The 246,411-nt window shown below is 35.4% G+C and overlaps 2 protein-coding genes and 1 long non-coding RNA gene across 23 annotated transcripts; 1 reads left to right on the top strand and 2 right to left on the bottom strand.

Annotated features, from left to right (window-relative positions):
- Positions 1–5,732: 5,732 nt before the first annotated feature.
- On the bottom strand, positions 5,733–76,896 carry Kcnmb4 (potassium calcium-activated channel subfamily M regulatory beta subunit 4). 7 transcript variants are annotated; one of them, XR_015443462.1, is made up of 5 exons: positions 73,543–76,896; positions 42,996–43,191; positions 39,350–39,477; positions 37,571–37,807; positions 6,079–6,259 (listed from the first exon to the last, which is right to left on the bottom strand). XR_015443462.1 is itself a non-coding variant. In XM_087192420.1 (4 exons), the coding sequence occupies exons 1-4, from the start codon at positions 73,876–73,878 to the stop codon at positions 6,091–6,093; spliced, it is 753 nt and encodes a 250-aa protein (XP_087048546.1). In that variant the 5' UTR covers positions 73,879–73,935; the 3' UTR covers positions 5,733–6,090. The 7 variants fall into 7 exon arrangements, 3 of the variants coding, with proteins under 3 accessions (XP_087048546.1, XP_004845105.1, XP_087048547.1); XR_015443461.1 differs by having other exon boundaries at positions 42,996–43,115; positions 73,543–76,893; XR_002395056.2 differs by lacking the exon at positions 37,571–37,807 and having other exon boundaries at positions 5,733–6,259; positions 73,543–76,883.
- Positions 76,897–83,178: 6,282 nt separating this feature from the next.
- On the bottom strand, positions 83,179–179,222 carry Cnot2 (CCR4-NOT transcription complex subunit 2). Of its 9 annotated transcripts, none has more exons than XM_004845051.4 (17): positions 178,633–178,677; positions 149,637–149,779; positions 136,931–136,988; positions 126,827–126,949; positions 114,389–114,455; positions 104,080–104,227; positions 103,208–103,390; positions 100,810–100,889; positions 98,120–98,245; positions 96,132–96,256; positions 95,111–95,231; positions 94,866–95,022; positions 91,970–92,031; positions 91,831–91,880; positions 89,945–90,045; positions 87,826–87,970; positions 83,179–84,323 (listed from the first exon to the last, which is right to left on the bottom strand). In XM_004845051.4, exons 3-17 carry the CDS (start codon positions 136,949–136,951, stop codon positions 84,237–84,239), a joined length of 1,596 nt encoding a protein of 531 aa, XP_004845108.1. In that variant the 5' UTR covers positions 136,952–136,988; positions 149,637–149,779; positions 178,633–178,677; the 3' UTR covers positions 83,179–84,236. The 9 variants fall into 9 exon arrangements, with proteins under 9 accessions (XP_004845108.1, XP_087048540.1, XP_087048542.1 ...); XM_087192414.1 differs by lacking the exon at positions 136,931–136,988 and adding an exon at positions 177,848–178,075 and having other exon boundaries at positions 178,633–178,672; XM_087192416.1 differs by having other exon boundaries at positions 149,637–149,709; positions 178,633–178,672.
- Positions 178,635–225,622, top strand: LOC110349230 (uncharacterized). 7 transcript variants are annotated; one of them, XR_002395060.2, is made up of 4 exons: positions 178,635–178,805; positions 179,120–179,513; positions 204,965–205,241; positions 224,711–225,622. It is a non-coding gene; the product is annotated as an uncharacterized LOC110349230 (long non-coding RNA). The 7 variants fall into 7 exon arrangements; XR_015443463.1 differs by having other exon boundaries at positions 179,120–179,537; XR_015443465.1 differs by lacking the exon at positions 224,711–225,622 and adding an exon at positions 209,558–224,648 and having other exon boundaries at positions 179,120–179,537.
- The last annotated feature ends 20,789 nt before the right edge of the window (positions 225,623–246,411 follow it).

The following is a 246,411-nucleotide window of genomic DNA, read 5'->3' as shown; positions in this document are numbered from 1 at the left end:
ACCACTGGGCCCAACTTGGAAATTCTTACTGTTGTACTGTCATAAAAGAACACAGATTTTCTTACTGTTTTTCTCTTTCTTACTGAGTTTTAAGAAAATTCTTATTAATTCAATTTTAATCATAACATTAAATTGAGCTTATTTAAATACACATTAATCTTAGGAAAATGGAAAGAATAATCTAAATTTTAAGAAACAATCATTTTTTCTTCAGAATCTATTCTCTCCTCATATCCAACACAGTTTATGTCAATATGTATATTCCATCCAAAAAAGAGAAGGGTAGCAAGGAACTGCTCATAGTCCTCACTGTAATAACAGAACTTGTGCCTCAAGCTTTAGAAGACATGACTGCTCAGCAAGAAGCTAATTTCTTACCAAAGCATATATACATAATTGATGCATAGAACTTCTGCCTCATTTCCTAAAACTGTGCACGCTTGCCCTTACTCCTTCTCTTCTCACTTCTCCTAAACTGACCACTCCAAAGAGGACATACTAGGAAATAGCAGAAAAACAATGAGGAAGGACAGTCTATCCCTGAACAACTTCCTGGATTATTTCTGAATGGCTACATGAAATAAAATCAATCCTATGAACTACTGAATTTGGGAGTGTGCTACAGTGACTGCGCCTATATTCTTATAGGATTAAATTTGACACTAGAATGTGATGGATTAAATCTGCCCCTGCCCCAATTCATTGGTTGAAGAACTAATCTCCCATGAAACTGTATTTGGAGATAAGGCTTGCAAACAGCTACTTAATATTAAATGAGGTCAGCTGGGTGTGGTGGCACAGTCCTGTAATTCCAGCACCCTCTAAAAGCTGAGACAGGAAGATCACAAGTTCAAGCCCAGCCTAGGCAACCAACCCAGTGACTTACAAGAACCTGTCTTAAAATAAAAAATAAAAAAAGGGCTTGAGATGTAGCCCAGTGCAAAATCAGTTCCCATTACTGCAAAAAAAAGTTAAATGTGGTCATAAGGATGGGTCCCAAATCCCATAGGACTGATGTCCCTACAAGAGGAGAGATACGAGGAATGTGCTATATGAGAAAACCTTAAGAGAGGGCTCTCTGCAAGCCAAGGAGAAAAGTCCAGGAGAGATTCAAGCTGCTGGCATCTTGATCCTGGAATTCCAGTCTCCAGAACTGTGAAAAACAAATTTTTCTTACTTAGTACATCTAGTCTTTGGTATTTTATTATGTAGCTCTAGGTAACTAACATAGAGAAGTGGAAAAGTGCCCTCATAACTAAAAGTGAAAATATGTGGCTTTGGAATTATTGCCAAGCAGCAGACAGTGAGGAAACACATTGTGGGGTGGAAAACTAGAGACCTTTGTTATGTTTTAACAAACCACTAGGTTAAACTGTCACCAGCAATAGATTGGAAGGCAGACTAACTATGAGGAAAGAGGAATGATGGGAAAGAGTAGAACAATGATGTTGGTTGGCTGTTGTTTAGTAAGGTACTGTTCTAGACTATTTTGTGTTGCTATAAAAAAATACTCCAGGTTGGGTAACTTACAAAGAAGATTATTTAGCTCACCATTGGTTTAGCTCCAGAGCATGGCATTTGCATATTCTCAGCTCCACTGATGGTGTCACGGATGAAGTCATCACCATCGTAGGGGCACACATAAAAGTGATAATCAGCAAGTGCAGAATGTTTCAGGGAAGGTGCTAGGCTCCCTTACAACAATCTGTTCTTGTGGAATCCAGTCCAGTTCCAAGATCTGAATGAATCCCTTCTGAAGGCTGTGGCCCCATGACTTCACCTGTTAAAAGTTTCCACTCCCTCAACACTATTGCATTGAAAATCAAGCCTCCAGTATATGAATCTCAGTTGCACATATGATATCCAAACTATAAAGGCATATGGTAAATAGTTGAAGTGAGATTTTAAATCCAAATATTAAATTTAAAAAATGGCTTGCATGCAGCTAACACAGCTTTTTGCATAAGCTGTGCTTATGCCTTGAAGTTCATCTGCTTCTGTACTCCAAAGAGCTGGAGATGTGATTATTTTTTAGTCTTTTCTACAAGTCTCCATTACATACTACTAGCCAGACAAGGAATCAGTGCTGTAGAAGAGACTAGATGAAGGGTGTTGTATTCGCACTTAAACTCATTTTTCCAAAAGGCTTCAAGGTGGCTGTCATTAAATTGAGTTATAGATGTATAGGTAAATAGTGACTGCAGGCTCAAGAACTATAACCAGAATGGCTCTTTGGCTATAACTACTTTTGCATGAAATGACTGAAAGCAAATGGACCAAAGACCTACGATAGTGTTTTATTTGTTTGTTTGATTTGTTTTTATGGTACTTGTGATTGGACCCAGGGCCTTTACACTGAACTATATTCCCAGCCTCCCTCCCCTTTTACTCTTTGAGATGGGGGTCTTGCTTAATGCTAAGTTGCCCAGGATGGGCTTGAATTTGTGATCTTCCTTGCGCAGAGTGCTGAGATTACAAATGTGTGCCACACTGAGCTTCTTACTGTTTTTGATGGTATTGTAGTAGCCTTAAAATGCTAGATGATACTCACCACTCAAAATTCATGGTACAATATTATGAATTGAGTTCAGATGTTGAGACTGAAAATTTCACACACACACACACACACACACACACACGAGGCTATGAAAAGGTTATTATTCACATACTGAGACTTTCTAGGGAAACAGAACATGTTCCCAAGTGGGTCTAGAAATGGTAAAACTGGCTTGGAATTTATTCTTGGGTGAGAGGCTGAGGTGAAGGTTACTGTAAGAAGGCCAGGATTTGTGTGATTTGAACTTCTGAAGCCAAAGGAAGAGCCACCCAGGCTTTTATCAGCTTTGTCATCCAGCTGTGGAATGTAAGGGGAAAGGGGAATGGTGAAGTTTGAAAGTGGTCAGAAATCCATTAAAAATGGAGTTGAGTCTTCATGACAGTCAAGTGAACTTTAACCCTGGCCTATGAAAGTCTGTGTTTGCTTAATACTAAGACTTAAATTCCTAAGGCAATTTGGGGTTATGAATCTGCAGCAGCAGAAATGGTAAGAAAGGGGACTGGAAGCTGTAATACTTCTTAAAGTGGATGAGGAGGTTGATTAGCAAGAATTTCCTAGAGCTCAAACTAGGAGCCAGAGAGGACACTGGACAAGAGAATTATTCCCTGTCAGAGCAAGGGATCTTTGCCATGCCTGCTCAACAGATTTTCATCATGGCATGGGCCATTGATTACTGTCCACATTTCTTATCTTTTACTCCGATATTAATTTTCCCTCTTTTTTTCTTTCTCTGGGGAGTTTCAGTAGGACACATGTCTAGCTGGAGATAACAAGTGTCAGCTTTCCTTGAAACTAGATATAGCTCTGTAGTAAGTATTGATGAATGAACTGTGGATAGGAGTGATGGGCAAAAGTTCCTGGAAAGGAAATAGCTTGCTCTCAACTTTCTTTTCCAAGATGGAAGGCGGATGTCCTTTGAGACAGCAGTGACCCATGGAATGTACAAGTCCCTTGTTAATGCAGAAAACAAGGCAGACAAATGCTAGATCAATAACTTGTGAAACAGAGATGGCCAATCTATTCTTCACTTATCTACTATAGTCCTTTGGGCTAGCTGCGTGAGGAAGAAATAAACTTGTTTTACACAAGTCATCATATTTTGGGGTCCTATGTTATAGCAGCTCAAAAAGAAAATGAAAATATTAAGAAGTTTCTTTACCTTTTACAATCTTAAAATGTCCTCTCCTTGTTCTTTTAGGTTTTACCTTTAATGACAAGTGTGCCAGTCAATCTTAATTGTCAACTTCACTGGATGAGGAGACTCCTACAGAGGTTATTGGATCATGAGGGATTAATATACTGATGTTCATAGCCAAATATGCTTTTAGGAGCTGGGCCCAGATGGAGGCAGGTCACTGGAGCTTTGCCTTTTGATGGTAATATTTCTTGCTGGTTCTCTTCCCCTGGGCTCTGCTTCCTGGCTGCCATGAAATGAGTGGCTTTGCTCCCTCATTCCCTTCTGCCATGATGTTCCTGCCTTTCCACTGGTCTGTGGACTGAGCCCTCTGAAACTGTTAGCAAATTTAAACCTCTCATTTGTAATAGCAGCTATCAGGTATTTTGTCCCACCAATGGGAATGCTGAATAATAAACCTAGTATAAATAAGAAGCCTCAAATTTAACTGACTGTAAACAAGTCAGACCCTAAACCTAATTGTGACCTTATGCATTCAGTATGCTTTTCCTCTCTACCTACAGAATGCAGGTGTATATATTCTATGGGGTCAAAAGGAAGTATCTGGTTAATATAAATCATGAGTATCAAACTGACAAATGAAGACTCACACTGGTATATGTCAAAATTTTTTTCCAACACAGATATATGTCCATACACTACTAAGTTTGATCTACTCTCTGTAATTGATTAATCATACATAAATGGATAAAGATAGAATGGATAAAGTGACTTCATTTCCCACTATGTGATGCAAAGATGATGATTTCCTTTGATTCCCAGTTTCCTATTAGTCTATGCTTCAGAATAGTTTGCTGTGTTGCTAAGACAACAAGGATCCAGCAACAGAAAACTGGGATTGAAGTCAAGGTAGTTAGTAGTTAGCTGCCTCAAAGGATGTCACAAATAATGTATTCAAGGCCACTTTTCACAGGCCTGTAACAATTTAAAAAAAAGGTGATTAAAAAAAAAAGTGATTGTACTCATCCAACATTCTTCCACAGAGGACCAGGACATCCTTGATAACTTGAAAATACAGGTATGTACACTGAAAGTCAGAAAACAGTATTCCAATAATAGAGATGTTCTAAAGCCCTGGGGAAAAAAACTGAGAGGAACTTGTTCTTAAACTCTAGTTTGCCATTATTCTAATAGGAAAATATTTGTAGAAGATAAGAAAGAAAAAACATTATGTCAGTTGTTCCTCTACTAAAAATGTACATTTTGTCTAAACAAAGGCTTGATTCAAGGTGGTAAATAAATATGGTAGGTGTGATACTCTCTGAGACCTGCGACTGATATTCAGAATTTTAGTTTATGAATGGAAGCAAAGAAGAATGTACTCCTTAGTGCACTTTTGATCAAGACACAGAAATCTCAGCCACAGAAGTGGAACAGTGATGCATCTCCATGTTTCTCTGAACAGTTGCTGTAATCTTCCTATTGTAATACCCAAAACATCAAGGCAAGGGCAAAACAAAAAAAAAAAATGCTTCAACTAACTTTGAATTGTTCCCTGACCTAAAAGAAATGAGAAATGACAATAGCATTTAGCTATAAGCTGAAGAGTCTCCCTCACATAATGTATATTTTATTGCACCAAGATAAAAATCCAACAAAAATAACAAACAAATGAATAAAGGAGCCCTGTGCTCTCAGAGCTTGGAAGGCTTTCTTTAGAATCCTCATCTCTAAAGATGGAATCTGGTGAACAATAGTAATGAAGTAAAGTCAGAAGGTGGTTAATGTTTCCCCTACCCTTGAGGGAAAGAGAAAGGAGTGAGTGGAGACTGAGTTACCAATGCATAATTCCTTTGTTCAAGCAGGAGTCAAAAGATACTCTTTACTCATGGAAACTGAAGGTTATGCAGTAAGGTCAAGAGTTCTGCAGGAATTCTATTGTTAAGTATAAGTTAAATCCACTGAGTCAAATAAGAAATAGAAAATCTTTTTTTTAAAAAACCCTAGTGTTCTAAGCATAAAAAAGAAAATAGAAAAGAACACAGACCACTCTATTTTAATATTTTAAGTAGCATAAATCATAATGGTTTGTATACTACGCTATACAATAATATACTGTTACTTTCCAAAGAAAATCAACTTCTTATAGGGTTTTTTCAAACAGTTGCTCCATATAGCTAAGGGCTTGACCCTTAGCCATCACTATGACACATGGAATATAAGTGATGAAGTTCCAAGTCTTCCAATTGTGCCTGTTTCTGCTGCCACTGAGGGAGGAGCCTCTCGGAGAGCTGTCGTGCCCCTTCCATCTCCTGCACCAGGAAACGCGGGCTCTGCAGGTGCGCGTGTGCCTACATGGGCAGCTTCTGTGCTATGCTTCCCACAAGCCTGCTCCACTTTAAGAGAACTTGCGCTTCTTCATGGCCTCTGCCTTCACCGCCAGGCTCTTGGCACAGATGGTCAGGACCACAATGAGAACACCCACCACAAATGTCACCACGGGCCAGAGGAAGCAATGCAGGAGGACAATCTCATCATGTGTGCGGTGCAGGAGCACGTCATCTGGTCTGCAAGACAGTGGAGAATGAGAAAGAGTGGTCAACTGCCTTAGCATGGCATTGAAAATCCTTTGCAATCAGGAGCCAAGCTCTTGTTTCCCAGCCCAAAGGGAATAATCATCCTTGAAAATGAAGTCCTCATTCTGACTACAAATACTGTACTTTGTGATTCAAATCCATTTCAAAAATTATGGGCTCTTGAATCAAGTAATTGGTGCAAATTTGTACATCACCTATAATTTGCATATTGCAATGTGTCAAAAGTGCAGCAATCACTTGTGCTATTATGTTCCCCCATTTTGAGTTGTTTAATGTATTCAGTTTTCTCACTTATCCTGTAATATTCATTGATCAAGGGACTTGAATTACTCTAAAAATTATTGATGGATGGGCCTTCGCTAACAAACCTAAACTAGACTTCAGCACTTAGGTCAGACCCAGATAAACTTAATTCAGAAAAACATGTCAGTTAAAGCCACTGTTTGGATTAGTCAGAAAGACAGACAGTTTTGCTGTGTGAACTTCAGGTTTTTATTAAAAATGGACAATGGTTGAACTGAATGTATTTTTCTGTGCTCCTGAGTGTCAGGATTAGCCATCACTCTGAACCACTGACCACACCCCCAATTTTGTGGTACTGGGTACTGACTGAACCCAGGGCCTTGCACACAGTAGGCAAGCACTCTATCAATGATACCTATCCCCAACCTTGATCACTTTATCTTAATAAATCTTGAAATATCTTGGTAGCATATTTGTCTTATCAATGTGGGGCTGTTTTTCAAGTCTTGTACTGGTATCCTTGATAGGAAGTAAAAATGAGATATGCTCCTCAAGCCATAGTCTCTCATCTTTAGCACTAGAGGGATCCTGGGAATTGAGCTTTCATATAAAAGGTTTATATTTTACCAGATACTTCCATTTCATCTGCAGGAAGTTTTGTTCAGTTATATTAGAGTAGCTGTGCCTCCTCCAGAAAAAGAAGAAAATAGTGCAGAATAATTTGTCCAGTTGCCCTCAAGAACATCAAAGGCTTCAGAGTACAGGGACAGTGCATTTAACAGAGAAATGCATTGCTGAGGAGCACTCATTAGTCACAGCTCTCATAATTCAGAAGCTATTTTCTCAGAGGAATGAAAAAGGCCACTGGGTACTTCTTTTTTACCTGTAGTGAAGTTTTCATGTAGCATAACAGAAACAGTTATACAGACTGGTTTTGAAAATTTCTTATCCTTGCACTGTTTTTCTCTGTTGCATAATTTCAAATTTTGCACACAGAGTGAGATTTTAATGGCATTTTATTTCCCAATATTTCAGTTATAATTTATATTAAATGAGTGTCAAGTCATTGTAACAATTAAAGCTAATATTATCGCAGTTTGCAGAAATTACTCCAGTTACTGAATCCTATGGCAACATATTCTTCAAAGCTTGGGTTTATGTACACATATTAATGTGCATATCCTTTTCCCTACAAAGTCCAATAGGGCTGTGATTTTGCTATTTCCTGTTATTCTACACATACACGTGTCTTTAATTGCACTATGTGGTTGCCTTGATGTCTTGAATTGATTAAAAATGTTTACCTCTCATGGTCACTTTGACTTTGGGGAAGAGCCAGAAGTCAAATGGTGCCAAAGCAGGTGAATAAAGTGGTGGATGAGGACTCACCATAATGTTTTTATGAGCCTGCCTTTTCATTAGATTGCACTCAGCAGTAGAGTTCACTGTATTTTGATCATATCTCATAAAGACATGAAAGAGAACTTCCAAAACTACTTCAGAAAGTGGCATGAATAACAGAATGTGTTCAAAACAAGGGGGAGTAGCCTGAGGAGGGTTAGTGGCAATGTGTCTTTTACTATAACATATTTTTTTTTTGGTACAGGGGATCAAACTCGAGACCTTGTGCTTGCTGGGCAGGCAGTGGAACCACTGAGCTAAATTCCTGGCCCTATAACACATTTTTAAAAATTTCATTGACTATATTTTTTGATTACCTCTTTTAGTGATTGCTAAATAACTGCTTGCTACTGATGAGCCTGCCCCTTTTGCAGCCTTACTGTCCATACATACTGTAAAGACACAGTATGACTGGGATCTGAAAAGTAGAGGCCAAGGTTCAAAAACAAGCAGAGTACACACAGGACAGTCAGAAACACAATTTCAGCCTTTGAAATCCCCTTTCCCAGTACTGCCATGATTCTTTTCTCAGCTCCAAGTAACCACAGCTGTCAGCGATGACAGCTAAGTGTGCAAGGGTAAAAGCTGTCTTCTGATTATCTTCTTTCTGGGAAAGTCTCTTCTTTCCTCTAGAATCTACCAGTACAAAGATGAGCTCTAGATTCATCAAAAGGTTGTGAGGATGAGGAGGTGAGCAACAGAGTGAACGTACTTAAAACCACTTGCTATGGTTTGGACCTGAAATGTCCCCCAAAAGCTCATTTAGTGAAGGGAATGCAGCAATGTTCAGAGGCAGGGCCTTTGGGAGGTGACCAGATCACCAGGACTCTAACATCATCAATGGATTAACCCAGTGATGGACATAATTTAATGCAGTGCTGAAAAATGACAGAAATTAGGTGGGGCCTAACTGGAGGAAGTAGGGCATCACCGGTATCTCTTTGAAGGGTATGTTTTGTCCCAGGACACTTCCTCTGTTTCTCAGTCTCCCTCTCTTGGCTTCCTGGCAATGAGGAAGTGAGCAGCTTGGCTTCATACCACATGCACCCTGCTATAATGTTCTGCCTCATCACAAGTCCATGGCAGCAGGACACAAGGACCACAGACTGAAGTTTCTGAAACCATGAACCAAAACAAACCCTTTCTCATTTAAGTATGCTGCTCTCAAGTATTCTGTCATAGCAATGGAAATGTGACTAACACACCACTAAACTGTACTTTTTTTTTTTTTTTTTTGGTACTGGGGATCAAACTTGGGTCCTTGCACTTGCGCAGCAGGCAGCGAAACCACTGAGCTAAATCCCCGGCCCACTAAACTGTACTTTTAAATGGTTAAAGTGTCTAAAAGAAGAAAAAAGGGAGAGGAAAGAGTGGAGGACTTGGATTTTTAACACTATTTTAGTAAATATGCATGTAATTTCCATAAGTAATATGTTTTTTGCAGCTAATTTTTTTAGTAAAATGTTTCAATGTGGATCCTCTCTAGTATTCCTTCTCCAGTCATTACAACTGATGTTCAATCCTTTAACACAATATTATACAATTGAGCCAGAAAAATAACCCAGATGAGGGTCGTTGGAACCACTATACCTGTTTTTTCAAATAGTCTTTAGAACATGTATTGAAAACAAATGTGAGTAAAAAAAATGGGGGGAGGGTTATAACAACTGGAAAATGCTAGCCTGGGAAACTTATTTTGTTCAGGCATTTCTTGGAATTCTACCTCCCCTACAAACCTGGAGGCAATACTTTATTTCAAATGATAAAACAATACCATCCACTTTCAGTGAGCCATAATGAATTTGTAACTGCTTCAAAAGCCCTTTTTGAGGTAGAAATATTAAATATAAATATACACACATTTCTTTACAGATAATTCATGTCTATTTCCATTTCATGCAATGCTAAGATTCCCCCACAGTCTCCTTCAATAGGAAAAACTTATTCCTCTGAGTAACAGTGCTTAGGTTCATCACTTGGTTATATGATTTACTGAGATTCCTCTAAGTTGGTCTTTGTCCTAAATTTGGCTTATTGAAACTGGGATTGCAATGCCTTAGTTGGAGGCAGTCCCTTGCCTCAGTTTCCTCTAATTTTATCAGTCAAGCAGCTTTCAGATTGGCTAGCCAAAAAATTACTGTAAAAGAGTCTGGACTTCGAATTCAGTTGCAATAATTATACAGTAGGTACTGAAGAGAAACATTTAAAATATACATGCAAAAAAAAGATGATTATTTTATGCCTAAGGATTTTTAAAAAGTAAGCAAGAGGGTTCTTGTACAGCACACAGAAATTCTGGATGAGAGAGGTACAGATAATCCTAGGTGAGATCCTAGGTGAGAGAGGTACAGATACAAAAAAAGAGAAAGTGCTGTAAGTAACCACAGAAATTTCTAAAGGATTGGCACTTTCCCAACTTTCAAAGTATATTGTGACAGTTATAATAGTACTTTTCTAATTTGTTTTCTGAGTTTTACCCTTCATTTATTATATGTGTTAGCTACTTTCCTCTCATTGCTGAGACAAAATATCCAGCACCCAAAGTTAGAGGAGAAGGAGTTTATTTGGTTTATAGTTCATAGAAGTTTCAGTCCATAATCAGTTCGCTCCGAGGCTGGGATGGCAAACAAGCATCACAGAGGAGAAACGAGATGGTGCACACAAGGCAGCAAGGGTATCAGGAGAGGGTTACCAATGTCTTTCTGTCCCTTTTATCTTATTCGATACCAGGATTAGGGCAGTGCCAAACTAATCACTCATGTGTAGTGAGTGGTTCAGTAATCACACACCCTTAAGCCCAGCATCATGCTAGATTAAACTGTCTCTGAAAAAGACAGTCCCACCTCATCTGCTCGAGGCTTTGGGGGGACATCTAAACACAAACCATAACACTACTTTAGAATTCAAAGTTGAAGGATCCAGAAATCTGCATTAAAAAAACAAAACCCTCTGGGTGAATCTGTCTATAAAGAAGCATTGTCTAAAGTTGTAACAGTTTTTTAAAATGCAGTAAGAAATATGAAGATATTTAGCCAGGTATATCCCAAAGTGCCTAATTGACACTCATGTCCAGGTAATTTTCGTGATCTCCACATACTGTTATGACAAATTTATACTGTAGAAAGGAAATCTGGGGTAAGACAAAGGGCTGGGAGGGGAAAGACAGATACAAACTAAGGGATGAATATACAGATTATGTGCTAAACTGGTCCACAGAAGGCCCTCTGTTCTAGCTGGGAGAAAGATACTCCACTGGCTAGAAGTGGTGGTAGTCAAATGAGATAAAAAGACAAAGATTTGTTATATATCACCCAAAATATAGAAAATATACTTCCTTTGACTTTATCTCATCAAATGGGAGTCCTTCCATTCTGCAGTGTATGTTCTGTTGACTAATAGGGAGAGAAAATGGTGATCTTTCTCCTTCTTTAATAGGAGGGGAAATAACTTAAACTTGATCAATTTATATAAAACTTTGAACTGCATTATAATTTACTAGTATTGGGCCAGGGATTTAGCTCAGTGGTTGCGCCACCTGCTTCGCAAGCACAAGGATCTGAGTTTGATCCCTGGTACCAAAAAAACCCCCAAAAAACAATAATTTTACTAGTATTGGATGATGGAAACTATACCAAAACAAGAGACAAGATGACACAATTCAAAGTGCTTTCTCCATGAGATCCTAGAGAAAACAGAGACCTTTCTAGATTTGTTATCATAAGTACTTCCTGTTGCTCTCAGCAGATAATTTTTCTTTTCATGTAGTCAGCTAGAAAGTTAAGATTTGGCCTATCTCAACACAATGATACAACTTTCTTATGCCAACCACACTCCTATTGCCTTGCCTTTTTTTCTTACACATTTCTAATTTATCCTCTTAAATCCTCTTAATTCTTGTGTGTGTGTGTGTGTAAGAATATATGACAGGGACTGATGCTAAGCATGTGTTCTATCACTGAGCTGCATACCTACCTCCAATCCTCTCAATCTTTAGGAAACTCATTCAACCTTTCTTAAAATAGACACATACACACACACACATACACACACACACACACACAAGTATCAATTAAGTGCTTATATTTACATATCAGGTATATTATAAAGCATTGAAACTTTTTAGTTGTAAAGTTTTACTGATATTTCTATGAAAAATAAAGTACTACATCATTACAGGAATTTGCACATATGCATTTTGATAAAATCTTAAAAGTCTAAAAGTGCTTTATCATTACTTCAATCAAAATAATTCCAGGCATAACTTCATTCCCATACGCCAGGCCTCTGTCATAGTAGCAGAACCAAAAGATACCAAAAATGTGATCATTTCATTGTCCAGGCCTTTTGAATAGTGCTTTCTAGGCCTGCTTTAAATCTTAATTATTTATAACATGACCTATTTTCAAAAAAGAATCTGAAATAGATAACAAATATGTCAACACAATAAAATCCTTAGTCTGAGTGTAAAGAACAAGTGTGATGTAATTAGAATGGAGGAAAAAGTAAAAGCTCTAGGTTAAGAAAAGTTACTAAAGTCAGCCCAAATGAAATGTATCTCTGAGTCTCCCAAGCACCCAATGCGGGGGGGGGGGGGGGGGGACAACGAGTTACCCAACTGCCATTATTACAAGAAAAGGAAACAACAGTTTGTCAGAATAACCTTTTGGCTGTCACTAAGCTAGAAGAAAAATTCTGTGTGCTTTCACATAAAGTAATCTGTAAAACACATTTAAAAGGCCCTGAACAGCAGGTTTACAAAGCTGACTAACAATAAAATTATTGAGGAGCTTTTGTAATACTGATTTCAAGGCTTCAGATCTACTGCATCAGACAAAGATTTCAAAGAGCTTTCCAGGCAATGCTGACAGCTGCTCACACCTGGGAACAATTACTGATTTAACCAATGCTTTTAAACATCAAATATATCAGCCTAGTTTGTACACAGTTTAAGATTCCAACCACTGAGGAGCCTGGAGCGCAAGCACTCTGTGACCTTTGTCAGGTTATATTCCTGATATGGAGGGGACAAAATGAAATTTTATAATGAAAACCAAAAACTCTGACAAGTGTTCTTCCCCAGGTACCTTTATCTGCTTGGAGCTGGGTTTCAGACAGCCTCCGAAAGTTTTCCACATAAGTCTCAAATGTATAAACAAATATTTAAATGAAATGCCACTGGTTACTGTGTTACAGATTTTCAGGCAGAAATTATCAGTCATTGATATCTAACCTAGAAATTCTTGATGTGGTTATGTGTTAATCAGCTTCCCATCATTATAACAAAATGCCTGAGACAATTAACTTATAAAGAGAAAAGGCTTATTTTGGCTCACAATTTCAGGGGTTCAAGTCCCAGTTGGTTGGCCCCATTAATGTGGGCCTGTAGTGACACACTCCAGGAGTGTATGGCAGAATAAAGCTGCTCACCTCATCACCAGGAAGCAAAAGAGAGGGAAGAAAGACCCAGATCATACCATCCCCTTGAAGGGCATGCCTTCAATGACATAAAGACCTCCATTAAGCCCTATCTCTCAAAAACACCACTATCTCCCAGTAACCACACCCTGTGACATGAGTAACACAAAGGTCTTTGGGGACATTCAAGACCTAAACTATAGTAGGGTATTATTAAATGTTGTGGGTTTTAGCAAGACTACATACTATGGGCTTTTTAGAAGGAATTAAAACATACCCCGCAAAATACCTGATTTGATCTGCTGACTAATGGTTGTTAAAATATTTCAAAAGTTTATTTTATACTAAAACATGTTAAAGTGTTATAACTCAGTGATAGAGAATGTGCTTAGCATGCATGATGAGTTTGCTTCTTCAACACCAAAAAAAATTTAATTGTTTTGGCATAACTGAGTTGCCCTTGCTGAGAGTAAGTAGCTAAATGTGTAGTTGCTCTTGGAGGCAATCATAAGACTTTGCCAAGAGAAGAGACAAGTACACTTGCCTTCCTAAGTGATGATGGGAAAGCACTTGATCAGCTGATTAACAAGAGTGGGAATACAGGAACCAGAATGTAAAGATCCTTTGCAGTATTTCTTATGTTGAGTTGCTTTACTATCGGGACCTACTTTGGCCCCTGGAAGACATCTGAAATTCAGCATATGCTAAAAGAGGCCTTCTAAGAGTTTCCTTTATCTGAGCAACAACAGCAAATTCTGAGATGTGAGGCCACTATAAATTTCCTCTCTGGAGTAGTTTCATGGCCCCCAAGAAGAGAGGAAGACCAGCGATGCCTGCAAAGACAAACATTATGGTACATGCACCCTCCTAAAAATCGCTCCCACTGAAGCCTTTTCTTCCTCCTCCCTGGCCCCTACTAAGTTAAATATGTAACCTTTGAATCTATCACTTCTCTCTTGTTTTCTTTGAAGTTCCTGTGCACATAAAAATATAGTACTCAAAAACTGTATGCTTTTTCTCCTGTTAATTTATCTTTCATTAGTTTAATTCACAATCCTTAAGCACTAAACTTGCAAGAGTAGAGATCAAAGTTTTTTCCCTCCCCTATAGCATTATAAGTTCATTTTTGCTCATGTGGATCTGGTAATGATATTGTGTTAAAGCTTTTAAAAGCTTGGTAGGTGATTATATTAACTTCATGACCAGGAGCGGTGGCACATGCCTGTAATTCCAGCACTCTGGAGGCAGAGGCAGGAGGATCAACGCAAGTTTAAGGCCACCCTGGACTATGTAGTGAGTTCAAGGCTAGCCTGGACTACGTAGTGCGACCCTGTCTTGAAAAAACCAAAGCAAACCAAAACAACCAAAAAATGTGTTGCTCCACAGAAAGTTCCTATCTGTGAATTAAATGCTGATTATAGATCTATAAATGTTATTCACATCCTTGCTTTCTCCTTAACTGTCTTCTCCAAGCAGATTAAGTTACAATAGTAATGTGTCACTGTACATGAGTTGCTCCACAGAGTTATCTGCTCTTTGTCAAGGAATTTAAATCAATTCCAAACCTGCAGTACCTAGAGATAAAAAATTGCATTCAGGTCCTGGGTCACAAGGAAGACGCCGAATCACCACACTGCAGATAGGCAGGTCTGCCCACACCCTGCCGAGGTGCCCAGTGGCGCAGAACATGCGAATCAGGCTGCTGCAGACAGGCAGGTCTGTGCACGCCCTACTGAGGTCCTGAGTCACGCAGAAGACGCCAAATCAGCCCGCTGCAGACAGGCAGCCACCTGATTCCACATTACCAAGGCACAGAGGACACCAGAGCACCAGACCAAGGTACTGAGTCCCACTGTTCCCAGCCCAGAGGTAGGGGCTTCTGAGCCGTTGTCCCACTGCTCCTGGTCCAGAGGAAGGGGCTTCTCGGTCACCATCCCTCCCGTTGCTCCCAGCCCAGAGGAAAGGGCTTTTGGGCCACCTTCTGTCCCGCTGCTCCTGGCCCAGAGGAAGGGGCTTCTGAGCCACCATCCCACTGCTCCTGGTCCAGAGGAAGGGGTTTCGCGGCCAAAATCCCTCCGGCTGCTCCCAGCCCACCGGAAAGGGCTTTTGGGTCACTGTCCCTACCGCTGCTCCTGGCCCCTGTCCCACCTCACCCAGCTCAGAGGAGGTAATCCGTGCAGGCGCTAACAGCCCCCTGCCCCAGTCGAAATGAGAAAACAGGTAAATAAGTCTCAAAATCAGACTTCCAGATCACCTACAGCAACCCCAAAGGGAAATGAGATGGAACACTCTGATACTCAACCACCTGGACCCACTGAACTGGCAACAAAAGGGGATCTGGAAAAAATGAAATCAGAAATAATTTCTCAGATAACAGGAGAAATTGTGCCCCTAGTGCAAGACATGATTAATAAATCTAGAGAGGAGCTCAGGAACATGATGGAATCCCAACATAAGAAACAAATGGAATCCATAAAACAGATGCAAATAGATTTCCAGGACATGAAAAAATTCCATTGAAAGTCTACACAGCAGAAGGAGCCAATGTGAGGACAGAATTTCAGATATAGAAGATAAGACTGCAATTAGTGACCAGGAAAAGAAAAATTGCTTCAAAATTATAATGGAACATGAGAAATCAATCCAGCATCTGCTAGATGATGCAAAGAAGAATAACATAAGACTGATTGGGCTCAATGAAGAAACAGGAGAGAGTGGAGATGACATAAAAAAATCTCTTCACAGAAATAATGGCAGAAAACTTCCCAAGCAGGGGAAAAGAGCTTGACATACAGATAAGTGAGGCATATAAGACTCCAAATAGCCTGGATCAAAAAAAATCTACACATAGGCATATAATTGCTAAGATTCCAGAAACACAACAGCAGAACAAAGTTCTCCAAGCAGTCAGAGAAAAGAAACAAATCACATACAAAGGGAAGGCCATCAGAATCACAGCAGACTTCTCAACACAAACCATCAAAGCAAGAAGAGCTTGGAGTGACATATTCCAAGCCCTAAAAGAAAACAGCCTCCAACCCAGATTGATGTACCCTGCAAAACTATCTTTCAAAACTGATGGAAGAATGAGATACTTTCATGACAAAGAGCACCTTAGGAACTTTGTGAATACCAAACCAGCACTCCAAAGAATTTTACACAATATCCTAGGGACAGGCATTGAGGATCACAGCCCCAGGAAGCAAAGCAGAATGAACCCATCTGGCATGACAAGAAATTAAATGTAAAGGGGGAGAACCCAACAAAATGAAAAAGTCATGGCAATGACAAGTCAATATGTTTCAGTTATAACCATCAACGTTAATGGTCTCAATTCACCAATCAAAAGAAATGGCCTGGCAGAATGGGTCAAGAAGCAAAATCCAACAATATGCTGCATACAAGAAGCACATTTAATTCAAAAGGAAACTCATAGACTGAAAGTTAAAGGGTGGAAAACAATACTCCGTGCGATGGGAACCTGAAAAAAAGCAGGAGTAGCTATCCTCTTGGCAGATCAAGTAGATTTCAAGCCAACACTGATTAAGAGAGATGAAGAAGGACACTACATCCTTGTAAAGGGAAGAATCCAAGAGGAAGAGATGACAATCATAAATATCTATGCACCAAACACTAGTGCACCCAACTATATAAAACAAATACTAATGGACATGAAAAGCCATATATGCACTAATACAATTGTAGTGGGGGACCTCAACACCCCACTGTCACAAATAGATAGATCAGCTAGACTAAAAATAAGTAATGAAATACTAGAACTCAATCAAACTCTTGAACAAATGAACTTAACAGATGTTTACAGAGTCTTTCACCCCACAAAATCAGAATACACATTCTTCTCAGCTGCACATGGGTCATTCTCCAAAATAGACCACATACTCACACATAGAACATGTTTAAGTAAGTGCAAAGGAATTGAAGTTATCCCCTCTACATTATCAGACCATAGTGCAATGAAATTGGAGATCCATAGCAAAAGAAACTCAAAAAAATTCATAAACACATGGAAATTGAACAACACACTTCTGAATAACCAATGGGTCACAGGGGAAATTAAAGAAGAAATCAGACAGTTCCTTCAATTAAATGACAATGACAGTACAACATATCAGAATCTATGGGACACAATGAAAGCAGTCTTACGAGGGAAATTCATAGCAGTGAATATGCATATTAGGAAAACAGAATGAGCCCAATTAAACAACCTGATGCTGAACCTCAAGCTTCTAGAAAAAGAAGAGCAGGACAACCCCAAAGCTCATACAAGGGAGGAAATTATAAAGATCAGAGGAGAAATCAATGCAATGGAGACTAAGAGAACGATACAAAAAATCAATGAAGCCAAGAGTTGGTTCTTTGAAAGAATCAACAAAATTGATAAGCCTTTAGTCAACCTTGTCAGAAAAAGGAAAGAAAAGGCCCAAATCCATGCAATTAGGAATGAAAAGGGTGAAACTACAACAGACCCAGCAGAAATCCAGATGATCCTCAATACCTACTTCCAGAACCTATAAGCCAATAAGATGGACAACACAGAAGAAATGGACAGATTCCTAGATACATATGAATTACCAAAGTTGAATGAAGAAGACCTAAAAATTCTGAACAACCCAATATCAACCAATGAAATTGAAAATGTAATTAAAAACTTATCAACTAAGAAAAGCCCAGGCCCTGATGGCTTCACTGCTGAATTCTACAAGACATTTAGAGAGGAACTGCTGCCGCTACTGTTTAAACTCTTCAATGAAATTGAAAGGGAAGCAATACTCCCAAATTCATTCCTGAAAGCAAGCATCACCTTGATCCCCAAAGCAGAGAAAGACCCAACTGAAAAAGAGAACTATAGGCCAATCTCACTAATGAACATAGATGCAAAAATCCTTAATAAGATACTGGCAAACAGAATGCAGAAGATCATCAAGAAGATCATACACCCTGATCAAGTGCGATTCATCCCAGGGATGCAGGGATGGTTCAATATATGCAAATCAATCAATGTAATACACTATATCAATAGAGCCAAGGACAAAAACCATATGATTATCTCCATAGACGCAGAAAAAGCATTTGACAAAATCCAACATGCATTTATGATAAAAACCCTACAAAAAATTGGAATAGATGATCTCTACCTCAAACTGATAGAAGCCATCTATGAAAAACCAACAGCCAATATCATACTAAATGGTCAAAAACTGAAATCCTTCACACTAAAATCAGGAACAAGACAAGGATGTCCACTATCACCACTCTTGTTCAATATAGTTCTGGAAACATTAGCCACAGCAATTAGACAAGAGAAAAATAAAAGGAATGAAGATAGGAAATGAAGAAGTCAAATTGTCATTATTTGCAGATGACATGATACTCTATATAGAAGACCCCAAGAACTCCACCAAAAGTCTTCTAGACTTAATAACCAAATTCAGTCAAATAGCTGGTTACAAGGTCAACACACAAAAATCAATAGCTTTCCTCTACACCAATGACAGACTCACTGACAGAGAAATAGGGCAAATAATTCCTTTCACAATAGCATCCAAAAAACTGAAATACCTAGGAATCATCCTAATGAAAGAAATCAAAGACCTCTTCTCTGAAAACTATGGCACTCTGAAAAGAGAGACTGAAGATGATATCAGAAAATGGAGAGACATCCCCTGCTCCTGGGTAGGAAGGATTAATATAGTGAAAATGGCCATACTTCCAAAACTGCTATATAGATTTAATGCAATTCCAATTGAGATCCCAGCAGCATACTTCATAGACCTTGAGAAAACAATCCAAAAATTCATTTGGAACAAGTAGAGACCCAGAATAGCAAAAGCAATTCTACGTAACAGAGACATGGCAGGGGGTATCACAATCCGCAACCTGCAACTCTACTACAAAGCTACTGTGATAAAAACAGCATAGTACTGGCAAAGAAACAGGCTTGAGGACCAGTAGAACAGATTAGAAGATGCAGAAACAACGCCAGACACACTCAGCCATCTCATCTTCGACAAAGGAGCCAAACACCCTCAGTGGAGGAAAGATAGCCTCTTTAATAAATGGTGCTGGAAAAATTGGGCTTCAACTTGCCAAAGATTAAAAGTAGACCTGTATCTCTCACCATGCACTAAACTAAAATCAAAATGGATTAAAGATCTAAATATTAAAATAGAAACTCTGAACCAGTTGGAACACAGGTTAGGTAGAACCCTTGAAGACATCGGTGTAGGAAAAGATTTTATGAACAAAACCTCAGCTGCCCATAAACTAGCATAAACAATCAACAAGTGGGATCTCTTCTTATTAAAAGGCTTCTGCACAGCAAGAGAAACCACCAGCAATGTGAAGAGACAACCCACAATGTGGGAAAATATCTTCACCTGCTCTTCCTCAGACAAAGGTCTACTATCTCAAATCTATAAAGAACTTAAAAAGATCAGACCTCTCAAATTTAAAGACCCAATCCGAAAATGGGCATCTGAAATGAATAGACATTTCTCAGACAAAGAAGTAGAAATAGCAAATAAATACATGATAAAATGTTCAATATCACTGGTCATTTGAGAGATGCAAATGAAAACAATGCTGAGATTCCACTTCACTCCAGAAAGGATGGCTGCTATCATGAAATCAACCAATAACAAATGCTGGCAGGGCTGAGCGGAAAGAGGAACCCTGCTCCACTGCTGGTGGGAGTGTAGACTGGTGCAAGCACTGTGGAAATCAGTATGGAGATACCTGAAAGAACTAGGATTGGAATTCCCATTTGACCCCACTATTCCACTGCTGGGGATCTTCCCCTAAGAATTAAAAGAATCATACCACAGTGAGATATGTGCACCCATGTTCATAGCAGCACAGTTTGTAATAGGTAAAACTTAGAAACAGCCCAAATGCCCATCAACTGGAGACTGGATAAAGAAAATGTGGTTTTTTAATAAAATGGAGTACTACTCAGCCATAAAAAATGAGAAATTAGAGACATTTATAGCTAACTGAATGCACATTGAGGCGATACTCTTAAGTGAAATAAATAGGACACACATGTGTAAATACCGAATAGTTTCTCTGGTGTGAGAAACTGAAAGTGTAAATAAGGACTAAATGTATAATAGGTCATGTGAAATAGGAAGAAAAGGAGCAAAGGGGAAGGAAGTGGGAAGGCTAAGGGAAAGGATAGAAGGGAATGGGATTAATATGAGAAAATGGAAAAATAGGAACAAAATTTTTGTAAATAGGGAGGGCTGGAGGGGTTGAAGGGAGGGCTGGGCAAGGGTGAAAAACAAGAACCATGAGAGACTATGTAAAGGTGCAAATTTCCAATGATGAATGTCATTATATTGTATACCTAAAATGTACCAATTATTAGAATGAATAATCGATAATGTAAAATAGGAATAAAAGGTCCAAAGGGGTAGGGGTAGTGGGAGGCACAGGGGAAAGGAAAGAAGGGAAAGGAAAAATGATGAGAAATGGAAAAAATGGAAATAAAGTCTTTGTAAATAAGGAAGGGTGGAGGGCATGAAGGGAGGGCTAGGAATGGGGAAAAAATAAGAACTAAGATGCATCATGTAAAGGTACAATTCCCAATGAGAAATGTAATTGTGTTGTATACCTAACATGTACCAATAAAAGAATTTAATACAAAAAAAATTGCATTCAGTAAAAAAAAAAAAATTGCATTCAGTTTTGCAGGCTATGCAGCAAACTGGCAGGTTGCATTATTTTGGAGAAACAAAGAGTTGAATTAATTATAAGGAGAAAATATAGTTAGTTCCACTCTGATGGAGAAAGCTAAATAGTCTTGCAAGTTCAGGACAGGGTTGCAGAACATAAATTTAAGTTAGGCAAACCTGGGTTTGAATATGGGCTTTGTAACTTGTTAACTAAATGACTGTGAGAAAAATACTTAGTCTCTCCAAGCCTTAATTTTCCTATCTGTAAAATGGGGATAATACTATCTACCTTACTCCTGAAGAGTAAATGACATACTGCATGCGAAGTACTTAGCCCAGATGGGTTCCTAATCATTAGTACCCAATAAAGAATGATAATTATTATAAATCAAAAAATGATTTGAGCAGTATCTTGCCCAAATATCTCCTTCAACTAAACACTGTAAAGAGGCATTCACAGGAAATTTCTTTTGATCAAATGACAACATCTTTAATATAGATGTCTTCATTTCACCTCAGCTTCCTGTGTCTCTAACAGTCAGCATTTGAGTCCTGCATAGGCACGCTTAAAGGAAGCAGTTAATACACAAAATAGGTCTGACAAGGAAATAATTATTTTCAATTCAAATTATATGCATCTCAGGCAGAGATAAGCAAGAACAAATGTAAAAATTCAGTGACAGTACATGTTTGTTTAGAAATACAAAAGAAGTTACAACACTAAACTTACTCCCAAAACAAACCATCTGTCTATCTATTCATCCATCTATTTAGACATATTGGTCTCATTGGGGGTTGAACTGAAGGCCTTGCACATGCTAGCCAAGAGCTGTACCACTGAGTTATATCCCCAGCCCTTTTTACATTTTATTTTAAAACAGGTTCTTATTAAATTGCCCAGGGTAGCCTCAAGCTTGTGATCAACCTGCCTCAGCCTCCTGAGTAGCTTGGATTATAGGTGTGCCCCTGGCATGAACCATCACTGAACAGCATTAGATTATTATGGTAGTGATGCTTGGCAAACATTTCCCTATTGATTAAGGCTTAGGGGCACGCTTTAGTGGTAAAGCACTTTGCTATTGTGCAAAGCAAAGTAGCAAATAATCTCCAGCAAAGCAAATAATAACAACAACAACAACTAATAAGATACTACTGATTAAGATGACTGTCCCCCACAGATGCAGCCCCGACAAGTAATTGTGTCAACCAGGTCTTTGGAGAAAGTCCTCAGGAAAATATTGTAGCTCTATTCTCCCCAGAATAATACAACTATAAAAAAAAATTTATACATACTGTGTGGTACTTTTTTATGTATCTGTCTGTTGAACCTATCTGATTCTTTTATTTTATTTTACTTTTTTGGTACCTGGGATCGAACTTGGGACCTTGCACTTGCGAGGCAGGCGGCGGCACCACTGAGCTAAATCCCCAGCCCTCTGATTCTTAAAATCGTGAGATCAGAGATTTTTACTTAAGATGGCTTCTGAATTTTCAGGGGAAAAGGGGGTAGTTGTCAAGACTTGCAAATTAGAAAGATCATTAAGAATATCTGTCTTTTAAAAAAGGCAACTTAGTGAATTCATTTTATCCTAAGGTCAGTAGGGCATTAAAAGACTTTATAATTAGAAATCTTTCATTGTTCTTCCACTGAAAAACAATGGAAAGGGAAATTTTAAATTAGTTAGATATTCTCGAAGATTAGATCTAAGAAACTCATCAAACTTATGTGAAATCCTTTCCCTTTTCCACTGCGGTCTGGGAGCTGCTCAGGACGAGTGCCCTGTGTCCCTGATCTGTCAGGGAGAAGCCATGCTACACAGGAGGATGTGCAGTTCCCTGACTTCATCAGAGGTCATCCTTTTGGAAACTAGATCACTGCTTCCTTCCAGAAATTCTTGTGAGCTTTTCTTAAGAAGGGTATTCCTGTTTTTCAGGATAATTCCGTCTGTGGTTTCTCTGAGTTACCAAGTACATTATTTATTTTACAGAAGATTGTGACTGTTTTTTCTTTGCCAAAGTGTTTAAACTTCAGTTGAAACAGAGAAAAGAAGATATCTACATTCTTCTATTTGAGACAGATTATTCTTATAACAGTTCTTATGTATCCATTTTGCAGAAATCTGAAATTTTAAATCAGTGTGGGAAAGATGGATTTTTCAATACATTGTGTTTGGGTAATACTGGTCATCCAAAGAGGAAAAAAACCATTGACTTCCACCTTACTCTCCATCCTGCCTCATACACACAAATTCCAGATGGGTCAGAATTTTAACTGTATAATGACACAGGTACTCAGCTCACTGACTGGGACAAAACAGTAGAGCCCCTTATTTACTTTGTGAAGCCAAATACCCAAATGGAAAAGGAATTTCTTCTTACAGAAAAGACTGCACACTCCGGAAGGATCAATCACTGACCAAAGGCTATATGTTGCCTTGCTTTCTAAATGGTCAAAAAGAGCAAAGAGTCTCCTCTTTTAAATTGAATAAGATGATGTCGAAGGCCCAAAGGGAAGCATGTTCTAGGTCTATCCTAAACCATGATCTAAGAGCCCAGTAGTTGGGCTGAGGATTTAGCTCAGTGGTTCTAGCACCTGCCTCACAAGTGCAAGGTCCCAAGTTTGATCCCCGGTACAAAATAAAAAAAAAAAAGCCCAGTAGTTAAACCTGTTTGTTTCACGTGAAGGAAGTCAACAAATACACCAGCAGAGTGACAGCAGCACACGTAGAAAAAGATGCTTTTAAAAGATCACTTTAACAGCCACATTTTGTATCATTTCCCTAAGCTGAATCATGTTCTCAACCCTCGCTTTCGGCAGAGGACACGGAAAACGAGCAGGTGATATAATCACAGATCACACACTTGCAATGTGGGTGTGAGAAACCGTTTCCAGGGAGAGAATGACAAACATACTGATGTACCCAAAATATGCATATGAGCAGGGATTCCATTGGGTGCTTGGAAGGCTGGCAAGAACTTAAGAATTTTGGTTCTCAAGGAAATGAGGTTGGTAAGGAATCCCCTCAAATGTCACTGCATATTCTTACCATCTGAACAATGCTGGGCATATTGTATGCAGTTGAAGCACGGCATTTAAAAGGAGGTCAAGAAACATTTTCTTTGCCACAATTTTTGATACAAAATCAAGATGACAAAGGCTTCTTAAGTAAAACTGAAGGAGGGGGGGCAAGGCAAAGCAGGCTCTTGGCTCAAATGTCCCCACAAACACGATGGTGTCAGTGGGAATTCCCAACTCCAGGGAGCCTGGATTTTTTCCTGGGATTTCCATACCTAGGAGCATCAAGCTCAGAAAATGTTAGTGAAATAGGAACAGGCTTCAAGGAAGGGAGTAAAAAACCACATCCCACAATTTCATTTAAATAAATGGTGTGGGTGGGGGCAGGATTTTAGACTTCAAGGGGATTTCTTCAAATGCTACATACATTTATTTGAAATTGTAAATGCCAAAAAATGTATTTGCATAAGCAATCATGTATATTTACTACTTGTGTTTTTACAGATTGTGCCAACTATTTTCAGATAATTTCCAAGAGCAAGTGGTCATATATACTATTCTCTTTGTCATTTCCTCCTTGTTTGGTTAAAAAATATTTCTAGCTCAGTCAACTTCACTATTTGCATGCTAACTGTTCCTGTTCCTTCAACTCAGCCACCCTGATTGAGGCGTCTGACCCTCCTGAAGGAGCCTTTGGACGCTGCTTCTCTGATAAATGTCAATGTTCTACCCTAGCATGTGAGGAAAGGCTGCCAGCACCAGCTCAGTCAATACCAAAGGAGGTCAAGCAGGTGAGCACACACTTTTTTCTCCCCAAAACTCTGAAAAAGATCCTGTAACTTATTCCAAAGTAATTCATTCCATAATTTACTTTCAGTAAATCACCATAAATGTCTGATTAGGTTAAATCCAATTCATTGAAGAAAAAAATCAGTCAGTTGCCACAATTTCTTTTCTTTTATATATACCTCTTACATCAGTGTTATAGTATTATTTTGGCAGTCCTGAAGAGATGACCTGAAAAATGTATCCTGGGTGGGGGAAAAGTCATTTGAAAAAGTCAAATATGTTTTTATTATGAAAGCTCAAAGAAAAGGTTACTCCTTATTATAATACTGACATTCTAGAAGGTTTCCAATGGTTAAAAGCCTATTTCATTACAATGTATTGAGCACCAGTTACTTTTTAATTAAATAATTGCATGGTATGATATACTTTGCTACTGCATGTAGGAAGATAGAAACAGGCTAGTATTTCTATCAAGGCCAGCAATGAATCATTCATCCTAACCCCTAAATTATAAAGAGCACATGAATAATAGCTTTACATTCCCTTTTGTTGTAGTCTGTGAAGTAATTATATCTCTTAGTTAAAATGGTTTAAACAGATACTGAAATACTTCTGAATAGTAAAATTAGCTAAATTAATTTTGAAGCTCTTTTCCTTGTTTATGTTTGAAGAAAAAGAGTACTATAAAGAAATATGCATAACAATTAAAATTGTGCCTTACAGTTGAATAATAGTATTGTAAAGCTAGAGTAATTAAAATGATCCTAACATTCAAGAAAATAGGTGGAAATAACCATCAGATTGGTGGACTGAATGCTGTAGAGTTTGAAAAATCACTAAAAATGATAGGCAAGGGTATGCCTAGGGGAATTATTGCTTTCTTTTTTTCCCCATGAGTTCAGCATTAATATCCCAGACAGAGGCTACATACAGGATACTGCGGTGATAATGACAAGGAGTAAAGGTATACATATATGATCCAAGACAGACATACACAGGAAATAAACTTTCTTTGCTATAAGCTTCTGAGATTTTCAAGTTGTTACACAGCACATTTAGCCTAGGTAAGGGCTGAGGATGTTGGAATTTGACTATGTAACATCCATCATGGTTGAAACTAGTCCTCTCTTACTCTAAAGCACATAGTTTTCAGATGTATATGTGGGTATTTTAAAAGATTTTCTTGGTACTCCGTTCTCTTCCATTCAGCCCTTCAACATTTGCAGAACATCTAGGATACGGCAGGCTATCTCTCCCTACTCAGCAGTCAGCTGAGGGTAGGGACACTCTCTTCTCCAGTCTTTACTTCTACCACCCAGCATAACACTGCCACAGGCTCCAGATGTTCGGTGAATGCCTGTTGGTTGCTTAAGCTTCAAAAGCATTTCAAAATTCACTGGACATTGCACATTGCAGAGGTAATGAGGAGCAAGAGTACTTAAATTTGCCTGGTAAAATAAAAATAAAGTTATCTTGTGGGCGTATGTGAAAGAACAGGAGCCTAGAGCTTAGAGAACAAATAGACAAAGAATATATTGGCAAAAAACATGCACATACAAAGGCACCAAAGCTTTGGCCTGGGATATTATATTATTTTGCCACCATCACTTCTCAGCCTTTTGGCTAAGATCAAGTGTATTTTGCCACCAATGGTACACTTCAACATGGTCATAGTAGCAACCTCCTTGATTAGATTTAGTAGAGTTCCTTATGTTACGCTATTCCAATGCAGACTGGAATCCTTGCTGATGATCGCAGTATTGCAGCAAAGGTATTAAGAATATGATCTCTGACTGGATAAAGAAAATGTGGGGTTTTTAAAATAAAATGGAGTACTATTCAGCCATAAAAATGAGAAATTAGAGACATTTATAGTTAAATGGATGCACATTGAGGCAACACTGTTAAGTGAAATAAATAGGACACACATGTGTAAATACCAAATAGTTTCTCTAGTGTGAGAAACTGAAAGTATAAATAAGGTCTAAAAGGTATGATAGATAATGTGAAATAGGAAGAAAAGGGGCAAAGGGGAAGGGGAAGTGGGAGGGGAAGGAGAAAGGAAAGAAGAGAATGGAATGAATATGAGAAAATGAAAAAATGGAAATAAAATCTTTGTAAATAGGGAGGGATGGAGGGGTTGAAGGGAGGGCAGGGGGAGGGGTAAAAATAAGAACCAAGAGAGATTATGTAAAGGTGCAAATTTCCAGTGATGAATGTCATTCATTATATTGTATACCTAAAATGTACCAATAAAACTAATTAAAAAAAGAATATGATCTCTGGAAGCTGAATGAAGAGACTTGAAGTTGATCTCAAAGAAAAGTGCAAAATAATGAATTCTAGAAGTTGGGAAGTGGCGGGGCATGGAGGGAAGAAAACAGGCACCAAAAGACAGAGAAGAATAAATTGTAGTATTCTATAGCACAGTAGGATGGCTATATTTCACAACAAGCTATTACGTTTATATTTTATGAAGAATTTGAAGATAAGAAATTTGTCTTCAAAGTTTAGACAAAGAAAGGATAAATGTATAAGGTAAAAAAAGTACTAATTACCATAATTTGATCATTACACATTTTATACATGTATTGAATCACATACTCTTTATATATGTATAATTATTATGTGCCAACTAAGAAAAAAGAGGCTCGAATCTTGACTCCGTCACTTGCCAGCTATGTGATTTAGGCACACTCTTTAACCTCTCTTCAGTCCCTCCACATGTAACATGAGGATTATAATTAACCTCATCAGGCTGTTGTGCAGACTTTGTGAGTTAATATGTATAAAGCACTTAAATAGTGTTTGGCACAGAGGAGGTACAATGTACTATTGATGGCTATTATTGGATAGGAAGAAGGAAAGAGTCAGGTCTGTGTGTTCCAGTCTTTTTAGCATCTTTATCAATAACTTGGATAAGGGAATTAAAACCACTTTGACTTACCATTAAGATAGTATTAGGATAGAAGAAACAACCAATATGATGGGCACTGGAATCAATATCAAAGTAAACATGACAGACTGGGACAGTGAGTCAAAAGCAACAGTATGTATCTATATGGGGATAAATAGGAAAAGTCTTGTAAATAAATCCAGAATGCAAATCTTACAAGTATAGAAATAGGAGGAATTTGCTTTAACAGCAGCATTTGTAAAACAGATGTGGGGGTAGTAAGTTTAATTAATGATCAGCTCTGTATGAATTAACAGTGGGTTACAGCTGCCAAAAAAGCTAGTGCTGCGTCAGGCCTCACTGACTCAGTTTTAGTTTCTGGAGTGCACAGTGGTAGGAGAAATGTCTTGCCTTCCTTTGCATAGGCTAGCTCAGCACACAGGAAGAAGAACATCACAAACAATGACAATGCCTCTGTTTCCACAGTGCTGATGGGCTCCCCATAGTCTGGAGGTCTAGGACCAGTGTTCAGATCTTTGTTCTGCTCCACTTTGATCCATGAACTTAAAGCTGTGGTTGTCTCTGCTGTCAAACTCAAGACAATACAGTCTACCTTCACAATGAGACAGCAATAACCATACTTTTAAAAATTGTATATATATGTAAACATATGTATTATAAAACTTGCCAGTTTAAGTGCACAGTTTAGAGAAATTCATTATAGTTATGATGTTGTGCTACTGTCACTACTATTTCTAAATCTTTTTCTTTACATCGTACAGAAACTCTGCTACCACGGAGCAATGACTCCCCATTTACATCTTCCTCAGTCTCTCATGACTTCTAGCCTAGTTTCTGCCACTGTGATTTTGCTTGTTGTAGGTATTTCCCAAGATGAATTTCTTGACAACCAAAAATGGTTGAAAATGGATGAGCTTTTTCAGGAGGTGATGTCCACTGTCATCAGAGTTACTCAGGCAGAGTGAGAAACACTTTTCAAACAATGATGTGGTAGGGACTCATTCAGGGTTGGAGTAAATGACTGGAAAGGATCTCCAGATTTGAAAGTTTGTGAATCTGTGAACTCCACAGCACACTCCCAGTATCTCACAGGCTCTTTCTGGCCCCATTTTACCTAAGATGAAACTGAGGCAAGAGCTCTTCAGTAAGTAGCCCAAGGTCATTCAATGAGTCACGAACTGAGCTATGCATAGAACTGAAGTCTCCTGACGCGCAGCCCTGCCCTGCATTCCACCATCTGATGGTGCTGGACTCTGTGACCTACTTGTCCTACAGTACTTGTATTTTTCCTCCCAAATTCCCTCAGGGATTTGTTTGAAGAATCTGTAAAGTATCTTAAATGAAAAGAGATCTGATAACATCAAATTCTTAACTTTATTGCTATGATTATAAAAGCTGTTAGATGATAAATTTCCAAGCATAAAACCACTTTGATTAGCCATCAGAAATCAGTCCCTCAAATTCACATTTTAAGTAATGTGTGGTGTTTTGATGTCAGCCTGAAAAAGAGTGCTGGAATGAATTCCATATATATATATATATTCTACAGCATGCTAGAGAAGCCACAGCAACACTGCTCTTTAAAAAAAGTACAGATTTGGAGACCATACAGAGCCTTCAATTCTGATGTAATCTCTTAATATGGAACCAGACACAAATGTACATGGAAAAGACTGAATTTGGGTAAGATTCCAGATTCACTGTTTTGTTTTTTAAGACTCAGGATATGTCACTGAACTCAGTGTCTAAAGAAAAAGCCAGTATGTTCCTTTTAAAAATAACTATGGAACTAGTCTTTTCTCCAATGACAAATTAAGTAATATTTTTCAGGGTAAATAGAAAACAAAACTAAGTAAGTTTTTACCAAATATAAAATATAGTATTTCGTAATTCAGTTGAAGGTCAACAAAATTTCCCTAGACCGTTTATTCAGAATTCAGGTCCTATCTTTATATGTACATTATTTATTAGGATTTGAATCCTAAGAATCCTACAAGGAATGGTAAAGTTTTTTCTTTAATAATTTGTCCTATAAAGAACAACAACAACAAAATACCTTAGAAGCCAATGGTACAATTAGATTCAACATATATATACTTAAATGTACTTTTAGGGCTTCATCTGTTTTTAGAGCTAATCTGTTCTTAGAATGCTGTTATGGCTTAGATCTAAAATGTTCCCAAAGGCCTCGCCTGTTGGGAAGTTGACTGGATGATAGGGCATTATAGCTTACTTGCTGTTAGGTGGTGAGTCCTGGTTGGGGGTGGCTCACCAGGGGCATGCGCTGGAACGGGGTATTCTTGTCCCTGGCTCTTCCTTTCTGTCTCTGCTCATAGGATAAGCAGCTGCCCTCTGCCCAGGCCCTTCCATCATGCTCTTTCTGCCTTGGAGCCAGCTAACTATGGACTGAATCCTCTAAAAGATGTGAGTCAAAATAAACGCCTCCTTTAAGTTGTGGGTATTGGATATTTTGTTGCAGTGACTAATATAAATGCAAAGAAAATAAACTACATGGCAATAATAAGGTTCTGAGTTTGATTCCCAGTACCAGAAAAAAAAAGAAAATAAACTACAATTCACCACCATTTTCTACTATTTTGGTTATATATATGCACACATGCCTGTATCTAAGCATGTAAATGTTGTCTCACATGAGAAGAAATCCAGAGACAGGCAGGTGAGGGTAAGGGCAGCAACTCAAAGTGGGTGCCAGGAAGCTGACTCTCTCTAGTTTCTTACTAATTTGTGGGCATCTGTCCTTTTTATCACCTGAGTGTTGCATGATCGCTTTCGCACCCTGGATTGGGCCATATCTTTCCTTCCAGAACAGCAGTAGTGCAAGCAGGGGACGGCAGTGTAGGAAGTATTTTAGTTAGCTACTAATGAAGAAGGCAGCTAGCTAGGGAAAGGGTCTGAGATGGAGTTGGGTGATCAGCCATATCAATAAGAATGAAATACGAATACACAGTGACCTAAGACTTTGGACCAAGAATGAACCTTTGCAGGCAACATGGAATGCAGCCCCCTCCCTACTAAAGGGAGTTGGAACCATTCCCTTTATGGAGTTCCAGGAACTTAAAATGCAAAATAACCAGTTTTTTTTTTCCCTAAAATCTCAGTCTCCTTTAAACCCTATATGCTGAGTAACTGGGTTTGAGAGCCTAAGTTACAACTGGTCATTTTAAATTCACTGAGCCACCTGTGATAGGTGGCCACTAATCAACTGAGGATTTCCTGTCCTCCAATTATTCATTAAAAGTTCTGGACCAAGGGGCCATGTGGAAATTCCAGGAGCCTTTTTTGTTCTCCTTATTTTGAATAAAAACCCTCTTAACCTCCTCCTATTAGTTCTTGACTTCATTCTTTAACATTCTGAGACTATGAGCTTTGTTTGTACAGAATTAACTGTTTTCATAGTGCTTTTATCAGAAAGCAAAGGTCTTCCCTAAACCTGCCCCCTCCCACTGATGTCACACCTGATAGTTACCCAAGACAGAAAGCATCTACTTCCATTCTCTTCTTAACCCGAACCCCCATCATGCCCCATGTAGATCTCTAAATCTGTAGCTTCCACTTCTTTCAGGTGTTGCTTTCATTCCCTCCTGTTCTTCCTCCACTAATTCTGCCTTTGCTCAAATTCCATTCATCCCTTGTCTAAACTGGTACAATAATCTCCAAGTTGTTCCTCATTCCTCCAACTTTGGTTTATGTCCAGTCTACTCTCTATGTTGCCACCAGATTGGGTTTTTCTCCATTCCTCCCTCCCTCGCTCCTTCCCTCCCTCCCTTCCTTCCCATTTCCTTCCTTTTCTTTTTCAGTACTAGGTACTGAACCTAGGGCCTTACACATACTAAGCAAGCACTCTACTACTGAACAACATCCCCAGCTCTTTTTTAAAATTTTATTTTGAGACATAGTTTCAGTAAGTTGCTAGGGCTAGACTTGAACTTGTGATGCTTCTGCCTCAGCCTCTGGAGTTGATGGGATTACAGTATAGTCTCTATGCCCAGGTCCAGATTGGCGTTTCTAAAATATAAACAAGATTATCACTCCACTGCACACAGAACACAGTCTAAACCCCTTAGCACGGAACAAAGACCCAGTATTATCTCATTCAACCTCTTGAGCTTCACCACCATTTTTAGTTGAATCACATGAAACTCCTTACATTTTCTCCAGTTGCCCAAGATACTTCATATCTCAATAGTTAAGATGCTACTATTTCCCCTGAAATTTCTTTTCCTAGCATTATCAAGAAGATTCCTATACACACTCAAAATTCAACTCAAACATTTTTTCTTTCTCAATGCCTCATATCCACCCAAGTAGATTCAGGTACTATACATGTGGCTCACCTACATCTAACATTAAGGCACTTCTACCTATGTTCCAATACTTACATGTTTGTCTTCCATACTAGGCAGTGAACTCCTTGAGGAAAGGCAGTCTTATTATCACTGGCCAATTATGCCTGTATATAGCAGGTAAGTAATAAATGCTTATTGAATAAAAATGTAAAAATGACTGAAGTGATGGCATTTTTGTGGATGAATTCTAGGAACTAGAAAATAGTAACACTTTGAAAGAAAATTAATAATCTATTTTGTGGCAAGAAGATCATTGTACCTTCTCAAATGATAATGCTTGTCTCACAGAGAGAAGGTAAAAACATGTATCAATTTTCAAAATAACTGAAGTTTTGCTTTTTAAGTTGAATTGAAACAAAAAATATTAAAATATTATTGGCAAAAAATATTTCTAAAAATGCATTACGCATTTCCTTGCCTTTTAAGGAGAGTATGTTCAACCAAATTTAACCTTTTTTGATGACTTATTGTCATCATTATGAAATTCAATTACTGTTGAGGTAGGAGGACTGTCTGCTCTTGTATTAAATGGCTCCAGACTGTTAACCATTCAGTTCTTTACTAACTTTCACTCTCTTCCACCATTAGGATTTTATCTAGCATCTTAAGTTGTTGTAATCATACACCTTCAGAATTAGAGACCAAAAACCCATAGAATTTGAGAACTGAAAGAAGTCTTAGAGTTCATTTAATCTATCAGTTTACCAAATTTTACAAACAAGACAACTAAACCCTAAGAAAGTAAGCACTCCTTTTCTAATTGGTTGCTTTTAATTTTCTATTTAATGCCTTTCAAACTGTGTTGAGAAGAAAATTGTATTCAATTTAAGCTCAGGTCATTATATTCATGTTTCTTTAAAATGCTAAGGTAAGTTTATTTTAAAAATATATGCTAAGGGTAAACTTGATTTAGAAATATACATACTACAGGATAAAAACAGTTTGAATAAATTTAAAAATTAGGATATATCTGTTCAGTATCATAGGTACAATATATTTTTTACTGAAAGCATGTCTTTCTAGTTTCTTGGGTTTTCTATTGCTTTATTCATTAATAAAATCCTAATTATTTACTCATTCAACCCCTAAGCCTTCAATCAAAGAATAACCAGGCTATTCACTGATTAGTTATTTCTCAGTTATTAGAAATTTATAAGGCAAAGGGAGAAAAACATATACATTTACTATCTACTATTGTGCATGTATGATATTTACCAAAACAATACAAAAAACCCTTAAAAGATACTCAGTGTTACCCTCACTTTATAGGTGAGGAAATCCAAATAGAGAAGCTATGTGATTTACCCAAGTTGCATAATTAGGGAGGGGTAGAAGAGAAATGTAAGATGCCTGATGTCACAAGACTGCTACCCTTAAGGAATTCACAAGCTGTAAGAGGAGAAAAGTATATGCTCAACTAACTCTACAGCAGTGTGATAAAAAGCAACGATGGTAATGTGGGCATACAGAAGTAATTCAGTATACCTACAAAAGTGAGAGAATACAAAAAAATATTCGAGGTGAATTTTAATTGTAGTAATAAAAAAACATTAGCAAACATTTTAATAGCAGTCATTATGGGTTAGGTACAAGCCAACTCATTTATATCTTCACAATGTGAAGATATTTTTATTTCTCCCTTCTGCAAAAGGGAACTGAGGCACAGATATGTTGGCTGGTTCTAGTGTCCATTTCAGAACCACTGTGCTAGACTGATTTCTAAAAGTGAAAAAGGTGAAGGTGTCCCCAGGTGAGGGAAGAGGGACAAGAGCAAAAGCATCCAGGTGCATGGGAAACAGAATAACCTAGAGTAGTCAGAGCAGGCAGTGAAAAAATTAAACACTGAAATCACATCATGCTACCACCCCTCTACCTAAAACCCATCACTGGCTGCTCACTACATTCAAGAGAAATCTAAACCCTGCCTACTTCTCTTCCCAGTATCAATTCCCCATCCCTTCTCGTTCCCAGCTCTCCTGCCATGGTGGCCTTCTGGTTCCCAAAATTCACCAACTCTTTCTTGCCTCAGAACCTTTGTACACAGTGATGCTTTATTCTGGTATACATTTCCTCTCATTTTCTACCCTAGCTAACTCTTGAACACGTTAGGTCTTTGAATTTCCCCACCATATTGTACAGCTGTACCCTCAGGTCTTCCTTCGTGGCATTACCCTCCTTTGTGATTATATTAACCTTATCACTCCAGACTATGCTCCAGGAAGGGAGGGACCATGTCTGTTGTTTCGTTTGCTTGTTTCTTCTTCTTACTGCTTTGTTTTTGTTTTTTCATGACTGGCACATAACTCAATGGCAAAAGTTGAAGCCTAAATTGGAAAAGCCTGGTCTTTATCCTATGGACAATAAGAAGGCAAAACAAGTAAACAAGGATGATGAAAAAAATCAAATAGAGGTTTAAATAAAGTGAGACCAAACCTCATGTTTTATGGATGATGGGCAAGAGAAAGACCAAGGCTGTAAGACCAACTGAGGGTCATTTCAACAATCTAAAGGCCTGAGCTATATAGCAGTAGCACAGGAAGTGGCACAAGAGACCACACAGATAGTGTGGCCAGATTTGTTCATTTGATGAGAGAGTATGTGTGCTTGCATAAAAGTCAGCTTTGAGAGCTCTGTGAACTTTGTCTAGTCCGATTTATAAAACAAAGCATTAAAAAACAAACTTGTGGAGAAAAATACATGCTGTCCATAAGAGGAAATTTTCAAAAATAAAGACTGATCACTCCTCTTTCTTAGATCCAATGAAGAACATTAAGTGTTTTCCAGCAAAAATTTCCCCTCTTTAAGGGATAGTTAGTTAAGGTGCAGGTGAAAGGGAAGTATTTGAAAGGACTGATACTAACTGTACAGAGAAGCTTTCTGGAAATAGAAGGGGGATAGCAAACCATGCTTATTAACGGGTCAGAAGTTGGGTTTTGTTGAGAAAGGATAAGCCAGGGAAAGGCTAAGGGGGAAAAAAGGAGTGTAAGGGGATTTTATCTGCATAAGTAAGAATAAACAAGAAATCCACACATGGAAGGAGACTGTGAGCTCTGAGGCTGAGGGAGGCAAAGAACTGAAAAGTAATTAAGACAACCATGAATAGATGCAGCTCGTGGCATGAAGATGCCACAGATGACCACACAGGGCATGACCCAATGGCAGGCACGGCTACTGCGGCTGCACTGGCGACCATGGGCTCTGCTTCTGAGCACGGCTTGCCTCAATAAAGTTTAAACACTGCAAAACTAAAATTCCAATAATCTTCATCTTAAGATTTTTAAAATAACACCCTTTTCTTGAAAATGGAAACTTTTTGGTAGCTATTCTCCATGATTTCCTGCATTTGCGTGAAAGCTAAAGGTTACTTTAAATATAAAGTTCATTTGATCAAGAGCATCTGGAAGTCGATACAGTAAGTCTATTTCAATTTCATATTTAGCAGTAGTAAAAAGTGTACTAGAGTAGATGGCACCGGGGAGCTGCCATTTTTCACACCTCCTAACCGCATTCTTGTTTCCTCTCACATATGTCAAGATGACAGAGCCAAACTTGAAACTCCTGCTTCTCCAGAGTCACTTAAAAATCATGTCTCGAGCACTCCCAGGCTGTGACAGATCACCCCTAATTCTACCTATACCCCTACAGTTTGGGAGTGGGGCAGTGAAATGATGGCTAATGAATGTGCATTCCTTCTGATGAAACGAGGGGAGGCTTAAATTTACTGTACCAAAATGAATACAAGATATTATATATCCTGTAATTTACCCTATCACATCTATGTAACCCCCATAAAACCCTAAACAACAGGGCTCAGAGATCTTCTGGGTTGGTGGACACATCAAGATGCTTGGAGGAGGGTGCACTAGAGAGGATGCCTTGCCCAATGTGTGTCTTCTATCTGACTCTTCCTAAGTTTCATATTTTATAATTAGGCTAGCATAATAAGTCACGTGTCTCCTCAGTTCTGTGAGCCCCGCTAGCAAATTACTGAAGACAGGGAGGAGGACTGTGAAAACCCCCACCTCAGTGTAGGATGGCCAAAGTTCAGAAGCTTGGGGCCTGAGTCTGGTGTCTGGAGTGAGGACAGTCTTGTGGGATTGAGACCTTTAACTTATGGGTTCTGATGCAAACTCTGGATACACAGATACCATCTGGATAGACAGAACTGAATTGAATTGAATTGACTTGAACTGAACTGAATTGAAACCAGCTGGCATCCATAGTACATTGAAGACCTCTTGGGGTGGAAAACTCTGCTCATTTGGTGTCAGAAGTGTTGTGAGAATACAAAAAAAGAACTTTGCCTTCAGCACATAATATAGGTTTATCTCTTTTTAGACACTCCACACTAACCTAAGGAATAGCCTTTATTAATTGGATACTGAAGATATTTAGAATTCAAGCCCTCATGAGAGGCAACCTCCTATGGAGAGGCCCTCTTCACAAAGTCTGGTAGTAAAGGGGGGAATGAGAAGTTTATAAAGATGATCACCAGATGGTTAGAAGGCAGAGGGAGTGCCCTGTTTGCCTCCAACTGCAAGCTCAGGCTCACCCACATTTCTACTCAGAAACCAGTTCCTGATACAGGGCTGGAAGCTTCAGGAAACACCTGGTTCCACAGTGGGGGCTCAGTACCATGCTGCACTACCTCTTCCCTATCAGTGGGCTGCCACTTCACAGGAAAAACCTCCCTACTTCTTGGCCTTTTCATTTCATCCACCTCATTTTCTTCAAGTTGTGATCCATTTTTATCTTATTTACTATACACATTCAATTTTTCTTTCTTCTTGAGCAATTTTAGTCTATAGCAGTTTCATTTCTCTGTATCCATTCCTGTTCTCTTCTCAATTACCTCCTTCCAAACTTCTTTTCCAGTAATCGGCAAACTTTTATTTTATTTTGGCTTAGTTTCGCTTACTGTGGTGAGAACACTTTAAGATAAAGGTCATTTTTTCAGTGTGCAATACAATACTGTTTGACTATGGTGCAGTGCTGTACAGCAGATCTCTAGGACTTATTCACCTAACTTGATGGATTTCATGCCTATTGGTCAGTAATTCCCCATTTCCTTTTTTCCCCAGACACTATGACCCTACCACTTTTTCAGTCTATGAACTTGAATATTTCAAACACCTCAGAAAAGTGGAATCAGGCTGAATAGTATTCCACTGTATGTACGTACCATGTCTCCTCCTCCTCCTCCTCCTCCTTTCCTTCTCCTTCTTCTAAAATGGAGTCTCACTATGTTTGCCAGGCTGGTCTTGAACTCGTGGGCTCAAGTGATTCTCCTGCCTCAGCCTCCTGAGTATCTTGGGCTATGGGCAGACCAACACGCCCTTACTTTAATTAGCATAATATTTTCACAGTTTGTCCATGTTGTCACAATTGTAGAATTTCCTTCTTTTAAAAGCTGAATAGTATTTCATTGTGTGTACATACCATGTCTCCTCCTCCTCCTCTTCCTCCTCCTCTTTCTCCTCCTCTTTCTCCTTCTTCTAAAATGGAGTCTCGCTATGTTTACCAGGGTAGTCTTGAACTCCTGGGCTCAAATGATTCTCCTGTCTCAGCCTCCAGAGTATCTTGGGCTATAGGCAGATCAACATGCCCAGTGTATAGTATGTATTTTCTTTATCCATTCATTCATCCATGGACATTTAGCTTGTTTCCATAACTTGGCTGTGAATTGTGAATATCATGGAAATGAACATAGAAGTGATAATATCTCTCCAAGATTCTAATTTCAAGTATTAACCTTGAAATCCATATTAGAGGTGGGACTGCTGAATCATATAATAGCTCTTCCAATTTTCTGAGGAAACTCCATGCTGTTTTCCATATTGACCACACTACTCTGTACTCCCACAAAACAGTGTGCACAGGATCTAATTTCTCCACATCCTTTCCAACACTTGCTTTTGTTTTTGAGAATAGGCATCTTGACAGGTGTGCAGTGATATTAGCATTTCTCTGATGATTAGTGGTGCTGAGCAATGACTTAAACACCTGTCGGCCATTTCCCATTTTTAATAAGTTTGATAGTACATTTTTTTTACTATTCAGTTGCAGATGTTCCCTACATATTTTGGAGATTAACCCCTTATCAGACTGTGGTTAGCATATATTTTCTCCCATTCTGTACGTTACTTTTTCACTCTGTTTTTTGGTTTGATGCAGTTCACAGAAAACTTGACTGAATAATCTCACATGTGCTGATGCCCTCATATTTTTTACTCATTCTAATATAAAATTATTTTCACAATGATCACCATGGCCTGGTAACTGCCAAAAGTAATGATTTCTCAGCATCCTTCTTAATTACTTCCTTCTCCCTAAAACACTCTCCTTTCAAGACTCTATTTTGTATAGACTTCTGTGCCTCTCTGGCTTTACCTCCATCTCCTTCTGCCTACTTCAGTGTAATTCTGTCAACATTTCTCTTTTACTCTGTGTGCTCCCAGTATGCTTTCTTTCTTTTTGCTTCAACCACAGCTTGTGTGTCAGTGATTCCCAGATCTGTATAACACTGCTCCTGACCTCTTGCTTCTGAACTAAAAGTCTGTATTTCTAACTCTTTCAGTGTATCCTCTGGATATCTCATGAGCACACTCAGAGCTAGACTATCCTCTTCTCATATCCTGTTAAATTTGGCACCTTACCTTTTCACTGACATTGTCATTAAGTTCTGTTCATTCTAACTCAAAATGTCTTTTTGCCATAATAATGCTTGTTTGCTACTCCACCACCACTATTACTCATTTAGTCCCTCATTTGGGACCAGGAGGTGGTTAATACAAGATTTGGGAATCAGACCACATTGGAGTCCATTTTTTAAAAAATCTTAGCACCTGTGTTCATTGGACAAGTTATTTAACCTCTTAAGTCCCGAACTGTTGGCAAATCTCTCCACTGTTTAACTTACATGCACCAGCATCATTCTCAACGCACACTACTAGTATACACTGTTTCCACATACAGGCACTGCCATGTTCAGTGCATCTAGAGAGCAAGTCCTATGACCCAAGTTCTCTCTTTGGTTGTTCTCCAGAGTCTTTATATGTTGCCCATCCCACCGAGCAAGGACTTTTTCTACATGCCTGAAACAGCTGAAACTATCTTCAAGTTGTACCTTTTACCAAGTGAACACAAAATATGAATTGCCAGTGTAATAAACTTCACAGGATACAAATAGTATTAATATGCAAATAAATATTGACTTACCTTTGATATTGATTAAAATAGCAAGTAAATGGTTGGGAGCCAATCTCCTCTTTCCAGTACTGTTGCCAATTCATGACGCTTTCCAAGTTCTTCTGATTTTCTCTCTTACAGGGAGGGATATAGGAACACTAATAAAATAAAACACAGAAAGTAAACATTATTCTATGGAATACTGAAATATAGTCCTTTTTTCTCAAAAACCTTTGTTTGATCATAGAATACTGGTAAGGATTGACGGGAAAGTACAGATATAATGGGCAACCATTGCTCTGTTTAGAACTGAAGGATCATCTTGATAGCTATGAACATGCCAAAGGTGTCACCACTATGCACCCTGGTTTGCCCAAGGCTTCCCATCAGCTCCTGACCCAGTATTATGATTCTGAGACAGAAAAAAATGCTGAGGAGTTCTCTAGCCACCATGCTCATGGGGCAACCTGTCAAAAAACCATCTTAATGTGGCTGAATCAGCTTGGCTGTCTACGGGGACCCAGAGCCACCAACATCTTGCTTTTGGCCTTAGCAACTCAGCTCCTAGTCCATTTTTTAATAACATGATTACCATCTTGTTATCCACATAGTAAATCTAATTTAGAGCTAATTTTAAAATACAACCAAATTGAAATTACTAACCTATATTTCAAATTTCTAATTTGGCACAATGAAAAAAAAATCCAAAGATAAAAAATACTTTCAGTTATTAGGCTATATGGACATTTTATAAACAATGAGTTACAATCTAATCACAAATTAAAAGCATAGCATACTCTTCCTCTTTGGCAGGCAACAGTGGTATGCAAAATAATGTTGATTTTATCCCCAATTCCTATCTGTGGATCTTGATATTTTCCTCTTCTACTTTAAAAAAAATCAAGCACAAACCTTTGATCTGGATACTGCTCTTAACCACTGAAACTTAAGCTTTCTTTTCTTACATTTTCTTGGATGAGAGAATCTGAAATAAAAGTTTTCTCAGATATAATTGATGTATTTTGCTAACTGACGGTTTTGCCTCGCCATGCTGCTGACGAGGTAGTTCTCTTAAAGGGACTCAATTACGCTAAGCAATGTAGATTCAGCAACACTGGAAAACTGCTCTTAACTCCAGATGTTAAAATGAACCCTTACCATTCTAGCCATTTTCTCCAATTCAGTTTTTTATGATGATGAAGATGAGGTCAGCTTATATTTTTTGTTAACAAGATGCTGTATACCCTAACACTTAAGTGACTGAGCCTGTGTACTTCTTATAACAATCTTCTAATGATCTCCACTTTACAGATGAGGAAATTTAGATTAATGTTACCTCTACAAGTAAAATTAGATTCTGACGATTATCACACTCTATTCTCAAATGTTTTATCAAGATGTCTGATATCAAGGAGCAGGAAAAAAACCCTGAAGACATTAGCTTTATGCTATAATTTGCGCCACATTATTTTATTAAGGTGTATAATTCTGTAACACCTTCCTTTTATTTTCTGGTAAAATTTAAACTTTTTAGCATGATGTACACAGCTCTTTCTGATATAATCCCTGCAGGCCTTCATCCTCATGTAATTGTGGGAAACAGCCAAACAGAAGCACATGCTTCCCAAATCTGACCTGTGCTATCACATTTACTAATGGGGAACAGGATTTTTATCTGCTTTTAATGCTAGTTTTCCTTCTTTCAAGAGTCAGGTCTGCTATTACCTCTCATGGGGAACCTGCTCTTTCTTGTTCCATTATTACAGGTTTCTCCTTTGTGCTGCCATAGGAACTGTACTCCATGATATCACAGCCAGAATCACACAGCATTCACACACAGGTGTTTTATGTTATCCTCCCCAAGTTGAGAACAAGGACTGTTATATTTGCACAATGTTATATATTGTTTCAACAACTGAATCACTGAACACTTATCTTGTACACATATTGCTTCACTTCTATTAACTAACAGTAATGGAAAGCTAAAATTTATGTGAAATTAAGGATTCTGAGCTCCTCTTAAGCTGCAGGTGGACTCAGAAGCAAGGAAGAACATTAAATGGGGCTTCAGTCTGGATGTGTAAAGTGTCTAACTATCCTTACTGCTCTTTTCTGGATTTCACTTTTTCTAATCTGTAAAATCTCAAAATAATTTCTAGCTCTGCATTTCTATAATTGTGTTCCTAGTGGCATACCAAGAAAGAGTCCAGCAGGAGGCAGCGCTACAAACAGAGGTGCACAGTCTTCTTCCCAGAAGAGATCCTAACCACTGGGGAGATGGCTAAGAGAAGCCTAACCTACCATCCCAGCCAGCACAGAGGGTCACTGTGGTAAGTCCATCCTGGGGAGCTTTACTTTTCTTAGGAAAATGTTCATAAGAGGACGATGATTTTCCTATTGTTTATTTCCTACAAGTTGGGTATTTCCTTTCTATCATTTTCTTTCTGCACATACTCAATTAGTTTATAAGATGTGAGATGGTGCCAATTTATTGTGCTCTTTCTAGGAATGAGAAATTTCCACTTTGGGACTCAGAAGCTGTGGGGTGGACATCTAAAACCTCATCGGATCCCTTTTAGCAATGGGTATACTTGACAGAAGACACAGACTAAACATTTCAGGAAATAACAACCACCAAATGTAATCAAAGCATATTTAAGTTTTTTGCAGTTAACTTAGTTTGAATTCTTTACTCTTTGGGGAGAAATGAGTATAAAAGAAATATTTTTACCAAATGACAAATCTTATGATTAACCAGGAGAATCACACTAATGTGTTTCTCAAAAAGTAAGGCAGAAACGTTCATGAAGTATAAAATATTTTGTATTGTTTGTTAAGTTTTCACATAGAATGAAAGAAAAGTTTCTTGCCTTTAGGAAATAATGAGCTAGTGTGAATGAACTGTGAAAGCAAAGTATTTTTTTATATTGCAGAAGATAAACGAGATTAAAATTCCAATTATTTTATGGATTGCATTTTTCCCAAAGAGTATAGGTTAAATAATGAGCTCTAGCAACTTTGTACAGTTAACATAGTCTTGAAAGGAAAAAAGTTAAAAGCCTACATTTTATGTTCTTAAAAATTACTTTCTCAAATCCTTTTTTCCAGTTTTTTAGTTTTTTGAGACACGTTCTCTCTGTGTAGTCCAGGCTGGTCTTGACTGCTGGAACTAAGGCATGTGCCACCACACCCAGCCATTTTCTCAAATCTTGATTCTTGAGTTAATTTGTCTTTAAATTTTCTATGAAGCCTGTATCAGATCCTCCCTAGACCTTTCTCACTTACCATCAAGATTGTCAGAATTTAACAATACATTGGAAGTGAAAAATTTAAAGGATCATTCTAGAAAAAGAATTAGGAAATTCAGGCATACAAACTCCTTTTCTTTCTAGGTATTCAAGCCTGATGGTTTTCCTGGCTTTGTAAGAGGCTCACCATGAATATTTCTCCTTTAGAGGGCCAGAAATAATAATCTATATTGTGTCATTACCACATTATGACTAACATTTATTGTCTATATGTCAATCATCTCATCAATCCATGTAAGTATTATAATCACTCCCACTGTATAGATGAGGAAACAGTGGGACAGAGGGGTTTAAGAAACCTTCCTATGATCACAATGGCAAATGGGGAACTCAGACTGCAGAATGTTCTTAACACTGCTCCACAATACCTTCCACATTTCCACCTGCGGGGCTTCTCCATGTTCTGTCTTTGGAGCTCCCCGATTTGAGGCTAAGGAGGAGTCTTGGCCTTTGTAACCTTCCCTTGGAGAGCCAATGTAGTGGTTCCACTGGAATGGAATTGGTGTAATTAGGATGACTGATGAGCTGAAGCAGTCTGGTGCAGCCTTCTACATTCCTGTATGTCTTCAGAGAAATGAACTGTAAGTATTTATTTGTGCCTTCCCGTCTCAATTTGGCTTCAGGATTGATTTCTGGCACCATGGATGAAATTTCACTTAAGTGAATTTATGGACATAATGCCTTTGATCATAGAGGACAATAAGCATTTCCTTGGAGAAACCTCTTCATATAGTTCTGACCTATTTTGTTTTCCACTTGTAAAGGCAACATTGCCCCCACTCCTAATATCATCATCACCCAAATACCTTCACTAGAATCTGTGTTGTTTGCTTCCTGAACTTCTACGAGACAATTTTCTTTAAAAAGTTAAGAGAAAAAAAAAGCAAAAGATAAAACATATTTTTAATGTCTATCTCTTAAAAAAAGTTTTTTTTAACTTTTACATTCATGAACAAACTTGATGAAATTGAGTGAGCTATTCTGAGTATAAGAACAAAGGCTTCCAGTGAGCTTATTAAGAAAAGACTCTATCATCACTTGACATGAAATGTTTGATTATAATAATAATGTACTTATTATTACTTATTTTTTCATTACCTTATTTTAGGGTTTATCAAGACTTATAATAGTATTCTTTTCAGCCTACCAGAATAGATTTATATTTTAGTTGTTTTCTTGAGTAGATTCTTTGTCATGAATGTCTTGAGGGTTACATTTCAATCATGTGGGCAGAATAGGCAGAATTCACTCTCTTCTTTTACTGAGTCATTTAAAAAATACTGCATAGACATGTGGTCTATTTAAATATTATTTTGTGTTTTCTTATCTAAGAAATAGAAATGGAGAAATGTTTTTTCTCTAGTTTCAATCTTGACTTCATTGGTTCGGAAGGGTATTACTATTCAAAGACTTAATACTAGAATGGATTTTGCTGATTAAATGCTTTCCAAATAAGTTTGATTAGAAAATAAACTCAACACAATACTTATTAAAACATAGGTTAAGTTTATATTTTATATAATAGTTTCTTATTTTTGTAATCCTTTGAGAACTCTGTGTCAGCTGTGATTTGTAACTTAAATGATACTTTGATAACATTAATATATAATCAGAAAGCTCTGTAGAATAAAAAACATCACTGAGCCATTTATAAACACCACAATGTTTCAAATGCTGACACACACACACAGAGTCTTTATGAATGTATAGCTTAATTGAAGAAAGATACACAAAATTGTACTTCAGCTAAAAAATAAATTCTAGGGCAGGGGGCTCCAGAATATATATCCATATCTGAATGTTAAATGGAAATAATCTTATGCAACAATTTGAAGGTCAAGTAAGTGGCTTAGAAAAGCAAGGCTAGCTATGAACAGAAATTAAAATGAACTCTTAGGTGATAGGAGGCTGGGTAGAAATAAAATGGCTAATGTAATACACTGTTTATCAAAGTATGTTCCACAGAGACCTGTCAAAAATATCCACTCTCCTGGAATTCTGATTCATTAAGATGAGGATTCTGCATTTTAATAGTTATCCTTCTGCCTTGAAATGACAGGTTTTTAGATTTGATAATTTATGCAACAAATCATTTTTGATTGCTGAGTGGTAAGTAGAGAGTTATTACTCACTCACTCCTCCCTCCATGCCTCCCCAGGAGCATGTACTATAGTAATTGGACATATTCACAAAGTGCTTTGTGACTGCAAAAAGAAGGTGGGAATATGTTGGCCATGGGGGTGGGAGAGATGGCATCATAGAAATGACTTTTGGTTTGTCTTATTGAGGTTGAATAGGAATTTAATTGTGAGGGAACAGGTTAGGAAGGTGACATTCCAAGATGAAATGGAATGTGAAAAGACTGTGCATAGATATTCCAGAAAGACTGAGTCATCTAATATGCTTGAAGGAGAAGGGGCATGGGAGATGGTACTGGAAAATGCCCAAATGATCTGACCTATTACTCACCAAGGAACTACTTTATCTTTCCTTAAATGCTTCTGGGAAAAGTTGCTCATTCCCACCCAGAGAGTATTCCCACTTACCCACCAAGTATGTTGATACTACCACTGCTTTTTAAAAAATTCAATAATATTCATTTAACTTTTGGAGTCAAGCAGGCGTCTAAGGTTGGTGATATTATTAAAATTGAAAAAAGTTCAGAATATTCCACCTTCAAAAGAATATAGTTCATTTGGCTTTAGAGTTAGTAAGAAAATACAAATACACTGTCTTTGCCAAAAATACAGGCTGCATCTCAATAGAAGTAGTCAGACCAAAACAAGAAATTTTAATCTGGATGAAGTTCAACATTTATTATTTATAACAAGCATGACAGGGCATAGAAAAATTTGTCTGGTGGCTCATAATCACAATTTTAAGTCCCTGAGGGAATAATTAAGTGCTTAGCATGTGTGAGACCCTGCACTCAATCTCTAGTACCAAAATAAAATGAAAAATTCTCAAGAAGATGGACAATACTGTATGGCAATATAGAACACTGAAATGAAATGAAATTTCTTAAATTCTCAAACATATTCCTATTTGTTAATGGCATATATTATACTATGTACTATATATAAGGTACACAGATTCAACATAATATATATATATTCCATATATATAATATAATATATATGTATATATATTCCATGAAATATTACAACCATTATTTATGCACAAGGAACCTGACAAACCCTTTCCAATTGAGTTCTCTAGCCGAGGATTTAGCTGAGTGGTTCCACCGCCTGCCTGGCAAGTACAAGGACCTGAGTTCGATCTCCGTTAAAAAAAAAAACAAATTCTACCAATTGAGTTCTCTAGCACTGGGATGGATCAACAGCAGTGATGAAACTTGATACTCTTATTTGTAGCAGAACATTTTTTTCTAAAGATGGTTACACTAATATATATTCCATCTCACACACTCTTACCATGTGAGGTTGACCCTTGTCTATTGAGAGATGAAACATCTATCTTCTCTTTCCTAGAACACTAAGAGCCTGAAATTGCAGTGGAAATGGTGCAGTGTGAGTTCTAAGGCTAGAGAAGAAGAAATGATAAAGCATCTGTTGCATCTCTGTCTTCAGAACGGTTATCCTGGGCCGGGGATTTAGCTCAGTGGTTCCACCGCCTGCCTCACAAGCTAAGGACCTGAGTTCGATCCCAGGTACCAAAAGAAAAAAAAAAAAAGAGAGAGAATGCTTACCCTTTGAACACTATTCTTTGAGGAAGCCCAAAGTAGCCAGTGCACAAAAACTACATGGAGAAGTTTATATGGAAAGGAGTTGAAGTCCCCAGGTAACACCCAGTGTCAATGGCCTGACAGGTGAGTAAATGAGCCTTCCATACCATTCCAACTTCCAAGTGGAATTATGGACCAGAGATAAATTATCTTCCTCAGGTATTATGGACCAGAGATAAATTATCTTCTTGTGCTCTGCCTGAATTCCTGACATGCAAAATTTGTTTACATAATAAAAACAATTTGATCCACAGAGATCTTCAATAGCAGCTAATGGATTGTAAGAGCCCTAGGCCTAAAATTGATGGACAATTTTCTAAGTTTCTCTTTGATCTGCCTATCTGAAAAAAAAAAAGGTTGAGTTTTGGTGAAAGGAAGGGTTATGAGTCAAGGTGATATACTGCAGGGCTCCTCATCCCAGGCCTAAAGTTCCTTTAATGAAGGGCAGTTGACAATTTATCCTTGAGGACCCTATGATAGAACCAAGAGTGGGACCTAAAGAATCTCTTCTAACTTTTCCCAATGGAACATGCACACATTTATCATAGTAACTGTGCAGTAGGGATAGGGCAGACGTTTAGAGTATCTTTGGACACTGGCCCTGTGCTAAGGGAAATGGAATTTGAACCCAAGCTGGTGCCATGATAGGCCTACAGAGTTCATGAACTTGCCTATGGTTGTTCCTACAGATCTCAAAAGGATAAATGCTATACATAAATAGATGTATACAATAAATAGGCATGCCCAACAACTATCCTAACTGATCCTATAACTTTCTAACCTATGGAAAAACAATTATCATTGTGGGTGACTTTGAAAGTAACCACTCCTTCCCAAAATAAAATTTTAAAAAACCAAGAACTGAATAACAAATGTTAATGTGACTGTGATAAAAAGGAACCCTCCTACATTGCTGGTAGAAATGTAAACTGTGGGGCACTGGCCAGAGATATGTGTGAGATGGATATGCAGAGAGATAAAGGACCTTTGGAGTCACACCCCAGACTCCTAGGAATGCATGGTTAGGATCAAAGGGTAGCCTCCAAGATAACAGTCCAAGTAAAGATGGAAACATACAGCCTTAAGAATGTATGCTCTTGTCTTATACTCATCACATTCCAATTAATTATTTAGATTAGCTCTATGGTCAGTCATGTAGCAGACAACCCATCTTTTCCCTGTCCTTCCCCTGTCCTCTACATGAATTCCTGCACAGATGTCCTTCTTTTGTCCTTTATCCTTGTTTTCTGGTTCTATCAATAAAAAAATACTGAAGTTTCAGATCAGGGCTGTTTTGTCTTGAGATTCTCTCATGCTGAGAGGTCACTGGAAAAAGTAGTCCCTCTGGGCTCTCAGAGGTAAAACTGAACATGGACTCCAAGTAATCTCTCATCCTTTGTACCACCACAGTCAAGTAGAGTTACAGTAAACTAGTACAATCATTATGGAAATCAGTATGGAGATTTCTCAAAGAATTAAAATTAGAAATTCCATATGACCCACTAATTCCCTTTCTAGGTAACTTCCCAAAAAAGCTGAAGACATGATATTACACCAATACATGCATACCAATATTATAGAAGCACAATTCATTACAGTTAAATCCTGGAAGCAGCCTGTATACCCAACAACAGACAAATGGATAAAGAAAATGGTATCCATATAAAATGAAATACTACTCTGCTACAAAGGAGTGTGAATTTGAGACATTTGTAGGAAAATGAATGCACCTGAAAATATAATGTTGAGTGAAATAAATCAGATAAACAAGGTTAAATGGTACCTCACATTTGAGTAAGGCAAAGTACACATGAAAAGCAAAGTAAAGGATGGATAGAAATTTCTAGCTATACCAGTAGCTGACCACAGTTATGGATCATTAGGAAAAAACTATGATAGAATCTACAAGTACCAGCAGGTTATTTCACTATTTCAATTTCTAAGTGTGACTTTCTACCCAACCTGCCCTTCCATTCTAGTGTGCTCATGCTTAGAATATACATGCTCTTATTTCTTAAAAGTTTTGTTTCTTCTTGCCTAGAGGCTGCCATTCTCCAGTCATACAAATGGAACTAAGGACAAAAGTGATAGAATTCTTTTACCAGGATACACCAGATCGACCTTGTAAACAACTCATAACTGCTAAATTACTTCTATGATGGATTCTGAAGTTCCCTGGGACTTCTCCTTATCCTCCCTGTGAAAGGCTATTACTAGCTCTTCCTGGTGGAATCATCTGTTGGCTAGATTCATAATATTTCTGTTATACTTAACTGTCTTTCTGGCTTTGTCTCCTCCAGACTCAAAGCTATATGCCTACCCATGATGGAAACATGTGATGCCTATCGAGGACCTTTAGACAGACCTTCTGAAGGGTATCCCTGACTGCCAACCACAACTACAACCCCCTTCAGCCTGAAGTAGCTTGAGCAGTCATTACCCTCTGCCCCCTCACGGCAGTTTGGGATACTTCTTCAGAGGGGGGAATATTATAGATTGATGAGCAAGGTAGAAATATTATAGGCAGTAAGATAGGGCTAAGTCCTCGAGAAGGCCAGGACAAAGGTGAAACAAACCACAGCACCACATCAATTAGACTTCCTGGGTGTACGCACAGAGAGGGACAGACCAACCTAAGCCAAGGGGATTTGCTGGATGGTTATTGGGGGCTTTTGGTATTGTAGACAGCTAAGTTAGTTATAAATATTACAGCCCACTATACAGGGCTGGGCCTTCTGCACTGAGGACAATTGTGGCCCAAGGCACATTCACTTAAGGCCAGAATTGTAAAAAGAGAGAAACTACACACCCTTGTGCTTCCCCTGGGCATAAATAGCAGTGATTGATATTCTAAATAGGTATCAATCACCTGGGGGGGGGTCAAAGTCTTAACCCAGCCTCTCCAGGAAATAGCCCTGACCCAGACCCTTACTGAAAGTCCTTGTAGACTTGCAACTTGACTTGCTTCCCAATTTGACCACCATTACCTAAGTGACTATACTTGTAAACTTACTGGATGTTCATGGCTGTGGCTCAGGTTGTATCCACGTGGGTTTCACCCTATAAAACTTCTCTGTAAAGTGGGGACTTTGGCTACCCTCTCAGGACCCCTCCTGCCCCTCAGGATCTTTCCTATCAATAAATATCTTCCTTCACTTCCTGCTGTGTGAGCACAAGGACCCAAGTTGATCCCCAGTACTGTGGAACTGCATAACTCTGTAATCATAAAACTCCCCTAGCCCCAACTGTGATTGAATGTGAGTAAATAGATAAAGATGCTTGTTAGCTCTGGGACACTAGATAAGATCTGTATCAGCCATAAGGTCCCAAAGTAAATTACTCAACTCTTTGTTAGAAAACTGATGTTTATAGAACAATCTACAAACATCTGCTGACCATCAGTATGTGTCAGCTGACCACTAACCTTTGTTCCTCTTCTGTAAATTTCACCTGTTAACTTGCCCTGCAACCCCCTATAAAAGAGCCTCGGACTCTAGGCTAGTTGCCTCTCTAAGCTACTTTGCTTTGGGAGTGCCGTCTGGCCAGACTAAGGTCTGTTTTACTTTCCAATGTGTCCTGTGTGTTCCTTCCCGGGTGTTCTTTGCTGCAGTCAGCTCCTCGGAGCATTTGGTAAGGCCCTTGGTCTTACATTTTGGAGGCACCGCTGGGATCCCCAGGTGTGCTTCACTGCAGTCAGCTCCTCGGAGCGTTTGGTAAGGCCCTCGGTCTTACAGTACCAAAAAAAAAAAAGTCTTCCAACTTAAAAAAAAAAAAAAGGATGGATAGAAGGAAACAAAGGGATAGATCTTTTGCAAAAGGGAAAGGTTCCAAGAGACAGGGAAAGGGGAGGTGGGGGGAGGGGAAGGTGAAATAAGAAGAACTAAGATATGGCATGTAAAGGTACCAAATATATGTCATAAACATGAACCAAGGATAATGACAAGAATAAAAATGGGGAAAGGGGATTAGAGATGGAGAGAGGGAGGTAAGTGGGAAGAGGAAGAGAATTTTAAAAAGAAACAAGCTGTATTATGTTTAGTACCTACTCCCCAACATGAATGTAAACTTCATGTACTATAAATGTGTACAGTACTAATAAAATAAAAATTAAAATAAAATAAACCAATTATGTATTTCTAGGTCAATCACAGAGGTTACAGGAATGGGTATCCCTATGTCATTCCTATTAAATGTGCTTATTTGGCCTTGAAGGCACACAAATCTTGGAGAATAACTATTGTTTAATGAGACAATCTCTATTCGAGCAAATAAACTTACCTCTGATATTATTCTATGGCTACTGATCTGGAAAATACTATTTTTCTCTACTTTTGTGGCCTGAGAGCAATAAAGGCAGTTTGCTTTCACCTAGCAGACATGGTGAACTTTGCTTTTTTACCCAGGATTGGATCAATTTTCTTGTCATGCTCTAGTCTTACAGAGACCATCTCTCACAATCCCTCAGAACATACATTGTCTGTATTATGCTGATACGCTGATTGGGACTGGAAAACCAAGTGTCTTGGATTCCGTGGTAAAATGCAGAGGTACCAGAGGATTGAAATTTGGGCATCTGGCACTTCAGTGATGTTTCTGGGCATCTCCTAGCATAGAAGTATTTCTCCAAAATGAAAAAAGAATTACTGTATCATTCACTTCTTAAAACTACTAAAGAGGCATAATATTAGTGGACTTCTTTATATTTTAGAGGAAACATATCAACATTTGAGACTGCTCCTCTGACCCATTTACTGAGTAACCCATAATCCTGTTAACAACCAGAGCAGGAAAATCTGCTCCAGACAACAGAGTAGAAAGCAGTCTCAACACCCCTATGGCCTACTGCCTGCAGCAGTTTACAAGAGGTCTGCTGCAAATTAAGAGATATATGGAACCCCAGAAAGCCCTGATAATATAAAGCAAATACATGCTTCCTTTGGCAAATGATTATTCTTTTTCAGAAAGCACTGATTTGTTACTGGGTCCCCATAGGGTCTGAAAGCCTAAACACAGAACATCAAATTACCACGTTATTCATTGTATGCTGGGCTGATTTACTAAAACATAAAAGTTGGGATTTATAGGACTGAAGCAGGTCTTATAGGCAAATAAGTTTCACAGGCAAATGGTTCACACTCCCCAGCGTACTTTCCCTTTTTGTATAAGCAGCTTCCTCAACTTATCCTAATATGCAGTTTTTAATGGAGGTCCATTTTTCTACTACTGAGACATGTGTTCTCTCAGGAGTATTTTGCATGACCAAATTGATGGATGAAAAAATTTGAGCTCAGTGAACATAACTTTGAACAAAACATTTGGATTATTTCTGTAGAAAAGAATGACGTTGGAGGTATAGACCTAAACTGATTTATGAGTACTAGCTAACAAATAACAAATTGTGTTTTGATTAAACTGTTTAGTGTGCATTAAATCCTCAGAAATAGAATTCTGATCAACACATAAGATCTTTAAAGTTGTATTGTGCATGCATACTTTCTCAGGAAGTTACTTGAAGATACACTCCCAAAAAAGGGGGTGGGGAGGAACAAAGAAAGTAAAAGGCACAGGTCAAGGAAACAACACAGAAGAGATGCAGCAGACCTCTGGTACATCCAGTTCAAATTGGGCAGCAGGCTGAAAGGGTCCAGAGAGGATGTCTCAGGAAACTGAGAAAAATGTGGAAAGAAAGTTTGTGTATTGTAATCTTTGCCTATTATAATATGAAAAATAGTGTACAAAGGGAATTTACAGCTCTTTGAAAAAATAAGAGAAATGTACATAGGAAAGTAGGAGAGTTTTTTTTTTAAGGAATGATTGTTAGCTTGAGGAAAATAAGTCAAAGACATGAACAGTACTTTTACATTGTTAAAATAAGAACTCAATATTAACAGCAAAAAATTATGGCAGAATCATAATTAAAGAATAAAGAGAGAAAAAGTGGGATGGAATGTGATGGTGTAAGAATGCAAAATCCACCAGACATGGTGGCACACTCCTGTAATCCCATTACTCAGGAGGCTAAGGCAGGAAGATAACTGAGTTTGGAGGCCAGCCTGGACTATATAATGAGTTCAAGGTCATCCTGAACTGCACAGCAAGAACTTGTCTCAAAAAAAACCCCCCAAAAACCCCAACAAACAAACAAAAAAACCTTTATATTCTCTCACAGGCAGCCTCAACAGTATCTATAATGTAAATGTAAGGAAATTTAATGTGTGGAAACATGAAGAGAAATACTAGGGGAAAATAACTAAAATAGGCAAAAGCAGTTGTGTCTGGGGGAAGGGTGAGAAAGAGGTGTCCTGTGCTTGCTCCAAATAAAAGCACAGTACTATTTGATTTTTTAAAACTATTTTCATTACAACAACAGCAAATATTTATCAAAAGCTTACTATGTTTCAGGTACTGTTCTAGGTGCTTTCTACAGGTTAATCTTAACCCAAGAAGATGGGTATTATAATCCTCATATTACAGATGAGATAACTGAGTCACAGAGCAGTACAGTAACATCTGAAATCACACAGCTATTTTGATTATAAATTAATAAGAGAAAGCCCAATAGATGCACCACATAAAAAATGCAAGCAATAGAAAAGGTTACAAAAGAAGGTGTTCCCTTGTGGCTGATCCTCATCCCCAAACAGTTGAGTTTAGCAGTCACCTGTGGGTCTTCCCAACAGTTTTTATGTTGTATTTTTTTTCTTTTTTTGAGTACCTGAAATCGAACTCAGGAGCTTGTGCTTGCAAGACAAGGTGTGGAACCACTGAGCTAAATCCCCCGCCCCTTTATGCCGTATTTTAACAGGAAAGTGAGCACACTATTTGTGTCTTGCTCTTTGTTTTTTCACCTGTTAATAAACCTTGCTGATCTTGTATCTGTACCTAAGAGATCTATTTCATTAGTTTTTTTTTTTTGGTACCGGGGATCGAACTCGGGTCCTTGAGCTTGCACAGCAGGTGGCAAAACCATTGAGGTAAATCCCCGGCCCTATTTCATTAGTTTTTTGAATTCCACTGGATAGTTGTCCACAATTTATTAATTAGTCCTTTAATGAAAAATGTTAAATCTGCTTCCAATCTTTTGCAATTACAAACACAGGAGCAATAAACTTTCACAAGCATCTATGCACACATGTGTGAGAATAGGAAGAATAAGAGAATGGATGTGTTCAAAAATTCTAATTATGTGACCCAAAGACTATTTTTGCTGCCCTCCTACTGGTGGTTTACGAGAGCACCTTTCTCTATCTCCTTAAAACAATCAGTTACAATTAAACTTTCTAATAGTTGAACGTGGGGCTTCTACTTTTCATTTACACTTTTAAATCTGGGTTTCTTTTCTGTGAGCTGACCATCCATGATCTCTTCCATCTTGGGAATTTTCTCATTGATGTTTAAGGTCTACTACACAGCAGTAGTGGACACAGTCCTTGTCACAAAATGCCAATTTCTTCCCTTAATTTGTCTGTCTTGATAGGACATCTGGTATGTTTGCTGAATTTCCTAGATAATGATATGTAATTTTTATGAAATAAATATATGACAATTAGACCCACTTCAATGACAGACCCATTATCTATAGATGCATTGCAATCCCTAAAACAAGACCACCTCTATTGCATCACCCCAAACAAGGATGAGATGCATGGCTCTGGAAAAAAATTATATAAATAAGCAAAAATGAAACTAAAAACCTCTGATACTGAGTGAGTCAAGATAGAAGAAATAAACACAGGTAGAAAGGAGACAAGTAAAATCATAATTTTAAAAAATTGTATTTAAGAAAATCTGAAGCTTTAGGATACAAAAATTACTCAAGCCTTTTTTTTCTTCCTTCCAGGAAACTCACTCCAAACAAACAAACAAACACAAAAAGCCTCTTAAGGGTCTCAAAGACAAAATAAGTCCGCAAATTATCTCTGGGGCCAAGGTTTTTACCTGTAAATTGTTTTTACTTCTTTTAGGATGTTAATTAAACTCTCTTGAGAAAAACTATCTGATAATTTTTATCTATGTATATTATCACAAGTTTTTGTTCCAATAGAATCCTAAAGCTATAAGAAGAATTTGGAAGTTTTCCTTAATTTTGTATTGTATTAGTTACTTCTCTCTCATTGCTGAGACAAAATATGTGACACCCAAAGTTAAAGAGGGAGGAGGATTTATTTAGCTCACTTTGTACAGGTTTCAGTCCAGAGTTGACTGGCTCCAAGTAGGGTGGCAGAGGGGCAACAGTTCATAGTGGTGGAAGCAGCAAAAGCAACCAGGGACTTTAACAGCATCTTTCTGCCCCTTTTATCTTATTCAGACTACTTAGGATGGGTAGCACTCATGCCCTTAATCCTAGTGCTCTGGAGCCTAGCCCCACTATGAATCACTCACACACTCTAGATTCTGCCACCTCTAAAAAAGCATGAGGCTTTGGGGGAACATTTAAACACAACCCATAACATGTATTCTCCGGCAAAGTTTAAAGTAGAATTAAAGTTACTGTTTTCATAGTTAAATTCTGGAAAGATTTATAGTTATAGTTGATAACTCTATTTCCTTGATGATAAGCAGTTCATGTTTTAGAAAGCTCTATTAGATTGCTTTATTTTGGAAGTTTATACTATTCTGGAGAATCGCCATCTCATCCTATGGCTTCAAGTTTACTGGCATAAAATTGATTACTCATTTGAAATGAACTTTGACTGTATTTGTGGCTATTTCATGTCGTTACTGATTTTCTGTTTTTAAATAACCCTTCCTTGGTAACCTAACTTGCTGAAGATGTGAATTTGTCTTCTTCGAAACATTTTTTTTTTTTTTTTTTTTTGGTACCCGGGATCGCGCTCAGCTCCTTGCACCTGCGCAGGAGGCCACGAAACCACTGAGCTAAATCCCCGGCCCCTTCAAAACATTTTAATACCATAAACCTGTGCTGTTAATTTTACTGTCTAGCTGCTCTGCAAAATCAAACAAATGTTAGCTGAAACACACTGAAGGACAAGGTGTCTGACATTAACCAAAAGAAAATATTCAGTACATCACATGCACATGGGAAATAAAGCTGGATGAAAGGAAGCTCAAGAAATGGAAGAGGCAATGTTCCCTCACACCTAAGCAGTAAATGCACCTGCCACAGCTCTGTGGGCACCCTCCTAAAAAGGCACGAGAAAGGAAGCTTCCACCCAACAGGGGTTTGTTCACACTCACTGCATTCCCTGCACTCAGAATACTGCTTGCCACATGGCAGGTACTCAGCAAACATTTGTTGAATCAATGACTCTACAGATATTTTTGAGTACTGTTACCAGTAATGATTTGCACTGTAGATATTTTCCATCAGCGATAAAACTAAGGAATGGAGAAAGTCAGAATACTGACAGCCTAAAAAGTATGTTGTTGCCTCAATATTACCAATACAGTTTGTCACAAAATTGGTAAACTCTTTTCTCATCTGTGAAGTTCTCCCTGCTGGATACCTTGAAAACTACATTGCAAATACCAAGATAGATTCATTGCTTAGGCTGTGAAGAAAATGACTACCAAGATGTCAAGTGATTGACCTACAAGGACACACTTATTAAGAGACACCTGGATTCAGACACGCCAAGCATTATACCAGGCAGCTTCTCTGATGCCTGTATGTACCCAGCTCTGTCCTGGACTCTGGTAGTGAAATCTCAGATGGTCCTCAAAATGGGGACTGTGGAAAAGGAATTTCTGGTCCTCCTTTATTGTGATGGACTCAAAATAGGTGAAATGGGTAAGTACATGGACTAGGTGAGGTGGATATATATGTACAACACACTCAGTTTCTCTGAGCAGGTAGCCGTACCTGCAACATAACTGATCCTGTCACTTCTATTATTTCATCTTTTTCTGTGTGTTTCATGGAGCATTTATTGTAATGTTATTTCTTTTTGATGGCTTGGCTTTTATTTGCAGCACTGTAATGTACAACAGAACATAAAACTGCAGCACTGTGCTGTACAGTACAATCGGCCAAAATCACACTACTGTGCTGTAGCAGAAGCCACCGTAAGGCCGCACTGCCACTCCTGTTCCTGCGTGGTCAGTCCAAAGGCCCAGTGGCCGCCTCTGTCGTGGGTAGGTCCTTAAGGAATATCTGTATAGCAAGAGGTGTTTCAGGCAGAGTCTGGCTATGTAGCCCAAGCTGGCCTGGAACTCCTCCTCCTGGTGATCCTCCTGCCTCATCCTCCCAAGTGCTGCCCAGTTTGTACCCTTAATAAAGAAAGAAGGGGGATTTAGCTCAGTGGTTTTGCCGCCTGCTGCGCAAGCGCAAGGACCTGAGTTCGATCCCTGGTTCAAAAAAAAAAAAAAGAGCCCCTAAAACTAGTAAGAATAACAGATGTTGTAGTTGAAAAACAATTAAAACACATGAACAAGAAATTTGCAAAAGGTGAAATACAAATTGAAAATAGTGTGACATTCTCAATAGTACAAAGAAGTACAACTTAAAAGTGTGATAATTTTGCGTGTGAGAGGACTGGCCATATTTTTGGGTTTTGCTGTGCTCTTTAATATTAAACACCCCTCAGATTCTGTGACTGTTTGAAGAAACTGCTGCTGATGCACCCTGCCACCCTGGAGTGCAGGCTGTTGCAGCCTTTTCCAAAGGACGTTCTCATCTTGTCTTCAACTTTTTCATGTCTCCTTTGGGAGACTCAGAGAGAGATACACAACTCAGGTACCAGCTGAAGGGCATGGGGGCCATGCCTGTCATCCCAGCACTTACTGGAGGCTGAAGCAGGAGACTCACTGTGAGCTTGAGGCCAGCCCCAGCTACACAATAAAACACCATCTCAAAAAAAAGTCAGAGAGGAGGTGATGGTGGAGAGGATCTTGACCAGCCCCCTCCCTTGAGCACTGGTCCCTCACTGCTAAACATATCTTTAAAAGTCCCCAATCTTTTTTTGAAATTTGGGATCTTTTTTATTTTTATACACATGACAAGATTTTACACCAAGAATACTCAGTTAAATAGTACAAATTTACATTCATGAGGAATGTTAAAAAAAATTCAACTAAAAAATCCACTTCTTCCTGTCACCCACAATCCCAACATTTTACAGTGCAGAGGAGAAGGGGGTAGGGAGCACCCAAAACAAGAAAATTAAGCCATCTTTATTAAAGAAAATTTAGAAGGTGATCAAAAATAAAATTAGTGATGTGCTTTCACTTGGGCATTCATCTTTCTTGTATTTTTTTTCATATAAAATTTTTAAATTTACATGAACAAAGTCAAATGTCATATTCTCCTGCATTTTTCAATTGAAGGTATATCTCTATTGTAAGACCCAGGTGAGACTTAGCACAAGTAACGCCATCTTGTTACAGGCCCTCCATCTTGTCCCTATGGGTTTCGGGGTCACTAAAGGACACAGAGTTCCTGGAATGTACTTGTTTATCTGTTAAGACACCATGGAATGTATCATTGTTTCTGTGTAAAGAACATCCTGTAGATAAGTAAAGAACATCTGCAAACTCCCCTAACCATCCCCTAACCACAAAAATTCTGCTTCTGTAGTTCTGCTTGCTAAGCTCCCCTCAGTCCCTATAAAACCTTCCAACCCCCTGAGCTCAGGGCCTCTCTAAGCTTGTTTGCTTGGAGGGTGCCATCTGGCCAGACTAATAAAGGTCTGTTTTTTCCATCTCAATCTGTCCAGTGTGTTTCCTCCCAGGTGATCCTCACTTCAGTCAGCTCCTCAGAGCGTTTGGTAAGGCCCTCGGTCTTACACTATTATTTACACAGGAATAATGAATATTATAGCCAAAAAAGAATATGGTAAAACTAATGTAATTAATAGAAGTATTATATATAATAGAAGTTATTAAAAAAAAGAAAATTAGTAGTATGCATATACACATAAACTCAAACATATATATATTTTTTCAAACAGGGAATCATACAACTGCAGATAGCTAAGTTAGTTTGAAAATATTATAAGACAATTGGGCAAGGCTGGGCCCTTAACATAAAAAACAATTGAGGCACATCCACTGAAGGTTAACATTAAAAAGAGAGCACCTACTGCGCCTTCATACTTCCCCTAGGGATGAATAGCAGTGATTGACATTCTAAAATCGACATCAATCACCTTAACTGAGGACCACAACACACCTAGCTGGCCCATTCCTTCCAGGAACTCTGCTTCCCCATTTGATCTCCATTAAATCAATATTACCTGGGCTTCTATACTTGTAATCTTATTGGTTGATTATGGTTTTGTCCCACCTCATGTCTACCTTGTGATTTTCCATTGGATCTTATAGTTTTGTCCCACTTTGTACCCACCTCACCTCATGGCTTTGCCCCATAAAACACCTTTAAGAAATAGAGTGGGCAAGCAACTCACTTTTTGGTCCCCTGTCTCTCATTGATATTGTCAGGTAAAAGGGCTGAAAACCAAGACCAGACCAGGGCACAACAAGCCTTTATTAGGGGAATAGATCTGCCGTGCTGTCTCTGAACAAAGAGACAAAAGCAATATGGCTGGACAGGGAGAGTCTTTTATAGAGACTGGGGTGGGGTTTGTAGGGGCTGAGGCGGGGTTGAGTGAGGTAGTGACTAGGGAATGGAGGAGCCAGTGATGTCACTAGGTGGTAGGAGGTGAGCTAGTATTAGGTTACTCTCTAGGCGGGAACAGGGGCATGCTAGGAAGAAGGGTTTGTTCTTTGGTGGGAGCAACCATCTTGGCATGACGTCACACAGGGGAGGGGGCAAGGCACAATAGGAAGAGGGCAGCTACTATACATAATAGCTGCTGAGGTAGTGGGAGACCTATCAGATATAAGCTGTATTTCTCTTAATAGATTCTTCCTACTCTTAACCTCTGTTGTTCCTAGAATTCATTCTTCAATTTTAGAGAACATGAACTTGGTGTTTTGGATATCTAGCAGGTTGGGAGTTTCCCTTTTTGGATTATTTTGCTTATGTGGATTACTTGGTACCCTATATTAATACTGTTTTGTAATCTATTTTTTTGGTTAACAGCATAATGTAAACATCCTTTTATGACAAAATATACACTTCTTCAATACATTTAATCCATATTTTACCATATAAATGTGTTATCTAATACTAAATATACATTCATAGTAGACATGTTTTTATAATAGTATATTATTAGTTATCTAAGTTGTTTCAGATGTTTTACAAGTTTGTATGATACTACAAGTAATTTCTTCATAGCCCTATCTTTCAACAGCTTCATAATTTTTTCCCCTTATGGTGTATATCATCAGATGCAGTATGACTGGGTCATAGTGTATACTTTGTACACTGGTATGAAAAATGACCCCACTCAAATTCATGTCCACCTGGAACCTCAGAATATGATTTTATTTGAAAATAGGGTTTTTACAGATGCAATTAGTTGAACCCACAGTGGATTGAGAGGGGCTCTAAATCCAAAAACGTGTCTTCCTAAGAGTAAGAAGAGGAAGAAACAGAGAGAAGAGGACCATGTGAAGACAGGCAGAAACTGGACTGATACAGCTTCATGCCAACGAATGCCAATGACCATAGCTAGGAAGAAGCAGAGACTGTTTTTTAGTGGCTTCAGGGACACATGGACCTGGTGATACCTTGACTGTAGACTTTTGGCCTCTAGAACTATGAAAGAATAAATTTCTGTTGCTTTAAGACATGCAGTTTATAGTACTTTGTCATGGCAGCCTGAGGAAAGTAATCCATCGGCTTTTTTGGGACTTTGACATACATTTCCAATCACTTCCTGGTAATGAGCTACTACCAACAGAGCACATAACTTCTATGTCCTTATGTTTTTACCAATGTAATGTTAGCCAACTTGATGGGCAGGAAAGCTATCTCATTTTATTGGTTATTCGCCTTCCTCCTTCCTTCCCTCTTTCTTCTCTGTCACCCAAGGCTATACTTAGGCTAAACATACACTTTATTGCTGAGCTATACCCCTATGCCCTGATTAATAATTCTTCCTCCCTAGCTTTGAGTTTTATATGATAAATAAAATTGTATATATTTAAGATGTAAAACATGTTTTGATAAACATATACAGTGAAATAATTACCACAATCAAGCTAATTAACATACCCACCACTTCATATAGTTATGATTTGATTAAACCTTGTATATTATCCCCATATATCAGTGAGGTTACACATATTTTTCATGTGTCTGGCTACTTGTAATTCTTCACTGAATTGCTTTTGCATACTCTTGCCTCATCCTCTACTAGAAATGGTTTTTTATCGCTAAGAGCTCTTTAACTGTTGACTTTTGAGTCATTTCCCTACCAAAAATTTGTCATTTTTCTTTCAACTTTAAAAAGGCTAAGGGCCGGGGATTTAGCTCAGTGGTTCCGTGGCCTGCCTCACAAGTGCAAGGACCCAAGTTTGGGTCCTTGAGTTCAAGGACCCTGGTACCAAAAAAAAAAGGCTAAATTTTCCCTTATTATGGTATTAAATAAACTGGCATATTCTTTTTTTTGGTACTGGGGATCAAACTCGGGTCCTTGCGCTTGTGTAGCAGGCAGTGAAACTACTGAGCTAAATCCCCAGCCCTAACTGGCATATTCTTTTATGATTTCTGTCACTGGCATCATGTTTAAAAACCTTTGCCCACCCCCCTAAATTAGTTGAATATTTACTTATATTTTATTTATACTTTCATAATTTATTTTTGTACTTATAAATTTTTATCCCACTAAAACTGTAATTTTAATTAAATAAAATTTTACTTTGCTTTTCCAAATTTTTTTGAAAATTAATACTTTCCAAATTTTTTTTAGAAAATTCGTATTTAAAAATATCTTTTCAAAACAGCAGACCAGTCTTAACACACTTTACTGAATAAGACATCTCTTTACAAGTTATTTGAAATGCTAAAATCTGCACAGCAAATCTCTATTATTTTGGAGGTCTAACACCTTTGCTAAAATATAATGCACATAGCATTTAATTCACCCATTTAAAATGTTCAATTTAATGGCATTTAGTAGATTCATAGACATATTCAATCATCCCCACAATCAATTTTAGAAAATCTTCATCACACCAAAAGATATCCTGTACCCTTTAGATATTGTATTTAATTATCCTATGCCTTCCAGTTCTAAGCAACCATTAATCTACTTTCAGCCCCCTTAGATTTCCATTTTCTGGACATTTTAGATAAATAGAATCATGTAATATGTAGTCTTTTTTGTTTTCATCCTATTTTTGTTTTTGTTTGCATTCTTAGTATATTTTCAAGGTTCATTCATGTTGTAGCACATCATTCATTTTTACAGGTAATTTTCCATTGTATAGATATAGTACATTTTATTCACTCATTCATCAGCTAATGCATGTTTGGATTGCTACCTTGGTTTGGTTATTGTGAATTGTTCTTTCATGAAGAGTCACAAGTTTTTATGTGGACAAGTGTTTTCATTTCTCTTGGGTATACAACTAGGAATGGAGCTGCTGGGTCATGTTTTATTTTCAACTTTTTGAGAAATTGTCAAACTGCTTTCCAAAGTGGCTGTATCTTCATTCTTACCAGCATTGTACAAGGGTTCCAATTTAGCCACACTCCCAACAATACTTGTTCTTGTCTTCATTAAATAACCATTCCAATAAGTCTTAAGTGGTATCTCATTGTAGGTTAGATTTATACTTCCCTGATGACTAAGAATTTTGAACATATTTTCACATCCCTTTTGGCCATTTGTATACCTTAAGAAAAATATTAAAGCATACCCTTTGTCCATTTTTCAATTGGGCTATATGCCTTGTTCTTTTTGAGTTGTAAAAGTTATTTATATGTTTGGATACCAGAGCCTTACCAGATCTAAGATTTATAAATATTTTATTCTGTGGCTTTCTTTTTCACTCTCTTGATGGTATCTTTTGAAGCACAAATGATTTTAAGTGTACTTATGCCCAATTTATCTGTCTTTGGTTGTTTGTGCTTTAAGAAATTATGCTTAATCCAATGTCATTATTTATGCCTATGTTTTCTTCTAAGAGCTTTAAGTTTTAGCACTTACATTTAGGTCTATGATTAACTTTTGTATACAGTGTTGGATATCAATGGTTGGAGACTATTCTTTTCTTGCTGAATGATCTTGATGCTTTTGTCAGGAATGAATTGCCCATAGGTGTATGAATTTATTTCTAGACTCTCAATTCTACTCCATACATTGCTATGTCTGTCCTTATGCCAGACCCACAGTTTTCATTGCTGTAGCTTTGTCACAAGCGTTGAAATAAGGAAATGTGAGCCTTTTCATTATATTCTCTTTTGGCTTTTCTGGGTCTGTTGCATTTCCATGTGAATTTTAGGACCAGCTCATCAATTTATGCAGAAAAAAATCCAGCTGGATTTTTCCAGCTGAATCTATAAATCAATTTAAGGAATACTGTTATCTTACTAAAACAAAGATGTCTTTCCATTTAAGTCTTCTTTAGTTTCTTTCAATGATGTTTTGTAGTTTTCAAGGTATAAGTCTTATACTTTTATTAAATTTGTGAAATTTATTCTCAGGTATTTTATTATTTCGATACTATTGTAAATAAAAATGTGTTAATTTCACATTGGTCTGTTGCTATTGTATGAAAATATATTTTGTATACTGAGCTTATATTTTGCAAACTTGCTGAATTCATTTATTAGCTCTAATGACACCTCTTCCCCACTGGTGTCACCAATACAAAATTAGGAGATTTTTAAATAGAAACGGTTATTTCTTCTTTTCTAATCTGGTTGCCTAAGTGCTCTGGCTGTAACCTTCACTGCCTTGCTGAGCAGAGTTAGAATGAGTGGATATCTTTCTTTTTCCTGATCTGAGGGGAAAGGTTTCCAATGTCGCACCATTAAGCACATTAGCTGTCAATTTTGCACCAGTACTCTTTATCAAGTGGAGGAAGTCTTTTCTATTCCTTTTTGTAAAAAAAAAATCATAATTGTTATATTGTCAAATTTTTTTCTTCATACACTGAGCAATCATGTTTTACTGTCTTTATTCTACTAATACAGTATATTACATTCACTGATTTCAGCATGTTGAACTAATTTTGCACTCTTGTAATAAATCCCACTAGTTTATGATGTAGAATCACAAACTGCTTCAAAAAACTGAACAAGGAAACATTTCCCAACTCTATTACAATGATACCAAAATCAAATAAAAACATCACAAGAAATCTATATACTAATAATTCTTATGAATATGAATACAAAAAATCCTCAGCAAAATATTAGTAATTCAAACCCAGGAGCCTACAGAAAGGATTATATACCATGACCAAACTGAAGGAATGAGGAGTGATTGCTAATGTATATGGGATTTATTTGTGGTTGATGAAAATATTCTGGAATTAGTGGTGATAGTTAAAAAACTGTGAATTACTAAAACTGTATACATTAAAGGGACAAATATTATATTAGTTATATCTCAATTTCTTTTTTCTTTTTAAAAGTTAATTTCATTGGTACATTTTGGACATACATAATGATCACATTCATCATAGAGAATTTGTACCTGTATATATCTTCTCTTTTTCCCCATTCCCTTCCCTTCTCTCCAATCCTTCTTCCCCTTTCCATTTATAAAACTTTGTTCCTATTGTTTTCCTTCTATTCTATTTTTTATCCCTATTCTCTTCCTTTCTTCCCTGCTCCCCTCCCTTGTTCCCCTTCCAATTGAACATTTTCTTCCTACTTCCCAATATCTATCCTCCATTTTGGTCCTTATTTACCCTTTGGCTTTCTTATACAAGAAAAACAATGTGATATTTAAACACGTGTGTCTGATTTATTTCACTTAAAATTATGTTTTCAAGGTGCATCCATTTACCTAAAAGTCTTTCAAGTTTATCCTTCTTTATGATGGAGTAGAACTTCACTGTATACAAAAACCAAATTTTCTTTATCTGTTCATATGCTGATGAGCACATGGGCTTTTTCCAAGACTTAGCTACAAGAAATTGTGCAGCTATAAATATAGGTGTCCATATATCACTGTGGTATGATGCTTTTAACTCTTTCATGAAGAGACCTAGAAAGGGAATAGCTGAGTCAAATGACACCTCTAGTTTTAGTTTTTTAAGGAATCTCCATACTGATTTCCATAGTCGTTATACCAATTTACACTCCCACCAACAGTGGAGAAGGGTTCCTTTTTCCCTACAGCTTTGCCAGCATTTGTTATTGGTTGATTTCTTGATAATAACCTCCTCTATTGTATCTTTTCCCTCTTCCTACTACCTAGAAGGCAAACATAATACAAGACAGAAAAAACATGTTAAGGGCTAGTAGAGCAAAAAAGAGTGAGGACTCAGGTCTTTCATGACCTTCTGGATCACAGTCCCAAGCCAGTCGTGATGGTACATGCCTGTAATTCCAGCACTCGAGAAGCTGAGGCACAAAGATCACCAGGAGTTTGAACCCAGCAGGGGTTACATAGTTCAAGACAAGCCTGAACTACATAGTGAGACACTATCTCAAACAATCAAACAAAAAAGTATTAGAAGAAAACTATGGTACCATTGGTAGAAACAAAAAAACTCTGGAACAGAAACATATTTGGGGGGAATAAAGCTGAATTTTGTCACCATTTTTTTACCCTTAAAACAGAAAAAACAAAAGGAAATTAAAATAGAATTGAGAATTTAGGTCTTACTACATAGTATTATTATTTGGTTTTCATTTCTTTAGATAGATCTATTTGAAATGAAACTGTTCTGACAAAATTTACACATATGCTGGAGATGAAGCTCAGTGGCATCGGGCCTGCCTGGCAGATGCAAAGTTCTGAGTTCAGTTCCTGATACTGGAAAAAAATTTTTTCACATATATGTTCATTACAAAGAAAAAAATGGGGGCCGGGGATTTAGCTCAGTGGTTTCACTGCCTGCTGTGCAAGTGCAAGGACCCAAGTTCAATCCCCGGTACCAAAAAATAGAAAAAAATGGATTAAACTTCTGCTTTCTAGAATTGAGTTTTCTCCAATGAAATACAACATCAGTATATGCTGCTATAATTAGATGAGAACTAGGGATTGGATAAGATTTCAAACTTCAGTTAGTCTACTGAATCAATTAGATGAATGATATGGAAGGAGGAAGTTTTAGTTATTTCTTTTCATGTGGTTCAGCATACAAAGCACCATCTAACTGACCTAATCTACTAGATTCTGTTACTCAAGAAAGTAAATGTAAAGTGAATTTGTTTACTTTATTTACAAAAATAATTTAATAAACATAATGATTTGCAGTTATAATACTGGTTGTTTTGAAAGAATAAAGGAGGATATTTCTTCAATTCAAAAGTAAAAATTTTTACGCATTGATTTATGTGTCCTAGAGAATATCTAAGACAGCATGAGAAATGGTTAGAAACATATGCAATATTAAAAACCATTCACTCAGTATTTTACTGTGAGCAATTATGGTACAGTACAAAAATGTACTGTTGATTTAGGAACTCAAATGATTATGAAATTCTGTTGAAGACTGAAAGAAAATTTAAGCTCAGGGGAAATAAAACTTGACATTTTCATTCATAAATGAATGTCAAAAACATTTTATTATAAATAAACAAAACGTGCCAAGAACTTGTAAAAAGCTTTATAATTCTCAGGCAAGTTTGTGATAAAGTAAATGCATTTTTCTCACATTGCTGCTAGCATCTATTGTAACATCAAAAAACTTTTTGATTTTTAGTTTCTTATTAGTTTTTTGAAACATAATTTTTGGGGACCTTAAAAATATAAATGAGATCGATCTTCATACGTGACATCCACCAATGCAGATTAGGGTTAGATTATGAAAAGTAATCTCAAATATATAGATTCTAGCATCCTGCAGATTAGAATGTTTCTAAAGAGATATAATATAGCCAGGGATTTAGCTCAGTGGTTTTGCTGCTTGCTGCGCAAGCACAAGGACCCGAGTTCAATTCCTGGTATGAAAAAAAACCAAAAAACAGATATAATATAGATGGACAATTAATATATTCTGACCAAGTCTTTGAATTCCTAATCCTATCAGTCACATGTTCAAAAATCTATTTTGGCTTCTGAATTAGTTTTGCTGCTATAACTCAAATTTAGTGGCTTAAAACAAAACAAATTTAGTGACTTAAAACAAAACAAATTTATTATCACAATTCTGGAGGTCAGAAGTCCACAAAGGGTTTCAATGGGCTAAAACCAAGACTCCAACTGGGCCATATTCCTTTCTGGAGGCACAGGGGAGAATCCATTTTCTTGATTTGTCCTCATTTGGAAAAACAGATTACTTGCATTCCTTGGGGCATGTTCATCTTCATTATTCAAAGATACTAGCAATGGATAGTTGAGTCTTTCTCAAATTGCATTACTCTACTTCTTATCCTTCTGTCTTCTACATTGAAAGATTCTTGTGATTACACTGGGCTTTATATGCATAATTCAGGATAATCTCCTATTTTAACATCAACTGATTTGCAGCCTTAATTCCATCTGTAACCCTAATTCCCCCCTTGCTTTGTAACATAAAATATTCGTAAATTTTAAGGATTACAGTGTGCACATCTTTGAGAAAGGGTGCATTATTCTCCCTACCATAATTCCCCAATGTCCACCAAACCCATGCTGGCTGTGAAGAACCTCTGCGCTACTGGCATTCCTTTGCCCTGCACCTACAACCTTTCCCCCAAAACTTCCCCCTACAAGTCCTGTGTTGAGGGCCTGCCAGTATATTTGCTGATGTCCCAACATACCCCAAAGTCTGAACACTCAGAGCTTTGGTTCTGGCACTTATTTTACCTTGATATCCTTTCTCTTCCTCCCCCATCGCCCATCTCTTTCCTTACCACCAAGATGAAAAGTCTTCTTCTTAAAGATACCTGGCATGGGCTGGGGATTTAGCTCAGTGGTTCCACCACCTGCTTCGCAAGTGCAAGGATCCGAGTTCAACCCCCAGTATCAAAAAAAAAAAAAAAAAAAAAACCTGGCAAATGTCTGTTTTTCCATGAAGCTCTCCCTCTGAATGTTCATATTACATCACTGGTACCTCCCTATAGAACTTGGCATTTTTCTGTGTTTGATAGTTACCTATGTTCTTCGTCTCTGGAAGATAATTGTGAGGGTAGAGAATCATGGATTCATCCTTATTTGCATGTCTGATAGGCATATGTGGAACTTAGTCCTTGATTTTTCATCTACACTCTTCCAATCCTACATCTCTAGTTTTCCCCATCTGGTAAAAGACCCTATTTTTATCCAGCTGTGCTTGCTTTGGAGTCATCCTTGACTTCTCTTTCCCATATTTCCCATCAGTGAATAATTCCCATCAGTGAATTTTACCAAGCTACCTGCCTATCAGTGATCTAAGCCAACTCAACCTTCTGACTATTCTGCTGGACTCCCTGTTTCCATACTTGCCTCTGCACCTCACTCTGCACAAGTGAGGAGGTGAGCATGCACATATGGGCACATAGGCATACACATGTGTGCACACACACACATACACACACACACACACACACATACACACACACACACACTGTATTTTCAACTCAGCAGCCAGTGGACTCATTTAGTTTTTAAAGTCTAGATCTGATTAAATCTCAACCCTCTTCAATGTCAGGTGCTTACCATCATCACACTTAGAATAAAGTTTAAAGTCTTTAGGATCCTAACCTCATCTCCCACTCTTCTATTCCTTGCTCACTGTGGCCCAATCTCACAGTGGTTCTCACTGCTTCCCATTGAGACCTGTCACTCACTTGTCTCATGGCCTGTGGACTTAGTGTTTGCTCAGCCTGTGGAACCCTCCTTCTCCAGACAGCCATATGATTCACTACTTCATGCTCTTGTAGCCTCTACATATCCCTCACCTTCTCTGGGTCACTATGCAAATGTCACTGCATTAGGCCCATGTTCTCTGAGCATCCTTTCCAAAAGAGCATCCTTTGCTTCTCCTACCACTAACTCTACCCTCACCCTGCCTGAATTTTCTTTACCCATATATTATCACATGCCATTATATTATAAATTTATTTATTGTCTGTTATCCTCCATTAAAATGTAAGCTTTATAAGTAGAAGGTCTCTGTTTTGATGTCTTTTCTAGTCTCAGAACCAAGAAGCACACATAGCATACAGTATTTACTAAATTTTTGTCAATCACTATGGAAATAAGTAAAAATCACAATGAAAATCAGTAAATCTAAAAAATAGAAAATTCCATTTGACCCAGCTACATGTCTTCTTGGTATCTTCCAAAAAGAGTGAAAATCACCACGTTAAAGTGATACATGTATCCCCATGTTTATAGCAGCACAATTCATAACAGGTAAATTATGGAAGCAGCCTATATCTCCATCAGCTGATGAACAGATAAAGAAAATCTACACAATGGAGTACTACTTGGCCATAAAGAAATGATAAATTTGAGTCATTTGTAGGAAATGGATGGATCTTGAGACCATAATGCTAGTGAAATAAATCAAACTGAGAAGGTTAAATATTGCATGGTTTCTCTTATGAGAAACCCAATATATAAATAATTTAAAGAGCAAAATGAGAGATGGTAGGAAACAGGGAGGGAGACTTTGTGGACATGAGAAGGTAATCGGGGAAAAGAAGAGAGGAGTCCCTAGGGGAAAGAAGGGGGAGTAAAAATGACTGAGATGTCATACGTATATGTACCAATTCCTCAAGAACAATGTAATGCTGTATTACAAACATATACTCCTTAAAAAGAGCTGGGTAATAAAGAAAAAAAATATTTGTCAAATGAACAAACATGTCCTTCAGTTTCATGCTCAGTCCTTTTTTTTTCTTTTCCAGACAGGGTCTCCCTATATAGCCCAGGGTGGCCTCGATTGCAAGGCAATTCTCCTGCCTTAGCCTCAAGTGTTAGCATTACAGGCATGTGCCACCACTTAGTATTTTTGATCATCATAGATCCACAAAAAGTACTTGCTCAACTGAATCTTATATACATTTTCAAATACTATTTAATATAATCACTGAGGAAATACAAGGCAAGCCACTTCTTCATGGAGATATAACTACTGTATACAAGTTGTCACAACTTAGCCTTTTATCACATACTTCTGATATGATGTACTTTCCTGAACCACAAAATATTTTTAATTGAAAATATTATTTCAAAGAAGGAGCTCAGAAATTAACCCAGCAGGCCATGCTTTCTACACAATGTCTTGCGGTGGGGTGCATCACTGTAAGCCTGAAGAATACCAAGAACACCAAAAAGGTAACTATAAGTCACAATGTCTCAAAGTAAGGGACATCCAGCTGTAGAGAATGTGCTTAATACCTGAAGCCTTTTCCAGTTCTTCGTAAATTCTTCTCTTCAATGCATTTCTCTCACTTTTAGAATTCTGGCCTCTTAGAAATATCCTTATCCTTCATTTCTAGGTTTTTACTATCACAGGAAGAAAAAACCCTCAAATATTAAATATATAGTCTCGGGGCCGGGGATTTAGCTCAGTGGTTTCGATACCTGCTGCACAAGTGCAAGGACCCAAGTTCGATCCCCGGTACCAAAATAAAAAAAAAAACAAAAAAACAAATAAATATATAGTCTCTAATCATCTACTGTCTCTTGTCCCACATGCTAGAGAGTAGTTTTATAAATTCATTCTTGGGGGCTGGGTATTTAGATCAGTGACACCGTGCCTACCTCGCAAGTGCAAAGTCATGAGTTCGCTCCCCGGTACCCCCCAAAACAAAACAAAGCAGAACAAAAAAAAATTCATTCTTGTTCTATCTAATGTATATAAAGATGCAAAAGCAAATGTCTAGAATCGTATACCTTTTCATTTAAATTAACCAATGCTAAATAATCATTTCCATACTAATTTTAAATAATTCTCTTCCTTTAGAATTTCCTTCAAGTCTTTTTTTATATCCACCTCCTAAATTGAGTAGCATGAATAACTTTTAACCTGAAAACACAAATATTAATCACAGTTAATCCTTTTTGGTTCTAAGTTGATTTTTTTTTTGCACAGTAGATGAGGATATTTTCTAGATGGTGCTTTTCATCTCTTTCCTACATAGCAGAATCATCTGCAGAACTCTGAAAAACAAAAACCCACCAATACTCAAGGAGCTATCCAGGATCAAATCAAAATCTCTCTGAGGGTTGGACCCAAGCACAAGAATGTCTTTCTAAAGTTCCCAGGTAATTCCACTGTGCACCCATAGCTGTGAACCCAAGCTCTTAATACATGCAACTGTGAGTCACCGAGAGGCAGTATAATGAGGGAACAGTAGCTGAACCCCCAAAATTAAGATTCTGCTGTGGTTAATCCATACAGAAAATCATTTCCCTGTGGATAGTTAACTTGAATACTACATTATATGACTGGATATAGCTGCTGCTCCAGACAGTAAGGATTTGATGCAAAACATAAATAACCTGAATAGGACTTAAAGACATTTTAGGGGTTTTTTTGGTACCGGGGATCAAACTTGGGTCCTTGCGCTTCCAGGGCAGGTGCTAAATCCCTGGCCCTAAAGACATTTTAAAGAAATTAGCAAAGATCAGTATCTTCTTTAGTAGTCTACAGCTTAAGAAGGTATATATTTGTAATATTCTTTCCCTTGCCTACCTTTCACTGTAATTAATGCAGGAAGCTTAATGGAAAGAAAAACTGCTTGTTCTATTTTTTAAAGAAGTGAAAGCCTAAGTGGATTCTTACAGTGGTGGATCTAGAAAATGAAGGTGGATGGTGTTTAGAATACACACAAAAAAAGGAATTGGTAGGAAATTAGTCCTTCAACAAACAGATGAGTAAAATAAGGCAAAGAAAAGATCCAGATAGCCAAGATGTATTAGGGATGGATGATGGATACCATCTATTGCAAGGGCATTTTACAAACAATCTGCTTATGTACTTGACTTTGCCATAATATTTGGGTTGCACTAAACTTTTCCATCACTTATTGTTTACAGAAATTCTAAAATTGAGCATTAAATTGAACAAAAATAGAAAGGTGATGTTAAAGAACAAATTTATGTTCTATATATGCTACAACACATCATAAAGAGGATATTATGGATAAAGAGGCATCAGTTTGGCTGAGGAAATGCTCAAAATTGTTGGAAATAATATTTATCACTTTCTGTAATATAAATACACCACTTTTCAGTTCTGTCATTTTCTGAATACTTCACTTTATAAAATATGATTTTGTTCAGGTACTTCACACACACACAAAAAACTGTTGCTAACTGGCACTGGGGAAAAAAGCAGATTTGCAAATGAGTAAGAGAGCATCTTAGTATTATATAAAGCATTGTGATTGCTTCCAACTGATTTAAAAATCATTGTCTTAATAAGAATTCCAATTTACTATTTCTGCCAGATCCTGCAAAATTGCCTAGAAATTGTGAAGAAGTCTTCTTGTAGTAAATTCTAATTTGCCCATGTCATGATTAGATTTTAACTATTTACTAGTATATGTATATTTATTAGTGACTAAGCCACTATCTTAAAATAATTAGCGATGTTTCACCACCTGTAACAACTCCCAAGTGATGAACAAATATGATTTCTCAATCATTACACTTGGCACCTATATTATTATTATTATTATTTTTTGGTACCGGGGATCGAACTCAGGACCTTGCAGTTGTGAGGCAGGTTGTGAACCACTGAGCTAAATAAATCCCTGGCCCTGGTACTTGTATTATTGGTTTAATACTGAAAAAAAGTTTCTGTAATCCTGAGTTTCTTTTTAAATTCCTAAGCATCAAACAGATTAATTTATAACATTCGTCCTTGAGTCATTATCACTTCCAGAGGTTGAGTATCAAACTCTATATTCTATATTCTACTTAGTACCCTTGTATTATCTTCATATTGAAGGCAAATGCATATTCATTTATTAGCAGAAGGACTTTTCTAAGAAATCATAATTTTAAAAAAATTACTGTTATCTTCCCAAATTCAACAATTTACTATTTAGGAGACAAGATCGTGAGTTTTACTATAGATGGTAAGCTTGTATTAATTACTTTTAAAATACTTATTAAAAAATTGTTTAAGTGGTTCCGCCGCCTGCCTCCTCGCAAGCGCAAGGTCCCGAGTTCGATCCCCGGTACCAAAAAAAATTGTTTAGGTTAATATAAATGGTATCTTGTCACATTTAACAGAAAGTCTCCTTTTCTTTTGCACTAGTTTCCTGCTTGGTCTTCAAGCATGGCCCTCACAAAGAGAAAAAGTTTCAGCAACTTTTAAAAACAAACACATCTTCACTTTGACAATTAAGCAACAAGGATAGTAGAAGAGATGAAAGCAGCAAAGATAACCCTTCTTGCAGAAGCAGGTACATTACAACACTCAATTAGTTCAGACTGAGGACACTGCTTTTTATGTTTCTCCACTGGGAACAGTTTCCGGAGTCTCTCTCTGCTCTCCACCCCGTGAGTCTAAACCAGGTGTTTTTGTTTGGGGGTGGGGGTGGGGGGGTTGTGTGGTTTTTTTTCCTTGCGTATGACACTGAAAGAAGTCGTTAGGCAAGGACTATTTGGTATATTTCACTGGAGACTTTCTATTTTCAGTAAGTTTTAACTGTACTCCAGACCGCGGAGAGTGCCTAGACAATCTACTAGAATACCTCTAGTCACCCCCTCCCCAAGTGGGCCCCTGCAAAATTTCGAATTTGATGACAGGTTGGTTGTCGACTCTGCAAAACTCATCTTTAGACCCCAAGTTAATTAAAAACGCCTTTTGAGAGCTAAAAGGCAATGACACACACACTCTCTTGGAACTTCGGAAGAGCTGAGCGGCCCCCTGGGCGTCCCACTGGAGGTCCTTCCAGCTGACTGAAGGCCAAGTGAAGCTCAGACCCGACAGTCCCTGCGCGGAAGCAGAGGCATCCTCGCTGCCCTATAGCTTTAATCGAAGGAAAAGTTAACTTTCTCTGCTCCTTGCATTTCTCCAAATCCTGGACCTGAGTTGGGTCGGGCCTCAAAATCTGAGAGCAGACAAAATAGGTGGGTAGAGAGAGGGAGACTACAGGTATCACCAGTCGCAGGCACAACCCACCGAGGGCGGGGTGCGCGCTCCGACCCCACCCGCGGGGTCTAAACCCGGTGCTGACCCGGACCCCCGGAGCTCCTCGGGAGCGAAGCGTCCTTCACGCGAGGTCTTGGCGCCCGGGACGTCCTTACCTTGGGGTTGGTGAGGAGCTGGTGCTCGTCGCTGTGCAGCAGCGCCCTGGAGTTGGATTCCGAGTTGTTCACGTAGACCTGCACGCAGGGGTACTGAGAGGTGCCTCTGCAGTCGGCGCCACAGGTGAAGGTGCACTCGAACACCTCGGCGATCTGCTGCACCGACAGCACCGTGCAGTTGGCCGCCGTGGCTTGCAGATCCTGCAGGGCGGGACTGAGCCAGCAGAAGCCGAAGATGAAGAGCGACACGACGCCGGAGATGATGAGGAACAAGCCAAGCCGGATGCTCTTGTCCTCGGCTTCCGTGTACTCGTAAGCCACCCGGAGCTTCGCCATCGCCCCCCGCTCTCGGCGGCGGGCGCGCTTCTCCCGCCCCCTCCCGCCCCCTCCCGCCCCCGGCGCCGAGCCCGACAGCCCCGCGCGAGAGGAGCCGCCGCCGCCGCGCGACAGCAGGGGAGTGGGCGGCGAGGCGCCTTGCGCGAGAACAAAGGGGCTCAGGAGCCGCTCCCCCACGGCCCAGCAGCCGCCGGGGGCCGCCGGTCCAACCGCCGCTTTAGAGCCTCTGGCTCCCTCGGGCGCGGAGAGCGCGCCGACCGCCCCAGCCTCCAGCGCCCCCTGCCAGCCTCCGCCTCCGTGCGCTCCGCGCCTCCCCGACCCCGCCTCCCCTCGCCGGGTGTCTCCCGGTCGCCATCGCGAGCCAGCGCGTCTCGGCTGAGTTGCCTGGCACCGACCCCGAGGATGGCAGCGGCTGGGGTGGGGCCAAGCCGGGCTCCCCGGTGAGGGAGGTGGCTGCGCCCCGCCCCCGCCCCGCCCCGCCGGGGCGTCTCCAGACCTCGGGTTCCTCGCTGAACCCCCTGGCGGAGCCGACTGAGAACAGAGCTTTGTAGCGACGGAGTTTAGCGCTAAAGAAAGTTAAAAAAAACAAACGACGAGATGGGGTGAGGCTGTGGCGCGATTGTAGCGGCGGGAATCTTGAACTCCGAGCGAGAAGCGGTCAGCCAGCGAGGAGAGCGGGCGCGGCATGCGACGGGCGCCATCTAGAAGCGGGCGCAGGGTGGCTCCGGTGCGGCCCGGCCGGCCAGAGGGACAGGGGAGCCCGCGAGTGAAAGGCGAGAGCTGGGTGCGCCCCTCGGGTGCCCACGCCGCGGTCGGCTGTTCCTGCCCCGCGACCCGGCTCCGAGTGCTCAGGAGTGAGGTGAAACGGGCTGAGTCGGGCGCAGTTTGCCGTGGAGACTACACGCGAGGGGAAGATCCCCGCAACTAGAAACAAAGTCTTGCTGCCTGCGTCCTCGGTGAACCTTGGCGGCTGGCTTGACCTTAACTTGATTTGTCCCCAGTACTGGGGCTAGGTGGAGACAGAAGGAAAAAAGTGGAGGCTTGAAGCTTGGAAAGAGGAAAAGAGACACTACTTTCCCCGTCAAGACCATCACCTCTTGAGAATATACTCCTTTGTGTTGTTCTTTAGGAGTCTTGCCAACCCCTGCCCTGCCCGCCCTGCCCTGGGAGTTTTGTAGATGAGCTTTCCAGAAGCGCTGCGTTGGCTACAGTGGCAGACCCACTTTGGGAGAGGCACTGTTTCTAGCTAGAGCTGCGCTCTGGTCTAATTCTTGCTCCCTCCACCCCACCCTGCCCTTGGGTACCTGTCAGTCCCTTTTCCTGACCTTTTTTTCTTATTTGTTTTTGTAAGTTATGATTACCTTTTCCCAAACCACACTTCTATCATAAAACCAAGCTTGAGAAGTATTTTGAGCCACGTTTTGAAGAATAAAGTCATAACATGCATCTTTTTTCAAAATATACGTATCTCTTGGTTTGCAAGTCCCAAAAGAATAATTTCTTAATTAAACTGAACTATGTCCCTGATGAATATCAAACATAGAATCATGGAATTCTCTTTTCTGGACTTCAGATGTTACTTAACTGGTATTGAATACCTCTCTGCTGCAGCTTTGGTAAAATTATTTTGAGGTACAACATTCCTTTATGGGAAAGGTTAATAAATATTTCTAAGAAATGGACAAATCAAGATTAATTATGGAAAACAAAAAAGTGTTTTTCTGAATAAATTAAGATGCAGGGTTTGGAAAACTTCCAAATCAGGAAGGTACTATGTTAATACCTGTCAAGTTTGAGTCAGTTTCCTTTTTATTAAACTAAGATCACTAATCTTCACTTTGAATTTATTTTCCTCTTGAAGATTGTAGTGTTCTTTTTAAGAAGGCTAGCCTCAGCTAAGATTGGAGATAGTGAGGAGCAAGTAACAAACCTCAGTTATACTGGGGAATTGATCCTTGAGGCAGAATTAAGATTAATGTTCACAAGCATGGGGAGCTAAGAATAATTTAGTAAATGATTCATTTTCTTCAGTGATTCTAAAGCTCTTAAGTGTCCAGGCACCAAACCTCTCAAAACTGAAGATGTTCTTCAAACAACATCACAAACAATGTCAAATACACTATCAAAAAATTCTATCCATCTAAACTTAAGAGCTTTTAAATCTGTTTTTCTAGTTCTGCATTTAGTCACTTTTTCCTTACAGTTATCCTCAAAGAAGTTGAAAAGTTGAATGAATTGTTGCCATGCAGCCTTTTGTTAAACATTTTCCTCTATTTCGTATTTTAAAATTAGCTTGTCTTCTTTTATCTTTCTTATTTTACTTTTTTTTTTTTTCCTTGACATGGTCTCACTATGTAGTTCAGGCTGACCTCAAACTCACTATTATATGTACCCTAAACTGGCCTGGAACTCTCAGGAATCCTCCTGCCTCACCCTCTGGAATGCTGGGATTACAGGCATGCACCACCATGTGGGCTCTTTCTTACTGAAACATATCAAAAGACTTCACAAATTAAATCAATTTGTTTTAAATCAATCCTTAATTTAAACACTACAAATGTTTGTTATACTTCCTTTACATGAGGTAGGCTGCCTTATCACATTCCCAAGGAAGACTGGGCTCCTCAGTTTTAGAAAACAGGTGATCAATGACTGAAATGCTAATCTCTGAGGTCATTTAGCATCTTCCATTCCCTATGAAAGGGCAGAGGCAACAGCTAGAACTTTCTCTGAATAGTGTTCCACCTAGTGAAAGATACAAAAATGTAATACTCAGAACCATACTCACTTTATGTGTATTATTGTTTGCAGCAGTTTCATTTCAGGAGAGTCATGCCCATAAACTTTTAGGTCTTTTTTTTCTTTTGGTACCAGGGATCGAACTCTGGACCTTGCGCTAGCAAGCCAGGCACCAGAACCACTGAGCTAAATTCCTGGCCCTATAAACTTTTATTTAAAAGAAAAATAAAACCTATCTAAACAAGTTGCAATATTTAATCTTGTATAAATACAGATTTTTATTAAAAGATTTGAAGAATTAGAATAAGGAAGGCTTTTGTGTCCTAGGAATAGAAGGAAATTTAAGAGCATATTGGGAAAGTGTTTATAAACTGTTTGAAAATATTGATACATTGTGAAGTTTTTCAATAACTGCTACTAATATTGCTTAGTTAAAATACACAGGTGAGGAAATTAATGTCACCACCATTTTTCATTAAAATTCATGTTAGACCTTTGCAACTAGGATAATTAGATAAGTATGTGATCCAACAAAGAAAACCATATAGAAACATTCTTTTTGATCCAGCAGATACAACTGCAGAAAACTGAGTTTCCCTTGTATGTGGCCTTTAAAATGTTTACAGTTGTACTAAATGACTTCCAGATTGTGGCTACCAACAAATTAACTTTCTTTACATGTCCCAGTGTGAACGTTAAGTATTTGTTGTTAGAATTTTAAATGCAAAATAAATTTCCTTTGTAGCCACTGTTTTTTATTTTTACTGGCCATAAACTGTACCTGTTATATTGAATATGATTATTAGTGAGAACACTATTAGATATTTATGAGTATATTAGAGCAGAAGAGGACCTTAAATACCATCTAGTTCAACATTAATAAGGAACCTCCCTAAGACTTGTATTTTGTTTGAAAGTGTTTAAGATGTTTTTTACAAGTTCAGAATTAGGTTTGCATGTAGCCTTTATGTTTGCAATTGAGGGGAAAAAAACAATGATAATCACTTCATGTTAGTAAATTTCTTTTTTTCTTTGGTACAGGAGATCAAACTCAGGACCTTGTTCTTGCCAGGTAGGCGCTGTGCACCTGAGCTACATCCCTGGCCCAGTAAATTCTTAATATCATACTGGTAATGCTAGCTACCAAATTCCCATTGTTAAGTCTTTCATCAGTTTCTATGGCAGATTGATTATATATATGTGTGTGTATAAAGTATATATTTTACTCACATATACAGTAAAAGGGACATTAATGTTGGAATTGGAAAGTTAGAAGCCAAGAGGTAGCCGGGCCCATATCTATTGAACTAATATAAATTATTTTAAAATGCCCTAATTTAATCATCTCATGAGGAGGAACAAAATTCAGAGCAATTAAGTTTTTCAAGGCTGCACACATCAGGGCCAGATTGCAAGGTACATTGTTTTTCTGTCACCTGTTCTGATTTTAGTAGTAAAGTGTAGGTAATACAAAAAGCACTGATGAATGGATTTCAATTGTATGCATATAACTTGTTTTCAAGGTTAGGGTTGGTTGATCAAAATCCCTACCATAAACCTAACTAAGAAAAGTTAGTAGAGCACTATGCAGCCAATGGCTAAATCTGCTACTCTTGTTTAATCATATTGTGTTGAAAACAGCTTTTTCAGATGCACAGCATATAAGTAATACTGTCTTCTGTGAGACAGATTAAGTGTAGTATTTAGGTTACTAGTGGCTTGTTGGGACTTAAAGCTATATTCAAAATAGATATATTCAGGGAATACCTAAATGTTAATAAAACATGTCATTACATGATTAAGGTAGGACAAAATCCTATCCTCCTAATGCAAAAATCACCTAATATTTCTTATACATTTTTCTTGCCTTTGGTTGCACACTTTCAGTGATGGAAAAAACATTAACTCTTTTTGGGGGGGGGACCTTTTAAAAAAATTGAAGTACTATTTTATTGTACAGTGAAATCTACCTTTCCCATAATATCCACGTGATGGTCCTTTTTCTGTTCTTTGGTTTTGTATAGGATACTGAATATTTTAAGTATAAAGCAATGGTGGAAAACCTATGGCATGTGTGCTGTAGTGGACTGTATTGTTGAAAGCTCTAAAAGGTTCGCCATCACTGGTATTAAAGCTTTACATCTGACTCTACTTTAGATGCCAGAAGACAGCCATTATCCTTCCTAGGCCTTTTAGTAATCTTCCAGTTCCTTCAGTATTCTTCCAGAGTTTAGGAAACAAAGGTTTTATCCTTATCTGAAAGTGCTAAGAAAAATGAGTTCAGAACTGAAAAAGATATCCCACTTTAACATTCTCTGAAACAAAACTCTGCACATTTCTTTTCCATACTACTGATCTGCAAACACTTCTAGGACAATGGATTTTGTTTTCACCATCAATATCATCACAAATGTAGAAAGCCAGGGAAATGATTTTGCCTTACCTTTCAGAGAATCTGTGTTCCAAATAGTGTTTTGCAAGTCAACCAACTTATTTTTCAAAATTTAGAATGAACTGGAAAATATACTTTAGATAAAAAAGACAAATGAATTTTCTTGCAAAGTAACATGACTTGCATTTTAAAAAACAAGTATAACTTTCATGTAATTATTTTGAGGTATTAATCATTTGGAGACAAATTACTTAACAGTAGTCTTCATAAGAAGGGAAATATTTCACAACTCGGAGGCAGCCCATTTTTCATGCATCCTTACATATGATAATTAACACTGTATCTTAAAATAAATTTTAAGTATGTAACAGATTTAAGAGGTAGCTTCTAAACATTCTAGATGCCCCAAATCTTATTTTTATACCCAAAAAGATGAAACTATGTCATTCCCTCATGTAATGGTTTCTTGAGATGTATAATTTTGAAGAATGTTTTAAGTTTTTCTACTGTAAATGACCATCAAGAGGCCTGAGTAAAAAGAATTAAGCAGACTCATATTTGTGGAATAGCATCCTTGAAATTTGAGGCATTTCTTCTAAAATGTCTGAAGAACTCTTGTGTTATCAAAATTACCTCAAGTATGCACTGAAGAATGCACTTAATTATCCTAAGTATGTACTAGTGACCCATAAGAAAAATCCTTTATCCTAAGCTTTAAAAATCAAATTATGTGGTCAGCTGGGGATTTAGCTCAGTGGTTCTGCTGCCTGCCTCGAAAGCAGAAGGACCCAAGTTCAATCCCTGGTACCAAAAAAAAAAAAAAAATTATGTGGTCAAAATATCACTTAGGCCAAAACCAAACAGAAATTACAAAAACATTACATTTCATGAAATGCTTATGGTAAGTGACCAGCTTTGATTTATACTGAAAAAACTGTTTTCCTTAGCTAGTAGCCTCAATTGCTTGAAGGAACTGCCTTTTATTTTAAAAGGCAGTCCTGTCAATAGTAACTGTCATCCAGTTTCTGCAGAAATCTTTAGACAGAATCCTTACTTCATGAAGCAGCCAGTACTGTGGCAGTTACAGAACCACAACCTATCTCACCCAACTTCCATCTTTTACTTTAATACATGCCTTCTCCCTAAGTTCTTCCTGTATTTAAAGGCAGCTGCCATGTCTCCCCTTAGTTGTCCTTTCTCTCTTCCAAGGTACACCAGCACCACAAAAACAAAACAACACAAAACACAGTTACATTACTTTTTTAACACTGCGCTAAAATCTTCCTATGGGTCCTTGTTCTGCTCTTCTGTAAGACAAGTGAACCTTGCCTTTCACTGACCTATTTGATACTTCAAGACAAACACTAATGCTTTCAAAGTTTATTCTATAATGCTCAACATTTCAACTTCCTTTTGGTAACATTTTAATTTACTGAGAAATGGATACTAAAAGCAACTTCATGATGCTGTCCTTCAGACGGTATATAATAATGTATGTAAAAAATGGTATTTCTTGGCAGCTGAAAGGCATGCCCAGCTCCTTCCCCTTTGGCCTTTCCCATACATGCAGGTCTTAAATACAGCATCCTAATTGGACCTGACATTTCACATGTGACTATTTCAAAGACAGTGGAATTCCTGTCTTGGTTCAGAGCACTGCACTTAACGTAGCTTAAGATTACAATAGTATTGTTGGCAATGGAATCACAGTTCATGTTGATCTACATATGAACCACTCTTAAGGGATGTTATATTCTACCATCCTTTATTCGTTTACCATCCAAACTATAAAAATAATTTATCCTGCTGTACCTGGATTAAATCAGCACACCAAATTACAAGGTTAGATTTAGATACCAATTTTGGCTGTGTGTTTATGTGCTTCATTTCCCAGGTCCGCCATCTATTTGTATAATTTAATTCATGGCAATGCTCATAGAAAAGAGAGCCTCGTGACATTTTATTAGGATCTAGCATCTAGAAAATAAAAGATATTTCAATGTTTGGCTTATCTCATTCTCCACTCTTTTCTTTCAGTGCTAGGGATTGAACCCAAGGACTCATGCATGTTAGACAAACATGCTACAACTGAGCTGTATCCCTAGCCCCAGAGAGTATCCTAATGGAATCATTACTAGATCTCTGTGTTCTTTATAAACTACATAGACAAACCATTGTTAACATATACTGTCTTTGTTTCCACACTCATTTAAGTTTTCAGCAACTTTTCTTTGCAAAATTGATGCTATTATTAATGCAAATCTGTTCAATCAAGTGAATCCTCCTTCAAAGTCATGGTCAGATACCTCATATTTTATGGCAGTAGTTAGAATGGAAGACCTATGGTTTGTGAATGAAACAGGATTTAGAGAAAGGATCAATTTTAAGACAGGAAATTTGAAAATTAATTAGAAATGGTTAAAGATTGTTATGAAAATGAAATTACAGCAAGATAGTAAATTATTTCAAAGCCCAATGTTTTAATTTGTACATTTTATTTTCAAATTGAAATATCAAATTGTACCATTCAGTTAACAAGTATTCATCAAGCACCTTCTATGTCCCAATTTCAGTGGCAAAAAGGAAAAGACCAGTTAAATACTTGGTTTTATATATACTTTAAGAATTTAAATAAAATTTCAGTTAATTTATTAAATCTAAGGGAAAGTATTTTGCAGTGAAAAACCCCTGAAAATGTAATTTTATCATGTAAATTATGGTACTACCTTTTACAACTAAATAGCTTTGGTTTCCTGGGAGCCAATTACAGTTTAATCTCAAAATTGATGTAACAAGGGAACATTATCTATTTTACTAGCTATACAGGAGGAAATTAGCAAAATTAAATCTGGAGTGGGGGGGAGTAAAATATAATTAGTTTAAATCAAATTCTGTATTATGTATAACCATGTTATAAAATCAAGGCCTGTTTTATTAAATAGTTTAATGCAGTATTTTAAATAGGAATCATTTAAAAATTGTGTTTAAGTCCACTTGTTGAGTGGCTAATGTACAAGAGTCTCCTAATTTTGATGACAGAGAAAAAGAACTGAGAAAACTGGAGAGTGTGCACTAAAAATTCTTGCATAAGGCAGTTAAGAAAGAAAAAATTAAAGCCAACACAATAAACCACTAAACATGAGCTATCTGGTTTTTCTGAGCCATCCATACAGTACCAGTCATGGCCATGCTTCAGCTGAGACTTTATATTATGTTGTATTCATAAGAATATAGATTCCTTATGTTTTTTCTTCCCATCTGTTTCTCATCAGTTATGTAGGAAAAGTTACATTTTACAAGGTATATTATTATTATTATGAAGATGTAATCTTTATTTTTATTAAGAAACTGATTTCTAGGAGTTGACTCTGGTCAAATGTAACAGTGTTTGTCATTTTTTAAAATTGTAATTACCCAAGTGTCCTCTTTGATACTGAGTAGATGCTTTGGTTTAATTCTGAATGATAAAAAATATCCTAATTTTTTTTCAGTTGCTAGTATCTCATAATACATAGAAAATGTAAAATTTAAAGCCATTTTACATTCTTGATACACACAGTGATGTCATAAATGTTTAATTTTCAAACATGATTTGGTAAATGTCAACAAACTTTCACTATTATAGAAAAATAGGTTAAAAATGTCTTTTTTCTAATTCTCTTATCTGTAGTTCTGCTTTGGTAGCCTTAGTCTTCAGACATTTTTATATATAGTATTTGTATTTATATGAGAAAAGAATCCATCCACTTTTAAACATGAAATATTCAGGCCAGAAAACTGAAGGTAAAGTCTATCTCACCTCACTTTTTGGCTTACCTTAATTTGCACATTACTTCATAAAGATAAATTTCAAAGGTCTATCAAGAAATTCTTCAGAAATTTCTCACAAAAGTATTTTGATTGGGTCCCAAGAGTGTTCAGGATGTTTTACTTCTAATGCTGCCATAATCTATTTAATAATTTTTTGTTAATACTTAAAACTGTCTATACTTTTAACCTACAGGTGAAATGATTCACTGTGGTTCCATTAAATTATTGTTCAAAGCGAAAAAAAGACATTTTAAATTTAATCATACCATTCAGTTTGATATTTGTAAAACTTCAGGGTTTTCCTGTTTTTCATGTTGAAGAAATAATTTCACAATTTCAAATCAAAGTCAACACTGCAGTGAGGAGAGCTTTTCTACTTTATTACAAAGAGAAGAAGCCTTTATGTGGTCAGAAAATACAAGATTGATCTTTTTCTCTTCCTATGAAACGCTGCTGTTCAAACAGCCAGAGTGAATTGTCTCAGTTCACTTCTTTAAGTCCCATCACATTCACTTGGGTATGGATGTCCTTGGCTGCTGAAAATCTGGCCCTTTAGTGCACAGGGCGACAAAGTCCCCTGACCAGCAGTTCCAGAATGTCCCATTTTCATATATTGCATCCATGCACACCTCCTAAAAATGAGGTACAGCAGGGCAAACATTTTTCCAAAATAGATGTCATATATATAATATATACACATTCGTACATACATACCTTTATTCATGTGATGTCCAAAAATTTAAAAAAAATGTACACATTTATTACAAAATCGTAACAAAGACTGGACAGTGTTTTGCTCATTCTGGAAAGATGAAGCTCAGTAATAACACAACCCTGGAGACCATCCAGAGATTGTGGCAATATCTTTCTTCTCAACAGTCAGATATTCTTGCATTTAAGCTTGGTGCAACTGCCTTTCAAAAACAGAACGGGAAGTAAAATGAAGGAAGCAGACCTTGCTCATCTTTCCACATGAAATACGAGAAGGATCTTCACATAGAAATGCACGAACATTTGTTATTTTATTACCAATAGTGCTACAATGAACAATGCAAAATTTTGTGGTCTAATTTTGTTGAGTCTTTTGTGGGTTTTCTTTTTTACATTTAAGAAACTAAATGGTAAACTTCTGTCAGTGTACTTGCTTGTCTTTACAGACTCAAAGTCTGTCTGCTGGCAAAAAAGAAAATAAATGAAAAAAATTCAGACCCTGCTCAAACTAGAAAAAAAAAAATTACAAATTTAGTTGTTGGGCAGCACATAATTAGTAAGGCAGGACCTTAAATGGTGACCCTTTGCGTAAGCCAATTGCCAGATCCTCAAGGAATTAAAACCAGGGTGCCTGAGCCACATCAGTTCTGCAGTTAGGTTGAGTATTGTGCTGAGACAGCCATACCCCAAGAAAAGGGAAGTCTTTTTAGAAGGCTTGCTGAGCAGGGTTGTAGTTGAAGGTGGATGGCAGGTGAGGCCTTTCTTCTAATTTGTCATATTCCAGATGGAACTCCTAAAAAAAAAAAAAAAAAAAACGGAAAACAAATTCAAATGATTCCATCTCCTTTTGATATCAAATTTCTGTCAAAATATATTTTACGATATAAACAATTAAAACATCTACGCAGGGCCAGGGATTTAGCTCAGTGGTGTGCCACCGCCTACCTCGTAAGCACAAGGTCCTGAGTTTGATCCCCAGTACCAAAAAAAAAAAAAAAAAGCAACATAGAAGAAGGACCACAGACACGTATGTTACGTAGAATACAGCTTGAAGAAAAATGTGTAGTTTTTGATAAGTACAAAAGAACAGCTCAAATGCCCATCAACTGGTGACTGAATAAAGAAGCTGTGGTTTTTTAATAAAATGGAGTACTACTCAGACATAAAGAATAATGAATTAGTGACATTCATAGCTAAATGGATGCATATCAAGGCCACAGGACACACATGTGTAAATACCAAATAGTTTCTCTGGTGTGAGAGAATAAAAGTGTAAATAAGGATCAAAATGTAGAACAGATAATGTGAATTAGGAAAATAAGACCCAAAGGGGAAGGGGAAGGGAGAAGTAGGGGAAGAGAAAGGAAAAAATAATACCAGGTAGAAACCAATAATTCTGCTTGCTTTCCATCACTATGAAAATAATGTGGAAGAGTATTAATGAAAGTGGCCAGAAAAATATTGAGAGATTTCTTAGGGAATAACTTAATGGTATTATTTATCAAATGTAATTTTCCCATTTCACAGCTAAACTTTTAAAAGTGAAGCTAAAAGCTCAACTACTTAGGAAGTATCAGATAAAACAGGGCAGAATTACTTTACATATAATATACATAATATATTATAATATAATATATCAATATATTATTATAATATATATTAATATATATAATATAAAATATAATATATATTAAGGTATATTTTAGATAAGTAGATATAATTTCAGCAATTACCTGAAAAGAGAATTAAGTTAAAATGCCCTATAATAATGCTTTCTTTCTGAATATGTAACCTTATGGGGAGAACTTAATTCTGGAAAATGGATTTTCTCACCTAAGCTGATTTCTTCAGACATATCTATCATTAAACAAGGAGTGCTCAAAATATATAGCAAATGCTTAAATAAAAAAATTATAGTAGTAAAAGATGCATTACCACTTACTCTCCTCAAAATCCAGTACTCCCTTGCACTTTAAACACACTTAGTCTACAGTTCTTGCTACTTTCTAAAGCAGTTCTGGAAGCCCTCTTTTATAGGGTGGTAAACACATTACAGTGTGTCCTCATCCACTTATTCACTGTATCTGGCACTGTGCCACTTCTGGCACTTTCCCAAAGTAAATGTTCTGAATCACTTCAGAACAGCAAGGCAGCCTGACAGTGCAACTAAAGACACTGACGAAAGAGCACTTCCAGAACTGCTTGAGAAAGTGCAAGAGTCATAGACTAAATTGTATTGGGGGTTGAGGGTGATTAATTGAAATGTATCTTTTACTGTAATAAAATTTTTAAAATTTAAGCATTCACTGTATTTTCCAATCACACTGTGTAAGGCTATCAACTGCAAGCATACAGTCTCTATTTACATATTTAAGTTTGGAACTTACAATACTACTGGGGAAAAATCTTCAAATTGAATGAAGAAAACTTTATTTACTAATTAATAGACTTTTCCCCTTCAAAGATTGTTTTCTCTTTTGTAGATTCCCTAATTCAGAAGTAACTATGGCTCTGCACCAGGACAGAATTACCTGACATAACTTGAAAGCTCATTAGAAATGTAAAATCTCAGGAGCCACACCTACAGATTACTATCTCAGAAAGAGTGGAATTATGATTTAGCAAATTTTTAAAGTCCTTCATGTGAGTCTGGTACAAGTTAAAAGTTTGAGAACCCATGAAGTAAGTGAGCAACAATCGGTTACAAATTTTCCATGTTTGTAGGAATACTAGTAGGCTGTAACAATGATGATGAAAACAGCAGCAACACAACTACTACTACTACCACAACTACTACTAATACTTCTACCACCACCATGACCACCATAATAAATTACCCAGTATGTTCCAAACACTGTATTTAGGGTGTGTGTGCATGTATGTTAAAATCTCATTCTTCATAATAACCTAGAGGAAATTGCCATCTTCATTTTACAAAAAATAAAAAGGCATGAAAACTTGTGCAACATCAAAGCACAAACAGCAGACACAGGAGTTAAATTCAAATCCATGATACAACAGGTATGGCTTCTGGCTATACCTGTTTTAATTTGTGTAATTATTTCTATTTAAAATGTTAAGTTATACATATAGTTTTGAAACCAGGTTATTCATATTAAAATTGTTGAAATAAATCAAATACAGTAAATGGGCCTGGTCTGAGAACTAATGATATTTACCAAGAAACCTAAAAATAATAATAATAAATATTTAACCTCTGGTGTGTTTTTCATTTTTGTGGTTATTTGCTGGGCTTATCTTTTTCTTTATCCAAGTTTTATATAATATCTTCTTGGAATGATAACGTTTGTGATATATATGTAAACATTTTATACTGCCTTCTTAAAGTGTAAACTTTTTATCAGCTTAATAGAGCTTACTCAAAACACACAACAAAAAAACCAACAAATATTGTCCAAAAAATTAAATGTTATAAATATTTTTTCTTTAATTTACCAAAACTAAATAAAACTAACTCCTGAGTTTACAATCCTAAGAATCACTGATGGAAAATGCATTCAAAAAAATTACCAGTGGCTCTGTGAAATCAAGTAATATGGGCTATATTCTCCCTTAGGCAGACTACACACAAGGTACAAAACACAGATGTGAAATACATTTTGACACTCAGAGAAATTTTGCACATGAGACAGGCATTTTTTTTTGTACTGGGGATCAAACTTAGGACCTTGTACTTTCAAGGCGGGCAGCGGAACCACTGAGCTAAATCTCCGGGCCCGGGACAGGCATTTTTGTGAGGCAAAGCTGCAAAACATAATAATCAACTTTTCCCTACTGCCCGTTTTTTCCTCAATATTTAGCACAGTGGTCACAGGAATAGTAATGGTTAATGTTTTCAATTTTCTTTCTTTAAATGATTTGCAAATAAAAATTTAGGTATCTTTGCTCCAATGAATGTAAGTTTAAAAAGCCTTTTACATACTGCTTTTAGGAAAACCTCATCTTTGCTTAAAGTAATAATACATGAAAATACATGACTGAGATTGCAACAGGGTATCTTCATTTTAAATTAAGTAGATACAAAAATATTTCAAATGATACCATGTCTTGTAAAATATTACAAAATCTTTTACTAAGTTTAATAATTTTCCCATATTAGTAAAATGAATTATTTTTGGACATTCTCTTAAAATCAAACCAAGGAGGCAGACATAAAAGACTTGGCAAAGATTCAGCACATTATTGGAATGGAAGCACTGGTACACATAAACAGACTAAAAAGAACACTTCTTTAAAGTCTGGATTAACAGATTTGCACATGGGAAAAAATATACCTTAGCTACTTTCCTCCAGTTAAGACAGTCAAAGAAGTAATATGTTCCCCTCTCGTATGTATTGGTTTTCATTGTTGGCTCCATGCCTGGTGCCCTGGTTATCCATACTCGTTCTTCTTTGTGGTATCTCCAATCACGGTTAAAACTTCAATATTTAAAAGAAAAAGAGTATAAATGTTTTTCCTCTGACTTACATCAAATATTTTCTACATTCTGTACAACTTTCTCAGAAAAATTACATGTAACAAATATAGATGCTTCTCAACTCTATTTTAAATAAAATATTAAAATAAATATTTCCTTATACTGAAATATAGGGAAAAAAATATTTGTCCAGAAAGCACATTCTTTAATATCCGTAACTTTACTGAACTGTAGAAGCTTTCTATGTGAACAAAATTAAATTTTAAAAGTTCTATGATTAATAGGATAAAATTTGGGCAGACCAATAAAGATATAATATGTTCTAGAAACTTGATTCTTTTTTTTTTTTTTTTTGGTACTGGGGATCGAACTCAGGTCCTTCTGCTTGCGAGGCAGGTGGTGGAATCACTGAGCTAAATCCCTGGCCCAAAACTTGATTCTTTTCTTGGTTATCTGAACACTCCACAGAAACTGAAATGTTACTAAGACAAAACTTTTTTACTAATTAAATTTATTGGTACATTTTAGATATATATAATGATCACATTCATCAAAGGGAATTTGTACCTGTACATGATATAGCTTGATTCTCTTTTTTTTTTTTGTCCCATTCCCCTACACTCCCTTCAACCCCTCTTCCCCTCATCTTTACAAAAGCTTTGTTTCCATTTTTTTCCTTCTTTTCTCATTTTTTTCCCCTTTCTGTTATCGTTATGTATTATCTAAAATGTACCAATAAATGTCTGGCTAAAAAAAGAAAAACAACTTTTTTGTTGTTATTTTGAGACTGGGTCTTGGTATGTAATTGAGGCTGGGCCTGAACTCACTACGTATCCCAGACTGTCCTTGACAAGACAATCCTCTTGTCTCAGCCTCTTCAGTGCTGGGATTATAGGCATGTGCCACCAGACCTGGCTAAAAAGTGAACTATTTGGATTATTTGGTATAAAAATACTGTACAAAGTATATTTGAATTATTTAAATTCACATTAACTGTTGAAAACAGAAACCATTCTGAAAATTTTAGTGTATTACTTTATTTTTTATTCAAATATTACCGATTTTAAATTTTAAAAAGCAAAGAGGATACCATCAGAATTTATTCAAAACCAATGGCCACTTATCATTTATAAACCAGGGAAGTAACATCCAAAGAGGATGTTATAGAAAACTTTCATTTTAAATAAGTGCTTTCTTACCAACACCATGAGGTAGTTTTTAGAAATAAATTAGATATGAGAAAACTGCCAATCACAGATGAACTAACTGAATTTATTACAGAAAAATTAAAAAGAATAAATGATAATCAAAGCAGGAAACATGGGGAGAGAAATATATACTCAACTGAGAAGTTATCACTACCAACCTAGTCACTTTTACACTATAAAATATCTGATCAAGGCCATTTATAAAAATGTTATTAGTAATACTATGATATTGAATGTGGATCTTATAGCCACTTCAAAATACATAAATATGCAGAGAACCTTGCTGATAATCAATGAATGTTTATTAAATGATGAAATTCAGTGTCTAATCATTAGTATATATGGTTCCACAAGAACCACAATCATGAATCCTAGCTGATCAATTTTTTTTTTTGGTACCAGGGATCGAACTCGGGACCGTGCACTTGCAAGGCAGGTGGTGGAACCACTGAGCTAAATCCCCGGCCCGAATCCTAGCTTATAATTCATATAAAACTTCAGTTAACCACAGCCATGAGTCAAGTTGATTCTGTTTTCTTACAAATTTTTAATTATTTAAGTATGAAATTCCTTTTATGTACAGAGATTATAAAGCCATGGTAATATATTGTTTCAATCTAAATTAAATTTATTTTAATAAGTATAAAGTAAACATTTTAAATTTCTTGATGAAGATTTTCACTTTAAACTATAGCTATCATCATAAAGTTTTCAGAGCAGTCAAGATCCATAATAATGAAAAAGTGATTAAAATATTTTGAACATACAGCTCTACTGCAGCTAAAAGTTGTAATACATCGCCTCCATTCATGTAATAGAGATAGAAGAGAAGATCTTCTCCATATCGGCCAAGTTTTATTGCAGCCAGCTGGAAAAGAAAAATTTTTATGAAATGCAAAACAAATTTTAAAATTCTAATATATAACTGCTACTATTAAAGTAAAAAATGGAAAGAGAAACAGACTCCTTTATAGCAAGTAACTGTTAACACATTATTACAGCTAGGTAATTATAATTTTAACTTTCTTCATTTAAATAACTAGGCATTTATTTAGATGTTCTGTCTGAAGAAAAAAGTTAAATAAAAACTTCCATGGTAAACCAAATGTAGATTATTTCACTCCAAGGATTTATTAATAATCTAGTGGCAACAATATTAGAATATTGGGTTCAGAGGCCTAGGACTGTATTCAAGTCCTAATTCTATTGTTAATATGACCATGTTCAAGTTATCAAGTATCTTTGAGCTTTGGTTCTAAAATGTGGACAATGGTACCTATGAGGGGTACTAAAAATGAGTATGAAATTAAATGAGTGAGGGTATATGAAAGCATCTTGCAGGGTGCCAGATATATAGCAGGATTATAAGCAGTGTTAACAAAATCTACATCTGATAGGGATTCACAAATTGCTTGTATGCTTTCAGCAAATCATGGATGCTGAGTACAAAAACCACACACATGACTCTTTATTTTGGTTAAACAGATGACTGAAAGACGACTACTTTACATTTCCCTATACAAGGTAGAATTCAACCACCTACCAAACCGTAAACTGTAAGTGAATTCAACAATCTCAAATTCTTACATTACAATAAAACTTAAAAGTGCTCCAAAACAAAAATATTTCTGTATTGCTACCTTACGCTCTACCTAAATGTTTACTCAGCTGTTACAGTTTTTCTGAGTATAATTTTTCCCCATTCATGTGGCAACTGGCAATGCACCAAATTCTTTCTCATATTGGCATAAAAAAAGGTTGTGGAACTGTAGCAAAAGAGCTCTTTTGAGGTGGCACCAAATCACACAATCCACAAATGGAAAAATATCAGCATTCCCTTTATTATAATTCTTGCTCTCCATCTATGGAGGTATTAAAAAACATACTGAAATATATATCCCTTTATTTGCCTCTCTACAATATCAACATCCATTTGGCCACATAATTGTATGACTCAGATTCAGAATGCTGTCATTTAATTATATATGATTGTATTTATATTATATATGCATAGCAAATATATTTTTGCTAAATTACATCAACATACAAGGCTAAGATTTAGATTCCATTATATACTTTTTCTTAACAGAAATGAACTTTTAGTTCTCCCTAAGCAAAATTTACCATTTTCTTTCTCAGATCAAAAAAGATTTAAAGCTATCATCTGTTAATAAATACTTCATAACAAAAATTATAGATAATTAAATCAATGGAAAAGAAAAAATAGAGGGAGCAAAGTCACAGTAAATCATTTGAAAAGATATATGTTATTTCATTAAAATCACTATCTGTATAACACTTATAAAGAGAAACCTTTCTTATGGGTAAGCGCATAAAATGAGAATATGAGAAGAAAGTTCATCTAATTGTTTACTCCCATCAACTTTTACAATAGTTATACCCTTTTATTAATTATAATATTTTACCAGTCTTAACATTGCTTTGTTTTAAAAATATAACAAAGGATATCATCAAAACATTAAGATTATAAGCAAAAATAGAATGAAACAGCTATATATAATTAAATGGACAATCAAGAACATACGCCCTAAGACAACTGCTAATTCAAAAATATGCTGTCTGACCTGAAAAACAGCACCTGAAAAATATATGAAATTCATGCTGACTGAGTAGAATAATAAACTACACTCACCTTATCCCTAATGTGAATGTTCGTTAAGTACTCAGATGGAACATGGAAGTCTGGATAATAAAATGAAAAAAGCCTTATTAACTGATTCTCAGTTATAAATATCTTCTTAAAAGTTCTGAACACAAACAGATTTTCCTACCTATGTCTTGAGGTCGACAAGGTGAAGATGCCCAGGGTGATGCAAATTTGGGGTACAGATTTCTGAATAAGGGGGGGAAAAAAAACCACTTTGAAGTCCAAGTAGAAAAATAAATTTCTAATTTAATTTCAGGAAAACTAGGAAAAACAGACTTCAAATGTAAAATGAGCATCTTTACTTCTAAGTCCCTTTCTTGGGTTTACTGTGGCTTATATAGCAAGAAACTGAAACAATTATCTATCTATATATATGAAAAATAAAACAGGACTGCTCCCATTAGTATTCCTGCAATACAATATAAATAACATAATGTATCATAATATATGAAACATAGAATTTAAATTTTCTTCTAGTATACTTCAACTAACAATGCTTTAAACCTGTCAATACCATATCCCCAAGTCAAATTATTTTTCTATTTATATACACCTCTACTCCCCAAAATATCAGTAATTATTATGAGAAAAATTTCAAATTCACCAAATAGTTATAGAGTGCCTATTATATGCCTGGCAGTGTTTTAGGTGCTTGGAATTACACAGTGAACAAAACAAAGATTGCTGACAACATGAAACTTACTTTCTGGTTGCATATGGTAGATTACAGGGAAGCAGACAATTAGTGTAATGAATAATCCATATTAGAGGAAGGTCTGGGAGAAGAGACTGGTTGCATAATAAGGTGATCAGTGTAGGTCTCATTGAGAAGATCAGATGTGAACAAGCAATGAAGAATATGAAGAAACTAACATTATCTGATAGAAGATTGGTTCTCCTTAAAGGGAAGAGCTAGAGCAACTAAGGTAGAGACATGATTGCTATCTGAGATACAGCAAGAAGGCCAGTCAAGGTGGAACACAGTGAATAAAAGGAAAAAATGTTGGGTTGGGGCTGGGGGGGGAACATAATGACCATGCAAGACCTTGTAAGGCTGTAAATATGAGTTTATAATTAAAACCTTACTGGGTATGAAGCAAAGGAATAACTTACTCAAAATGGACTGTCCTGGTTGTTATATGAAGAACGTGAATGGGTGAGGGCAAAGGCAGAACCAGGGATACCTGGTGATTGGGTAACGGCATATCCACACAAGAGGATAATGATTCAAACCAGAGTAGTAAAAGTTTAAAGAAGTCAGAGAATCTGGTCAAATTTTGTATATATTTTGTGAAAAGACTAGATACGGTATATATCAGGAGGCGAGAAGTTAAGGATAGCATCTCAAAATATTAACTGAGAATGGGAAGGCAATAGCTAGAGTATGTATGGGGGTAAGATCATTCAAGAGATGTTTAATTCCAATTTGATCTAGAAATCTCAAGTTCAGGACAGAATCAGGGATGGAAATAAATGTTTCAGATTTCTCAACCCATAGAGCACATAAAATTATTAGGCTGGAAAAGGTTATCAAGAGGGTAAATATGGAGAAGAAAACTAACACAAAGAGGTCAAGAAGAGAAGGCAATATCAGCAAAGGAAACTGAGAAGAATCAACCAGTGAAATCAGGTAAAATGGTATATTCAAATTCAAACAGGAAGAGATCCTGTAAGTAACTGCTGAATTTAACAACATGGAGGTTACTTGGTGACCTTTGATGAGTATAGTTTTAATGGAGTGGTTGGGACAAAACCCACTAAAAAAGGTTTAACAGAGAATGGGAGAAAATAAACTGGAAAAAGTTAGATGATTCTTTTGAGATGTGTCTCAAAAGGAAACAGAGAAATGGGACATTAACTCAGAGGAGGCTGGCTCAAGAGAAGTCATTTTTATAAGGTGGGAGAAATAGCCTCTGTCGTTGATGGAAATCATTCAACAGGTGTAAAAACCATTACAGTCATGTCCTTGAATTTTCGAGAAAGGTGTTAAGCAGACAGCATGGATCAACTATGTAAAGCAGTGGTAAAAGACAAGAACAAGGGAGATGAAGATCATAACAGGCAGATTTGGTGTCAGGACTGTATTGAAACTCTCTTCCAATTGCTTCCACCTTTTTTTAGTAAAGTAGAAATAAAAAAGGTTATCCCTTGAGAGTAGAGACAAAGAGAGAAGGTATTAGGGGTTTGCAAAAGTGTAAAATTGTTCCACATAACAGCAACAGTGAATGGACTAGCATGCCAGGTTTGATTATGACTGACAAAATTAAGGGTAAATTGTTTGAGGCTCCCGGCCATCAACATAAAGAAAAGACCAGGCAGTGAAGTTGTGTGTGTACCTCTAGCCAAGCACAACAGCACAGATTAGGAAGGGAATTAGCAGAGATATTTCTACAATTGTAGTTGTTTGTGTACAATGCAAGTATGACAAAGTGAGAGAAGGGCAAAGCAGTCAAGTGAATATGAGCAATTATGACTTAATAGTGATTAACAGCTAAGAAACCTGTCAAAGGGAATGGAGACAGGGATACTGAGGAACAGTGAAAAGGTAGAAAAATCAAATGAAATGTCTCAATGGAGTCTAATGATTAAAGGAGTTAGTACAAGAGGAGAGAAATGCAAAATAGGGTGGTAAGAAAGCTTGACAACATGAACTTAAAATTATGGAGAGACTATAGTTGCTAGCAATGAAAAGGTCAAAGAATGAATAAAGGTATGGTTGAGACACAATGAAAGACATGATTCTGGAGAAAAGAGATTCAAAAAAACCAAGATTTCAGGATTTTGGAAAGATCATATACATGTATATTAAATCTGTCAATTTGTAAAGGGACTGATGTTGTAGAGTAACATTGATTCAGGGGTTAGCTTGAGAAGGAATGACCCAAAGAGTAAGCAGATAACTGCAACAATGAGGGGCAGTAGGTGATGTAATTTGATGACATGAGAATAAAAACTAGAAATTTGAAATTAAATACTAGAAATGTTATATATAAATGGGGAAGAAGAAAAAGAAAACTTACTCAGGAGAGTTCAGATTGAGGCCTAATGTTGTTAAATCACTTCCTAAAGCAAGATGGACCATTCCTGGGTCTGTCTCTGCTGCCCTGATAAATGTTAACAGGCCAATCATTCCAAATTGGTCCGTCACCATCCCTTGAGGAATGTTAGTAACCCGACCTGGGTAGAAAAAAACAGTCATTTTATTTTTCAGGAAAAATTTTTAAAAATGTATTTTATAAAATTTTTGACATTTATAGAGTCCCACCATCAGGTAACACCTGGATCCCTTTTTTCTGCTGATTATTATTTTGTGTTGTTGAACTTTTATCTCCAGGGAATTTGGGTCCATCTGTACTTGACGTTGTCTTGCCAGATGTATTCAAATTCTGCCATAAAAAAAAATTAAATGATATTAAAATGTGGTGAGCATATAAATTCAAATTTATATCTTGGTATTCATCTATTATATTTGAGTTGGTAGTGAATTACTACCTGTTTTTGAAATTCTACATAAATATTTTGTTTCCATAACCATCCCATGGTACACAAATAAATCCTGTATTATCCACCATTGAGCATTTCATGGACAATGGAAATATTCTTATTTATCTCAGATTTTAAATCACAGAAAAAGTATCTTCTGCTTAGGGCTTTATGCTTTGGGATACACTTTAAGTTATATTTTTCAATGTTTTCCTTTAAAAGAGGAATTACAAAGAGTACACTACCTAAAATATCACCAAAGCAACCTCCAAGACAAGCAAGGAACATATCAACTTCTAAAATTCATACTTAATTGAATCCTTACTGAATAATCTTATTATTTATTTGAATAATATACAAACTCCCATCACACACAAAAAGAGCTATTTTCAGTTTAGTGTAGAAGAAATAAACACATTTGTTAAGTCAGAAAGAAGCTGAGTTGGCTGAATCAACACAGGTATAAAAATGTGTATAAAGATTCTTCAAGGAGAAAACTTACTCAAGAAAAACACAGCTCCTTAGAAGGCTATATTATCAAACTTCATGGGATCCAGCTGACAGGGACTACAATAAAAGTCTAAATTAACTCTGAGAAGTTCAACAGAAATTTGCAAACCTATATGAAATAGGAAAAAAATAGGCTATCTTCTAAGTTATAAAGCTTTTCCACATTCTTCAGAAGTTAGATTATTACAGACAGTCAAGACAAACAGTTTTGTAATAGTATTTAGTAACTGTTAATATAAGAGAAATCTGAAGGGAAGAAAACTACATTACTCACACAAGTTTCAGTTACTTACAGATTTGCTGTCATCATTACTTGATGTTGGATCTTTATAGCTGGAACCGGGTAATGCTGGAAAATCTTCGTTGTGTATTGAAAAGTCCTGGGATTGCTCATTTGCTGGTTTTGTTACCATTCCAACTATGTAATAAAAATAATCCAGAGAACTCCAATTAGTATCTCTGATATTTTGCTATGTATTATAAAAAGTTAACTTTCCAAATAATAATCTACCAATAGGCTTTTAACATTATGAAAGCACACCTCAAAATATTAGTATTGAGGATAACAACGAAGAATTGTATTTTATGTACCAATTTATATACATAATTCAACATACAAGTACAAGGGAGATAAGTGGTAATCTTGTCATTCTAATCTAATGTCATACATAAGCATTCAAAATTATGATTTGATATTGGTAATGATTATTAAAAATTTTGGTTTAAAGGCTTGTGTTAAATAACTGACTAGATATTATAAACACCAGTAAACTGTCAAAAAGAACAAAAAAATTTTAAAAGAACATGTCAGTATTCTACTTGAAAGTGACTTACAGAGTGAGCAAATTGCAATCAATTATAAAACAACTCCATATTATTTCAGATTTTCTTGAACTCCATGTTATAGATGTAAAACATGCAAGAACTGGGAAATAATCCTCCCACTATACTTGGCATTAGTCAGGCCCTTATTGGAGAACAATATCCAGTTTGGGGCTCCACAATTCAAGAACGATATGGAGAAACTAGAGATGGTCCAAGGAGAGCAACGGGAATGATTAAAGGGATGAAAAAATGGACCTATGAGGAAAGGTTAAAAACATTAGAGTCTGAACTGAGCATCAAGTAGCTAGGTACTCAACTTACAGGGCAGATCACTTTTTGTTATTTTTTGGAAGACTAATTAATTTGTAAGCCTTAGAATAGAAACAAAATTTTCTCTTCTTCACATATTATTTGTATTCATATTCTGAAAAGTACAGTAATCCTTCTTGATTGACAATGGGAAAAAATATTAGTTCGATATAAAACTAACTGACAAATTGAGCCCTCTAAGTGCAATGTTTGGTCTCTCTCAGATCTTTCCAAAAGGACATAGCTATGTGATAGAGTATGGCTACACTGCCATCACAGAACTTTCACGTCTAAATTGTTTTACTGTTATTGCATATTTTTCCCTCTTTTTATTTGGCTTCTACCACCAAATTTCTTCATTAGAGACCGTGAAAATGGGGAATGAAGGATACTAATGTTGACTAACAATCTAAATAAACTATACATAATCCATGAGTAGTTCTCAATAGTGTGCAATTTTTCTCCCTGGGAACATTTGCTAATTTTCTCTCTAGAAACATCTGTGTCACAATGGTGGGTGGAGTGTGCTGGAAGGTTGAAGCTAGGAATGTTGTCAAACATTCTATATAAACAGGAGCACCATCCTTCCTAGCCCCTCTACGAAGAATTTCCGACCCAAATATCAATAGTGTGAATACTGAGAAACCTTTGCTTAGAAACTTCTTTAATGTGTAGCCCTTCATTATTAAGTACCAGGAATGTATTCTTTTTTTTGGTACTGGGGATCAAACTTGGGACTTTGCACTTGCAATGCAGGCGGCGGAACCACTGAGCTAAATCCCTGGCCCAGGAATGTATTCTTTTGAAAAATATGAGATCAACTAAGAAAAAGCAGAACACAAAATAAGCCACTTAAGGTGAACTAATGGAGAGATGCAGAAAAAAATAACTTCTGAATATTGAGTATTTCCTTTTCAGTTTTTATACAAAATTTTACCAATAAACTTTGTTGTCATGGAATTCTGGGAAGGAAAATCAGATTTCAAATACCAATTTTGAAAAAAATTACACTAACCCAATTAGAAAATAAATATGCACCATTGTGTACCTATACAATCTGTGCATATGTACCTATGTGTGCATGTGCATATTTGTGTACAAATGCAGCAGAAAGTTTGCACTGGCCCTCATTAAAAAGTTTAATTACCATAAGGAGCTCTGCCAGCCAAGGGGTTTATTAATGGAGTTGGGTTACTGCTTCCTTCCCTTCTGTTTCGGTCTGCTAATGCTGGAAAGTCTGAAAGGTCCAATCCTGTCACATTTTCACTTCCATCTAAATAATATGAAACAATATTAGTTATTGATTTCATAAACATCTAAGATGAGATCATAAAATCCAAACACAAAACAATATGAAATAACAGTGCTTTCTTCCTAAACAATGTAGAACACTATACTAGGTATATCTTAGGGCTCAAAAAGTACTTGAGGATTCAATTCATGTCAAAGAATTTTGTAAGCAACTGTGGAAAGCAATACATAACAGCATATTAAAAACCCTAAATCCTAGAGACTTACTGCATATTATTTTCACCGCAGAAGATGGCAATCTAAAATTATAGTTACCTAACATGAGAGAGACTGAGATGATCTAACTGTTCTTTTCACTGTATCTACATGCAAGTTGTTATCTGGAATTGCTGGAGCTTCAGTTATATATATGAGTGACAATGACATTACCTCCTACAAATGGCCAGAAAGATACAGGCATGGACAGTGTAAAGAGAAGCCCTAAGGACTTCTGTCTTGTACTCTTGGTTTCATGTACAAGTATGTGTGTGTGTTTTGGGGACCCAAGAATAAGTAGGGTGGGAGTAGGGCTCCCACATCTGGGGAGTGGGTAGGAAATACTGTATGAAAATATGTGACAAAACCAGAAGTTTATATTACCTGTTACACAGTAGGCGCTCAATAAATACACATTGGATAAATAAAATTTATTTGTATTCATTTTAAATTACTGTGCTTCCTTTAAAAATTAAATTTAATCGAACTTCTCTATTTTGCCTATTTTTTGCATATTTATATCTTGATTTTTTTTTCAACTTTCAGTATTCTTATAACCTTGTATTTAATTTTTGAAGAACCTAATTGTCTACCACCAATCCAGCCTATGCCATATAGCTTTTCTTTAATCTTTGTTTGATCTTGTTTTATAACCATTTTCAATTTTGTGCCGTTTTCCAATTTTTATTTTTGTCCAAATTTTATAATTAAAAGGATCTCAACTGTTAATTTAAGATTTTCTGATAGAAAAACAAGAAACTCTGTTAACACTCCAAGACAGGTGATAATTTAAAACTATAAGACTTAAATCATTTAACCACACTGTTTAAAAATAAATTATTAAATTTTCAATTAAAATACTATCATCTGAATAAGATAATAGAAATTAAAATGTTATATACTGTTTTAATTTATAAAATAATTTCTCAAATTATTTAATTCTAAAACTTTAGATATATACTGACTTTTAATAACCATCTTTAGGTCCTGCAAGATAAAATTTAAAACAGCATTTATTTGAGAATATATTTTAACCTAAAAAAATTCAATAAATCCCCAAATTTATATTTTTAGGGAAACACTTGAAAATAATTTTCCTAATGTAAAACATAAATAGTGAAAATAGCATTTTAAAAACAATTCTAAAATTTTATAGCAGTACATAAAACCATAACTCAGAATCTAAGACAGCACTGTTCAACACAATGAATGTCCCACTTAGAAAAAAAAATTCCAACTGAATTGTGGAATGCAGCCTGATTTCACAGGTACTTAAACATGAAAAATGTGTATTTTATAAACAATAAAATATAGTACTCTGTAGTATTTTTAATCCTGAACACAAAACTTCCACATACAAATGCTAAGATTTGGAATTTTTTCAAAGGTTTTGATCTTGTTTGATCAATCTATGCTGCAGTGCAAACATTAGCATACGTTGGCAAATTAAAAGCCTATAGCTGCAAATGACACCTCCTTATTAAATCTTGTCAAGCTTCTAAAATATGATTAATCTCACTAATTCTTCTTTCACCTACCACTTCCTTTACAAATATTTCTCTCCCAACAATCCTCAGTTTTGATACTATAAGCATAACAACATCTTTTACTTCCTTTCTCAGGAAAGAGTCTGGAAGTGATGGGGAAGAAGGTAAAACCTGAAGCACAAAAAGACAAACCAAAACAAAACAAAAATCTGAAGCAAAATAATAACAATATTTTCTATTCGCTTTTGTATGAAGTATTTGATAAAAAAAACAAACTGCAGGAACTTTTTGTCAAAATTAGAAATGGTTTTCCATGTAACTAAATTTTAAATTTTATACATAAAACTGGATCAAAAATTCTAATAGTTAAATGCCACGATTAGTATTATCAAAACTGACAAAAACTCCAAACTATTAAGTACTCCATACCATTGGTAAAGGTTGTCCAGTCTAGGTCTCTCTATAATCAGAATGTCATACCACCTAACCTAGTCCAGACGGTTGTTCTCACAGTGACAGGCCCAAGAACAGGAAAAGTTTTGAAGCAAGAGAATCTAAAGAATAAGTATAACCTAAGCAAATGTTTGGGCTTTGTCTCAGTGTTAGAGTAATAATCGTGATGTTATAACACAAATCACTGCAATAATAACATGTCAAGTGAAAAAGAAACTGTGTATCAAATTAAATCCTATTTCTGACAATTTCTCACAAAATTCAGTTCTACCATGTAACAAAATAAAATTTTAAAAACCCTACAATATGTAAAGACCAGTATGTTGCACTGGCTTATATTTTAGAACTTTACTGTATTTTTAACAGGGTACTAGCTCCAGAATAAGCTTACCTGTTCCATTAAAAATGTTACTTGATAAGGAGTTATTCATTCCAAATGCCTGATTCCTGTTCATTCCAAATCCAGACATACTGGGTACATAGAAAATAATTTTAGATATACAGTAAGAACACTAACTTTGAAATGAAAAACAAAAGTGTATACTTCTGGTCTCCTCATACAAAACAATGTAAGTTTCAAAACAAATATTAATTTTCTTCTTCTAAATTTAATCTTTATTTTTATTTCAAAACTTCCCTAACGTACTTTCATGAGTAAGTGAAAACCAAGACAGCTCACAGAGATTAACTGAAAAACAAAGAATTTACATATGAACCTTGAGGGATACTGAAATTAGGGGTGCCATTTTATGTTCTTGGTGAACCAGTTTACCGGATACTACAAGTATGTAATCTCAAAAATATGCAGGTAGGTATAAGAGTATCCTTCCTTGTTTTCCTTGCCTTATTTGTGAAGCCTGCTATTATTTTTCATAACGTATCTTCTTTCACACAGTATCTATCTTTCCCAACTAGAATACAAGCTTCTCATGGACAGAGTCCATGTGATATTTATCCTTGCAACTTCTGCCCTTTAGTGTTTATTAAAATAGGCATTCACAAAATCGTTAGTTGACCTGAATTAAATGGTGCTTTTCTTTAATTGAATCCAGTGTTCTAAATGTAATTTACCTTCCATCCATTTAATAAGAAAAAAAAACCTTTGTAGTACCCCCCCCAATTCTGAACATACAACTAGTATTTTGTAAATTACAAATGCCTCCCTTTATTTGCAGAAACCTAAGAATGACAAGGAAAAGAAAAAACAGGCTAGAGCAAAGCTAAATAATTAAGAATGTCAAGAATTATTAGTGCAGGTTCTATAATGAAACTTATGTATCCTTAGCATCAAGTAATCATTTGATAAAAGACAATTTATCAGTGAATAGGGTTAACCCATTTGAAGATGGCAATTTTTTTCCTAAATCTCTAAAATGAACTCTGGCCAAACAGCTTTCTGATAAAATACATAGTTGGTGAAACAACACTCTAGAGTAGGTAAGACAATGGAAATACTTGTTTAACATGAAATCAGAATTGCTGATGATCTAGGTACTCTCACATAGAGTAAATGTTCAAAGATGAAAAAACATTTTATAATCAATACAAGAATCAATAGTAGAAATAAGCAAGGCTTTAGATTTTCATGTTACATTGACAATTTATAAACAAAAGTATTTTTTATTTTTTAATATTTTTTTTGGTACTGGGGATCAAACTCAGGACCTTGTGCTTGAGAGGCAGGCAGGGGCACCACTGAGTTACATCCCTGACCCAACAAAAGTATTTTTTAAAAAATACAGTTTGAAAAAATATGGGAAAGGCAAAAATTTAAATATATTCAATGAGTAATACTACAAGAATGCAGAAAGACGTGATAAAGCACAAGAAGTATACTGTTAGGAAGCTATCTAAAGATGATACTTTTGATAACCTCTTATAAATAACTTATTTAAAAATCAAAAGAGCAATAAAATTATAGTTGAAATAATCAAAAGTCTACATAAAGGAATGAGAATAAAGGATGATTTAATAGGAAATAAGCTAATAACCTATTTTAATCCAGTTTAATTTTAATTTTAATTTTACAAATACTAGATAGAAGTAAATGGGTATGATAACAACTAGATCAAAGGTCCTCACTACTTCCATGGTCCTCCATTAATAAAAAAAATGCTTGCAAGGAAGCCTATTTTAGACCTAACTTGCATATAAATTACTAAACAGCTTGATACTAATAAAATACTAATAAAGTGAATAATTCTTACTGTTATTTGCATAGCATATGCAATGGACGGTACAAAAAGGAGTGAAAAAGCACAACATACTATCTTTTTGTTTTGAAGCCCGATACAATACTATTTTAAAGTACTCTAAATATGATCTTAAAAAGGCTTTGGTCAATGTCTCTAAAATACAAAACTGAATCTTAATTCATAATGTATTTAATTAAAGTATAACTACAGCAAGACAAAAATAGTCAAACATGTCTCCAGCCCTATCCATGAACCTGAAGCTCTTACCACATAGGTGATCCACCTAATTTAATAGAGGAGGTATCAATAAAAATTTGCCTAGTGGCAACCTAAGAATAATTCTTTTCTAAAAACAAAAACAACAAAAAGATTTAATGTGCTTTCTAAAATCTAACATATTTTCTAAAAAGAATGTATCTTTAGTTTTGGGAGAGTTAAAAGTTGTGATATGTAACAGAATCACTGCTCATAGATATATGATGAAACACACTTATGATACAGAAGCCAAGACTGAAGAACAAAACGTTGAATATGAAAAGGCAAATTTGAGGATATCCAAAAGACAATTATACACAGTATCAATAAATATCTTACCTGTTCACAGTAAAAGGCTGTCGAGAAGGCTGCTGCTTTGGCATACATATTATGCTTGGCGAGCTTCTGTTGGGGCTACCTAACCCTGAACTGCTCATGCTATTTGTCCTGCTAGGAATTCCAATTCCCTGACCAACCTGGGAGTGGTTCATCATATTCCTAGGATTCATAGGCAAAATACCCCTGCAAAAGAAGTCCATTATACTAAATAAGCTCTCTACAATCACTCATTAATAGTCTCTATAAATCATCAATTGGTCTCATTCTAGAGTCCCAAATATACTTTCAAACTGTATTCCTAGTTTTTATTAAATTCTTGTGTTTAGTCCACTCTAGCTCCCTGAAATGAAAAACCAAAGTAAACAAAAAAGAGAAAATTATAGTGGAACTAAATAAGGTGGTGATATGTAAGACGATGAATTATCAGTGTGACTATGATATAAATTACAAAAGTTTTACATATTTAGAATAATTTAACTCTAAATTCATGTCATTCTATCTTCTTCATACTAATATATGCATAATCTAGGTCATGTTTTATTTTGCTCACACTTAAAGCATGGATGTGCAGCTAGAGAGCAAGGATTAGAATTATCTGGGGAATCATTTGCACGTGTTTCAGGAAAGCTCCCCAGTACATAATTAACCCTTAATATCTACCCACTTAACAACTAGTAGGCTAGTTAGAAGATAAAAACATCCTGTACTATATTTATCAATTTTGCAATGAAATAAAATGAGCATAGGATTCCCCCCTTGATGAAAGGCACTGAATCAGAAAATTCATAATTAATTATCTTATTAAAAAATTAAAAGCTTGCTTACTATACAAAGACACAGTTTGAGAAATACTCTAGTCCATCCATAAATACCTGCTTGGAGATGGAGGCGTGTGAAGTGACATTGTTGGTACCCCTGTTGTTGGCGTGACGTGGCTCGGTAACTGAGTGCCTTGTGATAAGCTGCGATTTAACTGAGGAGTATTGTTGCTCATCCCCCTCATTGGAAGGCCTAGTGCACCTAAGAGAAAGATTCAGAAGAAGGAAATTCATTGCCATCAGGAATGAAATTGTCATCCATCTTCTGGAGCTGGCAATTTAAAACATTTTTAAAATGACCTAATGTAATATGCAAATTTTAAATGGACAGATTCAATTTACTCCAAATGGACTGATTTCAACAAAATATTCTAGCCTAAAATTTAATACTTTAAATATAATTTTCATAATTCTACTTTACAATAAACTGTGCCTGTCAATGGTTACAATAATTAAGATGTATTACTATGAACAAATAGTTTTCAAACTTATTAAAGGCACATTTGCATACACACAAATACACCTTTAAAACATTTTACAGTCATGTTTTGTTTTAATTCACAACTGATGTACACAGAAAGACATTATTTCCCACTTTGCCGAAGTATTTAATTTTATATACTTTCTAAAATGCATTTTGAACAAAGTATATAAATTTATACGTATTTCTCAATACTACATATTTTACAGATCCAACATAAAATGCCAGCAACTGTTAAAAAGCTTAACCTGATATAGAAGATAAAAACGTAAGACATTTAAAAAGATTTCAAGGTATTATATAGCAGTCCTGCAGCCAGATACAGGGATGGACATGTTTTACAGATACTATTTTTAAGACTGCTAAGGATTTAACATTCAGATATAAAACATTTAAAAATTAACCCATTTGGACAATTTTAAGATGTCTGACATATTTACTTTTACTCAAATGTGAAATATACATTTTAATGATTCATTATTTTCCCAGGGATGGATAGTTCTATATTATTTTCTCCCCTTATTCCTTAAAGTAAGGATATATATAGCTGTCATTTATGTTGTCATCCTTTTTTCCATCTTTCTGATCCACAGGTTTAGTGTTTTCTGTTTCTAGTCTACTGAAGAATGAATGTTATCCAAACTTATTGTGAATGAAAATTAAAAACATTAAGTCAGAGAGAGCTAATCAGTAAGCAGACATCTTTCATGCTAGAGATTTAAGATTTTTTCTTTTTTCTTTTTGATCTAAGTTTGGGTCAAATAATTTCACAGACCTGAGGATTTTTTAAACTATGACCTCCAAATAAATGGAGTACTACATACAGCGTGAATATTTTCTTTCAAACATCTTTGTAAAATTTATCTTTTTTTTTTTGGCACCTGGGATTGAACTCAGGACCTTGCACCTGTGAGGCAGGCAGCAGAACCACTGAGCTAAATCCCCCACACTTAAAATTTATCTTTTGACATACAGTAATAATGTATCACTTTCTAAGTGATCACAAGAATTTTACCATTAAGTATCTGGAATTTGGCAACCTAATTTCTCTAACATCCCTAAAGAGAACCAATCTATCTCAATATGTATGTTTATAGTCACTATAAATTTTGTAACCATGAGAATGCCACTAGCTGCAGCCACTTTCTCTGAACCTTAGACAAAATAAGGAAGAATAAGAGATTAAAAATTAGCATACTGAAGATTTCTTCTGAAGAAATCAGTCTTTTTTCTTGCATAAGCACACCAGTTTTCCTCTAGGCTTTCTATGTACTCCCATAATGAACCATGAAAATCATTCTTTTCACATTACTCAGTCAAACATTCATTAGGTACCTATTATTTGATATGCACTGTACTACTTGCTAAGGATATAGCAGTGAACAAGATAGAAAAGCCTCCCAGCCTCAAACAGCTTAAATCCTACTCCCTAAACAAGATGTCCTAAAGTCAGCGATATGCAGATTTCCCATAGGAATGTGTTTCTCAGTTACTGATCAAAAGAAATAAGCAAAAACAACAACAGTATTTTAGATCTTAAAGATCATCTAGTCCAATGTTTGCATTTTACAAAAAAGGAATCTGAATCTCAGATAAGTTAACTGACTCTTATATTTATTTATCACTATAAACATATGCTTGCCAAAAATCCAGCACTTTTTGGCCTCCTTTAAACATCAGTAAGATATTTAAGTAAGCCTTACAAAAGGCTGAGGTCTGTTCACTGTATCTCTCCATATACATATTATTTTATACTATTTAATGAAAACTTATAATTTCAGAAATATTTTAGATAGTGGAGATTATCAAATATTAGCAAAAAATCTGGAAAAGAAGAATGGGCAAGGTTATTTAGTAAATTAAGGATTGGAATACTTGAATTAATTTATGGTACTAAAAGACTGTGGAATAAAAATATTAGTGTTTAATTTTAGACTTCAAAATTTATCTTTTTTATCAAAAAATCTAATAAACTGAAAATGTCTGAGGTGCATTTTGTTAAACTATGAAGAGATCAAAAGCAAAAACACCATCACAAACTGGATCATCAATTTTTTGGTACCAGATTTTGAACTCAGGACCTTGCACTTACGAGGCAGGCGTGGTGCCACTGAGCTAAATCCCCGGCCCTGGATCATCAAGTTTTGAATACTTAATGGAGTTATTTTAACTTAAAAAAATTAAGTTCTCTAAATAGCAATGAACAGGAACACACAAAGATTTATCTTTAGGAAATATACAAAATCATCAAATGTGATTTACTTGAGTCAAACTATTAGAACTAGAAAAGTTCTGGGGAGCAAAAAAAATTAAACTTTTACTAGTGTAGTATAATTAGAAGCACTCACATAGAATCATCTCTAAAATATTTGGCCAAGAACAGGACATACAAGCTAACATAGAAAAAAGGAAAGAACGGAAGGGGAGAGAAGGGGGGACAGTTAAAAGTTTGTGTTTTCTTTCCCCCAGAGGGGGCATAAAAGAACTACAGGAGATAAAAATATAAATATGCATAGATGAGCTTGTACATGAGTTAAGTCACTAGAAGACAGCAGAATTAAAAACTTATTGAGTACCTAACTACCAAGCATTATGCTACTACTTCACCACATTTACTTCTTTTTAAGAGTCCTATAAGGAAGATATTTAAGCCCAACTCCTTTTTTCACACATAAGGAAAAAAAAAAACCAAAACAGAAACTGGTTTAAAAGGTTATAATTGTGAATTTTTTCTCGTAGGACTATAAGAACATACTCTAAACTCTTATTTGGCAGGGTCCCAAAGTATGAATTGAAATTTTTATCGATCATTTTTCTGAAACCCTAGAGAATATGATCTAAGAAATTATTCTATGAATTATTTCAGTTGCACAAACCAACTAAAATATGTCTCTTAAATACTCAAGGGAAGAAGTGCCACTGCGTATTCAATCTTTTGCTATAGATAATATTAATAATACACGTTATATAGAAAAATATTCAATCATAGGAACCACTGTGAATATTTGCAGTTAAATAAAAGTCCTCTGAAATATTTGTTATGGTAATGGAGGAAAGTCAAGAAAGCCAAGTGTTCCCTTTTCCATTCCCAAAATATCTACCTTCTTGTAATTGTCATCCCACATTAAAAAAGGACACCAGTCCTAAATGGTACTTTATCTCATTATCTTCTTACTGCCAACCTGTCCTGCACTTAGCTCATTAATTTTCCCTGTAAAACTATTTCATTATGAGATTTCTTTCATTAAGTTCAAAGGATTTAGGAGTATAAAAAATTCAGAGACCATCCAACTAAGTTACAGGGGAAGAATTCAAAACAAGTACTGAGTTTGCTGCTCAAGATAACAAGCAATAAAGTACTGTATAAAGATGATTCAGTTTCTTGACTCCTAACTTCAATGACCTTTTTACAATCAATACTGGTTTCCACTTTTTATAGCTGTCACTAACTTTTGCTTTTCCCAGAGAACTGCAATATATGGGTCCTATCTCCAGAAATTGTGATTTAGTCTGACTAGGTAATTCATGGGCAGTAGGAAAGGTTGAGAACCACTGTTATATAGTATTAAGTCTAATCCAAACATAGTTTAGTCTTTAAAATTTTGTCAGAACCCAAAAGATTCTTTTCTAACCTTGATTAATATTTTGGTATTTACATATATCACATTTTGATTTATAATTTTGTTCCTTCTTTCCTTACTTACCCTCTCAAATCTGTCCCTGTACCCTTTTAAAAATAAATACATAAGTACTATGATTCAAGTGTCTTTACATAGTCTACATAGAATGCCTGTAGGAGGGGCTACTATTTCAGACTTAGAAGTAGATAAGTCTGTAATCGGAAAATGTTTCTTGAAGGGGACAGTAATATGAACTAAAAAATAAAAAAGATTTAACCCAGGCATTTGGTCGTGGTGGTGGTGGTGGTAGTGGAAAGTCAGATGAGTATAGACTGATGCTACAACAGTTCAATCTGAGAAAATGACAAGATGTATGAAAATGAAGACAAACAAGCTGGGTAAAGTAGCTGCAGCTACTCAGGATGTGGGGGCAAGAGCATCACTGACACTCAAGAGTTGTGGGCTGGGCTAGGCAACATAGGACCTTCCTCCAAAAGAAGGAAAGGAAAGAAAAAGAAAAAAGGAGGACAGGAAAGGAAGGGGGAAGGGGGAAGGAAAAGAAAAGGAGGGCAAATTATACACCTCGGGGAATGGGCTTCCCTCTAGGTGCTAAGGATATATGAGACAAAAAACATGCATTGAGCTGTCTTCATCATCTCCAGCCAACAATCCCAGACAACATCTGGTTGGATCTTCACAGAAGTTCCACAGGATCTTTACCTGTGAGAGAGCTGTGTGCATCTCCCAAGTAAACTTTGTACTTCTCCTCAACCTAAATACCTATTACAGATTAGTGACACTTTTTCAGGTCTCAAACCTTAGAAATTATCCTTGATCCCTCTCTCCTACATCCCACACCATCAAGTCAAACCAGCTCTATCTCCCAACTATTCCAAATCTGACCACTTCTTAATAACTCCATCACTAATCCAAGTTACCCTATTTTGTTGCCAACTACTGAAGTGGCCTTGTCTTTTGTTCCTTCCCCATCCAGTCCATTTTTTACATAGCCCAAGTGACCATTGAAAATGAAATTGTACATTCAAAATTATTTGACAACTGCTGCTTCATTAATCTTCTCTTCATTCATTACACTAGCCCTCTTAATCTTCCCGTACCTCATTAAATTCATTCTTACATCTTTGATACTTAAAACTGTCATGCCTGGTGATGGCTGTACCTGAAAAGCTCTCCTTTACATCATCCGAAGGACTTCACCTCCACAACATTCAGTTTTCCATTCAAACACTACCTCCTCGGCAATAAGTCTCTTTGCCCATTCCCATCTAAAATACTAATCCTATCTACTCATCTCATTAACCTGACTTAATTTGTGTAGCACTTTTTATAAGTTTTATTATTTACTTAGTTGTCACCATGTTTATATTCTCTCACTCCATTAAAAGTAAACACCATGAAAACAGAAACTGTTATTTTGCCATATTCTTATTTAGTTCTTAGAATAATAGTCACACTCAGAGTGGTCACTCAAGTACATGATGTATGAATAAATTCTACCACAATGTCTTCAGCAGAGTGATCCATAGACTCCTGGCATCTATGGATTTAACACAGGCAGTTTTTACTACTGTGCAAATGGCCCTTCTAGGGTCATGACATTCAGTAAATAGTATTTAGCTTCTGAGTTTCAAAGAATCTGCAGTTCTCAACTCATACATACAATTATTCTTGTAAAGCAATTCTGGTGTAATCTACTATTTACACAACCTTGGGCAAGTCCCTTAATCTCTTATGAAATTGTGAAAATTAAATAAGTAAATTTACATAAAATGCTTAAAATAATATCAGACAGTAAATAACAAATATTTGCTGTTTGTTTTTTTTGTGAAACAGGCCTATGGCAAGAAAGCCTATGGTAGAGATAAAATAAGATCATCTAATGAAGTGATTGTTTTCACCACAGAATAGCTCTTGAAAGTGGCAAAGATCTTGAGATATATCCCATGGAAAGTGAAGACTATAGTTCTTCACTGAAATTAATTTAATAGTTCAAACCTATCCCACGCTGTAAGTATTGTTTCCAGGGCTAACACAATTTTACTTACAGTCTCTTCAAAGCCAATTTCAAACATGATCTCATCTGTGAACCCTTTCCAGATCATTCTTGAAGACAGGAGATGATTCCTGCCTTTGAAATATCCAGAAAACTCTCAACATTTTACTCTATAGTTAAATTATATATAGGAACCATATCTTGTTCTCATCACACATTCAACAAATGTTTACTGAGTGTCTGTCATGTACAGAGTACTGAGGATATAAAAAGCAATATAAACATGCAAAAAAAAAGTCAGTAACACTACAGCAGTATATATATTGTACAGAGATATCATAAAGAGAATAAATGGTTTCTTCTACACATATCTGCATTATCTAGCATGGCACAATATGTATGGTGGGCATTCAGTAAGTATCTGTCAAATTCAATTCCTACCTCCTTTCTGAAGCTTTCCTATAACCACATTAACTCACTGTGCTTTTTTTCCCTAAACCCTAAAACACTGTCCATACCATTCCATATAATACTCATATATTAGCATCATAGGCTGTCATTTAATATTTTATATATATCTTATCCTCAACTACAGGAATGTGTTTGAAAGCAAGACTTCCCAGTGTTCAGTACTAATCACTAAACTTTAAGTGTCTGTTAAATGATCAATGTCTTAAACCAATTAATATGCATCATTCATGTATTTACATTGTTAAAAATATCACTCTCAAGCCACCTCACTTATGCCCTGGTTTTCTACAACCAAGGAGCCGTCTCATAGGAGTTCTTAAAATGGAAGGCCAAAGATATATCTGATAGAAGCTTGAGACTATGCCAGTACTCTAAAGCTAACAGTTCAAGGCACAGAAAGAATTATTTCCTATTCCAACTAGAGGCTGGGCTCTTGGGAATTCAGATACAAATGTATATAACAGACTGAGGAAGAGAGCTAAATCTATATGCCTATAAGACAGTACCATATACTAGGAAGCACTCAATAAATGGCTCTTAATCCTATTGGTAAGCACTCCAACTATACCACCTCTTAATCTCAAATCACTGAATATCCAGTAGAAATTAATTCCTGGTTCCCTGTTCACTACAATCTAGTAAACATTTTCAGGGAGCTCAAAGATCTTTAAATCCGTAAGGCATACCAAATCTTATGAACACACTCACAAAGACAAATACAGAACACCATAGAACTGGAATATAACAATATGCTCACTGGTTTCTATAGTTACCATCTGATATACACTATTCGAACACTTGATGAAAAGTTGACCTATACATTAGGATACAATCATAATACACCTGAATCTGAGATCATACAAACCCCTACTCCAGTATTTTCAGAGTATCTCAAGCACTACACAATCTTTCACCTAAATCTTGAAAAATATAGGTTTAAGTAGTTTTATATCCATTCCAAGAACTCCCTTGTTTAATTTCAGTAAGTCTTAGCTCTGGAGAGGCTATTCTTCCTTTTTCATGTCTTCTATTTCTATCTTTTTAAACCAGCAGACCTCACATATGGATGGCACAAATTCCTACTGAATTTTTCCAATATTAATACAAAGTTAATGGGGGTACCTCAATGCACTTTGAAGAATGAACTTTGAGTTATGTCAATCTCGATGTGTCATTATAAAAAGTTGCCATTAAAAATGGCACTCCTGGGGTGGGGATTTAGCTCAGCAGCACAGCGTCTGCCTCACAAGCACAGGGTCCTAAGTTTGATTTCTACCACAAAAAAAAAAAAAAAAAAGGCACTTCTTATTTACAAAGAGGGGTGGAAGGGAGGGGAGAGGAATGGGGGGGGAGAACTAAGATGGAGCATGTAAAGGAACAAATTCCCAATGAAGAATGTCATCATATCGTATACCTAAAATGTACCAATAAACTTATTGAATTAAAAAAAACATAGAAGGCCGGGGATTTAGCTCAGTGGTTCCCTCACCTGCCTCACAAGCGCAAGGTCCCAAGTTCAATCCCCGGTACCAAGAAAAAAAACAAATGGCACTCTCACCTACTAATTCCTTCTCTCTCTATCTTTAAGGTCAGTAATTCAAAATTTATCATTCTGAGTTAAACTATTAAAACGTTGACCCTCACTTAAGTCCCAAATGGTAATCTGTTCTTCCCTGTCTGGCAAGGTGTTTACATTACCAGTTAAATGAACAATTTGGCCGTCAGAGGTCTCTCAAGAAAAAACTGGCAACCCAGGCTGTCCTCTTATCATTAATTGCAGCTTCTAAATATGTACCCCGGAAAATAACTGTATCCCAACACAAGACAGGTCAGCTAAACTAAACAAAGGTTCGTTTTTTCAATAGGTTAATACCTAAAATATAAATTGAAAAAAATAAGCTATATATTCAAAACGTTGCTTCACCAATGTTATGGAAATATAACCATTTGACCAACAAAAAGGGACTATCATAAATAACTTCTTTTAAAACTAAGAAACACTTTAAAAATACTTTTTCTAAGGAAAGTAAATTTGCTCCTTTATTAATCCTTATATGTCCTTAATAAACAATGATTTACACAAATTTGAAGTCAATAAATATCTATCATAAAATCCATTCTCTTTTTAGCCTAATTTTATTTTTACATTTTAAGGTTAAAAAACATACACTGGTTTTTATAGCCTGAATAAGCTGAAAATAATCACTGTAATTTTCCTTTTAAAGTAACCTTAGTTTCCCAAATGTTATTTTTCTCCATTTCATATTTCTGCTATAATATACTGAGGACTTTTAAATGTTAGCAAAATAAAGTCTCTGCTTTTGCTCTACTGAAATAAAAGCTTTAAAACAGCTATATATTTCTATGGTAAATATCTACCAGAAAGATAAAGGTCAAAACTGAAATAGAGGCTAAACAGAACACCACAAGTTAATAACACTGCTTCAACAGTTAGCATAAGCATTTGTTGATAAATAAGCAATACCTATTCTAGGCAACAGAAAGCTTTAAAAATATTTTTATTTAATTGGGAAAAACTGCAGAAGGATGGAAGGGAGGGAGTGAGGGAGGGAGAGAGGGAGGGGAAGGGAAGAAGACGTATTTTATTAACTAATTCTGTATTAGCAAAATTATGTTTCACAGCAAAAGAGGAAAATCACAAAAGAAAAAAACAGAAACAATGCCTATATAAAAAAATAAGTTTCATCTTCCCACTAAACCTTAAAAATCTATATGAAGGGTAAAATGGTATGACAAGCTATTCTGATGCCTATCAAAATTTTATTTCTCATTATACAGGAAAGGTTCCAAATCAAGTAAGTGATTTTTATTTGAAGCTGTTAAGATTGACAGTCATCAGATGTCTTCTCCAGTTACTCAATAACATATTTGACTGGAATTTATAATACTTTTAACTACCTCATTCCATTAACAGAGATTCTAATAACAGAAATGAGAAATCAATACATCGTTAACACTAACGGAGATGATAAAATCTTATTTTTTTTTTTGGTACCAGGGATCGAACTCGGGTCCTTGCGCTTGCGCAGCAGGCGGCGAAACCACTGAGCTAAATCCCCGGTCCGATAAAATCTTTTTAATAGGTAGCATTTTTCAAATCTGGAAAAATATGAAGATATTTTATAATTCAGAATTTTATACAAACTTTATGATAATAATAGCTAACATTTATTGAGCACTTACTATGCGCTAGGCACTATGCTAAGCGCTTTAGAAGTATTATAATACTTTTTAAAAAACTTATGTAATGAAAAAACTGAACTGTGAATAAAAAATTTAGATTCTATGAGACAGAGCTAAAGGAAAAGAGAAAATATTTGCTAAATAAAAATATATTCATAAACAGTTGCTAATGTACTTAAAATCACAGGCCAAAATAATATAAAATAAAACAATTTACCAAACTAAACAAAAAACAAAAAACCCCACTCCTTTAAGTTCCTGTAATTAAAAACAAAGAGAATAACTACTTTTAATTTGCTTACCAATTTTAAAAAAATACTACAAAGAACATACAGATACAAAAGATGTCAAAATAAATTTGAATCTACCCTATGTCCAAGTAATAAATCTAGAATTATTAAGGTGCTAAAAATAATGAAGTTTCGCTATGTAAATAAAATTTTTTTAAAAAACTATGAAGAGTATCTTTGCTGTTAAATCCTATAAACCAGCAAGGGCAGCACTGGCTGTCCTTTATTTGACAGTTACTTTTCTCTTTAAATAAGTATCCGAGAATAAATACAAAATTCTTACTTTGTTGCCCGTATAAACTTGCCCCAAACTGAGACAGCTGACCTGATGTAGATGGTGATGCCAGCATCTAAAAACAAATTAATTATATTAGAGCATAAAGAACATAAAGCATTTTATTTACATTTTATAAATCTGTACTTCATATCACAAATGTTAGCCTCTAACCCATTCTCTTTCTTCCTAAAAAATAAATATTGTTACAAACCCTGTTTCTTATGAGACTACCACAAGTGAATGAAACCAAATTGTGCAAATGGAAGTTTCAATTTTAATACCTTTAAGGTTTTTATAAAGTTACACTAAACAAAATTATATCATCACTATTCACATGAAGAAAAAAACTGGGCTAAGCTAACAAAAACATACATATGACATCTCAAAAAGTCATTTCCTGTAAATTTATAAGTGAAATTACTTGATTCTTAGATAATAATTAAACTGTAAATTCAGTTTATTACCTAAATAGAGAAGTTCTGTTCTTCCTAAGAATATTTCCTGATAGAAATAAATGATTTATATCATAGGGGGAGAAAAATGTACAAATATACACGCAACCATAAAAGTAGAGATGCAATGGCAAAAGACATGAAAAAATACAAAAATAAAGACATGATAATGATTGATAAAGTTAATGAATAATACAAATTTCAAGGTACTTTTTGAACAATGCCTTTGAATTACCACATCAATGTCTTTTTTTCATAGTAGGATACAAATTCTTTGAAGGCATGTTATATTCATGGAGTATGCTATATTCAATTTTAGATTCTACAGACAAGAGTGTAGCACATATATATATGCATGCATATATGTCAGATATTTGAGTAAATGAAAACGTGTATGCTGAGTATTCTCTCTTCTATTAGACAACTATCAAAATGGGCCATGTCATCAAGAGGCTTAAAATCTAATGGGGTAAGAGATTGAATTATACAATGACATTCCAATCTACAGTGTGAAAAATGGGCCAGGGATTTAGCACAGTGGCCCTGTGCCTGCCTCATAAGTGCAAGGTCCTGAGTTCGATCCCTGGTACCATCAAAAAAAAAAAAAGTTTGGTACAGTGTGAAGAACAAGGAATTATAAACCATCACTGGAGAGATAATTGTGATACCTGCACAAAGGTGAGGTATCACTAAAATGTTGTAGATAGTAACAACATGATGAGAAAACAAAATAAGAAATAGTGGTGACTGTACAACAGGCTAATTAGGAAAGGAGATAACGTTTACATATAAAAGGAAAGATAAGAATGGGAAGTAGAATTTGAAAGCCTAATTGCAAATGTTCCTCTTAGATGTCACATAGTTGGCTAGCAACTACGACAATAAAGAAAAAACAGTATTAAGCTAGGAAGTGTGACATGATCTAAATGGGCTTTGGGAAGAAAATTCTAAGAGTAAAAATGGATGGAAATGGTGCACAACAAGATCAGCATAAGTGTGACTACAAACAAGACACCCTGATGGTAGAAGTAAAAGGACTTTATGTCCTGCTGAACTAGTTGTGGTATAGGGAAAAGCAAGTGAGTGGAAAATCATGAAGCAGAGAAGCATGTTTCCTGGGAAGAAAAATCGTGGTGGCATTAGGCACAGTTAAAAAAAAAGAAATGTTATACAGATTCAGTGCTGTCCCAATCAAAATACCAACAGCATACTTTACAGAACTAGAGAAACAATCCTAAAATTCATATAAAACCAGAAGAGACCTAGAATTGCAAAAGCAATTTTGAGCAACAGATCAAAGCAAGAGACCTTGCAATATGACTGCAAGCTATACTACAAAGCAATACAGCATTCATAAAGACGGTATGGTACTGGAACAAAAACAGGTATGTAGATCAATGGAACAGAACAGAGGATACAGAAACCTCCCCAGCACATTCAGCTATTTGATCTCTGACAAAGGGGCAAAAAGTACATGTTGGAGGAAAGATAACCTGTTCAACGAGTGGTGCTGGAAAAACCCATTATTTGTTTGGAGAAGATTGAAACTGGGCCCTTATTTCCTAAAAATAAAAATGGATCAAAGATCTAAACACTAAAAGAGAAACAGTAAGCCTACTGGAAGATAAAAAAAGTAAAACTCTTGAAGACACAGGAGTAAGAAAAGGTTTTCTAAATAGAACTCCAAAAAGAAATAACAGCAAGAATCAACAGGTGGGACTTTATCAGATTAATAAGCTTCTATACAGTGAAGAATCAATTAGTAAAATGAAGAGACAATCTACAGAATGGGAAAAATTTTTGGCCAGCTATTCTTCAGACAAAAGGCTAGTATCTAGAATATATAAAGAAAAAAATTAGAAGACCTAAAATTAAAGACCCAGTCAAGAAACAAGCATGAGAATTGAACTTCACAGAGACTTCACAGAGGAAGAAATACAAATGATCAACAAATACATCAAAGTATGTTCGACATCTCTGGCCATTAGAGAAATGCAAATCAAAACAACTCTAAGATTCCATCTTACTCCAAAAGAATAACAATCATTAAGAAATCAAACAATAACAAATGCTGCATGGCTGTGGTGAAAAAGAAACCCTCCTACCCTGTTGGTGGGAATGTAAACTAGTACAACCATTATAGGAATCAGTATGGAGATTTCTCAAAGAACTGAAATTAGAAATTCCGTATGACCCAGCTATCTGCCTTCTAGGAATCTTTCCCACAGAGCTTACAACATCATACTATAGTGACACATGCATACCAATGCTTACAGCAGTGCAATTTGTAATAATAGCTAAATCCTAGAAGCAGTCTGTATGTCCATTAACAGACGACTGGATAAAGAAAATGTGCTATCTATATATAATGAAATACTATTCAGCTGTAAAAATGACAAATTTGTAGGAAAACAGATCCACTTGGAAAATATAACACTGAGTGAAATAAATCAAACACACAAGCTTTAATATCTGGTATCCCTCATTTGAGTGAAGCAAAGTACAAACAGAGAATAATGAAGGATGGATAGAAGGGGATAAAGGAATGGATCTCTTGCAATAGGATCTCTTGTAATAGGGAAGGGTACAAGGGAACAAGTGAAGAGGAGGGAAAGAGGAAATAAGCAGAATAAACATGTATCATTTTTAAGAGCCTCAATGAATGTAAACATTATAGGCCATAACATGAGCAAAGATTAATAATATCAACAAGAATGTAAATTGGGATGAGGATTGGGGGGGAATTAAAAAAAGAAAACAAGCTGGAGTATGTATATGTAACCACTCCATGACTATAAACTGCATATACTGCAAATATTTACTAATAAAATTTTTAAGTTAAAAAAAACTAAGAGGAAAAACTTTTAAACAATGGCAGTTTACAACATACATTTCATATTTTTATGTCAAAATTCTTAAGCTGTTTGAATTATTGTAAAGTTTGCACAATTTTTATATACCAATCTAACTTATAATACAGTACTTATATATAGTAATAAATTTTTTAAAATATCAAACATTATATTCTTTCTTAAATCCAAAGAGCAATCTTGACAATTACAGTAACACTCAAACCATATATTTTTAGTCAAGTTTAATCCAAGAGATCAAAAGATGCCTGATCAAATTCTTTTTCACTGGTACTATGGTCATAACACACTAACTACAAATATTTTTATAGATATACTAAACATTCATTTCCAAGTTGCAAAAACAAAAAATATGTGTAATATATAGCAAAGCTTTAGTTGCTAACAAAGAAAGGTAAAAAGGTCTATGTAAAATGCTTAAGAATCATGACTTCATTATCATTATCAGGTATAAAAGAAAAAATATAGCTGTCTCTAAAAGTTTCAAATACTGTACAAGATGTTGGTTAATATCACTCCTTGACTTAGAATTTTCCATAACACGAACATTTTCAAATGGACAACTTAAAATGTTTCTTTTCAACAATTTATGCCTACTAAACACTCAGCTCCAAAGAACAGACATTTTAATATGCTTTTTCATAAAGGTTATACATATACAAATAAACTACAAGTGTGCCAAATATCAGTCCTCTCAGCATGGGAGGAGAGAGTAAGAAAGGAGAGAGGCACAACACGCAGGTGTAGAGAGGCTGTGGCTTCCAAAGCCAGCTATTTCATACTAAGAGCAGTAGGGTGATCAGTTCACTATCATGTATATACTAAACATCATTTTCTCTATTTTAAATGAATCAATGTTAGTAAACAGAATGCTTAGAAATATGAAAGAAGTTTAATGTTACATTTAGGAGTTTATGACCTTCAATATATTCATGTAAAACAAGCACTGATCAGCCATATGGACAGATGTTAAAACTATTGCCTTAAAATGTGTCAGAAGTGCAAATATACAATTTCTTATAAAATCTACACCTAATATGTATATTTTTATATTTTGAAATAGTGCCAAAACTGAATTTAACATAATCAAGGAATGTGAATGAGATAAGAATGCATTTATGAGAACAAAATATATATATACATAAGGAGTGTGCCCTGGCAAAGTAATGAATGTTAGCAGACAATAGAAAATTTAAACATCTTAAATGATAAAAGATGAATTGCTTAGAAAAATATAAAATCTCAAACAAACAAAAAAAGAAACCATGAGAAAAATATAAAATCTCAGATCAAGAGACATATTACAGGAGGGAATGCAGTATAAGCAGAACGAGCCCAACTATGAAGAAAAAAAAATTCCAATTTGAATTTTCGTTCTGCCACTTACCATGGAAACAATGGAGCCTTGGTTTCTTTCCTGTAAGAGGAAATAACACTACCTACCTCACAGAAGTTGAAGTGAAGATTAAATGAGAAAGATATGGAACATAGTGCTCAACAAATTATATCAGCTGCTAAACTAGAATCCAATCTTTCTCTCAATGTAAAACTTTTAACAGCAGAGGGGTGTTCAGCCTCTGGCAATTCATTGGATAATAACTTAAAATTATATAATTTTTTTTTTTTTTTTTTGGGTACCAGGGATCGAACTCGGGTCCTGGCGCTTGCACAGCAGGCAGCAAAAACCACTGAGCTAAATCCCTGGCCCTAAATTTATATAACTTTTTTTGCCCAAGGAGCTAAATAAGTTTACCTTGAGAAATTACAAGTAAAATAAGGTGTAGAACTTGTGTTCACGAGAAACAAAAGGCAAAAAAGACTAAATGTCACATAATCGGTAGAATGATGAAACCCCAAAAGCAGGTTACTGTGTTTCCAGTCTAAAACGATCATAATAATTATAATTTTCCACACAGCAAGAAATGTACAATATACATTTCAATCAAACACAACAATAAGAATCTGGATGCAACTAGAAAAACCAGTAATGTGATTCTAGTTATTTATTTTTCTGACTCAAAGAACCCCTTTGTCATCTAATACAGAAAATCAACAAATTAAAACTGCATTTAAAAAATTATTTCCACTATTAGTACACATTCATGACCAATGAAATAGGCTAAAAAAATTTGGGTTTAAAAATGTGTATTTGAAAACTGTAAATCTGGCTCCTGCCAGCTCTTCATGATCACACTTAAGTATTAAATCTTCTACCTGTCTCATGCTTCCTAACAGTGATTACTTCTCTGAGTTACTTCATCCAAATAAATAAATACTCCTCCAATCATGAAAATATTTTTAGGAAACATTAAAATCAGCTTGGTTAAGAAATTATTTTCATGGTTTCAAAACACAAAATTTTATTAGGTAAAAATTCTCTGACAACAATGAAATTAAAAATGAAATAATTTCGTAAAATAATGTTCTAAAAATTTATTGTATAATATAAAGGTATAGTGAAAATGATGATTCCAAGAAAAAAATTACTTCTGACTGTATCTTAGCTACATAAACAAAAAGAGACAAAGAGAAAGGAAGAAAGTTATGTCCATGTACATACAGTACCTACATATTTAGAATTCTAGATCTAGAGAGAATTTGGAGAACATTTTAAAATTAAAAATGGAATTATTTTTTTAAAAAATTAAACCAGACAAAATCTAGCAAACTGGCACAGTAAGAAAGACAATACAGTAAAAGGAACAGAAGAGGAAAGGAACAAGACAGGGATACCAAAGCATAAATTAGTAAGTTATAAAACCTGATAGCTTATGAATCACATACAATGAAATTATGAGTTTACTATGCATTCTACGTAATTTTCATTAAAATCATAGGATTATATAAAGAATATTTTTTAAATAATGAAATATTTAATGTAATTCCCTGTATTAAACATTCGAGTCAAATTTTTACTAAAAATATATTAATAAACATCTTCATATTACACTGCCTCAATTCCAAGTTTGAGCCAAAGAACAAATTTATTGAAAGACGTATAATTTAAGATTTACAGAAAAACATGATTTAATGTTAAAACCTTTAAACATGCATTGCTAATCTCTTTGTTACAAAGGTTATATTACTTTTACACAGCAGTCATCTCAATGTTCTCTCAAAAAACTGCTAGCAATTCTTCCAATTAATAACAACAACAACAACAACAGAAGCTTGCTAGTACAGGTTAAGCAACCCTCCAAAATCTAAAAATTTCTGATTGCTAGCATGATGCTCAAACATTCTAATTTACAGATATTCAGACTCAGGATGCTCAACCAAAGTCTATGCAAATATTCCAAAATCTGAAATATTTCTTGTCTAGGGTAAAGGATACTCAATCTGTACTATCAGAATACTTTCTTGCCATTTAGATGATGATGATACTAAACATTTTTGTAGACACACTGATATTGGATATTCTTTGTAGATAAACCATTTTACAACTAAGCTTTTATCTTTAAAATACTGAGTTTGAAGCTTATGTGAATGTCAATGAATGGGTTTAAGGTTTTTAGAAAGTTGCTTTCAAATAATTTGACATTTCATTACAAATTTTTAGAAAATACTCTTGATTTACTTTTGACTTCGTCATATAAATATCATTGACATTCATATATTTTTGATTTTCTTTTAAAAGCTTATAAAATGATTTTTAGGTATTTAGATAGTCCTGTCTGTAAATAATATTTTTATTTTTCAATAGTATACATTCCCTCCCTCTCTTTAACACTCACTGACAGTCTATGTCTTATTATTATAGATTCTAAGATCATGGGAGTATATTAAAGTCCCTGTCCCATTAGGCTTAAATTCTAGTGGGGTAAACAGGACAATTAACAACTAATAAACATGTACTTTGAGATAGTGACAAATGCTACAATCAAATAGCTAGACGTTCAGACAGACAAACCACTGTATACAGTTCAATACTAAATTACGGGGATGACAACTGTGGCAGAGGTATCTTTATTTTATATTAGATTCTAACAAAATATTATTGGCATGAGAGAAATCTTAAGTTACCAGCAACTGCTGTAGAGTGACACTATATGAAGGTAGGTATGATCTAAAAGAAAGGTATTGAAGGCTTAATGTTGGCAGTGCAGAAAAAGCAAAGTAATTGCATACAATCAATTCCACAATATTTCAACAGTAGAAGTGCTCTAGGAAATTAAAAGATACTAGAAGGGTTATGATCTACAGTTCTCACATTTCATTAAGAAAGATTTCAGACTGGGAAAAAAAGAAAGAAAACTAGGTATGAGTTCAAAATGATTTGTCAAAGTAAGTGTACTTATTAGTGTTAAGATTTTTTAAAAGGAGGTGTCACATCTCATGTCATTTCAGTATATATTAAGCCACAAAAAGGGGGCCCCCACAAGTTAGTGTTTCTCAAATGATTATGCTTAAGAATCATCAACATGAGTATAAAAAGACTCAAGACTTTTGTAAAGCCTCCTGACTTGACAAAAGCAAAGTAACAAGGAAAATAAACTGATATCCACTTAAACAGGTAAAAATATCTAAGGAACATGTATCTGTAATATGTGTGACACCATTTTAATAAAAAAGCAAATACATGTATCATTCTGTAGAAAGTCACATACATAGCTACAGAAGTATCTTTAAAAGTAAGGAGTACCACTAAAGAACTACTTAGCAATTTAACTAGCACACAATTTTAGATAGAACATTTTCCAAAATACTTCTACAGTCATGCAGAAGAAGAAAAGGTGGTTAGATTTTATCCTCTATGGAAAGGGTAACCAGGAAATTTGGATTTTTTTAAAATCACAAACTATTTGTAGTTGTATAGTTCAGTGACATTAGTATACTGATTTTAAAGACATTAATCACTTCTCTGGATATCATCAAAAGATATTAAATGAATTTTACCTGAAAAGGTATTAATTCAAAATTCTGCTGCCTCCACCCAAAATAAAACTTAACACACAAAATCTATTATTAAGATCTAATTTAGCTGGCTTCAAGATTCACTCAACCAATAATTTTCCTTTATCACAAATTACAACTGAAAATTATTTTCTTGAGCTATAGAGCAAAAAGAAAAATTATCCCAATCATTTAATACACTAAAATTTTTTACCATAAAAGTTTTTATAAAGAACAAAATATTTGCAGAAAATACACATAATTAGAAAAACAGAACCAAATGAAATACTATTAATAATCATATTAAAGAACACTTACTGAACACTGGTTCATCTAAAAGTTTTTCATAGTTATTCAATCAATCCTTGTATCTACCTATGCTGTTGTTCCTATTTTACAGGCAAGAAAATGGGCACATAGAGACTGAATAGCTTGCTCTGAGACATATGCTGAAATTCATGTTTCTGAAATACATACTCATAATAGATTTCCAGACCCCACATCCTTAGTCACAAAACACTAAAAACAGTTCTTTGTAAGGCAGTTGGTTATAAAATAAATGCACACCAAGTAATTTACAGGTCAGTAAAAATAAATCTTAAAAGTGCAATGAAAATGGCAACTATAAAACTTTACTTATTAAAACACATAAAGAACAACACACCTAAAGACAGAGATTTCTTTCTAAAAGGAGGTCAATATGGTATTGATGCGCAATAGTCAGAAACATCTTTATACAAAAATGGATGTGGAAGACTTTACACCTAACATGTTTCAACAGTCTATAAAGCTAAAATTAACAGCAATTTGAACTGCTTTTGTTTAGACATAGAATCAGGATGATAAACTTGCTAAGTTTATAAACAGACCCTAGAATATATCAGGCACTAATGTATACTAAGGAGAATATTTCAACTAGCCATAAATGAATGGTTTAATTTAGAATGGGCAATAACTGCCTGCAGACTGAATCCAGAATACTACTTGTTTTTGTAGAGTGTGTGAATTATGAGTGATTTTTACATTATAAATAATTATATAATATCCTCAATTTTGCTTCTTAATCCACAAAGCCTAGTTACTATCTGGTCCTTTAAAGGAAAGTTTTCTGACCCATGATCGAATTAAAGCATAAGTATTATTGGGACAGCTCGATAGCTTCAAAAGAAAAAATATATGGCACCTTATAATTTATACTTTAAACCAAAATGTATTTCTGATGGATTTAAGTTATAAGTGAAGAATAAAAACATAAAAAAAGGTTTAGGAAAAAGTTTTTTCCAAGTATGATGTCAAAAACAGAAACCATTAAAAAAAAAATCCCCAACAGAAATGATAAATGTTTGAGGTGCTATATATATTTAATCTGATTTAAACATTATACAATGTAATACATATCAAAACATCACCAGGTATACTATTTTTCTTTTTTTTTTGGTACTGGGGCTCGAACTCAGGACCTTGGGCTTATGAGGCAGGCACCGGAACCACTGAGCTAAATCCCCGGCCCTGGGTATACTACTAATACAATTTTTATATTTCTATGTATCAGTTTAAAATAAATTCAATTAAAATCTTACAAACTAAAGAAGATTGAAAGGTCACATTTAATAAAAATGATATTTGTACACTATTAATGCCATAAACTACATTCAAAGTGAAAAACAAAATAGTTTTAACAAATGATAAGGTTATAACCTTAATACATGGAGAATATGACCAAATAAGACTACTGATGCAATAAACAAGAAGTTGCATAAAAATAGGTAATCAACATGGAAAAAAGTGGCCCATAACTATATGGAATAGACACAACACAATGTATACGTGTAAAATTAGCATGTTTTATGTGTACAATAAAACGATAAGCTTTTTTATTAGTAAAGACTTAAAGGTAAGTGCTGGTATTTCTGAAGGTGCAGAAAGTAAAAACTGGTACAAACTTTCTAGTGGAAAATATGGCATTATGTTTCAGAAATGTAAATAATCATTACATTTTTTTTTTTGGTTTTTTGGTACCGGGGATCGAGCTTGGGTCCTTGCACTTGCGCAGCAGGCGGTGAAACCACTGAGCTAAATCCCTGGCCCTCATTACAGTTTTAATAAAAATATTTAATGAAAATAAAAATTCCAGTAGTAAATTATTCCTGATGTTTCTTTTTCTCTCCACCTATATTTTCTAAAATTCATAGTTTCCCTGCGCTACTTTATTTTAAAAAGTAATAGCAACAGCAGCAATTATATTACTATATCATCACCATTTTAAGGATGAGAAAACTGAGGCTTAAAGTTGTTTTTGCTAACAGGTAAAGATCCAAATAAGTAAGTATATTGCGTTGGCCTCCAAAGCCTTAAATTGTATATCATATTACCTTAATTAATTTTTTTAAAAAAGGCTTTAGGAAGTAAATCATTCTCTGTCAGTTCTGTAATAACTAAACTGGAAAGGTAACCAAGATACATGAATATGGGTTTAAGTGTATATATAAACTAACCATAATTTAAAAACTCCGATGCATATTATTTCTGTTTTCTAGAAGACAGACATGTCATTCATTTCCTATACATGCAATATTTCAGAATTGTTTTCAAAGCTTCCTATCTTCCTATTTAAAATAAATGCTTTTAGGGCCAGCGATTTAGCTCAGTTGTGCCACCATCTGCCTCAAAAGTGCAGGGTTCTGAGTTCGATCCCCAGTACCAATCAATCAATCAATCAATCAATGCTTTTAGTCAATCCATAGTATTTCACTATCACTTTTCTATCAAACTTAACTTTCATAGTACGATCTTAGTAATGCACACAAGTTGTAGCTTTATAATTTCAGCAATATTACCAAATATATATATACTTAACTTTTTATCTATAAAATCAACACTTAAAGACAGACATGAGCAAATAATTCAAATATAATTTACATCAAATAGCAAATAGCTAGAAGGGCAAGTAAGATAACAGAATGAAATGACATACTATAACCTATGAAGATCCACTTAATATAAACAAAACTGCACACATCCTTTAAAAACAGCTCTAAGAAAACAATTGTTTGTTTCCCAAATGACACAATAGTCACATAAAAATAAAGGGGAGAAAAATAGAAAAACAAGGGGGAAAATCTAAAATCCTAACAAATGTGGGTCAAGTTAATTTATGAAATTCTAAAAAGACTAAGAAGAGTAATTTACTAATAATTAGCTTTCAAGAAAAATGAGGGCATTTGTTACATACCTTAGAACACTATCATTGCTTTATTTAGTATAAATCTTTTTTTTTCCCCATTAAGTTTATTGGTACATTTTAGGCATAAAATACAGTCACATACATCATTGGGATCGTGTACCATTACATGAGTATCTTGGTTCTTATATTTACTATAAATCTTATTAGGTTAATAGCTAGAAGAAACTGCTACATAGGAAAATCAGGGATAGCAAAATTTGTAAAGTTTGAAAGTAGGGAAAAGATGGTCAGGTACCAAGTAAAATATCCAATTGTTTAACTACAGAGAGTTAAATATAATTTAAAGTAGCTTAATAAGATTTGAACTGGGACCAGAGATTTAGCTCAGTGGTTCTGCCACCTGCCTTGCAAGTGCAAGGTCCTGAGTTCGATCCCCAATAACCAAAAAAACCCCAACAAACTGAACTGAATTTAAAAATATTTTACAAATATTCTAATTAAAATTTGGCTATATTCTAATTTTTTATGCCAAATTGGATTACTGAACTACTAGCCTTTTAAAGCACATATGTTCTTCTACCATATTTTGAATATAGTTCTTCAACATTTTTTTTTTACTGTATTACTGTGGCTGAAGAAAGATATTCTCTACCTGAGGTCTAGGATTACAGTCAGAAGATTATACAATAAAAAGAAAACTTGACTGAAACTTGTCATTATATCTTTAAGTCTGTGCAAATCTGCTCTTTATGCTATATATATTTAATATAAAAGTTACTTCTCATGTTAAATTAAAAAAAGACATAACTCATGATTTTGATTACTTTCTATCATAGTATTATATTATCCCAATTAAAAAATACCAGGACATTATGTTTCCCTTTAGAATATAAATTCTTTGTCTTTATATCCTCAGGGCCTAGCACTGTGCCCAACACACAAGTCACTGAACCACAGACTGTATCCTGTGGTCCATATACTGCTTTTCAAGAAGGAGAAACAGACAGATACTGCTGAGTAAATGCAATGTAATTCATTAACTTACATCTTTTTCTGACCGATGTGGAAACATAGAAGACTGGCTGTAGTACATGTTTTCATCATGGTAGTCACTGTCGACCCCCTCTACAAACTTCTTTCTTGAAGCACCAAACATGCTGTTTGTCACCTAAACAAAAATGTTATTTATCAAAAATAATACTTTGAAAAATGTTCAGCTTTACCTTAGTGCTACATGAAAACAGAAAAAGGGAAGCACTGCTAAGAGAACTAAATCAACTAAGGGGTAAGGGGCTCATGATAAAGTCATAAATCTAACTACAGCAATACAGGACTACATGTTTGTTTCTGAGTCCTAAAAATAAGAAGCAAATCTTATGCAACAGTTTTGCTTACTTCTAAGGAACTAAATATCATTTAGTCTTGAAAATAACCCCATATATAATTTTTCTATAAATAGATTTAAAAAATGTTTATGTTCAATCATTTAAAATCTTTACATGTACCTTCAACATCAGTGTCTCTGTCATCACTACACCTACGTACTTTAAAAATTATATTTTTTACAGCATTTTATCTTTATTAAATTTACTGGGATTCAGCATTTTTTTGAATCAGCATGCAATAGCATTCTAGAATGGATCTCAAGCCCCAAGTACCCACTCATATAACAGCAGGACATTTTTTCCTTTATTACATTGGTATAAATTTATGATCTCTTTTGTTTACTGCTTAGTCTTATTCAAGTTTTTACAACATGCAATATTAAGAAATTTGAGTACATATAAGTACTTAAATCAGTGCTTTCTGTTTTTATTTTTTAGTGATTTCCATAAAGTTTCTAAAACTATCAACCGACTGAGGTAATATAAAGTCAAAACTGAGCCAGGCATGATGGCACACATCTGTAATCCCAGCACTTGGGAGGCTGAAGCAGAAGGATTGCCATAAGTTCAAGGCCAGCCTGGGCTACATAGTGAGGCTCAAAAAACCAATAAAGAAAAGAAAAGAAGTGCTGACTATATAGTTCAAAGTGAACTGAAATGCCAATGATAGGAAAAATTTGTGTAAGACTTGAATACAAGGTAACTACATCTTTTTACAATTATACTTTTGAAGAGAAATTAACTCTAAATTGGGTATGTTTTGTAGAATCATGATTAAAGTTATTTTCTATTGTAAGTGACAAGTGAGGAATTTCTTTTATGTCTCATTTCAAAATAAAACACTGTAATCACTATTATTTACCAATGGACATGGTAAACTGACATACTGTAGATGATAAAGGCCAAATTCTATGTGCCAACTTTGCTGAAAGTACTCATGCTATTTAATAACTGCCTTATACTGTAAGTTCCTTGTTAAATTTGTAGGAAATTGAATTATTTTTCCTTCCTAAGGAAGTATGAGATAAAGCTATTGGAGTAGATATTAAGAACAGTATAAGGATAAGTTAACAATTACTTTGCTGTTTTTGAGTTAAGAATCTCTTTAGCTGTGAATTATACAGATATCTCTAAAGGGCCTATTCATTAGAACATAGGTTCTTAATCTTAGGGCAGTGAACTCCACGATGAATTTCATATGCTCTATTGTCTAATATTAAATGTGAGTTCATACTAGGATCCCACCTGCATATTCACCAATCTCCTACATATTTCCTAGTGGTTGGGGAGGGAGGCTCTGTTGGTTCTTTGGTAAATTTAATTTCAGAAAAGAAACAGTGGCAAAAACAATCACTTTAAAGTTTGCAAATTAAGACAACACATGAGATTATAAAAGTTTGTTTTGCAAACATTAAGAAAACACTTAATTCTCTTTATAGCATCTTAGAATTTATAGCTCTAAATACTAAGAAATAAGAAAGATTATAAAATAACATGAAACTTACATAATTCAATAAAATTTCAGGTGAATACCTAGGCATCTCACATAAGATTTTACACATATAAGTTAACTCAAATGGATATAAACTCTTAACAGTGTTTGTAAAACATTCATCATTAAAACCAATTACAGACTCCTAGAATTCCAAAGCTGAAAACTGTATAGATAAAAAATTTCTTGCTTAAACACCATGAAAGGTAAAATGACTCCAACAAAGGAAAGTTCCTCTTCTGATCCCAGACTTTCTTAAGAGTATGGCAGGGAAATGGGAGGAGGAAGAAAGTGAGAGAATATGCAGGAATTCACTTTTGAAATTATTATCAGTGAGAATACTACTTATTCTTACATAACTTCAGCAAAAAGAAAGGTAAGAAGAGAATACTCTGCTCCTCAAATATGAGAACTGTCCAGGATGGGTGCTGGGATGAGAAAAAGAATTCTGATCCTGAGAGAGGGAGGGGAAGGGGGAGGGGAAGGGGGAAGGGGAAGGGGAAGGGGAGGGAATTTTTCATAAAGCTGGATTTGTCTTTTATTCTACATGGAACAATGGAACAGGGTAGGAAGATATTTTAGAATATCCAGGGATTGTGAAACTGAGAAGAAAACAAGCAGAAAAGTAAACGAACTAATCAGGCAAGTACCTGTAGGAAAAGCATTTCCTTCAGAGGGAGATAGTAAGACCCTCTTTGGTGAAATTCAAATAGCATGAACTTAGTGTTGAATGGTATAAATTTAAGTAGGAGATATGGTACTGGTAAGGGCCAGATCACACAGTACCTTGCAAGCCTGAGGGCTGTGAGTTTTATTCTGTGTAAGATGGGAAATCGAGGCAAGCATTTGGGGGAAGTTTAGAAATGACATAATTTGGCATGTAGTTTTAAAAAGTAATTCTAGTTCATCATGAGGAATGGACTAAGAAGATAATTATAATGGAAGCAGAACAATGGGTGAAGAGGGTGATGATAGATGAAGATGGCTTGGAATAGAAAAGCAGTAGTTGAGGTAGTGAAAAGTGCTTGGATACAAGATATATACTTTGAAGGGCTGATAGGATGGAATAAATGAATGAATGAATGGAAGTAGTACATGAAAGGGTATTCATACTGGCAGAGAATAAAGTTAAGGTACCTCAAAATCAATTTCTATCAATTTCAAAGAGGGTATGTCAATACTCTTTGAAATTACTGGTTACGCCACGTATGTTAAAGTCGATTTGGGTACATAGTTCTTAAACTAGATAAAATTAAATTGTACTCCCTTATATTTTGGTGCTATTATCTGTTTTTTCTTTGTAAGACTGGATCTTTTTTGTCCAAGTAATTATTTTAAAGATAATGATACATAATATATTAACTTTTTATTCTTATTTTATGAAATTTTATTTTATCATAAAACAAAAAAGATTAAAAACTTGTTACTGTTATGTACAATTTGTCAGCTTTTTCAAGCAAATAGCCTAACAAATGCTTACAAATACTTTGTTACCTAACCACCTCTTAACCCTCACACCAGATTATAACAAGCAGAGACAGATTTGTCCAAAAAAGAATGATAAATATGTACTCAAAGCAATGTCTCTTAAGCTTATTTTAAACACAGATCTAAAACATCTGATCAAAAAATTTTACCTTTCTTTTAATTCTACAAGAACAAAGCATTGTATTCTAAAAAGTACACAGACAAGTGAGCTTACACTAATCTTAAGAGCCCAATTCCTCAGAATGAGTGGCCTCAAAAGTAGTAAAGAGAGAATTAGGCTGGGAAGCATTACATTGGCTGAACCCAGTTTACTCTTTCTTCATTATTTAGTTTGAGCTAGCTATAAATTCCCATGGCACAATATTCTCAACATGTAAACAAAGTACTTCTATTCCAAATGCAGTTAAGTCAGAATACCTACAGAAAAGGAATCTGCAGAAATTCTAAACTTGAGATAATCTAATCAACTTCAGAGATGGTGAAGTAGTCCTTGATACGGAAATAAAAGAAACAGGAGGGCAGGGTCTAGAGTTTTTTAAATGATCAAGGAAATACAACTAGGATACCTTTTAAATGTAACTTGAAAATACGTATATGTATTAAAAAAGATCAACAGGAAGGGGTGAAAAGCAGACACAGATTTTATCCAACGGCAGACTATATTTAATCTAGCACAAATATACTTAAGCAAGGCTTCTAGAGAGAACTTTTCCTGAAAACTTTTATTATCTAGAACCCTAGCAAATGCTATGCTAGACATAGAATCCTACGCCCTACAAACATATCCAATGGCAGAATGGTCTTTTCCTGACAGCACATATAGATTTACTTCAAAATCTTTCTCCACTCTTAAGGTTCTAAAAGCATCTTATGAAGAGTTGTCTAACATTTCCTCTTGGGAAATAATGATGTAATAAACTAATATTTAAAACTGATTTGCCAAGTTATTTTCTTCTACTTTGTTCTGCACACCCAAATTCTATCCTTTCTTCACAGTGGCTTTTACATTTGTCTCTTTTTGTAAGTCTTCCTGTCCCCATCTTAGTTTAAGCTGTGGACTAGGTGTTCTTTTTTGTTTTAAGCTTAATGACTAATCTTCTCTCACATTTCAATCAACATTGCTTATTACATGAGTTCTGAGAAAAATTTTCCTAATGAAGACAGAAGCTGAAGAAATAAAAACTCCAGGCTTAAACAAGCTCACTGTCTAGGGAAGAGACAAACCTGTAAACAAACAATTACAACAAGAAAATTTTGTTTAGTCCTTTGAGAACCCAAATAAGGAACCATTTAACTTTGAGGAAAACAATGAAAAGTTCTATTACCAAAGAAATAATGTTTGGAAAGAGCAGAAGGAGGTGAAGGAGGAGGAAGAGGAAGAAAGAGAAGAGAGGGAGAGAAGAGGAAGAGGAGACAGGGAAAGGGAAGAAGACATGTGAGAAGTAGGAGGAGGGAGCAAACTGGCATAAAGAGAAGGCATGCGCAAGGGCTCACAAGTGAGAGAAAGCCAAGGAATCAAGGAAACTTTCAATGTGGCCAAAGGATAAATGGAACAACAGTGCTAGATGAGGAAAAATAAGTAGGGACTGCAGTGTTGCACCAAGAGAGCAATCACATAGGCAGGGAAATCAGGTACAAAGTCAGACTTTCCTCCAGTAACACTTTACTTCTGTGATCTTCAACAACTAACCCATGTAATCAAACTCTTAAATATTATTCATAGCCTCAATATCTTTCCATCTCTACTGTCATTTACTAACACAAGCCACTTCAACAGCCACCAAGTAGGCTTTTATTAATCTATGCTTTATTCTCTTTAAATCTAACTCTCCCACATCATTCAAAGAGATTTAGTAAGTAAAAATGTCTTATCTTTGTGATCACCTTATCAAAATTATTGAACAGCATTATCAAATCAGTAATCCTTGCAAGGTCCCATGTAACTGCTCCGACTTCTCTATTCACAGGTGTCCCTCTTCATAGCACTAACTCTTGCCATACCCTCAGTTACTCTAACAAGCCCCACGCCCCCTTTGTATATGCTGACACCTTTCCTTAAAGTACCTTCCCTCTCATTCTTCTTGGAAACTGAGTTAAAACTCCTGCTGTGCATAATCACTAAAAATACTCTAACATAGTCACAGTTATACAATAAAAAATTACTTTTACTGCTAATGTTCCAGATAATATTCTAAATGTTTTAAGCACTTAACAATTTACCCTGAGCATCACTCAGTCTGTTTATGTACTATCCCAAGCATTGCTTTTCATGTCATTTCATTTCAACTATTCCATTCTTGCATTGAACAAATTTGATTAAATTGTCATTTTTACATTTCCTGTCATCTTATAAAAGTTAATAAAAATATGCAACTTTTGGTCATTCTGTGGTAATTAGACTGGTATGTGGTTAAAATTTATCTATATAATCATCATAATTCTATAAGGTCAAAGCAATTAACTATCCTTGAGAAAGCTAAGGGCCATAGAAGTTAGGTAACTTGCCCAAAAAGTTATTTATCTGCTAAGTACAAAGATAGGTACTGATCACAGACAATTTGTTAGAGTGCCCCTTTTAACCACTCCAGTACACTGAGATCGAACATACAATTTACAGCTTAATCTGTGTTCTTTCCTAAAGGGAAAAGTAGAAAGAATTCAAGAAAAAAAAGTCCTTATTCTGTGGTAAAACAATGGTAAGTATTTCATGCCATAATCAAATATTTGTGTGTGTATGTAAAGTGATCACTTTAGCAGAAGAAAATGTACTATCAGTATGAAAAAAGGGCCAGCCTCTATGAGATTGATTATACCTGTTTTAGAGAAAGTTAACATTAGAATGAGATTGTGATTTTTAAAAAAATTATGTCAATTAAAAAATAATTATTTATCCATGACCCATTCTGAGTAACATTTTGGCCATTCTTTTTTTTTTGGCCATTCTTTTAAGATTATGATACACAGTGTATCAACTATTGTTATTCTCTATTTTGTTATGAAATTTTATTTTATCATAGAAGAATTTTTTTTATATTTTCTTTATTAACATCTACTTACATTAAAAAAGAATTAAATGCTTGAAAAAATATGCAGTTATTAGACTGAGGATATAGTTCAGTGTTAAGTTGCATCATGTGGAAGGCCTTGGGTTTGATTTCCGGCAAACACACACACACACACACACACACACACACACACACGCACGCATGCACGCACGCACACACACAGAGCAATTAACCAAAGGAAGGCTTCAGGTTAAGTAGAAATACTTAAAAATAGGGCTGGGGATTTAGTTCAGTGGTTCTGCCACCTGCCTCGCAAGTACAAGGTCCTGAATTTGATCCTTAGTACCAAAAAAATTAAAAATTATACACATCTTGTTCCCATATACCAAATGAACATTTTTAAGGTCTTCCTAAATTTAGTGAACATAATTTAATCCTCTAAAGGATTAGGATGATAATAATCAAACTACATTTTATTATAAAGCTAGTAATATAGACTCTGCAGCATTACTAGGCACGAAACATCTATAAACTAGATTTTTTTAAAAGGGAAAATCCCCAGTAACAACATTTTCTTTTCAATTATCTTTCTAATGGAGGAAGGAGTTTTACTGCCAACATACTGATACAAGTATCCCATTATAAAATCAATTATATAAAAAACATTCAAAACATCTGTATTAACACTTTTCACTGCTTCAGAGGCACCAAATTTCTATTCCTGGCTAGAGTTTGTGCTCACTTTGCATCCTACAGGACAGAGTGATAAGTGCAGGTCAGATAGTGCCTGAGAAGGGGGAAACTGTCCCTTTCTTACAGTTTTCCTAGTGGAGATTTTCATAACTTATTCTGATGCTAAAACAGATTTTAATTAGTAAAAATTACAGCCCAGTGTCCTTAACATTTGTCTGATTTTAACAAGTAGTCAGTCAATTAACATTCGAAAGTAATCATGAGAAGACATAATATATGAGGATAACCTACTATTTTTACAAATGCCCCTTAGGGGGGAAAACAGGACAAGCAAATCTCACTGGAAGACTGCCCGAATTCTACAGAGCTGGAATATGCCTATATCAAACAGTATATTGGTACAACCTGAAAATACTATAGCTCAAGGTATTTTCATTGTAGCAATACTTCTAATAGAATTCTGAGCTACTTATCCTAACTTAGAACTATTATAATTTTAAATTTATTTAATTCCTAAAAAAAAGTTAAAACCCAATGGGCTTAAGAAATAAGCACACAAAGTGAAGACAAAAAAATTCTATCTTCTCAAAAAACAAAGATTTTAATATCTAGAAATCTTGCCTTCTTTTTTTTGTTTTGTTTTGTTTTTTGGGTTTTTTTGGTACCGGGGATCGAACTCGGGTCCTTGTGCTTGCAAGGCAGGCAGCGAAACCACTGAGCTAAATCCCCAGCCCAATATCTGGAAATCTTTAGAAAAGGAACAAATAATGTTTTTTGTGTGTAAGAAACATTACCCAAAGTCCTCCTGGTTCTAGACTACTTTGGGGCTTGGTATTTCTAATATGACAAAGGTACAATGAATAGTTCATGAATTTACTTAGGATGGATCTAAGAAAAGTGAAGGTTTAGATTCTAAAATCTAAAATTTGAAATAAATCAACAGCATAAAAATAACTAAAAGCAACTCCTATAGTACTTTTAGAAAATACAGAATATCTAATAAAAAAGCAATAAAAGCCTTAATGAATATTGAAGGCAGCTAACAGGTAGGGAGGTATAAGAAACGTGACTCCAGGTGAAAGGTTTGTTAGCAGAAAACTAGGGCCTGTATAAACATTTCCATAACCATCATTTTTGGTAAGTATCCCGGCACAGAGTCCTTTCCAAGGATTACAGAAATGTTTTCAGTATTTCTGGAGAGCTTATTCTTAATACTCCCTTCCCCCAAAAATCCCAAAAAACTCTCAAACTGTATAGGGAAAACTGAGAGAGCAGGGAGAGATAGCACTCTTTCTGTACTTTGGTGTCTGAACCAGCTTTATTCAGATGACATTTCCAAAAGCCATGGATACCAAATCCCTTGACATGCAAAACCCTACAAATTCTATAAAAAGTATTACTAAAATATCTATAAATACCACTTGTCAATTTGGTTTTGATCTAGGGCAAGTACATTGTTTATGCTTCAATTTTTATGAATGGATTTTGTCGTTTTCCATAATCTTTATATATGTAGTGATAAGCCTCATTCAGATTAAAATGAATTACAAACAGGTAAGCTTTAAAAGGTAGGTGGGTGCACCATTCTAAAAACCAAAGCGCAAATGGTTCAAAAAGTCTTAATCCATGGGAAAAAAGTTAACACTCATACAGCACAAGTTAGAGGTGAAAATTCACATAATGGAGGCCAAAATTAAAGAAGTAATTTTTTCTTAAATATTAAGATGGAAAATTACAAAACATAAATAGAAGGGGATATAACAGTAAGATGTCTCTTAAGTGTAGGATACAAAACACTTAAAGGAGATACTCTACTGAAAGTGAATGCTTTTAAGTTAATCCTTAAAAGAAGGAGAGGAAGGACTGATCTAATGAAAAGGAAGCAGAAAAGGGGTTTCCAATAGGTACAGCAAAAATGGATCTATGGTCTTACTTCAATGAAGGATCTATATTTCTACCAGGCTCTACATAAATTTAAAAAACTCTTAAGAAAGTGGGAGATAAACTGAGATTCTTTATATTTAAGACCATTTTTCAGACCTGAAATAGTCGGTGCTTCAATTTCTTTAAACCTCACACATTCTCTGATGTTACCTCTCATAAGCCATAGCAAAAAATGTTTTTCTTGAATTTAATTTCAAACATCTTTTTATGTTCAAAAGAATCTACAAATCGCATGAATATTAATTATACAGAATAGATCTGGGCAAGCTAAGGAAGTAATTTTCAAATGTTTTCTGAAAAGCAAGAGCCTCAAGAGGTAGAAACAGAAAGGTAATGAAGACCTAGGCTGTAATCATACAAAATTATTTCTAAAAAACAGCCCTTAAGACAAAAAGAATCTGTAATACTAGATCATGATTTTTGGTACAAGGAAGACAGAAAATGATAGGGCCTTCGGTAATCAATCTGTCACGCATTGTCACTCTTTCTCACATACAGTATTTGGTGAATATACGCATTCAACAAATACTGCTGATGTGTACACCAGATTCTGTGCCTTCACTGTATCTATATTTTTGTTAACATCAAACCTAGAGGTTAGCAGAAATATCCTAGTCCTCTGTCAAGGCTTCAAAGAAAAAGATATTGGACATTTGTATTCCTGTAGAAATCAAAAACATAGCTACCTGCCTGAAAGAAAAGCTACCTGCCTCAAGAAAAAGGCAGCAGCTTTAAAGTTGGTGAAAGAAAACTAAAACCTGCTCCTTTTTAGACCATGGTAAATGTTGCAAAGTTGCATTCTATGATTATATGCCTTCCCTCACTTTTTTCTTAGCTTTTTTTAAAAATACGAGTTTTCTGGTCCTGCTACACTCTTTGGAGAATACAAAGTTGTTGTTTTTTTTTAAACAAACATTTCTTTGATATAATACTGTTTTTTCAACTTAAAGTTAACTATTTCTTACAACACTACACTTTTATGTAATCATTTATGAGATAATTTTATGAGGAAAATAATTTATAAGAAAATTATTATGTCTAAACTAATAAAATAACTCATTGGCAAAATGGCCCAACATCCACCCTCAAAATATCGATGACAGTACCACTGTTTCCCCCAGCTTTTCCCACCACATACTTACCTGTGCAAGTTCTTTCAACATTTGCTACTCTGGGAATTGGAAAGCTCAGAGCTGGAGGCTGAAGTGAAGAAGGAAAGGTTGGAGGGTGAGCCATGGCACTAGCCCCACACTAGGAGCTCCCCTGAGATATTACAGCAGGGTTGACACCATAGCTCTGAAGTTCAAACTCCAGCAAACGATAAGAAAGGAGTCCAACCAGAACATGATAAACGATGGAATTCTTCTGCTCTTTGAAAAATAAGGAAATCATGCTATAAAGATCTGAATGTCCAGTTTCAACATTATGACTCCCTGTTCAACTCTTCACTACTACCCAACCCCAGAATCATTTTTTAGATTGTACTAATTAAAGAACAGAAAGCAGAGATCTCTACAAATCTGCATACTTTTCCAGAAAATACAAGAACAGGGCTTACCTGGCCATCATGAAAACATCTTAAGACAATTTGTTCAAATACTCTGGCTATCTGCTCCTTGAAAATTCCCTTGCTCTCCTGAGTATTCAACATTAAGTCTAAAAACCTCATAACACATTAATGTCATCTACCAGGAGAAACAAAGTTGCAATACAGGACATGTACTTCCTAAAAATGAGCCATTTAACTTATAAAAACAAGGGATAACTCTAGTATAAGTATATTTCTTGGGAAGAAATTAATTTATGTGTTCCATGTTGATAAAAAGAAATGAGCACCATTCCATTGGAGGGACATTTTAATCAAACTAAATGATAAAGGGAAAAATAAAGATTTTAAATAACAAATTATCTGAAAATAGCATTTAAATGACATATGCAATGAATTCCCTTTGGTTTTTTTCCAGTGCTTGATTGAACACTTGCACATGCTAGGGAAGCACTGTACCACTGAGCTACTACCTCAGGCCTTATTAACTTTTATAAAAAAGTTAAGACTTTGTCAACCCTTGTATTTTAAAAATACACAGGCATATCAGAATACTGAATTGCATATGAAATAGTTAAAAATGAAAAATATTATTCTTTCAGTAAGGGAATATGGGGCTTTTAAAACACTTCTAAGTATCTGCCAAAGAAATTAATTTAATAAACACTGAGAATCTACAAAGACATTACGCATTGGCTCTTACATACTTTATCCATTTAATGTTTAGAAAATAGGAACATCACAAATAAAAGAAGCAGAGGGAAAAACATATTTACAGTGAGTTTCTGCACTATTACTAAGGCCTCTTAAGTAACCCTACCCTTTGTTACCATTCTCCCTCTTATTGCGCTCCAGCTACCCTGACCTCTTGCCTTTCCTCAAACACATCAGGCATGTTTCTGTCTTCAGGTCTTTGCAATTACATCCTCTAGGAACGCTCTTCCCCTAGATTATCTACATGGCTTCCTACTTTACCTACTTCAGGTATTCAATTACCTTTATTTCCCTGTCTACTTATAATTACCCCTTCCCTCAACCATTTACATTTAGTTTTGTTTCCTTTATCTTTTCCAATCGACACTTTACACTTGTCTTTCACAACAGTGATATCCTATCAAATAGACTATAGAATGTCTTGTAAATTTTTTTTTTGTTACTGGGGACTGAACTCAGGACCTTGTACTTGCGAGGCAGGTGGCAGCATCAGAGCTAAATCCCCAGCTGTCTTGTAATTTTGATGTCTGATATTTTCTCAGAATCAGATTAAGGTTATATGTTTTTAATATAACACCACCACAAATGTGATCTGCCTTCTCAAATGAGTCATATATGATGTACATATATTCCAATATAAAGAGCACTGTATTAATACATCTTATTGTGGGTGATACTAACTTTGATCTTGGTTCAGGTGTCACATTTATTATTTTTTCCACCATAAATATCTTTCTTTTTTGAAACAATGTTTTGGGGAACCAGTTTGAGAGCATGCAAATATCCATTTGTTCTTAAATTTTTGACCATTATCTACAGCATTCATCCACGGATACTGCCTCTAGCACCTATGCTGTGGTGTTCTAATGGTGGTTTTCTATTTTTTCATTCTTCTATATTTGTAAAGAGAAATGCAAGGTCCATGATCTTTAAAAGACCTCTTAAATATGATGAACACAAAGCAAAGACTACCTAGCCCAAAGTGATACAGGTAGAAGTGAGAATAATGGCTCAAACACAAAATCCTTTAGCAATCATCTTTTAACTTTATCACAGTGCCTTTGTCCTGGAAGAAAAGGTTTAAAATTTCACATGCCCCAAGCATCCTCTCTCAGTATTTCTGGCCCTAAATTAAAAAAAAAAAAAAAAAAAAAGTTTTCCTATTTTTTCCTTGAAAAAGTATCTTATTTTCATTAACACTTTATAACACTAATTTATTGTATCAGATTAAACAAAAAGGACATAATACTATTCTATGCTGTACCACACAGTATTTTATTTTGGTTCTGATTTTCTGAGACAGGTTCTCACAATACTGTCCAGGGTGGACTCAAAGTCAAAATCCTCCTGCCTCAACCTCCTGCATGAGTGCTGGGATTACAGATATGCGCAACAATGCCAGCTAACACAGCTTTTTTGAGTAAGGAATACTAATTAATAGCACCATTACCTTACAGGAAGATGAATGACCACTGAACTTATGGGGCTATTAAGACTCTAGGGAGTCTTGAGGGAGGCAACACCAGAAAGAAATACAGGAACAACTCTCAGGGTTAACACAGGGCTGGGAACTGTTTAGGTTCCTTCCTACAGGTACTCAGATAAAGTACTGCTTCAGTAGCTGAAGAAAAACTAGCCCTAAATATAAAGGTTACTCAAATGGGAAGGAGACTGAGAGATGGAGGGATGGGAGAGGGAATGGACGAGAAGGGGATGTAAAAAGAATTAAGATGTGTTATGTACATGCAACAACTCCCCACTATGAATGCAACCATTATGTACTGCAAACATGTACTAAAAATGTACATATAAAAAAAAAAAAAAATCTCAAAAGGATCAAATTGATCAAATACTTTCTAGGTAACTTAAACCCCCACAAATCTCAAGAATTAACAGAAATATACACAGTCTGCAAAAAAAAAAAATGCATATACACTTCAGGAAAAGAAAAACTTGTATAAACACTTTAATATTAAATTTAACGAGACATCATGAGATTAATACAAGTTACCTTTGGCCTCTACAATTACAAGAGGTGCTCATTAGCTTCCAAACATTTATTATTTTTCTTTTCCTGGAGTATGCACACATTTTTTTTTGGCGGACGCTGTATATTCCAATAAAATAAAGTCCCAAGAATTAACGCCTAAGCTAAAATCATCTGCCATTCAAAGCAATAAAATATAACAGATAAAAGGGAGGGGAAAAAACTGCAAAAATCAAGAGAATGCACTTTGTGTCTACTGACAGAAATGAAACAAAAATTACATAGAGGTTAGTAGACAGTGACATTAAAAGTTATAATTACATTTCATATGCAAAAGAAGGTAGAAGAATGGCATGCTAAAAAGATAAGTGAACTTGAAATCATAACAACAGATATACTTTAAAAAACATTAGAAGAGAAAAAATGAAGAGAGCATCTGTAAGCTGGGGACAACTTCAGGGCACTTTAATGTATGTGTCATTGAAATTCCCAGAGAACAGCAGATACAGAAAAAATAAAAAAGCAAAGGACACAAAAAATCCCCCAATTTGTTAAAAACTATAAGGACACAATTTCAAGAAGCACAACAAACCCCAAGCAACTCAGTCATGAAGAAAATTAGACCAAGATAGATCATAATCAAAATTATATATCAAAAAAATATATATATCCCCTAAGAAAAACAAGGACAAATTTTAAAAATCTTAATAGTAGCCAAAGAGAAAAAGAAACATTATATACAGCAGATTTTTCAAAAGGCTTTTCAGGCATACAAAAACACTAGGAATATTCATCACCATCAGAAATAGGAAAAAAATGTTTTTAGTCCTTTAGCTAGAAGGAATATGGTAAGAGAAAAACTATAGGAGACAGAAAAAAAGAAATGGAAAGAAAGAAGGAAAACGGAGGGAAGAAAAAAGAAGGAAATAGAAAGAAAGAGAAGAAAAAGAATTACCAAACCTATATAGCTGTAGATAATGATAAAAAGCAGAAAGAACACTATCATTACCTTTCAAAATTACAATAAAACAAGATTATGCAAACAGATTAAGTAGAAAATTTTTCTCTTAGGAAGTAAAATTTCAACTGAGACCTAGAAAAATCTGTATATGTGTGTACATGTTTGTTAGTACATTAAACTATTAAAAAATCAAAATGTTCCACTCAAAAACAATTAAAAATGCTGCATGAGATACTTATTCAGCCAACCAACAAATATTTACTGTCTAATATATGCTAGGTATTACTTTTTTTTTTTTTTTTGGTACCGGGGATCGAACTTGGGACCTTGAGCTTGTGAGGCAGGCACCAGAACCACTGAGCTAAATCCCCGGCCCCTACTAGTTATTACTTTTGAACAGAGATATTATACTGCACAAAATATTTTAAATGTATTGTCAAGCCTGAAAGGAAATTGAGCAAACATTTTATGCACATAAACAAATAACTGGTATTATAGTAACCACATTCCTTAACCACACTGGAAGTACATACAAATCAGCACAGTGTGGTAGTACATGTCTGTAATCCAAACACTCTGGGAGGCTGAGGCAGGATAATCAAAACTTCAAGCCCAGCCTAGGCAACTCCATCTCAAAATAAAAAATAAAAAGGAAGGGCTGGGAATGTAGCTCAGTTCAAGGGCCCTGAGTTCAATGGCTAGTACCACAAAAAAGGAAGAAAAAAAAAAAGAAAGGGGAGAGAGGGAGAGGGGGAAAGGGAGAGGGAAAGGGAGAGGGAGAGGGAGAGGGACAAGGAGAGGGAGAGGGAGGGAGGGGAGGGAGAACAGGAGTGCAAGAGCAACCATGGATGGATGAACAGGGGGAAAGGTGGACTGGAGGGAGGAATCAGCAATAAAAAGACAAAAAGAAAAACTTGGAAAACCTTAAAAACATTCAAGTTCAAGGGACAGTAAAATAAACCCTAAGAAGTGAAGTAAAAGTACTGAAGATTATTGATGAACACTAAACAAAAATTTAAAAATTATCTGCAGGAAGCTAAAAGTTGATTCCTAGTAAAATTGACAAGTCTCCAGCATATACAGAAAAAATGCACATAGTAAGCACTCTTAAGAATGAGAAAGATTTTGCAGAGAAAAAAATATATTACAAAGTAGCATACTTTACCCTAATAAAACATATCTAACAATTCCCTATCAAACATCATATTTAATGGTAATAACTTAGCTTTCCATGTAAGATAACAAGAGACAGATTACTATTAACATTTCTTTTCAAGTGCATATCAGAAGTATTAGTGAGTTGAGAAAAGAAATGCAAGCCATAAATTATAAACAAAGTTACAAAACTGTCATTTCCAAAAGATATGTTTATCTACATGAAAACATTCCTCCAAAAATGTTAAGCAACACTGATGGATACAAAAGCCAATTTAAAAAGCTATTTCAATTTAGCAGTAGCATTACAAAATACAATCTTAAAAAATACCATTTACAACTACCTCCCCAAATCAACAAAAAAGTACTTGGGTGTAAATCTAACTAAAGATTTACAAGTCTATTGTTAAATATAAAACTGGGAGAAAGTACAGAAGACCTCAATATATAAATTCATGGATAGAAAGAATATCATAAGCCTATTAATTCTTCCTGACTAAAAATAAAGTCAGTACAATTCTATTTATAAATTCAATACTTTTTTTTGTTGGAAAGGAGTCTTTTCAAGAATATTCTGAATTTTTCATAGAGCAAAATGGCTAAGCCATTCATGAAAACCAAAGTTAACACCGAGACATGATTATTTAACATAAAGGCATAGGAATTTAAAAAACATACTGGTACAGGCACAGACAAACACATCAAAGTAAAGGAACAGAGACAGAAGAAACAAACCCATGCATATAAATGTGGTTGACAATATAGCCAAGGAACTAGCACCATTTATTAGTTAAAGAAGATAGAACAAATTGATACATGATGCTAATGAATGGACCAGATAGACAGTAAAGGAAACTGGATTCTTCACACCATATCTAAACTTCAATTTTGGACGGATTAAATTTAAATATAAAAGGCAACACAAAAAAATCTAGACTCATTGGATAATATCTTATTTACTTAATTCCAATAAGGAAAGATGTCTCAAATATCATCTCAATAGACTGGGAAAAAATTTAAATTCTGACATTACCAAATGTTGGAGCAGAATGAACACGGGATAGAATTCAAAATTTGTATAAATGCTCCAAACTATATTTCTAGATTTCTTGTGAATTTAATATCCTGAAATATTAGAATATGGGTTTTTAAAAGATAACATCTCTAATTTCATGTAAGTTTCCTCTTCTGTTGTTTTTGTGTAGTGTTTGAAAATACACAATTTGTTTCCCGAAATTTTTCTGGTCCTATCTCCCTCCTCCATTTTTATCTGCACCTTCTTTTCCAATGTCTCTGCTTTTCATGCCCTGCTGTATTCTGATTCCTCTCCTTATGAGATCTCAAAAGATCATTCTCAAGAGTTAACAGACCTATGCTGCTCCAGTTACTTTGGCCTTATCACAGGTCCCTTATGCAACCTAACATGGTTGGCAAAATCTATCTTAATTTCAAACTGGCTAATTGTACTTACCAGTGAATACCAATGAATACCACTTGAATACTTCCAAGTGTTTCTACTCTCAGGTCCATCACACAATGTGTCTCTCTACATTTTTCTCCACAAAAACTGATACATGTCATCTTTCCTTAGTTCTCATCTACCTATATTTTGGGGTTCCTTTGGACACCATGTCACTAATTTTGTTACAAAGATTTTCATGAGCTTTGGCTTTGCTACCTAGCCATTCTCATTTTTATGAGAAAATTTAGAAGATTAAAAAAAATAAGTTGCCGTGTATATTTTCTATGGTTCACAGATATGTTTGTAGTAATATGTTAAATTTCATTTTAATGAATATATAATTTCATATTCATAATTGAAGCAGATCACTTATATGTAAAGTTTTTCTGAAAGAGAACACTTAATGTTTTATGTATAAAACCTAGGACATAAATTCTCAAAAGTACCAAAGGGAACACACAAGGATGCCACCAGATTATTTATTTTTTATTTTTATTTTTTTTAATGTTGTTTATTTTTTATTTTTTTTAATTTTTATTTTTTTTATTAAATTCTTTTATTAGTACATTGTAGGTATACAACACAATTACATTTCTCATTGGGAACTGTACCTTCACATAATGCATCTTGGTTCTTATTTTTTCCCCATTCCTAGACCTCCCTTCACCCCCTCCACCCTTCCCTATTTACAAAGACTTTATTTCCATTTTTTCCATTTCTCAGCATTTTTCCTTTCCCTTCTTTCCTTTCCCCTGCCCCTCCCACTACCCCTACCCCTTTGGACCTTTTCTTCCTATTTTACATTATCGATTATTCATTCTAATCATTGGTACATTTTAGGTATACAATATAATGACATTCATCATTGGAAATTTGCACCTTTACATAGTCTCTCTTGGTTCTTATATTTCACCCTTGCCCAGCCCTCCCTTCAACCCCTCCATTCCTCCTTATTTACGAAGATTTTGTTCCTATTTTTCCATTTTCTCATATTAACCCCATTCCCTTCTATCCTTTCCTCCAGATTATTTTAAATCTTCTTGGAAAACACCATAGCAGCTGTCATATACACCGTGTCAACTACTACTATAATTGAAACGGCATAACTACTTAGCAGAATTTCTTTTTTTTTTTTGGTACCGGGGTTTGAACTCAGGTCCTTGCACTTGCAAGGCAGGCGGCAGAACCACTAAGCTAAATCCCCGGCCCCTTAGCAGAATTTCTTTAGGCCTAGAGGAATTATAGGAAAAAAATTATCGAGATACTAAAGGATGTCATAAAGGAAGGATCTTGGTGAAATCTCGATCACATTAAAAAATGTAATTAGGGGCCGGGGATTTAGCTCATTGGTTCCCACAGCCTGCCTCACAAGCGCAAGGTTCCGAGTTTGATCTCAGTAACAAAAAAAAAAAAAATGTAATTAGAAGAGCAACTTCATTTTAGCAGCTGTATTATTCTAAGTGGATGAAAACATAAGTCATCCATTCTGAGTTTTTTCCTACCACCTTTCTTTTTATCTGGCTAGACACAATAGGTCACAGCCATTTGTTGACTGCAATAGTTTCAAGAGGAAAAAGAAAAAAGCTGTGAACCAGTGCACTGGATTCAGACATACATTTTTAAAACTATTTCTTCATCCAGGCACTTTCATGCACACTGAACACCAACTAAAACCTCCATTTTTCTTCTCTGGGCACTAGAGATCTACCCTGATAAATCTTCAACTATTAAGTATATTCCCACTGATTTTATATTATTAAATATTCTTTATAGTCATTATGTATCTTTTAACATACCACATATCATAGACTCTAAGAAGATTTGATGCTCATACTATTTTTAATCACACTAGAAGGGAGCCACAAAAGTCACAAGCTACCTATGCTACAGCTATGACTCTAAGACTTCGTCACTTACAAGATCCTGGACCGCACAGAGATAAAAATTTTCAATAATATATACAAAAAAAGGAAAGTGACATTTCATTGTTTATGCTTGTATTTTTGCTCCAGTATAAAAGAAAAATGTTTATTTGTATATAGTACTACATAAAGCTTATACACTAAATAGAAACATAGTTACTGGTACATTTGTACTTGTTACAAAATTAGATAACTTGTGTTTTAAATGCTTTACACATTATTCAAAATCTTTGGTCAATTTCAGATAGGTGTTGAGGCCTTATGCAGCATCTGAGAAACTGTTTAGGGTTCTGGATAGACCAGAAACTCATTATTTTTTCTATTCTTTTGAATACTTTTATATGGGGCGCTACTTTCCCCAAAACTGCCCCACATAAGGCTACACTTGTATATATGTAACCAAACATATAAAATAAAAATGAATGAAATAAAATTCAAACTGATGATTAATTTTAGAAAAGACAGGGGAAGAGACAGGATACAGAAATATCACCACAGGTATAGTAAGCATACTGCAAAATACATATTTGTTAAAAACAAAGACAACAAATCACATCTGCACTTAGTCACTAATAGGCCTGAAAAGATACACACCAAACTGTTAAGAGTAAAATTATAAATGTGAGCTTTCACATTGCATTTTATATTTTTTTCTTTAACATTTTTCAATGAGCCATCTTTTACTTCTGTGATTTAAAAAATCAATACAAGGGAAATGACTTCACATTGAAAAGTTCTATTCAAAGTAACAAGAGTGAAATATCTCAGAAATACTACTAGTAGGTTATCCAGCACATTTCCCTATTTCTTCTTTTCCATTATTTCACTGCTTTACTTAGCTTTATTGAAACAATATGAATTGAGCACCTGTCTATATATACTAACCACTATGCTAGGTATGGGCAATATCAATATAAATATAGTCCTAGTTTTCAAGAAGTTTAATACATACAGCAGCATCGTCTAAAGAAATTTCTGCAATGACGAAAACATTCTAATGTATGCTCAATACGTTCTAATCTATGTTCAATATGGTAGGGATTAGCAGCATATAGCCACTGAGCATCTCAAATGTGGCTTATGTGACTGACAAGCTAAATTTTTTAGTATTACTTTATATAAATAGTCATTTGTTGCTAGTGCCTACAGTACTGGACAGCACGGGTCTATAGGAGAAAAAAATAAACAGAGAACTGCAATGTATTATAGCAAACACTAAAGTAGAAGTATGTAGAAAGACTACAAAAGCAAGAGAAAGGTGTGCTGAGCCAATTGTAGAATGATTTCTGGGAAAACCGTAATCAAATTCTCGAATTATGTGATAGTAAGACATTAAATGAAGGAAACCAAAATAAGCGAAAGCTTGAAAGTGTAAAAGTGCATAATAGGGAAACTAAGAGGTTTTTTTATTACTAAATAGAAAAACCCACTATAGCGAGTAACAGAAGACACACTGGAAAGGTAAAAAACGTGGGGATCAAAAAATAAGAAGACTATGTATAATGTGTAATGGCAAAGCTTTTAGAGCTTTTATTGATAACAGCCTGCCACCGGATACATGCTATAGGTTCACCATTACTGGTCTACAGGGTTGAGTAAGAAAGTCACTGACCAGAGAGATTGGTTACTAAGACAATTTATATTTATGTATGCTAATATCTAAGATAAATTAGTAAATCAGAGGAAGATAAGAAAATTCTAGCCAAAAAAAAAAAAGGAAGAAAAATCAAGATTATATTTCCTTGGAAACAGCTTAATAACCCTCCCAAAACAAGTGAACTGTGAAACATTTAATACACTGCCTTACCTAATACACCAATCCATCCTATGCAAATAAACTTCAACTACTGTATCTCAATTTCAAATATCTAATTGGGCTTAAATATGCAGTGAGAAAGAAAACATACAAAGTATGTACCACCATAAAAATCAATACTTTAACTCATGCCAATGTGAAAACCACCTTTACAGAGAGCTAAGAAAGAATGAATCTTCCTGCACTAGCAAATTCCTAAGGCTTTAATTCTTAGGTTTTAATTAGGTCTATAAGGAAACGAGAAGTACAGAACTGTTATTCTTCTTGTTAAACTCTGGAATATTATCTCCCATTATCAGGATGCTTAAAGAATCAACTGCCCTCCAAAAGCTAAAGCCCTAAAAGATGAATGAAAATAGTTATAAATATGGATTAAAAAAATCTTACTTTAATCATGAAAAATAAACACCTCCAAAATAGAATTTTTAAAAATTGAAATGTTTTATCTAAGACTATACACACTCTAAAATAAAAATACTGTTTTAGTGATTTAATTCCTTTTAATATTATGCTATGAATCCCATATGCTTTTAACATACTTATCAAAACACTGAACAGGAAATTATATCTAGACATGCCCAGAGGTGGTTGCAAAATAATTTTACAATCCAGATTTAAGTAATTCTTGCCAGGATATTTCAATATGCATTAAGCATCACTATACAACAACAAAAGAGAAAAGGTAAATTATTTTCAGTCCGCAAAACCCTAATCAAAAATGCATTTTCCAGATAAACTCAGAAACCTATTATTATAAGTAATGTAACTGGAATAATAGTAGTGCTTTTAGAGTAGCATGAGCAGGAATAAGCCAAACTCTTTAAGTGTAAAACAAGACTCTGTTTTATTCCATTCTTAAGTATAAATTTTGGAATTTTACATGAATATGGTTTCATGAGGTATTAACTGCACTGCATAATCGAACAAAATTTCTATATTCACATTTTGCAAACTAGGTTATGAATACTGAAAAGTCACATAACCTAGAATCAAAAAATTTTTTAAATACTTTGGTAGAAACCACCAAAAGATGCAAAAGTCCAAAAAGATGGTTGTAATACAAATAATTAGCAAGGCTATACTGGTTAAGTCTTTGAGGACAAATCAGAAGAAAAGGTTATAGAAAGAACTAATTCAGCATAGATCCAGCTTACTCTGGCTTATTAAAATCATAAAGAAAGACCTGGCAAGAAACATCATGCATCAAGTTAGGCGAAACACTATGTAGGTTAAATATTAAAGTATCCATTGGGGATAGTACCTAAAACCAAGACTCAGATCTTATAATCAAAGGCTCTTTGCTATTATACACCATAAAAACTAATTTCTCCACTGTTCACATTCCCTTTTTGAGGAAAAAAATTAACTGCAATAAAACAAATGATTTATAGATACATGAATAGTTAACCAAGACTGCTGTTATCCCAGTTATCCCTTCATACCTGAGGAATGAAACTGGTGGAGGGGAAAGGAAGGTTGAAGACACAGTTGTGCAAGAAAACTAAAATTTATCTCTACTTGAGCTTTAAACTATTCTGCACTCTATACTACTAGATTACATATTTTAATAATAGACTACTATCAATGTTAAAGCAAGTTTTCTTTAAAAAATTAAATTTGTATGTTATTCCTTTTAAAACAAAACTACTATTTAATAGTGCTATCTTTAACATTCACTGGTTTTAGAAGGTTGAAAACAATTAGCAATGTTTCATTACAACTATTTTTATGGCTTCCCTACACACTGTGTAAGGGATGGATACTATTATTAACCAACTTATTAAATGAGAGAACAAGAATCTGGCATGGTAAGGACAATAAACTAATACAAATTCCATAGAATTTGGGCCCATAAATATCTTGGATATCTCATTTTTATTTCTCCTACATTCTGTCCAATTTTGCCTACATTTCTATAATACTTTTATTACACAAAATATAGCCTAATTCTACAGTTTTACATTTTTCAAGAATGTATTAAAAAATCAATACTTCATTATATGAATTATTACCTCTGAATCTTGCCACAAACTTACACATATCAATCTAAGATTTGACATATTAGAAAATTTTTGACCCTAAAAATATACATTATGACCATGCTTTGTTTTGAAAAATGTTTCCAACTATTTCAAAGGTCAAATCCAGGAAATATCCTTAAAATATAATAAAAATTTCTCAAATTGAGTATAAAATAATATTTACTAGTTACAACTAAATATAATACATTAAAAGAGTTTAGTGTAGCTATATGACCAATAGAAAAAAAAGGAAAAAAGTCTTACCTGGTAGTTTCTTTTCTCAGATAATGTATGTCCATCAGTCCTCACCATAGAGTCGTGTCCTTTCCTCACAGTACTGGAGGCAATCAAATAGAACTGTCACTCAAGGGTCGTGTCACAGGAAGGACCGCCCACCAGTTCTCCCTCTAGAGTGGAATTATCCAAAAGCCATCAAAATTACTAACATGTAAATAAATACATGAACAGTAGCATAAATATCCATTAAGATACACAAAAATCAATAAAAACAAAAATTATACTCTAACTCATCTTTCCTCTTAACCAGTTAGGGAAGGCTAGACTGGTAGATACTTTATTTGAAATAAAAATTATTAAGTATGAACAAACCTTTCCTCCTACTTCTATCAATTATGAGTGTTCACCAGGCATCACACACAAGAAACTTAAAGTGAATATAAAAGATGTCCCATCAACTAACATTTTTTCTTTTAAATAATCTCTGGTTTATCTCAGAAACATCCAATTCATTCATACTCAGTCATTTAAGTAGAAATCACTTGCCCAAATGCTTAAGTATTTGGATAGTAGGATTATGTTATTTATATAGCTACTGATTCACACCATTCAGTTCACTTCTATGCCACTAAATGGGAATGCACATTTTTTAAGATGACTTATAGATGGTAACATAATTCAATATTCTATTAAACTTTACTCCAATGAAGAACAAATGCCATCTTTCATGTCTGCTTTTGTCCTTTAGTCCTCCAATTTCATGCATACTCCAATAAAATTCAGATTTTGATATTGGTAAACAAATTTTTTAAAAAAGGAAGGCTCATTTCTTTTTCTTTCTTTTTTTTTTTTTTTGGAAGGCTCATTTCTTAACCAGAACAGGGATAGTCATCCAAAATGACTTAAGCTTTGGGCCAGAGATTTAGCTCAGTGGTACTGTGCCTGCCTCACAGGCACAAGGTCCTGAGCTCAATCCCTGGTACCGCCCCCCCATAAAAACAAAAACCAAAAACCAAAATGACTTAAACTTTGTGCATCTCAAGTACAAAATTCACTGAGGTAGAAGTGGTAGTATATTGAAGTAGTATTGAGGTAGAAGTAGTAGTATATAGTATACTATATTGAAAATGAAAGTTCAAAGATTCAAGCATAGTGCCTACAAAAATAATTTGTCAAAGACACATTTTCAAGACAAGTATTAAGTTCTAGTAAAACATTTACCCTAAAGAACAGTATGCATACCTACTAATGTTGCTAGCCACTACAACTTATATTCAAATTTAGAGTGATTATTTAATACCTGAAATATACTTTGAGAGGGGATAAAACATCAAATTTATAATTTCTAAGGAAAATAAATCAGTATTATTAAAACTGACATACACACTTATCACATATATGTGTGGATTATGTCTAAAAAGCAATCTATTAAGAAGGTAAGAAAGTTTTTAAGGACAACAAATCATTACTCTGGCTCCTATTTTATATGTCTGTTCATAAAGTTAGTGGGAGCTACATTTCTACTCAGTTTTGACCATCTTACATTCTATGTGTTTGGTTGAAATATTTAAAGATACCCGACTCTAGTAAAACTGTAACTGCTTATTACTCAATTTATATGTACCTCTGGAATTGAGTATGTCTCTCAAATATAACAAGGCAAAAGGTTTTTAACCAAAAGAATATTCACTACTATAAATGTAATCCTTATCATTTGGCAAGGAATTAGGTCATTCAAAAGGAAAAGCTATCAAGTGAACTATATGCCCAAGAATAGTTAAGTGACACACTGGCTCTAATTTTTATCTGTCACAAGAGAACAAAATTATTTTATTATGCATGCACAAAACATTAAGCCTCTTTAATAAGTTTTATACTACCTGTCAACAACAATATATTCATGGTAACTCTAAATTCAATGGACAACTGTGCAAAACTTCAGAACAGAAGTATTTTCCTTCTCAAATAATGTTTAGGTGCCTGCAAATTATACTAATTTCATCAAAAGAAGTATTTAGAATCTAAAATCAAGCAAGGTAATTTTCAAGACCTTAATGCTGTATCATCTTTAAGAATACAATCTAATTATGCAAAAATTAATTAGGCTTGAATTCATATACACTAATATCTTGTTTCCTCCTCTTGGAATAATTTCAAACATTTTATGGCCTAGGGTTTTGATCAACAGCCAGTATATACTCTATCTGATATAGGAACTAATAATCTATATTGAATTAGGAAACAAAGGAAAAAATATTTAAAGTACTTTATTTTCTTCTAAGTAACCATGAATAGTTAACATGTGTCAGCACTATCATCACTATATTGTATCAAATAAACATGCTTAATAATACATTTGTGTTGATAATCTTTACATAAGGAATGAAAGGATACACAATAAATGAAAGATGATGAAAGCATATACATGAGATAGAAAGCACGTGAAAAGAAGCGCACATGCCAGCCACGTCCAACATGTGGCCCGCCTCTCACGCCCCCCCCATTCAAGTTAAGAGGTATTGTCTTGGGCTGCATATAAAATACACAATGCATATAAGTAACAGAACCTTTTTTATATTTTTATTATAACATTAAGGGGGTCCAAAGAAAGCAGACTGAAAGTTGGATGTATCGTCATTTTACTGAAAAGTCCTACAAACTGTCAAAAAGCCGAAAAAGGCCGGGGATTTAGCTCAGTGGTTTCGCTGCCTGCTGCGCAAGCGCAAGAACCTGAGTTCGTTCCCCGGTACGGAAAAAAAAAAAAAAAAAGACAAAAAAGACAACTACACGTTTGTGAAACTATAATGAAATTTTCTACAAAGCAGGGATGTCTTCCGTGACAGAAAGAAACTCCATTTACTCTTCTATCTTAAATCACCAGAAAACTAGACAAACAATGAATTTTAAACAATGGTTTTAAACAAGTTATCTCAGGATAGAAACCATCAAGAAAATGAAATGAGCTCTATCAGTTCTCCCAGCTCATTACTTAATAAAGTTCTGAGGTGGATAAGGGGAAAGCAGGAACCAATCAGAGCCCAGTGCTCTCACAGTTAAATCTATGGTCTAAAAAAGTTCCAAGTTAGAGATACCATGGTAGCTTGAATTTGCAGGGCAAACAGAAGAAAGCAACAGAGGTAAAGAGTGTCAAAGATCTGAAGAGAGATCCCTGAGGAATCATTTAAACAGAGGGATGATTTGTGCATGCATATGAAAAAAATTATTGAGTCTGGACAAAAAAGACCCTGAAGAGGAACAGTCGAAATAATCCTCACAGTTCACGTTCACATCAATCAAAACAGAAGGACTTCTTAACACAGAAAATCAAGTACAATTGAGAAGATAATAAATACTTGAACAACAAAATCAAACTTTAGAACCAAGATGCTCTAGGCTGCCACTAACAAAGCTCCAGAAAGATCAAATGGATTCTAATATAACAGTATCCCAAAACAAAGCCCAACAATATATAAAATAAGGTAAAATTAATTGTCTGAAACTCAACCAAAGACCAGGAAATATAACCCATTAAAAGTGAAATGTAAGTGGAAATAAAATGCAGCAACAATAGAGGTAATAGTAGATAAGAATGCTAAAACAAACACTTGTCTATATTCATTCTCAAAGAGAAAGAATGAACATGATAATAATTCAAGATATTAAGAAAAGACCACGGCCGGGGATTTAGCTCAGTGGTTCCGCCGCCTGCCTCACAAGTGCAAGGACCTGAGTTTGATCCCTGGTACAAAAAAAAAAAGACCACAATTCGTAATGCAAAAGACTTTCTTTGCAGTTATAGAGAGCTTCTGTATCTTGGTTCACTGGTGGTATCACAGAATAGGAGGCAGATATACCAAAGAGGTGAGTGCATACAAAAACTGGTGAAATCTGTGTTACATATACAGCCTAATTTTATTGTGCCAATAAATTTCTGGTTTCGAAAATGCAAGACAATATTTTTTGGGAAAGCTAAATTATGGGAATATGAACTTCTCTAATTCATACTTATTTAAAAATTAAAAGATATTTTCAAAAGGTCAGACTGAGCTAGAGATAGAAATTCAAATATAAAGAAAAATAAATTGGATAGGATTAATAGATTAGATGTTGCAAAGGAAAAGTCTAATGAACCTGAAGACATAGCAGTGGGAAAAAATAAAAAATTACACACAGTGAGAAAAGGAACTAGAAAAAAATACCACAAGAGATCAAACTATAAACTATGAGACTTTTTCAAGAGGCCTAACATAAATTTAACTATTGTCCCATGAAGTGGAAAGAACAAAAAATAGTAACTACATTTTTGTAAATTTGATGAGAACTATAAACTCACAGATCCACGTTCAACATCAAGGAGAACAACAACAAAATCATCACAACATTTAGGGCAAAATCAGTGAGTTTCCAGTTTTCAGTCTTTTAAGCAGTCTCTATACTGATTTTCAGTGACTGTACTAGTTTATATTCCCATCAACTATTGTTCCTTTCTCATCACATCCTCATCAGCATGTTATTATTTGAATTTTTGATGCTGGCCATTCTTTTGGGGGTAAGACAGAAACTCAGTGTTGTTTCAATTTATATTTCTCTAATGCCCAGTGATACTGAGCATTTCTCCACAATTATTTGTACTTCTCTGATAAAATGGAAAATCTTAAAGCATGTCTGTGGGAAATGACATTAGATTTCTCAGAAACAATGCAAGTCAGAGAGAATGGATCGAATTTAAGTGCAAAAAGAAAAATACAAAATTATCACTAAAGAATTAAACTCAGCTAAAATATCTTTCAGAAATGAAGGTATCTGCAGCCACTGTAGACAACAGTTTGGCAGTATAAATATAGGCTCGCCGTACAACTCAGTGTTTGTTCCCTGAAGTATTTTACCAAAATGAATTTATGTTCATATAAAAACTAGTAAAAGAATGTTTATACCAGTGAAGATGTCCCTCCAGTAAGTGAACCAATAAACAGAATATCCATAAAACAGACTATTCAAGAATTCAAGATTCATTTATTCAATATTAATAAAAATATATAAAGAGATAACTCCTGTATTTTTGGTACAAGAAAGAATCTAAACCAAAACAACCATCAATGATTCTACTAATACGACATTCTGGAAAAGGAAATCCATGAGAATTAAAAAAAAAAAAAATCAATTTCTCTGCTCTGGCCTTAGTTTTGCAAAGCTGTAAAATAAGGTGACTGATTTGCATGAATTTTTAAAAGCAGGCAGCTTGAGATTTTTGTTTTTTAAATGCACTGTAAAGGTAACTGACTCAGAAAAATGGACAATTACACTGTCTTTCCCCATGTGTTTTCTTTAGTCTACCACTTCACTGCTCAATTGATTTATAACAATGTCCAAATAGTTTGGATGTTGAAAATGGTACCTAAAATATCTATAACTGGCAGTCATTATCCACTCAATTTTAAGTTAAAACATGAATCTAGTCAAGTTAAGGCATCTGAACCACTTAGATATTTATTTTTATTTTTTAAATACAGAAGACATTATACTCCATTCTGAGTATCCATTAGAATCAACTATATGATGTAGGCTGGGGATTTAGCTCAGTGGCACTGTGCCTGCCTCCCAAGTGCAAGGTCCTGAGTTCAATCCCCAATCTACAAAAAAAACTCCCCAAAACACCAAACTATAAGATGTGACGAGTTTCACTGGAACTCAATAAAAGTCAAAGAAAACACACTAAATCATCTTCTTTAAAACCTAGGGTTTCTCAAATTCTAAAACCATATCAAGAAACTTAACAGAGATTGCAACCACAAAAAAAGTTTCCTTACTATATGAACTAATTGTTAGTTTGATCAATGGAGTTTCCCGGATTCTAAGTTGATGACTAGTGGTACCTATAAGAAACATGAGCAAATAAAATAAATTTAAGTCCCCAGTGCCCAGGAGGAGGCTCGCCAGCTGCCATAGCTGCTAGACGATGTAAAGTAGAATAACATAAGACTGATCGGAGTCAATGAAGAAACAGGAGAGAGTGCAGGTAACATAAAAAAATTGTTCACAGAAGTGATGGCAGAAAACTTCCCAAGCAGGGGAAAAGAACTTGACATACAGATTAGTGAGGCATATAGGACTCCAAATAGCCTTGATCAAAAAAAATCTACACATAGGCATATAATTGTTAAAAGATTCCAGAAACCCAACAGAAGAATAAAGTTGTACAAGCAATTAAGAGAAAACAAACAAATCACATACAAAGGAAAGCCCATCAGAATCACAGCTGACTTCTCTACGCAAACCCTCAAGGCAAGAAGAGCTTGGAGTGACTTATTCCAAGACCTAAAGGGAAAACAGCCTCCAACCCAGATTGATGCATCCTGCAAAACTATCTTTCAAAAGTGATGGAGAAATAAGATACTTTCATGACAAAGAGCATCTTAGGAGCTTCATGAATATCAAACCAGCACTCCAAAAAATTTTAGACACTATCCTAGGAACAATGAGGATCACAACCCCAGGAAGCACAGCAGAATGAATCCACTGGGTGCGACAAGAAATTAAATGTAAAGGGGGACAATCCAACGAAAAGAAAAAGTCATGAATTTCATCTCCCTAATGAGTGTATAATTCAACCTTGTTATTGTACTGATTAATATTTTTCTGATTCTAGTGTTACACAACTTTCCTTGTGCTGTACTGGCTATTTATCATCTTCTTGTGTCTACTTTTTATTCGGGTTGTCTACTAATGAGCTGTAAGAGTTCTTTATATATTCTGGTCATAGGTTATATGCATTATAAATACGATCTGTTTAAGGACTACTTTCCATTTTCTTAATGATGTCATTTAAAGTTCTAAATTTTGATGGAATCTCATTTATCAATTTTTTTCTTTTATACATCATGTTTTTTATATCCTAGGAAATTCTTGCCTACCCTAAATTCATAAACATTTTGCCTTATAATTTCTTCTTAAAGTTTTATACTTTTAGGCTTTCATATTTAGGTTCATAGATCCTTTCAAGTTATTTTTATATATGGAAATTAAGGGTTGAAATTAATTTTTTATATACAGATAGCAGGTGTTCTAGTGCCATTAGCTGAAAACACTATCTTTTCCTCTACTCTTGAGTTTATGTTCTATAAAATGTTAATGTTAAATAATCTTTCAAAACTCAGTGGACCATATATGTGTGGTTCTATTTCTAGATTCTCTGATTTATTCCAGTGGTCTGTATGTCTTTCCTTAACGCCAACACTGCCTTGATTACTCTAGCTTTAGAAGAAATCTTAAAATTTGGTACTAATTGTCTTCCAACACTGTTTTCTTTTTCTTTTTACTTTTCTAGGTCCTCTGTACTCCTACATAACTTTTAAATTTCAATATCCAATTCTTCATTTATAGCAAGTATACATAGACCTAAGTTTTTATATATACCTTGTGTTTTCTAATCCTCCTAAATCCAAATACAAGTTCTAGGGACTCTGCAAGATTTCTTAGTATTTTCTCTGTAGATGATCATTTCATCTACATATAAAGTTGGTTTTTTTGTTGTTGTTTTTTGATACTGGGGATTGAACTCAGGTCCTTGCGCTTGTTAACAGGCGGTGAAACCACTGAGCGAAATCCCCAGCCCTACATATAATTTACTTCTACCTTGCTAGCCCTTTTCTAATTGTGTCATTTTATTGCCAGACTATTTTGGTTTGGGCCTATGTTTCAAAGTTTAATGGACAAATGAAGAGTAGGCATATCTACCCTTGTTTCCCACCTTAGGGAGAAACCATTGCATCTTCTCCATTCATATAAGGCATTTTTCCTGGAAGTATGGAGTACATGTCTTTTATCTGTTGAGAAGGTTCTGTTCTACTTCTGCTCTCCTGATAGCTTTTATCATGAACAGCTGTAGAATTTTAGTCCAATACTTTTTCTCCAACTACTGACAGGATCATATGGCTTTTTCCTTCTGCTTTAAATGTTTGATATAATTTATCAGTTAAAATGTATATGAGCCTGTTGTTGTCATGCAGGTGGGTTTTCAAGCTAGGATTATACTTTCTTTAATAGGTGCTATTCAAATTTTATATTTCCTCCAGAGTTAGTTTCATTAATTTGTCCTCCAAGGTACTTCTTAGAAGTTGTCCAATTTATTTCAAAAATGATTTTTGTAATATACTTTCTATATCCTTTTAAATTCTGTAAAATCTGTGGTAAGGTCTTCTAGATCTTGATATTGTAATTTTAAAAATGTGTAATTGATATTGTGTAATAGGAAGAAAAGGTCTAAAGGAGTAGGGAAAGTGGGAGGGGTAGGGGAAAGGAAAGAATGGAAAAGAAAAAATATGAGAAAAGGAAAAACATGGAAACAAACAAAGTCTTTGCAAATAGGGAAGGGTGGAGGGGGTGAAGGGCAGGCAGGGGAAGGGGAAAAAAATAAGAACCAAGATACTCATGTAAAGGTACAAGATCCCAATGATGAATGTAACTGTATTGTATATCTAAAATGTATCAATAAACTTAATGGAAAAAAAAAATAAATAAATAAATGCAAGTAAAACTCAAGAAGTACAATTTCTATCATAATTATATGATACTCAGCCTCAGAAAATTGCTTTATTAACTAAAACTAATATTTCTGATTATTTTAATAATACACGTTTCACAGTGTAATAAAACAAAATCTATAATTAATTGGTAAGATGAAAAGTTGCCTATATTTACCAAACAAAGAAATTTTAATTAATGTTATTTCCTTGAGATCAATTTACTCTCATCATCGTCAAACATTTAACAACTTAATTTTTTGTGTCTTTGTGTTGTCTTCTGTATTCTGTCACATATATTCCAGAATTCTACATATCTGACATAGTTCTGTATGTCTAAAAGGCTTATAATTTCAAAACACTGACATTTTCTTCTGTCAAGGGTTAAAAGTCAGAAATGAAATAAAATAAAGGGAGCCCTACTGAACTTAATAAAAGTTCAATAATTTTTGAACCACCGGCTTTAAAAGGCATTTGTTTTAGAGTCAAGTTAGAGTCTAAAATTAAGACCATGGAGGTGGAAAGAATCTTTCTACAGTCTTCCCCATTTTTCTAGTCTTCATTATGTTTAAACAAATTGTTAAATGATTCTGATTAATTTCCTCATATTATATATAAAACGATATTGTTTCATAGCCTAGGAGAGGAGCAGTGAAAAAGATAAAGGAGAATGTGGTAGATATTCACCAAGGTAAGTGGGCTTAGTGGTTAAAGGAAAAGCGACTATTTCAAATGCAAAAACAAAAGGAAGAGAGAAAAGGCATATTAATCTTTAGATTTAATAGCATAAAGTTCATAGAATAGTTCTGATGTAATGGTGGAGGAAAAAGCACTAACTAGATTTGGTTCACAAAACATAGACATTTTTCAAAGAATTCTGCCATAAAAGCCAGGTAAAGGAGAACAGGCAGGAAGAAAATGTGAAGGTGAGAGAAGCCTTTTAAGACGGGAAAAATTATGGCATAATGGAAAAAGCTTATGGTACAAGGTGGGGGTGGATTACTGGAGTGACAGGTTGTAGTTGTGTAGATGGAGTCTAGGAGAGACAGACTGGCATTAGCCACGAGGATACACTGACAGCAAAAGGATAGTAAATGATTTAAGCAACAGATTAAGGTAAGTGGTAACAATTACTTCTCTTTTCTTAGTAAAACAAGAAATAAGACCATCAGCTAAAGAAATAGATATTTTTTAGCTACTGAGATGTCAGAGGCTTAAGAAGGAGGAAAAGGTATGATAGTCTAAGAAAGTGGGAGAATGAAGAAATTTAAGGGACTACAGTAAGTAGAAAGGTCAAATGGTTCTAAGGACCCACTTAATTGGTGTTTCCCAGCAACATACAGCTGCAGGGATGTGGGAACAGTACAGACAGAGGTAATGAGTATAATGAAACATGTGAGAAGCAGGATCCAGGATATAGGCAAAGTAAATTATTATGGATATATATATATATATATATATATATATATATATTTTTTTTTTTTTTTTTTTAACTTGTCAAAAACAACAGAACAATCACCAGCAATGAGTAGAGATGAACAACTAGGGGTAATACCAACAGTAGCAGAGAGCTTAACAGAAATAAAAAGGAAAGACAGATAGCTCTGTTAAAATCACTGTCATGACAGGATTAACTGTGCCCATGTCCAAGGCTGCTTTCTCTGATACAAGACAATAGGCACTTCATACTGCAGGGGATATAAAACTTCATTAAACTTGCTCAGCCAAGCCATTAAAAAAGCAAACAAGAAGCCCTATAAGGGAGAAAATCGGTATCCAGAGATGTTGCAATGTATTATATAAAATGCCCTCACCCCTGGTTATAACATACAAAGAAATAAAAGACAAACACACAAGAGTTAAAAAAAAAAAAAAAAAAACAGGCAACAGAAACTACCTGTATGAAGGCCAAGACAACAGGCAATGAAGACTTCGTGTTTAATGATTTTGGGAAACAATGCTTAAAGAAGGAAAGCATGACACTATCTCACCAAAAAGATAATCTTTTACAAAAATGTTTAAAAGAAGCAAGTGGATATTATAGAGTTCACAAGCAATTTAGCAGCACAATTCATAATACAGTAGCTAGATCTTGGGAAGTGGCCTATATGTCCATCAACAAAGGAGTAAACAAAATGTATTTATGCACAATAGATTAGTGTTCTGTGATAAAGAATAAACGAGTCATTTGTAGGAAAATGGATGCACCTTGAGACCATATTTCTAAGTGAAATAAATCAGACACAGACTTGCATGGTTTCTCTTACATGAGAAACCCAAAATATAAACAGGGCAAAATAAAAGATAGCTAATAGCTAATCTTTTGTAAATGGAAAGGGGACCAAAAGATGGAGGAAGGGAAAATGAAAAAAAGAATTCTGATGTGTTCCATACATATGTCAACTCCCCACAAGGAATGTAGTCATTATGTACTGCAAACAAGTATTAGTAAAATAAAATTCAAAGGAGGGCCTCCACTATAAACTTAAACTAAGGGAACAAAGACTAGGTAAATTTAAAGATGACTGAAAAAGGTTACATAGCCTACAGAAAAGGGCAAATAAGTGAAGACATTTGAACAGTGTCTCAAAGGAATTTGGGACACTACTAAGTGCACCAACATGTGTAATGGCAATACAAGGAACAGAAACAAAAAATAGTTCACGAAATGGCTAAAAACTAAAATTTGATGAAAAACATTCATCTACATGTTTAAGAAACTCAATTAACTGCAACTAGAATAAACGAGACTAATTCCTACAAACAACACAGTAAAAAATGCTAAAAGTGCCAGGGATTTAGCTCAGTGGTGCTGTGTCCTGAGTTCAATCCCCAGTACCAAAAAAACCCCCCAAAACCAAAAAACAAACCAGAAATGCTAAAAGCCAAAGATAAACTTTTAAAAGCAAGGAAAATGTGACATGTTACATACAAGAGATAGTGAGATTGAACTACCTACTCATCAAAAAGAAGGGTGATTGGAAAGCTGTTGGATGACCTATTCAAATGCTGAAAAAAAAACTGGAGAAATTTTATATCTAGCCCAAATATCTTGCAAAAATGACAAACTCGGCAAAACACATATTGACAAAATCCTTACCTATCGGACCTTATAAAGATAATTATGATTATAAAAGTATAAATGCAAAATATTTTCTTAAATTGTCTAAAACAAACTGACTAAAACAATTAAGTGTATCGGATCTCTAACAATACTGGAAAGAGTATTTGACTATAATAGTACAAAAATGGGTGAAAGTTAAGCTATTTGGAGTAAAAAAAGATGATAACCTGAATCCATAGTGAAAATGGACAAAACCAAAAATGAAAGTTAATGTAACGATTAGTATATTTTTACTCTCCTTTATGACTTATCCCTTTAAACAACATGAAATTATGTAAGGTAATAATCGTGGCAGCATATTGTTGGATTTGTAAAATATATAGCTATAACATGTATAACAACAATAGCACCAAAAGGGAGAAAAGGAAGAGAGGTTTTAGAAGATTTCTGTATCTTAGATTAAGTTAGTACAAGCCAGAAGACTCTGATAAGATGTATACAGTAAGCCTTGTGCCAACAACTAGGAAAGTAATAAAAAAGAATAATGTAAAAATATGATTAAAACAGTTAAAATATTATACCATAAAAGTCATCTGAAGCCAGGGATGGTGGTGCACACTTGCAATTCCAGCAGTCTGTGAAGCTGAGGCAGGAGGATCACAATTTCAAGCTCAGTCTGGTTAATTTAGTGATATAGCAAAACCCTGACTCAAAATAAAATTTAGAAAATCATTTAAGATAAAGAGAAATTTTTATTATAATAAATGGGCCAATCTTCAGAGAACTATATAATTTCAAACATATGAACCTGAGACACTCAAAATAAAGCAAATAAAACAATACATCATATTAATAGAAGACAAAAACCGTGATCCTATCAAGATGCAGAAGAGGGGCTGGGGATTTAGCTCAGTGGTTTTGCTGCCTGCTGTGCAAGCACAAGGACCCGAGTTCAATCCCAGGTACCAAAAAAAAAAAAAAGATGCAGAAGAAAATTTGAAAAATATCTAACAGATTTTCATGATAAAAATACTTTAAAAACGAAACAGAAGGGAACTTCTTCAAACTAACAAAATGTAACTATGAAAAAGCAAATTACATAATGATTATCATAATTAATGGTGAGTGACTGAATGTTTTCCTTTTAGATTCAAGCCTAAGCTGTCCACTCTTGACGTTTTTATTCATCATTGTACTGAAGATTCTAGCCAGAATAATTAGGCAAAAAAATGAAACTGAAAGCAAACAGATTGGAAGGAAGTGAAATTGTATATATAGAAAATCCTAAAGTCATTAAAAATGACATTTTACAGTAGTTTAATGATAGTTTAGATTTTAATACTGACAGTAAAAGTAACATTTTTACAAGTTAAATGGAAAAATTTAAGATTAAAGGGTACAAAAATCAATATGTAAAAAAATTGAATTTCCATACATTAGCAAGAAAACAATTCCACTTCCAAATCATCAGAGATTAAAACACTTAGAAAAAGTTTAAGAACAAATTTATACTCAGAAAACTACACTGTTAAAAGAAATTAAAGGACTATATAAACTTATCCCATATTAATAGGTCTTAAGATGGCAATATACTCCAAATTGATCTCCTGATCCTTATCAACACATTCCTTATCAAAATTTAACCTGGTTTCTTTGCAAAAATCATCAAATCCTAAAACTCAAGGGACAGAGACTAACCAAAACAATCTTGAAAAAGAAGAACAAAGTTGAATTATATTTTGCTTTCAAACCTAATCTATAATCAAAGCATACTAGCATAAGGATATAAAGATCATATAGAATTAAGAACCCAGAAATAAACCCTCATATTTACCTTTGATTCATTTTAAACAAGGATGCCAAGATAGTTTAAAGGGGAGGAAGGACAAAAGAATAAAAAAAAAATATACTGAACTTTAAACCTTGCACATTTTTCATTAACTCATCTTTTCACATAATCTATGCACAAATTTAAATCCAGCAGCATACAAAACCTAGAAGTTTTAACATCCTACTGCTAAAGAAATACAGTAAAAATGGAGGGATGATATTTGCTGCACCAAATATGCATTCATCCACCAAACCTTTGTGAAGTGAAACTAGTACTAGGTAGAAAAAATAAAAACAAAACACCTACCCAACAGAAGTGAATGCTTCATGCATGCAACACTAATTTTTTTTAATTATGCTGAGCAAAGAAGTCAGACACAAAAGAATACTTCTCTATATTCCACTTATTTGAATCTCTTTAAAAAAAAATCTAATCTATACTTACAGAAAGCAAATCAGTGGTTGCCTGGGTTACAAGAGTCACTGCCTGGGTCACTGTTTCGAACCAGTGAACTTCAGGGGTGATAGCAATGCTGTTTATTTGAATCACAGTGATGGCTACATAGGTGTAAAATCTGTCAAAACTCAAAGAAAAAGACACCTAAATGGGTGTCTTATATGTAAATTCCCTTAGCACATTTAATTTAAAAATAACAATGGTTAGCAGTTTCTATGGATATTAAAATGAAAAATTAGCTCTGCTTTGAGAAAGAACATCTTACTAGAAAAAATATATGTAAATTTAAAGAAATCTTCCTAAAATATTTTACTACCATATCAACTTGCTAAAAAAAAAGCCTCCATGTAATAAATGTCATCAGAAATCAGCAGCAATTAAAAAAGCACTAACTTCTTGGTCTTAATTGCTTGGTCCTTTTAGTGTAAGATTTAATTCAGCAGGTCTGAAGTGTAGCTCACTCAGTTCGCAGAGCACCTGTCTAGCATTCATGCAATGCAGTGCAGCCCACTCCTCAAAAAGAAAAACAAGGGTTAACAGAGCCACCGGTTTCTTTACTAGATTATTTTTCTGCAAGGGATTTAAATCACGTATGAACTTTCAAATATGATACATGTACATTTTATAATCTAACTGAATTATACCTTGTTTCTCATTTTAAGAGCTATTTCTATACAACTGGTGGTTTATTTGTTTTTTTACTTCATGATAGTGCAAGTGATATACATTATTCAGTAGAAAGTGTTTCAAAATTTGAACTGGTTTTTTTCCTGGGCTAGGAATATCTACAATGTTGGACATCAGCTGCAGGGGGCACAGCTCCCAGTCAGCCAGGTGATCACATTAGTAAACAGCCAGTACGCTTTAGAGTACTGTGTTGCAAAACTGTGATGTTCAGTAGTTTAAATGTATTCAATGTACTTTAAATTTAAGGTTTGGTTTGGTGTTGTGTTGTGTTGTGTTGCTTTGTTTTGTCTGCAGCATTAGGAACTGAACCTAGGGCCTTTTTAAAAATTATTAATTTTTTTTATTTTGAGACAGCATCTTGCTAAATTGCCCAGTCTGGGCTTGAATCTGTGATCCTCCCACGCCTCTCAGAGTGCTGGCATTATATGGGTGCAGTGCAGGTTTAGTCATAGGTACTCGTACTGTAAACTGAGGATGGGATCTATACTGGCTATCCAGTAAACTCTATTAAACTATAAAAGGGAAAGAATTTAACTAACTTAGTATAACAAATGTAAAGAAGATATAGCTTTTACCCCAAGTAAAAGCCAAAGTCTTTATGGTCGCTTAGCAAAGTCTCATTTGTACTGTACCCCTAACTTTTCTGTACTCATTCTCTTCCTACTACACTTTAGCAATACAAATTTTCCTGCAATTTTTAAATCATAATACATTAAAAATATTACAATCAAAGGAAATGTACTCTGTTGTCCCTTGACAGAATCCCTTTTCCCTGGATTTGTGCAGAATTGCTGCCTCACCTCAGGCTCACCCATTCACCATCCGGGGGGAAAGGACTTCTACTGACCTATTTAAATCTGTAACCTAAATATACTCCATATTCCCCTGGTTTCTTTTTCTCCATATTCTTAACACCATCTACTATACCATATGCTTTATTTTGTACACTATTATATTCTCTTATGACATGTACCTGGCATGTAACAGGAGTTAAATATTTGGCATATTAATATATAAATCAGTAATTATTTAATACAGAACTAGATGTTACTTTCCTTTACCTACTCCCCACAAAGTAAACCACTCATTATTTAAAATACATTCACAGATGTAAGTGATTCTGAAGTCCTCCAAATAGCATAACCTTAAAAATGACAATGCAATCCAATACTACCACTTGGAATTTTCACATTAAATCAGTAAAAAATCTGACTAAATTAGTCAAAAATTTTCTCAAACTACACGTTTCAGTTTATCCAGTTTAAACCACTTGGTGATCAATCACGAGACAGTATTCCTGTATATTAACTTCATCTTGTATTTGTGCACTATTAAATGCTTACTGCCATCCCTCCAAATATGGCATGAGACCTGAGACAGGATTATTACAATGTATTATTATCATTACTCTATTCTACTTTTCAATGATAGTAACATAAACAGAAAGCATTTAAAATATAAGTAATCATACAATAAAAAGACATGTCAGAAAAGTTAAAATACAATTCTTTTTAGTTTTTTGTTTTATTTACACTTGATCTTAGCCAAAAGGCCGAGAAGCGATAGTATTTTATTTTATTTTATTCGGAGACAGGATCTCACTGTACCATTCAGGCTGGCCTTGAACTCATGGAGCTCCTACTGTCTCAGCCTTTCAAGTGCTGAGTGCTAAGATTACAGGCATACATCATGACAATCAGCTAAACTACCCTTTTACACTTTTAATTTACACCTTTTTTAAATACAACCACAGTATCATTGACAATGAACTGAAAAGTAGACAATTCAAACAGCAGCTAAGAATGTAAATTGGTATGCCTTGATGTTAAAAAAAAAAAAAAAAGGCAGGAAAACAGCAAAAGCTTTGGAAAATAACCTTTTGTACATTTAATAAATATTTGCCAGACCTTGTGTGAGGTTTCAAATATACAGTACACAAGATTGACTTGACCCTATTCATGATCTAGTGCTGGAATGAAAAACACAATTTTTAAAAGTTATTTAAAATACAGGATTAAGTATCTCTAATACAAAAATCAAAAATCTGAAATGTTCTGAGCTCTGAAATTTTTTTGAGCACCAATATGATACTCAAAAAGGTTCAAGTTTTGGAGAATTTTGACTTCCGATTTCTCACATTAGGGACACTCAACCTGTGAGGGTTATGCACATGTTCCAAAATGCAAACAACTCCAAACTCTTAACACTTCTGCTCCCAACCATTTTGGATAGAGGAACTTAACCTGCAGATGCTACAGGAGGGAGAGTATACCTAAGAAGGGGAAGGCCTTCACTATCCTGTTACACATATTTACTCCTCCTAAACTATGAGATAAGTAGCATTGTTGTAGTTACTCGTACATGTGAGAATATTAAAGCCTGAAAAGTAATTTGGCAAAAAAATAAAATTAGTTAAGCACTGGGGCTTCTTAACTCCAAAATTCACATACTTTGAAATCATTATATTTACAGAAATGTTTTCTAAAGAATATTCAAATGTACAAAAACAATTCATTCAAATTTTCACCGGAGTGCTATACAGAAAAGTGAAAAATCAAAGTAAGTGTTGAATAAGAAATCATTAAATCATATGTACTTGCAGCCATTAAGCATTCTGTTTGGAATAAAAACTGAAAAATTAAAAAACTCTTGTGATGTGAGGTTTGTTTTTGCTTTCATAATTCAGGTTAAAATTCAATGAGTATATACCAATTTCTCTATTACAAAGTAGAAACAGTGCTTGTCTCTGGACAGACTTTTTCTCCCCTTTTCATACTTTCCTTCATTTGCTAAACTTTCCACATCACCCTATAATCAGGGGGAAAATCAAGAGAGTGTGTAGTGCTTACACACAGAGATAGACAGGAAGTGAGGGATGATGTTTGTCCCAGTTAACAGTTCTGAAAGTTGCAGCCTTCGAAGTGATTTTTATTTTCTTTTCCTCATCTTTATTTTCTACCTTTTCTATAAAAAATGTGACTATTAATTTTTACCATATGCCTTCTTTAGCACACAACCTCCCATTTTATTTACAGCATATAAAAAAACTTTAAAACCAATACATAATTAATAGTGGCGCTTCCTTAGCATGCTATAATATATATCCCTATACAAGCATCTAAAATTACAAAATAGGGAAATTATAAAGAAATCATTTATATTACAAGTCTTCCCCCTTTTAAAATTTTTACTTTGGGAATTCTGAGGATTGAACCCAGAGATGCCCTACCACTGAGCTACATCCTCATGCCTTTTACAATTTATTATTTATATATATATATATATATTTTTTTTTGCAATACCAGGGATTGAACTCAGGACCTTGCAATTGCGAGGTAGGCACAGTGTCACTGAGCTAAATCCCCAGCCCCTTTTACAATTTATTTTAAGACATGGTCTCCCTAAACTGCCCAGATTGGCCTTCAGCTTGAGATCCTCTGCCTCAGCCTCCCCAGTAGCTGGGATTACAAAAGTGACCATCATGCATAGTTTAAATCTTCCCTTAAAAAAATTCACCTCAGAATTCCTATAGTTGTCCCAAAGTATAAAAAATTTCTCAAATTCTCAATTTGAATAAGGTGTTATATATTAAATAATTTTTGATTTTTCTGAGCCAAATGATACATCAGAAATAAAGTAAACCATTTCTGAAATAACATTAAAGCTGACAAAAAAGTAAAAATGTGTTTATATTGTATTTATACAGGGATGTAGACTATTCTGAAGAATGAATTCTCTATAGTTACTTCTAGTAATTTTCTACAAATTAATCAAAAAGCCTTTGATACTGTAAATTTTTTAATCTGTTACGTCTTTTCTTACAATAATAAACAATGAACATAACTAAACATGTGATGATTGGGTATACTGCTGGGTCTGACAATCATTAAATCTATCAAAATTATAAAAGGGGGGTCAGGGATTTACAGTGGTTCCACTGCCTGCTTCGCAAGTGCAAGGTCCCAAGTTCGATCCCCAGTACCAAAAAAAACAAACAAACAAAAATATAAAAGGGTATTACCTTGACCAAGACCTGCAGGCTTCCTGAGGTTTACTTCGTAAGTTTCACATAACAAATGTTTTATAAATAGGTTTTAGATGAGTTCTCTATTTAATTTTAAATTATTTGCTTAGTCAATATGCAAAAATGGAGAAGCAACCTAAGTAGTAGATATGAAGTAGAATTCCAGTTTCTAGAAATTTAGTATTTGTTTTTAGTAGAAAATGTATTTTCTTGAAAGCAGCTTTTTATAACAGTACAAGATAAAATAATCACCAAACCCCAAAGAACCTAAAATAATTAGATTTTACAAGAATGACAGTAAAAACAATCCCTTTTCCTTCACTGCACAATATTTTGTGATTCACTTTCCATACTTTGCTAATGCTGCTACCTAATACTACTCTGTTTTCTTGTATGATATTTATTTTTCATGTTTCAAAGGCTCAGTTCTCAAAAAGATTTTACACATTTAAGGGAGGGGAAAAAAGCTATTCATCCATATTACAGACATAAAGAATAAATAGTTTTGAACTATTGTGTTGAAATTTTCAATGCTCTAGCTATAAATTACAAATGAATTTCATAAAGCATGATGTTTGCAAAAAATATGCTTAGCTAACAGTGATAGAGAAAGTACACAGTTACATAAATGAAAATAACCCAAAGACTAGTCATGATCTTCACCCTCAGTAAAGAAAAAACAAAGATGAGACAGACTTCCTGCTATATACACTTACAAACAGAAAGTACTCTATCAAGATTTGAGTGTGCAAAAATACCCCACTACCGTATTATAATGAGCACAATGATTTTTTTCCCACTTCAATAATCTCTCTCAACTCCCCTCTCCCAAAAATCTAATAAGCCTGGCCAGACATGATAGTGCACACCTGTAATCCCAGCACTTTGGGAAGCTGAGGCAAGAGGATCACAAGTCCCAGCCTAACATGGTAAGCAAACTAGTGACTTATGAAAACCTGTCTCAAAACTAAAAATAAAATAAGGATTGGTGATATAGCTCAGTGTGAAGGTCCAGGGTTCAACTACCAGTTCCAGCCCAAAACAAACAAATGATAAGCCACATATTTAATAAAAATGCACAGAAGGCAAAGCACAGGAATCTAGCAGTATTATAACAGGAAAAATGAATGTATCACACATCTTAGAAAAAAATTTGTTTCATTACAAGAATTAATAATCAGGAATCAGTACTCTAATGCTTTCAACATGCTTTATAGTTAACCAAACACTTGCTTTCATTATCTCAACTGTTATCAACAACACTGGGAGGCATAAATTATTTAAAAAACGGAGTTTCTTCAATACTAATTGATTTGCTCAACCACATAGTTAATAAATTCTTAAACCCAGACTAGAATCCATCCTCTGAACCCAAGTGTGGAATCTTTCTAAAATAATATATTATGTCTCCATTAAAGATAAGCATATATTCAAAGACAAATAAATGGCCTGATTTTCTCGACTTTAAAAAATAAATGTCAGGTACTATTAAATATTTCCTCTGAACTTCCAGAATTTTGGAAGTATTTGCTCAGCATAAAAAAGGAATAGCAACCAACTCTGTTCAGAACCTACTATCTGAAGTTTTACAGGATCTTATTTAACTCATAAAATACACCTCAGAGAAAACATTTTGTCCATTTTTAAGGAAAACTGAGGCAAAGAGAAGAAAACTGCTCCAAGTAACTCCATAGTACTCAGACTGTAAATGAAAGACATATATCTTGACTCCTAATCCATTAGGTTTATCCCATTTAACAAAGAAATTATTAAATATCTATGATGTGGCCCGCATTGTGCTGCACACAGAGCAATGCTGATTTGTTTACATTATTGCAAATATAATACTTCACAGAAAGTCATCTAAACAAAATTCCTGGTTAGAAAAACATGTCTAGACTCTAAGAGCAAGGCTGTATTCTTTTGGTTTACACTTGCAAATCTGATAAAAGAAGGGCACAGTGCACTCAAATAAATTGTAGCTAGCTCTTGTATACCTCAGAAGCTTATCCTTAATGTGACAAACTCCACTCCAAAAACAAAACACCCACAAAAACACTAAGTCCTTATGTCAACTCTAAGAGGTAAATATTGGTATTTATCCGTATTTTTCAAATGAGAAAACGGAAATTTAGGGAAGATAAGTCACAAAGCTAATTAAAAGCAGACTAGTGATGTCAATTCAGGTTGGCTAGCTCTAGAGACTTTAGCAGAATCATGTAAATTTTCAGCACAATATAACCGTCTTTAATAGAAAATGTTATCATTAGTTCCATTTTATTCAGCTAAACAATGAACTAAGTAGACATCCAAATCACCATGGTAGACATACTAACTTTTGCTATAATGAGATGCTATGTAATGAATCCTACCAAATGATTTGCTCAAACTATATTCATAGGGAATCAATTCTTTCTACTTAAAAAATATTCATTAGGGTTTGTTTTTGCATGTCAGAATTAACATGTTGGTAATCTAAAAATCAATGCATATAAACACTGTTATATACAGTATTTTAAGTAATATATATATTATAAAGCAAGCACAATCTAAGTAACAATAGTGTTTTAATACATACATTATAAAGCAAGCACAATCTAACAATACAGATATCAGCTCTTGTGAGTGATTTTATCACTAATTTAATTTTGTTGGTATTAGTCAAATTTATCCAAGTAATGTTAAATCTCATGTCTACAAATTATATCATATTACAACATTCATATTTTGCCTGCTCCATAATTTATGTAACAATTCCAACTAACTGTCAAAACTGGTTTATACGTCATTGGTTTCCATGTATGTATCACAAACAAGTTCTCCAGAACATGTAAACTACAGAGTTTAAAAGTTAGATGGTGCTTCATAAAAATCCCACTAATATGAATACAAAATGTTTAATTTGTCTAATGGAGACAAAAAAAATCCTTTAAAACTTTGAGAAGCATAGTACATCATCAAGCATGTTCAGTAATTTCATTTGTAAATCAACTGTGGAGTCTAAAACCTCCCCGCAAAGCACAAATCTGATCATTACTTTCACTAGTCTTCAAAAAAAAAAAAGTCAAGGGCTCCAAAGAACAAGTGTAAAAGATAAAAGTCTCTTATGCTGTGGCTACTTCATCCCTTCAACTAACTTCTCTGAGATCCAGAACTCCATAAAGAGCTTTACATGGTCATTCTACAAATGGGGCATATTCTCCGAAATACAATGCTGATGTCTATCCTCTTACACAGAAGTGAATTCCAAATCACCCTTCTGTATCCAGTTCAAGTATCACCTCTCTAAAACTAACTCATTAACTCCTTCAAAGTTTCTCTACCCTAGCATATTACTTACAGCATGCACCACAAAAACTTAAAACTTGAGAAATCATTCAGTACAAGAGTGCACAACACATAAAGTATCATTGATTGAACTCTCTGATTAAACATGAAAACCATTACTAATGTCTAAAGCAAATCCACCTAAAACTGTAATACTAAAAATTCCTAAGTTTTTATTATTTTAAGGAAACATAAACTGAGGAGTCTTTAATTTGCTCTCCTATACAATTCTCCATTAATACAGACAGATTCCCAGTAACATCAGATCTAGAAAACATTTTCAAGATCTCTTAATGAAAAATAATCTTTCTGATAAAATGTATTAAAGACTACAGGGTCCATAATATTTTCAGCAGTTAAATGACAAAGATTATGTCTTAACCACTTCTTCCTTTAGTATTTTCTCTACCTATGTAGAAAATAATAAATAAACTATGAAATTTCTTATCTTCAAACATGCAAGATTTGACCCTACCTCAAGGCCTTTTACTTGGCCTGGAAAACCATTCACTCTCGTATCTGCATGGTTTTCTTTTTCAGTTTCTGCTCAAATGACACCACCATAGAGGTCATCTCTCAATATCTTATTAAAAATAATCTTTCTGCTTCCAACACTAGTTAACTGCTATGCCCTTAACCCTTTTAATTTCTTCATAACTTATGTGAAATTATATATTTTTTTATTGTCCGTCTCTTCCTCCAGAATATTAGCTTGATGAAGATGGAAACTTGATCACCAACATATATCTCACATCTGTAACAATGTCTAACAGAGAACAAACATTCAAATTACTAAGGGACTTAGTTGAAAACATTTAGAGGGATAACATCCAACCACCAGAACCTAAAATTTAAACTAAAACAATTCATATCCAAATATTACTCAAAAGTTCTATGAATTTTGCATCTGTACACAGAAGAAACAGTCTTAATTCTTTAAAAATACAGAATTTTAAGGCTTGGAAGTGACTTCAGAGATCATGAGATCCAGTGGTTTTCAAACCATGCTCTGAAACATCTTAAGTGTTTCACAAATTTGTGCTTCACAAAACTCACTGAAGGACTGGATTACAATTGTTTACATATACATCTATTTTAAGAAGTGCAATTCACACACAAAAATGCACTATATATCAAATGTATAAAACACTGTGGAGACTGGTACCTCGTCTGTTAGGTTAACTGGTTTTGCTGTAGATCTCAAAGTTTAACCTGACGTGTTTAAGAGTAGACCTATAATTTCTAAGTGTGCAGAGATTAGAAAAGTTGTAACTAAGTTTTTCTAATTTCATGCCAGACAGGCTCACTCATACAAATAACATAAAACTACATCCCTAAAGCACTACTTTGAGCACTACTATATCATGGCAATGCTCAGACCACCTGCTCAGCATGTGATCTCATAGAGTAACTGTGCAGTAAAAAAGGTGTAAAATGTGGTATCAGTATGATACATTACCTATTTTAATACAATACTGTTTTCTCAATGAATGTTTGTATTTTAAAAAATATACTGCCAGGGCCGGGGATTTAGCTCTGTGGTTTCGCCGCCTGCTGCGCAAGCAGAAGGACCTGAGTTTGATCTCCCGCACCAAAAAAAAAAAAATCTACTGCCAAGAGTCAAAGTTGAAACAAAATTTCCTACTTCTCTTTCAGGCTTCTCTATCAATTTAATTAAATATTCTGAATCATCAGGAAAATCAGATAACAACAAAAACATACCTTCCACTTACACCTACTTAAATGGATAAACTGTAATTTGCTCTATGGAGGACTACTAAAATAAATAAATGAGACGAGTCTAGTCTGAGGATGAAAATGGCCTTTCTAATTCCCAACTTCTAATTTTCATACTAATCAAAAGAGCCTAATTGTTCGATCTTTATAAATGTTAAATTCACTTTAAAGTTCACATCAAAACAGCAACCACATAAAACTGAAATAATGTATGGGAAAGTGTTTTTCCAAGCTGTAAAGCATTTTTAAAATATTTAGCAGCAAAGCCAAAGGAATCAGTTTTTTTGAATGCTATGGTAAACAATGAATAATATTATTTTGCTGGTCTATGAAGTAAAAGGAAAAAACTAAACAAATAAAAAAACTGTATGAATGGTAAGCACTATGATTTACAATGTAAAAGGTAACACAAAAGCACATTCCTGCCAGGTATGACACAAAGCCAAATGTTCCTCTCCAAAACACATTGTATTACATAATCAGTTATTACATTTTGTCCAGATGCTTATTCACAATGTAGCTATGTTTCTACATCTAAATATAAGTGGAAAAATGGTGTCAATGTTTGGGGAAAAAAAAGTCTACTGTTGCCAGTACATACTTTTATTTTACCATTCCTTGGCATAGTAAAAGTTTACTAAGGATCTACTTTCACATGAGGCATTTCCATTCAGTAAAAGCAGAGAAAGACTGGCGTTCTGAGCACAGCATCAAATTCTCTTTGAAACATACATACTGTATCTCTAGTAGTTCTTAGTCATTAAAATGTCCCTGGGAAATGTATGGGCAAGAAAAATATGAAAAAATTTCTAAAACTATAATTCAACATTAGCATTTCTACCAAATGCTCTTCTAGTAGTCATTAACCCTGTTTGGATTTCTACTTCTCTGAAACAGACACAAAGCTGGCTCATAATCACTTATCAAACCCTTAAAGGCCAGATATTTCTCCAAATTATAATTTTTTAGATTTTAGAAATGTAACATTAACACTCCAACCCACACCCGTGCTCTAGGTAGCACCTGCAGTCAAAACAATTTCTATATCAAAATGTTGTAAATTAGAGTAAGAGGGATAATTCCTGTTGAAATTTGCCACGTTACAAAAAAAAAAATCAGTTTTAGAACCTTTTGGATAAACCACCTCATCTAATTCCCATAATTATGATGGTATTAAAACTAGAGAATTCCTACTCCATATTAAGCCCTGGACCAGGCATCAGGAGTCAAAAGATGGTGGGGGAAAAAAAAAAACCAGACTCTAACTTTAAAAAGGCCAAACCTACAGTAATAGGAGCTCATGGTTATGTAGTAGAAAAATATGTATTAACTTATAAATACAAATTAAAAATATCTCCTTCAACTTAGTGATTATAGCCATACAAAATACAGTAAGAAATACAGGTCTAAACACTGCCAAAAGCAAAGGAGGGTATTAACTGCTCTATTACTAAAATTCTTCCATTACTTCAATACTAACCCTACACTGTTCTCTAAGAAGCTAATTACCTATTGCCCCATAGGTAATTAAGAAACAAAACTGTAAAAAAGGATTCAGAAAGTGAAGGAATAAAGAACAACCTTATCCCCACATTTTCAAATTTGTTGCTTCTGATTGTGGATTGGGAAGCAGAACACACTGACTGCATTGTGTCAAATGACAGTCTGGCAATATCTCTGTACTTACTGAGAACCTACTAAGTACTATGCACAATAGAAGACACTATGACTGTTAAATATATACAAGATAGAGCTTTTTCAGGTGCTCACAGTCCAGAAGAGGTTATGGTGGAGGATATGAATGGACATGAATATACTGAAGTTTCTAGAAAAGAAAAAAAAAACAAAAAAACTTTTTTTCTAGATAAATTTTATGTTTCAATATTATATAAGCCATGAGTTCTTACCAAAAAAATTGTAAACCATTATACTATTGCATAATGCAGCAATCCCCAAGTGGTATGTCAAGAGATTTGCAACTGCATTTCAGAAAACAAGCTGTCACAAAACAATAAAAATTCTACTTGCAGGTCATGTCTACTAGTCATAATGTATAAGTTTGTCTAATAGTACATAAATGAATAAGCCTTATCAGCATAATTTATCATAAGACAAATTTTAAAGCTGAAATCAAAAGATGTCAAAAATTAGAAAAGAATAAATTATATACTATTTAAACTGAAAAAGGGTTCAACTAATAGAGCCAAGATACAAAATATAAACAATTTTTAAGAGTTAAAACTTTATACTTCTTTTCAAACACAAACTTTCTACAACAGAAATCAACTTTAGCATAGCTCTTGGCAAAATACACAGTCCTGTATATGTCACAATGAAATTCAATTCCTTTCAGTATCACAGGTAGGAATCATCTTTGGTAACAAAGAACAGTAACCTGTGTCAACAACCAGAAAGGCTCCTATCACAGCACTAGATCCCTTCATCAATACTGTATGTAATCCCAAACATCACAGTACAATTCAGATTAATTCTGCCTCTAGAATGCCCTATCTGGTACCCTGGCTTCTTCTACCTCTTTACAAAATCTCATGCTACAAAATCCACTAGCAGTATAGGTTAACAAAGTAAGTATTCAGTGGTATCTTTTCCTAAGACTGCATAAATTGTCCTCAAGTGTCTAAGCAAGCATATGATATCAAGAATTTGCTTTTAAATGTGAATGGAAAAGAGTGAATTTTCCACGGATAAAAAATTGTAATTAAAAATACTATTATTGTTCAACATTGCTTTTCAAGAGCAAAAGATGAATTGTAAACTTAGTTTAGTAACATCTCAATCTCAAATGTACACATGAAGTACATATTTTTATTTTCCTACATTATCAGAAAATCTTACGAAGCAAATCTGTCACTAAAAAGGCAAAATTATAACTTCTCATGGAGTGTGAAACATTCTGTAATCTTTCAAAGTACAAGTACTTTTAATATCAGGTATCTCTTCTACTAAAGAGATAAAAACTGGAACAACCAGGTTAGAAGAACTTCTAAAGGAATCTCATAAATCTGATGTACTTACTTTTGAATAAAAAACATTTTCAGGTTTTAACTATAATGCATCTTTGAATAATCAAAAATTATACTAAACATTCAAAATTACAAAGTGAAAACAAAAATTAGTTCTAGAGCAGTATATCATTCTGAATTTTATTAAGATTGGGTGTTTCTCAAATAAAGTGTATAAATTACTCACACATAAGTACTCTGACTTTTTTTCCATCATATTAGTTTATGTCAAAGTATTAAACTGAAAAATCTTAAAGGCTGTATTTATTACTTGTTTAAACCAACAGGCAATTCTCATTCTCTAGAATCAGATTATGCTACACTTAGAATGAAGTATACAAAGATGTCTCTATATTGTATTCTTAGAATGAAAGGCTTCTGCCAACAAATGTCTACATTTAAACTTATTTATATTGATAAAGCACTAAGTAGGACATAAAAATGTGAAATACAGTTTATTTCCTGTTTAAATACAAAGTATTCAAAGAAATCACTGGAATTCAAGTCTTTGGAAAAAATGAGAGAAAATATTTTAAAATTAAATGAGGATTCTGTAAAGTCAAGAAAGACTTGAATGGAATAAAAGGAATCTGTCTTTGTTCAGTTTATGTTGTATTTCTTTTCCCTCAAATTTAATACTACAAAAACACTACAAACTAGAGTGCAATATACCTTAATAATCTTGGTCCCTTAAGAAACATTTCAATGTAACAGGATCTGAATGTAGCCATTTAAACATTTGAGTGCAGACATTTAACCATTTCAGTCTACTGTGATTCTTAACCCTGCAAATGTGAGATAAAGTAACCTTCCAAAATTGCAAGAGATGCAGTCATTGATGTTTGGAAAAGAACTGTTGTCAAATATACAGAGCTGCCCCAAACTCAACACAAGGCTGGTATGTAAACAGGTATGTTCAAATCTCTCTCCCACCGCCAGCCCACACTTTATCTCCAAGTAACGCTGTTTTAAAAGGCAAATCAACAGTGACACTTAATGATTTCTGAGCTCTAGATTCCCAGTATCGAGGATGACAAGAAACGTGTTTAACTTTGAACACGGAATTCAATTATGGTTTCACTAGTCTATTAACTCAGTACAGTACTTCCTATTTTGTCAACAATCTAAGGTTTCATATCAGCGTGCTTAATTATTAGGAACTATCTAGATCATTAAGAATGAGTAGGGTTCTCTAAGGAAGAGTTTTATGAAAATATGTTGCACTTAGTCTTCCGGATGTTGAAAAGTAAGGATGTCTCCTAAGATTCAAAGGAAGTTGATGTTCAGGTCTCTTCCATGACAGTGGTGCGCCCATGTAACACTTTTGTGGTGGTAAAACTGTACCACATGGCCTAGAATAAAAGTAAGTTCTAAAATCTTAGAAATGTTTTTACAAAAGAAAACTACAATTTGCTTTCACTAAGGTCCACAGTTAACAAGAACTAGAAGCCTGCTCCTGAACATAACCAACAGTACCTCAAGAACCACAGGGGTTCTCTTTTTAGCCTACTCATTTCTTCCATGAAACTTTTTAAGTTAAACACAAGAGCAAAAGGAGGAGAGGCCCCACCGGAAGTAGAAACCTAGGGCTTGCAACTTCACAAACAGAGGTGTCTCGGGTTCCTCCGCCGCTCCAGGACCAAACGGACTGTCTCTACAACACTATAGCTTCACTCTCCAGGTGCAGTAAGAGAAGCAGCATCACAGTTGCACTCCAGCTCCCTTCACCATGCATCGCCCTCAGTATCCCTGGGCCTGGAGGCTCCTGAGACCCGTTATCCAGTTCAATATGCCCCATCTTATACACAAAAACAAAAACACGTAAGTGGAGAAAGATGAGAGTGTACTGAGAGACATCTGAAGAGCTGGGGACCAGCAGCTGCTGGGAAGGTGGCAGAGCAGACTAAAGGGGGCCCGGACGCCTTGGTCCCGCAGCTACCGCCTTGTCTTCTACCCCAGGAAGCAGCGCGGCAGCAGCGGCTAGTCCGCGCTGGCGGGAGCCCGGGGAAGAGGAGTCCGGGGAAAGCCCAGCTGCCCGCGGACTGGACCGGGCCTAAGATCTAGAGCTGCCGCTGCAGCGGCCAGAGCACAGCGACGCTTTACGTCCACCGCCCCCCCCATACACACCCCCCTCCCTCCACCGCCGCCACCCCCCTCCCCGCCCGCTCCGCTCTCCCTTTCTCGATTGGAGCCGAGACAAAAGCAACGGGAAGCGGTGGGCCGGGGCGCTACCCGCGGACCCCGGGCGCGACTGGCCCGGCCTCGAGACATTCCCCTGCCTTGCGGGGGCCCCGAATCCGCCGCCCCCGCCGCACGCCCCGCTGCCAGACTTCCGAAAATTTGCCAAAAACTCACCGCATGAATTTTCTTGTCCCGCGGATCCAAGATGGCGACGTATCCACCGCGGAGGCTGCTGGGAGCAAGACCTTTACCCCCTGACCCCCGCCGTGACCCCCGTCGCTCTGGCTTCCCTTAAGGCGGCAGTGGAAGGTGGGTGCGGCGATTGCGGATCGAACACAGGGCTGGGGGTGAGTAGACTGCTTTCGCGCTCTTGTAAGCAGGTAAGGAGAGGCGCTTCACTCTCCCACCACCCTCACCGCGGCTGCACCGTGTCTCTTACCGGTTCACAAGAAGCCGTGTGGCTCACTGCGGCTGTTACCCAAGCTGGGCCTTTGCATCCCAGGCCTTGGGTCGGAGGGGGCCGCGGGGCGAGGAATGGTAAAGTAGCGTCGGCTTGGAGGTGTTTGTGTTTGAGGACGCCCCGCTCCCGGGTCCCCACGGAGCTGGTCTCTTCCTAACTCCTACCTTGAGCAGACTGGATCGTTGTCTCTTCCTCCCGCAGATCCTGCATCCTCCGGTGCCGTGTCTGTACTTCAGGAGACCCGCAACACGTCACCGTCGCCTTCTGAGAAGTGAGTTTCCCTCTGCCGAGATCATTGGTGCCTACTTGCTCCCCCTTCCTTTTATTTTTTATTTTAACCTGGTAGTAGGAAGTATTAAGGGAGCAGGTTTTTAACACACTGTGGTGCGAACTGACTTCAGCCGAATCACCTTTACAGCAGTTTGCCTAGCTCCCACCCCCAGTCTCCTGTTAAGCCTGAGTTACCCGCTGTGCCACCAGAGATCGTTTGAAATTGTGATGACTTTGGTGGAAACTTGGAGTGGAGAAGGAGTGAAGTCTGCTTTCCACGAACGTACCTGTCATTGAAAGTGAAACGAAACTTGTTTTCTTTGCGGTAATCTCCCTTTATTCTTTTTGTGTATGTAAACTTTTCTTTTTATAATTATACAAGATATTTTGACTGAGAAGAAATCCTCTACATATGTGTTTTGGAATTGTGTAGTTGAACGTGAAAACTATTTTCTATTTCATTGATAGAATTTAGTAATGTAAAATATAATTGATTTAAAAGTAAATAAAACTTATGCGTTCCTTTTTTTAAAAAATCACCTTTTCTTCCATAAAAAAATCATTTAATCCACTTTAAATTTATCACTGAAAGCCAAAGGCAAGAAACAGCAGTTACAATGAGCTTACTCTGAAATAAAAGGTTTGTCATGTTTTGAATACAAGGTACTTTACCTATTAGTAGATGTATAAATTCATTTAAATTCCAAAGGGTGCTGGTGTGGCCAGTAGAAAATGTATTGCATCGTTATTCATTTCATTAAACATTCTCCTTCACTGTTCAACTTTAAGGAATTTCACAGGGTAATAAAACATTTCTTTGTCTTTTTCTCCCTTTCTCCTTCTTCCCCGAAAGGTGTCTTCTTTCCTGCTCCTTCCTGCCTCTTCTGCTTTCTCTTCCTTTCGTGTTAACATCCCATATAAAGTAGTATGTTAAAAGATTGGCTATGTCTCTGTATATAATACATACAGTACATGAATATATGCAATATAAATACATATTACTGAGCCTTTAGCCTAGCTATTAATAATTTGAAAGTATAACTATTCATGATTAATTAATTGATAAGATGGAATGATAAAAATAGCATACAACTATGTTACATTAAATATCACTTAAACCATTTTTATCTGTTTGACTTATACGTAGGACTTTGTCCAGGCCAAAAAATAGATTATTCTTATTATCCCTGTATTTACTTAAAAAGCACAAATTTTAAATAGCATGAACATGAAAAAATTAGAAAAATCACTCCTATGGAGACAGATCTAATGTAAGAGTTTTATTACTTTGGGTTTTTACTGGAAGAGGTAGAACAAAAAACATTTTCATAATGAATGTGTAGGGTAGAGGTAGAAAAAATATATTGATACTATTGTTTTCTTTTGGCAGATTTTTTTACTGGAAAATATTACATACTGATTATGTATTTGTGTGTTTTTGAAATATATGTTAAATTTTTTGGAGTACCTCACAGAAAAATTACTTAGATTGAAAAAAAGTATTTTATTAAGGGAAGAATGAGTTTGTATACAATTTATAGAAGACATAAGATTCTTAAATTTTGAGTAGTGATATTATAAAAGTTTAATAGTAACCCCAACTTAGAGTGACAAAATATGTTGCACATAAGTGTAGTCTTCGGGAGTTATTTTTACAAGTGATTATTTCTTGATAGTACTGGCAGAAGTTCAGAGAAACAAGAGTAAGTTTCTAGAGTGCAGTTTGTCAGTATGTTTCAAAACCTGAGCCTGTGCTTTTGTCCCAGCAATTCTTCTAGAAACTGTATCATAAGGAAATGAAGATGTGTGTAATAGTCTGATTGCAAGAGTAATCTTTACTACATTATTTGTTAGATTAAGCAACATATATACTATAAAGAGTACTCAGCCATTAAAAATAATGTAGAGGAAATCTTACTGAGGTGATTGATAGTTGAGTACAAAAACATTTTAAAATATAATTCCAATTTAAAAAATTTTTTAAACTTACCTAGCAAGATATGCACAAGCTATGAAGTTAACCTTGCAGAAGTAGCTATCGTGGTTAATTTTTTTTTCATTATTTTCATCTTTTTATAAGTTTTCATAAAGTTTTTTTGATAATACTACTTTAAAAGGCTACTTTTACCTGGAAAACAAAGCCACATACCCACTTAACAGACCTCAAACTTTTTTCTTTTCTACATTTCTTAACTAAGCACCAATTCCTGTATATTTTACCAAATATGCCTAGGATTTGTTCTTCTCTCTCCATTCCTATGAGCCATTCATTGAATTTTAACTTTATAATTCTCCATCTGAAGTTTTGAAAGAGGATTTTAAAAACTATCTTAGTCATGTTTTTGTCACTGGCACACAGTACCTGACATCTACAACTTAAAAGAGGAAAGCCATGTTTTGGCTAACGGTTTGTAGAGGTTTCAGTCCATAGTTGGCTGGCTCCATGGCAAGGCAGCGTGGCAGAGAGGAAGGGCAGAGAAACCAGTCATGCATGGTGGCAGGAAGCAGAGAGAAATTAAGGGCGGAGGGAGGGAGATAGACCCTTCCAGGCCACACCTGCAGTGACCCATGTCCTCCAACCAGGCTTCACCTGCGTAAAACCCCACCTTGAGTGCATGAGGCTTAGGGGGACATTCTTTTTTTTTTGGTACCAGAGATCCAGCTCAGGACCTTGCTCTTGGGAGGCAGGCGGCAGCACCACTAAGCTAAATCCCTGGCCCAGGGGAACATTCTGATCCAAACTATAATGCTGCATTAAGTTTTACCTCTAGTCTTCCAAACTATCACCAGATAATGCTTTCTACTGTGTAAGTCTTAGGAAATTTACCCACTATGTAAAATCTTTGTAATGATGCCTGTTGCCTACAAGATAAAAATACAAACTCCTTTCCATGAGCAAAATGATTTAATTAGAAAAAAATATAAATAAGAAATAGTTATAGCAGCAACAGCAGTAGACTTAGAGTTCAATGCATGCGAAGCATTTAAAAAATATCTTTATAAAAAAAATTTTTATAATAACTGATGAAATTCTTTAATGTCTACTTATGAGGTAGGAAATGCTAATATATATGTATGTTTAGAGGCTATATTTTTTACTGGTTTAGATAGAGAAGTTGAGAGAAAGCTTGTGTATCAGGAACAGCTTCACTGAGTGGCTGATTGTTCCATGGGGAATGGCGTGTAATTTGGATTGATAAAAGGGACAATTTTAGTGAAGGGAGTATCAAGCAAAGGCAGATAGTTTGCTAGGATACAAACATACACTGGGTCACTTAAAAATTTCCTCAGTTCTGGGGGTTAGAAGGCTAACACAGGTACCTATTTTCCCATGTCTTCACATGGTGTCCTAACTCATTTATTTGTTTATTTTATTTATTTATTTATTTTTTTGGTACCAGGGATCGAACTTGGGACCTTGCGCTTGAGCGGCAGCGCCAGAACCACTGAGCTAAATCCCCGGCCCTTGTTTATTTTTGTGTATTGAACTCAAGGCTTCTGCACTGAGCTACAGCCCAGTCCTTACTTTGTTTTTGTGTTTGTTTGTTTTTGTTTTTGAGATAGTCACTAAGTTGCCTATCCTGGGCTAGAACTTTCAGTTGTCCAACCTTCACCTACAAATTGAGATTATAGGTATATGCCCCCCATGCCTGGCTTCCTTACTCCTTCTGAGGACACTAGTCATTGAATTTCAGATCACTCAGTAACTTTATTTTACCTTAATTTTTACAAGCCCTATCTCCAAATATGGTCACACTGTGAGTACTAGAGATTAGAATTTCAACATACAAATTTGGGAGGTAGGAGCTACAATTCAGCCCATAACAGAGGTATAGGCCGAAATGAGTATAAGCCAGTGACCAGAATCAGAAGGGACTGATTGGATTTACATAGGGTAGGGTGTCAGAACTTTGGAGTGTGTTAAATGCCAGGCAGAGGAATTGACCTGATGGTTTTAAATAAGTCACTCCTAATTCAATCCATTCCCAGTGTTTAGCGCCCTAAGAGGGTGAAAAATCACATTAGAATAGTTAGTACCACATGTCTACACTTTGTATCATATCTAATCCTGTCACCTGACACATGTTCTTATCCTGCCAAAATAATTACTTTAGACATATATCTACAAATCATTTCAAAATTAAAATGCCATGTAAGTTTTTAACCATCTAAATCAATTTAATGTAATAAAATATTTCCCCATATCATGTAGAAGTAACAACAAAATACTTATACTCAGCTTTCTCAACTACCTCATTTAGATGAATGTTTAAATACATGAAAAAGATGTTTTCTCTGTCAGAATACCAACATCTATATTACGTTATCTTTCATTTAAAAAATAATAAAATTACCTCCCCCGAAAGATTATCAGAAAACTATGTAACAGTAAATCAATATAAAATTAACATATACTCATCTAGTATATATTTGCTGGCAATGAAAAGTTGACATCTGTTAAGTACTAAAATACTAAATACTAAAATAATGAAAATTACTTTTTCATATATATAGGAGGTCAATATAAGACTTATCTGTGCCTCTTGAATTGTAATGACTAGTGATGATCATTAAAATGCTAAATATTAACCTATTTTTTTTAAAAGTAGCTTACTCTTAAAGCAAAAATACGTTCAGTATAAATGAAAATGAAATGAAGTAATGATTATGAAGTTTATGTAATCCCAAGAAAATCTCTGACTTGGAAGAGGCAATCTAAAAATCCTTTACTTAAGATTGGTTTCATTTCATAACTCATGCTCTCAGGAACTATTTTTGTGTTTAACCTAAAATTTTCATATTGCTATTTTTGGCAATTTGTTTCAAAAAGGAACCCCCCGTTGATTATCTGGTTAAACATGAATAGTTAGGTTAGTACTGAATGAAGATATAGCATGTACAGGTACAAATTCCCTATGATGAATGTGATCATTATGTAGACCTCAAATGTACTAATAAACTTAATTAGAAAAAAAAAATGTATTGGAAATTTTGTGTGAGGACACAGACGATACCAGGTTCATTTATTTATTTTTTATTTTTGTTACCAGGGATCGAACTCAGGTCCTTGCGCTTGCAAGGCAAGTGACTGAACCACTGAGCTAAATCCCTGGTCCTGATACCAGTTTCATTTAAACAAAATAGTCATGATCACAAATCTGTGCAGTAAAAGACAAATGTTTCACTAAGTTGCCAAGATGCCTTAAGTTGCTATGGTTTAAGAAAAGTCAGCAACAGGTTAAGAATGCTAGCAGTCAACTCTGCAATCATTCAAAATAAAGCATTTAGCTTGCTTTCCCAATCTGTAACAAATTCAGTAGAACAAACAAAAGTATTATGGATCACAGGGTTAGGTTTTATACATATTTTTAGAAAATGTACAAAATTGTGAAAATGTAGTGTCTTTAAAAAATTTTTTTTTTAAAACCACAACATAATGTACTTTAACTGAAATATTAACCATTCTAAAAATGAGGTAGGAAGTGGTAAGCATCTTTAATAATCCCATCATTTTGGGGAGGGGGACAAGTTCAATTGTTTGTATTCTTTTTAAGATCACTTGGTGGATCTAAATCTTCCATAAATGTTGAAGTTACTTTTAACTTATAAAAGCATTGTATATTGCTTGAGGATCTTTATTAAAACTTAATCTCAGCCTTTTATGAAATCTAGTAATGATGACTACAGTGACATTGTAAGACATACCTAAATTGTGTTTATGCCCACATATATTTAAACAATATTTGATACTTATACAAAAATGACAATGAAAAAGTAAAATAAAAATTGGATGGCTCCTTGTTTTAGCTTATAACTTAGAGTTTTCAAAGTTCTGCATTCCTTTCATACCACTTTTCCTAAATTTGTATATTTTCTGTAGCATTTTTGAATTGTATTCCAGAGATGTATGTAAAAGTTATTAATACAGCAAGGTTTGAGAATAGTAGAAAAATGCTCCCTCACCTTAATATGATTTTCTGTTCTCATTCAATATTCGTTTGTCATTCGTTTCAATATGTGCCAGGCATTGCATTGTGACTCAGAGATGGGAAAACCAAACTGTTTTTCTCTATTCTTACACACTGCTAAACAAACTTCTGATAGCAAATGTGTAGGATTATATCCCACATACTGTACCAAGCAATCATTTCTCTAGCCTACACTGGTTGGGTGTTCCCTAACTCAATTCTGGCCCTACATGGACAGGATGGACAGGGCAACTTACAGATGAGGACTCAGTCCCCCAAGACTGTTTCCCAGTTCAGATACCAGTCAAAAGTAGTTTGTCACCTATCCTCTGACTGATAGGATGCCTATGGCCCTCTCCTAAGGTGTCATTTGCTAGAGTGACTTAACTCAAACATTTTACTTATGCTTATCCATTTTTTGTAGAATATTACAAAAGACACACAGAACTGCTAGATGGAAGAGGTAAGGGAGAAAGGAGATGGAGATGTCATGCCTTTCTCAGGTGTGCCACCTAGGTGTCTCCATGTGTTCATTCTATGAATATACTCAGCTGTCTAGAAGCTCTCTGAATCCTTTTTTTTTTTTTCCTTAAAGTTTTTTTTAGGAGATTCCAAAGCATTAATATGATTGGTGACATCATTGGCCATTGATTAAAGTAACCTCCAGAGATTTGGGTGGGAGGGTACTAAACATTCCAGCCCTCTAATAACATGGCTGGATCCCCCTGGCAACCAGCTCCTAACCTGAAGCTATGTAGAAGCCCACCAGGAGTGACCTCATGAGAACAAAAGATTTTTCTACCTTCAGGAAATTCCATGGGACTTAAGGGCTCTGTGCCAGGACAGAGAGACAAAGACCAACCATAAATAGCGTATCTATAAATGTTATCAATCATAATAACACATTGTCATTTAGTTCTCAAACGAATGATGGGCTATAGATATTATCTGTTCTTCCCCAGTTTTGTTATATGCCATATGTGTGAACCAGATCTTTTTGCAGTTTAACACATTCATGAAGGGGCCATAATTTGTATGTCTCACTGCCAGGGAGCTCTGAGCCACAGTAGTATATGTATGGCTCCCATTTGGTGGCACGGGAGAGACCCATCAGATGGTACAAGCCACCCAATGGGATGGTCATGCATTTATTGCCAGTGGGAATGTTAACTTTGTGTGCCATATTTCCCTCTCAAATATCCTTGTCCATGTGCTGAATTTCCCTTACTACTCATCATCTTTGGAATTAATCACAGCAGTATTAAAGTAAGAATATTCCAAACTGAACATTAAAGTTGTGTTACTCTCCAGCGCTTCCATCAGTCACTATCATCTGTATAATAAAATATGTTTTAAAATAATTAAAAGTCAATTAGGAAAGACCTACGTGAGGAAAATTCCGATTCAAATATTGTATTCTCATTGTACACCAACTTTACAGATGCTGTTTTTCAGCTTTCATAATGCAGGAACACTCTTTAAGAATTGCTGTGGATACTCAATGTGATGTTACTTTTATTATAAAGTTACCCAACTATATGCATATATAAAACTAAGTGTACACTTTTATGCTTTTAATACTTTTTTAACTATCAAACTTACTTTCCAAAAATTAGGAAGAAAATACTTAGAATTGATAACATTAATTTTGATTTAACAGAATGTTGTTTTGCTGAGGAAAATCATCACTAGAAATTAAGGCAGCACAGGTTTATTGTGATAACTCAAAAATGCTGTTTTCCCACTAGTTTTTTCTTTGTAATGTTTTAAACTTTTGTTCCAGAAACAAGCAGTTACAATATTTGGCCTTTCATGCATCATTCATTTATTTATTCTTTATCATAGCCCAGAACAATTTAATTTACATAGCTTGACTCTAACTGTAATATAAACAAAAATATAGACACAAATCAAGTGAGATCATTTATATCTTTATATCATCCTTGTGATCTAAATATATTTTAGATGATTTTTGAAATAATTAAAAACTGAAGGTTTTTATGAAAAATCACAAATATTAAAGAATATGTTAGTGTATCACCAGAGATTTGAGGAGTAAAGATTATGAGCTGGAAGTTTGAGTGACTAAGACATGGAATTTTATCCAGCTAGAACATGCAGGCTGATTATCCCTGGGCAACCCCTCCAAGCCTCAGTTTTGCTACCTCACATTTATGCATAGAAGTACTATTATGTCTTCCGAGTTAGAAATATTTTGTCAGATGGCATATGGAAATGTGTAGAATGAAGGAAAATATTCAGTAACTAATAGTTGCTGTAGTGATAATAATGTTTTTATGTGGAAGACTACATGTAATCTAAGGCTTTCAAGTAAAAAGCATAATTACCAATAAGGTGTTTGAAAGGGAAGATATGAGAAAATAGAGTATGTAAGTGGCTGTTAATTATAGAAACAAATGTGCTAGCTGACTGTTACATATTTTCTATGAAAACTAATCAGATAAGGTAGGAAAGTAAAGCGTATTGCTAAGTGATTACATTTCATACTATTGACTAGCAATCATATTTTATTTTGCTACCATCTGAATATTTTAAATAGCTTTTAAATAAATATGTTAACTAATCCTTTTAGCTTATGGGATGCTACACCTTTCACAGTTACTACCAGGGCTTTTAAAGACCAATCATAGCTAGGTGTGGTGGCATACTCTGGGAAGCTAAGGCAGGAGGATTACAAGTTTGAGCCCACCCTGGGCAATTTAGTGACTTAGACCTTATCTCAAGATTTTAAAAGGGCTGCTTGATGTGGCTCAGTGCCTGGGTTCAGTCTTCAGTATTGCAAAAATTAGAAAACCTGATAGAAGGACCTCACACATAACATGATAAGGAAATGGTTTATCAGTAAGCTATATCCTCAGCCCCAAATCCATCATTTATAAAAAATGCTTACAAGATAACTACCAAATATTTGCAAAAAATCTCAAATAACTTTATATTCTTAATGTATATAAAGTAGCATATCTTTGATAAAGGTAGCCCTGGAGGGATATACTCCCAAAATATCTTTTCCTTTTTATTAAGCAGAGTACAATATGAAGCAGTTCTCCAACAGCATACACCTGTTGTTAATCTGTTTTCCATTGCTATAACAGAATACTCAAGACTGATAATTTATTGAAAGAAGTTTATTTAGCTCACAGTTTTGGAGGTCCAAGAGCATGGTACAACCTCTGCCTGGCTCTGGTGAGGGGTCCATAGAAAATAGCATCAAAATGGTAGGAGTGTGGGCCAGAGATTTAGTTCAGTGGTGCTACCACCTGCCTCACAGGCACAAGGTCCTGAGTTCAATCCCTGGTACCAGAAAAAACTGGTAGGAGTGTTGTGTGAAAAAGCTCATATGGAAGACAAGAAGTCAGAGAGCAGGGAGGAGCCAGTCTTACTTCTCTATAACTACCAACTCTTTAAGAAACTAACTGAGGTCTCATAAGAACTACGTTAACTCTTTCCAAGTACAGTACCCTCAGTCTCCTAACAACCTCCCACTAGGCTCTTTCTTTAAAGTTCTGCAACCTCCCAGCATCACTACACTGAGAACCAAGCTTCCAACACAAACCTGAAATCTTACTGAAACCATAACAACTCCCATAAGTAAACATAGAACAGTCAAATGGCAAAACCCAGAGAGTTAATTGATCACATTTAAACTCAGCAACTGCCCATTAGAAGATATTTGATAGAAGATACAAGAAAAAATCATAAAACATCAGACTTCTAAATGTTAGAGAAGACCTGTTTTGCAGTCTGACCCAAAGTCTGGGAATCTTAATAAAAAACAAAAATGTCCTCTTCCTATACTAACAGAGGGAGAAGAAAATCTGTTTTTTAAATTAAAACATACCATACATATTTATTGTGCCTTTTAAATTAAATTGAGCTTGCATGAATTTATGTAGTTTCTAATAGAAACAAAGATTACAAAAAGGAAGAGAATGAAAGAGAAAGAACCCATGTTGAGTTTCTCAGTTCTTCAGTACATTAGTTTCATAAGCAACTGATAAGTATTATTTTAAAAACAAAAAACATAAAGGAACCATTGTAAATTAAGCATAGGAAATGTGAGTTAAACCAAGTAAGTTTTACTATGGGAAAGTTTGTTGCTACTTTTAATATGTGTCTCTAAGTGGCTTAGTTCTTTTTTTATTGAAGATTTTAGTATCTCACAAAACATCATATCTGACTGCATTTGATAATACTGTTGTAGTCAGGGTTTGCAAGGGAATAGGTTTAATACAGGATTATTTATAGGATTATTTTATAATAATCACCCAAAAAGTCAAATGCAGAGCACTGCAAGATATCTGTCCACAACCTAGAGACCTGAAGAATCTAGCTGAGGGCCTGGATCCCATGGCAGTATCCTGCACAAGTCCAGCTAAAGGCCTAGAACTGAAGGCAATGTCCTCCATGAGTCCAGCCTAAGGCCTAGAGCTCACAGCAATGCCTCATGTAAGTCAGTATTAAGAATCTGCAGCTCCCAGTGCCCAGGAGGAGGCTTCTGGGCCGCCATACCACTCCCTTCAGCGCAGAGGAGGTGAGCCACACGGACGCCAGCAAGACCCCCACCCCACCCCCGTCAAAATGAAAAGACACAGAAATAAGTCTCAAAACCACATTTCCAGATCACCTAAAGCAACCCCCAAAGGGAAATGAAATTGAACACTCTGATACTCAACCACCTGGAATCCCTGAACTGGCAACAAAAGAGGATCTGGAAAAAATAAAAGTCAAATAATTTATCAGATAACAGCAGAGGTTGTGCCCATAGTATAAGACAAGATCAATAAATCTAGAGAAGACACAGATAAAAAAAATAGAGGAACTGAGGAACATGATGGAATGCCAACATAGGAAACAAATGGAATCCATAAAACACATGCAAAGAGATTTCCAGGAGATTAAAAACTTCATTGAAAGCTTGTACAGCAGAATGAGCCAATGTGAAGACAGAATTTCAAGTATAGAAGATAAGATTGCATGTAGTGACCAGGAAAAGAAAAATTGCTTTAAAATAGTAAGGGACCACAAGAAATCAATCCAGCAGCTGCTAGACGATGCAAAGAAGAATAACAAGACTGATTGGAGTGAATGAAGAAACAGGAGACAGTGCAGATGACATAAACTGTTCACAGAAGTGATGGCAGAAAACTTCCCAAGCAGGGAAAAAGAACTTGACATACAGATAAATGAGGCATTTAGGACTCCAACTAGCCTTGATCAAAAAAAAATCTACACATAGGCATATAATTGTTAAGATTCCAGAAACCCAACAGAAGAACAACATTCTACAAGCAGTTAGAGAAAAGAAACAAATCACATACAAAGGAAAGCCCATCAGAATCACAGCAGACTTCTCAACACAACCCTCAAGGCAAGAAGACCTTCAAGTGACATTTCAAGCCCTAAAGGAAAACAGCCTCCAACCCAGGTTGATGTACCCTGCAAAACTGTCTTTCACACCTGGTGGGAAAATAAGATACTTTCATGACAAAGAGCACCTTAGGAACTTCATGAAAAACAAACCAGTGCTACAAAAAATTTTAGACAATATCCTAGGAAAAGACAATGAGGATCACAACCCCAGGAAGCCTAGCAGAATGAATCCATTGGGCATGACAAGAAATTAAATGCAAAGGGGTAGAATCCAACAAAAAAAAGTCATGACAATGATAAGTCAATATGTATCAGTTATAACCATCAATGTTAATGGTCTCAGCTCACCAATCAAAAGAACTAGACTAGCAGAATGGGTCAAGAATCAAGATCCAACAATATGCTGCATACAAGAAACACACTTAATACAAAAAGAAACTCATAGACTGAAAGTTAAAGGGTGGAAAACAATACTCCATGTGACAGGAACCTGGGGGGAAAAAAAAAAAAAAGGAGTAGCTATCCTCTGCAGATCAAGTGGATTTCAAATGAAAGTCTGAAACACTTCTGGTCCCAAGCATTTCAGATAAGGGTTAGTCAACTTGTATGTACAAATCTATTGTGAACATGTGTTTTCATTCCTCTCAAGTAAAAACTTAAGAACAGGACTGTTGGTTCTTAACAGTAATACAAGAAATTTCTATATTGTTTTCCAAAATGGTTTTATCATTTTACATTCACATTAGCAGTATTCGAAAGTTCAAACTGGTTCACACCTAAGCTCACATTAGTTCTTTTAAAACTTTTAACTTCATCTGCCTAATGAGTGTATAATATGATCTTGTTATTGTACTGATTAGTATTTTTCTGATTCTAGTGTTGCACAACTTTCCTTGTGCTGTACTGGCTATTTATCATCTTCTTGTGTCTACTTTTTAATTGGGTTGTCTATGAGCTGTAAATGTTTTTCATATATTCTGGTCATAGGTTATATGTATTATAAATATGATCTGTTTAAGGACTACTTTTCATTTTCTTAGCGATGTCGTTTAAAGTTCTAAATTTTGATGAAATCTCATCAATTTTTTCTTTTATACCTCGTATTTTTTGTACCATAGGAAATTCTTGCCTACCCTAAATTCATGAACATTTTTCCCTTATAATTTCTTCTTAAAGTTTTATAGTTTTAGTCTTTCATATTTAGGTTCATAGATCCTTTCAAGTTATTTTTATGTATGGAAATAAAGGGTTGAAATTAATTTTTTATATACAGATAGCAGGTGTTCTTAGTGCCATTTGCTGAAAACACCATCTTTTCCTCTGCTCTTGAGTTTATGTTCTATAAAATGTTAATGTTAAATAATCTTTCAAAACTCAGTGGACCATATATGTGTGGTTCTATTTCTAGGTTCCCTGTTTTATTCCAATGATCTATATGTCTTTCCTCACGCCAACACTGCCTTGATTACTGTAGCTTTAGAGGAAGTCTTAAAATTAGGTAATAAATGTTTTCCAACACGTTTTTTTTTTCTTTTTTTCTTTTTTCTTTTTACTTTTCTAGGTCCTTTGTACTCCTACATAACTTTCAAATTTCAATATCCAATTCTTCATTTATAGCAAGTATACACAGACCTGAATTTTTATATATACCTTGTGTTTTCTAATCCTGCTAAATTCAGATACAAGTTCTAGGGGCTCCTAGAGATTTCTTAGTATTTTCTCTGTAGATGATCATTTCATCTCCATATAAAGGTTTTACTTCTACCTTGCCAATCATATGCTAATTGTTTCCTTTTATTGCCAGACTATTTTGGTTTGAGCCTGTGTTTCAAAGTTTAATGGGCAGATGAAGAGTAGGCATATCTACCCTTGTTCCCCACCTTAGGGAGAAAGCATTGTATCTTCTCCATTCATATAAGGCGTTTTTGCTGGAAGTATGGAGTACATGGCTTATCTGTTGAGAAGGTTCTGTTCTACTTCTATTCTCCTGATAGCTTTTACCGTGAACAGCTGTAGAATTTAGTCCAATACTTTTTCTGCAATTACTGTTAGGATCATATGGCTTTTTCCTTTCCTCTGTTAAAATGATGACTTATAGGAGTGGATCTTCCAATCCTGAACCAACACTGCCATCCCTATAATCAAACCACTTTCTACCTGCTGCCAGATCTGACTTCTAATAGTCTGTTTTGTTAAACAAATTATTATCTATGTTCATACTTTTTTCTTCTATTATCTTTATCCAGTTTTAGTATTGGCACAATGTTGATTTCCTAAAATGAGGGGAGAAATGTTCCTTCTTTTTTCTGCTTTAAATGTTTGATATACTTCATCAGTTAAAATGTATATGAGCCTCTTGTCATATAGGTAGGTTTTCAAGCTAGGAATATACTTTCTTTAATAGGTGCTATTCAAATTTTATATTTCCTCCAGAGTCGGTTTCATTAATTTGTCTTCCAAGGTACTTCTTAGAAGTTGTCAAATTTATTTCAAAACAGATTTTTGTAATATGCTTTCTATATCCTTTTAAATTCTGTAAAATCTGTGGTAATGTCCTCTAAATTTTGATATTGTAATTAAAACAATGTATAATTGATATTACATAATAGGAAGAAAAGGTCTAAAGGAGTAGGGGAAGTGGGAGAGGTAGGGGAAAGGACAGAAGGGAAAAGAAAAAACATAACAAAAGGAAAAAAAAAAGGAAACAAAGTCTTTGCAAATAGGAAAGGTTGGAGGTGGTCAAGGGAGGGCAGGGAAAGGGGAAAAAATAAAAACCAAGATACATCATTTACAGGTATAAGATCCCATTGATGACTGTAACTGTATTTTATACCTAAAATGTATCGATAAACTTAATGGAAGAAAAAAAAAAAAATCTGCACCGGGAAAGCCCAAAGGCCAGTGGTGGAAGCTAGAAAGTCTTTGCTGGTGGTATGAAGGATCTGCACTGGAGCCAGGAAGCGACACTCAAGGCGAAGACAGCTCCTCTGAAAAAAACAGCCAACCCTGGTAACAGTGATGAGAACAGCCAAGATCATATCAGGAAAAACAGCTGTGGCAAGCTTCTCCAGGAAGATCAGCAGCATACATCTACCCCTCCAGTTCTTTTATGCTATTGGCAACAGTCCTCAGGTGAGGCTTCCACGCCTAGAACCATGCTGACTCGGTTCAGCTGGTATGTTCCAAGTTGACTACAGATGTTATACTTGAAAGGCTGAATTCTGGGTTCCAGTACTTACTTGAAGATTGAGAATTATCAACTTTAGTGTGAGAAATTGACATGCGAAATGAATTGTATATCAGGGAAGATAATTTGAACAGGACCAGACAAGAGATTTCTCTTATCCTCTTTCTGCAAGTTTTACAATATGTTAAACAATGTGTTAAACTAACACTTTAGGACAATACTATACATAGGTTGATCCAAAAAAATAGTGTTTTAAATTATTCCGATAAAAGACATTGCTATTAATCCCTTTCAGAATACCCTCTTGCTTCAGACACATCCTATCATTCTTGCCACCTTATGAGTGTCCTCTTTCATGAATACTTTTACAAGATATTATCAAAACTAGTGAATGCTGTTGCCAAGTGCCATCCAGTGGTGAGGCAGGCTTATAAAAACATGGTGTGACCTTGTCCACCTTATTCACTGGATCTGGCATAATGAAACTTTGGACTCTTCCCCAAAGTTAAAATGATTTTGAAACCTAAATGTTTTCAATCAAGGCAGCCACAACAGCACAACTGAAGACATTCACGAAAGACTTCCAGAACTGCTTTAGAAAGTGGCAAGAATGACAGGATAAGTGTGTTTGAAGGGGGGGGCCCATATTTTGAGAGGGGTTAATGGCAATGTGTCTTTTACTATAATAATTTTTTCAAATGTAAACATTCACTATTTTTTATTCACCTTGTAGTTACAGCTGAATTATTTTTGTAGATACCTGTATACTATAATGTTGAGTGAGCGTTTTCCCCTTGCCCTATAGTTAAAATTATGCCTGAAAGCTGAGAATAAAATGTATTAAATTCTCCTTACTATAAGTTCAAATAATGTTAAATAGCCTAACAGTATTAAACTAAGTAGTGTCATAATCAGCCCCATCACCATCACCACTACTTACGCCTGTCAATCCTCAGTCAAAAATTAGTAGGAATAAGAGATCAAAGGAGGCCTTTTAGAGAAGCAGTGTTTGTGGGTAAGGGCACTTGCCAGTATGTAGTTGGAATGGTAGGGGGGTGTTTGAAGAGAATCGGTTGTAAAGATTAAGATTACTAGTAGAAGGGGAGATATATCTTTTGAATATTGGCTTGTTAGGGGACTTGATGAGCTCCTAGAAGCTGTGTAGAGAGAAAAGAATTTGAAAGAGATGATAGCCTGAAGGAGGCCAAGACAGCAAGAAAGTGACCTCTGTGACAATAATTTAGTGTGGTAGGAATAATGGAGATTGCTATTGGTGGTAGGAACACCAGGGAAGTTAGGTGAATTGAACCATTTTCCCACTATGAAGACTGACCACATCAAGAGGAATGAAATAGGTAAAGTCCAAATGGCCACCATCAGGAAACTAGGTAATCAGAGGCCCCTATAGACTCCCCTAAAGAAGCCTAATTGGTGATACAGCTTTTGGATACTGCCACACAGAGTTTATCAATATCTAATTAATGAGATTTGTGTCCTTAACTAGTAAAACCTAAACATTTGCCCTTTTCTTTATCCTTTTTGCCACAAAGCAAAAGCACTAAGCCTAGAAGGGGAAGCAGGTGTCTGAAAGCAAGATTTCTCTCCCACAACTTCCATGTCACTAGAGTACTCCCTATACTGGGGTGGGAGGAGGTAGGAAGAAAAAATAAGAGCTTGGAAGTGAGCTTAGATTGAAGCTTGAAAGTTAACAAGACTGATTCTTTAATCTTAGATTGTGACTATGTTAGACTGTGACTGTTTCGAGAACCTTAAACGATTGAAAATCAGAACCTTACAATTACCATTAAAGGAGCCACCACTCTAAAAAAAAAAAGGAAGGAGATTCTACCTGTTATTGTTGGGGACAGTGGTGGGTAGGGAAAGAACACTGTTATTGTTTAAATTCAACAGGTTCAAACATTTTAGTAAACCAGACAGAAATACTTAAAAATATGCATGCTTATGTAAAGTTCTGCAGTTGAAAACAAGAAAGTATTTTAAAGGTGTGCCTACAATTTTCAGCAAAAGAAAGACATAAAAGTCTTAGGAAAGCAGCATCCTTTACAGAAATGTTAATTCTTTAAAATCCAGTTCCTTTTTGCATTTGCTACACATTGAAAAGAAAGAGAGCTGTATCATTCAATCCTGATATTGTCACTTAGGTCAATCTGGATATTGTTACCCATTCAAGATTTTAAACTGAAAAGTAAGATTAAAGAGCAAAGGAGTCTAAACTTCCACTTTACTTTTAGCATTTGCCTTTTTAAGTCAATTACACAGAATTTTAAATCAGTGTTTTTACTTTCAATAATTTAAAGTTTCACTCAAAAATATTATCTCATATCTTCCAGGTGAATATTTTATTGATGTCTGGTGCAATAATATCTAGCATGTGTCTAGTCAAACCTTTAAATCATCTCACCTAATAAAATGTGACACATGACAAACTGTTTTTTGTTCTTTTTATTGGTGAGGAAATAGTATAAGTGATTGCCTTCCAACTTCAGATCTGGACACAATTGGATCATTCTTTTTTATGAAGAACAACACAAGTGCATGCAAATTTCCAGTGTATGCATGCTGACAGTTACTTACTATGTGCCAGGCACTTAGCTAAACAGGAAAACAGAGGAGTAAGAATGGCAAGTAAAGGCTCCTGTTTTGTGGAAGTTATCAGTCAACCAAATATATTCTACATAATATTATTGAGAAGAACTATGAAGGAAAATGAAACAAAATAAGAATGACAGGAAGATGGAATGCTCTTTTACATCAAATGGTCAGTGAAGACATCTTAGAAGGTAACATTTGAGCAAAAGATCTGTAAGTACTGAGGTATCAAGCTCATGTTGATACATACGTAATATAGGCATCAAGCTATTTAATACTCCTTAAATAATTTTTTTGTATATTCTCAACTCCATTTAAGAAACAGTCAACTTCTACAAAAACTAGCACATTGTTAATTAATTACAATTATTTCTCCATAGAAAGTGTTGCTCTGGTCTCATTCATTTTATTTCATTTGAATTCAGCAACTCTATAATAGATTATTTTTATATTCCAGAATTTATTCTACACTCTTATCATCCAACATTGAATAAATAATGTGGAGATTACATTCTAGCAGAAAAATACAGGCAATAAATAACCAACATAATATGTACTATGTTAGAAGGTGATTTGTGCTATCTGAAAGAGAGTAGATCAGGATAAGAGATTATAATTTACTATGAGAAAGATAGTTTTCATTAGTAAATAGGCTACCAGAATGAGCTTCAGTTGAGGCTAGGCCTGGAAAAACACCTGAACAGGCAAGGGAGTTGCGGCTCTCATTGACAAACGTTGTTTTATCCATATATACATACACTTTTTCTTCCAAGGAATTTACTATCTTTCAACTTTTTTTTTTTAGCTAATTTATTTTCTTTTGGGGGTGTTACCAAAGATCTAACTCAGGACCTTGTGCTTGCAAAGCAGGCATGGTGCCACTAAGCTAAATCCCCGGCCCTTTTTTAGCTAATAAAAACAGAGTGAATAAGATATACCATCACCATGTATAAAACTATCTGCAGTTGTGTATATATTTTCATTTACTTAGATGATAACATATATATATATGATCTTAAATTTTTACCTGAGATTATAAAGAACTGCCATTTTAAATGCCACTGAAGATAACATGATTAGAGACATATTTTTATATACTGGCATGTGTAGATAACACGGCAAGTATCTACTTTCTTGTTTTAAAAAAAATGGTATTCTTAAATCCAAATAATAACTAGAAATCCAAAATAATAATTTGAGATTAGTTGAAAAAAGTAATTACTTCATGCTATAAATTGAGTGGAAGGCTAACAAGTATAATGATTTGTTGGTATGAGTAGTTAAAAAAATTAACTTTGTTGAGTTCGTGGAATAAAATTAGAAGTTTGATATTATTTTTTGGCTTAGTTCTTCTGTTTTTTATATGTTGCTAACTTTATTACAAATTTGATTAAAGACAACCCTTATTAATCTGCACATCATATTTATTATTCTGCAGAGGTAAGTAATTTTATTTTTGGAACAGGGTCTTGCTAAGTTGCCCGGGGTTGTCCTTAAACTTGTAATCCTCCTGCTTCAGCCTCCTGAGTAGCTGAGATTACAGGCATGTGTCACCATACCCAGCAAAATCTAATTTTTATGTTTCTAAGGCTTTATATTTTCAAAACCTACCTACATAACCACTACTAGCCATTTTGGTATAGTAATTTTATTTCTTTTCCATTTTCAAATTGCATTCTGTGTTAAATTTTGAATCAGTGTTGGCTAACAGATAACCTTTTTATAACTTTAGATACAGTATCTTTTGTTAAAAAGGTCATAATTGTTTGGTAAACACTGTATATTTTACTAACAAAAATCAGCGTTTCATTTGCTAAAAAAATTTTAAAGAATAAGTTTGGATTTTTCCCTCCCATAAAACCCTTCTTTCAAGCCTAGTCTACATTGTCTCTTTCTCTCTTCTGAATTTATTTTCTATACTATTTATAGGTTATCTTGTCTGTTTTAGCTTCCAAAAATAGACCATCATTTTCTGAGGACAAATAACCAGCTCTTACCAGTTAGCACAATTTTTTTTTTCACAAAACAACTGTTCTACTATACTTGCACCACTCACAATTTTACTACATTTATATTTATATCTCTTAAGTGTAGATATAGATGTCTATAGGGTAGTATACCAAATTATTTTTTTATTATACAATTGAAGTCTCTTTAAGTTTGAAAAAGTATTTAGTATGCCTCCCTGAGCTAGGAAGCCAGAGACCACCCTCCCTTCTCTCTCTGTGGTACCTGGGGTTCTATTGTCCAAATCACTTTGTAGCCAAAGTGACAATCCTAAGCTATTAGATATAAAAAGTTGATCATAAGAGAATATTAGTCATAAAGTTCAAGCCCAAAATGTTTTTATTTTAAATTGTCATTAAAGTATTTTGCTGTTAAATCTACAGTCTAGAGATTTTTAAAAACCAAATTAAAGAGCTTTCATTACATTTTCCTTCTACAGTCTGCACAAATGTTAAATATAACCTCTAGGCATTAAAACATGACTATTGTAATTTAAAAGTAGGCATGAGATTCCTGCTATTTGATAGATTTTAATTTTTGGATACATAAAACATTATATCTAGGGTGTCCTTAGGAAAAACTCACAAAGTAATCTTTGATATCTACCCCTACCCACTTTAAGTCCTCATCCCTGATGATTATTTCCTGCATGAATTTTCCCATTTCCAGAAAAAATTGGGGAAGAGTGGGCCAGAGTCTAATTTTAGAGAAATAGGGTACTGCTGAAGTTGTCAAGACCTAGGGAACCAATTACTTTGAGTAGAACTATTGTAAAAATTGAAGAAAGACTAACCTGATCGAGTAACCTGCACCATAGGCATTGTACACCTCCACTTTTTCCTGCTAAAGAAAAACATTACCTCATGGGCTGAGCTTTGGCTAGAGCTGGAACTTCATGTGAATTTCAGTTCACATCCATACGTATGGAGAACTGAATAGTTTATACTGATTTTCAGCTTCCCCCAAATTTTGCTCCCATATTACTCCTTACTCTACTTATAAGTACTCTCCATGGAAATCCATTTGTTCTATACATGATCTTCTCAAGGTCAAGTAATCCATACTTTAAAAAGGGTGTCAGGGAGCTAATTTGATAAAGTAGTACAACAAAGCAGAGTCCTATGCTCCTGCACAGATTGCATGCCTATGAAGTTGGGCCCTCTGCATAAAAAGTGCAAGATCATGATAAAAACTCTAGAAGTCTATTACTGCAATTAATAGAACTTCTAATTTTATCTTCTGAAAGAGCCCAATGAGTACCTACGCTTATTAAAATTTTACTTGGAGGGCCAGGGATTTAGCTCAGTGGTTCTGCCACTTGCCTCCCAAGCACAAGGACCTGAGTTCGATCCCCAGTACCAAAAAAAAAATTTTTACTTGGAAAAGTACTTGATATTATAATTGTAGAGTTATTAGCATGTTTTCTCATAATCCAAATTAAAATGTATAGCTATGTTAAAAATTCAGATTACAGGGCTGGGGATTTAGCTCAGTGGTTCCGCCGCCTGCCTCACAAGCACAAGGTCCTGAGCTCAATCCCTGGTACCAAAAAAAACAAAAAAAAAAAATTCAGATAACAGTATTTGTTAAACTAATTTTTTGTTATTTTTCTAAACAGTAAATATAAGTTCAGATTTTCTAAGGAGAAAAAGTCATATTTTTATTTCTATTAAAAGGATATTTTAATAAACAGTCTTAGGTTTTATGTTCTATAAGTGAATGGTACCAGCTTGAATTTATTATATTTTCAATTGAACATTCCTTTGGCCTTATTAATAAAAAATACACTTTAAGGAAGGAAATCATTTGACAGCTAGGAAAATAACACCGCATTTTATGTTTTTCAGACAAGCTTGAGTTTAGAACCTAGAAAGTACAGCAGTTAAATTGCAGTATGCTTAATCAAGCTTGTTTAGTTTACATATTTTTATAATGTACAAAGTGAAATTTAACCAAGAACCTTTCAATACAATCTGTTGCAACAGATTAATAATCCTTTTCCTCCTTAGAAACTTTACAGTAGTTAAGAAAGCCAAATCATTTTTTAACTTTCTGATTTGGATTTTTAGGCTGGATACCTAATTAACTAATACATGAAATTGGTAAATAGGCATTATCAATGTGACATGCCTTCCTAAAACAAAGTATATGGAACTAAGTTTCAATCCACCTAAATTGCTCTCTTAGATTGTACAACTTCCTCAAGAGCTTGAGAAACTAGATCCCTGAATGAAATCTCTTCTCATACTGCCTTCTCTCTGGCAATTTATGATGTGACAAATAGTAAAGTTAGCAAAGCAAACCTTAATATCCCACATGTGTGCTTAAACTCTAAAGAGAGTGAGCCAAGCAATAGGAAAAAAAACTTGTAAGTAAAATTTTGGTATGTTACATATGGTTAAGAACCAGGAAAAAGATAAAGCAAAAAAGGAATATAGGACCCTAGGTAGAGAGATGATGGATGCAGGACTGTAATACAGAATGAAAGAAAAGTCCCCTCTGAAATGACTAAGTAGAAATGTGGAGGAAGAAAGCATATAAACCATTGAGTATTGGGGGGAAGAGCATTGCATGCAGAGGGAGCTTGTTATGTTCAGGGTCCAGCATGAAGACAAGTAAGGCCTGAAAGCAGTGAGAAGTGAGATCTCACTAGGATGCAAGGTAAGAGAAACAAAGAAGTGAGAGAGGAGGGAGTCCTGTGGAGAAGGGTACAGAATCTCAATCATACTTCACTATAAGCTATCTTGATAGCTGAGTTTTAAATGAAATAAACCATTAGAAGATTTAGAGTAAAGTGATGTGATATTTTGTTGAGAAGGCCTGACTAAACTGTGGTAAGAAGCAGAAGCAGGAAGGGCCGGTAGGATGCAATAGCAGTTTTCCAAGTGAAAGGAGATAATGATTTGCACCAGAACTATAGCAAAGATGTGAACAGCAGTAAATTTCTGAATAAAGAGCTCCCTGATCTATTTAGCTTACCATTAATTTAAATATTATTTTACAAAAATAAATACTATTTTACAATCATTTGTGACATACATTTTCATAGTAAAATGTTTGAAAATTATAAGTAATTGAAGAAGTCAAAGCAAAAATCACTCAACCTCACTCTTAAAATTTAATTAATAGCTTTTCATCCCTTCTGATTCATTATACCAAATATCATTTTGTTAACCACTATTTACTTGTATATTATGATCATTTCCTATTTCTTTAAATATTTTGCTGTAACATAGATAGCATTAGGGCCTGCATGGCATAGTGTGTATATAACATAATGTAACTGTTGTATAAATAGAGCAGTTTATTTAACCAGTTCTCCATTGTTGACCATATACACCTTTTCAAATTTTTTTCTATTATAAATACCACTAAAATGAACATCTTTGTTGCTATGTCTTATAATTGAGTGCTGAATTTGAGCTCAAAAGAAGACATCATAGGACAGAACTATTACCATAAACTGACAACTTAGATTTTTTTAGCTATAAGGATAAAGAAATTATCTGCGTCTTATGCATAATGACAGATTTTAAAGATACCAAAAATATTTCAATATAAAATATTTATAAATTTCTGCTGAAGACTGAATAAGCACTCATGTATATAAGAATTTGTTTTCTATTTGTAATAGTCATAGTTGACCAACTGGAAAAGCTGTTACTATTTTAAAATTCAACATGAACTGTGGTCATGTTGGCTTTCTGGCACCTAAGCTTTTATAACCATCTGTTTATTCGGCATTATCCCCACTTGTGACACTTATGCCAGTTTCTAAAAACCGTGTTTAAATCAAGATGGACAATATTTATCCTTTGAAATATAAATCATCAATTAAATTATTGTACTGAAAGTTGAACCTAGGCCCTTCACACTGAGCTGTATCCACAACCCTTTTTTCGTGTTTTATTTTGACAGTATCTCACTGTCATTTTGAATTAATTTTTTAAAGACCTATAGTCATTTACTGATTTTAAGAGTATGTGGAAATTAAAATATCCGCAAACTTGTAGCTCTACTAAGTAATAAATAGAATATAAGAGTAATTCTACATGAGGAAGTTGAAATTAGGAAAAGTACCATAATATTTTATACTTAAAAAAACTTTTAATATACTATTCAAGGGGAAGAAACCAACATTTACTTGTTACCTTTTCTATGTGAGGTGCTTTTACATAATTTGAACTTATAAGTATCATAATAGTCTATGGAATAGATTTTATTAACCTTCCTTTTCAGATAATGACAGATAAGATTAAAGTCTCACTAGAAATCAAACGTATTGGTGTTTTTTCATCTTACTGACTAGTTTTAAAACAAAGTCATTATTTTCCTCCTCGCTCTGAGCCCCTTCCTTGCAAAAATTAATGTTCCATATTATCATATGTAGTCTAAGAAAATTAGACAGGGTCACAGAACTACTAAGTAACAATTAGATTTAATTCAGGTAATCCATCTTTAAGAACCTATACTTTTAACTACTACTGACATTGTTTGGATGCTTCAGACACCATGCTTTCATTCTGCCCACATGCTTCCAGTGTGCCCTGTGGTTATATTTCACTTAAGCTAGTCTTTTTTCTTCTTTTTTAGTTTCTTGTTAATTAATGCAAGCTTACATGTGGAATATAGTTTCTCTCTTTTGTTAGCTACTTTTCATCCTCCCCACTATAGCAATAATGGTAATGATAATGATAATGATGTCTGCTAAATTTACTGAGCACTTAATGTGCCAGCTGTCTTCGTCCAAGCAACAACTCCAGGGCCGGGGATTTAGCTCAGTGGTTCCAGCGCCTGCCTTGCAAGCGCAAAGTCCTGAGTTTGATCCCCAGTACCAAAAAAACCCAAAACAAAACAAGCAACAACTCCATTGAAGCAGATACTATTAACTCTGTATTTTAGATGAGATTTCTATGGTGTAGAGAGGTTACATAACGTGTGTTATGTTTGCATCTAAAATGTTCCCCAAAAGTCTCATGTGTCCAGAGGTGGGGCTTTTGGAAGGTGATTGAATCATGGAGCACTAAATTCATCAGTGAATTAATCCTGTTGATGAGTTATAACTGAGTGTGCTGTTAGAAGGTGGGGCCTGGTTGAAAGAGATGGGCTACTGGAGATGTGACCTGCAAGAGTATATTCTTATCCCAGGCCCCTTCCTCTCACTGTGCTTCCTGGGTGCCATGGATTGAGCAATTTTTCTCCATTATGCCTTTCCACCACATCATTTCTTCCTTAGAACCAGCTGACTGTGGAATGAACCCTCCAAAAGTGTAAGCTAAAATAAATTTCTCCTTTAAATTATGGGTATTCAGATATTTTGTCCCAAGAACAGGAAAGCTGACTATTGTGTATCCTCATAATATTAATTAATGATAGACCCTGCATTGGCCAGATCTGTCTGACTTCAGGGATTCACTTTTTTAAAAAATTATCTTTTTCAAAACCCAGGTATAACTTACATAGTGAATTGCCCAACTCTAGTTCAATGAATTCTGATATGTTATATACCTGTGTAATAACCATCAAGAACATTCTCAGGTAAAAGGCTCTCCTAATGCTCCCTCCCCATATATAATCCTTCAAAAGTAAACACCACTTTGATATCTCTCACTATGGATTTGCTTTGCTTATTTTGGGACTTTCTTACATTATATACTCTGTGGTGTATTTCTTTCCATTCTTTTTTTTTTCCCAGTAGTGGGGACTGAACTCAGGAAGCTACATCCCCAACGTTTTAAAATTTCTCTTGAGTCAAGATCTTGCTAAGCTGGCCTCAAACATGTAATCCTCCTGCTTGAACTTCCCAAGTAGCTGGAATTACAAGCATGCACCACTATGCTTGGCTTAGAATCCTGTTAATGACCAGTGGATACTTTATCCAACTAAACTGCCAGATTCTTGGTCCTATTTCCCTAGGCTTGTTCTTACTAATGTTAATGATATAATAATCTAATTAATGTTAATATATTAATGAGCAAAAATGGCTGAAGTTTCTTTTTTTCAAATAATTAACTAGTATCACAATTGACCTGAAGCCTAGAAGAATAAGCACTGAGAATTTTAAGGAGAGTCTAAGAGAATTTTTAGGGCAGAATATAAAAAGATTTTGTTTTTGTTGAACACAGTGTTTTAACCAGTTGTCTTAGCTCATTTTTGTGGCTATAACAAAATGCTTGAGACTGAGCAATATATATGTAACAGAAATTTATTTCTCACATACCTGAAGGCTGGGGTGTTCAAAATCAGGAGATTAGTATGTCCTGTGTCTGGAAAAGTCTACCTTATATTTTCAAAATGGCTTCTTGTTTCTGTGTCCTTACATGGCAGAAGATAAAGCAAAAAGGGCATAGTTACAGTAATTTTAGTTGTATATGATCCTTTAACTTTAGGAAAAAAACTCAAAGTATATAAAAGGAAAGCAAAAGGTTGAAAAGGAGAAACAAAGCATATACATAATCTGAGCAAAGAGAGCTGTGTATATTTTGTAATATTGGCATAGAAAAGTGTCTTAATCTGTTTGTGCTGCTACAGAAGACTGTGTACACAAGACTGTATACACAAGACTGGATAATATTTTTTTTCCAAAAAAACATTTATTTTTCATTATTCTAGCAACTGGGAATTCAAGACCAAGGTGCTGCCAGATTCCTTGTCTAGTGAAGACCTCATGAAACCATCCAAATGTCTCTATGGGAGGAAGGGACAGAAAGACAAAAGAGGGACAAACTCTTTGCTCACATACAAAAGTAAAGGGTCAAGAAAGTACTTCCTTCAACCTTGAGTCATTTTGTAAGGGTACTAATCACCTCCCAAAGAGTCTCCTCTCTTAATACTGTGGCGTCTGTGCTTGAGTTTCAACATACGGATAGAAATACAGAAATTAAAACGGGTATGTGTGCCTTTAAATTTTATTTATAAAATTAAAATGTTACATGTATAAATGAAATTGACATATTACAGAAATCATAGGTGCATAAAAAGAAAGATTAACATGATATGAAAAATGAGCATTGAAGTTATAAAAGTTTTGGGTTCTTTTCCCAGCTCTACAGCTTACTATCTTATTAACTGACTTAAATCACCTAATCTTTCAGAGTCAACTTTAATATCAACATGAAAATATTTGACATCCTTGACATGTTAGTGTAAAGGTCAAATATGAAATAATGTATATTATTTTATACTTCATAAAGTCTCATGTGAAATTCTATATATAACTGGGGGAGAGAGATCCCACATAAAACACCAAGTACAATAATTGATGTGTAAAATTGAATATTCTGACCATGTTATGTAATAAAAAAAATTTAGTGAAATTGTTTTTGGAGAACTACTTTAATAATGTAAACTGCCAATCACTCAGTTTGAGTTTGTCATATCTAAACTAGTGGATTTTTGAATATCTAACAGCAATTTTCTTCCCCATTTCATTTGATCAAGTTTTTACATTTTGCATCTCAGTTCTAAATTTTGTTGGAAAACCAGATATAATGTTTTTACTGTTATCACTTTCCTTAGAATTTCTTGTGTGGCACATAAATTTGCTTAGCGTCTTCTGTAACAAAAATTATCTAATTGCCAATTCAGAGTGTGAAGAAGGTACTGTGGAGAAAAATATGAAATACTTTTCTTATGATAACCATATTGTTATTAATCCATAGTCAGTGAAAAACTGAGGGGGTTGGGTAGCAACAATAGGTTATATACTCAGCTTTACTTTGGAGTGTCCCCTATTGGTAAATTATGTCAAATGTTTGACAAAGTAAAAATTTGTGTTGAGGCATTAGAACAATTAAATGGTTAGAGAATGGCATCAGCAAGATGGTAGAAAAGGACAAACATTTGTCTCCACCCAGAAACATCCATTTGAATGACTACCCACACTTCAAAATACTTTCACAAGAGCAAAAGTATCCAGGTGAGCTATTACAGAATTGGATGTAGCACAAAACTTTTTTTAAAAAAATACTACGTGGAAAACATCAGGAAGAACAGTTTCATATTGTTATTGAGTTATGGTTTAAATGTATCCCTTCCAAAATGCAGATGTTGATTTTTTTTTTTTCCTTGAAATACTGGACATCAAAGCCAAGGAGTACTGGGATACAGCCCTTTTAATTTTATTTTTGAGACAGGGTTTTGCTAAGTTGCCCAGACTGGCCTAAAGTTTGTGATCCTTCTGCTTTAGCTTCCAAAGCAGCTGAGATTAGAGGTATATGCCACCACACCCAGCTCACATACTGAAATTTAACAGATAATGTGATAGTTTCTGTGGTGGGACCTTTAAGAGGTGATTAGATCATAAGGGCTCCTACCCTTATGAAAGAGATTGAGGCCCTCAGATATTTGACTCACAAGCTCTCCTGTCTTCTTCCATGTGAGAACATAGAGTTCTTCCCTTTCATAGAGTGCAGCAAGAATGTGCCATCTAGGAAGCAAAGAGCAGCACTAACCAGACAACTGAATCTGCTGGGCCTTGATCTTAGACTTTTAAGCTTCCAGAACTGTGAGAAAATCAGTTTCTGTTCTTTATAAATAACTTGGTCCCATCACTTTTGTTTCAGCAGCAAAAAAAAAAAAGGAATAAGTCATTGTGTCACTCCTCCCACAAATCCAAAGAGTACAGCACAGCATGTAGAGAAATACATTCAATGTGAGGAAGAGAAAGTGAAATGAACATACAACTTTTAGCCAGGAACCCCAGCATCAGGCCTAATACAGGAACCCCAGTGCTGGTCAGCTCCTAATGGCTCTAGGCTCCAGGTTGACCCATGTAGCCCTAGGATCAAAGCCCAGCCTTACACCAGTCTATCCTTAAGTGCCCTAGGCTCTAGGAACACAAGCTTTAGTCTCACCTCAGTCCCAGGCTGGCTGCTCCAACTTCAAGCTAGACCGTGAACAGAGATTCCAAGCCTGCTACATTATCAGGCCAGCTGCTGGAGCCCTGCAGTCCAGTAAACTCAGATTCCAGGCCTGCTCAAATAGACTCAGTGTCAGAACAGCCTCCACAGACCCAGGCTTCAAGCTAAACCCCATGTACCCAAGGCCTAGACCTTCTAGAGACTGACGCTCAAGGCCTACCACCATGGACTCAGGACCAGGGCCATTACCATGGGTCCAGGATCCATGGATCCATTGCCAAGGACCAAGCCTTCTTCAGTGCTAGATTGGCCTTCATGGACTTAGGCTTCAGGCTGGCTCCTGCAGGTACAAGCTTCAGGTCTTCCCATGTGGGCTCAATCATGAAGTTAGCTCCAGTGGACTCAAGTTCAGTCTGGCTTTCACAGACCACTCAGGCCACTTCATTGACCCAGTTCCATGGCTAAACCACCCCCATATAGACATAGGCACCAGGACAACCTGTGTTGTCAGCACCACAGATTCCAGCAGACCTCACTACATAGCCCATCTAAATTGTCTAGCCTGTCTGGCTGCCTACTTCTTCAGATGGGCAGTTATCACATAAAGAAACAAGAATCATGAATAATGAGGGAAACATTCCACCAAAAAAAATCAAAAGAACAGTAACCAAATCTATAGAAATGGAGAATGTTAGGATTTAGATCTAAATTGTCCCCCAAAAGTCTCATGTACTCAGAGGTAGGGCCTAGTTGAATGTGGTCACTGGAAGGTATATTTTTGAACCTGACTTCTCCCCTCTCTAAATTCCCTGCTTCCTGGCTGCTATAGGTTGAGTCGTTTTTTTCTGCCATGTCTTTCCACCATGCCGTTCTGCCTTAGAGCCAACCAACTGTGAATTGAATCTTCTAAAAATCCATGAGCCTAAATAATCCTCCCCTCCTTTAAGTTGCACCTGTCAGGTATTTTGTCCCAGTGACAGAAAAGCTAGCTAATACAGACAAATTAATACCAGGAGTGGGGTATTGCTATATCTGTATCTGACCATGTCATTCAAAATCTTTTTGTTATTGTTCATATCTAGCTGCCCCCCACCCAAAGCCTCATGTGCTCATAGGTGGGGCTTTTGTGAAATGATTGCATCATGGAAGCATTATACTCATCAGTGAATCAGTCCACTGATGAGTTTATAACTAAATGTGATATTGGGAGATGATGCCTAGTTGGAGGTGAGTCACTGGAGGTTTGGCTTGGAAGGGTATACCTACCTCTGCCTTTGATCTCTCTCTGGTTCCTACCAGCCATTCCATAAGCACTCCTCTGCCTTGTCCCTTGGCCATTGCTGCCATGCCCTAGAGCCAGCAAACTATGGTCTGGAACCTATACAAACAGAGCCAAAATCAACCTTTCCTCCTTTAAGTTATGTGTTAAAAATTGTATCTCAGTGATGAGAAAGTAAGACACTGGTTTGTAAGAGGAGTTTGGAAAAGTTTGGAGATGCTGGCTAGAGAAACCTTAGAATGCTCTAAGGAGAAAAAGATTCTGGTTGAACTTCAGAAGACCAGAAAGCTGGTAGAAATTTGTACAGTAAAGGCCAGGCTCATGAGGGTTCAGTTAGGAAGAAAGACTATTGGAAACTGAATTATGTAAAGGCCATGCCTGTTTCATTCTGGCAAAGAATTTGTCTACATTTTTCCCATATCCTAAGACTTTCTGTGAGGCTGAATTTAAAGGTGGCAGACTAATTGGCCTGGTGGAGGAAATTTGACTGCTCATTCAGGCTATGGATACTGCTGATTGCTTTTAAACAGATTTATAGTAAAAATTAGGAATAATAGAGCCAAGAGATGTGGAAAGTTTACAGTTTCACCAGGAAAGAAATGCCTACAAAGTTGGAACTGTGAAGAGCATGATTGCTGAAAAGATTAGCATTTTTTTTAAAGCTAAGTATTTTGCATCAGGAAAATAGAAAATGTGGCTTGAAGGAATCTCGGGAATTGGCCAGACCTCACCCATCACAGGCTCAAGTGTGTAAAAGGGTAAACTCCTTTGAAAGACTTTGCTTTGAGAAGAGAATCCCATAGCACCCTGCTTATTCAGGACTGCTTAGGGAAGTGTTTTCCCCAGTTCAGCCATCTAGGCAATCAGAGACTACTACTGCCATGAACCAAGGGAGCAGGCTTCTGCTTAAGCTAGTTGAAGACTTTGGCATTATCCATGTGGTATTTGTTTTGTAGGCATGCAGAATGCAAGAATTATGGGGTCATGGAGGTTTCAACCCTAACTTCTGAGGAGGGCCTGGGAAATCAGTCAAAAATGTGTCAAAAGATCACAATTCCTTTCCAGGAGCCGCTAAGAGGGTGATGCTTGAAGCTGTGAGAGTAAAACCAAAGATGAAATGGAGAACCCAGAAAGTCAGAGAACCTAGGAATGTGGAAATTCTGCTGAGGAAAACTACAGGCAGCAAAAGGAACCAGCCTATGAGAGAGGCCTCTTGGGCTCCAATCAACAAGGCCATAGGAATAGGCTGTCTAAACCCTTTGGAACTCACATCTCGCCACAACTTACCCTGAGTGCATAACATAAGAGCTGTAGGGTTTAGTATTTGGCCTGCTGGGTTTTGGTCTTGCTTTGGTCTCACTCCTTTCATTCCTCTTTTCCTCCCTTTTGGAAAGCAAATGTTTATGCTATTTTATGGTGGAAGTCTTTAACTTTTTGATTTTCATGGGGACTTACAGCTAAGAGTTCATCTTGTCTCAGAGGACACTTTGGACTTGGATTTTCAGTAGTGCTAGAACTGTTAAGATTTTGGAGTCTCTTAAAGGTGAACTAAATACATCCTGCATAAGATGGACATGAACCTTTTGGGAACAAAGGGTAGACTATTATGGTTTAGATCTAAAACATTCTCCAAAAATCTCATGTGGTCAGAGGTGGCCCTGGTCAGAAGGGGTGGGTCACAGGGAGCATAACCTGGAAGATTGTTTTCTTATCCTCAGCATCTGCCTTCTCTCACCCTCTGCTTCCTGGCTGCCATGGGTTGAGTCACTTTCCTTCACTATTCCTTTCCTTCACCCTGGTTCTGCCTTAAAGTGCACCAACCATGGATGGAATCCTCTGAAAACTGTGAGCCAAAATAAGCCTATCCTCTTTTTAGTTGTTGGTGTTATGTATTTTGTCCTAGCCTTAAGAAAGCTGGCTAATACAAATATCTATATACTGCCTATGAAAGTTCTAAATAATCATCATCGAGATCAGTGAGCTATAAGAGAACAGATAACTAAACAGTATCTGAACATACTGAACAAAATGAAAAATTCAGCGGGACAGAAGCCATAAAACAAAATCTGTAGCTGAAGAACATAATGCTTGTACTGAAATTTTCAGAGCTTTAAGCAGACTTTACCAAGCTAGTAAGGTTGAAGACAGATCATTTGAAATTATTCAGTCAATGGAATACCTGCCTGGTATCTCAGAGATAAATCTGTATAGCCCAAGCAATTTTGAGCAAGAACAAAGATGGAGGCATCACATTACCTGGTTTCAAAATATACTACAAAGCTAAGATGGACATGGTGCAATCCCAACACTCCAGGAAGTTGAGGCAAAAGTATCTCAAGTTCAAAACCAGCCTGATAAACTTAACAACTTAGTGGCACACTGTCCTAAGATTTAAAAAAAAAAAAAAAAAAAGGAAGGGGGCCATAAAAATAGACCAATGGAATAGAATATACACAGATATAAACTACGCATTTGTGGTTAACTGACCTTTAACAAGGTTTCCAAGAACACAAGGGGAAAGGACAGTCTCTTCAATAAAAAGGAGTTGTAAAACTATATCCATATGCAGAAGAATGAAATTGACCCTTCTATCACACCTTGCAAAAATCAACTCAAAATGCATTAAAGACTTAAATCTATGCCCTGATACTATATAATTACTAGAAAAAAACATGATGAAAAAAGTTCTTAATATTGGTCCAGGTGATGAATATTTGATATGTACAGGAGATCGGCCCTTGTACACTGTTGATTGTTGTGAATGTGAATTTTTATAGCCATTCTAAAAACCACTTATAGAGATTCTTCAGAAAACTAAAAATAGAACTACCATGAGCTCCAGCAATCCATTTCTGGTATAAATCCAAAGGAAATGAAATCAATATGTCAAAGAACTACCTGTCTTATGTTTATTGCAGTGTTATTCAGAATAAACCAAAGTATAGCATTAATAACAGTGTCCATCAATGGGTGAATGGAAAATGTGCCATTTGAAAATGTGGAAGAGTGTATCTGTCTATCTCTGTCTGTATGTCTGTATCTACACATACGTACAATGGAATATTAGTTATCCTTTAAAAGGATGTCTTGTCATTTGGGATAACATAGATGAACCCAGAGGGCATTATAATAAGTCAAATTAACCAGATGCAGAAAGACAAACAATACATGATATCAATATGTGGAATCTAAAAAAATTGAACTCATGGAAGTGTAGAGTAAAATGGTGGCTTCCAGGAGCTAAGGAGTAGGAACGAATGAGAAGATGTTGATCAGTGGGTAGAAAGTTAAAATTATGCAGGACAAGTAAGTTCTGAAGAGCTAATATACACAGGCACAATATTCTATTACATACTTCAAGTGAGATGAGAGAACAGATCTTAAGTATCACCACATACAGAAAAAGTAACTGAGGAAGTAAATAAGTTAATTACCTTGAGTATAATTCCACAATGTCTATGTATATTAAAACATCACATTGTCCATTGTAAATATATGTAATAGTTATTTGTCAATTATACCTCAATAAAGTTAATATATAAAGCACCTACTGGTTATTAGGATCATTCTGGAAAATTGGGATTTGTTTTACCAATTTCATTCACTTATGAAAGATTTTCTCACAGCTTTTTTGGATAATTTGGAACTCTAATCAGAAGTACCAAAAGTATGTACTGAGGGTTCATTGTGTTAATTAAATACTCTACTGGGCAATGAGTTTGCAAGAGTGAGAGAGAGAAATGTCCCTGACCTTTTGGAACTTTGAGTTAAGACTAAAATGAAATAAATGAAAAGTGGATTTCTAAGATGATATGAACAAAATAAAGAGGCAGAGAGAATATTTGGTGTGTAGAGAAAGTGCTCTGTAGTTTGAGGGAAACTCTTGTCAGGAAAAGTCCTTTTAAGACCCCCGCCAGGACACAGGAGGTGAGCTGCTCCCAGCACACAAGAGGAGGCTTCTGGGCCACCATACCACCCCCACCAGCACACAGGAGGTGAGCTGTTCCCAGCACACAAGAGGCTTCCGGGCCGCCGTACAACCCCTGCCAGCACACAGGAGGTGAGCCACTCCTAGCACACAAGAGGCTTCCAGGCCACTGCACCACCCCTGCCAGCACACAGCAGGTGAGCAGCACCCCTGCCCCTGTCAAAATGAGAAGACACATAAATCTCAAAACCAGACTCCCAGTTCACCTACAGCAACCCCAAAGGGAAACAAAATGGAACACTCTGATACTCAACCACCTGGACTCCCTGAACTGGCAACAAAAGAGGATCTGGAAAAAATGAAATCAGAAATAATTTCTCAGATAACAGCAGAGATTGTGCACATAGTGCAAGACATGATTAATAAATCTAGAGAGGAACTCAGGAACATGATAGAATCCCAACATAGGAAACAAATGGAATCCATAAAACAGATGCAAACATTTCCAGGAGATTAATAACTCCATTGAAAGTCTACACAGCAGAATGAGCCAATGTGAGGACAGAATGTCAGATATAGAAGATAAAATTGCAATTAGTGACCAGGAAAAGAAAAATTGCTTTAAAATTGTAAGGGACCACAAGAAATCAATCCAGCAGCTGCTAAACGATGCAAAGAAGAATAACATGAGACTGATTGGAGTCAATGAAGAAACAGGAGAGAGTGCAGATGACATAAAAAAACTGTTCACAGGGCCAGGGATTTAACTGAGTGGTTTTGCTGCGTGCTGTGCAAGCACAAGGACCTGAGATTGATCCCCAGTACCAAAAATAAAACCTGTTCACAGAAGTGATAGCAGAAAACTTCCCAAGCAGAGGGAAAGAACTTGACATGCAGATAAGTGAGGCATATAGGACCCTAACTAGCTTTGATCAAAAAAAATCTACACATAGGCATATAATTGTTAAGATTCCACAAACCCAACAGAAGAACAAAGCTCTACAAGCAGTTGGAGAAAAGAAACAAGTCAAATAAAGGAAAGCCCATCAGAATCACAGGAGTCTTCTCGATGCAAACCCTCAAGTCCAGAAGAGCTTGGAATGATGTATTTTAAGCCCTAAAAGAAAACAGCCTCCAACCCAGATTGATGTACCCTGCAAAACTGTCTTTCAAACCTGGTGGGAAAATAAGATACTTTCATGACAAAGAGCACCTTAGGAACTTCACGAATACCAAACCAGCACTCCAAAAAATTTTAGACAATATCCTAGGAAAAGACAACAAGAATCACAACCCCAGGAAGCCCAGCAGAATGAATCCGTAGGGCATGACAAATTAAATGCAAAGGGGGAGAATCCAACAAAGAGAAAAAGTCATGACAATAAGTCAATATGTATGAGTGATAACCATCAATTCACTAATTCACTAATCAAAAAAAAAAGACTGCCAGAATGGGTCAAGAAGCAAGATCCAACAATATGCTGCATACAAGGAGCACATTTAATTCAAAAAGAAACTTATAGTCTGAAAGGTAAAGGGTGGAAAACAATACTCCATGTGACAGGAACCCAAAAAAAAAAAAAAAAAAAAAAAAAAGCAGGAGTAGCTATCCTCTTTGCAGATCAAATGGATTTCAAATGAAAAACTGAAACACTCTGGTCCCAAGAATTTCAGATAAGGGACAGTCAACTTGTATGTACAAGTCTATTGTGAACATGTGTTTTTATTCCTCTCAAGTAAAAACTTAAGAACAGAACTGTTGGTTCTTAACAGTAATACAAGACATTTCTATGTTGTTTTCCAAAATGGCTTTATCATTTTACATTCACATTAGCAGCTTTCGAAAGTTCTAACTGGTTCACACCTAAGCTCACATTAGTTCTTTTAAAACTTTTAATTTCATCTCCCTAATGAGTGTATAATTCAATCTTGTTACCGTACTGATTAGTATTTTTCTGATTCTCGTGTTGCACACCTTTCCTTGTGCTGTCCTGGCTATCATCTTCTTGTGTCCACTTTTTAATTGGGTTGTCTATTGATGAGCTGTAAGTGTTCTTTATATATTCTGGTCATAGGTTATATGCATTATAGATATGGTTTGTTTAAGGACTATTCATTTTCTTAACGATGTCATTTAAAGTTCTAAATTTTGATGGGATCTCGTTTATCATTTTTTTTCTTTTATCCATCATGCTTTTTATATCCTAGGAAATTCTTGCCTACCCTAAATTCATAAACATTTTCCCTTATAATTTCTTCTTAAAGTTTTATAGTTTAAGTCTTTCATATTTAGCTTCATAGATCCTTTCAAGTTATTTTTATGTATGGAAATAAAGGGTTGAGGTTAATTTTTTATATATGGGGGAATAAAAAGAAAAGTACTTTTAAGAAGATCTTTAAGTGCTTGTTATTTGTTATATTCCAAGCTGAGCACAGTGCCTAGTACCTAATCTATTAATAACCAGTAAATATTTGCTGAATAAAAGGATAAATTATACTGGGTGATAGCTTTGAGTATAGATGCATTGACCAGAGTCAGAATATCACCCAACTTTCTTGGCTGGTCATATGCACGTGGGTTAGACTGGTTTAAAAATACAAAAATAGGAAAGCTACTGGACGTGTATGCAGCATAATTACTTCCTTTTAACATGGTCCAGTTTATAAACCCAAGTAAGACACCAAATATTGATGAAAATGATGACTCATTTCAAGGCCACATTCAGTTTAGCACTAAATTACCAAGTAACTGGGACAAAGGATATATACACAGAAATAAAGATAGATTAGATCAGGTGTGTACAGGTTAGTATGGCCATAGGTAAAAATAAAGATCCAAATGAGTTGATGTATCATCTTAATGCTTTCCTTGTAACTCACAAATGTCTAAGTTCAGTCACTGAGTCAGCTCAAATAATCAAAAGGGGTTCACAACTGCAGACCCCTTAGATGAAGGGTTGTACTTAAGAATCTGTTTCACTACCATATAAAAATTTATTGTTGCACAAGAGTAATATCTTAATGTAGTCTATTTCTTGCTACATTGCTTCATCATATGCCCTCTGCTAGATGTGTAGGTCTACCAGAACCTCAGTGGAACTAAATAATTGGGAAAATGAGAGTAAAATACAAAATTTTATGGAATAATTAAGTGCTAACCTATAAATGTAATAGGGAAGTAATAAGGAAGAGAACCAACTTTTTATGATCTCTTTCACTTTTGTGAAACTTACTGCCATTGATAGCACTTTATGTTGCATTCAGTAGATCTACCTGTCATGTACATTTTTTTCTGTCCATAATCATATATGAATAACATACCTACAGATCAACCTATGAACATTGATGAGTATGGCAGAGATTATGGTTTTCATATATCCATTCCCTCCTTTTTCAATAAGAGAACCCTAATTTTTAGTTGGAAATGTTGTCATCCATCTAAAAGACTACATTTCAAAATCTACAGCTTAGCAAAAAGTGACAAGCTCTTGCCAGTGAAATCTAAGTGGAAATATTGTACAGTACTTCTGTAAAACTCCTTGAAAGAGAAGGCATGTATACTTTTTGCTCTCGTCTGTCTTGCTTTTTGAAATACAGAATTGATAGCTGGCACTCTAAAATTCAGATTGGACCAAAAGGACAAGGGCCATAGTGAAAACTGGAAACATCTCAGTTCTCTGATAACTGTAGAGCCACTATATCAGCCCTGAACTACTTTTGACTTCTCTTGAATGAGAAGCATCTGTCTGGTATATGACATTGTTCTTTTGAGTTTCTGTTACTCTCTGCTACACTACATCTTAATCTTTTCACTATATGTCTTTGTATTAGGTAAGTCCTCTCTAGTCCCTTTCCAGATCTAAATTACCTTTAGACCCTCCCTATCTATAAATTTTTTTAATATCTTGGAGTTAAGGCCCAGTCTCTTGTCTCTGATCCTCAAATAATATCTGGTAGACATTCTGCTTGCTTCACCCCTTCTTCAGGGATTCTTCCTCTAAAGAAGGACAATTTTATTTTAGCTGAGCTTTTCCTGGTAGGTGCACTATGCCACAAGATGATAGTAGTAACAACAATCTACATGATTAAACGTTCACCATGAGCAGTTGTTCAGTCCTGTTTTACAAAGCGGATGAATAGGGCTCAGGGTTTAGCTCAGTGGTTCTAGCACCTGCTTTGCAAGTGCAAGGTCCCAAGTTCGATCCCCAGTACCAAAACCAAACAAACAAACAAAAAAAGGGGGATGAATAGGAAGAATAGTCTGCTTGAGGCAGAAAAGGCTAGCTGTCTACTGATATTCAGTGAACCTGTGTTATTTGCTCTTAAGCATAGTCCTCTTTGAGTGGTATTTATCAGAGGCCATTTACTCCCATGGTTTGTTGCTGCTTGTCCCTTTAGAAAGAAGTCAAAGTTATTTGTAAAGTTTTGAGTTTTTTACTTATGCAAGATATATGTATTCACATTTCACATCTTCCAATTCCAGAGTCACTTCATAGTTGAAGAAATTAATCACAAATGAAAGGATATACTGAGTAAATCAGACCAAGGGAAAATATATATACTAGTTAATCAGGGATTTTTGGAGAATAAAACATTTTAAGATGAAACTTAAAGCCAGATGAGGGAAAAGATAAAGGTCTGTAGATATTTTGTGGTAGATAGACTTTTCAGAGGCTCTTAAGTCAATTTGCTATCTTAAAACCAGTCTAAAGGAAGGAAGTTTTAAAAACACACTCAAAAAGTTAGAGTATCTGGACATAAAATAAATCCATATCTAACCCTTCATCATACAGATGAAAAGTCCGAGTCTTGACAATGTGACTAACTTAACCAATAATATAACTAGTTAACATCAGGGTCAAGATTAGAATTCAGATCTCTTAACTGCTAATCCAGTGGATTCCATCAAAACTAGGGTGACTGGAGTCTAAGTACTAAATATGCACTTACAGAAAAAAAGCAAGAAAGAAAGAAAAGAGGGAGGCAGAGGGAAAGAGAAGGAAAGGAGGGAAGGAGGGAGGGAGGGAAGGAGAGAGGAAGAGCAAAAACAAAGGAGGGTAGGGCTGGGGATTTAGCTCAGTGGTTTCCCCACCTGCTGCGCAAGCCCAAGGACCCGAGTTCGATCCCTGGTACAAAAAAAAAAAAAAAAAGAAAACAAAGGAGGGTAAAAGGGAGGAAATGAATGAGGTAGATCCTGCAAGTCTGATACTGAATATGGGGAAACCCAAATGTAAATAGTAGTAGAATAGAATCTCAAGCTATGTTGCCTTTTGTAAAATGTTGATTTTTATCATATTAACTGTATCAATTTTTTTCTTCCAGAATTGTTAAACAAAAGGGATACACACACACACACACACACACACACACACACACACACATATATTTAGGCTCTGAGACTTTTTTATATGAGATGATGTGTATCATTTCAAATCCAGCTTCATTTGATTTGGGCAGTACTTTGAAGCAATAGTCAAAGAACAAGAATGAGTCTGTTGTTTGAAAATGCCTGGCTGAGAGCCATGGGAGTCAGAATAAGGTCATGTTTGCCTTATTGGAAATTTAATCCTTATGTAGATTCAAAAAAGGCAAAGAACAAGGTAACGAAGTCCATTGGAGACCTAAATTGGGAGGCATTGTCACTGTGACTGAAAACCAACTTAAAAGAAAATACAGTATACCTTGCAAAGTCGCGGCTCAGAGTTCTCAGCCTCAGTGGATTGAAGATTTTTCCTTAGAATCTAACTAATAATTGTTCGTGGAAACACCCACAATTTCATGGAAACCGCAAATATCCTCCACAATTGTTGTCTTTTGGGTTTTTTTGGCGGGAGGTTTGAAAGTACCCAATCCAAGACAGTTATTCTGTTCTTCTTGCTGCTGATTGGCTGCTGCCCTGTAACCATCTCCACAGATGCACCAGCATTCCCCAGCAAGTTGCTGTGCTGCATGTAGCCATTTGGAGTGCTCTTGGTTTTGTTCTTCTTAAAGCCCTAACATGCCGCCAAAACACCCTGCACCTTCTAAGCCTTTACTGATACAGTATTTTATTAAATTAAATTATATAACTGCAGAAGATATAGCACATTTCGGATTTAAACTACAAAAATAGTCAATTATGGGCATTTTTGTGACTATATCTGAAATTCATGGTTTTTCACAATTCACAGATGCTCTAGGAGCCTAACATCCACGAATTTCAGGGGTCCACTTTAATCAAGTTTAGATATATACAGCAGGCAGATAAAGTGGGAGTTTAGCTCAAAACCAACTGAATAGCTTGAAATGAAAATGGATTCCTGCAATTCTACAGATAGAAAATGATGAGAAAACAAAAAGGAAAGGGGAATTATAACAGTTTGTAAAAGTATACAAGATTATCATTTTGAATAGAGAAAAAATACCCCAAATAAAGTATGTTTTTGTATACATGCATGTAAGTGACATGATGAAATACAGCACATGATTGCTATGAAGTAAATTCTTTCGGAAATCACACACCATTTGACAGGAAATGGACCCTCCAGGCACAACTGGATGAGATAATTGAAGTGGCCTTTTCAGCAGATATCACCATTTACTCATGAAAAGAATCCATTAAAGATGGCAAGAGATATTCAGATTAAAGGCTGGCTACCCAAAATTATTAAAAGATCCGGCTACACAAATCCTCACTAAGTCAAATGTATGTAAAGGCTTATTGCTTTGCAAAAGTATAATAGAAACCATAAGTGATGAATGATAGATAAAAGGGAACAGAATTGAAAGGGGAAAAAGAGAGTTTAGTATGATTGTTAGTAAATTTCTATCTAGCCTTCAGTTTTAATAGGATGTTCAACTTTACAATGAAGTAGTCAGTATTTATCAGTTAGGGTTCTTGGGAGCTTAAAAGCAACAACTTTAAATGATCTCCCAGAAGAAGAGTTAGGAATGACTTGAATACAGATTTTCTCCTTCTCTCTTCTGAAAATCTAACTTTAAAAATCAAATGAACATGGCCATCTGGAATGCTCTGCTCTTCCCCAACCAGCACATATGCTGCTTCTGATCATTTTCTTAGACCACCAGGCTGTTTTGACAGAGGGCACTGTGTCAACCTTAATTTACTTCAGTATATCCTTTTATGAACCAGTCCATGGAATCTTTAACCACCATCCTATTTCTTTTGCCTACTCAGTTCTGTGCATCTGATTTATTCTAAAAGGAAACTCAGCGAAATGTCATACTCTTCAGATTTTTAAATCAGCAATATCATAACATGCTGTCAGAGTAGTAAATGGAACATCAACATCTGTGAAGGCACAGTGGTAATTACAAAGAATTCACTGAATGCAGAAACAAAACCATCATTGGAAAGGTAGATTTTTATATTCAAAGAACTTCAGATAAGTAGTTATGGTTGAGGGAAACTTGTTTGTAATTCAGCTAATATTTATGAGGTTTATTTGTACCTGCCACATGGACCATGCACTACTTGCTTGATTTTGGTTCTTACTGGGGATGTACTTCAGTGGTAAAGGTCCTCAGTTCAATCCCCAGTACCATAAAAATAAAAATAACTAATAAGAGCCAAATATATTTCAGTCTTAGTCCATTTGGGCTGCTATAAAAAATACCATAGATTGGGTAATTTATAAATAACAGAAACTTGTGCTCACAATTACAGAGCCTGAGATCTAGATCTAGGCATCAGTAAGCTCAGTGTTTGGTGAGGACTCATTTGAAGAGCAAACAGTTCCCTAAAGACTTTTTTGTAAGGTCACTAATCCCATTCATGAAGTCAGAGCCCTCAAGACCTAATCATATCCCCAAAATCCTAATTCTTAATACTATTGTGTTGAAAATTAAATTTCAACATATGAATTTTGAGGGAACACAATTATTCAGACCATAGCTTGTGCTTATGCTGGGGATACAAAGAAATAAAATACAACCACTGCCTTTAAGAGGCTTAGTAAGAAAAGAGATTTATTAAATAGGCAGTTACATTGGGTGAAAATGTGGTAAGTGTAATGAAAAAGGCAAGTATAGGGTGCTCTGGAAGCACATAGGAGGGATTAGGAAAAGTTTTCTTTAGGAATGGCTTTTGAAACAAGTCTTAAAGAGGATAGAATGTCACTAAGACTGGGCCACCAACTGAGAAACAGCACTTTAGTAGTGCTAAAAACTGACAGGGACATTGAGTAGGGGAAAACGGTGGCTGAAGAGAAGAACCAGATCATGGAAGGCCTCACATCCTAGCAGATTTTTGATGGAATGTTTTATTCTAGCTGTTTAAAAAAAAAGTTTTAAAAACATGGTATCAACAAGACTTCTTTACAGTAGAGTATCTTGGATACTTAAATATGCCAGTGTGCATTATATATCTCTAAATAGAATATATTTTGTAGTTTCTGACCATAGAACACATCAAAGATCAGCTTTTGGGATTCAAGTTCTGAGAAGCATCCTTCAGCAAGTAGTGCACAAATCTTGGGGGGAATCTTTGAGAGTTTTATATAGATCATTAACATAGGGAGATTTGCATTTTAGAATACAGTGGTAACATTTCAGAATTCTCTGGCAATCATGTACAGGACAATTGTAAGGTGACAGAATTGATAGCAGAGAGTCCATTAGGAGACCATTGTTTTCAAAGGAGCAAACATGAGAACCTGCACTCCTGTAGAAGTAGGATAAGGATTTTTAAGTGTCTAAGAGGTTTGATTGACAGAATTTGATGGCTGAATGCAGGGATTAAGGGATAGGAAAGACTCAATTTATAACATAGAGGATCAAATGAATGGGGGGTCTGCAATTAAATAACTAGAAGAGGAGTAATAGGTTTAGTGAAGATGCCTTGAGTTTAATTTATGATAAGCCAAAATTGAAGAAATGTATAGGACATCTATATGGATATTCTAAGAAATATTTGGACATGAGTGTAAAGCTTTTGTTAAATGCACAGATTTTCATAGTTAATGGCATGCAGGTATAGTTACAATTATGAGAATATTAAAAAAAAAATCATACAGAAAGAGTGAGTAGAGTATAAAGAAACATGGGCCAAAAATAGAGATCAGGGGAATTCCAGCAAAAGTGTTTGCATACATAATGACTTCAAAACCTTGAATAAGCTCAAGCCATAAACACAGTTTGCCATTTAAAAGGCACTGAAAACACACTATTAGACATATTTCAGTGCTAAGTTTTGGGTCTCTATTTCATGCCTCTCTCTACTTAGACTTTATATTGATCTATATCAAGATCTAAATATGCATATTAAAATAAGTGTTCTTCACTCTATAAATTACTAGAATTTTAATTTTTCTTTAACTTCAAAGTGCTTTCTTTTACCTACCCTTTGAAAACAGATTTAGCAGCAAATAGATATGAACTGAAGTTAACATATTTGAGTTTGATTTTGCAAATCGCTAGTGGTGGGTCAGAAATTTCTACATAGGGAGGTCTTGGTGAGGCAATCTTGTTGAAAGAAGGTACTAAGGCAAAGTTTACATTGGAAATGTTTAAAAATGAAGTTGTATATTACTTTGAGGAATGTGGGGTTGATAAAATTTATATATAGGAGTATAGAGAATTTAACTTTCCGTGCAGCCTCTATTTGACCCATGACTGCTCTTTTGCATCATTAATATTCCGAGCTGCTATTAAATTAACCCTCTAAGTAGTTAACAGTATATATTTAACTATATATATAAATACATATATATATTTCCTACAACTAAATGATGCTAAGCCACATCTTCATCACATATTTATCAATTTAATTTATTATTTTGGTTTTTTTGTTTTTTGTTTTTTTTAGTACTGGGGATCGAACTTGGGTCCTTGTGCTTGCACAGCAGGCGGTGAAACCACGAGCTAAATCCCTGGCCCTTAATTTATATTATTGATGAAATTATCTGTCAGGTTCCTTTTTTAAAGCAGTGTGGTAGCATTTTAAAATACAATACCTATAACCAAGCATAGCTTTACTTATCTACTGCTGCATTCATCTACCACAATTAACTAAAGTTATTAGTGTCTGTGCAATATAAACACTATTGGCTTTCAGTTTTGGGTTTTGTTTTTGTTTTTGTTTTTGGTATGGGGGTTGAACTCAGGACCTTGTGCTTGCGTGGCAGGCGCCCAAACCACTGAGGTAAATCCCTGGCCAGCCTTCAGTTTTTATATTATAGATGCTAAAAATTTTCATAATCATCTATGTTAATCAGCTTTCTGTCACTGTGACAAAATACCTGAGAATAACAACCTGAAGGAGGGAGGGCTAGTTTGACTCACAGTTTCAGTGATTTTAGTCCATGGTCTACTGGCTCCCTTTTTTTGTTTTGGTACCGGGGATCGAACTCGGGTCCTTTGAACCTGATGTGAGGCAGAAAATGATGCTGGCAGAGGAGGAGGCTGCTGGCATCGTGGTGGTTACAAAGCAAAAAGCAAAGAAGAGGGCAGGGACAAGATATACTGTTCCTAGACATGCCCTCCATGACCTACTTCATCCAACTAGGTCCTATTCATTGATGAGGTCAGAGCCTTCATGATCCAATCACTTTGCATAAGCCCCACTTCTGAACATTGTTGCACTGGAAACCAGGTCTTCAATATGAGCCTTTAAGGAACATTTCATATCTGAAACCATAACACTAGGAAAATCCTTTATGGAAGAGTCAGAGTATAAATAAAAATGAATAAATAAGTATACATAGCATCATATCAAGTTTGAATAATAAAATATTTATCTAATTAACATAAATGGCATGCATTGGTGTTTGTGTTACAAGTTCTGTATTACACAAATGTCAAAAAGTAAAATAGAAGAAAATTCAAAATAGAGTAAAATCATGCAATCTGCTAGGTATATATTAATTAACAGCAACTTAATAGGTTATACTTCATTGATTTAAAGAAGTACAACAATTAGGTTTTTTGCCAAAGGAGTAATTTAGGCATCAGAAATACAGCTTGTAATGTAGTTACTGCAACCTTGGAAAAACCAGAGGCAGTATGTCTTTTACATATGCCCATTCCAGATAAAGCTTTGCATAAAGTAGGTTTGCCCAGAATTCTTGCAATGGGTATAATTAAGTTAAAGCTTAATGAAATTAAAATGGTTTTCAGCACTCAGGATTCATGGTCAAAACAATGTTCACTGTGATTTTCTGAGAATGATCAATGCATGGCCTGGTTCTCTAGTGCAAGAGATAATGTTAAATTAAAGGAATAAAACAATGGCAATAGTAACTTTTTCCTAAAATTGATTTCTTTCAAAGAATACCAAAGAAAAAAGTGTTTTATATCAATGCAATCTTTGTAAATTCAGAGGAAAAATGATAAATCACATTTCATAGAACATTCAAGCTGATGTTTGAAAAAATTATTTGTGAAGAAGAAAAATATATAAAAAAACCAAAATATCAGACTTAAGATAATCCATATTTCTTCTTCATGAAATATCTGGACTTGGGCTGAGATTTTAGGTATGGGGATAGGAATTATAGTAGCCAATATTTCCTAGGAAATTTAGGTGATATTTCCCAGGAGTTTCGTAGAAAATTCCCATGAAGTCTGCTCTTATGGATGCATAATGTTTTATGAGAATCTATCCTTTTTATATATAGGTTTCAAATCCTTTGGTATGGATTATCTGGTTTCAAATGAGAAAAGAACCTTAAAATATATTAATCTGAAGTTTAAGAATGTCTAAAAAGAAAATCCTCAAGTAGAGGATAAAGAGAATTTTAAGATCCTGAGATATTAGAAGTATCATCCCCCCCACAATATACCAAGAACATAAGTGAGTCAAAAAAGAATAAGAAAAATAATATTCAGAGTGAAAGCATTGCAGAATAGTGTTAGTAGGGGAAGGAAAAAAATTCAGATATATTTAATAATTTTATGAGACTTCATTTATCAGAGATGGTTTGTTATCATATGAAAACCAGACCATGCAAGTGTCCAAGAAATCTAGACTGATGTTTATGAACAATCTTGATAGGTTTTCAGCATTTAAATATATGCTTTCACTTACTTCACTTTCAAGTAACATATTAATCTACAGGTAATTATAGATTCATTTTTGGTTGATATTTTTGGTAACAACCACATAATTACATTATTTTCAATTTTAAGTCATAGCTATTTTTTATTGTAATGTGGCTTACTTTCCATTTTTCTTATAATTATGTTCATATATTATTAAACAATGTATATATTTATAATTATTGTTTGTTTCTATTATAAAAGGGACTGTAAGCTATTAACTTTTAACTCTTTTTGTTTGTTTGTTTGTTTAGGTCTCACTGTGTAGTTCAGGCTGGCCTTGAACTCACCATGCAGCCCGGGCTGGCCTCGAACACGTGGTGCTCCTCCTGCCTCAGCCTCCCTCTGAAGTGCTGAGATTACAGGCATGCACCACCATGCCCTATTTAACTTTTAATTCTTTTTTTTAAACTCTTAATTAGCTTGATTTTACACATAAACACAAATCATTTAATGTCTGAATGCTTACAAATGTTCTTCCATCTCTATCTCCTCCTGCCTTCTGTACCTCTTTCAGCTACTATTCTCACTTTATATTGTCTCATGTCTCTGCTAAATCAGATTCCAATAGCCCTGCCTAAGAAATCATGAATTAAAACATAGTAAGTGATCATTAATTTTGTTTGTCAACTTGATAGGATTGAGTAACCCTTGAAAATTGATAAAGCACATTTCTGGATGTGTCTGTGAGGTTATTTCCAGAGAAGGTTGGTATATGGAACAGCAAACTGAGTGAGAGAGATCCACCTGGAATGTGGGCAGAACCATTCCTTAGGCTTGGGTCCAGAAATGCATGCTTGTGTTCAGCCCTTCTTGAGTGGATGTCTTTTTGTTAATGCTATCACCTGTGGACATCAGGATGCAGATTTTTCAGTCTTTGTATGTGAACTTGAACCTATGGTTCTCCTAACGCTAACCCTAACCCTAACTCTAAATGGATTATCTATCTCTGGATTAATGGGTTAATAAATTACTGGAATGTTAGAGTAGGTGTGGCTTTGTTATAAATGCAAGCTAGCAAGCTTATTCTGTCTTGCTCCTGTGCCAGCCACCTTGAGACTGCAGAGAATTTTCACCAGAAAGAAAGTTTTTATGAGATGTGACCCCTCAACCTTGAACTTCCAGCCTCCAGAAGTATGAGAAATAAATTTCTTTTTTAAAAAATGTTACCTAGACTGTGGTATTCAATCATAGCCACAAAAAATGGACTAAGACACATGAAAAAAACAACTGTAGGATAGTAAAAAGAAGACTGCCAAGATTGGATATAGTCTTAGATTCAAAATAAGGTTCTCTTATCTAGACTTTAGACTAACAGATAAAATTCAAGGTATCTAGTTAAATTTGAATTTCATTAAACAGTGATTTTTATTATAAATATGCCACATAAGTATGGAACATGCACTAAAATTTTCATTTTTTCTTTTTAAATCAAATTCAAATTTAACAAGGGATCCTTTTTCTAAACCTTGAAACTTTATTTTAGATAAGTATTTTTGTTATGTATAGTTTATCAAATACATCCTCTTAAAAAAACTTTTTTGGTCTTACTCTGTTCTTCTAGGAGCTGACTCTTATAATTGTTGTTTCCTGTACCTTCTTGACAGTGACTTTTTCTTGTTGAATCCAGAAAGTGGAAGGAAAGGGAAGAATTGACAGTAGGAAAAAAGATAGAGGCCAGATTTTCTTCCTACCTTGTCATGCCTACTGAAGCATCTCTGCTAGTGGAAATATCTCTCTATAAGTATAGTGCATGCATGACATTTCCTCCTACATGGCTTTAGATTTGCATTAAACTCTGTTTCCTTCTTGGGCCTTAGTTAGAAAAGCAAGTCTTTTTAAGTCCATGGAACCTTAATCATATTTTTGTGAAATGAGGGAAATAATACCTCCCCTGCACATTTTTTTTGGTAAGAGATTATGTATGTGGCTATCAGGAGGAAATCTAATATTTCAATTGATATTTAGTATGCTGTATCAATAATTCTCTCCAGCTCTTCTATAGCTGAATAGTGACTATTGAAAAAAATCTAACGTAGACAGCAACTATAAACTCCTGACAAAATATAAAGGTTAACTTTCTGAAGGAGTTGGCTAATAATCCACAGCAGGCATATACTAGAGGAGAGTAACTTACTGAGATGAAAGAAACAGGACTGGATGAATTTTTCATTGTTATAGCTTTTAAACTAAGGGCAGTCCCAAGTCTTACCAGACTGGGAGGCTTAAAAATCCAGCAAAAAACTGATAGCCTAACTGGCAGAAGAATCAAGAGTTTAGGACAACTATAGCCACTAGAAATTGACGAAGAAATCCTACAAAGGAGGGTTCTAAAACTGAGAACACAAATCTAGCTATAAGCTCTCCCCAGATTTCCAGCTGACCCCTGAATCATACCTGCATGGGGCAGGCTCCAGCAGGCCAACTAAAACTAAAATAGTAGTACTGAAATTTAAGTGTGTTGTCTGTTTTTTAAGAGAGAGTTTGCAATTTGAGTCCATTCAAATTAAATATTAAAACAAATTAGTCAGCACTTTTTAGAGACACCATAGAATCCAGAATCTCTCCAATACATCATTTACATTGTCCAAAATACAGTCCATAGTAACTTGATGAAAAAATTGGGAAAATAGGGCCAGGGATTTAGCTCAGTGGTTTCGCCGCCTGCTATGCAAGCGCAAAGACCCGAGTTCGATTCCCGGTACCAAAAAAAAAAAGAAATTGGGAAAATGAACAATTTTAAAAAGAGAAGAAAATTGGTGTCATGTGACCTTCAAAAAACTCTCAGATGTAAATAGCAGGTAAGAATTTGAATGCAACTATTATAAATGTGCCCAAGGATATTAAAAAATGCTCACAATGAATGAAAAGATTGGAAATCTCAGAAGAAAATAGAAACTATAAAATAAAACTTCTAGAATTGAAAAATATAATATCTGAAATAAAAATATTCATTGAATATGATTAACACAGAAAGAATAGAATAGAATAAAGAATAAATTAACTAAGATACATCCAAAGAAAAACTACACCCAGCCACATCACTGTCAAACTGCTAGAAAATAAAGATGAAGAGAAAATCTTGAAATGATAGCCAAGGAAAATGACATACTTCATACAATTCAAATGACTGTTGACTATCAATAACTATGAGACTAGGAAACAGGCAATATCAATTAAGTACTGAGAAAAAAACAAAATTTAGAGTTCTAAACTCAACAAAAAAAACAGTAACAAAGGCAAGAAAAAGCACATTTTCAGTTTAAAAAAAACAAGAGAATTCATTGCCAGCAGACCTGCACTGAAAATTCTTAGGACAGATAGAAATTGAAACAGCTGAAAATTCAGATCTTTAGGAAAGAAGGCCTTTTCAAATGGTAAGTCTGTGGGTAGATAAGTACCAACTACCAACTGACATAAAAATAATCAAGTTTCTTTATGTTATGTTACTTTATGATACATAATGTATATAAATATATATAAAGTAATATTAGATCAGAAATTTAAACTAGGACACCTAACTTTGAGGGCAGATTTCAAAGTACACAGTAATCCAGATGGAAGTTTTTAAAAGAAATTACCAAGAATTTACTAGATAACTCAACCATATTATGAGCATAAAAAGTTTGGGTTCTTGGACAATTGAAAAGATTTTTGAGGATGATTAATATGCTCTGACTACCAACCTTCACCATTCAAAGATATTGGAGTGCTATATCTGGCACTTAAGTTTAGTGAAATGGGCTTTAATAGGACTACTTGGATAATTTGATATCTATTCACTATGGTGGAAGAGTGTAAGTAGGTTTACTAATTTATTATTTATTTGAGTCAGGCTTATTGAGGCCCAATTTATGCAAAGTAAAGTTAACCTTTTTTAGCTGCACAGTCCTATGAGATTTCACAAATAAGTTTTAACAAGTAATACCATATCATTACACCTCTCCAAAAGCTCACTGGTATTCCTTTGTAGTCAATAATCTCATTGCACTTCTAGAGGCTATCAGTGGTTTGATTTTTATTCCTATAGTTTTATCTTTTCAGAATATCATATAAATTGAGTCATAGAATATGTGGTCTTTTGCTCACTTTGGCAGCACATATACCAAAATTAGAATATGTAGCATTTTGTATCTGTCTTTCAATTAACATACTGCTTTTGAAATTCATCCATATTGCATGCATCAGTAATTTTGAACACAATTTGTCCACTCATTAGCTGAATTCTTGGATCGTGCTATGGTTTGAATGTTCCTTCCAACACTGATGTTGAAATTCAATTATTGAAGTAGTATTGAGAGGTGGAACCTCTAAGAGATGATGAGGTCCTAAGGGCACTCCCCATGAATAGAGTAAGGACATTAGTGGGTTAGTAATTTTAAGAGTAGGGTTAGTTATTTTGAGAGTAGTCTCCTTGGCCCTGTTTTTCTGTCTCCTATGTACGCACTTGCCCTTTTGCTATATTATGGAACAAGAAGGCCCTCACCATATGTTCCCTGCAATATTTAGAACTATGAGTCAAATAAACTTCTATAGTTTATAATTTTCCCAGTCTATGGTGTTCTGTTATAACAGCAGAAAATGGGCCAAGACAGATGGCTCCTAATTTTTATTAACTACAAATAAGACTTATTTAAGCATTTGTACACAGGTTTTTGTGTGAGTGTGTCTTCATTTCTTTGGGATTAGGAGTAAGATTTTTGGGGATAGTATGTTAAGTGTATGTTTGATTTTATTGGATTGCTAGATTTTGTTTTGGTTTTTATTTTTGGTGCTGAGGATTGAAACACAGGGCTTCATGCATGCTAAGAATATGCTCTACCACCGAGATATACTGTCAAGCCCTGGATTGTTGTTTGACTACTTAGAAAATCTTCAAGATGGGTTGGCAACTGCAGGAGAAGAATGAAGGAGAGCCATCTTCTCATCCTGAATATGCTGAGATAAGGGACACATAAGTGTTTACTGTAGACCAGACAGTCTTTGTATTAGTTTCTGCTAAAAAAAAAAAAAAAAAAAAAAAAAAACACCATCCCAAAATACATAGGGCTTAAAACAAAAGCAATAATTTATTTGCTCACAGTCTGCAATTTGGGCAGGCACAGGGCTGACATCGCTGCTGTGTTAGCTGGGGCGCCTCTGCTCTCTGATACTGGAGGATCTAAAATGTCTTCATTTCCGAATCTGGTGCCTCAGCTGGCAAGGCCACAACACCTGGTGTCTGGCTGAGCCTCTCTCTCCAGCAGCGTAAATGGACTTATTTACATGATAACTGGAGTTCAAAAGGGCCAAACACCTAAATGAAACAAAAAAAACACAAGCTATAACACTTCTTAAGGTATAGACTTGAAAATCACACAGCATCACTTTTGCTGCATTTTATTTGGATCATCCCAGTTTAAAGAACTTTCTCATTCCTTTTACCTCTTCTCCCCTCCCTATGCCAACTTCTACTCTGGAAGAAACAGAAAATGAGAAACCAAAGTTAATAAATGAGGGAAGAAAAACAGGGAAAGGAAGCAAGACAGTACTCATTTCTACTTGCCTATGTCTAGCTTGCAGCAGGTGTTTATGACATTAAAACAATTTTGGACTCTTGATACCTTCATTATTGGACACATATAATTACGGTACTCAGACTGTATTTGTGACCTACCATGATTATAGGACTTTATGTAAGAGCAGGCAGGAAAAAATATGGGGCCTGCCTGAGTTTTAACCTAAGGGTAGGCAAAAGACAGAATAAAGCTTGAAAAAAATCATGGAAACAACAAATAAATTATTAAAGCTGTGAGTTTTATAGTTAGGTTTATCATAGGTAAGTTTTTGTGACAGTTGAAGAATACTACAGTGATATATGTATACCCATGTTTATAGTGGCACAATTTGTAATAGCTAAATGTTGGAAGCAGCCCAAATGCCCATTAACAACAAATAGATAAAGATGCAGTTGTTTTTATACAATGGAGTACTACTCTGCCATAAAGAAGGATTAGCTTCAGACATTTATAGCTAAATGGAAGCACCTTGAGACCATACTCTTAAGTGAAATAAATCGAACACACATGTTTAAATGCCACATTGTTTCTTTGGTGTGAGAAACCAAAAATGGAAATAAGGACTGAAATGTATGATAGATACTGGGAAATGGGAAGAAAATGTTCAAATGGGAAATTGAACAAGGGAGAAGGGAAGGAGAAAGGAAGGAAAGGATGTGAAAATAGAAGGAAAATGGAAACAAAGCTTTTGTACATAGGGAAAGGAGGGGGCTTGAGGAGGGGGGAAATGGGAAAAAGGAGGCAGGATGTATCATGTACAGCTGCAAATTCCCTATGATGAGTGTTATCACTATGTATGCCTAAAATGTACCAATAAATGTTTTGTTATAAAAAATACTTCCTTCTACAAAAAATTAAAGAGTGAATACTTAATATAGCCAGTCAGTTGTTATGATATGATATATAGTAAAATATTCCATCACTTACCAGCTATGTGATCTTGGGCAAGTCCCTGAATCCCTCTCTGTCTTATATTTTTCATGTGTAAAATGAAGTAAATAATACCTGTCTTGTTGACGAGTTGAGAGACTTAGAATCTAAGTTAAATCCTTAACAGATTATCTGGCAAATAGTAGCTTTCACATGATGGTTATCATCATCTTCATCCACCCTAAGTTGTTTTTTTGAATTAAATTATTTTTTCAAGAAGTTGTCCTATTCTTTATTTCTACCATGTTGTACACATTTATCCATGGGCTTTAAAAATAATATTTTAATGAATGCAATAATATCCTTAAAAATGCTAAGCAGTTCAATAAATAGTGGTTAGTATTATAGTTGCTTGAATATAAACCCTTTCTCCTCTTCCTACAGTGTGCTAGCTATACCATTTCTGATACTCCATTTAATTTTTATAAATCTGATAAAGCTGATAGCTTCACTTATAACATGCTTTCTAAAAGTAAATGTATTGTTTCTAGCCCTTATGCATAGATGCATAGATGCTGTGAATTCAGGGTATTTGAAAAATTGCACTAGCCTACTAATATTTTTTTCTCCTTGATATGGATCTTTCTTATGTTAGCTGACATTTCTTAATCAGTTTTTCTGGTAGTTAAAAAAAATGGGCTGAGACTTCACCAATGCCTTCCACAAGATAGGGAACTCTCAGTCCATTTTTTAACCACCTGAAAAATCATGGCATGTGGCTCTGACCTAATTTATTTTAGAATTTACTTTTTCTTGGAGCACAAGATTACTATAGCTTTTGATTTCCATTAGGGCAAAATAGTTCCTTAAAAAGCAAAAAGTCAAAATCATGAACAAATATACGTGAATGCACACAAATACATTTACTTTTATAACATCTTACTCTTGATAATATCTCTGAAATTAAATTAAAACCCCACTTTTTTGTTTCAAACCAGTGTCCCTTCTCTATCTGCATGATATCAGTTGTCTCTATTGACTCAAGAAGTTAAAACTGATTATTATGAAGGCAAACTGGAATATATATTTTTTTCTAAAGTCAATATAAAATTCCTGGAATTATTTATAGCAATCTTTATGCCCCAGACCTTTCCTTGTTAGTTTTTAGGATTGAAAATTGACAGCACAATTATTCTAGGCCTCCAGAATAATCAGGGCAAAACTTTTCAGTAGTGAGGAGTCACCAGCAAGCTTAGCCACCACTCCAAGCAATTGTTTTGGTTTATGTGAACTTATGACATACTATCCCTCAAAATTAGCTAGGAACAGACATCTTGCAAAAGTATGCTACTTGTAGAAAAGGTTACATGGCCAGTGGAAGAATCAGGAATTACTCATCATTGCTATTGGAAAAATAACTTAAAATAATCTGAAAGTTGCTATTTTGCCATTGTTTTGGATGCAATTTATCAAATGATGTTTTGGAGAAATGACAGTGATACAATACTCTGACATGAAGTATAAATCCATCTTAAATGTTTTCATTTTTATTTCCCAAGTTGAATTTGTTATTACACTGTACTGGGCACAATAAATAGGCAAAGAGGACAAGTGGTATATATAAATACTGTTAAAAACACACTTATACCATCATTCTTGTCACTTTTCAAAGCATTTCTGGAGGTCTTCCCTTTTTAGTGTCTTTAGTTGCATTGTTGTGGCTACCTCAGTGGTCTGAATTGATTCAAAATTTTTTTCTTTCACGGTCATTTTGACTTTGAGGAAGAGACATAAATCATCCAGTGCCATATCTGATGAATAAGGTGGATGAGAACACCACATAATGTTTTTTATGAACCTGCCTTTCAATTGGATGGCTGTCAGCAGCAGCATTCACCATATTTTTTTTATCAATCTCATAAAGATATGAAAGACTTCCAAAACTGCTTCAGAAATTGGCAAGAGCAATTGGTTAACTGTGTTCAAAGCAAGGGGAAGATTTCAAGGGAGGTTAATGTCAATATGTCTTTTACTGTAATTTTAAAAATTTAAACATTCACCATATATTTTGATCACCCCTTGTATAATTCCTTAAATAATAATAATCACTCTGTGCAATAAAGAGTATTTTTGTTGCAAGGTTTTATAGTACATATTCTATTATCCATAAAATTGTGAAATGGGAAAGAACATTTGAGAATAACGGGTCTGATTTTACATATGAGGGAACTGATGACTTTCCCAGGAACACAGTGCTGCTCATGGTTCAGAATCATATAGATATGAACTTAGTTTTCCAACACTAACTCTTGCATTCTTCCCTTTCCAATACTTTACAGATTATACAGGTAAATATTGTTATGTTAAAAAAATTGGTGCTTTAGCACATAGTGAAAAGTAAAATTATACTTAAAAGTGGTTTTCTATCTTAGACACACATTAAAATTACCTATACAGCAATTAAAACCATGAACACAAAACTGCACCTCAGATGAATTGCATCACAATATCTGGTGATGAGATCTAAGAATTACTATCTTTCAGAGCTTCCTAGGTGATTCCAATAGGCAGCCAAGTTTGAGAACCACTGTACTAAAATAATTATAATGAAGGACAGGTGTCCCCTGCTCAACTGTTTCTAACTTCTTAGTTATACTTCCTAAAGCAATTGCTCTTAAAGTCTGGACCAAAGACCAGATCAGTCCACTCCAATTTATTGAATCAAAATCTCTGAGGATGAGATCTAGATAAGTGTGGTTCTTATTCATGTTAAATTTTGAGAATGAACTATTCTGCACACGTGTCCTGGGATTAATAGATTGCGCCTACTTAGTCATCCAATCTTAGTGATATCCTACCTTCCTACCACAGTAGGATATGATTTGGTGTTTCTATATGCTAACCTGTAGAGGAGAAATTGCATTAGGAAAGATGTGGAGAAGGGCTGCATTTCTGTTCTGCTATTCATTAGAACTCTAAGGACCCTTCCAGGCTTCCATACCACCACCCCCAGTGTGACAAGCAGAGCCGCCCCCATCAAAGTGGAGGTGAGCCACCCAGGCACCAGCAGCATACACCACTCCACCCACCCCTTGAAATGAGAAGACATAAACAAGTCACAAAACCAGACTTGAAGATCACCTAAAGCAAACCCAAAGGGAAAAGAGATGGAACACTCTGATATTCAACCACCTGGACTCCTTGAACTGGCAACAAAAGAGGATCTGTAAAAAATGAAATGAGAAATAAATTTCTAACTTAGGAGTAGACATTGGGCATACTGCAAAAATGATTAATAAATCTAGAGCAGACACAGATTTAATAAAATAGAGGACCTCAGGAACATGATGGAATACCAACATAGGAAACAAATGGAATCCATAAAACACAGGCAAACAGATTTCCAGGAGATTAAAAACTCCATTGAAAGTTTATGCAGCAGAAGGCGCCAATGTAAGGACAGAATTTCAGATATAGACGATAAGACTGCAATTAGTGACCATGAAAAGAAAAATTGCTTTAAAATAGAAAGAGACTGTGAGAAATCAATCCAGCAGCTGCTAGATGATGCAGAGAAGAATAGCATAAGACTGATTGGAGCCAATGAAGAAAGAGGAGAGAGTGCAGATGACATAAAAAAACTGTTCACAGAAGTGATGGAAGAAAACTTCCCAAGCAGGGGGAAAGAATTTGACAGATAAATGAGGCATGTCAGACTCTGACTAGCCTTGATAAAAAAAAAACTAGACATAGTCATGTAATTGTTAAGATTCCAGAAATCCAACAGAAGAACAAAGTTCTACAGAGAAAAGAAACAAATCACATACAAAGGAAAGCCCATCAGAATCACAGCAGACTTCTCAATGCAAACCCTCAAGGCAAGAAGAGCTTGGAGTGACATATTCCAAGCCCTAAAGGAAAACAGACTCCAACCCAGATTGATGAACCCTCCAAAACTATCTTTCAAAATCGATGAAGAAATAAGATACTTTCATGACAAAGAGCACCTTAGGAACTTCATGAATACCAACCAGCACTCCAAAAAATTTTAGAAAATATCCTAGGAAAAGACAATGAAGAACACAACCCCAGGAAGCTCAACAGAATGAACCCATCAGACAGGACAAGAATTTAAATGCAAAGGGGAGAGAATCCAACAAATACAAAAAGTCATACCAATGATAAGTCAATATGTGTCAGTTTTATAACCATCAATGTTAATGGCCTCAATTCACCAATCAAAAGAAATAGACTGGCAGAATGGGTCAAGAAGCAAGATCCAACAATAGGATGCATACAAGAAACACACTGAATTCAAAAAGAAGCTCATAGACTGAAAGTTAAAGGCTGGAAAACAATCCTCTATGTGACAGGAACCTCCAAAAAAAGCAGGAATAGCTACCCTCTTTGCACATCAAGTGGATTTCAAACCAACACTAATTAAGAGAGATAAAGAAGGACACCACATCCTTGTAAAGAGAACAATCCAAGAGGAAGAGATGACAATCATAAACATATATGCACCAAACACTAGTGAACACAACTATATAAAACAAATGCTAATGGACATGAAAAATCAAATGAGCACTAATACAGTAGTAGTGGGGGACCTGAATACCCCACTGTCACAAATAGATAAACTAGACAGAAAATAACAAAATATTAGAACTCAATCAAACTCTTCAACAAATGAACTTAACAAATGTTTACAGAGTGTTCCACCCTACAAAATCAGAATACACATTCTTTTCAGCTGCACACAGGTGGTTCTCCAAAATAGACCACAGACTTGCTCATAGAACATGTTCAAGTAAGTGCAAAGGAATTGAAGTTATCCCCTGTATATTATCAGACTAGAGTCCTATGAGATTGGAGATCAACAGCAAAAGAAAATGCAAGAATTATCGCTTCTCGGCCTTTTGGCTAAGATCAAGTGTAGAAAATGCAAGAATTTCAGAGACACATGGAAAATGAACAACACACTCTGAATAACCAATGGGTCACAGAGGAAATTATAGAAGAAATCAGACAGTAACTGCAATTAAATGACAATGATAATAAAACATAGTGGAATCTATGGGACACAATGAAAGCAGTCTTGCGAGGGAAATTCATAGCAGTGAATACTCATATTAGGAAAACAGAGTGAGCCCAATTAAACAACCCGATGCTGAACCTCAAGCTTCTAGAAAAAGAAGAGCAGGACAAACCCAAAGGTCATACAAAGGAAATTATAAAGATCAGAGCAGAAATCAATGAAATAGAGAGTAAGGGAACAATACAAAAAAATCAATGAAGCCAAGAGTTGGCTCTTTGAAAGAATCAACAAAATTGATAAACCCTTAGCAAACCTTCTCAGAAAAAGGAAAGAAAAGGCCCAAATCCATGCAATTAGGAATGAAAAGGGTGAAATTACAATGGGCCCAGCAGAAATCCAGAGGATCACCAGACCTGCATCGAGAACCTATATGTCAATTAGATGGAAAACACAGAAGAAATAGATTCCTAGATACATATGAATTAGCAAAGTTGAACGAAGAAGACCTAAAAATTCTAAACAACCCAATATCAAACAATGAAATTGAAAACATAATTAAAAACTTCACCAAATAACAAAAGCCCAGGTCCTGATGGCTTCACTGCTTAATTCAACAAGACATTTAGAGAGGAACTACTGCCACTACTCTTTAAACTGTTCAATGAAAATGAAAGGAAAGCAATACTCCCAAATTCATTCCTGGAAGCAAACATCACCTTGACCCCAAAGCAGAAAAAAACCCAACTGAAAAAGAGAACTATAGGCCAATCTCACTAATGAACATAGATGCAAAAATCCTTAATAAGATACTGGCAAATAGAATACAGAAGATCATCAAGAAGATCATACACCCTGACCAAGTGGGATTCATCTCAGGGATTCAGGGATGGTTCAACATAAGCAAATCAATCAATGTAATACACCATATTAAAAGACCCAAGGACAAAAACCATATCATCATCTCAGTAGATGCAGAAAAATCATTTGACAAAATCCACCATACACTTATGAAAAAAACCCTACCAAAAATTGGAATAAACAGTCTCTACCTCAATCTGATAAAAGCCATCTATGAAAAACCTACAACCAATATCATACTAAAGGGGCAAAAACTGAAATCCTTCACACAAAAATCAGAAACAAGACTAGGATGTCCACTGTCACTACTCTTGATCAATAAATACAGTTTTGGACACATTAGCCACAGGAATTAGACAAGAGAAAGAAAAGGAATAAAGACAGGAAATGAAATCAAATTGTCATTATTTGCAGATGACATGATACTCTATATGGAAGACCCCAAGAACTTCACCAAAAATCTTCTGGACTTAATAACCAAATTCAGTAAAGTAGCTGGATACAAGGTCAATATGCAAAAATCAATAGCTTTCCTCTACACGAACAACAGACTCACTGAGAGAGAAATAGAGCAAACAAATCCTTTCACAATAGGAAAAAAAACCCTGCAATACCTAGGAATCAACCTAACAAAAGACATCAAAGACCTCTTCTCTGAAAAATACAGCACTCTGAAAAGAAAGATTGAAGAGGATTTCGGAAAATGGAAAGACATTCCTTACTCCTAGGTAGGAAGAATCAACATAGTGAAAATGACCATACTTCCAAAACTGCTGCAATTCCAATTGAGATCCCAGCAGCATAATTCACAGATCTTGAGAAAACAATCCAAAAATTCATTTGGAGCAAAAAGAGACCTAGAATAGCAAAAACAATTCTAGGCAACAGAGACATAGCAAGTGGTATCACAACCCTCGACTTGATACTGTACTACAAAGCTACTGTGATAAAAACAGCATGGTTCTGGCAAAGAAACAGACCTGAGGACCAGTGGAACAGATTAGAAGATGCAGAAACAACTCCAGACACACTCAGCCACCTCATCTTTGACAAAGAGCCAAATACCCTCACTGGAGGAAAGATAGCCTCTTCAATAAATAGTGCTATAAAAATTAGGTTTCAACTTGCCAAAGATCAAAACTAGACCTATATCTCTCACCATGCACTAAACTAAAATTGAAATGGATTAATGATCTAAATATTAAAACAAATGCTGAACCTGATGGAAGAGAGGTTATGTAGAACTTTTGAAGACATTGGTGTAGGAAAAGATTTTATGAACAAAATCTCAGTTGCCCATGAACTAGCACAAACAATCACCAAGTGGGATCTCTTCTTATTAAAAAGCTTCTGGGGCCGGGGATTTAGCTCAGTGGTTTTGCCACCTGCTGTGCAGGCACAAGGACCCGAGTTCAATCCCCGGTACTAAAAAAAAAAAAAAAACAAAAAACTTCTGCACAGCAAGAGAAACCACCAACAATGTGAAGTGAAAACCCACAATGTGGGAAAAAATTTTCACCTGCTGTTCCTCAGACAAAGCTCTACTATCTAGAATCTAAAGAATTTAAAAAATCAGACCTCCCAAATTTGAAGACCCAATGCACAAATGGACATCTGAAATGAACAGACATTTCTCAGACAGAGAAGTAGAAATAGCAGATAAACATATGAAAAAATGTTCAACATCACTGGTCATTCAAAGGTGCAGATGAAAAAGAACACTGAGATTCTGTCTCACCACAGAAAGAATGGCTGCTATCATGAAATCAACCCATCACTAATGCTAGCGGGGTTGTGGGGAAAGAGGAACCCTGCTCCACTGCTGGTGGGAGTGTAGACTGGTGCAACCACTGTGGAAATCAATATGGACATACCTCAAAGAACTAGGACTGGAAGTCCCATTTGACTCAGCTATTCCCCTGCTGGGTATCTTCCCCAAAGAATTAAAAGAATCATACCACAGTGATATATGTGCACCCATGTTCATAGCAGCACAATTTGTAATCGCTAAAACATGGAAGCAGCCCAATTGCCCCTCAACTGGAGACTGGATAAAGAAAATGTGGTTTTTAAAAATAAAATGGAGTACTACTCAGCCATAAAAAATGAGAAATTAGAGACATTTATAGCTAAATGGATGCACATTGAGGCCATTCTCTTAAGTGAAATAAATATGATACATGTGTAAATACTGAATGGTTTCTCTAGTATGAGAAACTGAAAGTGTAAATAAGGACTAAAAGGTATAATAGATAATGTGAAATAGGAAAAAAAGGGGTGAAGGGGAGGTGGGAGGGGTAGGGGAAAGGAAAGTAGGGAATGGAATTATTATGAGAAAATGAAAAACTGGAAACAGTCTTTGTAAATGGGGAGGTATGGAGGTTTTGAAGGAAGGGTAGGGGAATGGGGAAAATATAAGAACCAAGAGAGATTATTTAAAGGTGCAAATTTCCAATAATGAATGTCATTATATTGTATACCTAAAATGCACCAATAAAATTAATTTAAAAAAATAATTTTGAGAAGCCATGCCTGCAAGCTTTCATTTTTCATGAATTTTAGCAGTTTCCTCAGTGTTTGCGTCCATCTCTACATAATATCCTTATAATCTTTCTTGATTTGAACATTTTATATTTCATCTATAGACTTCCTGTTATGGCAAATGAGAATTTATTTAGTTCTTTGTAATGTTCACCCCTTCCATCATCCTTCTGATAGAGTCATAGCACAAATCTTATAAGTCAATTAGCCTGTCTTTACATTATATACACTGTACCATAAAACATGATTTTTTTGCCAAACTAAATCTGTATTATATACCTTTTCTTACACACTTATAGATTTTCCTGGAATTAATAAATGCCTGATTTATTAGCTTACTTTCTATATGTCTGTTTTGTAAATTAATTTATAACTTTATTATCATTCATTAAACACACACATATACAAAAAGTAAAATTATTCAAAGCAAAGCAATGCAAGGCAAAACTAACTATAATAACATTCAAATATAATAGAACTCAACTGAAGCAAAACTGAAAAGTGCTTAAACATTTTTCATATAACTAAAAAAAAAGATCTGAACCATTAACAAGACATCAGAAGATGTGATTTGTTTTAAAAAGATTTTCAAAACTAATATTGAACAAATAGTGGTCTAGAGAAAAAATTCTAATTAAGTAGTAGACTCCACATAGGCCAATTTTTTAAAAAACTTTCAATACAGTCATGCGACACATGATGCAAATATAATCAGAGAAATATGTTATTAGGCAATTTCATCCATGTGTATCGCAAAGTACCACACAGAGTGCCAACTTCTAAGTGAAAACTGAATAGGTATATATCAATCATCTGTGATGGTCCCTTGATATTATCCAAACATGCAGTTAAACATGAGCTACATGAGGCTACCACTGGCATAGCAGCACACTGTTTTACAGTAAACTCTTACATAAGTAGGATTATGCTCTAAAGGATGAAAAACACAGCATGTTATGATAAGTACCTAAAACAGTAACAGTCATTTATCACACTATCAAGTACATGTGCTTCTTCTGGAAACATACCCTTCTCTCCTTTGATCTCAGTGACTCTTCCTTCCGAACCCACTGGTGAGCTCCAGCCTAGTCTCTATCTACATTTCTTCCTATAGTTTTAAACACAATCTATGTATGGATTCTTTCCAGATTCCAGCCTGTAACTCTGATCTCTCCCCTTTCCCTCCTGTCATCCCTACCACTTTGAACTTTTTCTTCCTCTTTCAAATTATCCATTATTCATTTTAATCATTTTAATGCTTAATTACACTTTCAGTTTCTCACACTACAGAAACTATTCAGTATTTACATGTGTGTCCTATTTATTTCACTTAAGAGGATAGCCTCAATGTGCATCCACTTAGCTATAAATATCTCTAGTTTTGTGTTCTTTGTGGCTGAGTAGTACTCCATTTTATAAAAACACCACATCTTCTTTATCCAGTCTCCAGTTGATGGGCACTTGGATTGTTTCCAAGCTTTAGCTATTACAAACTGTGTCGCCATAAACATGGGTGCATATATATCACTGTGGTATGGCTCTTTTAATTCTTTTGGGAAGATACCCAACAGGGGGATCGCTGGGTCAAAGGGGACCTCTAAGCCTAGTTCTTTGAGGTATCTCCATACTGATTTCCACAGTGGTTGCACCAGTCTGCACTCCCACCAACAATGGAGAAGGGTTCCTTTCTACCCACACCCCTGCCAGCATTTGTTATTGGATGATTTCTTTATAATAGCCATTCTTTCTGGGGTGAGGTGGAATCTCAGTGTTGTTTTCATCTGCATCTCTCAAATAACCGGTGATGTTGAACATTTTTTCATATATTTGCTGCTTTTACTTCCTTGTCTGAGAAATGTCTGTTCATTTCAGATGGCCATTTTTGAATTGGGTCTATAAATTTGGGAGGTCTGATTTTTTAAGTTCTTTATGGCTTTGAGAGAGTAGACCTTTGTCTGAGGAACAGCAGGTGAATCTTTTTTCCCACATTATGGGTTGTCTCTTCACACTGCTGGTGGTTTCTCTTACTGTGCAAAAGCTTTTTAATAAGAAGAGATCCCACTTGGTGATTGTTTGTGGTAGTTCAAGGGCAACTAAGGTTTTGTTCATAAAATCTTTTCCTACACCAATATCTTCAAGAGTTCTACCTAACCTCTGTTTCAGCAGGTTCAGCATTTCTATTTTAATATTTAGATCTTTAATCCATTTCAATTTTAGTTTAGTGCATGGTAAGAGATATAGGTCTAGTTTTAAGTTTCGGCAAGTTGAAACCTAATTTTTCCAGCACCATTTATTAAAGACGCTATCTTTCCTCCAGTTAGGGTGTTTGGCTCCTTTATGGAAGATGAGATGATTGAGTGTGTCTAGAGTTGTTTCTGCATCTTCTAATCTGTGCCACTGGTCCTCAGGTCTGTTTCTTTGCCAGTACCATGTTGTTTTTATCACAGTAGCTTTGTAGTATAGTTGCAGGTTGGGGATTGTGATACCCCCTGCCATGTCTCTGTTACCTAGAATTTCTTGCTATTCTGGGTCTCTTCTTGTTCCAAATGAATTTTTTTATTATTTTCTCAAGGTCTATGAAGTATGCTGCTGGGATCTCAATTGGAATTGCATTAAATCTATATAGCAGTTTTGGAAGTATGGCCATTTTCACTATATTAATCCTTCCTACCCAGGAGCAGGGGATGTCTGTCCATTTTCTGATATCATCTTTAATCTCTCTTTTCAGAGTGCCATAGTTTTCAGAGAGAAGTCTTTGATTTCTTTTGTTAGGTTGATTCCTAGGTATTTCAGTGTTTTGGATGCTATTGTGAAAGGAATTATTTGCCCTCTTTCTCTCTCAGTGAGTCTGTCGTTGCTGTAGAGGAAAGCTATTGATTTTTGTGTGTTGACCTCGCAACCAGCTACTTGACTGAATTTGGTTATTAAGTCTAGGAGACCTTTGGTGGAGTTCTTGGGGTCTTCTATATAGAGTATCATGTCATCTGCAAATAATGACAGTTTGACTTCTTCATTACCTAACTTTATTCCTTTTATTTCTTTCTCTTGTCTAATTTCCGTGGCTAATGTTTCCAGAACTGTATTGAACAAGAGTGGTGATAGTGGATATCCTTGTCTTGTTCCTGATTTTAGTGTGAAGGATTTCAGTTTTTGACCATTTAGTATGATATTGGCTGTTGGTTTTTCATAGATGGCTTCTATCAGTTTGAGGTAGAGACCATCTATTCCAATTTTTTGTAGGGTTTTTATCATAAATGCATGTGGGATTTTGTCAAATGGTTTTTCTGCATCTATGGAGATAATCATATGGTTTTTGTCCTTGGCTCTATTGATATAGTGTATTACATTGATTGATTTGAGTATATTGAACCATCCCTGCATCCCTGGGATGAATCCCACTTGGTCAGGGTGTATGATTTTCGTGATGATCTTCTGCATTCTATTTGCCAGTATCTTATTAAGGACTTCTGCATCTATGTTGATTAGTGAGATTGGCCTATAGTTCTCTTTTTTAGTTGGGTCTTTCTCTGCTTTGGGGATCAAGGTGATGCTTGCTTCTAGGAATCAATTTGGGAGTATTGTTTCCTTTTCAATTTCATTGAACAGTTTAAAGAGTAGTGGCAGTTGTTCCCCTCTAAATGTCTTGTAGAATTCAGCAGTGAAGCCATCAGGACCAAGGCTTTCGTTATTTGGTAAGTTCTTAATTACGTTTTCAATTTCATTGATTGATATCGAATTGTTTAGAATTTTTAGGTCTTCTTCATTCAACCTTCGTAATTCATACGTATCTAGGAATCTGTCTATTTCTTCTGTGTTTTCCATCCTATTGGCGTATTGGTTCTTGTCGTAAATATTGATGATCCTCTGGATTTCTGCTGGGCCCATTGTAATTTCACCCTTTTCATTCCTAATTGCATGGATTTGGGCCTTTTCTTTCCTTTTTCTGATAAGATTGGCTAAGGGTTTATCAATTTTGTTAATTCTTTCAAAGAACCAACTCTTGGCTTCATTAATTTTTTGTATTGTTCTCTTAGTCTCCATTGCATTGATTTCTGCTCTGATCTTTATAATTTCCTCCCTTCTATGAGCTTTGGGTTTGTTCTGTTCTTCTTTTTGTAGAAGCTTGAGGTTCAGCATCAGGTTGTTTAATGGGGCTCACTCTGTTTTCCTAATATGAGTATTCACTGCTATGAATTTCCCTCGCAAGACTGCTTTCATTGTGTCCCATATATTCTGATAGGTTGTATTGTCATTGTCATTTAATTGAAGCTACTGTTTGATTTCTTCTTTAATATCCTTTGTGACTTATTGGTTTTGCAGAAGTGTGCTGTTCAGTTTCCACGTGTTTATGACATTCTTGTGGTTTATTTTGCCATTGATCTCCAATTTGATTGCAGTATGGTCTGATAATATACAAGGGATAACTTCAGTTCTTTTGCACTTATGTAGACATGTTCTATGAGCAAGTATGTGGTCTATTTTGGAGAACCACCTGTGTGCAGCTGAAATGAATGTGTATTCTGATTTTGTGGGGTGGAACACTCTGTAAACATTTGTTAAGTTCATTTGTTCAAGAGTTTGATTGAGTTCTAGTATTTCATTACTTATTTTTTGTCTAGTTGATCTATCTATTTGTGACAGTGGGATATTGAAGTCTCCCACTACTATTGTATTAGTGTGTATATGACTTTTCATGTCCATTAGTATTTGTTTTATATAGTTGGGTGCTCTAGAATTTGGTGCATATATGTTTATGATTGTCATCTCTTCCTCTTGGATTGTTCCCTTTACAAGGATGTAGTGTCTTTCTTTTTTGTTTTTTGTGTTTTTTTTGGTACCGGGACTCGAACTCAGGTCCTTGCGCTTGTGCAGCAGGCGTTGAAACCACTGAGCTAAATCCCCGGCCCCTAGGACGTAGTGTCTTTCTTTGTCTCTCTTAATCAGTGTTGGTTTGAAATCCACTTGATGTGCAAAGAAGATAGCTACTCCTTCTTTTTTTCGGGTTCCAGTCACATGGAGTATTCTTTTCCAGCCTTTAATTTTCAGTTTATGAGTTTCTTTTTGAATTAAGTGTGTTTCTTGTATGCAGCATATTGTTGAATTTTGATTCTTGCCTCGTTCTGCCAGTCTATTTCTTTTGATTGGTGAATTGAGACCATTAACATTGATGGTTGGGCCAGGGATTTAGCTCAGTGGTTCTCCCATCTGCTGCACAAGCTCAAGAATCTGAGTTTGATCCCCTGTACCAAAACAAAAATTGATGATTATAACTGATGCGTATTTTTTGTTGTTTTTTGGTACTGGGGATCGAACTAGGGATAACTGATACGTATTGACCTATCATTGTCATGACTTTTTCTTTTTATTAGATTCTCCCCCTTTACATTTAATTTCATGTCATGCCCAATGGATTCATTCTGCTAGGCTTCCTGGGATTGTGATCCTTATTGTCTTTTCCTAGGATATTGCCTAAAAATTTTTGCAGTGTTGGTTTGGTATTCATGAGGTTCCTTAGGTGCTCTTTGTCATGAAAGTATCTTATTTCTCTATCAATTTTGAAAGATAGTTTTGCAGGGTACATCAATCTGGGTTGGAGGCTGTTTTCCTTTGGACTTGGAATATGTCACTCCAAGCTCTTCTTGCCTTGATGGTTTGTGTTGAGAAGTCTGCTGTGATTCTGATGGGCCTTCCTTTGTATGTGATTTGTTTCTTTACCCTGTTTGTAGAACTTTGTTCTTCTGTTGGGTTTCTGGAATCTTAACAATTATATGCCTATGTGTAGATTTTTTTTTTTATCCAGGCTAGTTGGAGTCCTATATCCCTCACTCATTTGTATGTCAAGTTCTTTTCCCCTTCTTGGGACTTTTCTGCCACCACTTCTGTGCACAGGTTTTTTTTATGTCATCTGCACTCTCATGTTTCCTTGTTGACTCAATCAGTCTTATGTTTTTCTTCTTTGGATCTCTAGCAGCTAATGTATTCATTTCTCATGTTCCTTTACAATTATGAAGCAATTTTTCTTTTCCTGGTCACTAATTGCAATCTTATCTTCTATATCTGAAATTCTGTCCTCACATTGGCTCATTCTCCTTTGTAGACTTTCAATGGAGTTTTTCATCTCCTGGAAATCTGTTTGTAACTGTTTTATGGATTCCATTTGTTTCCTATGTTGGCATTCTATCATGTTCCTCGCTCCTCTCTAGATTTATCAATCATGTCTCACATTATGAGCACAATCTCTGCTGTTATCTGAGAAATGACTTCTGATTTCATTTTTTCTAGATCCTCTTTTGTTGCCAGTTCAGGGAGTCCAGGTGGTCCAGTATTAGAGTGTTCCACCTCATTTCCCTTTGGGGTTGCTATAGGTGATCTGGAAGTCTGGTTTTGAGACTCTTACATATCTTCTCATTTCAACCTCCTGGTGCCCATGCAACTCACCTCCTCTGCACTGGGAGTGGTCCAACAGTGGCCCAGAAGCCCCTTTCTCTGGGCTGGGAGTGGTGGAATGGTGGCCTAGAGGCCCCTTCCTCTGCCCTGGGAGTGGTGGTACGTGAGCTCAGTGGCCCCTTCCTCTGTCCTGGGAGTGGTGATATGGCAGCCCAGATCCCCCTTCCTCTGTGCTGCGTGTGGTGCAATGGTGGCCCAGAAGCCCCTTCCTCTGTGCTTGGAATGGTGGTATAGCAGCCTGGAGGCCCCTACCTCTGCTCTGGGAGTGGTAGAATGGTGGCCTGGAGGCCCCTTCCTCTGTGCTGGGAGTGGTGGAACAGTGACCCAGAAGCCCCTTCCTTTGGGCTGGGAGGGGTGGAACAGCGGCCAGGAGACCCCCTTCCTCTGTGCTGGGAGTGGTGGAACCGCAGCCCAGAGGGTCCTACTTCTGTGCTGGGAATGGTGGTACAGCAGTCTGGAAGACCCTTCCTCTTCACTGGAAGTGGTGGAATGGTGGCCCAGAAGCCCCTTCCTCTGGTCTGGGAGCAGTGGTATCCAGAGTGCTATAGTTGTCAGTGCAGAGATCTTTTGTTGCCTTTGTTATATTGATTCCTAGATATTTCATTTTTTGGGATGCTATTGTAAAAGGATTTGTTTCCCTAAT

The sequence above is a fragment of the Heterocephalus glaber genome, unplaced genomic scaffold (genome assembly GCF_053883595.1).
Source record: "Heterocephalus glaber isolate CG9 unplaced genomic scaffold, H.glaber_assembly_v1.0 deba00001571, whole genome shotgun sequence".
NCBI lineage: Eukaryota > Metazoa > Chordata > Mammalia > Rodentia > Bathyergidae > Heterocephalus > Heterocephalus glaber.
Note: the sequence above shows the minus strand (reverse complement) of the source record. Positions and strands in the feature narration are given on the sequence as shown.

What these genes read in the sequence shown, in the direction of transcription:
- Kcnmb4 (XM_087192420.1), bottom strand. Translation starts at nt 73,878, where the DNA reads ATGGCGAAGCTCCGGGTGGCTTACGAGTACACGGAAGCCGAGGACAAG. An exon ending in CGCAGGTGGAAATGTGGAAG is followed by an intron (nt 39,478 to 42,995) that starts GTATTGTGGAGC and finishes TTATTTTATTAG; the next exon opens with TGTTCCTATATCCCTCCCTG. An exon ending in TATTTTAATCAATATCAAAG is followed by an intron (nt 6,260 to 39,349) that starts GTAAGTCAATAT and finishes ACTGTCTTGCAG; the next exon opens with ACCAGATGACGTGCTCCTGC.
- Cnot2 (XM_004845049.4), bottom strand. An exon ending in CTCAATCTGAACTCTCCTGA is followed by an intron (nt 92,032 to 94,865) that starts GTAAGTTTTCTT and finishes CCCCTTATTCAG; the next exon opens with AAATCTGTACCCCAAATTTG. An exon ending in TTGTCGACCTCAAGACATAG is followed by an intron (nt 91,881 to 91,969) that starts GTAGGAAAATCT and finishes TTTATTATCCAG; the next exon opens with ACTTCCATGTTCCATCTGAG.